This window comes from Lissotriton helveticus, chromosome 12 (assembly GCF_964261635.1).
Source record: "Lissotriton helveticus chromosome 12, aLisHel1.1, whole genome shotgun sequence".
Lineage (NCBI taxonomy): Eukaryota > Metazoa > Chordata > Amphibia > Caudata > Salamandridae > Lissotriton > Lissotriton helveticus.
Window position 1 is genome coordinate 25,250,608 of NC_136073.1, and position 280,326 is coordinate 25,530,933.

General features: G+C 46.2%; 2 protein-coding genes and 1 long non-coding RNA gene across 4 annotated transcripts; 2 read left to right on the forward strand and 1 right to left on the reverse strand.

The window, feature by feature from the left end:
- Window positions 1–32,552: 32,552 nt before the first annotated feature.
- On the forward strand, window positions 32,553–154,230 carry LOC144799721 (uncharacterized). Of its 2 annotated transcripts, none has more exons than XR_013603863.1 (3): window positions 32,553–32,786; window positions 91,076–92,570; window positions 151,878–154,230. It is a non-coding gene; the product is annotated as an uncharacterized LOC144799721 (long non-coding RNA). The 2 variants fall into 2 exon arrangements; XR_013603864.1 differs by lacking the exon at window positions 32,553–32,786 and adding an exon at window positions 33,034–33,166.
- On the reverse strand, window positions 77,571–78,224 carry LOC144797620 (large ribosomal subunit protein eL18B). The gene has a single exon (XM_078668312.1). It carries the CDS (start codon window positions 78,181–78,183, stop codon window positions 77,617–77,619), a length of 567 nt encoding a protein of 188 aa, XP_078524438.1. The 5' UTR covers window positions 78,184–78,224; the 3' UTR covers window positions 77,571–77,616.
- Window positions 154,231–245,954: 91,724 nt separating the features above from the next.
- On the forward strand, window positions 245,955–279,795 carry TMEM161A (transmembrane protein 161A). Its single transcript, XM_078670762.1, has 12 exons — window positions 245,955–246,108; window positions 261,116–261,219; window positions 261,610–261,690; window positions 262,919–263,025; window positions 263,387–263,543; window positions 265,834–265,985; window positions 267,649–267,709; window positions 267,859–268,002; window positions 269,929–270,042; window positions 273,152–273,326; window positions 274,436–274,532; window positions 277,377–279,795. The coding sequence occupies exons 1-12, from the start codon at window positions 246,106–246,108 to the stop codon at window positions 277,652–277,654; spliced, it is 1,473 nt and encodes a 490-aa protein (XP_078526888.1). The 5' UTR covers window positions 245,955–246,105; the 3' UTR covers window positions 277,655–279,795.
- The last annotated feature ends 531 nt before the right edge of the window (window positions 279,796–280,326 follow it).

Sequence of the window (280,326 nt, forward strand, 5' to 3'; positions counted from 1 at the left end):
TAGGGTCTCTAGGCGCTGGGGGCCGTCGGGAAGATTAAGCAAGCTATTGCCCAGAGTCGCATGGTGCTGGGCTAACCTGCCGCCGGAGCCGGGGATCGAACCCTGATCCCCAGATTCCAGCGTCAGTCGCCCTGGCCGCGGCGCCACACCTCTCCCACTAGATAGATAGACAGATAGATAGATAGACTTTCAAAGATGGATGGACAGATATTCACACATACATCTATATGTGTGTGTCTGTGTGTGTGTGGTGTATATATATATATTTTTTTGGTTGATAACGGCTTTATTGCATGAGACCTGAAATCAACAGAGTCGGTATTTCAGTCGCCAAGACGGGTTGTGTTGCCTCTATTAAACCTGTAAGCAGACTCCTCTTTCACCATCTAGTCGTAGCTTGTGCATAAGCACCCTACTGGTGAAACACACAGAGCCAGTATTGCGCACAGAGGACCTGGAAGCGAGGCCTGTCCCGCATTGATGAAACCTTCTTCCAGGGCCTCTACTGTGTCCCTAGCTCCAATAAACAGGGATGCTTTGGTTTTGTAAGACCTGCAGAAGGGTCTGTGTGGTGCATTTACTTCCTGTGAGCAGTGCATGCGTTATATATAAAGAGGATGTGACATCATCCAGACATGTTCCCTTTAAATGCATTGGGAAACATGGGGGCGGTACCGTGAACAAGATCTCAGTAGGAGATCGAAACGCGTTGGTGGTTTGAATGTTTGGAGACTTGTGGAAATAAATTACTTGGAACTTTTGAAAAACGATTGATGGAGTGCGACCCAATTCTTTCTTTTGGAAGGATGTCTGGATATATGAGCAGTAGTCCGCTCTTGATGTTGTATGGAGTGGTTGGGAATATAACGGTGTAGCGCACTAGTAATGGCTGACACTGACGAAGCCTAAGAGGTGAAACGCGTTTGTCGAGGGGCAGGGGGGTCTGCCAAATAAACCATCCTGGTGAAAACGCTGACTTGGAGTGCCGCCTGTTCTATTCATCCGAGCGATTTGGAAGTGTGTGTGAGCATATATATATATATATATATGTGTGTGTGTGTGTGATCTGCAAGCAGGTCTTGTCTTCTACGCGGGAAATCTGCAAGCCGGCCTCACAATGATCTTGTTATTGTTAAATAACATTTGCATAGCACAATCTTGTGTGACCTCGTGGCGTTTCCGGGTAGCCCGCGATATGTCTTGCGAAACACTTCCACCACAGAGTAGAAACTGATTCACTTTTTGTTGTGGTCAGTGGTCAGCAGGGGGGTATCTCAGTTTAAAACAGTTGTCGGTTTTTTGATGGGTGGAACTGGACCAACGCACCAAATTACTTATGTAGTTCCTCGTTTAATATGGGCGCTAAGTAGCAGCAATAAGCTAATTGTACCAAATGCAGAGGGATGTCTGTATAACTGTATATGTGCAGGTTCGGCTGTAGAGAGTTCATCCTTAATTTATACTTTTGTAAACATGATATATGAAGCCAGGTGCTGTATGGTAAACGTGAAACATGAAGCCAGGTGCTGTATGGTAAATGTGAAACATGAAGCCAGGTGCTGTATGGTAAACGTGAAACATGAAGCCAGGGCCTGTATGGTAAATGTGAAACATGAAGCCAGGGTCTGTATGGTAAACGTGAAACATGAAGCCAGGGCCTGTATGGTAAACGTGAAACATGAAGCCAGGGCCTGTATGGTAAACATGACGCCAGGTGCTGTATGGTAAACGTGAAACATGAAGCCAGGTGCTGTATAGTAAACGTGAAACATGAAGCCAGGTGCTGTATGGTAAACGTGAAACATGAAGCCAGGGCCTGTATGGTAAACGTGAAACAGGAAGCCAGGGCCTGTATGGTAAACGTGAAACATGAAGCCAGGGTCTGTATGGTAAACGTGAAACATGAAGCCAGGGCCTGTATGGTAAATGTGAAACATGAAGCCAGGGTCTGTATGGTAAACGTGAAACATGAAGCCAGGGCCTGTATGGTAAACGTGAAACATGAAGCCAGGGCCTGTATGGTAAACATGACGCCAGGTGCTGTATGGTAAACGTGAAACATGAAGCCAGGTGCTGTATAGTAAACGTGAAACATGAAGCCAGGTGCTGTATGGTAAACGTGAAACATGAAGCCAGGGCCTGTATGGTAAACGTGAAACATGAAGCCAGGGCCTGTATGGTAAACATGACGCCAGGTGCTGTATGGTAAACGTGAAACATGAAGCCAGGTGCTGTATGGTAAACGTGAAACATGAAGCCAGGGCCTGTATGGTAAACGTGAAACATGAAGCCAGGGCCTGTATGGTAAACGTGAAACATGAAGCCAGGTGCTGTATGGTAAACATGAAACATGAAGCAGGGTCTGTATGGTAAACGTGAAACATGAAGCCAGGTGCTGTATAGTAAACGTGAAACATGAAGCCAGGTGCTGTATGGTAAACGTGAAACATGAAGCCAGGTGCTGTATGGTAAACGTGAAACATGAAGCCAGGGCCTGTATGGTAAACGTGAAACATGAAGCAGGGTCTGTATGGTAAACATGAAACATGAAGCCAGGGCCTGTATGGTAAACGTGAAACATGAAGCCAGGGCCTGTATGGTAAACATGAAACATGAAGCCAGGGCCTGTATGGTAAACGTGAAACATGAAGCCAGGGCCTGTATGGTAAGCATGAAACATGAAGCCAGGGCCTGTATGGTAAACGTGAAACATGAAGCCAGGGCCTGTATGGTAAACGTGAAACATGAAGCCAGGGCCTGTATGGTAAACGTGAAACATGAAGCCAGGTGCTGTATGGTAAACGTGAAACATGAAGCCAGGGCCTGTATGGTAAACGTGAAACATGAAGCCAGGTGCTGTATGGTAAACATGAAACATGAAGCCAGGTGCTGTATGGTAAACGTGAAACATGAAGCCAGGTGCTGTATGGTAAACGTGAAACATGAAGCCAGGTGCTGTATGGTAAACGTGAAACATGAAGCCAGGTGCTGTATGGTAAACGTGAAACATCAAGCAGGGTCTGTATGGTAAATGTGAAACATGAAGCCAGGGCCTGTATGGTAAACGTGAAACATGAAGCCTGGGCCTGTAGGGTAAACGTGAAACATGATGAAGCCAGGGCCTGTAGGGTAAATGTGAAACATGAAGCCAGGGCCAGTATGGTAAACGTGAAACATGAAGCCAGGTGCTGTATGGTAAACGTGAAACATGAAGCAGGGTCTGTATGGTAAATGTGAAACATAAAGCCAGGGCCTGTATGGTAAACGTGAAACATGAAGCCAGGGCCTCTAGGGTAAATGTGAAACATGAAGCCAGGGCCTCTAGGGTAAACGTGAAACATGAAGCCAGGTGCTGTATGGTAAACATGAAACATGAAGCCAGGTGCTGTATGGTAAACGTGAAACATGAAGCCAGGTGCTGTATGGTAAACGTGAAACATGAAGCAAGGGCCTGTATGGTAAACGTGAAACATGAAGCCTGGGCCTGTATGGTAAACGTGAAACATGAAGCCAGGTGCTGTATGGTAAACGTGAAACATGAAGCCAGGGCCTGTATGGTAAACGTGAAACATGAAGCCAGGTGCTGTATGGTAAACGTGAAACATGAAGCAGGGTCTGTATGGTAAATGTGAAACATGAAGCCAGGGCCTGTATGGTAAACGTGAAACATGAAGCCTGGGCCTGTAGGGTAAACGTGAAACATGATGAAGCCAGGGCCTGTAGGGTAAACGTGAAACATGAAGCAAGGGCCTGTATGGTAAACGTGAAACATGAAGCCAGGTGCTGTATGGTAAACGTGAAACCTGAAGCCAGGTGCTGTATGGTAAACGTGAAACATGAAGCCAGGGCCTGTATGGTAAACGTGAAACATGATGAAGCCAGGGCCTGTAGGGTAAACATGAAACATGAAGCCAGGGCCTGTAGGGTAAACGTGAAACATGAAGCAGGGTCTGTATGGTAAACGTGAAACATGAAGCAGGGTCTGTATGGTAAACATGAAACATGAAGCCAGGTGCTGTATGGTAAACGTGAAACATGAAGCCAGGTGCTGTATGGTAAACGTGAAACATAAAGCCAGGTGCTGTATGGTAAACGTGAAACATAAAGCCAGGTGCTGTATGGTAAACGTGAAACATGAAGCCAGGTGCTGTATGGTAAACGTGAAACATGAAGCCAGGTGCTGTATGGTAAACGTGAAACATGATGAAGCCAGGGCCTGTAGGGTAAACGTGAAACATGAAGCCAGGGCCTGTATGGTAAACGTGAAACATGAAGCCAGGGCCTGTAGGGTAAACGTGAAACATGAAGCCAGGGCCTGTAGGGTAAACGTGAAACATGAAGCTAGGGCCTGTAGGGTAAACGTGAAACATGAAGCCAGGGCCTGTAGGGTAAACGTGAAACATGAAGCCAGGGCCTGTAGGGTAATCATTCCTCATGGGTAAATTCCTTGGCTAACCCGCTCCACAGCCACCGAGAGACTTAGCACCCATGTGATATCCTGTCTATTGTATGATCTTTGACTCTGTAATGTACACTGTGGTACAGCTTTCTTTTCTTTTTCAGTCCCTTAACGTAAAGCACCCCTGTAACATCCTCCCTAATTGTATGACCTTCTATTCTGTAAATTGCTCCTATGTACAGCTTTCATCCCCTCCCTTCCTTGCACATTCCCCTTTTGACTCCCCGCCTACCATATGACCCTTGATTCTGTATAACCCTCTGATGTATTTTTTTTCCCATTTGACAACCGTCTTTCTTGTATTACTCTGTGAACCTGTAAAGCGCTCTGATACCCTCACGGGTCAAGTTCGCGCGCTATAAAACAATAAAATAAATAAATAAAATGAAGCCAGGGCCTGTATGGTAAACATGAAATAGGAAACCAGGGCCTGTATGGTAAACATGAGATGAATGTATGACGTTACAACGCATGCCGTTACAATGCACACCTTTACCCCCCCTTGCTGTCGGGGGTGCGCCAGAAGTTGGAATACTTTAATTTACTCTTCCAACTCCAGTGTGTGCAACAGTAGGGAATGTGTTGGAGTAAACTCCAACACCTTCTACCCCCTGCAACAAGCCTTTCGCATGGTAACAACATGCGTTGCAATGGCATGCGCTATACGACTTACATTGTAAAGGCTGTTTCCTTTATGATACCAGCACGCAGGGCCTGTATGGTAAACACAAGACCTGAAACCAGGGCCTGTATGGTAAACATGAGACCACCAAGCAGGGCCTGCATTCATTGTAAACATGAGACCTGCCAGCAGTGATCATATTGTAAATATGAGGTCTGCCAGATAACATTTCACAATAGGTCTGAGATCTGCATTGTAGACGTGAGACCCGCCAGCAGGGCCTGCATTGTAAACATGAAACCTGCTGACAGGGACTGTATTGTAAACAAAATATTTGCAAGCAGAGCCTGTATTGTAAATATGAAACCTGCCGACAGGACCTGCACTGTAAACACCAAACCTGCTGGCAGAGTCTGCATTGTAAACATGAAACCTGCCAGCAGGGCCTGCATTGTAGACATGAACCCCGCTAACAGGGCCTGCATTGGAAAAATATTACCTGCAAGCAGGACCTGCATTGTAAACATGCAACTTGCTGGCTGGGCCTGCATTGTAAACACAATACCTGCAAGCAGTGTCTGCATTGTAAACAAGAAAGCTGCCGGCAGGGCCTACATTGCAAACATGAAACCTACTGGCAGGGCTTGCATTGTGAAAAGAATACCTGCAAGCTGTGTCTAGTTTGTAAACATAAAATCTGCTGGCAGGGCCTGCATTGTAAACATAATACATGCAAGCAGTGTCTGTACTGTAAACCTAATACCTGCAAGCAGGGCCTGCATTGTAAGCATGAAACCTGCTGGCAGGGCTTGCATTGTAAACATAATACCTGCAAGCAGTGTCTATATTGTAAACCTAAAATACGCTGGCAGGGCCTGCATTGTAAACATAATATATGCAAGCAGTGCCTGTATTGTAAACTTCAAACCTACTGACAGGGCCTGCATTGTAAACATAAAACCTGCTGGCAGGGTCTGCATTATAAACATAATACCTGCAATAAAGGGCCTGCATTGTAAACATAATACTTGCAAGCATGGCCTGCATTGTAAACATGAAACCTGCTGGCGGGCACTGCATTGTAAACAAAATACCTACAAGCAATGCCTGCGTTGTAAACATGAAACCTGCTATCAGGGCCTGTATTGTAAACATGAACCCTGCTATCTGGGACAGTATTTTATTAATAAGACGTGTAATTTTGGACCAGCAAGCACTGATGTACAATATTTATAAAAACATGTAAGCAAAGGCTGCATTGTATTTATAAAACCATGTGAGGTACAGTTATATTTAATGCAACATACTCCCCAATGTGTGTCTGTATTGGGTATTTATGGGCCCAGCGACAAGAGTCTGTATTTTATATATATATATATATATATATATACACACACATTAGGTTTAAAAACAAGTTATTATTAGTAGTACTAGCGGTTGGAGATGAATCCGATGGCTTTATTGTAGCTCCCTGACCTGCTGGTGTATGTTTCGGAGACGCCCTGTTCCACTGGTTTGCGTGCCTGTCCTGTTCCCCTGTTGTATAAGCATATAAACAAGGCCCTCTTCCACCCTTGAATATGCACCTGGAGCTCTGGTTTATCTTATAAGGCACCTTTGGTTTTTCCGCACCCTTTAACCCGTTTACTGCGGCCGTTATTTCGGCGCAGTGCGGGCGTTCCGAAGAGTGGGCGGGGCTGCGTCGGCTGTTGAACGTTCACAGCACCAGCCAGGTAGTGCTCCGAACGTTCAGCGGCCGACGGCAGCATCAATGGGGTTAAGAGAGGTTTCCAATAGTCTTAGCCCAGTTCACTGATAAAGTCGGATCTTCCGACTGCTACAAGCGACGAGTGTGTTCATCACAAGTTTTCGAAAAACTGTCCAACCCACACAGGTGTAACTTACGACAGCCTAGGAGTGAGTTATTAATAAAAAAACTCTTTGGGCTGGTCTGAAAATACTATGTTTGCTTATTTCTCTCATAGCGTTATTTATGCATGTGTAGGTTTCCGAACCAAATGATCTTTGCATTGACTTTCATGATGCTTTGTTTCTACTACTAGAAACTATTTTCCTTGTAATGTGCTGACCTTCTAATGTCCCAGTTCCCACATTGCCCCTGGCAATGGCAACCAGTTTGACCAGGGGTAAAACGTAGGAGAAAATTAGGCACTTCTATGTCAATAACACAAATTCTTGCAGCTTCTTAATTCATTTCATTTCATTCATTTGTTTTGTTTCATTTCATTTCATTTCATTTCATTTCATTTCATTTCATTCATTCATTCATTCATTCATTCATTCATTTCATTTCATTCATTCATTTCATTTCATTTCATGTAATTTGCAGTGTCGTAGTACTTTTTTTTGAAAGACTGGTGGCCATCTTGTTAAAAGAGAATGTTACATTTTGATAACTATTTGATAAGCAATTTACACCCCCAAGCATCGCCGGAAGTCAGGAGGCTTGATCTAGAAAAGTATAGGGAGGGGGCAATAAACAGGAAGTAAATAGTGAGCATCTTTGTGGGTGGAGCGGTCTTCACCAGAACACCAAACAGAATAATTTTGAGGAAAAAAATACGCTTTTAATGATTGTTTTGTTTTATTGTTGTTTAGTAATATTGTAGTGCAAATTTCTATTGACCCCATAAAAGTGTTTTCTACTGGATCCAATGTCTGGAACCTGGTCTTTCTGGACATCTTCTGCACAGCTGTGGAGAGAGTTACCGTTTCTCCCAGTTGGGCTTTGGTACTGGTCATAGGTGTCTAAATGCGCCTATTGCTTTTAGTTGTTGTTTTTTCACATTCAGAAGAACTTGATTTATTTGCTTCTGGTATGTTTACCCAGTGTCTAAGAGCTAATGCTAGTGCTTAATTTGTTAAAAAACATAAGTGCTCTGGTGAGAAGGCCACTGCAGCCTGCACCGCCCATAGCCCCTGCCGGCGCTGCCAACAACAGCACATACACAACTACTAACCCTCACACTCTTACAAGTGTGACAATTCAGACTATTTGAGTCCCCCAAAGCAATAAGAATGGGCTTGGGTGGCAGATGAGACTCTTTTCTAATGTATATCGAATTAATAAACAACTGTTGCTGTGGTCATCTCTAAATTACACAAACAGCGCCACCATGTGGCGGACGATCATAAGTGCCGGTGTTGACAGTTAAGTGCTGGTCTTGAGCACCAGAAACCACTGACTCAAATTAAGCACTGCATTTACCACGTCTGGCTCTGGTCAAAAACATTCAGAACTGGTTAATTGGAATACAAATGTATCATCCAATGGGGAATCGTTTGGGATTTTGCAGAGTAATTAATCTCACCCATGCTGCAATGACTTCATTGTAACAAAAACATATTTTTCTTTTTACAGGAACCATGAAAAGGGAGAAGCTTTTCCAAGGAAGCTGAAAGTAAGGTACGGCAAAAAGGGGGAACTTTAATGTCTCTCACACTGTGGGTGATTGCAAACGCGGTTGTTGTGTATAGAAGACAGTGTTGGGCTTGCGTATACACACCCAGAGAGGATGTACCAAGGGTACTCCAGGGTGATAGTTGGAGGAGGCACCAAGACCTGCAGGAGGCGGAGCCTCCAGTGCGTCAGCATGCCCCTCCCCCATCAATGGTAGTAATAGCATACTACTCCGCTGGAATCTGCATACACACTGTTGGCCATGCTTTTGTTCTTCATGTATAGAAGATATCAAACAAATATGTTTAACCAGACTAGAAGCGGTATTACCAGGTCCAATCTTTCGAAATAGGTCTTGTGTGTAGGGGTGCGCTGCAGTGACCATAACATGAGCTCCGAAAGGCAGTAAGAAAAGCGCTCTCCAGTCAGGCTGTACTGGGTAAGAACTTGGAATGCAATATTTGCACTGTATAAATAAATGTAGCAAAATATGCTTATCAGCACGTTTGCTTTGATTGGCGTTTGTATTGGAATACATACATCAAATCTCTTTTTCCACTTTTCTATCTTTCTATCTATCCAGCCTGACTACCTGCACCCACCCGTCCATCTATACATGTTTTTGTTTGTATATATATATATATGTACATATATATTTATATATATGTAAATATTCGTATATATATATATATATATATATATATATATATATATATATATATATATATATATATATATATTATATGTGTGTACCAGTGTATATTTGTATTTTTTTGTAGAGTATACTATGAATACATAGTTTGCTGGTTACTGATAAAGAGTGGAGGGTATTTAAGAAGGTATATCGTGTCCACCGCATCTTTTCTCAGAAAAATGGGGCTCCTGAAAAGGCACTCATTTCATCATCACTACACATCCTCCGCTAAAATTCTGAGGTAGGGGCACCTCTTTCTATGTTTACTTCTGAATCCAAGATGGCGGCCACATGGGAGGAGGGGCTCCCATGAACAAGGTACAAGGCTTCTCTTCAGAATCTCTGTGAGGACATCTAGTGGCAGACCATGGTACAGCAATCCCTAGGACGTCACCTCGAAAGAGGATTTGCGTCTCTGCTCCTCAGTGCTATCTAAGCCAGACTCAATGGCGTAACAAAACTTGAAGGGGTTCCCCTTAAAAGTGCATGGCGGGTCCCGCCTCAGGACTCACTCAGGAGGTTTCAGGCCAGATTACTGTGCTAAAGGGGCCCCCAGGAGATTGGACCCCCCCAAAGGGGCCTTAGTTATGCCACTGGAAGACCTTCTAGAGAGAAGGAGAGGATACATGCAGGGTAACTGTGTATTATGCTCCACTGAGGTTTTGTGTTGACACAATATGGCCGACGGTGAAGTAATTTGTAAATAACACTAGAATCCTGAGATGTTTTTGTTGGATGTATGACATTACAACGCATGCATTTACATCGCATGCCTTTACAACGTAAGTATTACAACGCAGTCCATTACAACGCATAGTGCTTTGGGGTGCTGGATAGTGAATAGTTTAATTTACTATTCCAACTCCAGTCCCCGTGGACACTAGGGAAGGTTATTGGATAGTAAATTAACCTATTCCCTATCCTAGAGCGCCCCCCAGAGCAATGCGTTGTAATAGTTTGCATTGTAAAAGTTGCGTTGTAAAGGTAGTGCGTTGTAAAAGTTTCGTTGTAAAGGCTGTTCACCGTTTTTGTTGGCCCTCACTCATGTTACCTATTCTGTATTTGTATATTTGTGTTACATGTGTATTTTGGTTCATTTACCAGAAAAAATATCTTTTCTTTTAAACAAGAATATGTTTATTGAAAACCATATGTTTTATATGATTATCCCATGGAGTAAGATGAACAGAAGAACGTATTGTCCAATGATATTGTTCAGATATTGTGGTATTAGCGACATGTTTCCGATGATAAGAAGCATATGAGTGTTTAGAAGTGAAGGTGGTTTTTACAGCTGTTCTCTAGGAAGGGCTGTGATTGCAATTGGAAAGATTAGATGTTTTTCACCTTTCATGAAGATTATGCTAATTAGCAAAGGGTGCTGGTGAGGCAGACACGGTGTATTGATGTTTTTATTTTTTTATGTAATATAAAACTTGAAGACTAATTGGCTATTGAAACTGAAATCAGACTGAGAATATATCACTCGTGTTTGAAACCAATAATTTGCAGGAGTCATGTCCGTTACGCAAATTATGGAAATAATTCACGGTTTTACCATCCACCTGAACCACGAAATGAAAAACAACTTTTTACTAGTCATGTGATGGGTGGATGGGTGTGTGGGTGGATGGATAGATCAAGGGATGGGTGGGTGGTAACCTTTTCTAAGGGAGTGGCCATCTACTATTTTAACAGTGGTCTATTTGTTTGTCAGTGTGTGCTACACATGTGTGTTTTATTTACGCCTGTGAGACTCTGTGTGATGTAGTTTCTACGTTTCACTGTGTGAGCTACACACGATTGGCACATTTTACTGGGTTGTGTGTGTGTTTTTAAGTTTTGCCTGCACAGCGCTTGCGCTGTGCTTGAGAAATCTATTGTTTTTAATATAAACTTAAAAGTGACTTACATTCCGCCTCCTCTCTTTCCTGGCTTCTCATTGATTCCTAAGCGTACCACTTACCTTTCCTCCAGTTCTATTGGCTGTAGCATATTTTCCTGCAATTACCAGTGCTTGTCTGCTTCTCTTATCAGTTTCCTGCTGCTGAAATACACTTAACATCCGCTTTGGTTGAATTATATTTCATGAAAGTTGTAACTTTTACTGTTGCAGCATATCTATATAACAATTTATAACCCCCAGAGATTAAGTGATCTGCATAAAATCATAGTATGTTAAGGGCGAGCTACCAAGACTCAAACTGGGTCCCAATCTGTCGAGTCAGCAGCTCTGGCTGCTGCGCCACATCCTCTCCACTCCCGTGTTACCTGTCAGGGAGCTCTTTCCTTCTCCCGGACGATGACTGATGAAAACAGCTCTTTATTAATTACGTAGGCGAAACCGGTGCATTACCAATGCTTGTTTATATATAATTTCGGTAACATGAAAGGCCTCAAAACCACACTTATTTCATATTGGGAACACTAAACACTGTATTTTGGGGGCTCTCAGGTGCCTGCCCGGCCTCTAGGAACAGCACCCTCAGGGTCACTGCCTGCCAGCCTTACCCTGTGCCCCTATGTCCCCCCCCACCCTAGCAGGCTCCGCCCCCAGGCAGGCTGAAGAAGCCCCTCTCCTGCGCATGCGCGGCTGGGATTCAAATCCATCCCCTGTAATTGCCTCCTGTTTAGGATTCCCCGGCCGTCCACGCGCACGAGGCGTTTTTCTAATATTAGAGGCGCCTCGGCTCGTGCTCCACGGGGGGGGGCTGCTAATGGTATGCACGCACCCCTCCTGTATGTCAAAAGATGCGTAGGTGCAGGCGTGCGTGTCAATTATACATCTGAGCAGTACAACAGGCCAATGTGTGCACGAGCCTTCAGCACTGGGGGGGGGGGGGGGGTACCCTGCCCAACTAGCTGTGTGTTTTATTTATTTATTTATTTAATGCATTTCTGTAAAGCGCTGACATTACCCGGAGGTGTCAGAGCGCTGTACAATAGAGCCAGTTACGTTACAAGGGTAAAGTGGTACAAAATAGAACGTTACAAAGACTGAAAAAGAAGGGTACACACACACAAAAACCAACACAGCACGTAGGGGTGAGGAATGTACAGGAAAAAATACAAATTGACAATGAAGAAAGACCTGTGTGCTGTATTGCACTGGAAGGGGGTGGGGGGCTGTAACCTGCCCTGTCTACCTGGGCGTGGGCTGTACTGTACTAAAGGGGGAGGGGTGGGGGGGGCCTAGGTGCAGGACACAGAGGGGTGTAACCCTGCCCTGCCTGCCTGCCTTGGGGTGTACTTGCTGCACTCGAGTCCTGGCGCGCCCTCTTGCGTTGTGTGACCCTGGCCATGCCCGGATAGGTGTGCCTGGTGCAATGCTGCCTGGGTGCACCCGGGGTTGTGACAGTGCCTGGCCCGGGTGGGGGTAGGTGACACTGCCACTGAGGACAGGCAGGGCTGCGGCTCCTCTCCCAGAAGCCTCTGCGCGGCTCTGATGCTGCCTTCCACTTCAGCACCAGAGACAGAGGACAGCGCCCCCTGCGACCAGGCACTGCCGCGGCTGCTGTGGGGTGCGTCCCTGGGCGGATGGAGGCGTGGGTGTGATTATGTGGGAGCTTACGTGTGTGTATCTGTGTTTGTGTGTATGCATGTTTCTGTATATGTGTTTATATGCCTATCTGTGTTTCTGGGTGTGTGTATCTATGTTTGCATGTATGTGCGTTTTATCTGTGTTTATGTATTTCTGTGTGTATGTGGGTAACTGTGTATCTGTATACGTTTGTGTGTGTCTGTGTGTGTATCTAGTGTTGTGTGTATCTGTCTGTGTGCGTGTCTGTGTGTATCTATGTTTGTATGTATGTGCGTTTTATTTGTGTTTATGTATGTGTGTAACTGTCTACATGTTTGTGTGTGTCTGTGTGTGTATGTATCTGTGTGTGTGTATCTAGTGTTGTGTGTATCTGTATGCGTCTTTCTATCTGTGTGTGTGTATCCCTGTGTGTTTGTACCCTGCCCTTCTTCAGCTGTGAGGCTGTGCTCAGAGGTCCACAGATTTTGTATTCCCTGATGAAAGTTGTATTGAAGTCCAGATGATGAAACAACCCGTAGTGCGTGGAGTTTTGCGTGTTTTCGTCTTTGCTCGTCACAGTCTTTCCTTGTGAGTGCCGGGGGAGCTGAGCTCGGGGCTGCAGGTTCACTTGAAAACGGCTTTCATGGCAGCTTCGAAACTAGGGGGTTTTGTTATTTTTCTAATTGAAACAAGGTAGAAGTGACAAAAATTCCAACATTTGACTTGAAAATAAATCCACATGAAAATAAAATTTTCAACAATTTGTAATGTTGGCAAGAATTGCAGGACGTTCACAAAACCACGATTTCACAATTTTGCACATCCATAGGTGTGCACCTGCTTTTAAGATGTCAACAGCAGAGTACGTGTTGTCTCTTGTGGTGACATGAGTTGTGTTCTTGTTGTTTTCCATGATGGCAGGAGCAGAGCACGTGTTGTTTCTTGGAGTGACTTAAGTTGTGTTCTTGTTGTTTTCCGTGATGGCAGGAGCAGAGCACGTGTTGTCTCTTGTGGTGGCATGAGTTGTGTTTTTGTTGGTTTCCATGATGGCAGGAGCAGAGCACGTGTTGTCTCTTGTAGTGGCATGAGTTGTGTTTTTGTTGGTTTCCATGATAGCAGGAGCAGAGCCCGTGTTGTTTCCTGTGGTGGCATGAGTTGTGAACTTGTTGTTTTCCATGATGACAAGAGAAGAGCATGTGTTGTTTTTTTGGGTGGCATGAGTTGTGTACTTGTTGTTTTCCATGATAGCAGGAGCAGAGCATGTGTTGTGTCCTGTGGTGGCATGAGTTGTGTACGTGTTGGTTTCCATGATGGCAGGAGCAGAGCACGTGTTGTCTCTTGTGGTGGCATGAGTTGTGTTTTCGTTGGTTTCCATGATGGCAGGGGCAGAGCACGTGTTGTTTCTTGTGGTGGCATGAGTTGTGTTTTTGTTGGTTTCCATGATGGCAGGAGCAGAGCACATGTTGTTTCTGGGAGTGACTTAAGTTGTGTTTTTGTTGGTTTCATGATGGCAGGAGCAGAGCACGTGTTGTCTCTTGTGGTGACCTGAGTTGTGTACTTGTGTACTTTTTGTTTTCCATGATGGTGGGGGCAGAGCATGTGTTGTCTCTTGGGGTTACAGGAGTTGTGTACTTGTTGTTTTCCATGATGGCTGGAGCAGAGCATGTGTTGTTTCTTGAAGTGACGAGCACGTATTGTTTCTTGGAGTGACTTAAGTTGTGTACTTGTTGTTTTCTATGATGGGCTGAGCAGAGCACGTGTTGTTTCTTGGGGTGGCATGAGTTGCATAATTGTTGGTTTCATGATGGCAGGCGCAGAGCACGTGTTGTTTCTTCTGGTGGCACGAGTTGTTTACTTGTTGTTTACCATGATGGCAAGAGCAGAGCATGTGTTGTTTCTTGCGGTGACATGAGTTGTTTACTTGTTGTTTTCCATGATGGCGGAGCAGAGCACGTGTTGTTTCTTGTGATGACATGAGTTGTTTACACGTTGTTTTCCATGATGGCGGAGCAGAGCATGTGTTGTTTCTTGGAGTGACTTAAGTTGTGTATTTGTTGTTTTCCATGGTGGCAGGAGCAGAGCACGTGTTGTTTCTTGGAGTGACTTAAGTTGTGTACTTGTTGTTTTCCATGGTGGCAGGAGCAGAGCATGTGTTGTTTCTTGTGATGACATGAGTTGTGTTTTTGTTGGTTTCATGGTGGCAGGAGCAGAGCATGTGTTGTTTCTTGTGATGACATGAGTTGTGTTTTTGTTGGTTTCATGATGACAAGAGCAGAGCACGTGTTGTTTCTTGGGGTGGCATGAGTTGTGTACTTGTTGTGTACTTGTTGTTTTCCATGATGACAAGAGAAGAGCATGTGTTGTTTTTTAGGTGGCATGAGTTGTGTACTTGTTCTTTTCCATGATGACAAGAGAAGAGCATGTGTTGTTTTTTTGGGTGGCATGAGTTGTGTACTTGTTGTTTTCCATGATAGCAGGAGCAGAGCCCGTGTTGTTTCCTGTGGTGGCATGAGTTGTGTACTGGTTGTTTTCCATGATAGCAGGAGCAGAGCATGTGTTGTGTCCTGTGGTGGCATGAGTTGTGTACGTGTTGGTTTCCATGATGGCAGGAGCAGAGCACGTGTTGTCTCTTGTGGTGGCATGAGTTGTGTTTTCGTTGGTTTCCATGATGGCAGGAGCAGAGCACGTGTTGTTTCTTGTGGTGGCATGAGTTGTGTTTTGGTTGGTTTCCATGATGGCAGGAGCAGAGCACAAGTTGTTTCTGGAGTGACTTAAGTTGTGTTTTTGTTGGTTTCATGATGGCAGGAGCAGAGCACGTGTTGTTTCTTGGGGTGGCATGAGTTGTGTACTTGTTGTGTACTTGTTCTTTTCCATGATGGCAGGAGAAGAGCATGTGTTGGGTCCTGTGGTGGCATGAGTTGTGTACTTGTTGCTTTCCATGATGGCAGGAGCAGAGCACGTGTTGTTTCTTGTGGTGACATGAGTTGTTTACTTGTTGTTTTCCATGATGGCGGAACAGAGCACGTGTTGTTTCTTGTGATGACATGAGTTGTTTACACGTTGTTTTCCATGATGGTAGGAGCAGAGCATGTGTTGTTTCTTGTGATGACATGAGTTGTGTTTTTGTTGGTTTCATGATGGCAGGAGCAGAGCACCTGTTGTTTCTTGGGGTGGCATGAGTTGTGTACTTGTTGTGTACTTGCTCTTTTCCATGATGACAAGAGAAGAGCATGTGTTGTTTTTTGGGTTGCATGAGTTGTGTACTTGTTGTTTTCCATGATAGCAGGAGCAGAGCATGTGTTGTGTCCTGTGGTGGCATGAGTTGTGCACTTGTTTTTTTCCATGATGACAAGAGAAGAGCATGTGTTGTTTCTTGTGGTGGCATGCGTTGTGTACTTGTTGCTTTCCATGATGGCAGGAGCAGAGCATGTGTTGTTTCTTGTGGTGACATGAGTTGTTTACTTGTTGTTTTCCATGATGGCGGAACAGAGCACGTGTTGTTTCTTGTGATGACATGAGTTGTTTACACGTTGTTTTCCATGATGGTAGGAGCAGAGCATGTGTTGTTTCTTGTGATGACATGAGTTGTGTTTTTGTTGGTTTCATGATGGCAGGAGCAGAGCACCTGTTGTTTCTTGGGGTGGCATGAGTTGTGTACTTGTTGTGTACTTGCTCTTTTCCATGATGACAAGAGAAGAGCATGTGTTGTTTTTTGGGTTGCATGAGTTGTGTACTTGTTGTTTTCCATGATAGCAGGAGCAGAGCATGTGTTGTGTCCTGTGGTGGCATGAGTTGTGTACTTGTTGGTTTCCATGATGGCAGGAGCAGAGCACGTGTTGTCTCTTGTGGTGGCATGAGTTGTGTTTTTGTTGGTTTCATGATGGCAGGAGCAGAGCATGTGTTGTTTCTTGGGGTGGCATGAGTTGTGTACTTGTTGTGTACTTGTCCTTTTCCATGATGGCAGGAGAAGAGCATGTGTTGTGTCCTGTGGTGACTTAAGTCTCTTGTGGTGGCATGAGTTGTGTACTTGTTGTTTTCTATGATTGGCTGAGCAGAGCACGTGTTGTTTCTTGGGGTGGCATGAGTTGCATAATTGTTGGTTTCATGATGGCAGGCGCAGAGCACGTGTTGTTTCTTCTGGTGGCACGAGTTGTGTACTTGTTGTTTTCCATGATGGCAGGAGCAGAGCATGTGTTGTTTCTTGCGGTGACATGAGTTGTTTACTTGTTGTTTTCCATGATGGCGGAGCAGAGCACGTGTTGTTTCTTGTGATGACATGAGTTGTTTACTTGTTGTTTTCCATGATGGCGGAGCAGAGCACGTGTTGTTTCTTGGAGTGACTTAAGTTGTGTATTTGTTGTTTTCCATGGTGGCAGGAGCAGAGCACGTGTTGTTTCTTGGAGTGACTTAAGTTGTGTACTTGTTTTTTTCCATGGTGGCAGGAGCAGAGCATGTGTTGTTTCTTGTGATGACATGAGTTGTGTTTTTGTTGGTTTCATGGTGGCAGGAGCAGAGCATGTGTTGTTTCTTGTGATGACATGAGTTGTGTTTTTGTTGGTTTCATGATGACAAGAGCAGAGCACGTATTGTTTCTTGGGGTGGCATGAGTTGTGTACTTGTTGTGTACTTGTTGTTTTCCATGATGACAAGAGAAGAGCATGTGTTGTTTTTTAGGTGGCATGAGTTGTGTACTTGTTCTTTTCCATGATGACAAGAGAAGAGCATGTGTTGTTTTTTTGGGTGGCATGAGTTGTGTACTTGTTGTTTTCCATGATAGCAGGAGCAGAGCCCGTGTTGTTTCCTGTGGTGGCATGAGTTGTGTACTTGTTGTTTTCCATGATAGCAGGAGCAGAGCATGTGTTGTGTCCTGTGGTGGCATGAGTTGTGTACGTGTTGGTTTCCATGATGGCAGGAGCAGAGCACGTGTTGTCTCTTGTGGTGGCATGAGTTGTGTTTTCGTTGGTTTTGATGATGGCAGGAGCAGAGCACATGTTGTTTCTTGTGGTGGCATGAGTTGTGTTTTTGTTGGTTTCCATGATGGCAGGAGCAGAGCACATGTTGTTTCTGGAGTGACTTAAGTTGTGTTTTTGTTGGTTTCATGATGGCAGGAGCAGAGCACGTGTTGTTTCTTGGGGTGGCATGAGTTGTGTACTTGTTGTGTACTTGTTCTTTTCCATGATGGCAGGAGAAGAGCATGTGTTGTGTCCTGTGGTGGCATGAGTTGTGTACTTGTTGCTTTCCATGATGGTAGGAGCAGAGCACGTGTTTTTTTTTGGGGTGGCATGAGTTGTGCACTTGTTTTTTTCCATGATGACAAGAGAAGAGCATGTGTTGTTTCTTGTGGTGGCATGCGTTGTGTACTTGTTGCTTTCCATGATGGCAGGAGCAGAGCATGTGTTGTTTCTTGTGGTGACATGAGTTGTTTACTTGTTGTTTTCCATGATGGCGGAACAGAGCACGTGTTGTTTCTTGTGATGACATGAGTTGTTTACACGTTGTTTTCCATGATGGTAGGAGCAGAGCATGTGTTGTTTCTTGTGATGACATGAGTTGTGTTTTTGTTGGTTTCATGATGGCAGGAGCAGAGCACCTGTTGTTTCTTGGGGTGGCATGAGTTGTGTACTTGTTGTGTACTTGCTCTTTTCCATGATGACAAGAGAAGAGCATGTGTTGTTTTTTGGGTCGCATGAGTTGTGTACTTGTTGTTTTCCATGATAGCAGGAGCAGAGCATGTGTTGTGTCCTGTGGTGGCATGAGTTGTGTACTTGTTGGTTTCCATGATGGCAGGAGCAGAGCACGTGTTGTCTCTTGTGGTGGCATGAGTTGTGTTTTTGTTGGTTTCATGATGGCAGGAGCAGAGCATGTGTTGTTTCTTGGGGTGGCATGAGTTGTGTACTTGTTGTGTACTTGTCCTTTTCCATGATGGCAGGAGAAGAGCATGTGTTGTGTCCTGTGGTGACTTAAGTCTCTTGTGGTGGCATGAGTTGTGTACTTGTTGTTTTCTATGATTGGCTGAGCAGAGCACGTGTTGTTTCTTGGGGTGGCATGAGTTGCATAATTGTTGGTTTCATGATGGCAGGCGCAGAGCACGTGTTGTTTCTTCTGGTGGCACGAGTTGTGTACTTGTTGTTTTCCATGATGGCAGGAGCAGAGCATGTGTTGTTTCTTGCGGTGACATGAGTTGTTTACTTGTTGTTTTCCATGATGGCGGAGCAGAGCACGTGTTGTTTCTTGTGATGACATGAGTTGTTTACTTGTTGTTTTCCATGATGGCGGAGCAGAGCACGTGTTGTTTCTTGGAGTGACTTAAGTTGTGTACTTGTTGTTTTCCATGGTGGCGGAGCAGAGCACGTGTTGTTTCTTGGGGTGGCATGAGTTGTGTACTTGTTTGTTTCCATGATGGCAGGAGCAGAGCACGTGTTGTTCTTAGGGTGGTATTGCATTGTGTACTTGTTTATTTCCATGATGGCAGGAGCAGAGAACATGTTGTTTCATGTGGTGGCTTGAGTTGTTTACTTGTTGTTTTCCATGATGGCTGGAGCAGAGCACATGTTGTTTCTTGTGGTGGCAAGAGTTGTGTGCTTGTTGTTTTCCATGATGGCTGGAGCAGAGCACGTATTGTTTATTCTGGTGACATGAGTTGTGTACTTTTTGTTTTCCATGATGGTGGGGGCAGAGCACTTGTTGTCTCTTGGGGTTACACAAGTTGTGTACTTGTTGTTTTTCATGATGGGAGGAGCAGAGCACATGTTGTTTCTTGGAGAGACTTAAGTTGTGTACTTGTTTTTTTCCATAATGGCTGGAAAACAGCACATGTTGTTTCTTGTGGCGGCATGAGTTGTGTACTTGTTGTTTTCCCCGATGGCAGCAGCAGAGCATGTGTGGTTTCTTGTGGTGGCTTGAGTTGTGTACTTGCTGGTTTCCATGATGGGAGGATCAGAGCACGTGTTGTTTCTTGGAGTGACTGAAGTTATTAGCTTGTTGTGTACTTGTTGTTGTCCAAGATGGCAGGAGTGGAGCGTGTGTTGCTGAGTGGAGCATAGATGGGAGGAACAGAGAATTTGTTGTTTCTTGTGGTGGCATGAGTTGTGTACTTGTTGTTGTCCAAGTGGTTTGTGACTTGTTTCTGTCAGTGGCAGAGATGTTCTGGCTGATGGTTTGTTGGGGCTGGCAGGGGCTGATTTGTTCTGCATTCCGTCCATCAATTGTGTGTCTTTTGCTTTCTTGCCCTAAGCGCGCCAGGTATTCCCAGGCGTGGGTCCTGTGCTCTCCATGCCACTGGATTCAAGCTATCCTGGCTGAAGAGGGCTGAAACCCAGAAACCGGTCCTAGGATGCTTGTTTCCGGTCCAGGGAGGACCTGGCTTGGCAGTTCAGGCTGGACTGTTCCCATGAGGCACAGGGTCAAGACTTATTTGCATATGGCCAGGTCTAAACTGGGGTGGCAGAGTGAGCAAAAGAATGATGGATATAACCCAGATCTCGTGACTGGGGTGAATGTTTTGATTTGTTTTGCATTCCGTCCATCAATTGTGTGTCTTTTGCTTTCTCACCAGCCTTGAGCTGGCAGGAGGCCTGAGGCCTGGAGGGGATATCAGTACCTGTCCCATATTATCCTTTCTCCAGAAATGTGAGAAGTTCCTAGGTTTTTTCTCCTCATAATTTGTGAAACCACTTCTAGAGCTGGTGCTGTCTAAGACAGAGGGGCGGTGAGTGCTGTTGTTGTCTTTATTGAGGGAGACGTGCCTGTAGTCTCCTGAGGTGCCTTAGATTGAATGGGCACTACTTCCAGAGCAGGCAGCTGATGTGGAAGTGTGTTTGTCGATCAGGAAAGGGCTGTGTCACTGTAGCCGTGTGGGCTGTTGAGTCACCTCTGCCTGGATGTTGTAGAGTTGTTAGGACTGTGTGACTCATGTCACATGAGGTGATGAGCAGCCGGGGTCTGACCTTTCCTCAGCAGGCATGTTTGGGGTGACTGTTCCTGCTCTGTGAATGCTGTGTCTTATTTCTTCAGATGGCAGGACCTGTGCAGCAGTTATTTCACCAGATCTGTGAAAAGCTGGTTGCTGCAAAAACTTTACATAAAAGGCAGTTAGTGACTTTTGTTTCTTGTTAGCTCTTGGAATTGTAGTTTGTCTTGATATTCGAAGGGATTGTTACTACAAATACTGTAGACGGAAGGCAGTGTGTGACTGCTGTTTCTTTTCTTGATTTCATTGGTGTTTAGTGGCTGCTGCGCTTTGAGCAGGCAGACGGTGTGTGACAGCTGTTTCTTTTCTTGATTTCATTGGTGTTTAGTGGCTGCTGCGCTTTGAGCAGGCAGACGGTGTGTGACTGTTTCTTTTCTTGATTTCATTGGTGTTTAGTGGCTGCTGCGCTTTGAGTAGGCAGACGGTGTGTGACAGCTGTTTCTTTTCTTGATTTCATTGGTGTTTAGTGGCTGCTGAGCTTTGAGCAGGCAGGGGTGTGTGCCTGTTTCTTTTCTTACATTTCATTGGTGTTTTGTGGCTGCTGCGCTTTGAGTAGGCAGGCGGTGTGTGACTGTTTCTTTTCCTTGATGTTATTAGTGTTTAGTGGCTGCTGCGCTTTGAGTAGGCAGGCGGTGTGTGACTGTTTCTTTTCCTTGATGTTATTAGTGTTTTGTGGCTGCTGCGCTTTGAGTAGGCAGGCGGTGTGTGACTGTTTCTTTTCCTTGATGTTATTAGTGTTTAGTGGCTGCTGCGCTTTGAGCAGGCAGACGGTGTGTTCCTGTTTCTTTTCCTTGATGTTATTAGTGTTTAGTGGCTGCTGCGCTTTGAGTAGGCAGACGGTGTGTGACTGTTTCTTTTCTTGATTTCATTGGTGTTTTGTGGCTGCTGCGCTTTGAGTAGGCAGGCGGTGTGTGACTGTTTCTTTTCCTTGATTTCATTGGTGTTTAGTGGCTGCTGCGCTTTGAGTAGGCAGGCGGTGTGTGACTGTTTCTTTTCTTTGATTTCATTGGTGTTTAGTGGCTGCTGCGCTTTGAGTAGGCAGGCGGTGTGTGCCTGTTTCTTTTCTTTGATTTCATTGGTGTTTAGTGGCTGCTGCGCTTTGAGTAGGCAGGCGGTGTGTGTGCCTGTTTCTTTTCCTTGATTTCATTGGTGTTTAGTGGCTGCTGTAGTTTGAGCAGGGAGACAGTGTGTGCCTGTTTCTTTTCTTACATTTCATTGGTGTTTAGTGGCTGCTGAGCTTTGAGCAGGCAGACAGTCTGTGCCTGTTTCTTTTCTTGATTTCATTGGTGTTTTGTGGCTGCTGGGCTTTGAGCAGGCAGACGGTGTGTGACTGTTTCTTTTCTTTGATTTCATTGGTGTTTAGTGGCTGCTGCGCTTTGAGTAGGCAGGCGGTGTGTGTGCCTGTTTCTTTTCCTTGATTTCATTGGTGTTTAGTGGCTGCTGTAGTTTGAGCAGGGAGACAGTGTGTGCCTGTTTCTTTTCTTACATTTCATTGGTGTTTAGTGGCTGCTGAGCTTTGAGCAGGCAGACAGTCTGTGCCTGTTTCTTTTCTTGATTTCATTGATGTTTTGTGGCTGCTGGGCTTTGAGCAGGCAGACGGTGTGTGACTGTTTCTTTTCTTTGATTTCATTGGTGTTTAGTGGCTGCTGCGCTTTGAGTAGGCAGGCGGTGTGTGTGCCTGTTTCTTTTCCTTGATTTCATTGGTGTTTAGTGGCTGCTGTAGTTTGAGCAGGGAGACAGTGTGTGCCTGTTTCTTTTCCTTGATTTCATTGGTGTTTAGTGGCTGCTGCGCTTTGAGTAGGCAGGCGGTGTGTGCCTGTTTCTTTTCTTTGATTTCATTGGTGTTTAGTGGCTGCTGCGCTTTGAGTAGGCAGGCGGTGTGTGCCTGTTTCTTTTCCTGGATTTCATTGGTGTTTAGTGGCTGCTGTAGTTTGAGCAGGGAGACAGTGTGTGCCTGTTTCTTTTCCTTGATTTCATTGGTGTTTAGTGGCTGCTGCGCTTTGAGTAGGCAGGCGGTGTGTGCCTGTTTCTTTTCTTTGATTTCATTGGTGTTTAGTGGCTGCTGTGCTTTGAGTAGGCAGGCGGTGTGTGCCTGTTTCTTTTCTTTGATTTCATTGGTGTTTAGTGGCTGCTGCGCTTTGAGTAGGCAGGCGGTGTGTGCCTGTTTCTTTTCTTTGATTTCATTGGTGTTTAGTGGCTGCTGCGCTTTGAGTAGGCAGGCGGTGTGTGCCTGTTTCTTTTCTTTGATTTCATTGGTGTTTAGTGGCTGCTGCGCTTTGAGTAGGCAGGCGGTGTGTGCCTGTTTCTTTTCCTTGATTTCATTGGTGTTTAGTGGCTGCTGTAGTTTGAGCAGGGAGACAGTGTGTGCCTGTTTCTTTTCCTTGATTTCATTGGTGTTTAGTGGCTGCTGCGCTTTGAGCAGGCAGACGGTGTGTGCCTGTTTCTTTTCCTTGATGTTATTAGTGTTTTGTGTCTGCTGTGCTTTGAGTAGGCAGACGGTGTGTGCCTGTTTCTTTTCCTTGATGTTATTAGTGTTTAGTGGCTCCTGCGCTTTGAGCAGGCAGGCGGTGTGTGGCTGTTTCTTTTGCTTGATTTAATTGGTGTTTTGTGGTTGCTGCGCTTTGAGGTGGAAGATAGTGTGTGCCTGTTTCTTTTCCTTGATTTAATTGGTGTTTAATGGCTGCTGCGTTTTGAGCAGGCAGGCGGTGTGTGCCTGTTTCTTTTCCTTGATTTCGTTGGTGTTTAGTGGCTGCTGCGTTTTGAGCAGGCAGGGGTGTGTGCCTGTTTCTTTTCCTTGATTTCATTGGTGTTTAGTGGCTGCTGCGCTTTGAACAAGCAGACGGTGTGTGCCTGTTTCTTTTCCTTGATTTCATTGGTGTTGAGTGGCTGCTGCGCTTTGAGCAGGCAGACGGTGTGTGCCTGTTTCTTTCCCTTGATGTTATTAGTGTTTAGTGGCTCCTGCACTTTGAGCAGGCAGACGGTGTGTGCCTGTTTCTTTTCTTAGATTTCATTGGTGTTTAGTGGCTCCTGCGCTTTGAGCAGGCAGACGGTGTGTGCCTGTTTCTTTTCTTACATTTCATTGGTGTTTAGTGGCTGCTGAGCTTTAAGCAGGTAGACAGTGTGTGACTGTTTCTTTTCTTTGATTTCATTGGTGTTTAGTGGCTGCTGCGCTTTGAACAGGCAGGCAGTGTGTGCCTGTTTCTTTTCTTAGATTTCATTTGTGTTTAGTGGCTCCTGCGCTTTGAGCAGGCAGACGGTGTGTGTCTGTTTCTTTTCTTACATTTCATTGGTGTTTAGTGGCTGCTGAGCTTTGAGCTGGCAGGCAGTGTGTGCCTGTTTCTTTTCTTACATTTCATTGGTGTTTAGTGGCTGCTGAGCTTTGAGCAGGCAGACAGTGTGTGACTGTTTCTTTTCTTAGATTTCATTGGTGTTTAGTGGCTGCTGTGCTTTGAGCAGGCAGACAGTCTGTGCCTGTTTCTTTTCTTACATTTCATTGGTGTTTAGTGGCTGCTGAGCTTTGAGCAGGCAGACGGTGTGTGACTGTTTCTTTTCCTTGATTTCATTGGTGTTTAGTGGCTGCTGTGCTTTGAGCAGGCAGACAGTGTGTGCCTGTTTCTTTTCTTAGATTTCATTGGTGTTTAGTGGCTCCTGCGCTTTGAGCAGGCAGACGGTGTGTGCCTGTTTCTTTTCTTAGATTTCATTGGTGTTTAGTGGCTCCTGCGCTTTGAGCAGGTAGACAGTGTGTGACTGTTTCTTTTCCTTGATTTCATTGGTGTTTAGTGGCTGCTGCGCTTTGAACAGGCAGGCGGTGTGTGCCTGTTTCTTTTCTTAGATTTCATTGGTGTTTAGTGGCTCCTGCGCTTTGAGCAGGCAGACGGTGTGTGCCTGTTTCTTTTCTTTGATTTCATTGGTGTTTAGTGGCTGCTGAGCTTTGAGCAGGCAGACGGTGTGTGACTGTTTCTTTTCCTTGATTTCATTGGTGTTTAGTGGCTGCTGTGCTTTGAGCAGGCAGACAGTGTGTGCCTGTTTCTTTTCTTAGATTTCATTGGTGTTTAGTGGCTCCTGCGCTTTGAGCAGGCAGACAGTGTGTGACTGTTTCTTTTCCTTGATTTCATTGGTGTTTAGTGGCTGCTGCGCTTTGAACAGGCAGGCGGTGTGTGCCTGTTTCTTTTCTTAGATTTCATTGGTGTTTAGTGGCTGCTGCGCTTTGAACAGGCAGGCGGTGTGTGCCTGTTTCTTTTCTTTGATTTCATTGGTGTTTAGTGGCTGCTGAGCTTTGAGCAGGCAGACAGTGTGTGACTGTTTCTTTTCCTTGATTTCATTGGTGTTTAGTGGCTGCTGCGCTTTGAGGTGGCAGAAAGTTTGTGTGACTGTTTCTTTTTTTCGTTCCTACAGGACTTTTGTAGTTGCTGTACCTTGAACTGGCATACGGTGTGTGGCTGTAATGTATTTATTTTTGATATTGAGAGTGTTTTGTAGCTGCCATGAGTTCAGCAGACAGTGTGTGGTTATTGTTTTTGAACTCGCATGGCTGTGTGGTTGCAATTGCTGGAGTTAGTATGGAGTTAGTGTGGTTTTAGTGTCCTGCATGAGCAGGAGTTCTGTGGTAGCTGTTTCTTCTGCTGACATCTTTTTGTGAATTTATTTTCCTGACTTGTCAAAGCTCTGTGTGTTTATAACTTCAGATTCGTGTGTCTCTTGTTTCTTGAAGAGTGGGGTGGCCTCTGGCCTTTCTTTCTTGCACTGACAGGGGCTGTGTGGCTGTAGTTTCGCAGTCTGATATACACTACTCGACTGCACTGCAGTTTGTCGAACTGGAAAGATGTACGTCCTGTGTGGCTTGTGGTTCTTGCAGGTTCACTCCCCGTGAGGATTGTTGGTCTTGTGCTGGCATGGGTGACGTCACTGTAGGTTTTGGGGTGACAGGGGATGTGTCTGACCTCCAGCTGCTTCCCAGCACAGCTTGCGCTGCAGGAGTCCCACTACAATGTACCTTCACACAATGCAGGTGACTGCAGTTTCCAGACTGCCAGTAGCTCTCTGGCTGTGGTCGTTTTAATTGCCATGACCCTTAGGACTATATGTCTAATTTCACTTGCTAGAAGACTGTTGTTTTTTAAGGCTTATATGTGTGTGCAGTAGTTCTTTTGGAGTTGCCTGAATCAGTGTGAATTGTAATTCCTGGACTGCCACCAGGGGCGAGTGACTGTCCTATCTTGGGCTTGGAGGGATTGTCTGCATGTTGTCTTTTAAGCTCTTAAGTGCTTTGTGATTTTCCTCCCTGACAGCTGGCATGGACTGCTTGAGTTCTACTTTTGAGCACACAAAGTGCTTGCTGTTTCTTGGCTTTGAAGAAGACGAGTGACCGCTGGTTGTCCCTTGAGTTGACTGTTGTTTTGTGTCTGCTTCTTGGTCTGGTGTGTTCTTTAGTGGAAGTGTTTCTGTACCTGGTGTCCCATATAGTCTAGAAAAAACAGTGAACCTAGCTGCAGGGGCTGCAGGTTGGCCTGATCTTCAGCTGGTGGGGTGTCTGTCACTCTGGGTTCTTTAGGTGACTTGGGCTGTGATGGTTGTCCCCTCAGAGCAGTGAGTTCTGTTTCTATCGCTTGCTGACCTGGCAATGATTGGGTGACTGGCATTTCTTGAGCCTGCAAGTGAGGTGTCATTGTATCTACTTTAGCTCGCCAGAGGCCTGTTGTTAAAGCTCTGTGCCTGTAGTTGGCAGACCGTGCACATTTGTGGCGTCTTCAGCTGCCGGGCACCAGGAAATTGAAATGTTGTGATCTTATAAGTGCAGCGAAAATTCCACGTTTGGTGAAGAAACCTCCTGTGTGATGCTGGTTTCTAAAATTTAAAGAGCTGTGACTGTGGTTTTCAGGCTCTTAGATGCTGCTTGACACCAGTGTTTCCTGGTGCAGAGTGTGTGGCTGGTGGGAGTTGTATGATTGTCTGTTGGGCTGACATAGAGTGTGTAACAATAGTGTCCTGTCTCTCTGAGGACTCTTTCCCTCTAGTTCTGCCCATGGGCAGTGTCTCTGTGGTTCTTGCTGCTTTGATCTTTCAGGTGTATGTCCAGGTATCGCCGAGCACCAGCCCTGGCCAGGGAGTGACCCCCTGATCCCCCCACCCGCCCTTCAGCGCCCCGTACTGCGACCTATGATCTTGAGCAATTCACTCCTCCTGCTGCCTCGAGTTCCACAAATGTTAAAATCGGTCGGTGCACGGAAACTGTTTTATCGGAATTAAGCGCTGGGCACAAACTTTGCAAAGTCCACCTGTTTTAAATGCAAGTCGAGCCTTTCTCTTTATGGTTTGGTTTCTAATGCAAATATTAATGACTTCACCAATGTTACCAATTAATCGGTTGGACGTGAAGCCTGTAGACTTTTGTGTCGATCCCAGCGCCCCCTTTTCCCCACACTAATCTTTGATCCTGGGCAAGCCTGCGTTTGCTTGTGCTTCATTCCAGCAATCCGCCCCATGGGGCACACACGGGTTCATTCTCAGCTGGCATTCACCGTCGCCCTGTGGTCACTGGTGTGCCAGCTTTGGCACGGCGGTGTGCATCAAAGGGCAGCCAGGCATGTGTACATGGGCACACAGTAAAAGACCTGCTTAAACATGGGGCCAAGAGAGAGTCTGTTTGTAGTTTCAGTCGAGACTTTTCCATTCTGCTAACATTACATGTGGGGTATACTTCCTTATATGGTCTTTCACCCATCCCTCTTCATCCATTGGTCTGTTAATGTGTCATTCAGATATGTCTTCCGCCCACTGCGACCTGCAGCATGGGGCAGTGGGCCCGCCCACTTCAGCCATTGGCTCACTTCAATGTGAGTGACAGCACTCACCCTCCAACAGCAGCACAGCCATACACAAAGTAGGATTTTTCATTTGAGACATATTTTTTTTTCTTTTGGTAAGGGCCCGGCAGCTTCCAGAATAATACAGAATCTGAAAACCATTGGCAAAACCAAGCAGGCATCGCCACGTCTATTGACTTTGCCAGTGCTTGTTTATTATTCACCCCCCTGCAGACGGGCGCTTCCAGTCTGCCGCTGGCCTGGCACGCTGCCACCCTGCCCACACAGGGGAGTCCCCCCTTCCTGTAGTGGGACGGGGGGGGGAGTGTATAAACCTGCCTCACATGAGACGCATTAAGTTTCAAAGAATATTTTTATTGAACATTTTACCAGGTTTCATTTTTTGTAATTTCCATTGAAACGTGTATTGGAAAGACATACACGAGACATACGTGACCTAGGTTTATAAGCTTCTCTACACTGCCCCCGCCCCCTTTTCGGGTGTAGTTGTGCCGCCCGCTATCTGAATGTTTCAGTGCGCATCTCATATAGCGCTTGTTCGCCGCCTCGTGGCGCTGCTTTTTGCACAGGAGGCGGCACCGGCCCTCCAAAACTCTTAACAAGATTTTTTTTTAAAGTCAGGCAGAAATTGGGCCATTAAACGTAGGAAAGGGGGGGCTACTCTGATATACATTGTTTGAGGAAAGAAAACTTGTCTCTTTTGGAGGCTGTAATGTTGCCTTATTAACTCATATCTGACTCACTGCGAAATACATTCGACTAAGTGCCACATAATCCTGGTCCAACGGCATCATCTATTTTTATTCAGAAATAGCATTTTCAAAGTAGGCACATTTTGGGGCGAAAGGGGGTGAGTTCTGGGGGTCGGCGCTGCAGGACATTCGCCTTTAAATTATGACCCCAATGTTAGCCACGATTTCTGCACTTTGTGGACTCACCACATCTCACCTGGTTAAGTTCAGACTCTAAAAGCGCTGCGAGTCCGCACACACGCTAGCAGGAGCTACAGAAATGCAGACAGGAGGATACAAAACTACAACACGGGATGCCCATTGGTTGAAGGGTACCCAAACTGCGCCCCGGTATTTCTGAAGACTGCCCGCCTAAGGGCACCCCTTGTACCCCGTTAGCTCAAGTGTCGCCCGTATTTAAATAGATTTACTAGATTGCTGAATGCCTTGTATGACTGCTTATCAAATGTAGGGAAAAATATTCAAAACAGACAAACTGCCCCGCCCATCGGACCACTTTTATTAAACAAAGTGATCTGCATATTTTTTCAAGTTCACTACAGGGTTTAGTTTCGATTTTAAAATACAGAGAAATGTCTGTTTTTTCAATACATGTGTGCAAGAGTGCATCATTGGCGATATATATATATATATATATATATATATATATATATATATATATATATGTATGTATATATATATATATATATATATGTATGTATATATATATATATATATATACTGTATGTCTTTAGCAACTTTAGGAAGAAAAGAAAAAATACAATTTCAGACTCTCTTTAACAATAAAACATTCCTTCTAACTCGAATAAACTTACAGAACCATTGTAAACGTGTTTTTTTGTTTAACTGTGTTGTGTTTCTGTCCCCAAAAATAAAAACACCAACATGAAAAGGTAAAAATAGAATATAAATATTTTACTATTCGTTAGTGAAATTGGATATTGATAGTTGGGATGCGCTGATAAAAAGGGAAAACATTTAAAATAAAGAAAATATATCATACCGTTGTATGATGCTGCGAATTAAGAAACCTATATGATTTGAACGTTCGTCAAATTAAATAAAAAAATAATTTATACTCGTGCAAGCATGTGTAGATTGTATTGTGTGCACCCGAATATTACAAACATGGTAACTAAATAACCAATAGTATTGAAAAATCAATATAATCCCCTCAAAAATCGCTTTTTGAGAAATACTCTCTATTGTGTGTTAACGCTTCGTAGATATAATTAAAACTGGGATAATCCACGAAATTGTTCGTTTGTACAAATCTTGGGCGGCGTTCCTAATTCTCTCTTAAAATGGTCAATTCTTAAGTAATAAAGGTTTCAAGTCTCTGGGGTCTCTGAGCTCGTGATTCCCTCACGAGGCGCAGTACAGAGCCAGTGTAAGGAGGGGGGTCTGGACAGGGCACCCACGCGTGCACCTGCGTGCACCACACCTGGGCTCACTAAAAGTGCACACATGCATCCCTTCGGTGCGAGAGGAGACGAGGGCGGGCCCCCCGCCCACCCCCCCCCTCTCCAGGGGAGGAGCTATCCTTGGCCTCCGTACCCGGGGAGGGGGGAGCCGCTGACACACCTGTGATCCTGGTGCTCTCAGGTGCACGTGTGAGTGCTCGTAGGGAGAACGATATATATATATATATATATGTGTGTGTGTGTGTGTGTATCATGATACATAAATATATGTATGGTTTATAGTTTGTGTATAGATATATAGCGGTGTGTGTGTGTGCACATATGTGTATGTGTGTGATAGATATAAATGCATATGTGTGTATTTACATATGAACACACGTGTGAGAAAATGAAAACTGAGGGTCATGGAAAAGTATACTGGATACTGGTGAACAAATAATTCAACAGTAATTAAAATGTAAATTTAAAAAAAGGAAATGCAGCCAAGTCCTGAAAAAAAAATGAAATAGAAATTAAAATACACCGGTGAGTTAGCATGTATATTGGTGTGTGTGTGTGTACATATGAAGCACAGATCCCTTCCCACACACAGCACATCCGGTCTGCATCCCCCCCCCCCCCCTTCACGCAGCCATCGGAGAGTGTGTTTACTTCATTCGTGTTTCTGCAGAGGCTCGCTCTGAAATATGCACAGTTCCAATGAAAGACTCTTTAGTGCTTCGAAGCCAGACTTCGGATTTAGCGCCGCTTTCGGGCTGTGCTTTTTGGGAGGGTGGGTGTGTGTGGGGGGGGGGTTGTAGCCAGGGCCCCCAGCAGGCTGCTGTTGGATGCAAATATAAGACGCTATACATAGAAGGTGAATAGGGGATGGGCAGGTGACGTGCAGGGGCGTGCACACGCGTGGTGGGCGCTATACACGTGCAAGGAGGGCGTGCGCTACAACGGGGCGCTGTGTGGGCGCACCCTAACATTTCCGTGTGCGTGGAAGGCCCCGAGGAGGGCTGATTCACCCTCTCTCTCCTCAAACATGCAGTGAAATGATGAAAAGGGTGGGCGAGGTGCCACCCCGAGAAGAGGGGGGTCCGAGGGGCGGGGGTGAGACAGAGCCGGGGGGGGGGGGGGGGTGTGGATGCGAAAAAATGGAGAGAGAAAGGAACACGAGAGAGACACAACTGCGAGTGTGTGAAGGAGAGGACAGTGTAAGAGGAAGACATATTGTGTATTATATTCTAGCGATGACGCGTGGGCGCCTCTCTGCACACGCACCATGCGCTGTGTGCGGCCGGGCACACACAGTGCCACACTGTGCCCTATCAAATAGGAAGCCTTGAGCCTGGCGGGCGCTGCGCCAGGTGGGGTGGTTATGTCCATGTAGCGCTGTGTGCCAGGCCGCAGTGTGCGTGCACCAGGCGCTGCCCGCTCCGGGCCTGTGTTCACCCGGGGGCAGCGCCTGGGCACCGCTGGTGGCACCGATGCCCCCGGCAGCACACACCTCCAGGTGTGCAGACACACAGCGGGCTCTGGGGCTCTTCGCCCCGCCTGCAGCAGAGAGCGAAAGAGAGGCGTAAGAAGGCGTAAAAATGGGGGCGTGTGGCGAAACCTGACACACAATACTGTACAAAGGGGGTAAAACTGCAGAACATACCAGCTTCACATGGAACCAAAAAAGGGGGGGGGGATTGGTGGCGAATGTAAAATAAATATATGTGCAGAACACAGTAGAATGTAAAATGTATGAAATATTGGTTTCCTGAGCTGAACACGGGGGTGAGTTATATAGTTATTTATTTACAGGGAAATAATGCACGAATTTCTATGCAAATCCAAACATAGTGACGTCCATATTTTACTACATATATAGGTGTGCGTCATGTATTAATGGATATACTTGCCCACGCCTATATTTACGCACATCGAACTGTTCAACCACTCAGACACAAAATAATGGATTTTATTGACGAATGAGAGTGTGTTTGTGTGTGTCGCAATTTATACCTATTTAAATACATGTTATGAGTATTGCTTGTGCACACACATGCATCAGCAGACATAAATGCACACCTACAAATCTGTACCACTCACATACCTATATAGAGTTACCTATATGCACACAAGTACACGAACACGTACAAATTATTCATGTCTAATGTGTTATGTCTGTATTTAAATGTGTGTGAGGCATGTCACGTGCGTTTACACAGCTCTGTCCGCACACACATACGTGTATGTTTATATTCATCTGCACGTATATATTTGCAAATAGTAATACCAGTACTAATCACACACACATATAATCTAATAAAATGTAATTCGTACGAATTTATAAATGTAGATGTGCCCGCACACACGTGGACGCACGCACATATATGTACACACGCGCGCACCAGTGCCGTACACACGCGCTGCACGCACATCCACACGTGCACAGACGCGCGTGACCCCAGAGAGCCGCACACACACGTGCACGCACGCACATGGCCCTGCGCTTGCATATGACCCCCACAGTCCCAGCCCCCCTGTCCATCCATGCAGCAGTAAGCCCCTAGCGGCGGCGGGCCCCCGGTCCCCTTGGTGCGTGACCCCCTGACCCCGTCTGGGCCCCCCCAGCCCTGCACCCCTTTCTCTGCCCGGCTTGGCCCCAGCACAGCTTTGTCCCCGGCCGTCTCCCCTCTTTCAGAGACAGACTTTCCCAGCCTCCCCCAACAAAAAGAGGCCGCCTCTCGAGGGCCTCTCAGCACAAGGGCACACCAAGTTTAGGCTGGGGGCTGACCCCCCCCCCCCCCCCCCCATTGATGACCGTGGAGGGGAGGGCGGGGGATGCGCTCGGAGTCCAAGCCGAGCTGTGTCAGAGCCCCTCATCCCCTCTGCGCAGGGCCGGAGCGCGGCTGGAGCCACCGAGGGCCACCGACAGCCACCGTGCGCCACTGTGTGCCATCCAGGGCCACCGACAGCCACCGTGCGCCACCGAGAGCCACCGAGGGCCACCGTGTGCCACCGAGGGCCATCATGATCCACCGAGAGCCACCGAGGGCCACCGAGAGCCACCGAGCGCCACCATGATCCACCGCGGGCCACCGTGCGCCTGGAAGCGCTCCGAGGAGGTAGGCCTCAGCATGTGCGGGTCCCGTGGGCTCCGGGCGGGGGGTCCTCCGCTCCCTGGGAGGGGAGTGATGGGAATCAGACCCGGTGGTTGTGGCACCTCCGAGGAAGCATCCTCGGCCTTTTACGCAGCCGGGAGGGCCGGCGGGGGCGCGCCCTGTGCCCGCTCCGTGCGTGGCCACCCCGGGCCCCGGTGGAGCCGGCCGGGCATGTGTGGGGCTGCGGGGGTGTCCTCGCCGGAGAGCGCCTTCTTCAGCGGCTGCTCGCTCTCTGGCTGGGAAGGGTTCATTTAAAAACAAACCTGGCGTGTGCTCCTGGTGGCAAGAAACGCGGCACCCGGCGTGCGTCTGTGGCTGCTTCAGCTGGTCGTGTTTGGGGCGAAGTAACGTATTACACTGTTTTTTATTTCATTGTACTTTTGTTGGTTGCTGTGATTTGAGAAAGAAACACAAGGCGGTGTGTGCATGTCCCTCCTGTGCGTCTTTTTATTTTATTATTTTTATGTATAACACATTTAAAACCCTGCCTGGCGTGGAGAGCAGCGTGGACCGAAAGGGGCTTGTTTCTGTCTTTGGTTTTCTAGCTGTATGAGTTTCGTGATTCCATAAAGCTAGAGAACCGAAAGTAGAAACCGACTCCGCGACCTTCCGGACAACTTCGCCCCAGAGGACGCCTGCAGGAGCGGGTACCGGCGGGGGCCTCGGCCCGGTGTGTGGAGCTCAGCCCCGGTGCCGGGAGGCCCGTGACGCACGGGGGCGCGTGCACCCAGAGTGTGGGGAAATGAGGGGTGCACACTGACGGGGGGTGTCCTGTTGGAGGTTCTCGAGGGTAGTGTGTCCTGTGTTCTTACACAATGCAGTTTGTGATAAGCTGGTGTGCAGTCAGTTGTTCACCATTGACAATGTGGCAATTTCATGGCACTTTGTTGTTAGGTATGTTTTACACCATCTAATGTGGAATATGTGTATGCTTTCTGGGGGTATTTCTGTGTGTTTGCGCGTGTTTGTGTGTGAGAGAGAAAGATGCCTTGGTGTTGTTTTAAGGCGTATTCACATATGTTTGTAAGTAACTTCATTTTTCGAGCCAATATCGTCTGTCATTTTTTAAGTGTTGTTCAAGAATGACTTAAGTTTGCAGATGCAATATTTTTCTTGGCGAGGCTGCAGTAGAACTTAGGAGACCGTCTCCTAAGATGTAGGCGTCTCCTGGCAACACCTAAATCTTCTTGCATCTTTCTGGAACCTTAATTCTTTGAGGATTAACATTGCTGAAAAACCTAGAAAAGAGTTTGGTAAGAAGCCGGCTGAGATTGGTTGGTCATATGGGCATTGTGGTCTTAAGGGGGTCAAACAATAAATATCTGGGGGTCTTATTCATAAGAGATTTAAGTTGAACCCCCCCCTGTTGTGAAGTGACCAGCTTGGAGAGCTTTAACCTTCTGTACTGGGGCCGCTCTATAAACCCTTCCTCAAGGCCTACAACCGATAAGAAATATTGGGATAGCCCTCAATGGCTAAGCTTGTCGTAGACTCTGTCCCTTAATTTGTAAAATTAGAAGGGAGGCATCTTAAGAAAGGACTTCAAGTACTACGGTCTGATAGCTCTGAAGGTTTAAGACTGGAATTAGGTCTTAGAGGATTTAATTTTGAGGCCAAAGCTTTGGGATAGAAGTTTTTCATTTGTTTGTTTAGAGAGGATTTAGCTTCAATAGCTGTGCGGTACTTTCGGACAGTTCTTCATAGCGACTTGGCTTGGTTAACCGCTAAGAAACGACAAGTGCAAAAAGGGTTTGCTAATCACGAAATAACACCAGCGTTCTTTTATTCTATTGGCCATGAGATCGAGTGAAGATACACAAGTATGTATCACAATTCTGTTTCTACCCAAGGAAATTTAGCTGTTTGGAAAAAAAAATCACCTACAATGTATTAAACAAGCTTAGATAAATCTGAGTTCTAAAGGGGTCTCAACCCTTAGTGTTTTTCCACATTTTAATATTGATGGTTCTTGACTGGGCCTACTTCGACAGTTTCAACTTGAATCTTTAAAAACCACCGTTATAAAATATAGTTGACTTTTCAAAACTCAATCCAAGTTGGAAACTTGCTCCTTTTTTGCACAAAGTTTTTCAGACTGAGAAAAGTTTTTTATCAATATGATATTATGATGATACAGGCAAATCCAATTGCCTTTTTATTATGTATGTCTTAAATGGATATTAGAATAAGGATTGGTTGTTTTATAAAAATTGCAATATACTAATCAAATTTATTTCTTTGTTTCATGTCATTTTAATTCCTAATTGGTTATTTAAATGTCAATGTTATCATTATGTATCTATAAACATTAGGCAGGCGGTAGCCATTTAAAATATAAAAAAATATATATATAAAGGAGACATTCAGAGTATATTGAAATGTTATAGGGTTGGATTTCTTTTGTAAAAGTAATTCTAAGCCTGGGGTTACACAAATAATCTAGTTTCCTCAAAATTACTCAGCAGAATTGAAGGCTCTTAGTATCATTCCTAAGACCTTGGCGTACAAATTCCTTGACCCCACCTGCGGTCCGGTAACATACATTTGACTGCATACTTTATTTGTAACAGCCACAGGGATAAAACAATAGCTAACGGAAGGATGCATGGAGGTCTGTGATTTTTTTTAGTTAAACTGTTTTATCCTGTTTCATTTGTTTCAATTCCTCTAACTGTCTTCACCCAAGACACACATCCTAAGCATCTTTCCCTGTTAACCAAGTGGGTGTCCTTGTACCTAAAGGTATCACGTTGTGTCCTCAAGAGAATTCCAACCCTTTACTCGCCCTGCCTTCGGTGTTTTTATCAACACTCTCCTACAAATATTGTGTTTAATGTATTGAACATGTTCCTAAATCCAGGCATCCAAAGAACAACCCTAGAGATTAAATACATGTAAAAAATCCTTGCTGGAGAGTTACTGGTTGAAATAATGTCTTGCCTTGTCTGTAGGTAATTAAGGCCCCTGTGAAATGCATCAGCGCTGCGAAAGACATAAAAAATGTCAATATCCTGTATATTCCTCTTTGAGTGTTCTTTATCTCCTATCCATATCTATATATTATAAAAATCATATCACAATTTTATAAAGCAGGTCTTTCTGAAAATCTTTAAGAAAAAGTTTGTACACTTCCATTTGGACATGACTTTAGTAAAGGAAACTGTCCTCTCAAAGTCACTTACAGGACATTTTAATGTCTTAGAAAGTTTAACCGGGTATATTCAAAGAACAGTCGGGTCATCAAGGTTGGGGGAAGGGATCCGCTCCGTGATCTTAATGTGCGCTTTTTAATTGAGGTCATAAGCTTATTTTAAACTAATGTTTTATTGCTTATAAACGATGCTCATGTATCTTTTTTGTAATGGTTTTAATTAACTGCACAATAAATATATACTACTACAAAGAACAGTCAGAGTTTTTAACTAGGGCCAAAATAAGAGGACATTTTCAACTGTTGGGAAAAAAAAGTGTATCCTTCACCATCAACCCAGCAGGGTCTAGGGAAAAAGAAGTGTGTCTATGGTTTGGTAGAGTTTAAAGATACAATATGGTATTAGCAATATATTGAAAAAAAGTTATAATACATTTCCTGATAAGGTGAAGTTTTTGGAGCATGGGTCAGTGATGCGAATGTGGCTGAAGTACTAATTGTAGTGGTGACGTAACCTCTTTATTGGATGCACCGTTTTCCCTTTGCTTTGGATAAATATTTTCTGAAACTTTCAGATCATCACAAACTAACCCCGAAGATCTTATAGAATTTGAAATCGCTCTTGTTGTTTAACTAATTATTTCAGTATGTCCAATATATGTTTGCATGAGTCGAAAAGTTGATCTCACGTGTATTTCATCACTCACCAGCAGAATTGGGCTAATATTCACTCCTTGAGTAACCATTTGATTTGTAATATACCGCAGCATGAAAGAGACGGGAGTATACACAATACACACACACGTAGGTGTCCAGTGGTTTGAGATCATTCCTAAAGTGGCGTTCAGCCTGTTCATGGGTGTTACCAGTTGTTGGCAGATAAAGGACCAGAGGCAAAGGCAGGCAAAGCTCTTTGACCAAAATCATCTTTAAATTAGTACGAGTGGAAGTCTGTGATACAACTGCGGTTGCACTGTTCCACAACAGACAAAGACGATTTAACCACAAGACTTCATGTTCTTCCCATGAGCCGCTGTTTAGTGGTTTGTGGTAGATTCTTTGACAGTGTATCACCACAATGACACCCATCCATGGCTCCCTGTGGCATTTTGGATAGATATACAGACAGGCAGACAGACAGACAGACAACAGACATACAGACAGACAGACAGACACACAGATAGACAGATAGATAGACAGATAGATAGATAGATAGATACATAGACAGATAGATAGACAGATAGATAGATAGATAGATAGACAGATAGATAGATAGATAGACAGACAGACAGACAGACAGACAGACAGACAGACAGACAGATAGATAGATAGATAGATAGATAGATAGATAGACAGATAGATAGATAGACAGATAGATAGACAGATAGATAGACAGATAGATAGACAGATAGATAGACAGATAGATAGACAGATAGATAGATAGACAGATAGATAGATAGAGTGAGGGCGATAGATAGATAGATAGAGTGAGGGCGATAGATAGATAGATAGATAGATAGACAGATAGATAGATAGATAGATAGATAGATAGATAGATAGATAGATAGATAGACAGATAGATAGATAGAGTGAGGGCGATAGATAGATAGATAGAGTGAGGGCGATAGATAGATAGATAGATAGATAGATAGATAGATAGATAGATAGATAGATAGATAGATAGATAGATAGATAGATAGATAGATAGATAGACAGATAGATAGATAGATAGATAGATAGATAGATAGATAGATAGATAGATAGATAGATAGGCAGGTAGATAGATAGATAGATAGGTAGGTAGATAGATAGATAGATAGATAGATAGATAGATAGATAGAGTGAGGGCGATAGATAGATAGATAGATAGATAGATAGATAGATAGATAGATAGATGGATGGATGGATGGATGGATGGATGGATAGATAGATAGATAGATAGATAGATAGATAGAGTGAGGGCGATAGATAGATAGATAGATAGATAGATAGATAGATAGATAGATAGATGGATGGATGGATGGATGGATGGATGGATAGATAGATAGATAAACCCTTATTTCCCAGAGAATCAAGAGATATGGATATATTTCACAGTTTTCCTTGAAATATAGATTTCCTCATCATAGTGTTAATCCCAGACAACTATGCAGAGCTTTGCTATTGTTAAGGTTGCTAAGATTATGCGGCAGGAAGGGCCAGGCTATGTGGCATGGTTATCTAAATGAAGTAGCAAAAAATGTAAATTATGCAGCGCATTCTCTGGCAGTTTTATTTTTAATAGTTTGATCTAAGAGCCAAATGTTTGTGAAATCTGTAAATTATGTGGCAAATCATGCAGCAAACCTACAATTTGTGGACGGAAGTGCAGACGCATCATCACATTAGTTTACTGGTTCTCACCATTGTCCATTCTTCATTCAGTAATTTATTCGTGAACCTAAACAAAAGCTAATCTTTGAAATTTCAGTCATTGCCTATTGTTAGCAGTGTTTTGAAGAAAACAACTTTTCCAAGCAAACTTTCCTGATGTAAACATGTACATGTAATATCAAAAGTGTGTAAAGTATAGCGTGTAATATGGGCCTATATTGCCATCTCATTGTTGGGGTTCTGGTCACATGTGCAAAGCACTATGTCTTGAAGCTACTGCGTTATGAGATCAGCAGAAACTTTTGTTGGCAATATTGGGCCATTTTGCACAGCGCACTCTCTTTCTCTCTTTTTCTCTCTCTCTCTCTCTCTATATATATATATATATTTTTATTTTATTTTGATATATTTAGACCTCTAATTGGGTCACACTCTCAATGACTGACTGACTTACTCTCACTCTCTCACTGACTGACTGACTCTCTCACTTTCTCACTGACTGACTCTCTCACTGACTGGCTCACTCTCACTGACTGACTGAACTTCACCCTCCTGTTATTTACGCCCCCCATAACAAAACAACACACAACAAGCAACCATTGGGACAGGCAGATACATGTTGCCAGCACTGAAAGGACAAAAAAAACTAAACACATTATTTTTAATACTTTTTTTAATATGGTCGTTCAGTTGTACATAATGCTTTTTTGGTCATATCTAAGGTAAGAAAAATGCTTCTGACACTTCTTTATTATAACTTTTTATCATGCTGCAAACTTCTGTACAGCACAGTTTAAAGACATAGGTAAAGTCAATATCTCTGGCTAAACACCTGTAAGTTCCCAAAGGCGAGACCTATTGGCTATGCCAATGCTTGTTACTCTTATATCTGCATATATGGTTTAGGACATGATTTTGGCAACACATCATATGTGACACATCCAACCACTATAAGCATTTTGGCCAACAGCATGTCACATGCTCACTTTGGTTTGTAACTAATCAGACACAATTACAGCGCTGTGAAACCACGCTTGTGATAGGGTGCGCTATACAACTGACAACAATGTACTTTTACTTATGGAACCATACATATAGGGAAGTCAAAACTGCAAGTCCCAGAATGCAAAGTGCTGTTGGCTAAAAAGGTACATGCTTCCCTAAGGTGACACATGGTGTGGGGCGACTTGACATGTTAGCGATAGGTTCCCGCCCACGTCAGTCGTGCACGCTAAGGGACCACGCATCGCATTGTTTCCTCAGCGAGCTAGAAAGGCAAACCGTCTCTGCATCCCCCAGCATGACTCAGAGGAGGGACTTAAAATAGGATTACTCTAAGATCTCATCACCCTGTGCGTGTCATTAATTTTTCCAGACTCATTAAAAGCCAACTTGGTTTCCCAGCAACTGGCAGTGTCCCAAGGAGCCAGCCAATGGCGGGGCAGCTGGCTTTACTGCAGCCAGTGGGAGGAGGCAGGGTCCAGACTTGCTGGGCAGGTTGTGTATTCCTTTAATGCGGAAATTATACATTGAGTAAAAGGAGACGGTGAAGGCGTAGACAGGGCTTTAAGTGGGGTGGGGTTTGCCAGGACGCAGACCAGCAGTAATTAAAAACTGACTTTGAAACAGGTCCCTTTAAATTATTCTCCTTAAATTTACTGCCAAAAAACTGATCGATTCCTCAAGGTCTGCAAAAATCCCCACCAAAGCAACCCTCTTTACAAGTCACTTTTACTTCATCTTGCATTTCCTGAGTGTATTTGTTTTATCCTGATGTGTTTCTGCAGCTTAGTTTTCCTGAGACTTGCACAGCACACACTGTGAACGCCTAAGGGTGTCTCGGTGACCTCAGAGTGAAGGACAGAGTGGAGAGACAGTGTGTAACTGGGTGAGAGGCTGCAGAGCAAAGGTTGCAGAGTTTGCTGTGAAACAAAGTCTGGAAGTTGGGGAAGTAAAACTGGACGAGAGGGCAAATACAGAGACTGGTCAGACCTCGGTCTGCACCATCCAGGTTACAAATATTCTAGGTATCAACAGCACACACCCTCACACAGCCTACCACGCACCACAACTCACAGACTCCGGTGTGCAATGGAAACCCGGGTAACCAGGAACCAGACCGAACGGTGCTCCGAAGCCCCAGCACTGGCAGAATGTGCCCTTTAAAAATAAGGGGAACACAAGAAGGGTGCATTTGTTTACATTTGTTAAAAACCCAAAAGTTTGCATTGTATACTTCACATAGTGCTTCATACTACTGACGAGGTCCACTAAGCGCTTCGCGGTGTGGGAGTAAGAGGCTAATTCTGTTGCGGTGCATGGATAGCAGAGATGGTTTAATAGTGCTGCCGATGTGGGTTGCATGCGTGTGTTTGGAGTGCGGCCTATGTGTTTCCGATACTCGCGGTTTGCAGTGTGTGTCATATATGGGTAGATGGGCAGTTCTACTAAACCACACGGCTTGTTTACATCTTGATGAACTTACTAAGACCATTCTTAAGAGACTTAAACAATTTGACCCACATTGTGAGGATACGCGCCCAGCTGCCACCGCGATAAAGTTGTAGGCACTTAGGGAGGGAAACAACCTTTACAATGCAACTTTTACAACGCACTACCATTACAACGAAACTTTTACAACGCAACATCCATTACAACGCATGTAATTACAACGCAACCATTACAACGAATGACACTACAACGCACACCACTACAACGCATGTCATTACAATTCAGTCATTACAACGCATACCATTACAACGCATAACATTACCATCCAACACTTACCCTACTGTTGCCCCCCCCCCTGGAGTTAGAATAGTAATTTTTACCCCTACACTATCCAACACTTACCCTACTGTTGCACCCCCTGGAGTTAGAATAGTCATTTTTACCCCTACACTATCCAACACTTACCCTACTGTTGCACCCCCTGGAGGTAGAATAGTAATTTTTACCCCTACACTATCCAGTACTTACCATACATGCAATGTAATGTTATGCGTTGTAATGGTATGCGTTGTAAAGGTATTATGCGTTGTAATGGAATGTGTTGTAAATGTAGTTTTTAAAATTTCGTTGTAATGGCATGCGTTGTAATGGAATGCGTTGTAATGGATGTTGCGTTGTAAAAAATGCGTTGTAAAGGTATGCGTTTTTAAAGTGTGCGTTGTAACGTCATACATCCCTTAGGGAGTATGATGGGTTATGTAACTCCCATCCCACTCCCCACCTGGGCTCTATGACTCCCTCTAAAAGTAGTCCTTGAGACCCCTTCCTGTGTCTGTTTGTCCCCACTCGGGTCTGGCAAGGGTTATACCCTGATATCCAGACACACGGGGCAGAGAAGCGCGTGCCGCACAGACAAGGCAACCGGTGTGCAGCACACAGGGCCCCGGGGCCAGGTGTGTCTTTTAGCAATCCATGTTAACAAGTGGGTTAGTTCGATTGAGTCAAAGGGAGTGACCCCGGATTAAAACCCACCGAATTCGGTGGGTTTGTACAAAAAAAAAAATAGAACTAGAAAACGGCGCAATTCGTGACATGGTGCCAACTGACAACCTTAAGTAGACGCGTGGGCTATACTGCAGGGAACTCATACTTATATTTCAAAATCCAGAAAGACATCAGTTACTTCCAAAAGTGTGTGATTGGTTAACTTGAGACAGGATCTTAACATCAAAGGAAATAAACATGAAATGAAATATTACACAATGCGCGGCTTCTGTTCCATGGGAAGGAAGCCAGAAAACTGTACAAGGACAATGATTTGCCTCTGAAATAAAACAACTTTCTGAAAGGGAACAAACACAGGGCCGAGCTCAGCTTGTGCCCAGCAAGTAACAAATAACAGGGCATTAATATAATGTATCGTTACAGTGGTCGGTTCTGCTAGGCAGAGGCCTTTATGTAAGGTTTGAGAAAAGGGCCTTGAATGTTGCAAGGACAAAAACTTCCTGAACATAGCTTCCTCGCCAGAACACAAATGGATACATTTTGTTGGTTCAAGGGTGACAGCTAAGCTTCTATTTTGCTGATTTTCTGAAACCAAACAGCAGGCAGAAATAGCTTGTTCACATAAAATAAAAGTGCACGTTTCACTCTGCAAACAGGAGCAGATGTCAGTGAACCAACTGAGGCCTAGTCTGGCCAACTGAACCATGTCAAAAATGTACAATTGATCTGAGATATTTCGATGAGGAATGCCTGGGTGCCTTAACTATCAATCCGCACAGGGGCGTGGCCTGTGCTAAAACTAACCCCCAGATTCATCAAAGTCCTCTTTTGCGAGTCCTTAATAGCGATTTTTAAGGAATCGCTATTAAAGACTCGCAAAACGGAATGCATGTAGAAATCGCAATATTTTTAGCGATTTCTACTGCTTCCTTATTTGTGATTCGCTAATTGCTAATCGCAAATAAGGAATGGCTTTCCCATCATTCCTATGGGCCTCGAGGCCCATAGGAATGAATGGGGAGTCATTCCTTATTTGCGATTAGCAATTAGCGAATCGCAAATAAGGAAGCGATTTCAAGGGTGCCAGGGTGTAGCACCCCTGAAATGGTAATGTACACTGGTGTTGCGCACACACATGTCCAAAGGACATGTGTGTGTGTAACATACAACTTAGAAAAATGCACTAAAGTGCATTTTTCTGAATTTTCGCTATTCACCACGTAGTTAGACTTCACGGTAAATAGCGGCCCCAGATTGCGAATTCGCAATTTTAAAATGGTTCATGAATTGCATTTAAGGAATCTCAAATTGAGATTCCTTAAATGCAATTATTCGCAATTTAGCAATTTCTAGATTTACGATTTTTGCATTTGGGATGATGAATCCCAAATGCAAAAATAGCGCTCGCAAAGGGCCAGATTCTCAGACTCTGGCCCTTTGCGAGCCGATTTTGGCTTGATGAATCAGGCTGAAAGACACTTGAAAGCAAGTCATCCTGATCTTGAGAAAATCGATGAATAATACTGATATATGGTTTTCCTATCATTACCTATGTATCCATGCAGGTGACTCGTATATCAGAGACCTATAAAGGTGCACTATGGTGCATTCTCTTTAATGGGTAGCGTAGGCGAAGAGACGTAAGGCTGCAATTTTGACCATGTTGATCCAGGCAATGGCTCTGAGAGGCTGGGAGGGCTTGGACAGAGTCAGTCACATGCCCAGAGGAGTCTTTGCGGATTCTCTATATTTGCCAACAAGGTCCTTGCATAAATGTAAAATGTAAATCCGTATTTTGTAAAGCGCGAACTACTCACGCTTACGGGTTTCAAGGCGCTGGTGGCCGTCGTGGAAATTAAGTGAGCTATTGTCGTAGAAATTAAGTGAGCTATTGCCCAGAGTCACATGGTGCTGAGCTGACCTGCTGCCGGGATCGAACCGTGAACCCTGTGCTCCGTAGTCAGCTGCTCTGGCCGCTGCACCACACCTCCTTCCTGCCTTATGTGTGTGTGCTCCATCACTGTGCGCAGGGTGGGGCACTTATCCAAATAATCTCTCTGAAATTAGCTGATCTCTCCTAGGACCATCACCTCCCTCCATTTTGTTGGGACAAACCCCATCACCATGATTTTCAACATAAAAGGTGTGGGGGTGGGGAGAGTGTGTGTGTCACCTCTCTGTGCTGCCTGAGTCATCTCTTGAAGATAGAGCAGACCATGGCTGTCTCTCTCTGGGAGCCCGGACCTCACTGTCTGAATGCTACAGGGACATGGGCTGCACTCTACCATATGCAGAAGACAGACTGGAATCTCCAGCAGGAGAGCTAGAAGAAAGACTGCGCAGCCAAGCCCTTGCAGTGAACCAGAAACGCTGACTTGTGCTTTGCCGTGTCGCGGCAGCTCTGATGGCAGCGTGCAGAGGCCAAGCATAGAACCCGAAGACAGACTCTCAGACACAGCAGGCTGAGAAACATAGACACTCATCATTCACCTGAAGGTGGTAATATTTAATTCAACCTCTGCATGTGCAAAGTCAAAACATTATTTGGGTAAAAAAAAAAAAAAGGATGCCGACATTTCCTGGATTAGCAACACTGGCTACTGCTCAGATGAGATTTTAGCTTTCCCACGCATGCTCCAACGGTGACGTCTTTGTTCATTTTTGCAAACGCTGCATGGCAACCGCGAGCACCATGACCGACTACGGTCGGCAATGACATGTTTTTTGGCTTAATGCCTACATAAAGTGCATCATTATTCTGAACGTGAACATCCTCATATTTATATCACCATCGCAACAACTGGAGGTCTGAACGAATCAACGGGCTCCTAAGCCCTATCCGCCAGAGAGCGACTCGAAAAATCTTATTAAAAGTTTGTTGACCCACTGCTTAGCTTGTTTTTTGATTAATTTCTTTGAAGCGAGAGTGGCTTCTAGTCGCAGTCATCTTTACAGCTGCGTATGTAGATGAATAATAAAATTAATATTCAATGATGAAGCACATGCATAAATATTAGAGATTAAAAGAGCAGAAATCAAGGTGGTGGACATGTTGTGCTGGGCGCCCGAGTAATGTTCATCTAGCACTATGGACCCGGGCTAGCGGGGCACTCTCACCCCAAAAGCCCAAAGCTTGACAAGCGTAATTGAAGGTATAGTGGAAGAGCATGTTGTGTGTGAGCTCCTGAATTTTAGGTGGACACTGAAGGATATGAACTCCATGTTGGTGGAATTCCAGAATTATACCTTCTGGTGCCTTGCCGGCTGCATATCTCAATCAACATGTCCGCTAAAGTGCTATGCTATACCTTGCTATGCAATGGGATTTATAAGGCACATGGCGACCCGAAGGCATTCCAGCGTGGTGGGACATAAATGTGAAACCTGGAGTCGTTGACATGCTTTGCGCCCGTTTCACTGAACGGGAGTAGTTTAAGTTGTACTTTTCATACAATGGGCAAAAATAAGGCTTTTGTGGAAGAAACAGGAGGGAAGAGCTGACAACAGTAGGTATAACAGTGAAAACAGTATTCTATGTAGCTAATCAAAACAGGTTGTTATGGGGGCTCACGTTCGGCTCAGTGACATCACAACTCCATGTCATCATGACTCCCATGGGTCTGTGACATCACAGCTCTTAGACATTTGTGCTCTTGTGTTGCTTTATGACATCATAATACCCACACAACTCTACGGGCATTATGCCTCCCACACATCATTGTGACATCACAGCTCTCGTACAAGCTCTATGACGCGGCCGATCCCTTACCGCTCTCCGACATCGCAGTTCCCTTACTCCTTCATTGCATCATATCTCCTCGACAGCGCCACGTCATCCTAACTCCTACACAGCTGTATCATTGTGCAGCTAATACACAGCTCGCCTAATACTGTATCTCTTCCACGCGTCTTTGGCATTAGAGCTTTTAAGAGCTCCGTGACGTCACAGTATTGACGCTGGCACTTCAAAACAGCTCCCTCACACCCCAGCTCAAGCAGAAAAGGCTGTTCGTCCCAGAAAGCCTCAATTTTTATGCATGTGGGGGTCCTCTCTGCATCTGTGGGACAATTTGAGGTTGCTTTTCTACTTGAGACCCAACGTAACATCGGTACCAGTCTCGGGGAGATTTCAGCCCAATAACTGGGCAAAAAAAAACATACGCTAAATGATGATTTTTTTAAATGTTTTAGACTTATGCATACATAACCAGTTACGGCCCCTCCTCTCTTCCCCCCTCCAAACACCTCTGTCCAGCACCCAAACCATCCTTGACTCACACCTCAGTGGCAAATGTTAACAAATTCCTTAGTGGTCAGTTCAATTCTCTCTTTGAAAACATTATTAGGAGGATGAATTGACCCCCCCCCCCCTTTGCTTCAATGCTGATTCTTTGCAACGGATAATTTACATTCAAATTAAACACATAAGGAGGCAAATAGACTATTTGCCTCAAAGAGAGAAGGGACCTCCCTGGATTGCCACCGTGGGCCCAAGAGGGCTGCGTCCAGGCCCTGAGCGTCATAATAAATAGAACTTAAGACAGATTAACATTCAGCAAATCCGATCAGAATCATTTTACGTACTCAATGGGGTCATTCTTAAAATCTGGCGTAAAATCGGCCACTGTGGACACTCCTACTTCGTAGACTTGGGCTCCACCACCGGACGCGGGTGAGTTGCCATCCATACTTCAGTCACAGCAGCTAGAAGTGATCTGCTTCGTGGTGTGTGCTTTGCAAACACCATTAACCCACTGGCCGCCATATTTGCAAATTTCTTTGTCGAGCGTAGTCTTGTCGCTGCCTTCTAGTTTCGTCGCTGCCTTCTCTCTTCCTCAGGCTTTCCTCAAGAGTGCCGCCAGTTCTGAGTCCTGCGTTCCTCGCCTTCCGTTGCTTTTGAACCACCACAGGGCGATTTCCAAAGCACGGTTTATCTCATTATGAAAATAAATGACCACTCTGGATCTAAGTCATCCCTTAAGGAGACCCAGGTGAGAACCACACAAAATATCTCCCCAGGCTGGGGAGAAATGAGAAAAAAGGCGCCATTCCTTGAAGGCCATTCTCAAATAACCACCGACTGTAAATAAAACTCTCTCTCTCCAATCTGATGAATGTCGCCGGCATCTCGAAAACTCCTCGTTGGGTTGCCCAACGCGTGGGGATGAATGGTGGTCTGGGACCCTGCCGGAGCGCCTTGGCTGGTTCGTTTTCATGGACCTCAGGCTGAAGCCGGGCAATTCGGATGGATCGTAGGAGGAAGCCGCCGGGAGAGCGAATGGGGAGTGAATCACTCAAAGATGATGGGCAGAGACGGTACCTCACTCCGCTTGCTGAAATGCAGCCGACCCTGAGGCAGCAGGGGTGGACCGGCGGAGGCCTCCATCATATCCCAGGATGAGTCGGTCACCTTTTAATTCAAATTCGCATTTCTCATCTTTGTTTGATGCTATAGGTGTAAAAAGTTATCTTTCTGTAAGAAAGTACGAACAAACTAGACCGCTAACCAAGAAACCACATTATACTACTGCAGAAAGTAGGACTGAGTACGCAGATACTGACACGCACTGAAAGCGACACCATCTTCGGTTCAGAAACATCGCACCAACAGGGTATAAGCATTTTAGCGTATCACAAACATGCTGACCGTCCCTGAGCAGAAGACACCCTCACTTGGTTTTTAAACAGCTCAAATTGGTCTTTAAAAACTCAACAAACCCCCCTATTGGAGCAAAAGCCGGGTACAGTTAGCGTGAACCCCAACAATGGAAAGGTGTCTGATGGAGGGAGTCATCTAATGTGGCATGACCCCTCCCAGGTCCTTGCCCCGGCGTGTTTATGCATCAAGTCCACCAATTGCCCATTAACACCCACCTTTGCATGTCACTTGTATGCAAATGCACGCCAGTGCTTCTGGGAACAGTTTTGCAAACAATCGTTAGGTCGATATCCAGTCTGACAATGTTGAGCCTGACAATGTTGAGCCTGACTATGTTTAGCCTATGTTGAGACTGACGATGTTGAGCCTGACAATGTTTATCCTGATGATGTTGAGCCTGACAATGTTGAATTTGAGGATGTTGAGCCTGATGATGTTGAGTCAGACTATGTTGAGTCTATGTTGATCCTGACTATGTTGAGCCTGACGCTGTTGAACCTGACAATGTTTATCCTGATGATGTTGAGCCTGATGATGTTGAGTCGGACTATGTTGAGTCTATGTTGATCCTTACTATGTTGAGCCTGACGCCGTTGAGCCTGACGATGTTTATCCTGATGATGTTGAGCCTGACAATGTTGAACTTGAGGATGTTGAGCCTGATGATGTTGAGTCGGACTATGTTGAGTCTATGTTGATCCTAACTATGTTGAGCCTGACGCTGTCGAGCCTGACGATGTTTATCCTGATGATGTTTAGGCTGATGATGTTGCGCTTGAGGATGTTGAGCTTCAGGATGTTGAGCCTGACGATGCTGAGCCTTACGATGCTGAGCCTGACGATAACAAGTCGGATGACGTTAAGTCTGGTGATGTAGATTCTGGTGTTATTACGCTTAACAATGGCGAGCCTGGCGATGGTGAGCCTAATGATAGCGAGCCTGGTGATGTCAAGTCTGGCGATGTCGAGCCTGACAATGCTGAGTCTGGCGATGTCGAGCATCGCTGTGTCAAGTCTGGTGACATCACAGCTCCTGGCACTGTGTTGACCGCTTGAGGTGGATACATATTGTGACAGATATTTTTTGTGTCTTGCCGTATAGGCATCCGATTTTAACCCGCTACGTCGCTTCCATGTGACGTTCAAGCCTTGTTTTACCTGTTGGAAAAGTCTAAAACGTCATGCTGTTTCTCGGAGTGGCTTCAGAAAGTTCAAAGCAGAGGTCACTTGCCTTGGTCACACAACACTTCCATCCAGAAATGCATTTGGCCACTTTGAAATCAAATCAGAGCCATTTCTTCATTCCTACGGGTTTTATCAGATGCCGTATGATAAGATGTCGCTGTTTGCATTCATTCATAGATGGTCTGTACAGTCATTACTTTCCAGTAGTTTTAGGTTCAGTTTATGGAAACTGGTTGCCAGTCGCGGAGACTCACTTGTGTTTAGAAGGACTCGGGCCCTCTGTATCTGCAAAAGTCAGTCTTTGAGTTGGCGAGGAGCGGGCGGGTCTGCAGAACGACTGACACTGGTCTTTGGCAGTACGGACAAAGGCAGCATCCATGTTGTCTGGGATGCCTGTTCTCCTGGGCCCTGAGGGCAGCCATATTTGCACTTACTTACCTCGGGCATCAGCTGTATTCCTACAGACGCGGAGGCCTTCTGGGCGGACTGTGGACCTGTAGTCACTACACTGAGGTTGACAACATCAGACTACTGAAATATTGTTTAGCACAACATTGTCAGGGAAGTGTGTATTTACTATTCATAACTCCACATCAACTTACCTAGACTTACTTTGCGATGTGATATCTTTGTCATGCGATATATGGCATATAATCCAGTGGCGGTCTACCGTCCTGACATACGTGGCAGAACTGGGAGGTAGAGAGGGCTGCTTTAACACAGTGCTTTACATATGTAAACTTGAGGGGCAAAAATTATTTTCCCAAATGGTGAAAGCGGAAGAGCCTCAAAGGAAGGGGCGATTTATTTGAGGGCACAGTTATTGCATGGTCATGATATAATAAACACCATCCTATAATCCTTAATAGTAATGGATTTGTATTAAGGCTTGTATGTTCGATATGTGTGTGTGTGTGTGTGTGTGTTGGTTGTATGGAGGCGCTAACGTAACGTTTCTGGTTGCGTAAATGGCTGTGCCCCTCTGATTACGCATTTCTGACTTGTGTTTGCGATGAATGGAATCACTGAGTATGTGTATAGCTGTGCTTGCGGCTGTGTGATTGCAAGCAAGTGTGCCTGTGTGATTGGTGTTTCATTTCTCCTGCCCTCCCATGTGTCGTGTTTGACTGCATCTGTCCCAATGTGTTTGCTTCATCCCAATATGACAGCATGCCTGCCAGTTTGAGCTGTTGTGTACCTGTGTAATTGCAAGCAAGTGTGCCTGTGTGATTGTTGTTTCATTTCTCCTGCCCTCCCATTTGTCGTGTGTTACTGCACCTGTGCCTATGATTGCTCGTGCCTCCATGTGACAGCACGCATGCCTGTTTGATCTCTTGGGTGCCGGTGTGCCTGTGTGATTGCATGCCTGTTTGACTGCATCTAATGATTGGCCCTGTGCTCCACACGTTGCCTGCATGCCAGGAGGCTGCTCGTGTGATTGCTTCAGCACTGGCTGTCTTCACGCCTGCGTGCCTCTTACAGAATGAAACAAGCGCAATGACACTTCCTCGTCGCCAATCCGCATTTAGCTTTCTGCCCACCCTTGAGTGACAGCCAATGAACGCCGTCCTCGTGCGTGTGAAGAGGTCAAGGTGGGGGGGGGAGGGGTCCCAAAAACACACCTTGCCAAGTCGCGCCATCTTGCTGCGTTCACCAAATGTCCATGTGTACTAGGGCTACCGGTTTATAGTATTACTTTTTTTTCTACTCCCGTCTATATTTGTTCATATTTCTTTTTCCTCATTTGTTCCTATTTATTTTTGTGTTCGGTAAAAATATAAGCTTGCAACTAGGGTATGTCAACATTTATTTAACTCATAAATGCACATCAAAATGTGGTTGCCTGTAGAATTATAATACACAGCTCTTATTGCTGTCAAAACTCTCACTTGCTGACTCAGGAGTCATAACCCTCACCGATAGGTCCTTTTGGCTGGCCGTGCACCCTGGCGCCTGATGGTTCTCGTGATGTCCAAAGTGCAGGAGTGTCAGGCTGTAGTATCCACAGGGCTCTCATGAGAAACATCATACAACATGTTGTGTATCATAACACCAAGAAGAACAAGGGCTACAGTAAACTGCACATGTTGATGTTATGTTATGCTAAACTATGTTATGTATAGTGCCTTGCTCCCTTTTGCATGGCACTAAGGCACTTTCTTAATCTGATTGCCCTTTTCATGCAGTTTTGGGATCTCCAGCAATAGGTTGTGTAGTTGTGATGGTTAATATGAAAGGAACGAGTGTTTTATTCTGCTCAATGTCTTTGTATAGTGTTGCGAGTATCGATGCCGGCTGAAGGTCTTTGCAGTTTTTTCTTGAGCTGGGTCGCCGTATGGCTATAACCCGCACAATGTACATTGCTTTGTAGACATAACACAAGTTGGCTCTTGAATGATGGTTCATTAAGTTGACTTCTCAAAGTTGACCATGGAATCAATAATAAAAGATATGAATACATTACTTAGAGCAATATTCCATCACAAATGTTGTTACATTTTGTTAAAAGGCGTTGTATTACTCACATCTGCCATTGTCATAATCCCGTTGCACGGTGGGCTTTCGGGATGCAAGTGAATTTGAGGTTTCTAGCCGTCGGAGTCTGGTTTATGGATGTTGTTGCTTCTTTCTAATATCTTTTGTCTCTGTGTCGGCGTTTTGTCATTGAAACATCTCTAAATTAAAAGTCGGTTACAGACTCGCTCAGGAGAGAAGCGGGACGGGACAGGGGAGTATCAAAAGAGTTTGGTTTATCTTTATCCAATTTACCCGGAGTTTAGCGTTAATGAGATAAAGTTGCGAGAAGCTTTAGCCGGTTGGATGTAGATATCAAATCCTTTGTTGACGTGACTGATCCCTTTAGGGGTGATTAAGGGTTCCGGGACTGGACGAGGGGGCTGCCTCCTTGTATATGCCGCTCGGACAGAGGGAGCACTGCGGCAAGTAATGCCTCCTACATAAACCCTAATACCACCTGACAGCTGGGTGCTGGAGGCTCCTATCCCCCAACACCAGCTCAACCATGGGGGATTTCGAGGTGTGTGGCTGCCGTGAGCCGATGTCAAGAGGCAAATCTCATGGAGGCCGCAGGGGACGATCGCTCAAAGAAAGCAAAACCGTAGAGGAAAGACCTCTCTTCGGAAATTCTACGTCCACTGTCCAGCTCTTAAAGATTGCTATAGTGGCAGGTTTTCTAGATATCCACTCACTATGTACATAGTTAATTTTTAATTTCATTGTATGTATCTTTATGGCATTAATACCTATTCTAAAGGACAAGAGTGGGACCGCACTCAGACTATTCGAGCAAACAAGCCGTAATAGAAAATAGGTCCTTTTTACCAGGCACAGGTAATACCCAAATATGCATTCTACTTTTGGCGGCTAGAGGAATTTAGGCAGAGGAAATTTAAGGAATTTACCTAGGATCACGTTAAGCAATGGGCTACTAGGGTTTAGGAGATTTACGTTGGGAATTTTTGTAGGATATTTAGAAAATGTATTTCACAATCTACCGGGCTTGTGAGATTTCTTTTTGGCTGCATGGAAAGAACAATATTGCTAAAAATATCTTCAAAATGGAGGTAACTTTACTTCTCTTCTGAAAATATTTTCCATCCTACCCAAGGTTAGAAATTCAGATTTTCCAAAGACAACCTTAAGAATATTTCTTTCTTCTCTTTAAAACGTAACAATGCTCCAACCATCCAAATAGTGCAGGTAAATGTAGGTAATATAAGGACAACTTGTCCCCAGGATGCATGATCAATTATACCTGTCACCCCCCTTCTTTCTCCGCAACTTTATTTTTACCTTTGAGGTATTTCAATCTGTCTTTTTTATCTTCTGTATCCTCCTGTACTGAATTTATATCACTATATCTATATCATACCTCTCACTTCTGCTGCTGTATTTATGTACCAGAAATATTTACTCCTCTCCCATATCCCCGCGCTCTGTTATCCTGTATTGATACTTCTAAGAAATTTAAAAGTTAAAAGTCTTTCTCATATCCTCCCCTTTTCTTATTATTTTGTATTTATACGTCTGGGGTATTTATATTTCTCTATCATATCTCCTGATCCCTCCTAAACTCAGCTCCATCTCATTCTCTATTCTTATTCTGAGTTATGTATTTGTAGTTCACTTGTGTATAAATACTCTCTCTCGTATCTCCACTCTCTCTCCTTCTCTATTCTTATCTTGAGATATGTATTTGTACTTCAGTTCGGAGGTGTATAAATACTCTCTCTCGTATCTCACCTTTCTCATATTATTATCTGTTTATACCGCGGAGGTATATGAGTGTCTCTCTGATATCTCCCATCCATCTCTTATGCGTGTATCCACTTAGGTACTTACATTTCTCACTCACATCACCCCCTCCTTTCTCTCGTTGGGACTAAAGAGTGAAGTTTTTGATTTTTTTTATTATATATTTGTGCTTCATTAATAAACATACATGCCTACATATCACGCACAAGTATGTATACATGTATATGTATTTCTATATGTGTATTTATGTTTCCGTATGCATGTGTGCATCACAGCATGGATACATACAAATACATACATACACAGACATGTATACGTATGTACATACACACACATCCAGATACACATATATACACCTGTACAGACATATACATCCATAAATGAATATTTACACCTAATCCAACATATACATAGACACAAATAAACATGCATATACATATGCATATAGTCATACCCACATATTACATAAACATCTGTACAGAAATACAAACATGTTCAGGTACATACACCTATACAAAGAGAATTACATACAGAAATACATACCTAACCATATACACATTCATGCATACTCACAAATACCTGCACAAACACACAGATAAACATAAATAAATATATACCTACAATCATACACATGAGCATACCTATTCATAGACACACATAGAAATTAAGATGCACGTGTGGCACATATGTAAATAGCTGCACGTGCATTAATGCACGTAAATCCATGCTGTGATGCTCCCATGCATACAGAAACATAAATACACATATAGAAATACATATACATTTATACATACATTGTAATTGTATTGCGCATGATTTCTGAGGGGCACCTTATGTGACCTTGGCTCCCCGCCTCTGTTTCTCTCCACGCGTTCTTTATCACGCGTGAGGTCTCACCATTGGTCTGTAGAGAGGTAACACAACACCCGGTTTTTCTGCTGGATAAGCCTCTCCCTCTGCACCACAAAATGTCCTCCACCAGCTTTAGACACTGTTTGAGACAGTGAGGTTGTTGCATCACAACCCACAAGGTGCCACCAGATGCCCCCCCCCCCCATCTGTTATGTAAATTGATACTTGTTTAGCGCACTACTCACCCGCAAGGGTCTCAAGGCTCTTGTACGAATACCGCTGTGGAACCCATCCTGGCTTTCCCTGTGAGGTGTCCACTCCTGGGCACCCCCAAGGTGGAGGCCAGGCATCGTTAGCGTTGTGGGGGCCGTTGTGGAGATTAAGCAAGCTATTGCCCAGAGTTGCAGAGTGGGACTCCATGATTGGAATAGGCACCGAGGCGAGAATTATCAGGTCCGTGGAATTTTGAGCTCAACACCCGCCGAGGCGGGGAATTGAACCCTGGTCCCGGGCCAGACCTCTGCATCAGGGTCTGCTGCTCTAACCATTGAGCCACACTTCCCCCCCATTGAGCCACACTTCTGTTCCCTGCCCCGGGGACAGGGTGTGTCCTGATGGCCAGAATGTCAGACCCCTCATGCAAGAGTACGGTACACCATTTCATATTAAAATAATGATTACATTTTAAATTAAGAAATAAAAGAAAAAAGCGATAATAAAGGTGCAATAAGTAGATAGGAAAAGTAGACACTGGGCAAGAAGGGGCAAAACAACTAACCGGTGAATGGAAAGGTTTATACTGACAAGATGGAAGTAGTGGGGAAAACGTGCTTTTATGACGAATTCAGGCACGTCTCCGGCTACCTAAAGAGGTCCTTCGGCAGGTAAACACGCACCTGAGTACCCTGTTATGGCACCTCTTTCAGGAATCCTGCTATTTCGTTGTTTTAGTTTAATTTATTGGCAAAAGAATGAAACACTCTGAAGTCTTTCTTTTATACCTTCTGTGAGGGCGAAACGTGTCGATATACTTGTGTTGCCCTTTGCCAGGCTCACCTCTAAGGTAGGGTTGCCCACCTTGGCATTATAAACAAAGGTTCCTTTAATTCCACGCATTGCCTTGTATGTGGGGTGGAATTTTGCCCTTAACTAGTCGCTTTTCGCCAGTAGGTTGTTTTCTGGTTGGCTTGTTTCTGGGTGAGCCAGAGTGGTTTTTATTTATCTTATAAGACAATGAAGCTTTTCAGGACACAATTCCCAGGTTCTGTATATTTCATCTAAAAATACGGCCTACAAAAACAAAGGCTACAAACTGTAAACTGCAAAATTACATACCACATAAAAATTCCTCTCTGACATTTTTTACCTGTACATACTCACCGTTTCAAGAGCGATCATACAAATTTGTTAGGACTGGAGTCAAAATAATAACTGAACGCAGTGCCGCAGCAGGCCATTTTTGGGAATTTTTAACAGGTTGCCATTTTTGTAGATCTTTGTTTGTCGATTTCCTTATATATTTGCGATCTCTCTATTTTCACAAAGAAACCCACCACATTGCTCTTGGGAAGCGGGTATGAAAAGGCTGTATTAGCGGGTGTACACGATTGTCTCCAGGCAACATCCGCCAAATGGTTGTGGTGGGCCCAGCTCGTTCTACTGCATATCTGAGTGGTGTTTTCCATGTCTTATCTTCAATGGGGGCTATTATCAGCTCTGTTTCCATGGCAACAGTTGGAAAACATTTAAGTAGAAGAGGTGGCTTTTTTTGTGTTGCTATACTCCGATGAAATATGTTGATGTACAAGAGCCGGGTCTCTGTACGTGTGACAGGATTTTTACCATTTTTGCTCGTAGGATCCCAGCCGCGTGATGGTGGTACCTATCACAAAATGTGGAAATTCTCTTGCTTCCTTCGAGTTGGCTATCTCATTTTGAAGACTTTCACTATTTCCTTCTAATATAGTTTTTCCACCAGATCGTAGTTTGGGACTTCCCAATAAAGCGCGAGATCGTCATTTCCTTGCAGTGGTTTTTGGTGTCACTCACGGGGTCTGGAGGGAATTTTGAGTTCCTTCGATATGAATAAAATTGTCTTCACCAAGGAGATACCTCAAAATTCCCCTGTGACTGGGACATCCCTTGGCACTGTTTTCATTTCTCCGGGCTTGTCACATATGTAAGACAATGGAGCTTTCATAGAGTTTGACGGGATCTACTCTATTCTGCGGTGCAGTGGAAGTATGTACTCCGCAGGCATGGTGTGGACATCCTGCCATATTTAGAGATGTCTTCCTCTGGTGGTGAAACTCTGTGCTTCAGAGGAGCTGCTGCCAGAGTGGCTCTGCAGAAGGCCCTGTATGTTTGGTGAGTGGCCGCCACGTTCCGTTTGCTTGCACAGCAAAGTTTTTTCTTTTACAAAAAAAATTCAAAGTTGGAGTTTATTTTTGTAGTATAAGAAACAAATGTCCCCGACATGCTGGGAGTTTTCTTTTCGGCTTGTAGGGGTTGTTTCTGCTTTTTTCCTGTTTGCGGCCACCAGCCTTTTTCTGGCGATTGCGAACTGGAAAACCGCCTGATACATGAGATTCTCAGTTTAAGGTTTCCACCTGAGGAACCAGTGAAGCCTCCACCTACTGGGACATGACGGTTCACCCGACATTCAAAACAGAAGGCAAACTGAGAGTTTGGCAGAAAGGGTACTCCGCTACGTTATTGGCGGAGAACTCTGTCCATCAAACATGAAATAGCCCAAAATTGTGCCCAGTCTCACAGGCTACCCTGCTTCACGCCTCTGCTGGTCATGAAAGGTTGACCAAGTCTAAAACTCCTACTGATGTGCTTGTGTGTGGCTGAGAAGGTCTGCTGGGTATTAAGGATAAATGCATTCTCTTCCATCCTAAGATCCAACTTCTAATATAGTTTTTCAAGGTTTACAATTTCAAGGTCTGAGACGAAGTCCAGCTCCGCCACAAAGGCTTCTCCTTTTCCCTATTATATTTTTCAATGCTATTCAAAAACTCATAGATTTGGTCAAATGTTGATACGCCTGGGTGAAACCCTCCATGTACTCCTTAATATTTAATAATATTCATGAGTACAATGCTATATAATATTTTCTAAAGTTGATCCACAATGGCCAGAACCAAGCTACATTTTCAGGCTAACCATGTGAGATAAATTCACCCATGTGAATGTAGGTGTTTCTGTATTACATAGTCACTCATTTAATGTATTCATCTATTACATAGTTGTTGTCCTGTGGGTCTGTCCTGGCTCCCTCCCTCCTCAACCAATGCTCACCAACCTTTGATGAAAAAGTCACACCTATTTAATAATATCTATATTTGTATTCACCGTAGAGACGGGGTTTCTCTTTGTTTATATTCCATTGTCATGATTCTTTATATTAAAAGTTAAAATCTTGAAGACGCACCTTATACGTAACAATATGTGGGTCCGATCCACACAGAACTTGTCACAGATCTAAATTCTTAGACCTAGAAAAATCCTAAACATCAGCAAGATTAGTACTCTTGACCAACCCAAGCCATGAACAAAGACTAGTTGGATAAATGGAGGGGATGAAACTGGTAGAAAGAATTAAAAACCCCAATTTCCATATACGAATTAGGTTAATTAGACTAAGTTGGCCAGGACTGGAAAGTAAGCAAGGGAAACACCTTGGAAGCCCAACACACAGGTAGTCCACTAGGTCACAAAAAAGGTCATTGTGTTTTTTTGTTTACACGGTTCTTCTATGTGGCCCCTTCCATCCTGACGCAAGTAGGGAATACAACATGGCAAGTAGGAATGGTACCGGAAAAAATGCATTACACCCACTTCCTGATTCTTGTGGGGAAATATTGTTGAATTGTGATGAAATACGCATTGTGACCTGCGATTCTTGCGACTAAGGCGGCCTACGCAACTTGCGCCTGAACGGTCTTCACTTGAGGGCCAGGTCTGCGTGTCTTTCATTCGTACATCCAGTGCTGTAGGCCTCCCTTCCCAGCATTCCCATTCAAGAGGGTGCCTCCTTCTATACCTGATCAAAACAACCATAGAGAGGGGAAAGGAGAGCTACACAGCCAGCAGGCTGCATGCTGGGATAGCAAAAGAGAGGGTTGGCACAAAAACAACAGCCACATGCTTTTACAGCCTCATCAAGAAGATTTAATGCAATAAATAAATTAATAGGCAAAAATAACATACTTATTTACATTTTAAAGGTGGTTTTCTTTATCTGAAGGCGCCATGCCACTTAAATATTGTATTTGGATGATTTAAGGGACCAAAAACAGAAATAGGAGAATAACTCCTCTGTAAATTTGTGTAGCTTGTTTTGGTATAGCGCCTGCTCTCATAGCAGTGTGGCTTCATGCCGCTGTACAACAGAACAAAACCCCGCTGAGTGGTAAACTAAGCGTGTTCCACCCGCCCTGAGACCTGTAACCTTATCCACTAAACTCTCCAACAAAGCACATTGATGCATTATTACTTCATTAAATGGCCAGACGGGCCCCAGCCAGGTGGGATGAATTCGCCCAAAGACCCAGCCTGCTTCCTCTCACAGGGCACGAGATGGAAATACATGTTTTATGCGCACAGCGTGGCCTGTCCACTCCCTGCACAGTGTCCGGCGCCGTCCACTCTGCGCACAGGCCGGTGTTTTGCAGGGGCACAGACAGGCCTGTGCTTTGCAGGGAGCCCCCCCGCCGCCGCACAGGAGCTCCTCCGAGCGGTTATTCTATTTTTGGGGGGCGGGGGCCGCGCTGGCTGGGACCGGCCGTGGGACCGGCTCCCAGGCCGCTGCGCCCCCGCGCCCGGGCGCGCCTGGCCTTTCAATGCCGCCGATAATGAGCTGCGTTTTTGAGGGTCTGTGAAAGGGGCTGCGGGTGAATGGGGAGCGGGGGGGGGGGGTCCCCCAGCTCCTTTGGCTGGTGGAACAGCTGTGAAAGGATGCTGCGCCTTTTTCCCACGCCCGAGGAGCGGGGGCCACTTCTGCAGGGGTCACCCGAGCGCCTTAATATATACGCGGCCCGCCGGCTCATTCAGGGCCGCCGCAGATTTATTTAATGCACGCACAATGGGGGCGCACTGACACTAATTTCTTTTTAGGCCCTGTTCTTTTATTCCCCCCTTTTTCCCCCCACGCAGCCGTTGGAACGCCAAGGTCCCGTCGGGGCACGGGGGGTGCGCAGGCCCCCGCCCTCCAGGACGGGCCACCACTCACACCGGATTCGGCTCTTCACAACGTCATCAGGGGGGCTTACTCAGTCCCGGGTCTGGGGGGCACCCCACTTTGTGTCCTGGTACCCCAAGATGCCCTACAAGGAGGTGCACTTGGAGATGGGCAGGAAAAAAAGGTCGGCAATGCAGGGGGGTTGGGGGGGCCTTTAGAAACTCAGAGAGCAAGTTTAACAAGTAGAAAAAAGCTAAGCAAAATATAATTTATGACACTAACAGCATGCACTCCTCACAAAATGTGACAGCAATTTGTAGCTCAGATCTAGTGACGTTAGTGTATATATATATATATATATATATATATATATATATATATATATATATATATATATATATGTGTGTATGTATATTTATCGTTAGTTTTTTGTTGACATGTGTTGCAAATGTACAATATGTGACTGTTTAATATTTTATAATTAAGGCTCACAGTTTTCCTTTTTTAAAGGTAAATACAGACAAAAAAACATTTGTTTCCTGTCTGTATTTATTTTTAAAAGCAGAAAAATACAGAACATTGTGCTTCTTTTGAGTGGCTTTCCATGCTGTCCTTCATAATTTCCAGGCTGAGCAGATAGACAGAATGGGGAGTAAAAAAAACAGGATGAGATTGCTTTAAATAATGGTATTTGTTAATATATATTTTTATTTTATGCTAATATTTTCCTGTAGGTGCGGTGTTTTGTTATATTTGGCTGCTTCATTTGCTAAAACGTGACATCAACGTTTAAGTGCGTGTTTATCAGTTAAATGTGGAAATGTACTATTTTACGACTCCATTTATTCTCAAAACACAAAATAAATATAGATAAATACGATGGCCAAAAAATAAATATGGATAAATACAAACTGAAATCTTAAAAAATATAAAAACCATAAAACAGGAGTCCTATACATAATATGATCAGCAAGGAAGCAAGCAGGCAGACAGACTAACAAAAAGAGCGGCAGCCATTACTAGGAATACAGACAAACAGAAAGGAAAACAAAGCGAGAGACGCGGAGGCAGCCGCACCAGCACACAAGCACGAGAGAAAGGTGGCTGTAAGTGCGAACGAAATTTGTGTCATTTTCTTTTACACCATCTTGCGAATTTGGGGAAAATTGTGTTAAATTATGTGTAATTAGGCGATATGCAAATAAGTAATTTAGCACAATATTTTAGGATGGAATGTGCCCTCTTGTTAATTTTTGACACAAGGACGCATTTAATTTTTTTAAAAAGCATGAAAAAGACAAGTGCCGCCAGCAACAACTGCCCCCGTTTCGGCTATTCACGCAGTTTGTGCATGTGTGAAGTAACATTTTGTAGCAAATGGTGCAAAATTATATGACTTGACGGAATAGTGTAATTTGGGAAATTTTGCATTACGCGTGATAGGAAAACTGCAGAAATTACGCCATTTTTACAGGCATACATTCAATTTTGGCGAGGCGTAGTAGGCGGACGGAAATTCAGGGCTCAAGTTTATAGTCGTCCCAGGTTACAGTTCTATCGTATCCATTTCTGTAGTTATTTCATTTCTATAAACTGGACCTAGCCACGTGGACAGCTGAGTGCTTTACAGGTAGCATATTAGAACAGTACATATATGATATTTTATGTTACAAGGGAAGTATTACAAAAGAGGAAAATGATTCTGGGGGAGGGGCAGATAGCGAGACTTGTCACTGAGGTACAGCTCGAATAGATGTTTTTTTAGTTCTTTACCAAAAGTCAACAGGTTCAGTCTGATAGGCTCAGAGAGAAAGGTAAGAAAATGCCCTTCTTTGCATTTCGAAATTTCCAAAACTAAATCTTGTTTTATTCAGCCAGTTTTTTGCCAACTAAAGCTGATTATGAAGTAATTTCCAATAAGATACAGACATAGATAAATATATAGATAGATAGCAAGATAGATAGATAGACAATATGAAGAAATATAGGTGGGTAGACATTATGAAGAAAGATAGATAATATGAAGGTATATCGATAGATTATATGAGGTAATATAGGTAGATCGATAGTAGACAATATGAAGTAAGATATATAGAAAGATCGATAGATAAAGAGATAGAAAAATTGATAGATAGGTAGATAGATAATATGAAGTTATATAGATAGTTATTAGGTAATTTAGAGGGATCGATAGATAATGTGAAGTAATAAAGATAGATAGACAATATGAAGATAGATAGATAGATAGATAGATAGATAGATAATATGAGGTCATATAGATAGATGATATGAGGTAATATAGATAGACAATATGAAGTAAGATAGATAAAGAGATAGAAAGATCGATAGATAGATCGATAGATAGATAATATGACGGTATATCGATAGATGATATGAGGTAATATAGATAGATCGATAGTTGATAGACAATATGAAGATAGATAGATAATATGAAGTCATATAGATAGATGATATGAGGTAATATAGATAGATCGATAGTAGATAGACAATATGAAGTAAGATAGATAAAGAGATAGAAAGATCGATAGATAGATAGATCGATAAGATAGATAAATAGATAGATAGATAGATAGATAGATAGAAAGATAGATAGATAGATAGATAGATAGATAGATAGATAGATAGATAGATAGATAGATAGATAGATAGATAGATAGATAGATAGATAGATAGATAGATAGATAGATAGATAGATAGAAAGATACAAAAAGGGAAGGGGGAAAGTGAAGGCAAATAAAGGGGAAAGAACACCAGGGAGAGATAAAAGGAGAAAGCGGTCTTGAAAGGTGGCAACAGAACGCAAAAAGAACGTAACAGACACAATATAAACAGGACACACCATAGGTCCATAGCACCCCGCGAAAGTCAGATTCAGGGCCGGACAGGCCTCTTCTTCCACTGGGCTTTACCCCAGTGGGTCGGATCCCTTGGAGGCCACTTTAGAATCCTCAGGGATGATCCTGGGGCCTCTGACACATGTCCCATCTCCCTGAGAGAGAGAGAGAGAGAGAGAGAGAGAGAGAGAGAGAGAGAGATATGTTAAGACAGAGGCTGTGCGAGGAGGTAATGGGGCACCTGAGACAGACACAGTAACACACACAGAATACAGGTAAAAAATGTAGTACACGACATGGCAAAAAAATATAGGTCTCCCTGGGATAGACACAATACAATTTCGTTGAGTACACTGCATCCCAAAATGCGATGCAGTGCGCGCAACGATATTCGTTTTATTTATTTAAATGTTTACTTACCTGTAAAACTCCGTAATCCATACATTACTACCCCCCACCCTGCCCCTCCCCACGTCACCGCCCTGCATTTCCTCCCACTGCCGGCCGCGGCTGGTAAGGGACCCTAGCTGCAGAGGCGGGGGTTAGCATTGACACAGCAGGAATAATGTCCGGGTCACGTCCATGTTTAAGGCTGGGTTTGGGGTTTAGAGTAATAGTAGGTGGAAGTAATGGCGTAAGGGATAATGTAAGAAGAAGGTGTGGTAGAGGGATCCTAGGAGGGTGGGTAAAATGTCTGTCATGGAGTAATTAAAAAAAGCTTCAAATTAAACAGTTGGCGGGGCTATGGTGGTAAGAGTTAACAGATGTTTATGTACAATTTCCAAAGGTAATGGTAAAAAACTTTTTATTACATCTTTCTATTTTCTATACACATGCTTGTTACTTGAACTTTTTCGCCCTCTACTTTAAAAAAATATATATTTTTTGTATTCAAATGTTTTTACTTTTTATATCATAAATCGATAAATACAAAATAGAATAACATGATACAATAGAACTTTGAACCTGCTGCGATGTGATACTAATTTGACTGAGGGGCGTGGCCTGGGGTCCGGACAGGTCCAGCCTGTTCTGGTTGGGTTGAGAACTGGTACTGTCCCATTAATAGGGAAGCAGCTCTTCTTAGAAGTGCTGGTACTGACCCACTGAAGGTAAAGCAGCCCTGCTCATAAGGGCAGGTACTGTCCCACTGAAGAGAGAGCAGCTCAGATTTGAAGTGCTGGTACTGTCCCATTAGAAGTAGTGCAGCTCTGCTAGGACGAGCTTGTACCTACTGGTACCGTTCAGTTAAAGGTACAATAGCCCGCTAGGACCTGCTGGTACTGTCCCATTAGGGAAACGGCCACTACAACGCGGCTGTTTCCACGAAAACCTTAACCACGCATGCATTACAACGCATGCGTGGTTACAACGAAAGCCTTTACCACGCATACGTTTACTACGAGGTACGTAGTAAAGGCATGTGTGGTAAAGGGTACAATTAAAAAAAAGGGGGGTTGAGGGGGCTTCCCCCCCAAAAAAAAAACCTAACCTGAAGTCGAGATGTGCAGGCAATCGACGTCGTATCAGAGGAAATGGAAATAAACTTCCGTATCCTCTTTACGACGTATGACGTCACCACGGAAAAATACGTGGAGAAGGAGAAGCGTGGAAATATCATTCCTTTGTAAAGCATGCGTGGTAAAGGCATGCGTTACAACAGAGTTCGTTGTAAGAACATACAACCGTCCCATTAGAGCTAGGCATATGTCAATTTAGTCACTTGATGTATTTTATGTCTGAGTATCCTTGGTCTGCGGTAAGGTCACGATTGCTAGGTCAAATTTTACATCTCTTAGCAGGCATCCCATTGTTTAACTGGGACACTGGCGGGGGGGGGGGCATGGGTCCCTCATCCCACTCCGGGGGGGTGCTTACGGCCGGGAGGCTGAATGGTGCGAGAGGTAGGAAGTTCCGCTTCTGGCAGGCCACTTGGGCCAACCCCTGCACAGGCGCATGGGCGCCAACGTGGCATAACATCCGCCCCTGGGAGGTAGAATGGAAGGGCCTAGGGGGTGCCCGCGGAAAGGAATCTGGTGGGCACACGGGCCTCCTGCACGAGGTCACTCCGGTAAAGAGGGACCTGGCAAGTAGTTGGGAACAGGCATGACCGTGCCCGTAGGCTCCTCCGGGATACGCAGAAAACAAAAGTGTACATATTCCAGTTTTAGGTTAGGTATGGCTATGTATTAGACTCCTGTCCAGGTTAGCCATGAAAATGTGTAAATATGTGTATTTGAAATGTGATTGAATATGTTTTGGTTTTCTGCTTATATAAAATGTTGTGTTATGAATTTTAATTATGATTTATTCATTTTAATACAATACGGCCATCATTATATGACCCCTAATCCAAGTGTTGTGTTGGGATGTGTTATTACCGATGCCTTGGGGGAGAGGGAGTGGAGGGGAATTTGAGGGGGGGTCAACAGATCATCTCACGGGAGGGGACTCAGCAATACCAGGCCATATGGGTACTGTCCCATCAGAGGAACAATAGCTGTGCTAGGCCCCGCTGGTACTGTCCAGTTAACACCTTCGCTGCGGCGGCTATTCCGCCGCAGCGCTAAGGGGGCGGGGGGCCGCGCGGCGCGCCCATGCTGGTGACGGAACCGCTCCGTCACCAGCCTCGGTTGAGCTGTGCTGATGACGGAGCGGTTCCGTCATGGCCCCGCCCGCTCAATAGAACGCCCCGCGTAGGTGCAAAATCAGCGTCGCGCAGGCGCGTTGGGCGGGCCATGACGGAACCGCTCCGTCATCAGCACAGCGCCACCGCGGCTGATGACGGAGCGGTTCCGTCATCAGCATCGAAAAGGTTATGAGGTACAGTACCTGTGCTAAAACCTGCTGGCACTGTCCCAATAGAGGTATACCAGCCCTGCTAGGCCCTGCTGGTACTGTCCCATTGGAGGTATACCAGCCCCGCTAGGCCCTGCTGGCACTGTCCCATTGGAGGTATACCAGCCCCGCTAGGCCCTGCTGGCACTGTCCCATTAGAGGTATATCAACCCTATTAGGACCTGCTGGCACTGTCTCAATAGAGGTATATCAACCATGCTAGGCCCTGCTGGCACTGTCCCAATAGAGGTATACAAACCCTATTAGGACCTGCTGGCACTGTCCCTATAGAGGTATATCAACCCTGCTAGGCCCTACTGGTACTGTCCCACTAGAGGTATACAAACCTTATTAGGACCTGCTGGCACTGTCCCAATAGAGGTATATCAACCCTGCTAGGCCCTGCTGGTACTGTCCCAATAGAGGTATATCAACCCTGCTAGGCCCTGCTGGTACTGTCCCATTAGAGGTATACCAGCCCCGCTAGGACCTGCTGGTACTGTCCCATTAGAGGTATACCAGCCCCGCTAGGACCTGCTGGTACTGTCCCATTGGAGGTATACCAGCCCTGCCTGGGCCTGCTGGTACTGTCCCATTGGAGGTATACCAGCCCCGCTAGGCCCTGCTGGTACTGTCCCATTGGAGGTATACCAGCCCTGCCTGGGCCCTGCTGGTACTGTCCCATTGGAGGTATACCAGCCCTGCCTGGGCCTGCTGGTACTGTCCCATTGGAGGTATACCAGCCCCGCTAGGCCCTGCTGGTACTGTCCCATTAGAGGTATACCAGCCCCGCTAGGCCCTGCTGGTACTGTCCCATCGGAGGTACAGTAGCCCCGCTAGGACCTGCTGGTACTGTCCCATTGGAGGTATACCAGCCCCGCTAGGCCCTGCTGGTACTGTCCCATTGGAGGTATACCAGGCCTGCCTGGGTCCTGCTGGTACTGTCCCATTGGAGGTATACCAGCCCTGCCTGGGCCTGCTGGTACTGTCCCATTAGAGGTATACCAGCCCCGCTAGGCCCTGCTGGTACTGTCCCATTGGAGGTATACCAGCCCTGCCATGCCCTGCTGGTACTGTCCCATTGGAGGTATACCAGCCCCGCTAGGACCTGCTGGTACTGTCCTATTGGAGGTATACCAGCCCCGCTAGGCCCTGCTGGTACTGTCCCATCGGAGGTACAGTAGCCCCGCTAGGACCTGCTGGTACTGTCCCATTAGAGGTATACCAGCCCCGCTAGGACCTGCTGGTACTGTCCCATTGGAGGTATACCAGCCCTGCCTGGGCCCTGCTGGTACTGTCCCATTGGAGGTATACCAGCCCTGCTGGGCCCCGCTTGTACTGTCCCATTAGAGGTATACCAGCCCCGCTAGGACCTGCTGGTACTGTCCAATTGGAGGTATACCAGCCCCGCTAGGCCCTGCTGGTACTGTCCCATTGGAGGTATACCAGCCCTGCCTGGGCCCTGCTGGTACTGTCCCATTGGAGGTATACCAGCCCTGCCTGGGCCTGCTGGTACTGTCCCATTGAAGGTATACCAGCCCCGCTAGGCCCTGCTGGTACTGTCCCATTGGAGGTATACCAGCCCTGCCTGGGCCTGCTGGTACTGTCCCATTGGATGTATACCAGCCCCGCTAGGACCTGCTGGTACTGTCCTATTGGAGATATACCAGCCCCGCTAGGACCTGCTGGTACTGTCCTATTGGAGGTATACCAGCCCCGCCTGGGCCCTGCTGGTACTGTCCCAATGGAGGTATACCAGCCCTGCTAGGCCCCGCTGGTACTGTCCCATTAGAGGTATACCAGCCCTGCCTGGGCCTGCTGGTACTGTCCCATTGGAGGTATACCAGCCCCGCTAGGCCCTGCTGGTACTGTCCCATTGGAGGTATACCAGCCCTGCCTGGGCCTGCTGGTACTGTCCCATTGAAGGTATACCAGCCCCGCTAGGCCCTGCTGGTACTGTCCCATTGGAGGTATACCAGCCCTGCCTGGGCCTGCTGGTACTGTCCCATTGGAGGTATACCAGCCCTGCCTGGGCCTGCTGGTACTGTCCCATTGGAGGTATACCAGCCCCGCTAAGCCCTGCTGGTACTGTCCCATCGGAGGTACAGTAGCCCCACTAGGACCTGCTGGTACTGTCCCATTAGAGGTATACCAGCCCCGCTAAGACCTGCTGGTACTGTCCCATTGGAGGTATACCAGCCCTGCTTGGGCCCTGCTGGTACTGTCCCATTGGAGGTATACCAGCCCTGCTGGGGCCCGCTGGTACTGTCCCATTAGAGGTATACCAGCCCCGCTAGGACCTGGTGGTACTGTCCCATTGGAGGTATACCAGCCCCGCTAGGCCTTGCTGGTACTGTCCCATTGGAGGTATACCAGCCCTGCCTGGGCCTGCTGGTACTGTCCCATTGGAGGTATACCAGCCCCGCTAGGACCTGCTGGTACTGTCCTATTGGAGGTATACCAGCCCCGCTAGGACCTGCTGGTACTGTCCCATTGGAGGTATACCAGCCCCGCTAGGACCTGCTGGTACTGTCCTATTGGAGGTATACCAGCCCCGCTAGGCCCTGCTGGTACTGTCCCATCAGAGGTACAGTAGCCCCGCTAGGACCTGCTGGTACTGTCCCATCAGAGGTATACCAGCCCCGCTAGGCCCCGCTGGTACTGTCCCATCGGAGGTACAGTAGCCCTGCTAGGCCCTGCTGGTACTGTCCCATTAGAGGTATACCAGCCCTGCTAGGCCCTGCTGGTACTGTCCCATTGGAGGTATACCAGCCCCGCTAGGCCCCGCTGGTACTGTCCCATTGGAGGTATACCAGCCCCGCTAGGCCCCGCTGGTACTGTCCCATTAGAGGTATACCAGCCCTGCTAGGCCCCGCTGGTACTGTCCCATTAGAGGTATACCAGCCCCGCTAGGCCCCGCTGGTACTGTCCCATTAGAGGTATACCAGCCCTGCTAGGCCCTGCTGGCACTGTCCCAATAGAGGTATACCAGCCCTGCTGGTACTGTCCCATTGGAGGTATACCAGCCCTGCTGGGCCCCGCTGGTACTGTCCCATTAGAGGTATACCAGCCCCGCTAGGACCTGCTGGTACTGTCCCATTAGAGGTATACCAGCCCTGCTAGGCCCCGCTGGTACTGTCCCATTAGAGGTATACCAGCCCCGCTAGGCCCCGCTGGTACTGTCCCATTGGAGGTATACCAGCCCTGCTAGGCCCGCTGGTACTGTCCCATTGGAGGTATACCAGCCCTGCTAGGCCCCGCTGGTACTGTCCCATTGGAGGTATACCAGCCCCGCTGGTACTGTCCCATTAGAGGTATACCCGCCCTACTAGGCCCCGCTGGTACTGTCCGATTACAGGTATACCAGCCCCGCTAGGCCCCGCTGGTACTGTCCCATCAAGCGCCTGGAAGCCCTGCTTGGAGGCGCCTGCGCCTTGAACCCCAGCCCGCAGCGCGGAGCCTGCCCGCTGCCAGAAGCTGCGGGCAGAGACAGGGTTGATTACAGACAGGCGGATCGATAGAAAACTCTCCCCTTCACGAGCGGTGACAGCCGCAGAGTTTTGGATTCTTTATTTATTGCCGGCCGTCTCTTCTGATGCTGCTGTCTCCCCGTCTGGAGCCGCTCGACTGTCAGAGCCGGCCTGCGAGCCACGGGAGTGACAGGGATGCCGAACCCGGCCCTGGCTGCTGACACCTTAACGATGAAGTTTAAGTGGGGGTTGTGGGGGGGGGCTCGTAAACCAGAGATACAAACTAGGATCTCTGTAGCGCTGGAGGGGCGCTCAGTACCAGCGAGGAGCTAGAATGCTTTGCTGTCACTTCCAAGGCTAGACCGGAACCTAGATGTTGACGATCTCACCTACCAATGCCTCTCAGTCCTTGCAGTAGAAATCAATAATGTCGCTCCTCTCCAAAGCAAAAAGAAAAGGCCCATTCCCTCAGCCCCCTGGTTCAACAAATCCCTCTATGAAGAAAGGAAGCACCTACGACTCCTGGAGAAACAATGGAGGCAAGCACCTTCCACCAATAATTTGGCCACGCTTCGTTCAGCAAGATCCAAGTACCACAAGCACTTCTTCCTTGGGAAAGCCTCACACTTCAGAACCCTCCTTGACTCAGCCAAAAATAGACCCAAAAAACTATTCAACCTCATCAAGAATATTAACTGCTCTCCCCCAACCGCCAAGTTGAAGGATTCTACAAAGAAAGCTGCTGATTTCGCTGTATTCTTTGACGAAAAAGTGAAATCACTTGTGGATCAGGTCGCTCATCCTACCCCTCCAGAGGAGCGCAAATCACTAGCCATTTGGCAGAACTTTGACCCCATTTCTGAAGATGTCCTCCTCAAGTGCATCCTCGAAACAAATCCCTCCAACCATTCTCTCGACCCTATTCCTGGTGCCATTGCCATTGACTTCTATACCCATTCTCTCTCCTATTGGACACTCTGGTCAACCTCTCTCTCTGGCAAGGCTCCCTTCCTGTCTCCTCTTCAAAACTGGGCAGGTCACCCCTCTGCTTAAAAAAACCCACTGCTGATGCGAATGACCTCAACAACTTCCGCCCCATCACTAACCTACCCTTTCTTGCGAAGATCACAGAAAGATGTGTAGCGAAACAACTCTCTCGTCATATCAAGGACAATGATCTTCTTGACAATTTTCAGTCCGGCTTCATCCAAAACTGCAGCACTGAAACAGCCCTACTGCAAGTGGTTGATGACGCGCTGAGGATACTCGATTCGGGGGGGTCTTGTCTTCTAATTCTCCTTGACCTTTCTGCAGCCTTTGACACTGTCAATCACAACACCCTCCTCAACACTCTTCAACAGAGAATGGGCATTGAGGGCACTGTGCTCAAATGGTTTGCATCCTTCCTTTCTGACAGATCCCAAATGATCAAAATAGCTGACAGTCTTTCATCTCCTGTGGCGGCGGGTCAAGGTGTTCCTCAAGGCTCTATACTTGCACCCACATTGTCCAATCTCTACCTAGAACCACTGGGAAATCTCCTAAGTAAATCTGGGGTACACTATCATCTCTATGCAGACGACACTCAAATCTACCTCAAGGTTGCCTCCTCTCATGATATCGCCGTCCTAAGCTCTACTTTGGACTCCATCCAAAACTGGATGTCTACACATCAACTGATTCTAAGTCCCTCCAAAACTGAATTCCTCCTCCTCTCCTCCTCACTCTCTCCTCCCCCGGTTCAATCATGGATGGATCAGATGAATCTACTTAACAATAAACCCATCATTGTCGACAGCGCAAAATCCTTTGGTGTCATCCTCGACACAAAACTCAATCTACTCTCCCACATTAATTCAATTTCAAAGTCTGCTCGATACCAACTGCGCCTTCTTTGGGGGATTCGTCGCTTCTTCCCGGAACATGACCTTAAAACCCTGGTGCAATCGCTGGTCCTCTCCAGACTGGACTATTGCAATTCTCTTCTTAGTGGCCTCCCCAAATCCCACCTGTCCCCCCTCAAGTCTGTTCTCCATTCAGCTGCTCGTTTTATTTATGGGGCCAAAAGAAGCGACCACATCACACCCATGTTATCCACCCTCCGCTGGCTTCCCATCGAAGCAAGATCTATCTACAAGACTGCCTGCATTACCCACAAAGCCTTGCACTCCTCCTCTCCCCGCTACCTGGCGAATAAACTGAAACTCTCGGGAGGCTCTAGACCATCACGAAATGCAGAAAATCTAATGCTTGAACCGCCCACTTTCAAGAAGGAAAGATCGATGGCCCAATCCTTTTCAGGCAGCGCAGTGAGAATCTGGAACTCACTTCCGCCTCAGCTCCGGACCACCACCTCCTCCCAGGCCTTCAAAACTGACCTCAAAGTTCTCCTCCTTCAAAGACACTTCCAAAGTTAATTCACACCCTCTCTTTTACCTGAAGGAAGACCTCCCATTATAGAAAATTCTTCTTTCCAGGACAATGGAAGTGCCTTCCCAGTGTGTTCTTGTGGTGTGAGAGTCTGCCATTTATTGCAGTATTATCCTTCGACCTATGTTTGGCACTCGTTTATGACATGCACACGTCACTTTTCTCTTGTATCACACCGTTTGCTACCTCTTACATTTTGTTTGCTTTCAATTCTTGCACAAGTGTCACCATTGCCTACGTAATGTTTGTTTTTGTGTTTGAGTGTCCTCCATTTATTGACGCTTTTGTAACCTGCACACGTCACTTTTTTCTCCTGTAATGCACCGTTTGCTACCTCTTGTATTTTGTTGGCTCACGATTGTCACGTTTGCCTCATGTAATGTAACGTTTGCTTTTGTAATTTGCTCACTTGTAATGTTCTCATGTATCAGTTGTGTTCCTATTGTCAAGCGCTCTGACACCTTCGGGTAAAGTCCGCGCTATATAAAAATGCATAAATAAATTAATAAAAAATAAATAAATGCTGCAGCCGTGGCTCAGATGCCCTCTGATGGTATCGGTGGTGCCCAGCACAGAGCAACCCAGGGGAGCAAGTACCCAGAACCAGGCCCAGCAAGACTTACCTCCCTCTGCCCCTGTCTCAGTCATGAGGCAGGAAACAAACAAGCATTGGAAATGCAATAGGTCTCGCACCATTAGAGTTAGTGCTTTTAGAATTGTTTATGGGTTTTTTTTGTAAATGTTTAGCATTTTTGTTTCCTGTAGCCAATGCTAAAGTATTACAAATAAAAAAAGCCATAAACATTTCTAAAAGCTCTAACTGAAATGGTCTGAGAACTATTGCACTGTGTGAGGGTGAGGGTGAGGGTGAGTGTGAGTGAGGGTGAGTGAGGGTGAGGGTGAGGGTGAGTGTGAGTGAGGGTGAGTGAGGGTGAGGGGGTGAGGGTGAGTGAGGGTGAGTGAGGGTGAGTGAGGGTGAGTGAGGGTGAGTGAGGGTGAGTGAGGGTGAGGGGTTGAGGGTGAGGTGTTGAGGGTGAGTGAGGGTGAGTGAGGTGTTGAGGGTGAGTGAGGGTGAGGGTGAGTGAGGGGTTTTGGGTGAGTGAGGGTGAGGGGGAGTAGTTGAGGCTGAGTGAGAGTGAGGGTGAGTGAGGGGTTGAGGGTGAGGGGTTGAGGGTGAGTGAGTGAGGGTGAGGGGTTGAGGGTGAGTGAGGGTGAGGGTGAGTGAGGGTGAGGGGTTGAGGGTGAGTGAGGATGAGTGAGAGTGAGGGTGAGTGAGGGGTTGAGGGTGAGGGGTTGAGGGTGAGTGAGGGGTTGAGGGTGAGTGAGGGTGAGTGAGGGTGAGGGTGAGGGGTTGAGGGGGAGGGGTTGAGGGTGAGTGAGGGTGAGTGAGTGAGAGTGAGGGGTTGAGGGTGAGTGAGTGAGGGTGAGGGGTTGAGGGTGGGTGAGGGTTTGAGGGTGAGGGGTTGAGGGTGAGTGAGTGAGGGTGAGGTGTTGAGGGTGAGGGGTTGGCGATTCTAAGGTGGCCCCTTACTGCAAAACTGGTTGCGGAAATCCTGGTGCATGAGCTGGACTGCTGCTGGGGCGCATTGGTGCTGTTACAAGGGTGTAAGTGCAGCAAAATCACCCGATTGAGCGCTGGGCGCTGCGCATCTAAAATGACGGCAGCGCACTGAGGGGGAGACTTCCACCGGCTGCGGCAACGGGAGATGTGCACTCTGTTTGTGAGCGGCTGGGAGGCGATTCGGCGTGCAGACTCACAGCGGAAAACTGCGGAGGCGGCAGTCCTGGGGGAGAAGTCTGGAGGGCGAGATCGCCTTAACCTTCCTGTGGTGCACTACGCTCCCAAGATGGCAGTTATGGGATGCGGGCGGAGGCCTGATGCCGACGAAGGTGAGAGGCAAACCGAGGCGGTGAGGCGAGGAGGTGCTGAATGCTGGAGTTTCTTTGTAGCTCGGGACCTGGTTCAAGCAGCTGTAGGGACCACCAGCAACCAGGTTTGATGTCCTTGCGTGGCAGGCCGCGTTGTTTGGGGGAGCACGTTTGGGTGAGGTGGCGAGCCTGCGAGTATATTGAAGTTACAGTAGGAGAACGGGTGCGTTTGCCTGTGCTGGATTTTATTCATGCAGTCAGGATTAGCACGGTCGGGCAACTCATGTGTGGGATAAGAGAAGGGCGATCCAGCACCGGGCTAAGGGGGAGCGTGGCAATTACAGCACCGGGCTAACGAGGACAGATCCAGCACCGGGCTATGGCAGAGGAGATCCTCCGGACCGGGCGGGGTAAAGAAAAGGGGAGCCAGCAAGAGGATAAATAAACGGAGACCTCGCAAAACCGAGTTAAAAAGGGGAGAACGATATATCAAGCACTGGAGGTAAAAAGGGGGAAACATCGCGAAGGTTAAAAGGGTAAGATTTAGTAAAAGCGGTGCAAGTTTGAGTAAGAATAGATCATCCAGGGCAGCTAAAGGAAACAAGACGGAGGGAAGAGAGGGGAGGGGGGAGGAGAAATGCGTCTCGGCCGGAGCAGGGGGCGGAGCAGGGAGAGCGGGCTTTGGAATGTAATTGACACGGCCGGCCGGTCGTGAAACTGAAAGCATGGCCGGCCGGCCGTGAAAGCCTTTGATGCGGCAGGGGAAATGCGAGACGGCGGGAAGGGGAGGGGGCGGAGCGGGTAAACAAAGACGGACATGCACGCGCTTTTAAGCTCAATGCGCATGCGCATTGAGCTTAAAAGTCACGGGCACTGCAAGGAATCGCCACGATTCCTTGCAGTGTGGATAAAGAGTGGATAAGTCCCAATACTCTCGCTTGCTCGATGCGCATGCGCATCGACAGGCGAGACCTAAACAGGAAGTGGCCTGAGGTAAGCCAGCCTCTAAGCACTCTGGGTGGCTGGGAGCTGACTTTACTTCCTGTTCCTTTCCCCTGTGGAAGATGACATCACCTCAAAAGTAAGGGCTGGGACAGGGGCAGAGGTAGAAAGTGTAATGAGGTCACTAGTGGGTCAACGACTGAGATGAGGCTGCCAGTGGGTTAAAGGAGGTGAGGCAGCCAGAGCATGAGAAAGTGTGGGTGAGGCAGTCAGTGGAGGAGAGTGAGTGAGGGATCTATCATCAAGACGTGTTTCCAGAACTGGGTTTCGTCTAACAAATATGTGCATTCTGGGAGTTGTAGTCTTTCTTTGCTTCGATAGAACCAACGGAGCACACCTGGTATTAGTGGTTTATTAAACTGGTCACATGACGCCCGAGGACACTGTGTCATCAGTCAGCCCCACCCGCATTACTCTTATCCAGGTAGTGACTTGGTACGCCTCACTCACAGTTAGCCCCTGTCTTTTTCTTTACTTTATTCTGAATTTTGCCCGCTGAACCAGTCACTGTTGCATGCCACCGGCGAAGCTTCACTTCAGTGTCCCGCTGTACTATTTCTAAAGCGAACCAGCACCGAGAAACCCAGTTGGTGATGTTTGGGTCTCCAAAAATGCTTATCAGAACATAACATGGGTGGGCAGTTTGTTAATTTGTATTGTTCTCGTTAACACTGCTTTGTCAACGCCAGCCCCCTTCTCAAAAGACCAAAGATGGCTGGAAAGGAGACAGGTAGCGCCTCACGACAAAACAAGAAGCACAGACTCCCATGTAGAGCAAGGAATGGCCAGAAAGGGAGTGTGTAAAGTGGTGAGGAGAGCTTGGAGAGGAACAGGAAAGACATGGCGAGACAGATTGGAATGAGAGGGAGGCGTGGAAGACGAAGAACACGTTTTGGCAAAGCAGCTAAGTCTGCAGTTGACTGAAGGCCTATTGGCTTTGCAATATTTATTTCCTTTGGTATACTTTACCACTCCAAGATGGCCACCTGTACACTCATTTTCCTGCTTGTGTGGCCATCTTGGATTAGTTTTGAAGGGCCATGTGTAACATGGCCGCTGCCATTCGTGCGTATACTGGATGCAGATCTATGCAAGTTGCCGCAGTGTCTGGGAAGCTGCTGTGCTAAATGTTTACTGAAAAAAAGTCGCAAATTGGCCCACTAGCCCCGTGCGCTGACGGGGCCTGATTAGGTTTTGCCTGCATAGCGCTTGCGCTGCTTGAGAAATCCATTTTTTTTAATATAAACTTAAAATGGACTTACATTCCATCTCCTTCCTTTCCTGGCTTCTCATTGGTAACTGTGCGCGCCACTTATCTTTCCTGCATCGCTATTGGCTGTACATATTTTCCTGGATTTACCGATGCTTGTTCCTCGTCTGCCTCTCTTATCAGTTTCCCGCCACCGAAATACTGTAAACATCTACTTTGGTGGAACTATATTTTCATAAAGTTTTGCCTTTTACTATTGCAGGATATTTATATAATAATTTATCACCTGGACAGATTAAGTGATTTGCATAGAATCATCGGACGTTGCTTTACGCCGCCGAGACCCGAACCAGGATCCCCAGCCCTCGAGTCAGCGGCTCTGACCACTGCGCCACATCCTCTCCACTCCCGTGTTATCTGTCAGGGAGCTCTTTCCTTCTCTCGGACGATGATTGATGAAAACAGCTCTTAGGCGAAACAGATGCATTACCAATGCTTGTTTTAAGCTATTGTGTATAATATACTCAGACTTATGTCGCCACTCACTGTGAGGGGAGCCATTGGCTATAGTGCCTTGCATGCTATGGTGGGCGGACGCAAAATGCAAATGGCACTTCAAGAGACCAATGAATGAAGAGGGCTGTAGCGGAAGCCCATGTATGCATAGTTTCAAGAACTTTTTTTTTTTTAAACCAAGGGCTTGGCTAACTCCAGGACTAAAATGGAAACAGGGCAGAGAGGGAGAAAAAAAGACAAGTTTAAGGAGTAACGAGGCAAAATAGAGACAGAGAAACTGGAGAGTGAGAAGATAAGAGAAAGTAGAGACATTGAGAGAAAGTGTTGAGAGAGGGCGAAGTAAGAGTGGAGTGGTGTGGCTCACTGGTTAGAGGCGGCAGAACCGGAAGCAGAAGCCGGCCCGGGACCAGGGTTCGATTCCCGACGCGGCAGGGTTGTGGACCAGGGTCAGCGGACTTGATAATTCTCGCCTCGGTGCTTACTCTAATCATGGGTCTCACGCTGCAACTCTGGGCATTAGCTTGCCTCATCTCCACAACGGCCCCATCAACGCCGGGGATGCCTGGCTCCACCTTGGGGATTCCCAGCAGGGACCATCCCACAGGGAAAGCCAGGACGGGTTCCCCGGTGGTATACAGCGCCGGGACTCCGGCTGGCAACAGTGCGCTTTACAAGTATACACATTACATTACATTACATTAAGAGAAGTATGGAGGCAGGTAGAGGTGTATCTCGAGCAGCCATGTCCCCAGCCGGTGGCATAGCAAATCCGTCCGGGTCCCTAATGCAAACAGACCTCATGACCCCACCTTAGAGAGTAAACTAAAACAGTATTCAGGCTTGGTGTGCTGCGGGTGGCCAGCCACTGAGCACAGGTGCCACTGCACCTGCTGCACCCTCGGTAGGTTGTCTTGGTGTGCTCGGGGTGGTCAGCCACTGAGCCCCGGTGCCACTGCACCTGCTGCACCCTCTGTAGCTATGCCCCTGTTCCCCAGCTCACCGTGTCTTGGTGTGTTGGGGTGGGCACTCCCTGCTCGCTCCCACCTCCCCCACCCCCTCTCCGTCTGGCACTGCCCAGACCACGCACCACCAGTCCACCATCCCTATTCAGACCTCCGCCTGCGGCCTGCCCTCCTCCAGCCGCCCCCCTGCCCTCCCCCTCTCTTAGCTAATGAGCGCTCCGCCCCGCCGCCCGCGCCCCATTCAGCCCCGGCCTTTATAGAGCGCTTTATCCTGTCCCTCCTTTCACCGGTTTATGAGCCCCGGTGAGTAAACAGCCTTTCACCGCGAGGGCCCTGTCCCCATGTAAATGTCTTGTTGTTTGCACAGCACTTAAGGCGGCGTCCAGCCTGTTTCTAAGCACTTACCATTAGAGTAAATACAGGGCGGGCAGACAGCGCGGTTTAACGAGGATCACACACTTCACGAGAGTTCATCTCTGGGGGACAGGAGGGAGGGGTGTGGCCTGCCCAGAGTGTATGGAGGAGATGTGGCCAAACGGCCAGAGCTGCCAACTCTCGAACTGGGAACCATGTACGAGTCCTGGCGTTTACTTAACAGCCTGTGAGCCTGGGCAAATCACTTATGAAAAATACAAAAAAAAAAAGTGAATGTGAGCTTGTGTAGTGTGATCTGATGCACGTTGCAAAGCGCTCTAAGGCCCTTGGGTCAAGTTCGCGTTATAGAAAGCTGCAAAAAAAAGATGCCCCCAAGAGTTGGGCCGGCACCGTACACATTGCTTACTGCCTGACCCTACACATTGCTTACTGCCTGACACTACACATTGCTTACTGCCTGACCGTACACATTGCTTACTGCCTGACCCTACACATTGCTTACCGCCTGACCCTGCGCGAGATCATGTACTGTCAGACATGGGGCTGGGGAGGGGTGTCAGAGACAGACAAGGCTGCCACCCCTCTAACTCCTCATAAACGCTGCATCAAAACATTGCAATATTCAAGCAGAATTGTTACTTGATGTGTTAAAAGTCAGCCATTTTGAAATGCACCACGCAAGTGTACCGATCGGTTAAAAATATCACTTGGACTCATTAGCTCCTCAAAACGTGAAAAAAATGCAGTGATTTGCATTAGAAAAATAAATGACATTTTGTTTTTACCTTTCCACGCTTTTACCGCTTCTTTAGCTGCCAGCAGTGTCTTCTTCACACTACTCTCACGCCCCCCCAGAACATGCTCACGTCCCACACTTTGTCACCACCGAATGAAATGGTTTGTTTTAAGATATACCAATTTTTTAGAACATTTTTGCCTATTTACTAGAATCTTGTCTAACAGTAGTACTCGGGTTTCGATTTAATATCTCCTGGTTGGCTATTTAATTGTTTCATGTATTCATTGCATCATTTGCACATTACTTAGTATGTATATAAGAATTTTTTTTTTTTTTTTTTTTGATGGAAACTGAAAGTTCTTTTTATTATACACAAAGTGGAAACTGGGTAGTTAGTTCTTGTACCCTCTGCTGGCTCTGCGACCCCGGGCACGTTCAAACTTCCTGCCCTTAGACTGGATATAAGGCTTGGTGCGGCTGTGCGGTGTACCCGGTGCTCTGCCAAAGTGCCTGTACACCTCACGGCCCTTGCGAGGACCTGAGAGTAGCACAGTGTTCTCCCCCTTAGGCGATTGCATGGCCAGCTGATCAAATGTCATAATTTGGCCTCCAGCCTTCAGGATGCGGTCGCGGGCACCATCAGTGATTTTTAGGGCACAGACCTTGAGTTTGGGGATGTCCTGAATGCGAACGTCATCTGTGATGCATCCCACTACCACGGCAGTCTTGTTGTCTCGCCCCTGCAGTTTCATCTTGCGGATCAGACGAGAGACTGCAAGAGGGGGCCTGTTTGCACGGCTCATAAAAAGGCGCCTCAGAACCACCTTGTTGAAGTTGGAGTTTGTACGACGGGCCAAGAACCGGTACAGCTTAACCAAGAGCCGTAGGTAGATATCCTGACTTTTGGGCTCCTTTCTTCGCACCTTGCGATCCTTGTTGTGGCGGATGTCCACTCCCATGATGGCAGCTGTAGGTGTCTCTGCTCCTAAAGCAGGAAAGGAAAAAGGATAAGAAATTTTATTGGCCGGTTATGTGATTGTTTTACGTATTATAGCATTATTTGCACATTTCACATTATGTTTGATATCATGTTATAGTAATGTATAAGGAAGGACTTTTGTACTGTATGCAATGTTTGTCTTTTTAAATTGTTAGTCTGTTTTTGTGGACCTCCGTTGGAGTTCCAAAACAAAATAAATAAATTGAATTGAATTGAAATGAAATGTTGTTTTTACCTTTCCATGCTTTTACGCTTTTTAGCTGCCAGCAGTGTCTTCACACTACTCTCACGCCCCCCCAGAACCTGCTCACGTCTCACACTCTCCACAGGGGCCCCCTCTCGCAGTGCCTACCAGGGGGAGCCCCTCACACTGCCCATGCAGTGCCAGCTTCTGGCAGTTCCCAGCAGGAGAATCAGCCTGGCTCAGGAGGGTGCCCTCTCCGTGCCCCGGCAATCCTTGGCCTCTCTGCTGACATTGCCAACAGAAGTACCTTCTATTGGCAAGAAGTAGAACAGCAAGCTAGGGTTGGACAGAAGTTTTCATCCAGAGGGACCCCAGGCCAGCATCCAGGCGGCCCACGGGCTTGGCATGAAGCCCCTAGAAGCCCGCTCAAGGCGCCTCTCAGCCGTGTTGGATAGGGTGGTCTTAAGGTGACAAGCATGGTTCCACAAGTTGTGTGCTGATGGACCGATATACGGGTTTCTCTGCGAGACTTGGGGGGCACGGGTAAAGTAAAAGTAAAGTCCACATTTGTATAGCGCACAATCACCCGTAAGGGTCTCTAGGCGCTGGGGGCCGTCGGGAAGATTAAGCGAGCTATTGCCCAGAGTCACATGGTGCTGGGCTAACCTGCCGCCGGAGCCGGGGATCGAACCGTGGTCCCCAGATTCCAGCGTCAGTCGCCCTGGCCGCGGCGCCACACCTCTCCCCACAACTTTAGGGTACCTTAGGGTACCCTAAAGGGTGAAGTTTGGGGGTCAACGGTTCAGTCACAATGTCTTTTGGGGGACGTCCTTAGACATACTTCTCCATGGAGTAGAATAAAGTGTCAGGTGTGGGAAAAGAGCAGGCCCGCCAGGCCTGGAGTCTACTGTGCACACAGTGGCTCCATGTCAGGTGTGTGACATTATTATTATTTATTTATTTAACTTATAGTGCGCACTACCACCAAAAAGGCATCTGAGATCTCCTGTAGTCCAGATCTTGGCTAACATCCATTTGCATTCTGGGACTTGTAGTTCTACAGCAGAGTCAACCGTGGGCTTCCTATCGCCCACTGGCAGCATGAGCAGGGTTGAGCTTTCGCACTCCCTCCTACTGCATCCTGGGACTTGTAGTTACGATTGATTCAGTTGCGCATCATATGTGTGTAGAATCAGAGCCCCCCATGCCACACCGACCTTCCAGTCCAGTGCCCCCTTCCCCCGCCTCCTTGCCACCTTCCCCGACTGGCAGCGTTCAGCTGGGGCGGCCTCCCCCATCCTTCCCGGGCCTCCTCCGCCGCTCCCTTCCCGGGAGGGGTCTTTTGTCTCTGCCGCCTGGCCGATGTAATCCCCCGCACGCACAATGGCGCCCCCTGGCTGCGGGGATTACCCTCCCAATGAGATCAGTGCTCTCCAGCCACCCTTAATCGCCCCCTTAATTCTGATCCGCTTTGCCGCTTCTCTCCACCCTCACCCCCTTTGAGGGCACTGAGGCGAGGAGGGAGGCGGTGCCCAGGCGAGGAAGGGGCTGCAGCCCAGCACCCCCCCCCCCCAATACATCTTTACTTCCCTTGAGCAGCGCCAGCTACACTGGACGGAGTTTAAAACCTGAAGAGGCGCCCACGGGATGATGTCACAATAGTGATGTCACAAAAGCCTTATCCAATGAGCGATGCCACAATAGGTCTTATCCATTGAGTGATGTCACAATAGGTCTCATCCATTGAGTGATGTCACAGTAGGTCTTATCCAATGAGTGATGTCACAGTAAATTGTATCCATTGAGTGATGTCACAATAGGTCTCATCCATTGAGCGATGTCACAATAGGTCTCATCCATTGAGTGATGTCACAATAGACCTCATCCATTGAGTGGTCACAATAGGTCTCATCCATTGAGCGATGCCACAATAAATTGTATCCACTGAGTGATGTCACAATAGGTCTCATCCATCGAGTGATGTCACAATAGACCTCATCCATTGAGTGGTCACAATAGGTCTCATCCATTGAGTGATGTCACAGTAGGTCTCATCCATTGAGCGATGCCACAATAAATTGTATCCATTGAGTGATGTCACAATAGGTCTCATCCATCGAGTGATGTCACAATAGACCTCATCCATTGAGTGGTCACAATAGGTCTCATCCATTGAGTGATGTCACAGTAGGTCTCATCCATTGAGCGATGCCACAATAAATTGTATCCATTGAGTGATGTCACAATAGGTCTCATCCATTGAGTGATGTCACAATAGATTTCAACCAGTGAGTTCTGTAACAATGGGTCTCATCCAATGAATTGTGTTACAGGTCTCATCCAGTGAATGATGTCATAATAGGTGTCAGCCAGTGAGTTATAAAACATTATATCTATGCAGAGAGTAACGTCCTAGTTAGGTTCATCTTGTGAATTATGTCACAATAGAAGTCATTTTCTGAGTTATGTCGCAATAGTTTTTGTTTACTGAAGGATGTCATAAAACAATAAGATTCACCATCGGTTCACCAGCAATTCATTTCAGATTAGGATCGTAACATCCTACTGCGCCGGCTAGAACATGTCGTGTAACGGGCTCAGCGCCGAACTGGCTGGCCTCTTTCCTTGAAGGCCGTGAACAGGTAGTCTGGATGAAACCATTTTCTTCAGGAGGTAAAGAATGGAAATGGGGTGCCACAAGGTCTATCTCTCCGTCCCACACTTTTTAAAACATTTATATATCTCCCCTGGCTCATTTGGTGGAATCCTGTGATATCAAGATCATCTCGTATGCTGATGACACTCAACTCCTGCGTGTGTACGACGGGGAGCGTGAGCGGGCGAGGGCAGCCTTCGCCAACTGTCTGGTGGCCCCGCTGGATTGGCTGAAGACCAATAGACTACAGTGCAACCCTGACAAGATGGAAGTCTTATTTTTTGGATGAGATCCCCTTACTGGTTGGGCTGGGGCATGGCCGACAGTGTTCACCAGCCACCCCCACCCACGACGGTGGCCAGAAACCTGGGTGTGTTGTTTGACACCCAGCTCTCATTTGGCGCGCAGGTGTCAGCAGTGGTGAAACCCTGTTTTTGGATCTTTTGCATGTGGAGGAAGGTTCTTCATTTACTTCTTCATCAGGCCCAAATCACAGTGCTTAGAACACTGATTTTATCCAGACTGGACTATGCTAATGTCCTGTACCTTGGCCTTCCGGAATATCTGATCCAGCGTTTACGGGTCATGCACAACACGGCAATCCGTTGAATATACAAAACTCCGAAATACACTTCAATGTCAATTTTTCATGGAAAACTTCACTGGCTGCCAGTTCATCAGCGTATTAGGTATAAAGCACTGACCTTAACACACCAAGCCCTCCACAACAATGGACCGAGGTATCCTAATGACCGTGTCAAGGCATGCAGCCCTGGGAGGATGTTGCACTCTAGCTCGGGGGGTCTCATTGTGACCCCTCGTTTGCGGAAACAGGAGAGGGGAGGCTCTTCGATCACTGTTAATGCTGCTAATTTGTGGAATAACCTGTCAGACTAGCTTAGACAGATTCCTGAAGAATTGAGATTCAAAAAGAAGCTGAAAACATTTGTATTCAGACTATAAGGGGGAGTATGGGCAACAACCTCATGTCTATTCACCTTTTGCGTACGTAAAAGCACCGGGACACTCTCCGGAGTAGCCGTGCGCTACAGAAATGCTTCATTCATTTAACACCTTCCCTGCTGGGCACATTCCCCCACTGTGATGGAGGGACGGGGGGGGGGCGCGCACAGCGCCCCCATGCTCATGACAAGCTCAGTTCGTCATGCAGCACAGTGCTCGTGTGCTCATGACGAGCTGAGCTCGTCATGACTACACCCGTTTTCATAGATCGCTCGCACAGCAGGGGAATTAGCCCAGCATGCAAGCGTTCTAACGGTCATGACGAGCTCAGTGCGGCACACGAGCACCGGGGCTCATGACGAGCTCAGCTCGTCATGAGCATCGAAGGAGTTATTCATTCATTCACTGAGTAATGTTGCGGTTGAGAAACAATGATGTCAAAATAGGTTTTAACAAGATAGATTTGTTGAATTTTTCTAACACCCACTCACACAAGTACGCAGATGACACCCAACTGTACTTGAAAATCTCTTCCCACAAAGATATTAGGTCTCCAAACTCAACCCGAAAAAAAACCCAAAACTGCCTGACATGTAACCACCTCAAACTAAACGCTCTCAAAATAGATTTCCTCCTAATTGTTGCACCCAAACATTCACAGGACACCGTAGATTGGATGAAACAACTAACAGCTCCGAACCACACACTATAGAATCAACGAGATCTCTGGGAATAACCCCGGACAAGAGTTCTCAACGTGCAGGAGCAAATCAGCTCCGCCACCAAAGGAGCGAACTTACACATGAACATCTTAAGAAAAATAAAACCCTTCCTTCCCCCGGATGAATGTAGCAATGAAAAGTACACCAGTAGATCCTTGTAGTTAGGTTCTTTATTAAAACCCCCAGCACAGAGGAATAAGTCATACAGCTATCAGGGCACAGAGCTTATCCAATAACAGCTCTCTAAGAATCCACATACACATATAAACAATTCTGGAACATACTCAATGTTCCACACAATACACAGATCTTAAAGTGATAGACAATGAACTCAAACCGCTGTTCAAGCCCTAGTGATACCCAGACTGGACTATGGGAGTGCAACCCTTTGCGGCCTACCCAGAGCTAAGCTGGCACCGCCATCTGATGGCGTCAGAGAATCTAGAGGTAGGGAGAGGTGTGGCGCCGCGGCCAGGGCGACTGACGCTGGAATCTGGGGACCACGGTACGATCCCCGGCTCCGGCGGCAGGTTAGCCCAGCACCATGTGACTCTGGGCAATAGCTCGCTTAATCTTCCCGACGGCCCCCAGCGCCTAGAGACCCTTACGGGTGATTGTGTGCTTTACAAATGTGGATTATTATTATTATTATAGAGGCACTAGTACTCTACTGCTGAAAGAACCAAAATTGTATAAAAAGAAAACTTACAACCGAGCCTTCACAGGTATTGCCCCGAGAATCTGGAACGCACTACCCCCTGAAATCAGAATGAACCCCTCAACTGCTTCACTCAAGAAAGAAGTCAAAAGGAGACTGACAAATAAATGTATGCAGTTGAACGCATGAAGTATACGCCAGGACATGATTTATCCCTTAGACTGCACGCATGCTACTTTCTCACACACTATGTTACTCTCTTTTACTGGTTCTCGTCCGCCTGGAACCTGTGGTTTTCACTTTATGAGATTCTCAGACACCTTGTCCCGCCTTGAAGCTGTTGTTATTTTTATATGTGCCGCCTTCATCATTGTAAAGCGCACAGATATACGCATGGGTCATATTTCTTGCTATATAAGACTTTAAAAATAAATAAATAGTGATATCACAATAGGTTTCATCCAGGACATAATGCTGCGATAAGTCTTATCCAATGAGTGTTGTCGTGATCTATCCTATTCAATGTGCAAGATGATAGTAGGATTCAACCACTACTGTTTGTGAATGTGTGAAGCTTGCACTCATCCTGTCAGTGCAACACTGCGGCCCTTGAGGTGAGAGAAGCTGGCACTGCAGTATAGTCCTTCAGGTGTAGAATCTTGCACTGCTGCTGCCAAAGCATTGCTGTCCTTGAGGTGAGAGGCGCTTGCATTGCTGAGGCAAGTGTAGTAGTGTCCTTGAGGTGAGACAAGCCTGCACTGCTGCTGCTTCTGCCATCCTGCCTTTTCTCAGAGAGCAATTTGAACTACTGCTGCTTCTGCCGTACTGTTTTTAATAGGCAAGAAGCTTGCACTGCCAAAGACAGTTCATTACCGTTCTCACTGTAAGAAAAGCTTGCACTGATGCCTCCACTGTCATACTGTTCTCCATGAGAGAGAAGCTTGCACTGACACTGTCTGTTCATTACTGTTCTCAACGCGAGACAAGCTTGCACTGGTTTACTGCTCTCCATGTAAGAGAAGCTTGCACTGAGCCGCCACTGTCTTACTGCTGTTCATGAGAGAGAAGCTTGCACTGCATCTGTCAGTGTCATACTGTTCTCCATGAGAGATAAGCTTGTGCATTGCTGCTGACACCACTGTCAAACTGATCTTCATGAGAGAGAAGCTTGCACTGCTGCTGACCACTTATTCCTGTTCTCGATGCAAGATGAGCGTCCATTGGTGCACTGTTCTCAATGTAAGCAAAGCTTGCACTGCAGCTGACAGCTTATTCCTGTTCTCGATGCGAGATGAGCTTGCATTGGTGTACTGTTCTCAATGCATGCGAAGCTTGCACTGCTGCTGACCACTTATTCCTGTTCTCGATGCGAGATGAGCTTGTATTGGTGCACTGTTCTCAATGCATGCGAAGCTTGCACTGCTGCTGACAGCTTATTCCTGTTCTCGATGTGAGATGAGCTTGCATTGGTGCACTGTTCTCAATGTAAGCGAAGCTTGCACTGCTGCTGACAGCTTATTCCTGTTCTCGATACGAGATGAGCTTGCATTGGTGCACTGTTCTCAATGTAAGCGAAGCTTGCACTGCTGCAGACAGCTTATTCCTGTTCTCGATACGAGATGAGCTTGCATCGGTGCACTGTTCTCAATGTAAGCGAAGCTTGCACTGCAGCTGACAGCTTATTCCTGTTCTTAATGCGAGATGAGCTTGCATCAGTGCACTGTTCTCGATGCAAGCGAAGCTTGCACTGCTGATGACAGCTTATTCCTGTTCTCGATGCGAGATGAGCTGGCATTGGTGCACTGTTCTCAATGTAAGCGAAGCTTGCACTGCTGCTGACAGCTTATTCCTGTTCTCGATACGAGATGAGCTTGCATTGGTGCACTGTTCTCAATGTAAGCGAAGCTTGCACTGCTGCTGACAGCTTATTCCTGTTCTCGATACGAGATGAGCTGGCATTGGTGCGCTGTTCTCAATGTAAGCGAAGCTTGCACTGCAGCTGACAGCTTATTCCTGTTCTTAATGCGAGGTGAGCTTGTATTGATGCACTGTTCTCAATTAAAGCGACAATTGCACTGCTGTCACACAGTTCTCAAAGGAAAGAGAGACTTGCAGAGCCACTAACAGACTTTTTAGGGATTTGAAAAATGTGAGTAATTTGTTTTTACACAAAATTACAGAAATTACACATAATTACACAAGATACAAGTCCGTCATTTACTGCTATAGTGTAGCGTGAAATGCGCCACCACAAATTTTTTTGAGCTAAAGACGCATTTTATGCTAAAAAATAACACGAAAATCACAATTGCCACAAATAACGGCACTTGCATTCTGATTGTTCACGTTGATGCTCTGCTCATGTGCTCTAATTTTGCTGTGAGATGCGGTGTAATTACATAACGTGGGGCCAGATTTTCAAAGATGCCAGCCAATGCAGCGCTGCACCCAAAGTTGCTGCGCTGCGTGAGAAGGGGAGAGCGCCATATACATGACGCGCTCCTCCACTCTTCGTAGTGCAGGCGCAGAATCAGGAAGCCGTGCGCCACGCACACACCTTTGCGCCATAGTGCAAGGCTGTCTGTGAGTCCGGCATAGGTTTTGTGCTGGAAAGATACCCCTCCAGCACAAAACACCATGCCTAGGCAAAGTTTTTAACTTTGCCTACTTGATATGTGAGCTGCACAGTGCACCACACCTGCAAAGTCAGAAGTATTTCGCCTTTCAACACCTGCTTCAAAGTGGCGTTATTTTTGGGCACAAAACCCTGTCTACAATTGTTAGCAGATAGGGCTTCGCATCAATAAGCATTGGTGGTAGCACAGGAACGCCCTTGGAGCACCCATGTAACATTGCCTTGCTTAACTTTTAGACAACTTTTCAGCGCAAAACAAGTTTTCTGCAGGAAAGTAAACCCAACAAAAAACAAGAAAGTAAACATTTTGCGCTGGAAAGATTTGTAAACCTGGCCCGTTGTGTGATGGTGTAAATTCGGGAACTTTGTGTAACAAGCGTAAAGCAAAACTTGCTAATTTACACAAAATTACGCCAGCATAATTTAAATTTCGCCCAGGCCTGGTACTGCTCTGGATGCGAGAGAAGCTTGCTGTACACTGGAATAACAAGGGGTGACCTTATGCAGCCTTCACCCAAGCTGAGCTCAGGCCCAGCCAGGCACACATGTCAATACAGAGCCCTTATGCACAAAGAGAAAGAGGCGAGCCTGCTGGGAGGGAGGGGGGGCGGGGAGGACGGGGGAGGGGACAGGGGGTTCAGTCAAGGGGACAAGGTCTCTGAATGGGGCAGAGGCCCCATTGTGTCTGGTGTGGAGTATCAAGGCCTAGTCTGAATAGAAGGGCCCAACCCCCATCTCCCTTGGCCGCTCTCTGCCCAGCCTTGCCTGCTTAGCCCTGAACCCCATTTTTTCAACCCCACCCAGATACAGGATACAAACAATGCAAGTTTGAAAACACTTTGGGGTCTCTGTCTTCTTTTCCCAGTTCTACCCCACCCCAAAAATCTCACTATTTGGAGTAAAAGATACAACCCTCCGTTTGCAGCACTGGACCTCAAGTTATCGTCCGGTCATTGTAAAAATCTTGTAACAAGCATTGGCAAAACTCATAGGTTCTGCCTTGCAGGCATTTGCAAGCGTTTGGCACAAAATAAAAAAGAAGAAAACGAAAACTTACCGATACCCTAAATGTGGCCATCATATGCTTGCAATAAAAAATGTAAATTAACAAATAAAAAGAGGAAATACGGTTCTTATTGGTGCAAAGAAAATTCCTCCTCCTGATGACGTTTTTTACACTCACAATTATGAGTAGCGGCAAGAGGGGTCGAGGGTTTATGGTTTCCCTTTGCTCCTCCGAAGGTGGTCGCTCAGGATCTTGGAAGGAGGTGATAGGTGGGTGGAAGGGAGTTGTTGGGAATGCTGGTTAATTTGAAGGGGGTGCAGGTGGGGGCATGCTGCTGCACACCTCTGGAGCTTACCTTACATATGTAGAGTTCTTTATAATGCATTCAGTTGGAAGTTTTGCGTGTGCCGTTTCTTACGGGTTAGTTCCAGTTGTGAGGTGCGGTGATGCCCAGCTGTGAGAATATTTGTGTATTTTTTATCCATGTATTGTGTTTGGTCTAATATTTTCTGTTCAGTTCTAGATAGTTCAGTGACAACTTTTAAGGCAGTGTTAGCACATTACACATCTTACATTACTTGGGGGTCACCTACAGACAGACATGGCTTTGTTGTTACCACGAGGGGTATGGGCCTACAAATCCCAGCATGCACAGCACTGTTGACTGCAGTGGCAGACATGGCATAAGGTGGCAGGTGTCATTTGATGCCTCTGCTGCACAGAAAGCACTACTTTCCAGTGTGCTTACCTCTGCCAGGATCCCACTGATGCTGCCACTGTGATACTGTTCTCTATGCGAGAGAAGCTTGCACTGGTTTACTGCTCCCAATGTAAGAGAAGCTTGCACTGATGCCTCCATTGTCATACTGTTCTTCATGAGAGAGAAGCTTGCACTGCTGCTGCCTTTGCTATTCTGTTCTCTAAGCGAGAGAAGCTTGCACTACTGCTGGTAGTTCATTACTGTTCTCAACGCCAGACGGGTTTGCACTGGCTTACTGCTCCCAATGTAAGAGAAGCTTGCACTGATGTGGCCACTGTCATAATATTCATCATGAGAGAAGCTTGTACTTATGCTGCCACTGTCATACTGTTCTTCTTGAGAAAGAAGCTTGCCCTGCTGCTACCTTTACCATACTGTTCACTAAGCGAGAGAAGCTTGCACTGCCACTGACGGTTCATTACTGTTCGCAACGCGAGACAAGCTTGCACTGCCACTGACAGTTCACCACTGTTCTCTACGTGAGACAAGCTTGCACTGGTTTACTGCTCTCAATATAAGAGAAGCTTGCGCTACTGCTGCCACTGTGATACTTTTCTTCATAAGAGAGGAGCTTGCCCTCCTGCTGCCTTTGCCATACTGTTCTCTATGCGAGAGAAGCTTGCACTGCCACTGACAGTTCACCACTGTTCTCTACGTGAGACAAGCTTGCACTGGTTTACTGCTCTCAATATAAGAGAAGCTTGCGCTACTGCTGCCACTGTGATACTTTTCTTCATAAGAGAGGAGCTTGCCCTCCTGCTGCCTTTGCCATACTGTTCTCTATGCGAGAGAAGCTTGCACTGCCACTGACAGTTCACCACTGTTCTCTACGTGAGACAAGCTTGCACTGGTTTACTGCTCTCAATATAAGAGAAGCTTGCGCTACTGCTGCCACTGTGATACTTTTCTTCATAAGAGAGGAGCTTGCCCTCCTGCTGCCTTTGCCATACTGTTCTCTATGCGAGAGAAGCTTGCACTGCCACTGACAGTTCACCACTGTTCTCTACGTGAGACAAGCTTGCACTGGTTTACTGCTCTCAATATAAGAGAAGCTTGCGCTACTGCTGCCACTGTGATACTTTTCTTCATAAGAGAGGAGCTTGCCCTCCTGCTGCCTTTGCCATACTGTTCTCTATGCGAGAGAAGCTTGCACTGCCACTGACAGTTCACCACTGTTCTCTACGTGAGACAAGCTTGCACTGGTTTACTGCTCTCAATATAAGAGAAGCTTGCGCTACTGCTGCCACTGTGATACTTTTCTTCATAAGAGAGGAGCTTGCCCTCCTGCTGCCTTTGCCATACTGTTCTCTATGCGAGAGAAGCTTGCACTGCCACTGACAGTTCACCACTGTTCTCTACGTGAGACAAGCTTGCACTGGTTTACTGCTCTCAATATAAGAGAAGCTTGCGCTACTGCTGCCACTGTGATACTTTTCTTCATAAGAGAGGAGCTTGCCCTCCTGCTGCCTTTGCCATACTGTTCTCTATGCGAGAGAAGCTTGCACTGCCACTGACAGTTCACCACTGTTCTCTACGTGAGACAAGCTTGCACTGGTTTACTGCTCTCAATATAAGAGAAGCTTGCGCTACTGCTGCCACTGTGATACTTTTCTTCATAAGAGAGGAGCTTGCCCTCCTGCTGCCTTTGCCATACTGTTCTCTATGCGAGAGAAGCTTGCACTGCCACTGACAGTTCACCACTGTTCTCTACGTGAGACAAGCTTGCACTGGTTTACTGCTCTCAATATAAGAGAAGCTTGCGCTGCTGCTGCCACTGTGATACTTTTCTTCATAAGAGAGGAGCTTGCCCTCCTGCTGCCTTTGCCATACTGTTCTCTATGCGAGAGAAGCTTGCACTGCCACTGACAGTTCACCACTGTTCTCTACGTGAGACAAGCTTGCACTGGTTTACTGCTCTCAATATAAGAGAAGCTTGCGCTGCTGCTGCCACTGTGATACTTTTCTTCATAAGAGAGGAGCTTGCCCTCCTGCTGCCTTTGCCATACTGTTCTCTATGCGAGAGAAGCTTGCACTGCCACTGACAGTTCACCACTGTTCTCTACGTGAGACAAGCTTGCACTGGTTTACTGCTCTCAATATAAGAGAAGCTTGCGCTGCTGCTGCCACTGTGATACTTTTCTTCATAAGAGAGGAGCTTGCCCTCCTGCTGCCTTTGCCATACTGTTCTCTATGCGAGAGAAGCTTGCACTGCCACTGACAGTTCACCACTGTTCTCTACGTGAGACAAGCTTGCACTGGTTTACTGCTCTCAATATAAGAGAAGCTTGCGCTACTGCTGCCACTGTGATACTTTTCTTCATAAGAGAGGAGCTTGCCCTCCTGCTGCCTTTGCCATACTGTTCTCTATGCGAGAGAAGCTTGCACTGCCACTGGTGGTTCATTACTGTTCTCAACGTGAGACAAGCTTGCACTGGTTTCTTGCTCTCAAAGTAAGAAAATCTTGCACTGATGCTGCCTCTGTCATAGTGTTCTTCATGAGAGAGAAGCTTGCACTGCTGCTACCTTTGCCATACTGTTCTCTATGCGAGAGAAGCTTGCACTGCCACTGACGGTTCTTTACTGCTCTCAACGTGAGACAAGCATGCACTTGTTTACTGCTCTCAATGTAAGAGAAGCTTGCACTGATGGCGCCACTGTCATACTGTTCTTCATGAGAGAGGAGCTTGCCCTGCTGCTACCTTTGCCATACTGTTCTCTATGCGAGAGAAGCTTGCACTGCCACTGACGGTTCTTTACTGCTCTCAACGTGAGACAAGCATGCACTTGTTTACTGCTCTCAATGTAAGAGAAGCTTGCACTGATGGCGCCACTGTCATACTGTTCTTCATGAGAGAGGAGCTTGCCCTGCTGCTACCTTTGCCATACTGTTTTCTATGCGAGAGAAGCTTGCACTGCCTCTGAAAGAAGGGAAAGTGGGTGCCATCTCTGCCACTCCTGCCTTCTTCCAGAAGGTTTTATGGGAGGATTTCCTTCTTTCGTAGTCAGGTAGATGCAACTTATAGCTTGCTCACACACTGTGGAATGAAATCTTAATTTTTAATAAGCAGTAATTAGTTTTTTGAAAGAGGATTTAACAAACCTGTCTTATCACATGTAATGCTTGATCTTCGTCAGTTGTGTGTCCCAGCGCCTAGAGGCCAACAGTTCCGCAGAGTGTGAGACTTAAATAACTATTCAATCACATTGTTTCAATTGCAAATAAAAAGGAACAACAGTTAAAACCTCTTTTTATCTCATTGTTTGCAGGTTTTAAGATGGGTCCAGCAAGATCTGGGAGGCAGAGACAGCCAGTATCAAGAAGGAAAAAGAGAAAAAAATCCATCAGTATGTGAGCAGAGGAGAAGCCTCTCTCAAAACCTGCTCCTGTGCAGCAAAATCTGTGAATAAAAACAGAAAAAACACATCCAAAACCAGACCAAGAAAAGCCCTGGTGCCCAGTGTGCAGAGGGGTTAATTACTGCCAGGTCAGCATGCTGCCAACCGCGCCACATCCCCAGGGTGGGGCATTCTCATCTCCCTTCTACAGCAGGAATGGGTCGCCTGTGCCTCGCTGCTGCAACAAAATAGCTTCCTTTCTGTATCTGCACTTCACCATCCAAGAGCAAAAAAGAGGTGAAGTTAACCACGAGGGTATGCTTTAGCCGCCTCCCAACTGTTGCACCCACGCGCCGAAAGAAAGACCGAAACAAGATTAAACCCAACCGAACACTTCAGGCACCTCACAGCGACTGCACCCTTTCTGGAACATAAGAACATGGTTCAACCCAGCTCCATGCGTGCACCGCTGCCAGTTCTTTCAATCACCCACTCCAGGTGCAAAGCAAACACAGCAGTCTCCAAAACCTACAAAAACCTCTGGACAAAAGGAAGACAAAGAGGAGCAGCAGCTGAGCTGCAGAGCTGTAGCAGGACCTCAGTCACAGCACTGATCCTCTCGTCTCTCACTCCAGCCACACACGTGACTGAGTCAAGCCCCAAACCACACAGCAACACTTTAAATGCATCCCAGTGACTGCACCTGTCTCCGTGCTAAGTGCAGGACCCTAAAACTCCTGATATGAAGGAGGGTTACAACAGCACCCATCGCAGTGACTGAACCCGCCTGCCAGCCAGGAGAGAAGAAGGTTGACATCCAGCCACACAACAACACTTCAGCCACATCCCTGTGACAGCATCACTGCACCACCCAGGCCAAGAACAAAACAGAACCATGGTCCAACCTCACGACAACACTTCAAGGGCGTTCCAGTCATGTGTATCCCCCACTGCCAACAAAGAACAAGGCAGAGCTGAGCTCCAACAACGAGGCAACACTCCTGCAGCCCCCCAGGGAGCCTGCCCTCCCTGCCGGCTGAGGGTGACCCACAGCCAAGCTCTGACAATGCAGCAAAGCCAGGGAGGGCCAACTTATGCTGTACTCTAGCCACAAGGCAATGGTTCTGGGGCATCACAGGGCTGAAACCCTTCCAGGCGGAGCAGTGCATTGACAGGAAGAGCATGGAAACCCTTCTATATGACCCACTGACCCTGCAGGACACCCCCGCAGCACAGACTGAGCCTAGAAATAACCCCTCAGCGACGCTTCAACAGCATCCCAGTGACCGCAAGCATCGGGCGAGCTCGAATGGATCCCAGAAAACCCGGTGAACACACAAGAGTCGTCTTATACATCTCCAGCGACACAAACGCAGGCCTGACCACTTCTGGGACTCCATCACCTCACCTTTAAAAAGTTGGACAGGTAAGGCCTCAATGCAATTGCTCTTGTAGAACATAAAGGCCGCCATTTTGTTTTTTCTGTTTGTGAAATGCAATATTTCCTTTGGAATTGATAAAATCAGTAACCATAGTAAAAGAACCAGGAAGTAAAAAATGGATTCTCATCGTCCATTTCCGGCACTGCCAGAGCCCCAGACTAGCTTAATTTTCATCAAGACGTTGGTGTTGCCTCTCTATGCAAACTCAAAGTAGCGCCTCCTACTGCTAGTTAATCTTTCTTCAAAGCACTCCCAGCTTTTGCAGCCAGGGTAACTGAGGTAGTACATTGCCCCTAGTCTGCCATCTCAGGACCCGGGCCCAGCAATAAAGAGCGTAGAGCTGCTTGACCCAGTCGTACACCAGTGAGATGGGCTAGCGCTTTGAAGTGGATGAAGCACAGTGCTTTACGAATAACAAAATAAATAGGTACAGAGATTATTTTGATCTAGTCACTCAATGCCCCATTTGGCTGCCTTGAATGGTGCAAGCCCCACTGGGTGCCATCAGAATCCAAGATAAAGGCTGCCTAAAGCTTTAAAAAAACAGCACAACTGGAAAATTCGAAGGGGTGGAAGTTCGCCCGCGATAGGCAGGCGGTCTGCTGAGTGCCGCCTGGCATTTGAAATAATTGCTCCAGACTTACCTTAACATTTCTGTTGTCTCTAAATAATGTTGTGCAGTACTTCTTTGAAACCTCACATATTTTTGTGAAACTGGACCCCCAGGGGGCATATGTATCAAGCCCTTTTTCCGTTCGCAAACAGGCCGATTCTCAGAATCGTCCCGTTTGCGAACGGGAAAAGGCCTTTTGCGATGTATCATCCCAAAAGTGTATCGTAAATTAGAGAATTGCAAAATTTGCGATTCACTATTTTGCGATTACATTTAGGGAATCGCAAATTGTGATTCCTTAAATGAAATGTATGAAGCACCTGAATTGTGCGATTTCTCCTTAAGAAATCGCAAATTACCACCAACTTCAAGTTGGTGGTAATTTGCGATTTCCTTGAAAAGTGCACTTTTTGGCATTTTTCAAAATGCCATGTGGCGCACATACATGCCCTCAGGGCATGTATATGCGCCACATGCGCACAGATGCTACTTTCAGGGGTGCATCAGGGTGTCCTTTGGACACCCTGGCACCCTTGAAATTGCATTCTCAATTTGCGATTCTCAAATTGCGAATCGTTAATTGAGAATGTCTTCCCATTCATTCCTACGGGCCACCTGGCCCATAAGAATGAATGGGAAGGTATTCCTTAATTACGATTCGCAATTTGCTAATCGCAATTAAGGAATGGCAAGAAATCGCTAACTAGTTGCGAATTATTAAATACACCTCGTTTGCGATTCTCAAATAGCGATTCTCAAAAAATCGCTATTTGAGACTCGCAAATGGAGTATTTGTATTCACTCCTGTATTCAATTACGACTTTTGTGTAGAGCTGTCCGTGCACCAGGATCTAAGTTTCAGGGAACTTTCTGCAGTAAATATATAGAAAGGTTATAGAGACAAAAAAAAGTGTTTGGTGCCAATCAGGACTTTTAAGTTCGATGAAAGAGGAGGGAGTTCTTAAAGGGGGCGTGGCCAAAAAAAGTACATATTAATCCATTCCAAGAGGTGTGGCCTACGTAATTAAGGAAGTGGCTTAAAAAATTGAGCCTAAAATCTTTTCCTACATACAAGGTGACAACTGGGCTTTCTTCTATGGCATGCAGACACCACAAAATATTGGGAAAGTTAGGGGTACCTGCACGTCCCTTTCAAATACACATAGGAATTTTTGGACTCCGGTACAGTACACAATTTGACAAATTTACACTAGAATTGAATCAGAATATAAAATGTTATCTAATTTATCAGTATTGATTGGTTTGATAAAATCTGAACAGCTGATTTTGGAAAGTACAAAAAATGCAGATAAAAAATATAACCAAAATGTATATCATACTGGGATCTGACTGGCTGTCTTCAGAAATTTTGAAGTTCATCAACTGCCCTGGAGTTTGTGAACCACATACTAAACTTTTTTTTTTAAATGTTGTTATTATTATTATGTTTTTTGTTACTTTGACTGGGAGGAGGCATGTTGGCCTCACCATACCCCCAGAAAGGAAGGGCGCGACCAAATATTGGACGGGCGGAAAAATATTTTTCTAGTGAAAAAAGTGTCCCTGGGTGTTTGTTTACATTGCACAGTCAGCAATTTGATCTCACGAAGATTAAACAGGCAGGTAGGACTCTAAATTCACTGAACAAATGTCATACAGACACACACGCATGTGATGCAGATGTGGGCCTGCAGTACCACTATCCGCCACTAGATGCCCTCACACAGATTACACAGGCAGGTTTTTATCCAATACCACTGTCCGCCACTAGATGTCCTCACGGAAATCATATAGAGTAGAAAGGTTATATTTTCAGTGGCTGCAAACCAATGCGGGTAAAGACAAAGGTGTGTTTTGTTAGCAATGTCATCAATGTTACCACTGATGATGTCATCAGTAATATCGCTGTGATTTTATTTGTGATGTCACATGTGAGGTCACAAGCAGTGAACTGTGGATGTTCCAGGTGCATAGTTCGCGGAAACAGTACATTTAAAGATATTATTACGTTTTAGATATTAACCATAATGTCCCTTAAACCGATTTGTTTTAAAGGTATTAGAAAGGTTTTGTTAGCACACAGATTAGCAATACTCACAAAGTTTGTAAATACTTTTGTCCCGCGGGGTAAGAAATAAAGGGATATTTGTGAGAGCGAGAGAGAGAAAGAGGGGGCAACAGAGACAGAGACATAGAGAAGGGAAAAAGAGGAAGAGACAGACAAATAGATAAAGTTAGAGAGAGGAGAAGGCAGAAGGAGAGAGAAAGAGGCAGAAAGAGGGAGAGAAACAGAGACGGAAGGGGAAAAGAAAGACAGGGAGAGAGAAAGAAAGACAGGGAGAGAGAAAAAGGGGTCGAAAGACAGAGAAGTAAAGAGAGAAGTACTGAGAGTGAGAGAGAGAGAGAGAGAGAGGAGAGAGAGAGAGAGAGAGAGAGGAGAGAGAGAGAGAGAGAGAGAGAGAGGAGAGAGAGAGAGAGAGAGAGAGAGCGATAGTGGAGGAGGAGACGAGAGGCAGTGCGGGTTTACATTTTCCTGTAGGTGTTGCATGCATCTTTAATCTAAGACCCCCTACTATCCGGCCTGGTGGGCTCCGGCAGGGGTCGGCCTGGCCTTCTACTCCCCGGTGTGCTACCCCTCCACAGCTGCTGTGCGCACACCCCCTCTCTGCAGACAAGATCCCTGGGAGTCAGTGAGAAGGAAACTCCATCCCCTAGGTCAAGCGTCCAAAGCATTAGAGATGGCAGCCTCACCTTTCACTGTGTATTTGTATTTGTATTTGTAAGGCGCGTCAATCACCCGTAGGTTTCATAGCGCCAGCAGATGCTCAGGGGAGATAGACAGGTGGCCAGGCAGAGCTAAAAAAGCCAGGTTTTTAGGTTTATTCTAAACTTCTGGTGATTTGTATCCGTAAACAGGGTCTGTGGTCCTGTGCATGGGAGGGTGACTGCCATCCTCATCAGAGACACTCACATCTCAGGCCCCCCTCTGCCCCCCCTCAGCATCCACCATGCTAGCTCAGGCACTCCATCAACCAACCCCCACCCCAACATTGGTACAGCCCCACAAACAGCACCCTCAGCACTTCTCGGCTGCTCCAGGGGGGTTCAGCCTCACACAAGACACAGGCGGTGACCTCTGATTGTAATATCTACTGTATGTGCAGATTCTAATGTGCTATTTATAACCATTGTTGAGTGTGGGAGGGGCCATGACGTGGAGCTTTGAGTGGTTCAAGAGGCCACTCCCCTCCCCCCACAGAAGTAATAGATAGTACATTAATGCTACATGCACCTGCATATATGGCTTATGACTTACATTTAGTGTGTATGTTTCATTTAGCCAAATTTATTTACCCAAAGCCAGGATGCAACGGGTTACATCAGTGCAGTAAGTTAAAATCACATTGAGGAGGCGCAGTTGTTTGTGTGTGTAAAGTGCTTGGTACACACAATCCGTGAAGCGGTAAACAATGTTTTCCTCATGTCATTCTTGCTTTAGGATGGTAATAAATTTAAATTTGACCTTTGCACTTTAGTAATAATGTGTGTTAGTACATTTGCTCTAAATAACATTTGGTATTGGGTCTCATTCACTTTATTGCCAAGGCGCAAACATATATGTGCATAATAGACATATGTCGTCTAGTACACATTCTGGCCCTGGCATGGCCTTGCAGCACTTAAGAGGCAGTCCAGACACTTTCTGTGTGGCCCAGGGGGCTATCACTACTCACTAGAGTCTAAACTCTGCTTGTGATCACGTGTGTTGCATACTGTTTGCTGTTCATACACTCGGACAGGTGGCGGTGTCTTATTCCTTGGGTCTACCGAGCCCATGTGTTACGCTTGTGGCCTCCACATCTGATGACGAGGCATCTTCAACGCCGCCCCCATACAGTGCATACGCCAATAGTAACAAATGCTTTCCTTCTCCCAAGAAGATAACTCTTTCTGCGCCCCACCATCATCTTACGCCCCCCTCGGCTTTGCACCACGGTTTAGCCATTTAAAAAAAAAAAAAAATATATATATATATATATATATATATATATATATATATATATATATATATATATATATATATATATATTGTCTGTAAGATGACCGTAAAGATACCTTACTTCCAATGTGTTACTCCACACATTAAGCCCACCAGACCCTCCTGTCTTTGATGACCTCTCAGTTCTCATTTCCCAATGTCTGGTGGATACTTGTATCCAAAGTTCTGTCTCTGGCACTGCTATCCGTCAGTAGCAGGCCCCAGACCACACTTTGAGGCTTTAAAACATTTTTATTGGAGGTTTTTATGAAGTGCGACCCCCCTAGAAGAGCAGTGGCGCGAGGCACATCTGGTAAGACTGACCCCAGGGTTTTAGGATAAACGTTGTGTAGTCCAGCCGCTGGACCGGGGTCTCTTTCTCACTCTGTTCTTCCTGTTTTAAATCTTGGAACAGACTTCAGAGCCTGGGTGGCAGACCGGGTGGACTCGAGTATTCCAGAAGGAACTCGAGCTGAGCCCGTGCCAGGGATCCGGAGCTTTCCGTGACATGCCCACCTCTAACTAGCCGCGTGCCCAATGTTCGTGCCAGGCCGAGTGTTACCTGCATGCCCAGAATCATACAGATGTGCAGTGTTAGCCACCTGCCCTGGGTTAATCGCATACGTGCCTGTTGGCTCCGCCCGCTGTTTCCCACATAGGGAGAGGTGTGGCGCCGCGGCCAGGGCGACTGACGCTGGAATCTGGGGACCACGGTTCGATCCCCGGCTCCGGCGGCAGATTAGCCCAGCACCATGTGACTCTGGGCAATAGCTCGCTTAATCTTCCCGACGGCCCCCAGCGCCTAGAGACCCTTACGGGTGATTGTGCGCTTTACAAATGTGGACTTTACTTTACATGCCCAGTGGTTCACAGATGCCCTGCGTAACCCTTGTGCCCAGAGGCCCACAGATGTTCTGTGTTTAGGGTGACCAGGCGTCCCGGGTTTGCCCGGACTGTCCTGGTTTTTCAACAGCTGTGCCAGCAGAGTTCGGTAAAAGTAGCTCATGTCCCGGTGTTTTTGAGAGGGTCGACTGAAAACAGTGAGAGGCACTTTTTTAGGTGTTCCAAAGCAGGACTACTAAGCAGCTGCTCTGAGTAAGCAATTTAATTAACAGGTATAATGGTGGTTTAAAACATTACATTTTATTTATTTTCTTAGTGCCTGATCTGTGTGTCTTTGAGCATGAGGGCTGTCATTCTTTGCCACTTTATTGATGTAAATGTGTAGTCCTTCCTCTATTTTTGCTATCTGCTCACCCTACCTGTGTCGCCCACGTGCCCCGGGTCCACAGACGCCCTGCGTGACCCTCGTGCCCTGCATCAGACGCTCGGCTTTGCCCACCGGATGCAGTGGCGCGTGCCCGGCCAGTGCGGCTAATTGCATTTCATTGATTAGGATAAGCTGAGCTGGACATTTCTCGGGAAATAAGAATCCTCCAGCCGGTCCGGTGACGTCGTGCTGGGGCGCGCGGTGCACGTGTCACGCAGGAGGCACGTCGCCGACGAGGGGGCGGAGCCTGCTGGGCGTCAGACCGAGAAGCCCAGGCCCTCAGGGAAATCTAGGGATGTCGTGACAGTCTGGTGCCTCTGAAAGGTGCAGCAGCTGGGGTTCGAGTCAGCTGGAGCACAAGAGACACGACTGACCCTGCTCCAGTCCCACCGTCCTTCAGTGCCCCCCCCCCCCCAGCCGTTCTCTGCCCCCCTCCCCATGTCCTAGGGATGATTTTCAGACAGTGCTAACCAGGCTTGTCTTTGGGAACCTAGCAATACAGTACTGCACTCCCTACGCACAGTACATAGCGCCCAGATACCTGCTAGTTGAACGTTAGCGCTTTAGACATGTTTGTTACTTGCTTTATTTACTTTAGTGCCGGTACTCCCCCATTTAAAGTATTGCACCTCTGCAGAGAAGTGCACTCAGTCAGTCCACCAAATCAAAATAGTGAGACCTGCAAAAACAACAATTGATGGACAGAATGCAGAACAATGTCATACATTCACCCCAGTACAGAGATCTGGGCCTAAATCCATCGTTTTTTTGCTCACAATGCCATTCCAGTTTGAACCCAGTCATATGCAAATCAGTCTTGACCCTGTGCCTCATGGGAACAGTCCAGCCCAAACTGCCAGGCCAGGTCCTCCCTGGACCGGAAACAAGCATCCTGGGACTGGTTTCGGGGTTTCAGCCCTCATCAGCCAGGATAGCTTGACTCCAGTGGCAAGGAGAGCACGGGACCCACTCCAAACTGGGGAGGCATGGTGAGCAAAAGAACGATGGATTCAACACAGATCTCTTGACTGGGGGTGAATGTATGATTTATTCAGCATTCCGTCCATCATTTGTTTGCGTGGTACTCAGTACCTGCCCCTTTAAAGCACTGCTTATAGGTCTAGTGGGCTGAGTGACATTGCATGTCCCAGCATGCACAGTGCAAAGAGAACTGCAGAAAGTCACCGCCATGACATGGGTCCAGCGGGCGGCTGAGGTAGCAGGCTACCAAGGCCTCCAATCCTGCCTGGGCTGAGGGCCAAGGTCAAACGGGTAACCTGCCGGTCAGCTCAGGGATTCACTCTTATGCGAACTAAGCATCTTTATTCATAGACTCACTTTGTTTTTTTTATAAACTTGCGTTCCAGGGACAACGTTTATTAACCTTTTGAGCGCTCATGACGATGTCAGCTCGTCATGAGCCACGGCGCTCGGGTGCTCTCGTCATGACCGCGCCCGTTAGATGGAACGCTCGCACACTGGGCAGATTCCCCTGCTGTGCTGAGTGTTCCATTTAAACGGGCGCGGTCATGACGAGCTCAGCTCGTCATGAGCACCGGAGCGCCGTGGCTCATGACGAGCTGACCTCGCCATGAGCATGGGGGCGCTGTACGCGCCCCCCAGCACAGCGGGGGAATCCCGCCAGCAGCGAAGGGGTTAAGTGATATGTTTGAGTAAGAACGAAATGTGTACAAGTAATAATTATATAGATACACACGTGGTACGGTCAGATTAAAAATCCATTGGGTCGGTGTCTGCAACATGAAGCGGACATCATTCGGTTAACGTCTCCTCGCCAACAGTCTCCATTCAAAGTCACATATATCACTGAGGTTTGGCGTTATGCAGAACCTCAGCGGAGGCCTTCATGGGAACTTGACACACGCTCAATAGCACACCGCCGGCTTTACACTGATGGGGCTGAATTCTGATGCTGGATTCAGTTTTGCGCCATTATTCACCGATTCCGACTTGAAGCCCGCAAGCCCTTGGGTGAACATGTCTTCGCTTTCTCAAAGCTGTCCACGCGACCCCTCCTAAACTTTTACATATCCATGTAAGGTTTAAGAAACATGCTTTCTTTGCCTTTCTATTCTCACGTGCTCAGCATTGGTACCCCACCTTCATTTGGAGAGCCTTTTGCTACCCTCATGGCTAAGTTTGCGCTCTATAAATTTAAGGAGCAAAAACGTAATAGCAAAAACTACTGAAGTCCATCATTACTTCGAAGTTCCTCTGATTGCCATTCTATTCCATTGTTTTTAACTTTGGTCTGCAAAATAAAAATGTTTGCAAGAGTAAATTGATAATTCTGATTCACAGAAACCGAATTGGCATAATTTTACCACCATAAAATGTGGCAAAGGCACACAGCACCATGGAATGTACGTAAATGCAGATTTTGAGTTTGTAAGTTGATCAGTACTGCAATAGTTAAAAAAAATAGTCAACTCCAAGCCCCGATGGCAACCAGGCCATGTCTGGTCAACTCCACCGGCTGTGGGTGCAGTAATGGTTCGTACCTTCCTTCTTCCACTCACCTCCCTGGGAGACTTAGACGGGGACGACAAGGCGGGCGCTATGCTTGAACATTTCCACCTGACCATCTCAAACTTCCCATTTGAGACTAGTTTAGATTCACACACCTTCTCACTTTGGTAAAGGATTTTGATCAAAACAGGCAGACATTTTTTTTCCTAGACTTGTTTTGTGCCACCTGGTTGTAGCACGTCCTCACTTAGGGTCTGATTACAAGTATAGGCGCTATTTATCGCACCTGGGACCTAACAATACCACAGGGTTTGTTTTTTATCGGGTGGGACAAACAGCCCCCGTTATGAGTTTCTGGGGAATAATAAGCAGATTTTGGTGTTTAACGCAGCAAAATCCGTATGATATGGTAAATACTGTATGCTTTTCCCCATTAACAAAATGTAACGAATGTTGAGTTATTTAACGCATCCAATAATTATCGGATGTGTTAAAACTCATATTTCCGACCCATGAGCAACTCAGAAGCAGGGCCATAGTGTATTATGCGGGTGCCTGGAAGACAGGTTAGACGCAGTCTACAAGAGTCTAGGCCTGAAGGCTGTGCCACAAATCCACTGACGAGAGATGAAAAAAGTTAAATCTAAATAGTTTGGTAGAGAGAGGACGTAAGACGGGGGCATTTAATTTCTCAGGGGGTATAACTGCAGCAGAGAAAGGAAGCATATATTTCAGGAAATGTGGTTCTAGAACAAGGGGGTCTGAGATAAAGCTCGTAAGCGGCAGAATCCGAACCGCGGTCAGGACTTGTGAATGTCAAAGAGAAGCCGGAAGTTAAGCAGAATCCAGAGTTTTAAATAAGGCAGGGAGATTAGAACACTAGAATGACCCAGAAGGGTATCTGCAGTAACTGAATAACTATAACTAATAAATACATTATTTGTAACAAAGTGACTCAGATGTGAGGTTTTGCCATCTAACACACCTGGTTATGACAGTCCGTTGCATGATGGGTAAATTCCGACTGAGCGGCAGGGACTGGAGAGAACGGTCATTCACAAAGATACCGTCACACAACAGCATCTTTCTAGAAATTCAAGACTTCGACCAGTAGATTGAAATTCCAATGACCCATTCCAATGAAATTCTGCTTGGTCAAGATGATTAATCAGAATTCTGAATGCCCAGTAAAAAAAAAAAAATCAGTGGTCACTCTGGAGTCTTATTGGGTATTTAGAAATTATTTTTCAATTTGCACAGATTTAAAATTTTCCATGTTCTGCCAACATTCGCTAACCTTGTTGAAGGCCTCACAAGCGAAGTTTCTTAATTGTAAGATCAAAGTTTGATTCCAAAATGTAAACACAAAGAGATGATGGACGGAGTGCTGAAACTTTTCAGACACTCCCCCCTAGTCACAGTTCTGGGTTGAATCCATCATCGTTCTTTAGCTCACTTTGTCGCCCCTGTCCAGACCCAGCTATATGCAATTCAGTCTTGAACCTGTGCCTCATTGGAACAGTCCAGTCCGAACTGCCCAGACAGGTTTTCCCTGGTCTGGAAACAAGCATCCTGGGACTGGTTTTTGGGTAACACCCCACATCAGCCAGGCTAGCTTGAATCCAGTGGCAAAGTGATCAAGGGACTCCCGTCTGGGCATACCCTGCCAACTTAGGGCGAACAAAGCAAACACAAGGAGATGATAGACGGAGCGCTGAAACTTTTTAGACACTCGCCCCCAGTCACAGATCTGTGTGGAATCCATCATTGTTCTTTAGCTCACTTCGCCACCTCAGTTAAGACCCAACTATATGCAAATCAGTCTTGACCCTATGCCTCATGGGAACAGTCCAGCCCGAACTGCCAAGCCAGGTTTTCCCTGGACCAGAAACAAGCACGGTATGCCCAGACGTGGGTCCCTTGCTCACTCTGCCACTGGAATCAAGCTAGCCTGGCGGAGGAGCGTCGCCCCACCTGTCAAAGTCAGTCAGCAACAAATAAAATTAATGAAAATAAAATATTATAATTTTATTTCCTACTGACTTACTGACCCGATGTCAGTGTAGGGCAGGGTGGAGCCGGACCTTGGCAGGGAAAGGAGTGGTGGGCACTGTAGAGAGCACATGTCGGTTTGTCCGGCCGTCTTAGGCCAGCCAAATAGATATGGCACTTAGGTTTTTATTTAAAAAATATGTAATGGTAGTGTTAATAATAGTAAATGTACACCTACCTTAATAGTATTTGAGGAGCCAATATCTTGGTTATGCATAGCTGCAAGTCAATATTTTACAGGTTGATTATGTGACATACAATGGTGTTAGCCTGTAGCAACATGTAACTTTGTCCTTTACATATCAAGATAAATTAAGCTTAAAGAAATCCACGGTAAAATAACCATTGAAGAAAATCTCAGAGACTGCAATTAAGAATATACGAATGAGAAAAGAGTCAATTTCCGAAACGAACAATCAGAATGCATTACAGTAGAGTAGACACAATCTCTACACCAGCTACAACATTCTCCCACTTGCACCTCCCATAAAGAAATGCTTCTGTTTTTTTCACAACCCAGTATGAAGGAGCGGTCAGTAGGGTGGATATGAAAATTCTCACCAAGAAGCAACAATCCATGTTATCCATGCACCAAAGTCGTTATATAGTTTTGAAAAAAAAAAAAAAAATATATATATACACACACATACATACTAGTATTTTTATTGTTGTTTTGATAATTTTTATTTTGCTAATAATAACAATATTCTTAGTAACTTGTATTCAATGCAAGATGGATAAAAAGTTCTGCATGTGAATGTATCCGTCTCCTACACAACGACACTGATTTATGAGGTGTTGTTTTAACAGTATTTTGTGTGCTTTGTGTTACTGAGTCACAGATGTCAAATCCGATTCAAAGTGTACAATGTTAGGGGAGGGATATTCGCGTCTCTGTCGTAGATTAGAATTATCCTCAAAGCGGATTTTATAGTCAATGTTTTCAGGGCTCTTACATAACACTGTTATTCTCGGAGGAGGGGGTTTGGGTCTGGATTGCGCAGGAAGTGATGTGAAGCTTTGTGACTAAAATAACGGACCCAACCGAAGACAGGTGATGGGTAGATAGCGGGGTTCCATCGCCCCGACTATTTGTTGTTTAAAATAGGGCAAGCTGGAACAGATGCCAACCGTGCCCTGTTTTTAGCATCCGATGCTGCGATTGTACTGTTGCCTAAGATGGCCGCCAGATGGGAGTGGAGCCAGACTCAAAATGGAGGCGGGCGTGAGACACGGTCAACAGACACTTTCCCATGACCGACATCTGCTTGATATGCAAATCAGAAATAATTAATTGGATTTGAATATGGTAATACGTCCCCTCACGTCTTTCAGTACAGTCATTTTTTTTTTTTAATCTTCGGGGCGAATTAGGGTTGCCAGGCAAAGGTTGCATCATGTACGCAAATTAATGACTACTCCCTCTGTGCGCGGCAACCACAAACGTAAAGTTGTTTTGTTTTTTATTGACCGCTGTGCGAATGAAATGGAAATATGGCGTTTAGTTACAGTTTTATAAAAAAAATATTTGTTGCTTCAATGTTGTGTAGGGATGCACTTAAGACCAGTAATACAGGATGAAACCTAACATTTTATGTGTGTAGCAACACATAATAACAGACAACATTCTAACATTCAAACTTAAAATAGCATAATGTTAAACAATCCTACACACGCTACATTAAATATTATTTCTAAAAATGTTACGACTATAACTACTGTTAATTGAAACTTTAAAAATGTAAATTTTAATATAGGGGGAAATTCCAAATAAAGGTGCATATGCAACCCTAACTTACTCTTAACTTGCAACGTTCTTTAAAAAAAATGTATATGCGGTCCCATGGCATTGCAAGTATAAGATGTCATGAAAGCTTTTGATTAAAAAAAAATGTTACTTTCGAAGGATAGAATGTTTTATGCTATCTGTGTGCGAAAATGCAATATGTTGTCTGTTGCGTGGTCAGTGTATTCTTCAAACTCTGTGATTTACCTTTGATATTCAATGTATTGTTTGTAGTTTTATTTTATAAGACTAGTCCAAAATGTACTTGTGGTTATTTATTGTCTTTGCTCTGTGGTTGTCCTCTTCATGTTTGTTTGCACGCCAGTTCTCAGATTTTGCGATTGTTCCTATGTGGTATGTAGTATGGTGTAGGCTGTGGCCATCCGAGGTGCACATATACATACTTGTGTTGACTTTATCTTTTGTTGACTATCACTAAACCACTGTGAAATTGGCACCCAACATTTTGAATTAGACTCCAATATAGACATTATTTTTTTTATGAATGACATTGTCTGAGAAAGTAGAGTAATACAGCTGGGCGTTGAAGTTACCTAGTCTGAATGTGTGCAATGCTTACATCTCTTTAGGGATTCCTTTGTGTTAGTACCCAAATATTGAAAGGTTTGTGTGGCATACACTTGTAACAGGCCTGTTCTGTTCATGCAAGAATTGCAGCTAAATCTAGGCCATCTTTATAATTGATTTTCTTAAACTGCATGATTATTTAATTTGTTTAAGTGTACCAAGAGTCCAAGTAAACTCTATGTGAATGCAAAATCTTTTTTTTTAAAGAATACATACAGTTTGAAGCTAATTCCCTGTATTAAGTAGAAATTCAAAAAAGTTATAGTCACCACATGATTTTTTAATTACCTATCAAAAGTGCATTGTAACTTTAAGATACTTGCACTTTCGGTCTAATGTGGGGCAACTTCACCACCAGTTAAGTTCCTTGACACTTTCAATGCAGACTTTAAAAATCGTGTTCTTCCTTTAACATTTTGCCATTTTTGACGAAAGCCACACATTTCACGTTTTCGCCTTATAAATCACATGCGATTGTCATTCTGCAATTTGGCAAGCTTTAGCTGAGGATTTTGTAATCTAATGATTGTTTGTTGCCATGGATTGTGTCTACTTTTTAGGGTGTATTCCTCCATAAAACAATCAAAACAGAAACCTTTTAATACACTGCATGAAATTTCACAAAAATTATAAGTACGCTTAGAAACTATATAGACTATATGTACACATTTAGAAATTGTAATAAAAATATCAGATTCTTTCCCAGAAAATACAGTTTAAAATAGTTGTGGGTGCACCAGTTATTTAAGGGAGCATTCATATTCATAATGAAAAACGTGATATGTGCAGCGTATAAATATTTTTATATCCCAGGTGCACGTTGATGCATTTTCTATGAGATAGATTTTAGAAATAAATAAACAGGAAAGTGTTTTTTGACAACAATTACTCAGATGTTGGAATCTTCTGTTTGGTTGTCTGCAGTAGAAAGAAAGTAAAATGTCTAATTGTAATATTTACAATGCGTGCTAGCAAAAACATGTTCATGTTAAAAAGCACATTCTGTCTGTAGAAGTGAGAGGGTTTTTGAAGTTGCTTACTGCAGGGTAAAGGTGACAGTGGGCCAGATGACACTTAGAATGTTCAGGTTGTTTTTACTTTTCAAGACGAGGGTGCCGATTTAACAATGGGCAATAGTGAAACTCAGCAATCTGGTTAGGAGCTGTCAGTCTCTGAATGCACAGTCATATTCAAAGACATATTACTTGGAAGGAAAGAAATCACTGAGACTGGACCCTCCCATTGGATAAAATCCATACATCTTCTAATTATGTCATAGCCGTGAATTATGGAAAATAAATCACAGGTATGGCATAGATAGATAGATAGATAGATAGATAGATAGACAGACAGACAGACAGACAGACAGACAGACAGACAGACAGACAGACAGACAGACAGACAGACAGACAGACAGACAGACAGACAGACAGACAGACAGACAGATAGATAGATAGATAGATAGATAGATAGATAGATAGATAGATAGATAGATAGATAGATACAGACAGATAGATAGATAGATAGATAGATACAGACAGATAGATGGACGGAGAGCAGGTGGACAGACAGACAGAAAGGTGGAGGCAGTAGTAATCTGCACTGTCACTGACAAACATTCTTCACAAAACTTTCAAGAAAAACAAACTAAGGACTCTCCCAGAACCTTTGCTGTTTCTCTTCTGAAGAGATTGAGCGGTTCCGGTTCTCAGACCAAATCCGCATCCTACGCCTGCTCCTGTTTTAAAAACACCTTCCCACAAGCTCACCAGCAGTTAAATAAGGTCCAGGGATCCCAGTCCCGGATGGAATTGCCCAATATGGGTGTGAATCAGTGTGAAGAGATTCACTCGAGGCGCTGGGCCTCTCTAGCCTCAAAAATATAACTGTGAGGAATGGTTTTAAGGGTAGCCCCCTCCTTCTCTTATTGTTTGTTGAAAAACACGAGGAGACCTTAATTCCTTGTTGAAGGACAGTTTTTTATTATTATTTTTAGTACTTGTTTAGAAAAGACCTTTGTGGAGTTCAATACAGTGATAGCATCCCCGTGGAAGAGATGTGGCGCAGCGGCCATGGTGCCTGACTCCGGACCACAGGGTTCACGGTTCGATCCCTGACTCCGGCGGCAGGTTCACCCAGCACCATGTGACTCTGGGCAATAGCTCGCTTAATCTTCCCGACAGCCCCCAGCGCCGGGACACCTCCGTCGGAGGTAGCTGTGCGCTTTACAAATGCTAGCATTTACATTTATCACAAAACTTTAACAACGTTTTACTAGAGCTTCACCGGTATACCGTGCAGACGATCGGCAGTGGGATGGACCCTAGAGAAATTGTGACATCATAAATGAAAAAGTGAAAATGATTAAGGGTGTTAATGATGCCTACAAAATCCAGCTCGTGCTATATTGACGACCCAAGAATGTGCAGACGCTTGTTCAAAAAATTCTGAGCCTTGAGAAAGCCCAGGTCCAATTGACCACCGAGGGCGAAACACGTGTTGGCTGGTGAAGCTCTAGTAAAACGCTGTTAAAGTTTAGTGATATACAAGGATGCTATCACTGTAACAATATCAATAGGAGAAGGAGGAGGCTACACTTAAAACCATTCCCTACCATCCCACAAGCTCACTGCCATGACAAATGCACTGGAGCAAGAAATACCATACAGCCAGTCATGATCCTTCTAATGGACTGACATATTGGTCTAAAAATCAGACGAACTTAAAAATCAAACCCATCTTGGAGCACGGAGTGAAGGCTCTAATCTCAACCTAGCAAATTCTGTTCATTAAACCAAACACTCCACGTAATCTAGTTAAATTTACCAAGGTTTGTTCTCAAATTTCCACCACCATCTTGGAGCTATCTTGATGGCTATATTGATACACAAGCAGACAAAAAGTGGGAATTTGTGAACCCCGAGCGGAAAAAATCAAAATGCTTTTATTGGCAGGGCCATCTCCAAGTTAGGCTCTGTCGCCATTGACTGAAATGGTCCGTCTACTGAATTATGTCATAATCGGTCTCAAAACCCAAGAAGACGTCATCAAACAAAAGAAGATTCTGCAGTACTTACTGTTTCTAATTGTTAGAGATGCAGGAGTGGGTAAAACTGTTTTTCTTTTCTTTTTCCCCACACTCAAGAGTATCTTTAACCCGTTTGCTGTTGCCGTCGGCCAACGGCTGTCGCAAGCACTACCTTGGTAGTGCTGCGCAGGTCCGTTGCCCGACGCGGCCCCGCCCGCTTAATAGAACGTTCCGCACTGGCGCGGAACGTTCTAAGCAGCAAACGGGTTAAAGTCCTTCGTCTGTTGGTCTTTTGTTTGATGATGTCATCTTTGTTTTTGAGACCTATTATGACATCATTCAGAAGACGGACCATTTAAGCCAATGGTGACAGAGCCTAACCTCTGGATACTACACAAGGACTGTACCTAAGTAAGCACACAATTATTATATGTTAAGTTATATTATTTACATTTAGGTAGAACACTTCAACCCAAAATGGCCAAAGCCCAGCAACGGCTAGATAGCCACAGTGTTCGTCAATAGGCATCAACCAGGGTGTGGCGGAATCATTAAGCAGATTGCATATGTAAGGTCAACACACATAGAAGCCTTTTTTATGAATGTAAAGCAATGTTTGTGATTCACAAAATGTAGTTCTTCACCCAAAAAACACTTACTGAAAGATAACTTTTAGTGTGAGCAAATCATCTCTCAGGTGCAAGGCGTGGCCGTTCTACGGCAGACTTGCACTGAATGATTTGGAACATTCACAAGGTATTTATTTGGGGTTTTCACAAACTTTTCTCTAATTTACTGTTCCTTGTGCACTATTACACTTGCAAAAATGGCCCCAAAATGGAATATATATAGGAGTCTACAAAATGTTTCCCTAGTCACCCGTGGCACCTACAACTGTAGCCGCGTGCACACAAATGATGAAAAAATAGACATTTACAATGTGTTGTGTCTTGTGATGTTAACCTGAAATAGAATAGTCAGTGCTTGGGTAATTGTCTGCACAATAATCCACGCTTTTCCATACAGCCCTCTACAGGGATGTGGGGGGGCGGGGCAAAGTCAGCTCTGGAAGTCATTTCATGCCAGGACACGTGTTGGCCACGCCATGCCAAGTCATGAAATGCGGCATGGCATGGCCTGATGGCAGGCTATTTAGGAGCAGGTCATGCCATGTCACATGATCTCATGCTATGTAAGGCCATTGCATGCTATGTTATAGCTTGCTATGTTAGGCCATGTCATGCTATGTGGCATGTCATTGTTCTTTGCTGCGTAAGGTTATTTCATGAAAAACAACATAATGAAAAGCTATGTAATGTCGTTTCCTGACATGCAACATGTAGCCATGCTGTTCTGTGCTACGCAACTCTACATGATACCACCCTATGGAATGTAATCCTACGCATGCTAAGTAGGGGCATATCTTTCCATGCTACAGGATGGCATGATATGTACAATCATGTCATGCAATGCCACATGATACCATGCTATGCAATGTCACTGCATTTCCTGCCATGAAGGGTCCCTTCATTCCATGTCACATGATGTCATGCTATGCTGGTTCTCTTCATTCCATTCCACATGATGCCAAGGTATGTAGGGTCCCTTCCTTCCATGTCACATGATGTCATGCTATGCTAATCTCCTTCATTCCAGGTCACATGATGCCATGGTATGTAGTGTCCCTTCATTCCATGTCACATGATGTCATGGTATGTAGTGTCCCTTCATTCCATGTCACATGATGCCATGGTATGTATTGTCCCTTCATTCCATGTCACATGCTGTCATGCTATATAGGGTCCCTTCATTCCATGTCACATGATGCCATGGTATGTAGTGTCCCTTCATTCCATGTCACATGATGCCATGGTATGTAGTGTCCCTTCATTCCATGTCACATGATGTCATGCTATGCTAATCTCCTTCATTCCATGTCACATGATGCCATGGTATGTAGTGTCCCTTCATTCCATGTCACATGATGTCATGCTATTTAGGGTCCCTTCATTCCATGTCACATGATGCCATGGTATGTAGTGTCCCTTCATTCCATGTCACATGATGTCATGCTTTGTAGGGTCCCTTCATTCCATGTCACATGATGCCATGGTATGTAGTGTCCCTTCATTCCATGTCACATGATGCCATGGTATGTAATGTCCCTTCATTCCATGTCACATGATGCCATGGTATGTAGTGTCCCTTCCTTCCATGTCACATAATGTCATGCTATTTAGGGTCCCTTCATTCCATGTCACATGATGCCATGGTATGTAGTGTCCCTTCATTCCATGTCACATGATGTCATGCTTTGTAGGGTCCCTTCATTCCATGTCACATGATGCCATGGTATGTAGTGTCCCTTCATTCCATGTCACATGATGCCATGGTATGTAGTGTCCCTTCATTCCATGTCACATGATGCCATGGTATGTAGTGTCCCTTCATTCCATGTCACATGATGTCATGCTTTGTAGGGTCCCTTCATTCCATGTCACATGATGCCATGGTATGTAGTGTCCCTTCATTCCATGTCACATGATGCCATGGTATGTATTGTCCCTTCATTCCATGTCACATGATGTCATGCTATGTAGGGTCCCTTCATTCCATGTCACATGATGCCATGGTATGTAGTGTCCCTTCATCTCATGTCTCATGATGCCATGTTGTTAGATTCTATGGAAGGCCTTGACTGAGCATGTTTCCTGTCGACCGGCCGTGTTTCCGTTCATTAAAGGATACAAAGCGCAAAACATTGATATCAAAGCGTATAACTTTAGGTTCTGTTAAGACTAATTTTCATTACACTATAAAAAAAAACCTGTCCTTTACTTTGAAAAATACTCACAGCTTTGCAAATGTGTTTTCTTTGCGGGGGAAAGATATCAGTCAGGTGATGTGGCTTCTTTGCCTGCCCCCCATCCCAGCCCCCAAACCAAGCGAGTGTCCCCGTGATAAATATTTTAAATGCTATATGATCTCAGCTTTCACCTCCAGACATCCCCGGAGCAGAGCATCACTCCTGCGACGCAGATACTCCATCTGCGGAAAAAGCGCCTCGCGACGTGATATGAAGTGGCATATACACCCTGGGGGGGCAGAGAGGGAGCTTATAAATTATCTCCAGGGAGAGACTCCCCAAAGTTGCCTTCCAGCGACGTAGCTGACCTAGATAGGCCTCTCCGGAGAAGGCACGTTGAGCGCTGTCGACGCCAAGTTAAAGAGACATCGCGTCTCCGCGACGCCATTTTGCTTTTGTGTGGTGGAGATACACATGGGACCGTCAGAGGTTTAGGAAGGGTGTGTAAAAGCTCTTTGAGAGAATTAAAATCAAATATTTACTTAAATACTTGGGTACAGGCGGAAGTAGATCTAAAACATACGTGCCCGTCTTTAATTAGGAATATCCTCTGCACTTTGGCGTTGATTTCCAAAACACATCTTCAGTTTCAACAACTCAACCTTATTCAAGCTCTCAGTAAGGTTTGAGCATTTTTTTTGACAGAAAAATGCTTTCACGCAGGTCGAGCCATTCAGTATAAGAAAGGATATGTTATTGACAGCGAAGAAATTAAGGCACCAAGGTGGTTTACAGGAAATAAAATCCATAATGGAACCTGCTGGTTGGCGATCTAATCTCGGCTTCCATACTTGAACACATTGAGTGATCCCAGGCAAATTACTCCATTCCAGTTTAGTTGTCTGCAAACTTTGGGCGTTTAAAAAAAAAAAAGACTGAACAGCTGTATTGTGGGTTACATGAAATGCCTTGCATGATGGATTTCTTTTTCCCTAATCCTGCCTCCATTTCAGAGGCACCAGCATCTTTTCTGGACATGTTAGTATGCTGTCCTTAGCCTAGCCGACTTTTCAATGTCAGTGGCCCGCTTGCCTGATATGCGACTGGCTCCTCACCAACCTTTCTGAGTTACCAGCTTGACATGTGGCGGCCCCTGTTGTAGCTCCTGCTGCCTTCATCAGGACTGACCATGTGGCAATTTCCCCTTTTCCAAGTTGACTAGGCCGTCTCTGCCCACATAGGAGTGTGTATGTGCTGTCCACCTCTCTGGTTCTGCATGTACCGCTATTTTCTGGTGTATTTTTATCCTTGAGGTCTGTCGATGTACCATGTTTGCCCTCGGTGACGGTGATTCTCCCATCGCACCATCTTCTAAGGACATTCCTGGTTTTCGAAGGTGCATAAACTTGGATCTTGGGGCGCTCTCATCATGTCTGGTTTGGTTTGACCCGTTTGATATGTGTTTACTGCGCATGTCAGGCTGACGGTAGATATTTTTACAATCTATGAATATTGAGGAGCAGAGTGCAGGCACTTACCCCCGGGGATGCTTCAAGCACAATCTCTCCTCGCGGAACATTATCACAAACTGACAGCCTCCCGGCATTACCTTGTGAACACACTACCTCCCTGCTTTCTGTAGTGCCTACTAAACCTCCGAACCCCATTAAAGCCCGCAGAGCCCTACACAGACCACCTCCACCCGTCATTCAATTATGGCCTGTCCGACTCCCCAAGCAGTCAGTCATACACTGACCTCCTGTCCCGGTATTTCAGTTTCAACCTGTCCGGCAGGCTTCCCCAGCAGTCAGTCATACGTACTCTGCTTCCAGCAGCCTCCTTTCTTTTTTAACTTGTCCGCATGTTGACCAACAAAATAATCCCACATAGAGTGTCTCCACCCGCCTGTCAGTTTCAACATTTGTGGAAGTCAGTCGTCCACAGACCGCCTGTACTGGTCTTTCCCACCTGTACTGGTCTTTCCCACCTGTACTGGTCTTTCCCACCTGTACTGGTCTTTCCCACCATTCCAGTTTCCACCTGCCCATTGGTGGGTGGATTGCCTCCCCATCCACGAGATTGTCAGGAGTTCTAAACAAATACTACACATGTTGTTTGCCCATGATACAAACTTTAAAAAAAAATAAACCTAAAATTGAGGGCACCGTCCTCAGTTACCTCCGTCCATGGAGGCAATACAATTAATCACAAAGCCACAAAGTCCAAGAGCGAGTATCAAAAAATAAGGAGCCATCGCTAAGGCCGCCATCTACACCTACGCAGATCAAGCACCAACTCTAATGTACCTTCAGTTTTACTGAGTAGTGGTATACCACCACCCACATGTTTGTCCCAGGGGTGCTCCAATATCTAGAACCCCACCCACCTTTTCAGACCATGTACAGCTTTTTTTGTATAACTCTCAGTCCTTGTTTTCTATTCTTTTTGCATTTACTTGTTCGAGTTACTCACTGGATATCATCTGAAACAGGGTACAACTGAAGAAACCAATGCTTAATTTGAATATTGCATCTGAGGCTTGCAATGACCTCAGAGTTTGCCGTCTTCGGTTTGCTTTGGTTGGACCATGTGCCGTGTTCCTTTGCTGTGGTTTACTTTGAGCGGATTGTGGCATGTGTGGTTTTAATTGTGATTTACTTTCTAACCACTGTAGCTTCAATACTGGGATGTGGCTTGCCTCTCACTTAATAAGCATTTTATTTCTTTTATGTGGCTGTGGTGTGGTTTCTTTGTACCCTTGGTGGTTGATGTCACTCGCCAAGCTTTGTTTTGCTTTGGGTAGGAAGTGTTTTTCCTGCTAAGGTCCCTCGCACTTGAAAGATACCCCCTTTATTGGCTACCACAATTCCCTAAATACATTTTGACCTTTTTTTCCCCAAAAGGGGTACCATCATGAATTTATAGTTGATTTGCCCCCCTTTTTTCAAGAACACACTGAAATCAATATTCTAAACATGGGCTCTCAGTGTCACCGGGTTGAGCACTTCTTAAACTGAATATTTTCTGGTTATCTTTATTTGTGCTAGGGTTTGGTTGTTCTTGGTTAGATATTTGATGTGTGAGTTGCTTTATTGTTGCTTAGCATTGAGGATCCGCGAAGACATGGTTAATGTGTAAAATATCCTGCCTTGCTTGGCGTGTGTAACCTGCAATAGGATTACTTGGAGGGTGGATAGTTCTGACATTGTTTGATTTGGTGGTTATATGTTAGACGTGTTGATGTTTGTTACTATGTTATTAATTATTTTTGTCAGTGCACTTTGGGTTTGCTGAAATCTATTCTGATTGGTTCTCACTTGGTTTTGGATCTCTGTTCTTTTATTTATATGTGGGTGCGCCTGGTTCAAGTAAGTGGTTTGCATTGTGATTACTGTAGTGTGAGTTGTTTTGCTTGGTTTGTGTACTTTTTAATGGGATTGTTAATCTACACAGTGGGCTGTGGGATTTGTGGATGTGCACTCTGTGTGTTTATTTTTGTATTTATAGTTTCTTGGTTTGAGTAGTATGGGTGGGGTAAGTGCTTTGTGTGTATGTTTGTTCTTTCGTGGCGTCCACAATATTGCAGGGGATTTACTTTACTTGCTTTTGGAACAATGTTATGTCTTCGGATTCTGTGAAATATTCTGCTCTTCTTGTTGGAGTGGCTTGGATTGTGACCACAGCCTTCGGAACCAAAGACCCGTGCCAGTATCGCAAAAAAAGTGTGGAATGCAATAAGGCTGGACAGGGCCGAGTGAGTGCATGTCCGTGGAAGCGCAATGCACGGTGTGTGTTGCTTTGAGGTTCCTGTTCTCTCTTCTCTTGCACAGCGTAGGGTTTTCTCTCAGTGCTTCTTACTAGAGGGAGTGACCTGGAAATGCATCATCAGGGGCATATCAGCGGTTGGTGACTGAGGGGCTACAAATCCCTAAGTGGCAGTTTGGGGTTCACCATCCTTGCCTGCCCTGAGGATGCCTCCCAGACCAGACGTTGACATAATTGGCCCATCCTGTTCCATTAAATGTGCTGTTCGGGGGGGGGGGGGGTGTTAACAATATGTGTGTTCATCCTGTGCTTAGTTAGGGGCGTACGATATTATGGTGGTAATTTACACTGTGGCAGGGGGTAGTAAGTACTGCTACAGTTTTTTTTTGGATGTATGACGTTACAACGCATACTTTTACAACGCCTACCTTTACAACGCATTTTTTACACCGCAACATCCATTACAACGCACACCATTACAACGCATGCCATTACTACGAATTCTTTGAAACTACCTTTACAACGCATTCCACTACAACGCATACCACATTTACAACGCATACCATTACAACGCATTACATTGCATTGCATGTAAGGTAAGTGTTGGATAGTGTAGTGGTAAAAATTACTATTCTAACTCCAGGGGGTGCAACAGTAGGGTAAGTGTTTGGATAGTGTAAGGGTACTATGTGTTGTAATGCTATGCGTTGTAATGGTATGCGTTGTAATGACTGCGTTGTAATGGCATGCGTTGTAGTGCTGTGCGTTGTAGTGTCATGCGTTGTAATGACTGCGTTGTAAATGCATGCGTTGTAATGGATGTTGCGTTGTAAAAGTTTCATTGTAATGGTAGTGCGTTGTAAAAGTTGCGTTGTAAAGGTTGTATACCGTTTTTTTTAATACCTTTGTGGAAATTTTTATCTCACAATTTAATACATAAAGGCCTTGCATGAACAACTGTGGCCCTAGCAAAGGCCAGTCAGGGGGCTGGTGGTTTCTGGGGCACTGGATGGGGGCTATTAATCTGATACCTTTCTACTCAGCATGAGGGGCCCACAGGATAAATGTGGGGTCTGTTCCAGATGGAATATGGGTGTTCGAAGCAGTATTGGTCCATGGTCACAATTAGAACGGTGTGATCATATATATTGTTAAGGTTCCTGCAAGCGGGTGAGCCCTGTCAAGCTTTTATGCTTCGGCTGTATCTGAAATGGATTCTGAGCTGGAACAATGTTGACTTACCTCTAGTTTTCCTGCAATTTGCATATATTTCTGATTAAATTATTAATGCATGTTTGATTTGTGCATTTTTTTAAATCTTGAGCTAGTAATATTGTCGTTGGGATTTTGTACGTTTATTTGTGGGAGTTTGTCCTATTTTCCATTCGGTTGCTTCGTGGACCAAATTTCATGTGTTTAGACTTCTGTAGTTTCATGTGTGGTAAGCTTTGTGTTGGATACATTTATTTTGGATGAGTGTACTTTGGTTTAATGTTCTTTGTGTTAAGTGTTGTTGATAAGTGTTTACCAATGTTTGTAGATCAACAGACTGTAACACTGTTGTACTTTGTTTTGTGTACTTCAGATTTTATTTTTTGGTGTAACTGGTTTCTTCAAAGACTTTTGTCAACAATTTTTTAAGCCATGGAGGTAAGATGCTTCTGTGCGGAAAATGGTGAAAGGTACTTGGGTAATCCAGTCGAACAGACAGTCTAATGATGACCTTTGCAACCTGATTCTCTGTCCTCGAGGTGGCACGAAAAGTTGTATTGTGCACTAGCAGATTTTAGGTTGTCATGCCCTCATTGGCAGGCTTTGTTATAGTGTGCTTGAAGTAGTATGGTGTGGTTGACATAGCTTTGATCAACACGCCTCGATTTGCTTTTCTTGGATTGACTCCACTAAGGGTGGTTGTTTTGGCTTGGTACTGTTTCATTTGGTCTGATTTTGATCTGTAAGCTTTGACTTTGCATGGTGCGGGTTAAAACATTTTGGGGTTTTCATGGTTTGATTTGTAACATCCAGGATTTGTGTGTTAGTGGTCAACGTGTTTTTGATTGACTATATAACTTGGTATGTTTTTGGGTTGGTATGACTCGTTTTGGAATGCCTTTTAATACGTTTGCTTTAAAGTCCATGGTTGGATTGGCATAGTGTGTGGTGGCATGGTGAGGTTTGGTTTGTATGTCTTAGTTTTAGGTGTGTGGGGTTGCTATGTTTAAAATGTTGAGTTGTGGATTGGGTAGTTTTCTTCAATTAGATTTATAGTTGTCGCGCTTTCGATTGACAGAAACTAATTTGCCATTGTTTTGATCTACGTTCTTTGTGTTGGCATTTTTGGTTTGGGGATTGTGGATTGTCTTGTTTTGCATTGACTTGGCTGGCATATTTTGTTCTTCATATTTATTACTGACCTATTTTTAACCACCATGATTTGGATTTCAGTTTTTCAGCTACGTATGTTTTGGTTTGGTGTGGTTTGGATTGGCTTCCTCTAAATCTGTGTTGTTTGTGATCGTTAACCTTTTGATTGTTGAGGTGTTGGCTGGTATTCTTTGCTTCTCATGATTTTGATTGATATGGTTTTAGTTAGCATACTTCTCGGTCGATGTTCAATCGCTTGCCTTGTTTTGGATCTCTGCATTTTACTGGTGATTTTGAGAGGCATTGCTTGAACTGGCATGTGTCAGGTTGTATTGGCTTAACGGTGCATGAATTTGATCTCAGTACACTCGATCCACCCATATTGGGACAATGATTTATAGTGATAGTTTTGGGAAGACGTGTGTGAATTTAATATGTTTTGGGTTGACGTTTTTTAACTGATATGATGTTATTTTTAAGGCTTAAAAGCAAGATTGCTTGGAATTGGTAAATTGTTGATTATTGTGCTTGGAACAGGTATGTTTTGACCACTTATGCCAGTCACAAATGGTTACTTTCTGTTGGAGAATATATTGGCAGGGTTTCCAACAACTCCCCTTTCAAAACATGAGTAACTACTTCTCTCTGCCTGTCATTTGGCACTCCCAATTTTGCATAATTAAAGGTGGTGATTTTAGGATTCCACCCTGTCATCCATCCACCAACCTTCTCTTTGTCAGTCACATTCTGTGCTTACACAGATTAAGCATGCGTAGCATCAAGTTGATGCAATCCATTCAGAGGCAAACCTATTCTTTTGAGAATCAAGCAACAGAGTTTTGAAATTCAAAGTTAGGCAACAGATAGCGATGTTCTCTGGCAAAAGAAAGACCATGTCAAGAGGCTTTCGGTGTACTTTAAGCATGTTACCTTAAGTATTTCTTACAGTACAACTTGTTTTATCTGATAAATTTCCTTTCCATTGGGCGAAATTCAATTTTGTATGGGAATAATATCTTTCCTTTAAACGATGAGGTTATAAACCAATATATTAAAGTTTTAAATCATGCAATTTATATAGAGAGACAAAAAGTCACAAAGGTTGTGGTTTATTGTGTTATAGTAACACATCTTATTTGGTTTCTTGGTGCAGACGGTGCTGTATGACAATCACCCAGAGTACAAAATGAGGGACCAATGGAAAAATAGCCACAAATTTACACAAATTTTCTCATCTGTCGTTGAAAAATCTGTGAGCGAGAGGAAAGGTATCCACAGGGCTGTACCCCGTCCATTTCATCTCTCTGCAAATTTAGCCAACGGCCATGTATTATGGTTGATGTGATCTCATGGAAGTCGTTCGCGGCACGGGTTATGCGTTTTCCGTTACGACTGCGCTTGCATATACGCAGAAGCCCACCCTGTGCCAAGCAGCATCATTTTCAAGAGGCTCCTCCCTCCCTCCATCTTGGACTGGCATCACAGCCATCTCTAAGCTTCTGGCTGCGCATGAAATGCTGCGCTATAACTGATGCTACAGCTGCCGCCAACCCCGTTATTGGCCACGCCTGCCGTCCTGCCTGCTTTTGTTAGGGAAATTGTGGATGTTTTTAACCACTCCTGCCCCCGCGTCCCCACCGCCGCCACTGCTGCCATCTTGGCATGTAAATGAGGCGCTTTGCAGACACATTTGCATATTCAGAGCAGGTGGGGCCCAAGTGCCTGAAACGCACCCGAATGATTTAGTCTGCATCATGATAGCCCACTCTGCTCGTCTGTCGTCGAAGGGCGGGAGCTTAAGGGAAGCAGAATGGAGGAAAGGGGCTGCCTATCGTAATATTATGAGCTCATTGGGGGCTTGCATTGACTCCCTATGCACCGAGCCCTCGGAGAGGAATCGGGCATTATTCAACGATGGTTCTCAGACTGCCGGTCACAGTAAAATACTTAAAAAACAACCTCCGTTCCCCAAATTTGAACCACTCTAGTTCCTTCAATTTTCTTGCTGCAGTGGATAAGGTCTAGCTGCAATCTTTCCTCCCCACTGTGGGGGAGTGTTTTCTTTTCCTTTTCTTACTTGTGAATTTTGTCGTTTTTTCCTCGTTTCAGTTATCAATTAGTAAATTTAATGAAGATATGGTCTTTTAATGGTCTACCTTTGGATTTTGGATTAGCATTTTACTTTGTTGATTGTTTCATCCTGTATGTCGACTGGTCTGTGAATTTCTATAGTGCCGCTCTTGTTACAGTAACGAGAAAACCTCAATAATGGATTGAATTACGGTAGTGGCAACTCAGGTCTTCTGGCCCCACAGCCAACAGAGGTTGGTTGTGAGGCCAGAAGGCCTGAGTTCTAATCCCAGCTTCTCTACTTGACCGATCTACTGATCCTGGGACCATTACAGTGTATCCCTCTGCTTCAATCCCCTTATACGGCACAACTTTTCCGAGGTCTGATCGAGTCGGAAGTGTGGCCCGAGGTGGCCAAACATCGGACCCTTGCTTCGATCAGACATGACCATGCTCTTGCACAAACTATTTATGCCTACTGCGTGGAAGTCTTAGCGCGATATTAGGGAACTTTGGACAGGACATTATAAGCCGATGTTGCAGGTACTTCTAGTCGCCCGTCTTGTTGCCAGAGTGTGACACGGATCATTTATTCCAGATCCGCTGGCCTCAGAGGCCTGAATGTATCCTGTGTTGGGTTTTGAGGTCCTCTGCTGATGGCATGGGGCATCCTGGCATAGAGATATTGCAATGGCAAAGTACTATTCACAGACTACACTAAACTAATACCTTTATTTAGTGTTACATCACTGAAAAAAGCTCTGAAAAATATCCCAAATGTGCTCTGTTTTTACAATGCAAAAGGAATTTACCACTACCCTAAATTTGTGCAAAAACTTATTCAGGGATCATTTATTTGTAAAGGGGAAGCAAAGCTACAAAAACAGCTGTCTAGCTCTCTTGCACATAGTCATTGGCAGGACAGACACAATGGGTTAAAAATCGAAATCCATTCATTAAATCATTGGTTTCGTCCATTTATTGGAAAGAACATTTCTGTAGAGGGTTAAATCCCAGTATGGGAATCTACGTTGTTAATTATATAGTGTGGTTTTATTAGATTAATGGAATGCCTTTGATTTTTTTTCAACGCGCAAACAGACATTTAAAACTAACTTCTCCAAATTGCAAAGGGGAACTCACTCATTAGAAATTCACTCCTTGTACTCAAGAAAGTTTGCAATTGAATGATTTGCTTATATTACTTTGATGTACCAACATTCTGCCTTTCATAAAAAAAAACCAATATATAATATGTAATCATTGATGTCTGGTAACACAGGAAACAACGCTCTCAAAACATGTAGTTTACAGAGATGATATAATATCTAAGAATTGTTTTCATAATTTGCTGGTAGGAAATAATTCCTGTGAATTGTGGATTTCGCCCACGGGGAGGGTCGGCCGCAGTCTGATTTCCTTCCCAGCCGCTAATACGTCTCTAAGCGAAACGACGTAATTAGACAACAAACGCATAAACCTCGCCGCAGTGATTCACAACTGCTCCTTATGCAATCAGAGCCTCTTCCTGAGATGAAAACAAAACGGAAACATTGTAATGGCAATCAAGGGCCATTGTTAACTGGAACTTTCAGCGAGCGTCTTCAGAAATATTTCAGTTCCACAAATAGAGTATGTTTCAGATCGCAGCCAAACCCTCCTTGAATAAAAGCTGATCTTTTGAACAACATAATTAAACATTTTGTTTTCTTTTTACTGCTGACAACCAAACAGTATATTCCACTAATTTAGGATACCAAATCCCTGGCTAGTGTTGGTGAACCATAATTCACAGTTTTATGTTATGCTTTCTCTCTCTCTCTGTATATATGTGTATGGATATATGTGTTTATATATATATATATATATATATATATATATATATATATATATATATATATATATATATATACATATATATATATACATATATATATATATATATACATATATACATATATATATATATATACATATATATGTTTGAATGTATATATAGATATAGAATATATGTGTGTGTATATATATAGATGTATATATGTGTGTGTGTGTATATATATATATATACATATATATATATATATATATATAAATGTATAAACAGATATGTAAACATTAATATAGATAGCAGAACCAACAACTTAAAATATTAATGCAAAAAAAAAACAGGTTCTCTTGTTGAAGGTAATTTAGAGAGATTATCAAGCCAGCGCCAAGAAAATCGAGAATTATACACTATCAAGAAGGAATTCTATTGTATTAAACATCGGGGGGTTGGAAATTAAGAAGGCTGCCCAGTACCACAAGGGGGTACACAGCTGCTTTTCATATCTCTCGTCAAGGTGCACCATTGGGCGTTACATGTAAAGCTCTAAATTCTCTCGACAAGGAAATTCTCCCCCCCCCTCCCCGTGTGGGCGCCAGAGCACGCTGGATAATCATACTGCTGTGCCACGTTCAACGAAGGGGGCGGTGAAAGTGAAAGTGATTGCAGTGCGCATGCGCTGACTTTCCCGGAAAATGATCTTGTCGCGTGGGCCTGCGGGAAAGCTAAGCACGCACCGAAAGCCTGATTTACTCCGCCAGCGTCAGAGAGCGCCACGCGCACCCTAGATAATATACGGCCACAACTGTTATTTTATAGCTCAACATCTCATTTTATTATGCGCCAAGTCACTTAAACAAACGCACACCAAAATGCTTTACATTAGCGATAAAAAATTATGTATTATGGCACAGAACAACATCAAATTGCATAGCAACGGTTACTGGGCTCAGAGTAGTTGATGGCGGTACAGCATAGGTGAAGTTTGGAACAAAATGATGGGAGAATAGTGTGGATGCGCTGGCTCTGTGGGTCACTGTGATTTAATGTGATTTGCAAAGATTGGGCACTGAGCCTTCTGTGTGGTATTTCACTTTCTGCTGCAAAGAAAATTAAGGAACAAAAATACCAGTAATATTCACCATAGACAGATAGGAAGATAGATAGATAGATAGATAGATAGATAGATAGATAGATAGATAGATAGATAGATAGAAAGAGTCAGGGGGATAGATAGATAGATAGATAGATAGATAGATTAGATAGGTAGATAGATAGATAGATAGATAGATAGATAGATAGATAGATAGATAGATAGATAGATAGATAGATAGATAGATAGAGTGAGGGCGATAGATAGATAGATATATAGATAGATAGATAGATAGATAGATAGATAGATAGATAGATAGATATATAGATAGATAGATAGATAGATAGATAGATAGATAGATAGATAGATAGATAGATAGATAGATAGATAGAGTGAGGGCGATAGATAGATAGATATATAGATATATAGATATATAGATAGATAGATAGATAGATAGATAGATAGATAGATAGAGTGAGGGCGATAGATAGATAGATATATAGATAGATATATAGATAGATAGATAGATAGATAGATAGATAGATAGATAGATAGATAGATAGATAGATAGATAGATAGATAGATAGAGTGAGGGCGATAGATAGATAGAGTGAGGCCGATAGATAGATAGATAGATAGATAGATAGATAGATAGATAGATAGATAGATAGATAGATAGATAGATAGATAGATAGATAGATAGATAGATAGATAGATAGATAGATAGAGTGAGGGCGATAGATAGATAGATAGATAGATAGATAGATAGATAGATAGATAGATAGATAGATAGATAGATAGATAGATAGATAGATAGATAATGTGTGAATATATGTGTGTGTGTCTGTGTGTGTATGTATATATATATATATATATATATATATATATATATATATATATATATATACACTTTCAAAAGATATTGTTAGTATCTCAATGACACTTATTTCACCCTCATCTATTTTGAGGATGAAATTATGAGTTACCTGGGCCTTTACTCAAACTGCACGCAGACCACTGTACTGGGCACTGAACTCCCTAACCCACCTTACCAGCCATTTAGCAAGAAAATAATGTTTATTGGGGAAATCTGTGGATTATTAAATGGATGGTGAACCGAGATCACTGCGGTCTCTTGGAGGTTGGCCATGGGTGGAGTGTGACTATTTCCCATTCCTTTCAGCTATTCTCTGGCGTTGACATCTTGGAAAGTCTAAAAGTTCCCCAAAAGGGCAGTCATTTTCTTCCCCTTCCTTGAGACATCTATCACCGTCCAATGAGGAAGTATACATAAATGGAAAACAGGAAGATAAACACTCAGTTGCTCCAGTGTTAGGTAGAGACGCTTCCAAGTGAAGCCTATTAACCCACCAATAATACACCCACATTGGCATTCAGTTTGGCGAAGTCTTCAAACGTAGGATTAGTAAAATATTACCCCTGTTCAGGCAAAGTATTGCAACTTTTAGACTGGTTAAACTTGTCCCAGAGGTAAGGCTTCTCCTGACTCTGGTCTAAAGAACACATCCTGTTCCAAATATGGGAAGGACTTTTAAAACCAGAAAAAACAATAGATTATGAAACTTAGAGTGAAGAAATAATTATGCAAAGCAAAGATTTCTGGGTAGGTTCCAACCCAGTGGAGACCCGTCCATGATAAATTTACCTCTCCACCCCAGCGCTCTAGTTTGGACACGTGGACAAGAATATAGATCCTTTTGCCTTTCGTATAATTTACGCGCCACGCTGTGATCTGGAATGACTTGTTTTCACTGCAGGGCGAGGAACACACCTCTATGCACCCTGGTAGAAGCTAACTATAGCAATGAGGGGGGCTGATAAGTGCTCCCCAACCTCTCTGGTCTCCCTCCTTCGTTGCATTTCTATTCTGAGGCTTTTGGTTTCACTTTCACATTGTAAGACCTCAGCTGCAGCAATCAGAAAGCAAAGAAAATAAAACAAATAATACAGGACTTGGTGAACTATTCACGCCTGACATATGAACGACGCATGTAGCATGTCTGTGTGACTCTTTAGAAGGGGGAGCTGTTCCCAGAATATATAAAATATATATACATTACAGAATATGGTCGGTGTGCAGAAATTGCAATTACCCCCACATCCTTTGCTTGTCCAAGTTTAAAAAACAAAAACAATAGAGCAGATAAAAATACAGTATTCAAAAATCGTTGCGACCTCCCTCCAACCGAGACGCGGAGGCGGGCAGCGTGGCGTCTTGGTGGCGTCCCGAGACGTCGAGTAGCAACAATGGGCAAACAGGCCGAGCCCTTTAAAGATGGCGGCCCCCTCGCCCGGCCTTCTCCCTCCCGGTACCCTCCGAGGCCTGGTCAACACGTCCACGGGAGACAATTCAGAGGATTCAAGGGGGGACATTCCTTCAGAGGCCTGGGTCAACCCCAAAGCCGAGGTCGCTGCCTTCTCCGTGACCCCAGAATTTAGCATATTCCCCCCTTTGTTCCTTCCCGCCTCCCCAACGCTTCCACCCCGCTGCCTTGCAATGGGGGCCCTTTATCCAGAGCTTGATAAATAGACATTCTGATAATACCCTTTTCTTACAAGCGAGCAGTTTTCTTGCAAGCAAATTTTGAAAATAAAAAATGTGCATGAATTTGAGCTAAACGTAAACAAAGCAAATTAAAAACTATGCAATTTCTTGTAACCTCTCTTCAGTCTTTCTAACCATGCCAAGGGGCTGGAAGGCGGTGCCCGGTGGAGGGCACGTGAAACATTAAATCAGCAATTAAGGGAATGGAGTCATTATTTAATTGAGGCCGAATATTGCCAAGGTACAACAAATAAAAACACACACTGCACGCTAATCTAAGTCGGCCAGCCATTTTCCGTGGCTTAGTTTCACTCCACAAACAAGCATTGGAAATGCAATAGGTCTCGCAGCATTAGAGTTTGTGCTTTTAGAATTGTTTATGGGTTTTTTTTTAAAATCTTTAGCATTTTTGTTTCCTGTAGGCAATGCCACATAAATACAAAATGTGTCATTTACAATACCAATAGGTCAAACTTTCCTAATGCGAGACCTATTGCATTCACCCTCAACCCCTCACCCTCACACAGTGCAATAGGTCTCGGAGCATTTGAGTTAGAGCTTTTAGATTTGTTTATGGCTTTTTTTTCTTTGTAATTCTTTAGCATTGCCTACAGGAAACAAAAATGCTAAAGATTTAAAAAAAAACCCCATAAACAATTCTAAAAGCACAAACTCTAATGCTGCGAGACCTATTGCATTTCCCTGAGTGATGCTGTGGTGGTGCGATAGATAGAGTGAGGGCAATAGATAGATAGATAAATAGATAGAGTGAGGGTGATAGATAGAGAGATAGAGATAGATAGATAGATAGATAGAAATATATAGATAGATATAGAGAGAGAGATAGATAACTAGAGTGAGGGCGATAGATAGAGTGAGGCAAATAGATCGATATATTGATAAATAGATACAGAGTGAGGGCGATAGAGTGTGGGCAATAGATAGAGTGAGTGCGATCGATAGAGTGAGTGCGACATATAGATAGATAGAGTGAGGGCGACAGATTGATGTGTGTGGTGTGTGGTGTGTGTGTGTGTGTGTGTGTGTGGTTGTGTGCGGTTGTGTGTGTGCGGTGTGCGGTTGTGTGTGTGGTTGGTTTTTTGTGTGGTTGTTTTTTTGTGTGGTTGTGTGCGTGGTGTGGTTGTGTGTGTTTGTGTGGTTATGTGTGTGTGTGCGTGGTTGTATGTGTGTGTGTGCGTGGTTGTATGTATGTGTGTGTGCGGTAGGAGAAGGATACATGTGGAAGAGAGCAGCAGATCTGCACAGAAGAAAAGAACAGGGAGTTGGAGAAGGGAGCGGGGTGGAAGAGAGCAGCAGATCAGCCCCGGGAGAAAAGAACAGGGAGTTAAAGATGGATGCAGGGTGGAAGAGAGCAGCAGATCAGCACAGGACAAGAGAACAGGGAGTTAAATAAGGATGCGGGTGGAAGAGAACAGCAGATCGGCCCAGGAGAAGAGAACTGGGAGTTAAAGAAGGAGGCAGGTGGAAGAGAGCAGCAGATCAGCACAGGAGAAGAGAAAAGGGAGTTAAAGAAGGCGGTGGGGTGGAAGAGAGCAGCAGATCAGCACAGGAGAATAGAACAGGGAGTTAAAGAAGGAGGCGGGTGGAAGATAACAGCAGATCACCACAGGAGAAGAGAACAGGGATTTGAAAAAGGGGCGGGGTAAAAGAGAGCAGCAGATCAGCAGATCAGCACGGGAGAAAAGAACAGGGAGTTAAAGAAGGATGCAGGGTGAAAGAGAGCAGCAGATCAGCACAGGAGAAGAGAACAGGGAGTTAAAGAGGAGGTGGGATGGAAGAGAGCAGCAGATCAGCACTGAGTGGTATTTGGAGTGTATGTTGCATTGAGTGCAGTGTAATTATGTTGTAAATAATGATGTGGCACTGAGTGGTATTGTGTGGAGTGTATGTTGCATTGAGGAGAGTGTAATTATATGGTGTAGTTATGTGGCACTCAGTGGTATTATATGAAGTGTATTTATGTTGCATTGAGTAGAGTAAGTATGTGGCGTGTAATTATGTGGTACTGAGTGGTATTATGTGGAGTGTATTTATGTTGCATTGAGCGCAGTGTAATTATGTGGCTTGTAATTATGTGGCACTGAGTGGTATTTGGAGTGTAAGTTGCATGGAGTGTAGTGTAATTATGTTGCAAATAATGATGTGGCACTGCGGCAGAATGGGTAATGCTGTTACACAGCTGAGCCCATGTACAGAGCCTGGGGCACAATAAGGTGGAATGAGGCACCGTAAGGAACAGTGAGGTGGAGTGAGGCGGAATGAGGCAGAGTGGGGGATGCTGTTTCACAGCTGACCTGGGTCCCTGGTCTCTGGGATGTCAGTCTTGCCAGGACGATTGCTCCATATGGACTTGGTCAAAGATGCAACATACCAAAATGTCTCTGGTTGGATACATATAAAAACTTATTGTTGATAAAACGTTCTGCAATGACGAACAGCACAGTTTCCCTGTGTTTTATTTGGGGCATGGGAAGGAGACCGGAAATTGTGAGAAGTTTGCAAACCGTGTATGGACGCTTTTTTAACAAAATATAATATAGGAAAGTGAAAGGGCGATGTTTATTTTGACTCAGACCGCGGGCGAGGCTTCTCCAGTCACTGATGCAGTTAAAACTCGCAGAGCGGAGTGGTTGAACACGAGAAAGCTCCTCATTCTTTGGCGTCCCACCTCACATGCTGCAACCCAATCCCCGGGAAGAAAAACAACAAAAGTCTGGTTACTCGAGCCTTGGGTTCCCAAGTAGTGCAAAGCAGGCCTTCTAGCGCTTCAAAGTCTAGTCAACACTAGCCATACAATTATAAAAATAATAGCAAAATTAATAGCTTTGTCATTCACAATGCCAATAGCAAATGTGACACCTATAGTATTTGTAATGCAATATGTGTTGTATTTATGTGAGACTTGGATATATTGATATTACAAATAACAATGGCTTTTTTTAAAATAATAATAATAATACTTAAATAAAAGTTGTGTAGAGAGAGAGAGTGCGAGAGAGGTGTGTAGAGAGAGAGAGAGATAGTAAGAGTACGCGAGGTGTGTAGAGAGAGAAAGATATGCATATAGAGAGAGAGAGATGCATATAGAGAGAGAGAGGTGTGTAGAGAAAGAGAGAGAGAGAGGTGTGTGGAGAGAGAGTTAGAGAGAGCGATGTGTAGAGAGAGAGCTTGTGCTCTCCTGGCTCCTCGGGTCGGTTTAGTGTTAACACGTAATTGACAAACCCATCGTCAAGCAGGATGCCTCTGTCTATGTTGTTGCCCACTGGCGCCTGTTGTCTGTTTCAAGCAGAAGAGCTGGAGAAGGCGGATGCACATGCTGCTAAGGGAGAAGGGAGGGGGTACCCCCATAAGAATGGCTCTGTCTGCCTTGTCCCCAGTGGCGCCAGTTGTCGGTTCCAAAGTAACACATGCTAATTAATAATTGTAGCAGAGAAAATGAAAAAAAACGACACAGATGTGTACCAACAGAGTGTAGAACCGGTATTTCTGTAACAAAATGCACAACCACGCAAATGTTTTTCCCTTCAGTAAATACTTAATGTAATAAAAGCGCTTGTTTTTTGAAAATTACCTTGCACCTCGCAAACAGAATTCCTTAATGCACGCGCTCTATATATTGTGGAACAAGCATACTAAGCCCTGTTGAGTTTTCAAACCACATGTAATATAATTGGGCATGTATGAAAATGAACTGTGCTTCCCTTGTGTACTTGTACACAAATGTAAAGGAGTAGTGCGAAATAATTCCAGGCTGTATCCTGAAAAGCGATCTTTACAGGTTATAGGTTGAATCCCTTCAATCTTGTACGTTTGTTTCGGTACGTTTGTTTCGCTACCAAGTGAAATGTTGGTGGTTTGCATGTAAGAAGGGATAGATGTTATATTTGTCTCAAAATACGTAGCAAAATAATTAGATGTATTAATTTAGTGTAAACTTTTAAAGCTTGTAGAGATTTCCCTGCATTGGGTTCTTCATTATGCGCCGTTAGTTATTGTCACACCTCTCGGTTTTAGTAAAAAAAAAAAATATTTCATCCACCCCAGAGACTTAATTGCAATTAAATAAAACTTCTAAATTCACCGATGCACAGAGACATACAAACGCGCAAGCACAGATGAAAAAAAAACGTGCAAACACAGACCAGGCACACCTTTGGAAACCCATCCACTTGCAGCCGTATACACTGATGTATGCAACTACACATGCATGCAGCGACCAGCACATACAAACTTACACACGCACATAAATATACACACAAAAAAAGCATGCACAAACATATAGGGCATTAGCAATTTACACACACATAAACAAGCACACATATGCAGGCACTCCTACATACCTACACATATTCACACTCAAACACACATGCATGGAGGCATGCTCCCGCACATATACACGCACACGCTCTTGTCTGTGAAGCGACTTTAATGAAACATTTATTTTAATCCTTCAAAAAATGCAACATTTTAAAGTGCTAATACGGTGGCAGCATGTGGGAATGCCCTCTGTGTGGGAGTACACATACTAAACGTGGTTAGTGGGCATGTGAAGCGTACGCTGTGTGGGAGGCGGGTTCAAATAAAGGCATGGACACATGCTCCCGCACATATATACAAACACTCTCTTGTCTGTCATGCGACTTTAATTAAAAATTTATTTTAGCCCTTTAATAAATGCAAACTTTTACATTGCTAAGACGGTGGCAGTGGGTGGGCATGTCCTCTGTGGGGGAGTACACAAAGTAAACGGGGCAGTGGGCGGGTGGAAGCGTCAGATGTGTGGGAGGTGGGTGCAACTAAAGGCACTGAGGCATGCTCACGCACATATACACTCACACGCTCTCGTCTAAAATGCGTCTTTAAATAAATGTTTATTTTAAGACTTTATAATTTTAAGACTTTAAAATATTTAAACTTTGACAGTGCTAAAACGGTGGCAGCGGGTGTAAATGGCCTCTGTCTGGATGGACGCAGGGGCAGTGGGCGGGTGGAAGCGTCCGCTGTGTGGGAGGCGGGTGCAAGTAAAGACAGGGCAGCTGGTGGAAATAAAACTGCTAAAATGAAATGGAAGAAGGGAGTAGGTGCATGCGAGATGGTAGCGTCCGCTGTGTGGGAGGCGGGTGCAAGTAAAGACAGGGGAGCTGGTGGAAATAAAACTGCTAAAAGGAAATGGAAGAAGGGAGTAGGTGCACGCGAGATGGAAGCGTCCGCGGTGTGGGAGGCGGGTGCGAGTAAAGACGAGAGCTGCTAAAAGGGAAACTGCTTAGAGGGATTGGGATAAAGGAGGGGGTACATGCGAAACAAGACGGAGGGAAGAGAGGGGAGGGGGGAGGAGAAATGCGAGGGGCCAGAGCGGGTAAAATAAACAAGACGGAGGGAAGAGAGGGGAGGGGGGAGGAGAAATGCGACACGGCGGGAAGGGGCAGGCAGGATGACTCAGGGGAGGGGGCGGAGCGGGGCAGAGCGGCATGTGGGTGTGAAGAAGCCGGGCCTTTGAAGTGAAGCTAAGCTTCACTTCAAAGGTGTCGGAGGAATGCGGGCGGCTGTGCACGCGCTTTTAAGCTCAATGCACATGCGCATTGAGCTTAAAAGTCACGGGCACTGCAAGGAATCGCCACGATTCCTTGCAAGTTAGATAAAGAGTCAATGAGCCCCTATAGTCTCGCTTGCTCGATGCGCATGCGCATCGACAGGCGAGACCTAAAACACACGGGCTTCGATCATAAAATAACTGCCCTTTAATGCTGGTAGAATCTTAAATTCAATTCAGTGCTGAACATTTGCAGGGCTAGACTCATTTTCACCTAAAAGGGAAACAGGTGAAAGAATTCCAAATTTTGGTGTTCAGGCCTCTGTACGAAATGGGCTAAATTCAGCAAAAGCTCTCATAAATGCAAAAACTACAAAATATGTTTCTTTATTTAAAAATAGACCGTAATTTATATATTTTTTTAAAAAATACTGCTAATCTTGTACCAATCCACTGTTCTGCTAAATTTGCAGAAAATTCTAAGTTTTGGACAAATTATGTTTTCGGTGTAGCGCCCAGTTTAGAGAAAATGTTCTCATGGCGCTAGCGCCTAGTTAGGATGTACATGTAGTGCTATGAAAGAGTCTGGATTGAAAGTCTTAGGTTCAGGAATTTTACAGTGATCTGAGCTTCTCACAGAGTTCATCAGGAACAGAAGGGCTCCCTCCCACACCGAAAATGGGAGGCTTTCCTGAAGTAAGACGATTCTGCAATTCCAGAAGAGCTGGGGGAGGGTCAGTCACCAGCCCTATGCATGCCACTGACTCTCCCTCAGGACTGCTAGCTTCTTACAAGGGCTGGCCTGTGAGGAAATCTACAGATGTCCCTATACGCCAGTTAATATCTGACCACTGCGCTTCCTCCGAGCTCACGAAGACTGGATGAGGCATGGGGTGCCAATCCCTTTCAATCCCTGGCCTCTCTGCTGAGACTGCTAGAAAGGGCACCGTTGTATGCCACGGGCAATACTGGGTAAAGCTGAACTCGAAAGCCGGCTGGGTGATAATTCATTTTATGCAGACCACAAACATACCCCCAGTGGCTACTGAACCTCAGACCAGCGACCTAGGCATGGTTTGATCCAATGACCTAAAGTAAACAGTCCTTCGACCTTCCTTCAACCCACTAAGATGTACAAATTATGGGCAGAAGAGATCTAAAGTTTAAAGAGGTAAAGAAAAGATTGCCCAAAAAAGTTTTGAAAAGACCAAGCGTGTATTAAAGGGACCATCGAGTGAAGAGAAAAAAAAAACACTTCACTTCACCCAGTCCAACCAATCTAACAATCACCAACGACCATTACCCTAGCATGTTCCTTTGTTCGTTTGGGTTTTGAGACCTGTTGTGACCTCATTCAGTGGACGCCCCTTTAAATCGAGATCTGGTTTTAGATGAAAGTACCGCATCAAGACCTGACTTTTCATTTTCAGCTCAGTTCTTATAGGCTTCACCACTTTTATCCACCCCTACTATTTATTTATTTACTTTAATTTATAAGGTTTTATATAGCGCGGACACGACCCGATGAGGGTATCATAGTGCTTTACAAAAGTTACATCAAAAGAAAAGTTGCACGCTAGTCACACATAAATGAGTATCTAAGAAGAGATCGTGTATGTTGTTCGTTCTTGTAGAAGGTCATGTTTGTGTTGGTCATTCTCGATTAGAGAACAACGCGTCTCTTGGTTGATGAGTAGCTTCTGGTTGGTATCAACTTGCATCAGGGCTGGGATCAGGGGAGAGTTTTATTCATCAGACGTAGTTTGACCTCATTTTTGAATGAGGTGGTGGAGGGGTGAATTCTGGTTGCTTGGGGCCATAACCTAGGTGCTAGGCCAGAGATGGTGCGTGTGTAGGTTTTCTTTTTTCCTACATTTTTGTGGCTTCAATAGCAGGGTGTTGGTGCTTCTCAGAGTTCTGCTATTGCCTGATAATTGGAGTTTATTGCCTAGATACTTTTGTGTAGTGAGGTGCAGGGCTTTGTGCGTCACGCATGCAATCTTTAGCTGCGTTCTTGCCTCATAAGGGAGCCAATTCAGTTCCTTTACAACCGGGGTGATGTGGTTGTTCTTACAAGCGTTAAAAAAAAAAGGCACAGAAGTAAGAAACTAAAGGTCAACAAAAGGGAGAAAAGCAGCAGTACACCACAGGAATGTGTCTTGACATATATTTGGAATTATTTGCTTGCGGCCTTACCTTCTTGGAAGGTGGCTTTTATACAACAGGCGAACCGCAGCAACCAGACATGCCACCCCTGCGGAAAACAACCCTGTCATTCCATTCCACCGCAGAGCAATGCGATGCACTATGAATTTAGCATTAGATAAAAGGTGTAAACAGAAAGTCCTCCTTTTATCATACTAACGGCTTCAGAATACAGGTTGAATGGTTTAATGAACGTGTTTGGGGTTTCAAGGCTGGATTTCAGAGCTAACTACATTTTTCACTTCATGCGGCTGCTAAGAAATAACCAATAAATAAAATTAAATCGCTGTTGGTCTGAGGTGCCATTGTAGTCACGAAATACACGGCCAACGGCAACGGCACCACCAGACTTTTATCGTGAAAATATGAAAAAACAAAGAGAATAAAGGATGGCGGGTAGGCAAGAGGGGTCTTCCCACATGCTTGGCTCATGCATATTCCAATAGCGGGCCTCTCTGTTTTAAAATATGCGGTGTAACCGTGGGAACAGACGAAGCACCGCATTGAGCTGTCAGGCAGCGGCTAGACAGCCCAGCTGCTATGAAAGCCGTCATGGCGGGGCAGAGAAGGACCCAGAGCCTGAAGGTCAAAGTTGACGCCCATGCATTATTCAGCCAGCCAGCACTTTTGTTCATAAAACTAATAAAGTTAACTTGAGACTGCGAGCGAGAAGCATGGGATTGCCAAGAATGGCAATCTAGGGATAAAAGGAAACCTTAAAAAAAAAAAAAGGAATACAAAATATCCTAAGGATATTGCTGGTCGCCAACAAAAAAATAAAAGTAAAAAAAAAAATTACTAGACAGAATTCCTAGCTTCCTATTTCTTTTTGGTTTTTTTGGGCATCCCATCTTGCTATTAGAAACCAGCAAGCTCAACAATTTTGTGAGGTTACCGGCATGCAAGCAGGGGCAATCCGCCAGCACAAAAAAATGTACAAATTGTCTAAAGCCGTCTAGACAAAAGGTGGTAACTAATGTGGCTTTAATCTTGCTACATCAGGATGGTAGCCAATTTTGATTGGGTGAGTTTGGAAAATTCATGCAGCCGCGCTGAGAGGAAATAAATGGTGGGGGCACATTTGGCCAGAGATTGCTGCAAAGAACGTAAGACCAAGATTGTCGCCTGGGAGAGAGCACATTACGTATCGCGTCAGTCATATCTCCCCTCAAGTGTCATGATTTGGTACGAGCCACCCGCGCCTGCCATTGCAGAGGAGGTGTGCCAGGCAACGGCGTACGGTAGCCCGCCCAGTCTCATGAGCCAACAAAGAGATCGCTCTACCGCTCGCCATGAGTAGCCGTGTGCCTGAACCGCAGGGCGGGCCGGGTGGGATCAGCCTGTGTTCAGACAATTACACGGACCGCCAACGATGTCAGGTATTTCCTTCAAAATCCTGACCTCAATTCGCGAGGTTCTAGATTAAAACAGTTCCAGGCATTGGCTGGAAAAAAATAGGCCTTCGCTGGCCTTTAGCGGCGCCTTCGTGAGAAAGGTAGGAGTTAACAACTGTTCTTTCAAGGGTGGGCCCATGGCCAGGGGCCCTGAGTAAATTAAAAGGCTCTTCTAAAACTGGTGTCCTTCAAGGAAATTGAGGCAAATTGAGAGGGAATCTCATACATTTGCCAGGAAGGGAATCTGCAGAAATCTGTGCTTCAAATCCACACCACAGAATCATCCCTGTTGTCTCTTCCTCTGGACAGAATACTGCAGCCTCGAGAGTTCCAAGGTCAAAGGCAACAGGAAGGAATCATTGGTCACCAACTTGTGCTGGTGTTTAAATGCATTGACAGTGATAGAGGAATGCTAAAAAAATTCTCACCCAATGCCACTAATTTCCTAGTTTGCATTTTTCAACCCATAATGAAGGAAGACACCGTGTAAACCCTGCACTTGGTGTATTCCATGCATAGAAGAGGAAGACGCGCAGGGCAGGCACTGCACTGGATTCACTGCACGCTTCATGAAGACAGATACAGAGTCTAAACACTGCACTTGGTATATTGCATGTACATTGTAGACAGATGCACAGTTTACACACATTGCTCTATATCTTGTGTTTACATCCGCAGGCAAACTGTAAACACTACACCACCTATATCATGAATGTAGTGTGGGAAGACACATAGCATAGACGCTGTTCTGTAAACAGATACACGGTTTTCGTCTCCTTCACTGCATCTTGTCTAGTGTATCAGGTAGTGTGTAAACATGACACTACTTTTGCGATGATCTAATTGTGGGCAGACACACAGGTGTGAACTCTTTGCTCTGCGTCTTTAGTTACCAGACCTCAGTCACTGGTGGTGCAGACTGAAAATACGCCTCTCTGTATGACGTGCTTACTTCCGGCAGGCACGTGGACCGCTGTAAACACTGCACACTTTGTCTCATGCGCCTAGTGCATTCCTGTCCACGGAGCGTTAACACCCCACACATGTGTACCGTGTAGGGTTACGTGTTGGTGTTTAATACCACAGATTGATTTCTGTTTCTGAGCGCCGTTACTATAAGGCGCTAATATCACTCAATCTAATGGTTCTCAGTTAACGACCTCAAAAGGAGTCCACCGAGTTGAAGTAAACGAGGCAGGAATCAAACTGTGACGTGTGGATCACTGCAAGGGTTAGCAGTGGTTGTTAACTCACCAGAGGCTGGCCCAGTTGTCAAGCCACTTGTGGTGTTAAAGAGCCCCAATTCGATCGATTGTAGATAAATATATCTCATGCGGTTGCTACATGGCCTCCAGACGCTATGCTAGACACACCAGGTGTAGGCCGACGCTATAGTGATGTAAAGAAGGCGCTCACCCAAAGACTTCCTGTTTTGTGAAATGTTTTCCCCCATCACTTCCTGCCACGTGATCACAGCGCTCTTTCCTGCCTCCCTCTTCCAATGTCCTTATTGTTGACTGAATTTCTTGCTGGTGATCTCTGTTGTGTGAACGGCTGAAAAATGCAGAGCATGGTTTGCCATGGCTGCAAATATTGGTGAAAACTCTGCTCAGCCATTGCCGGAAACTCTGCCAAACAATTTGTCCGTTGACTTTAAATCTGTCCAAAAAATGGTCTCTTTTGAGTGGGATTCTCGCAGAGGGCTTACCGCTGATCCACCTGTAGAAGGAAACTTGACTAAATATGGCGCATGCTGCTACAGCGGCGTGACGGGGGCGCAAACCCACTGCAACGGAAATGTTTATCCAGCTGTTCAACTCCAGAAAAGGACAAACTATGCTGTGGTGACAGTGATGCTGAAGACGCAACTACACAACTCATCCATATGCACACATAACTTACACGGTGTGTGAAGTTGGTGGGGCAATATCGGTAATTTATCCCAAATCGAGTTTATTTATAAAGTTTACTTGATTTCGATGTTTTGTAAGTTTCTGTTGGGGGAGTCATTTTATGACTCTGAAATTGAAATTTTTTCCTGGTGGACAAATTTAGAAGTCAACGTCTGTATTAGGGAGAACAGAATGTCAGCACTTCTCAGCACTAGTGCAAAACTTTTAGTGGAAGAATACTGGTACTCTGAGAGAGCGAGGACTGGCATTGTCATATTTCCATTGCAAGCCAATAAGGAGAAACATAAACAAGATAAAAGAATTCGGACTCCAAAACAGTGATCTGTTGTCCTGACCCACAGCTCTCTCCGTCGTTTAAGCAACTGACGGAAAACATGACCATTGAGCGACAAAAGGCCTACAAGTTTTATTAATAAAATCCATCACACCCTTTATCAGTCCAATAAAATAAAAAAGTGTGGGATTCGTTTTTGGAGGATAGAAATGTAAATTTAAAAAAACATAATGTATGAAGGTTTCTCAGCAGGGTTGAGATGGGCTCATGAATTAAAAAAAGAAATATTCAGATAAGGAGTTGGTGACCCCTTACCCAAGAGGAAGGAAAATAGCTTTAGTCAAATCAGGAGATATATTGTAATTGTAAATGTATTTATATAGCATACGAGTCATTGAAGCGCTTTCTCGGCACATAGCACACTACTCCCTATTCCAAGATTAGTAGTTAATTGTTAATCTGTAGTAACGATGGGTAGAGAGGGGTAGAAGTGGTAGAACATAGAGCAACAGGAAAAATGTAATTCATGAAAGAATATTTTTGTGAATTAGTGAACGTTGGCGACTCTACGTTAGCTCCCGAAGAAGGGGAGTTTGGAAAGCAAGGAGCTGTGTGGAGTGAGTGGGGGTGCATTCTAACATTCGGGAAACTACGAGGGTCCCAAGTCATGATGGGCAGAGCAACAAGGAACCTCAGAAAGACATCTTCAGCGCCCTAGTCGGGAGTGCCTAGGAGGTCTAAAGAAAACCATGGGCAGTTCCACTGCACAACAAGCATTGGTAAAGTGAATAGGTCTCACTTGCATTTTGAGTTCTGATTAAAACGTGAAACAATAAAGAAAAGCCTGTGGCAGTTGAAAAAACTAAAGAAAGCATAGTTAGAAACTTAATACAATGCATCAATAAGGTAAAATATTTATTGTGAGATTATTCTGTGCACTTTTTAGATGAAGACTAGTCCCTCATCCAATACAATGTAATCAGAGGGCGGAATGGTACAGCAAAGAGCCAATAGGATGAGGAGAGAGGGAAATACTTCTCTGGTCAGAGCCAAAGCCCGCTCAATGTATATTTTAATGGATTGGTAACACTAGGCCTTGAAGGCAGCCGCTTTTTCAAGGAGGCCTAAAAGAAAGCAGGGCGGAAGCAAACATTTTCTAAATCTAAGGTAAATTTCAATAGCGGATAAACGAAGCTTGTACTGTTGAATTACCCAATCTACGAGGCTATGGCTTTTCCATACACTTTAACAACGTAACCTGAGTTAATACTCGTCTGTAATCGATTGCTGATTGTATTAGCATGTATTATTCCCAGTTACCAACCCCCTCTTCAAGCCCGTCAAACAGGTATAATATAGAAAATTATCTTTGCTGCCTTCGATTTTAATTCCATGAACATGGATGTCTTACACCTAGAAATTCAGGAATAATTCACAATAAATCAGGAGTTAGACACTGTTACTTAAATGATTCCTTCTACCAAAAGACTAGCAGAGAGAGCATGGCATACACCCGGCTTACTTCTGAACTCCTTGCTGCAGAATTACAGAAGTAAGCCAGTCTTACTCCTGGAGTCATCCAGTAGTAAGTCAGGAGTAATAGAAGCAGAAGTAATGTTTACTGACAGCAAAATCTTTGTGAATCGGGCCCTTACAGATGTCAAACATTTGCTTCGATGATGCTAAAAATTTGGAAAATTCAACGTCTGATTTGATCAAAATTAAAATGTTGGCTTTTGGAAACAAAAAAGGGGCCCTACAAATTCACCATCAGTTTTTCTGCATGTCCCCTATAGTCAACACAATCTGTCGGTGGGCTTTCAGCTCCATTATTTTCCCCACAGAAGTAAACAGGGCGGTAATGAAGGAACTGGCCTGAAAGTTTGGGATGGACAGTTCTCATAAAAAACTGAGTCAACACTGACCTGCATATGGCTGGATCCAAACTGAGGTCACATGGTGTGCAAAATAACGATGGCTTGGGATGCGGCCAGAGTAATTAACAGTGGCTGAGATTAGTTTAAGCATTCCACCAATCACTTGTCTACTTATTTGTCCTGGAGAGAAGCGGAGGCCTAATTTTCAGTGACCTTTCTTGTCCCAGCTGAAACCACACGGTTTGAGAGCCTTCGTCATTAAAAGATCATGCGAATAGTTGCTCAATTTCACAACATTTGTGCAGATATGCACCAGCAGTAGTTAGCAGTAAGCAGTTAGTACCCAAAGGCGGTGTGTTGACTTACGTTGCATATTGCAACTGAGAAACACAGCCAATATTCTTTTTAACTGGACGGCACCCTAATCTCTTTGGCTCTCAGCAGGACGACTCTCAGGTCCCCACACATGGGCACCACCGAGGGCAACTACCCTTACCTACCCATCCAAGGGGGGAGAATTACCTCACAGTCAGTGCATCACAGAATCAAAACCTTGTGCACTAAAACTTTCCAGCTTCCAGAATTTGCAATTGTTTAGAATAGTTGTGGAAAATAGCATTTCCCAACAAAAAAGCTTTCTTTTTCTCTGAGGCTGTCCCTCCCCACTTAACGCCTGACTGGGAAGGAGATATCAGCCTGGTTGTCAAGTTAAATAGGCCATTCCTTGCCCTCCCCAACCCTCGAGGGCAGGAGGAATCTGTGGGCATGCAGCTACAGTTAAACATGAAAAAGACAGGGAAAAAATCAATTCTGTCTCTCACCCACTAAGCCTGGAACAATGTAACTATAGCCACAGGGATCTTTGAGAGCCGATGGGGGAAGGGGGAAGACGCCATTCAATTCAACAGGAAAAACAATACAGAGACGTTGGGTCCGGTGTAGTGACGGGAGTTGGCAAACAACCGTATGCAAAGTGCACACCCACAGATTTGAGGACTGCTTTTCATTTTACGATACATCTTAGGTACTATTCAGTCGCATCCAAATCTCCCGTCTCATGAATATTATATATGAGGCAGGGCGCAATTTGAAAATCACTAGACACATGACTTAAAATGCAGAGATAGAGGCCGTTAATGGATAGCCGACCGCTGTCCTGGCGTTCACATGCTCTGAATGAAAACATGTGTTTTTTAAAGCAGCCTGTGTCTCTTAAAGGAACTGAAGCAAATTTAAAAAGAAGCATTGGCAAGGACAATATGATTGGCACCGAATGATAGTCTTATGGCTTTGTCAATGGTTGTTTGGGTTGGTTTCTGTAAAATTGTATTGTTAGGGGAGCTACAGGGCATTCATAAATTGAAATAAAATAGAAACATTGGCTAAAAGCAAAAATATGTGTGTGGTCTCATAAAGTATTTATTTCCGTAGTAGTCCCATGCACGGAAGAGAACTTTCTAGTGTGTGGAGGTGCACCAAGTGAAAGGGCAGAATACTGTCACTCAAAGTGAAGTTAGCCAAAGGCTGACGTGGCTGCGCCATGATCTATACTGTAGGGGGCTGAAGCAAAGTGTGAATAATACATTATTAGACCAAGGAAAGGATGAACACGGCTGTCTGGAAGCCCTCAAAGATGTGTATAATATACATATAATCTTTGTAGAATCAAAAGGTCTTGGCTAATGCCAGACCTAATAATTAACACCAGGGTCGAAGTCTGGGTGTTGCACATGAGGGGACGAGCAGTAAGTGGACCACCAGTATTACTGTCTGCTCACCCCGAGGCCAGCTGAAATGATTCTTAAAGGGCATCCCTATAACCATTGAGTGACCGCCCCCATCTTGCGGTTGTCGATAAGGAGCCAATGGCTTGCAAGCACAACTGCAGTCAGAGACCAATGATATCTAGTATTCCAAATCGCATACGCGAGAGTGGCTCCCTTCATGTCCCCTTCCATTTGAAAATTCTGAAAGGGTCACAAAAACCCCATTTGAAGTTAGAAAGTCTTTGGCGACCCACAAAGAGCTTTATACTCAGCACAAAGGTGTTTGGGGTCACAAATCCGGAAATTTATAAATTGCAATTTATATGACCCCAATATACATTGTACATCACGCCCTTACTTCCACCACATGCAGAGTCAATGACCAGAAAAAGCTACACAGATGCATGACTTTAATATGAGAATGTTACATCACAAAGAGTATGTGACCTCACAAAGACCACGTGACATAAGCATCATAGAGTGTTGAACAGAGCATGTGACATCACAAGGTGACATCACAAATAGCATGTGACCTCACAAAGGGTATTTGATGTCACAAAGAGCCCGAAATTACACACAGCACATGCCATGACATCGCAAACAGATATGAGATCACACAGAGCATGTGACATCACAAAGAACAAGTGACCTCACAAAAATCAAACGAAACCACAAAGGCTATTCTGATATGGAGAAGTAGGTGACGTCACAAAAAGGATGTGACATTACAAAGAGCGCAGTGATTCACACAGACTGCAAATCTGCTAATGCTGTTTGTTTTCTGCTCTCCTATTTACAGGTGGGGGTATTAAAATGTTAAAAATTGACATAAATCCTGGTGCATAAAGCTAAGAGTGGGGAATGCAATCAGAGCGAAAATAACATTTCGTGAACATCCCCTTGTGGGCAAATGAAGCCGGGTGACTGTTCCAATAGAAAAATAAACCACTTTGGATTTAAAAAAAACTTGGGTCAAAAGAGCAGGGGCGCGTATTTGTGAGTCCACAAGAGATGGCGGTTCACTCAAGGTCTTTTCACCAGATAAAGGCTCTCTGGAAAGGTGGGTGGGAAACACGGCATCAGCTGTTGGTTTTCCCAAGACCCCTAAGAAAGCAGCCCATTCTCTAAGGGACAATGTTGAGCGGCCTCTTCCAATGGGCGCCCCTGCTTGGAGGAGCAATGGACTCTCCCAAGGACAGGCCTCACAAGAGAACTCGAGTCCCCTCCATTCACGGCTGTCTCTCAAGGGAGGGAGAGGGCGCCGTCCATGGCCCTTGAGAATCAAAATATTGTCCAAGCCGGAGAATGGCTCATGGCCAGACCCTTGTCTTCCCAAGAAGCGGGGTGCGGAGCGTCTGGGGGGCGTCCCTCACAATGAGACCCCCGCTCGAGCCGCTATGGTTGCAGGCCTGCGGCTCCCCTCTGTGCCCCCCTGGGATATTTTAATGCATGATGGGTAAAGTGGGCGATTGCCCATAGCCCCCCCATTCCAATGGTCCCCCTGTGAAAGTGAACTTTAGATCTGACCTCTGTTTATTCTATTTCCATGTCTATTCTAGTTCTCTTTATACCTCTTTCTCTCTGTTTACCTCTATGCAGGGCTCAGCCTCCCTACCCAGTGTCATCCTAAAGATTTTGATGATTTTTGAAGTCCTGGGCAAAACATATTTCAACTGTTGTGTAACCCTGGTAACGTTCAACTACAATTTAGCATTTTTTGGCAGCATTATTAGGAAATGTGTATTCAAGTTAAAATTTGTTTTATACAGGGGACCCCAAAATATGTCTTGCCTAGACTTTACGGTGACTCTGTGCCACCCCTGCCCAGTTGCTGCTGTGGCACATATCTAAGCTACCCCTGCCTGGCTGCAGCCAGTGGCACGCCTCCAAACCACCACTGCCCAGCTGCAGCCGGTGGCACGCCTCTAAACCACCACTGCCTGGCTGCAGCCAGTGGCGCGCCTCTAAACCACCACTGCCCAGCAGCAGCCGGTGGCACTCCTCTAACCCACTACTGCCTGGCAACAGTCGATGGCACTCCTCTAAACCACCACTGCCCGGCTGCAGCCGGTGGAACACCTCTAAGCCTACACTGCCCAGCAGCAGCCGATGGCACTCCTCTAAACCTCCACTTCCAGGCTGCTGCAGGTGGCACTCCTCTAAGCCACCACTGCCCAGCTGCAGCCGATGGCACGCCTCTAAACCACCACTGCCTGGCAGCAGCTGATGGCACTCCTCTAAACCACCACTGCCTGGCTGCAGCCGGTGGCACTCCTCTAAGCCACCACTGCCCAGCTGCAGCCGATGGCACGCCTCTAAACCACCACTGCCTGGCTGCAGCCGGTGGCACTCCTCTAAGCCACCACTGCCCAGCTGCAACCGATGGCACGCCTCTAAACCACCACTGCCTGGCAGCAGCCGGTGGCACTCCTCTAAACCAACACTGCCCAGCTGCAGCCGATGGCACGCCTCTAAACCACCACTGCCTGGCAGCAGCTGATGGCACTCCTCTAAACCACCACTGCCCAGCTGCAGCCGATGGCACGCCTCTAAACCACCACTGCCTGGCTGCAGCCGATGGCACGCCTCTAAACCACCACTGCCTGGCAGCAGCTGATGGCACTCCTCTAAACCACCACTGCCCAGCTGCAGCCGGTGGCACTCCTCTAAGCCACCACTGCCCAGCTGCAACCGGTGGCACGCCTCTAAACCACCACTGCCTGGCAGCAGCTGATGGCACTCCTCTAAACCACCACTGCCCAGCAGCAGCCGATGGCACTCCTCTAAACCTCCAGTTCCAGGCTGCTGCAGGTGGCACTCCTTTAAGCCACCACTGCCTGGCAGCAGCCAATGGCACTCCTCTAAACCACCACTGCCCAGCTGCAGCCGGTGGCACTCTAATCCTTCACTGCCTGGCTACAGCCAATGGCACTTCTTTAAGCCCCCACTGCCCGGCAGCAGCCGATGGCACGCCTCTAAGCCACCACTGCCCGGCTATAGCTGATGGCACTCCTCTAAACCCCCACTGCCCGGCTGCAGCCGATGGCACTCCTCTATCCCACTACTGCCTGGCAGCAGTTGATGGCACTCCTCTAAACCACCACTGACCGGCTGCAGCCGGTGGCACTCCTCTAATCCTTCACTGCCTGGCTGCAGCCAATGACACTTCTTTAAGCCCCCAATGCCCGGAAGCAGCCGATGGCACGCCTCTAAGCCACCACTGCCCGGCTGCAGCTGATGGCACGCCTCTAATCCTTCACTGACCGGCTGCGGCCGTTGGCACTCCTCTAACCCACTACTGTCCGGCAGCAGTTGATGGCACTCCTCTAAACCACCGCTGCCAGGCTGCAGCCGGGGGCACGCCTCCGAACCACCACTGCCGGGCTGCAGCCGGTGGCAAGCCTCTAAGCCACCACTGCCCAGCTGCAGCCGATGGAACCACCTATGCCCAGCTGCAGCTGGTGGCATGCCTCTAAGCCACCACTGTTGCTGCGGTCGAAGGCACACCTCTATGCCACACCTGCCAATCGAACTATTAAATATCGTGGAATACTAATCCAGAGGACAGACTATTGAAAGGTTGGTGCATACAGTGTAGTATAGATTCACTATTCCAACCCCCATATCGATGAACCTTGACGATATTTGACCTGCATGGGTTCATGCCCGTGGAGTTTGGTATTTGACCTCCATGGGCTCATGCCTGTGGCATTCGGTATTTGACCTGCGTGGGTTCACGCACGTGGACCTATGTGGGTTCACGCCCGTGGAGTTCGGTATTTGACCGGCGAGGGTCTAAGCCCATGGAGTTCGCTACTTGACCGGCGTGGGTTCACGCCCATGGAGTTCGGTATTTAACCGGCATGGGTTCACGCCTGTGGAGTTCGGTATTTGACCTCCGTGGGTTCACGCCCGTGGAGATCGGTATTTGACCGGCGTGGGTCTAAGCCCGTGGAGTTCGCTACTTGACCGGCGTGGGTTCACGCCCATGGAGTTCGGTATTTAACCGGCATGGGTTCACGCCCGTGGAGTTCGGTATTTGACCTCTGTGGGTTCACGCCCGTGGAGTTCGGTATTTGACCTGCGTGGGTTCACGCCCATGGAGTTCGGTATTTGACCTGCATAGGTTCACGTCCGTGGAGTTCGGTATTTGACCGTCGTGGGTTCACGCCCGTGGAGTTCGGTATTTGACCTCCGTGGGTTCACGCCCGTGGAGTTCGATATTTGACCTGCGTGTGTTCATGCCCGCGGATTTCAGTGTTTGACCTGCGTGGGTTCACGCCCGTGGAGTTCGGTATTTGACCTGCGTTGGGTTCATGCCTGTGGAGTTCGGTATTTGACCTGCGTGGGTTCACTCGCGTGGAGTTTGGTATTTGACCTCTGTGGGTTCATGCGTGTGGAGTTCGGTATTTGACCTCTGTGGGTTCACGCCTGTGGAGTTCGGTATTTGATCTGCGTGGGTTCACGGCCATGGAGTTCGGTATTTTTCCTACGTGGGTTTGTGCCCGTGGAGTTCGGTATTTGTCCTACGTGATTTCACGCCCGTGGAGTTCGGTGTTTGATCTGCGTGGGTACACACGTGTTGAGTTCGGTATTTGACCTGCGTGGGTTCACGGCCATGGAGGCTGTCTGTGATGTTAGGATGCCGCCAGCGGCCCAGTGGGTGCCTGAGTGGCCTTTCTAGAGGCAGGTGGGTGGAGGTGTCACTCCCTTTCTCTCGCTGGCCCGGCCAATTAATGTATGCTGATTGAGCGGGGAGAGGGGCCTGAGCAGAAGTGGCCTCACTTGTTTTCAGGTGTGTTTCACCTGTGTGAACTAATCCGTGCATTGTTTAGCGGGAAGGCATTATGCAAATTTGGCCCACTTTTTTTTGCGTGCCCGGGACGATTTTCAGTCCCAATCCAACCCTGGTCCTCAGCCGGTCGCACTCTGCAGCCGGAGCCCGGGAGCCACCGTCAGCTGGTGACGTTGTTTTTCTGTCAGCATTGGGCAGCGCCCAGGGCCGTACTGGTCGTAGCAGGCACCGGGCATTTACCCAGTGGGACACCAGGGTGTGGGCTGGTTTTGGGCCCCTGAGGGGCCGTTTTTGTTACAGGGCCATTTTTGCAGCTTAGCTGCAATATCGACCCCTGTAACAAAATCGGCCGAATCCGGCCTTGGCAAACAGCTCGGAGCCGCTTTGTTTTCTGCCCAGCAGGCCACGGCGTGGACTATTGTGCCAGTGCAGCAGCCACGCGCTCACAGCGCCTCTATTGTGCCAGGCGCACAGGCCTCACGCTGCAGACTGCACTGTAGCGCGATGCACGCACGCGACGTACGTGACGTGCTCTGCACTGCACGCTGCAGAGGAATGCACGTGCAGGCCCAGAGCCCGCACTGCAAACCATGGCACGTGGAGAGGCAGGGCAGTGAAGGGGGAGGTTTGCATCACACAAGGCCCTGTGGGGAAACCAAACCCCAAGCGCCTGCATGCTTGGATTAGTCATGGCGCTACATACCAAGCAAGATCATCTCACATGGAGGCAAGGGAGAGAATGGTGAGGCAGATTACACAACGAAACAAACATGCAAAGCAGAAAGGAGCAATGTAGGACAGCGAGAGGGTTAAGAAAAAAAGGTACAGGACAGTTAATGAAAGTTAAATAAAAGTAAAATGGGCAAAAAAGAGAAGAATGAGAATGCAAGAGAAAACGAGAGCTCAAAGTTAATACAAGGAACTTCAGAGAGAAGGGAAGTCACAAAAAATGACAGAAAGAAAGAAAGAGCAACGGTGGAGAAAGAGACATAAAGGAGAAAAGAGAGAAAATAATTAAATCTCTCAAAACTGGATGACAGTGTAAAATTAAAATGAAATACAACAACTTAAGTCACAGACAAAAAGGGAAAAAAATAGAAAGATGTAAAATGATAGGGTTTGGGTTAGAAGAATAAAAAGAAGATAAAGTGGGAAGAAAGTGAGCGAGAAAAAGGTGAATTGAAGATAGAAAATGAAAGCGTGGGAGAGAGGAAACTAAACAAACTGAAAGAGATAATTGTCTAGAAGTAGAGGGGGAGCTACAAAGAGAGGAGACAAGGCGAAAGAGGGAGAAGAGAAGAAAGCAAAAGAAAGCAAGAGAAAGCGACAAGAGAAAGGTAAGGCAAGAGAGAGCACAAGAGAGAAAAGGGGAGATAATAGAGAGAGAGAGAGAGAGAGAGAGAGACAAAAAGCAGCAAATCAAGGAAGAATCAGAGTTAGGAGGAGATAGTGTTACATGGAGGTGGGAGAACAGAAAGTAACGAGTGGGAGAAATAAGGAAGAGCACGAGAATGTGAGGGGGTGAAGAAAAGGAGCAGCCGAAGAACAGGGAGGTAGAGCAGAAAAAAATAAGAAACATGAAAAGAACAAAGAGAAGAAAAATCATTCGAGAGAAATGATAGCCAGTGGAGAAGAAACAGTGCTTAATTTGAGCTGGTGGTTTAAGGTTCTCAGCACCGCCACTTAATCATCAACACCGGTGCTTTTCATGAGCACCAGTTATGGACACATTGATTTACGGGGAGATTAAGTGATTTGCCCAGAATCACAGGATGCTGAGCTGACGCCGAGACATGAACCTGGTTCCCCAGCTCCAAAGTCTGCCGCTCTGGCCATTATGCCACATCCTCTCCCCACTTTCATGGTTAGTAGTTGGTTCTATTTTAGGTGGGGCTAACAGGGGAAAAGGGCTGGTGCAAACTGCCTCCTATCGAGAGCCCCAGCACTTATTTTTTCACAAATTAACCACTGACGAGGAGCCCTGGAGAGAGCAGCATACTCCTGTGGGGGGTAACATCCATTACGACGCGGTTGTTACACCGCGCTAACCTTACAACGCGTGTAACACAACGCAAGTCGTTACCACGACCTGCTCTGGAGGGCGCTCTAGGCTAAGGAATAGTAGATTTACTATTCCAACACCTTCCCTACTGTACGTAGACTGGTGTTGGAATAGTAAATATTACTATTCCTAAGTCCAGCACCCTACAGCGCAAGTCGTGGTAACAACTTGTGTTGTAAAGCCTGCGTTGTAATGGTAGTGCGGTGTAACAACCGCGTTGTATTGACATACAACCCCTGTGGGCGGCACAGGCTTTAAGATTATCACAGCAACCCCCCTTTATCCCACCCATCCACCCGCCCTTCAACCTCATAGGTACAGGGGTGCTGATCTGGGCGGCTGGGCGCAATCCTACGTTTTCCTAGAAAATTATGCAGCGGTGACCGTGTCCTAACCTGTGCACAAAAAAGGTAGTTGTGGGACAACCCTTGTCAGTAAATCACTGCCATTGGTGGGCGAGGTGACAGAGGAGGCAGCCCTATAGCAAACAGAGGAAGCATGGAGTGCGTAAAGTTCACCTGTAGTATGCAGATGTGCTTTTGTGAATTGCTCCCAAAATAGATGAAACGGGGATAAAACTGAAATAACTTGGGGATGTCGACGTACAATTAATACAAACAAAGGGAACTGTGGGACTTTTGCAGCTAGGGAGTTGGACGTTTCGCCAACTATTCACGAAGGCTTGCGTAAAATTATATAAAAGAGGACTCCTGTAATACTACTTCCTGTGCGCACAAACGCTTCTGTGAATCAGCGTCAATATTTCAAGGGTGTACACCTTGAAACGGAGGCTGTTTGTTGCCCTTGGGCCGGTATTACCTTGGCTTGTCTATAGCCGGCAACAGGAGTCGGCCGCTAAAGGTACCGGCCACCTGTCCCCCGGGGTCCACGTCTTCACCGCCTCCAGGTAATTGTACGTCTTCACGTCAATGTTATCCACAGGGCAAGGAACCCCGATCTTTTATCAGCGCCTCCAAGCATGGGCCTAGCTGTCGTTGGTGGAGCGAGTGCAGTAGCACCGGGACCCGGAGCTTTGAAGGCCCCTTTGAACCCTGATAGTTGCTGTATTTTATTACACAAACAGCATTCAGAGGCCATTTTCTTTGCTTACACCAGGGCCCAGGGCATCGTTGCTACACTACTGACTACCTCAGAGGAAGCCGAGACCCCCCTACCTCCTCGTTGCCCCTATTGAGGCGCAAGTCATTGGGGTGCCATCTGGAACGGGGTGCAACCAACCATGTTCACTCCTCTGAAGGTGGCCATTCCCGGGGCCAGCAGGTTTCACCACCTTACTACGGAGCAGACATCACCCTCACAGTTAGGTCTGGTACCCGGCTACCAATTTAAGGGTGCGTGCATGATGGACGAAGCCTACCACTTGCCCATCTTCTCTGCCACATGTGGGGCCTAGACCCACCCTCATCTTTACAGAGGGACACGCTGCAAGCCTACCAGTCTCCTTCTTCAAGGGGGGCAGTGTTGAGGTGTGAGCCGGGGGCAGTGAGACGTTGAAAAACATCTCACCATCTTTACTGTCCCTAATGACAACCCAATTATTAGTGGTATCACTGTTATTACCAGTAGTATTTTTATTATTATTGTTATTAATATTATCATAAAACGAATATCAATATTATAAATGATGGTAATATTAACAATAATAAGACACATTATACATATTCTTGTTGATATAACTTCTAAAACGTTTTAAAGTGGTGCCATGAATCACTGGAAATAAGGGCTATATAATATTATACTATACAATACTATATTATTATATTATATAACACTACCTTATATTACGCTATACTATATTATATTATATATTATACTATACTATATTATAAATTATATTATCTTATATTATAATACACTGCACTGTATTATATTATACTATACTATATTATATTATACTAAACTACATTATATTACACTGTATTTTATTATACTATATTATATTATAAATGATACTGCTCTATATTATATTATACTACACTATATTTTATTATACTATATTATATTATACTATATTATATTGTTATATTATAGTATACTATATTATATGTTATACTATACTATATTATTATATTATACCATATACTATATCATATTATGTTAGATTATATTTAGGGCTCAAAGTTTTATGGTACTTTTTGAAAAAAGATTTCTATCTCTCTTTACCCATATTTATTTTTAGGCCTTCGTATTGGTATTTATCCATATTTAGTTTGTGTTTTGAGAATAAGTGGAGTAAAAAATTGTATATTTACACATTTATTTAACTGATAAACATGCACTTGAACATTGAAGCCTGTCACATTTTAGAAAATTAAGCAGCCAAATATAACAAAACACTGCACCCAGAGGTAATTATTAGCATTATACACATATATACGTTAACATATGTCTGTAATTAATGACATCTCATCCTATTTTTTCACTTCTGTTTTTTTCTGCTGCTTTTAAAAAAAAATACAGATGGGAAACACATTGTTTTTCTCTGTATTTATCTGTAAAAACGGAAAACTGGGAGCCTTAGTTATATTATATTATGTTTTTATATTATACTTCCGTATCCTTATGGTCAGGCCCGGACTGGCCGTTGCAGGCACCGGGCAATCCCCCGGTCGGCCGCATGGGTGGGGGCCGGTTTTGGGCCCCAGGGGGCCGTTTTTGTTACAGGGCCGTTTTTTGCAGCATAGCTGCAAAAACGGCCCTGTAACAAAATCGGCCGAAAACCGGCCCTGGCAAAGAGTGCGGTTGCACCCCCAGGGTAGAGGGGGGGCCGGCTGAGCACTTTGCCAGGGCCGATTTCGGGTCCCAGTCCGGCCCTGCTTATGGTTACTCTGGTCCTTCCAGGATGGGGAGATACAGGGGCGCCCCCTGTGCCAGTAGCCCCCAGAGTGGTGTGTGGAGCCCCACATTTGCCATTGCCTTCTTCCTGCACCCCCTCCTCCTCCCAGTGGTAATTTATCCCACATCTGAACCCCCCCACCCCAGCCCAAGCTGTTCTCCGGGGCCTCCCCCGATTGTCCTTTATAAGGGGGTCCCTAACTCACCCAGAGCTGTCCGCTCAGAGTGCCTCGCGCCTCTGCCCTCCTCCTGCCCGCCTGCCCCTCCGCTGCCCTTTCACTTCCTCCCTAAACATAAAACACCTCAAACTTCCCTTCTTTGTACCCTGGATAAAGACCCCGTCCTGACACTTGCAGGGGTGCTACCGGGGTCAGGGGGGGGCCGGATCGGACACTCTGTGTTTTTAAAGTTCAGGGTGGGGTTCAGAGCTCTGCTCCTGGTCGGGCGACCACTTCACTCCCAGCCCTGAACTTTTCACCTACAAATAATTGATTTCTTAGTATCACAATTCTTTATTGCGTTTCAGGTGGGTTATTTTATTTCAGTGGACGCACAGCAAGACTACAACACCCAGAATGCATTAGGCTATCACATAACAGTCCAGGACTGGAACCAGTGTCTGTAATGACCTGGAGGGAGATGTTTCTATTCAAGCTCCTGCATCAAGGCCAAAGTGCCTAAAGGCCTCTAAATTGATAGGGAGCGCTACATAAAAGATACTCTATAATAATTCCTATGCCTGACCTATTCCCTCGGTCAGGCACATTAGACCTTGTTTAGAGTATGGCGGATGGGGCACTCCATCACAAACGTGGCGGACGACCCTTCTGCCGTATTCCAAGTGCGTATAATAGCCTATGGCATTTGTAATACACCAAATGGGATACGAGACATGTTTTGAAGAAGTATGCGATATACCAATTCTAAACAAGGCCCATAATGAGCAACTCTTGGCCCACTAAGTAGGAGACATGCGTGTGTGTGTGTATGTATGTATGTATGTATGTATATATGTATGCATGTATATATATATATATATATGTCTGTTCGAGTTTTCGGATTGAACGTGGTGAGGCGAGTTTGGAACAATATATATATATATATATATATAAATATATTTCTTTTTTTTTTTTTTTTATTTAAAAAAAAAAAAATTCTGTCTAGGGTGAGGGGGGTTTGCAATAAAGGATTTACTAAATCGGATACCTGCGTGCTTGCCGTGTATCGACCGTATTGAGTAGATAAGTGCTGCTATATATATATAATATATATAAAACCAAAAAAATCCCAAATAAAATAAAGGCAGGGAAAAATCGAACCACTTCATAGCTCAGTTCACTAACCACCCCCTGCTAAGATATGTGCACAAGAGGACCGACTCACCCTTTCATCGTGAACTGAAATGTGTTCCAGTGGTCTCTGTATTGTTTGACAAGTGACTTTCTCTACCCCAGCCCCACTGGCCTTTCAGAAGAACTGGGCTGCCTGGAAAGCTTCTATTTTTCATATCGACATGTCTAACACTTACTGCCTATATGCTTTTTGCACATGCCTGTTTGTTTGCAACATTTCCCACAGGTAACTGTGCGTTCAGATGCTTTTTTACCAACATAGTGATTTTATAAGATTGACTTGCACTTATATCGACCCACACAACAACCAAGAGTGGGTAGTGTGGAATCGATTTAAGTGCAAGTCAATATTGTAACTTCTCTCTTTTGGTTTAGAAGCTCAAATATTAAATGTACCGCCTATTTTTCATACATTGCGGTAAGGATATAGCCTCACCACATTCTAAGGGCCTTAATTAGATCACAGCAACGGGACGGATATCCCGTCTGCCGAAATATAAATCTCATTATATCCTACGGGATTTATATTTTGTTTTTGACGGAGTAACCTGTCCGTCGAGATATAAATCAGGCCCTAAGACTGGGGTTAGAACAGAAATGTTCCCCGCTCTAGATTAAATATTTGGGAAAAGATTATCTAAGTTTCAAATTATATGGTATCTAACAAGAAAAAAAAGTTATAAATGTAAAGGAAAAATTAATAATGATAAAAAATTTAATAAAAATATAGATGAAAATTGATTTAGGCTGTTTCCGTTCACAAAAATGCCTATTTGATAGACTAAAATGTTTTATGCAGAAAGATCAACTGGGATTCAATTAGTTTATTTGCGTGTTTTTAAGTATATTTTTCTCGATAAATAACACAGTTTATTTTCTTTTTGTTGGCAGGAAGGAAGCCAGGCACCTCTCAAGGACCATCTCCCAGACTTCATTCAACGCGCTCAGCTTATGGAATTCTGCAGGGTAAGAGGCGACTGGACCCTGCTAGCTAGCGCCTGGATGCCGCCACGGATGACCAGAAGCGCTCTACGAATCTACTAATTGATGGATGGACTGTGCACTGGTGTGAACTGAGTTTGTGGTCTCTGTGCATTGGTTGGGGGTTCACATCTCTACAGGCCACTGACGCCATTACTGGTGTAAGTCTTACATAGGCAACCTGGAGTGAAGTTACAGGTCATCGAGAAATTCTGTGAGATAATCCATGCAGGGGTGCCAGGTCCCTCCCTTCATTTAGAACAACTTGAGCAAGTCCAGACGTATTACTCAACAGCACATTGCATAATGGAACTTGTCATTTCACTTTTCTTAGTATAACTTTGCACCTACAAGTCACAGAAGCCAAAGTACTTCTGGCTAAAAAGTAAAATTTGTTTACAAGTGTTATCCTTGGCCTGGGGCCATTTGGCAGCTATGACCCTGCTCCTGGAAATATCCTGGATAACTTACAAGAAAGAGAAAGCATACAAATGTAGACTTCCACCCTAAAAAAGATATTATTTTACAAAAAATATAACACCAAGTCAGGTATAAGCGGTTCTGAAATTCCTTTCTTTTTAGTGTGCATTACTTTTCATCCTTTATCATTTAACTACTCATACGTTATGGAAATCGCAAACTATAAGTCAGAGAAAAGCTCAAAGTACCAGAATGCAAAGCAGTGTGAGTTTAAACCCCACAATTAGCTAAACATTGAGGTAGACAAGAGTAAACGAAGGCGTGGCTTGTTTTAGCGTAAGAATCAAACTTTTGGTCGATAAAATAATCCGTCAAAATTTGATGGAAATGCTGCCCATCCTATGACAAATGCCATTGTCTATAATGCACTTGTAATACAACAGAATGAACAGCCGCCATGTTTGTGACGAAGTATCACATTTGCCAAACTCTACTTAAGACCCGTAGTCTTCAAGCCGAACCCACTCACCCCGCGGAGTGCCGCGGAAGTTCTCTCCATCCTTATGTCTTTTTCATATCGATTTAAAAGCCCTTCTGGTCATATGGAAAAACCACTTCAAATTCAAATCCTGCCTTGATAATACCCAGATGATTATGAAAGTGTCGTGGGAGGACCACCCGCAGACTCGTCTAGGCATAGAGGCCAGGATGAAGGAGAATTTGTTAAAATTTAAAGACAGAAAAACAGTGATGTTCTTTTTTGGTCGTATAGCCAGATTGATCAATATTTAACGCCTTTACTGCGGCGTTTTTTCTGCCGCGGTGCGGGCGTTCTAAAGGGTGGGCGGGGCTGCGTCGGCCGTTGGTCGTACGTAGCACTGGGGAGGGAGTGCTCGCGACGGCAGCACGCAAAGGGTTAAGGTTGCATGTCAAAACACAGACTGTGAAAACATATTTTGCTAACACAGTGACTCTTAAATGCAAGTCTACAAAAATCTCTTTACGTAAATATATCCCAACAAATGCCAAACTGGCTCAAAACACATTATCCAGCCCTTGCCCCAAACACAATTGGAATGGAGTTTTCAAAAGTAATGCAACAAGAGATTTTTAGTATCTTTAAAGATTAAACGCAGGACAACATTTTTGTAGGGAGAGATTTATGTATGGTGAAGGCAAGGTTTTGACAGTGTGCATTTTGAAGTCTGTTTTTTCAAACAATGTGTTTTGTGTTTGTGCTTTCACTTAGTATGTTATGTACACCAAACTTAACATCTCCAATCAGGAAATCAAATTCCTATGAGAAAGTGGAAAATCTTGGAGTGTTTTGGGATGAGGAGTTAGTTGTCAATGGCCCTCAAGTTATGGCTGTTGTTGGCAGGGGTTCCAGACCATATAAGTGTCCCTTGTCACAATTCGAGTGGTCCTTGACTAGGCCAAGAACATGGGTCCAGGCATGAGAAAAAAAAAAGTCAGATAAACTGATGACGACACATAATACTGAAGTTTAGTGAACTTTGTGTTTAAAGAAATGTGACCATGTTTCGGCAAGAACTCTTTTGATCAAATTTTTGGTCTGATGCAGGGAGAAAAATCACACACGTGCCTTACCAAGAGTGCCTTACTAGCCCCAAATGGGGGAATTCTCTTCAGAACGTATTTGGTCATGATAGCTCCCTGAGGCTGGGGTGGGCACCAGAGATACCTAGGTGCAAACAAGGGGTGTCCTTCTACACGAGGTAACTCCTAATATCTCATGCCACCCCCTACCCAAATGTATCATCTGAAATGCATTGTCTTTCCTGATGTACACTTTTTTTTAAATGTTAATAAAGACAAACTTTTCAGAAACTGTTGTGTTGCTTGTTTGAGTTTTCTCTCAATTGTTGTCATATTACAACGTTTATGGGTGAAATAATAAGGTTATTGTAGCAATGTACTTTTCATTGTGTCTTTTAATTTTTAATTTATTTTCTCTAACTGTATTATTAGTACTAACTGCATGGACCACTGCTATTAAATACATAATAAACACAAAACTACAACTATCATTTGATGATGTAATAATGACACCTTCTACTAATATTAACAATAATAATCACCATCATCGCAGCAATAACAACAATCTGTGCATATTGGGTGACAAGAACGTGAAATTTCGGATGAAAGAAAGTAACTACGGGGGACATAGAGCCTAAACGATAGACAGACGTCGGCAGGCACAGTCTGAAAATGGTAGACAGACTTCGACAGGCACAAAGTCTGAAAATGGTAGACAGACTTCGGCAGGCACAAAGTCTGAAAATGGTAGACAGACTTTGACAGGCACAAAGTCTGAAAATGGTAGACCGACTTCGACAGGCATAAAGTCTGTAAATGGTAGACAGACCGGCAGGCAGAGTAAGAATGGTAGACAGACTATGAGGGGCAGAAGGAACGCAAACGGTAGACGGATTTAAACAGGTAGACAGCCTAGAAATGGTAGAAAGACTGAGGAAGGAAGAAAGACTGAAAATTATAAACCAACTACAGGAGGCAGGGAGACTGAAAATGGTAAAGACACTAAAGCAAGCAGACAGACTAAAATGGTGTGCCCAGCCGTGGGTCCCATGCTCACTGTGTCACTGGCACCAAGCTGTACCCGACTGATGAGCCCATAACACGGGTGCAACCCATCCTGGATTGCTTTTGTTCTGGTTCAGAGGGGACCTGGCCTGGCAGTTCAGGCTGGACTGTTCCCATGATGCACAGGGTCACGACGTATTTGCATATGGCTGGGTCCAAATTAAGGTGGCATGGTGAGCAAAAGAAAGATGGGTTGGAATGCTACCCCGAGCCATTGCCAGAAATAAGACGTATTGCAAGCAGCCTCCCATCTCCTTTTGTGTGTTTATTCGACTAAAATGGTAGACAGACTACGAGAGGAAGACAGACTGAAAGCGGTAAACATACTATGACAGGCAAACAGATTGAAAACGAGAGACAAACTATAAGAGGCAGAGAGACTGAAAATAGTAGACAAAACTATGAGAGACAGACAGATTGAAAACAGTAAACAGACTACAGAATGCAGGCAAACTCGCGATGCTAGGCAGATTGATTTTAGAAATCCGATAATCAGAAGAAGAGACAAGAGCAGAGAAGCGGACAGTGGCAGGCACAGAACCTGCCTTCAACAGGCAGAGGAATTGATTAGGGCAGAGAGCCAGACAAAGAGAAAAATACAGGCAGACAAACTGAAAACAGCGGAGAGTTCCTCGTGCAGACAGTAGGTCTTTGATGGACAGACAACTACCCACTTTCTCTTCAAAATCTGTATGAACAAATGGTATTAACCACTTGAGACTGTTGGAGACGCCTTTAAGTAACAATCTGTCGATACACCTGCAAAGTGGGTGGTAAGGGGGGTCCCACTAGACTCACATCCTCACCCTATTTTTGGGGAGACGGCCCTCAATAGCAGCCACCTCCGATGCCTGTCCTTTGGGGCGCTGGTCTCAGGGTTTATGAAGGCAGCAGCAGGACGATTCAGGGACAATTTTGGGAAATCCTCGAAAATAAGCGGCATATGTTATGTTAATCTTTATTTGGATAGCGCACGGCTACTCCCAAGAGTGTCCCGGCGCTGAAGACAAAACGTAGACCCCCGTAACATCAAACCATGCACCTCCGCAACTCAGAAATTCACAGCTGGAAGAGCCACGTTTTCAGACTTTGCCCTGAAAATAAAGAGGTCAGGACTCTGTCTGATGGTGAAAGGTAGGCTGTTCCGCAACCGAGAGGCCGCATCATGAAAGGATCTCCCCCCAGGCAAATTGGACCTTTGGGGCGGTAATCAGCAGTTGAGAAGAAGATCGCAAAGTACGCTGGGGGAAATAAGGTTGAAATCTGTCCCTAAGGTAGGGTGCTCCAATCTTGTGGAAGGCTTTAACCCCTTCGATGCTGATGACGGCCCCCAGCCGTCATGCGTCACGGGGCTCGTGTGCTGATGACGGCTGGGGGCCGTCGTGAACCCGCCCACTTCGAAAAACGCCGCACAGGCGCAGAATCGCGGCCGCACCCAAGGGGTTAGAAACCAGGACCAAGGCCTTGAAGTGTATTCTTTTCCGCACCTGGTATGATGTCACTTCTACCACCTCTGGCAATTTAGTGAGTGTCCCTGGTCTCAGTAACCTCTGGGCACCACGAGTGCCCCCTATGGATACACGGGGAGAGGGGGATTGTAGGAAGCCCCCACCATCCTGTCTGACCAGCAGGGGGAGCTCTGAACAGTCAGGAGGCAAAACAGTTCTCGAAGGAGGTGAGAGGCGCGTCTCTTCACGGATTGGCCCAGAGGGTGGGAGGAGCCAAGTGGTCCCTATCAGTGGAGGGAGAAGTGCTCCTTGGAGAAGAGATGTTTCTGAAGCGGAGGAGAGAAGGAGGGACTCTGGCCCTTGTCTGGAAGTCACTGCAGCTTGTGTGTCCACCTCACCCCATACCTACACCGACCTAAACCTTTCATCTGCACGTCATTGCTGCCTGGGGTTAGTCGAACTGGATAAATGGAAGCAACCCAAAACTACAGCACCCAGAATGCATTGTTTATTTTTATTGTGTAAACGAGATGCGGCAGGACATCAACAATTCAGAGCTCTCTGTAAAAACAGAGCTGTATTCAACAGCACAGGCCTGCGTCCCACAGCACAGAGCTCTGTCCCACTACACAATCCTGTATTGCACAGCACACAGTTCTATTTCACTGCGCAGGCCCGTGTTCCACAGCACATAATCAATCAATCAATAAATCAGATCACTTATAAAGCGAGCTACACACCTGTGAGGGTCTCAAGGCGCTAGGGAGGGGGGGGTGCTGCTACTGATCGAAGAGCCACAGAGCTCTGTTAGACTGCACAGGCCCATGTTCCATAACACAGAGTGTTCTGTCCCACAGCACAGGCCCGTGTTCCATAACACAGAGTTCTGTCCCACAGCACAGGCCTGCGTTTCACAGCACAGCGCTCTGACCCACAGCACAGGCCGGCGTTTCACAGCACAGCTCTCTGGCCCACAGCACAGGCCTGTGTCACGCAGAACAGAGCTCTGACCCACAGCACGGGTCCATGTTACACAGCACAGAGCCTTGACCCACAGCACGGGTCCATGTTCCATAGCACAGAGTCCAGACCCACAGCACATGCCTCTGTTCCACTGCACACAGCTCTCTCTATTGATTACCATAGAGCTCTGTTTCAAGGCGCTATGCAACAGCACAGACCTGTGTTTTAATAACCCACATCCACACAATATGCTTGGGCACAGCTTTGGGGGGGAAGGGGTTTTGTTTGGGGTTCTAGGTCAATCCATGCCTGCACAGAGCCCGTTTCCGGGGTTCAGGGCGCCCCCAAACTCAACAGAGTCCAGTTAGAAGGAGTTCGAAGTCAGTTAAGGTTTCAAAACGCACAGATTCTGGGGTTCCAAGGCTGAACCTCATCTATTTAGAGGTTACGACAGGAATAACCTCAAAACCACAGAGCCCAGGTTGGGAGAACACTCTAGAGTTACCACCCACCTCTCACGCAGAGCTGGAGTGTGTGTGTGTGTGTGTGTGCACGCGTGTGTGTATATGTATGTGTATATATATATATATATATATATATATTCTGAGCAAACGCTGTGAAGCTTGGAAGAGCACACATCCACTCTCTGCCATCCAGCATTTCAAAAGTGCAGCCCTCCGTTTTTGCTTCGTGTTATGGTTAGATCTGCCAACGCGTTTCAGGGCTCAAGGCCCCTTCTTCATGGGCTGAGAAGTCACACATGAGGCCAGCATGCGCAGTAAGTTGCTTTTATTATAAACCATCCTTCTGGCGATAGGCGTGTTTTCATCCACTTGCCCTCGTGCATTCTGGGGGATGGAGTTTTTGCATACTGGGAACGTCTTCTTCTTTGAGTAAGTTCATGTGTGTTTTCCCAAATAGTTCTGATTAAAGTTTATTACTCTGAGTGAGCCACGAATTTGCAATAATGGGAAGGTTTCATCAGCACATTGAGAGCGGCGCTGCGATGTCAAGTTCTGTCCCGACTGCAGTCTCCTCTCAGCTGTCGGTTAGAGTATCCTTCAGCTGACGGTGGTGCCTCTCCCCACGGTCACGCACCGTGTAATGTAGTCTGAGCAAACGCTGTGAAGCTTGGAAGAGCACACATCCACTCTCTGCCATCCAGCATTTCAAACGTGCAGCCCTCCGTTTTTGCTTCGTGTTATGGTTAGATCTGCCAACGCGTTTCAGGGCTCAAGGCCCCTTCTTCATGGGCTGAGAAGTCACACATGAGGCCAGCATGCGCAGTAAGTTGCTTTTATTATAAACCATCCTTCTGGCGATGGGCGTGTTTTCATCCACTTGCCCTCGTGCATTCTGGGGGATGGAGTTTTTGCATACTGGGAACGTCTTCTTCTTATATATATATATCAAAGCTCCAAGGTCCCCACCTTGGGAAGCGTTTGTTTGTGGGAAGACCCACAAACCAACGCTGACTCAATCGAGTCGCCCGTTGGCGGGCTCATATTTTTAAGTGGGAGGTGTGGCTTCTATGCCAAAATGACTGCCGCGCCACTGAAGAGTGCAATGAGCACGAAACGCGTCCGGCGTGAATCAACAGGCATGCTGTAAACCGGATCTGCCCGCCGATCCGGCTTTTACCTTATGAAGGTTGCTGCAGTGGATGCCAGAGTGCGTCTCCAACAGGTGGGAACCTTGGAGCTTTGAGATATATATATATATATATATATATATATATCTGGTCGCCCTAAACTGCCCCCTTGTTCTATCCAACTCAGTTAAGTCTCTTGGCATCACCCTGGACAAGGACCTGTCAATGGAGGCCCACATCAAAAACTCTGCTAAAAGTGCTCTTTTCTCTCTAAAACACCTCAAGAAATTGAAAACTTTTCTACCCCACTATGACCTCAAGACAGTAGTCCAATCCCTGGTTCTCTCTAAAATCGACTACGGGAACGCCATCCTTACAGGGACTCCAAAAGCTCACCTAGCCCCTCTAAGGGCAGTGCTGAACATGGCCGCTCGACTTGTATCTGGAGTAAAAAGATTTGATCACATCACTCCAGCTCTCAACTCCCTCAAATGGCTTCCCATGGAAGGGAGATGTATTTACAAGCTGCTATTAAAAAAAAAAATTCTGAATACACACAATTATAAAAAAAAAATTACAATTTATTCCATACTTTATAATATTTCACACAAGAAAAAGTGCCATACAAAGAAAATTAAAAATGTGTCAATACACATAAAAAACAATAAAATACAGGTTGTCGACGCAGCGTTTCGGTATTCTTATTTAACACCTTCATCAGGACAAAATGCTATTAATAAAAGAAACATACAATTAGTTCCATAAAACTTTTTATGGAACTAATTGTATGTTTCTTTATGTGTATTGACACGTTTTTAATTTTCATTGTATGGCACTTTTTCTTGTGTGAAATATTATAAAGTATGGAATAAATTGTAATTTTTTTTATAATTGTGTGTATTCAGAAAATAAATTTTTAATAGAAGTTTTTGCTTATAAATGTGTATGTGGCATTTATGGGGTCTTGAGTAACTAGTGGATGCACTATAAAAGTTTCTCCATATTGTGGAAAGATAGGGAATTTTCTTCTGTTGTATGTTTACCTCTCCTTGTCCCTAATTGGATTTGTAAGGAGACCTCCTTTCTCTTTGGTATTTACAAGCTGGCCTGCATCACACACAAAACCCTCCACTCTCCGGCTCCAAACGACCTGAACAACAAACTGGTAAGAGCAGGTCAAACCAGAACCCTGAGAAGCTCCAACTCACTACTCCTCATTCCTCCAAAAATGAAAAAGAAAACCACCCAATACCGATCGTTTTCCGGCAACGCTCCCAGGATATGGAACGCTCTCCCTGGAGTCCTCAGATGCAACCCCTCCTTCTCCTGTGTCAAAAGGGACCCCAAACTCCATCTCCTCAACAAATACTTTCCTGAACAACGTCAACTAACCTAGACCTCAATACCCCGAGTTGACTCCCATTCAAGGTTTGTTGGTGAACGGACTATGCTAATCTCCCTGTTTTTCTTTTTTTCTTCCCCTCCCCCTCCGCTGCACAGTTACTTATTGCTCATACTGTATTCTTTATCCATGGTTTGCTTACTCACTGTCAGCCTTCTAGGTAATGTAAGGCCCTTCGGCTTTGCACAATATGTATGTGAAGCGCTCTGATACCTACGGGTCTAGCTAGCGCTATACAAAACTTTAAAAATAAAAATAAAAAAATAAATATATATATATTTTAAACTTTGTTTTGCACTTTTATGAAAATGTAGCTCTGTTGTGGTGCAGTGAAATATATATATATATATATGTATATATATGTATATATATATATATATATATATATATATATATATACACATATTATGTATTATATATAAATATTTCATATTCCTGCCCCCTCCCTGCCAGCCCCCACACCCCCGCTTCCTCCCATGGCTCTTAGCATGACAATGGCCGGAGCCTGTGAACCCTCCGCTCCCAGAGACCTTTCAGGCGCTGGGGCTGAATGGGAGCGGCCCAGTTACCATAAGAGGCCGACACAGTCCGTCAAAGCCGCCCCCCCCTCCTCCCGCGCGCACCCGGCGGCCATTAAACACCCTCATTTAATATATAGCTCCATATTTAATCGCCGGCCCCTCTCGCCGCCGTCGGGCCTTTCAAAGGGTGTCAGACGGGGCCATCTGCGCCCTGGGGAGGGGGGGGGGGGGGTCGTCGAGGCGGTGGGAACTCCGCCAAACCAGAGTTCATCTTTGGCGCCAGCGGGGGCGCGCTCTGATTGGCCCAGGGCCCTTTCGGGTGCCCCTGACGCCTCCTCTCCAGGCCCCCGCTAAGATTCCGTCGCACCCCACAAAAAAGACACATCTTTAATTATAGGTCGGGTCCGAAGGCAGATACACATAAAGAGGAAAAGGGGTCAATTAACAGCTGTTAACGCCCTGCGGAATAAATGCAATAATCCTATTTCTAACACCCAGCTCAAGGGTGCACATTTTATCGATCTGAAAAGGCCCTTTAAAGAAAGAACGCCTAAGCCCACCCCACTGTCCTGCGGAACTCAGCAGCCCAGCTTTCCTCGGCTAAAAGTCTCGAATAAAAAAAAAAAACTTTTGGAACAGTGACAGCCTCTTCTAAAGCTGCTGAAATCCAATGTTTGTTTGCTGCGCTTTAGGGCTGGACATCGTTCAGTGGCCCCAAGGATCGCTTTAGGTCCCCACCGCGCCCCTGGAAGGGCAGGTGATCATATTAAACTAGTAAAGTAGCTCAGCTGGTTAATGCACCTGCTGCCGGGTCTGTCTGTGGCCTGTGGGTAATAATGGGGTCCACTCCTCGCCCTGCCTCTCTGTCGTGATCATCAGTCAGTGTAGGCCCCCTGCAGTCGTGGGATCCGCAGGTCCCTTCAACGGCACTCCTCGGAGGGGCCGGCTGATGAAATGCGGAGCCGCTCTCTGGAGGAATCCCTCAAGGACATAATCCCTCAATGGACCCGCTAATTGGCAGCCTCGGCGGAGAGGCGAGGGCTTCCCACGCTCCCCGGTCCTCCGAGCGGACATCTGCCTCACACCCAGACAGGGGGGCTTCGAGCCGCACCTGCCCGCGCGGGACCCCCGGGGGCCCGGAGCGAAGCAAGCCCCGTCGCTGCCACGCAGCAGGTAACACGGGGGCTACCCCAGGCCAAGCCGGGGCCCGCTCCAACGGGGGCAATAACACCGAGGCACAGCGACGTCCAAAGGTTTACCCAAGATCACACAACTCCAATGCAAGTGGGGAGCCGGGATTAGAACTCGTGTTTGCTGGGTTCACAGTTGACGATTTAGCTCCAGGCCACATAAAAGACATTGCACCTGTGTGCATGAAGACTTCGGGAGTCTCCTGTCAGACTCCTGCACCCAGGGGTTTTCTCAAGCATTTGGGGTAGGGTTCCCACTTTCTGTGGGTTCTCTCATATCCCAGGAGTAGCGTGGAGACCAGGCCAAGGAGTACATCCGTTTCCCACCATTTGCTCTTGAAAATTGAAGCACGAGGGGAAATTATACGAAAAACGGTGCACTGACACGGCAGCATTTTGTTTCCTCAGTAGGTAGGATGTTTTACCTGCCGAGAACCGCCTTCCCTCACCCCCTGTGGAGCAAGAGGGCTGGGCGACCCCGTATCCTTCCTGGAAATGGCCTTACTCCTGCCTGTGGAGGAAGGAGGTTTAAGCCGCTGTTGGCATCTTCTAGTAGATGAGAGCGCCATGTTCTCCTTTTCTAGGGAATTAAAGCGCCTTGTTCTCCTCTTCTAGGAGAGGAAAGCTCATTCTTATCCTCTTCCAGGAGAGGAAAGGACCTTGTTCCCCTCTTCTAGGAGAGGAAAGCGCCTTCTTCTCCTCTTCTAGGAGAGGAAAGCGCCTTCTTCTCCTCTTCTAGGAGAGGAAAGCTCCTTCTTCTCCTCTTCTAGGAGAGGAAAGCTCCTTCTTCTCCTCTTCTAGGAGAGGAAAGCGCCTTCTTCTCCTCTTCTAGGAGAGGAAAGCGCCTTCTTCTCCTCTTCTAGGAGAGGAAAGCGCCTTCTTCTCCTCTTCTAGGAGAGGAAAGCTCCTTCTTCTCCTCTTCTAGGAGAGGAAAGCGCCTTCTTCTCCTCTTCTAGGAGAGGAAAGCGCCTTCTTCTCCTCTTCTAGGAGAGGAAAGCGCCTTCTTCTCCTTCTTCTCCTCTTCTAGGAGAGGAACGCGCCTTCTTCTCCTCTTCTAGGAGAGGAAAGCGCCTTCTTCTCCTCTTCTAGGAGAGGAAAGCGCCTTCTTCTCCTCTTCTAGGAGAGGAAAGCGCCTTCTTCTCCTCTTCTAGGAGAGGAAAGCACCTTCTTCTCCTCTTCTAGGAGAGGAAAGCGCCTTCTTCTCCTCTTCTAGGAGAGGAAAGCAAGTCAAGTCAAAAAGATTTTATTTGTTTTGGTACTCAACTGAGGACCACAAACTTAAAAAACAATTTACATAAGGATAAATCAACAGAAATTAGTATAATGCTAAAAAGGACTTTAGAAATTTGTAAAAATTATAACAAACCCATTCACTGGGTGGATGTTTGCCCACTAGTAACAGATCTTTTACTGTAGTAATTTTACATTTTCGATATATCGGGTCAAGATATCTTGCCCGTGCTAAGACTATATTTGGATGGGGACAAACAAATAAAATATGCTCAATGTCCTGATCACCTCCTTGACAAAGTTTACATATCGGGGAACCTGCTAGTGACCATCTAGAGGTAAAGGTAGACACAGGTAAGATACCTAGGCGCAACATTGTTGTAGCCCTTCTTGCACCATGCGTAAGGCAAAACCCTAAATATGGCTGTATTTGCTTATATTCCAAGGTCTCAGTATAGAGTTTGTATGTAGATAACTTACTACAATATGCAAGATCAAGATCAAAGCTCAGTCTTGGTGTGAAGCATTTCAAAAAGAGTTTCAGTTGGGAATTTGACCAGGTCAGCAAAATGTCTTTAGTAAGATTAGCAATTTCAAATGCCGCTGACATATTCCTGTAAAAATTGAGTTTTAATGCCACTAAATCAAATATCTCAGTCTTTAGCAAGAATCGCAATGTTCCTTCCTTTGCGTGCAGAATATTATAGGTCCATCTGATAACGTTGGCGACAGCTATAGCATAGGAGCTTGTTATTGAGAATTCCAGTCTTAGAGCTTGAACAGGTGTTGATTTAGAAACCTTTAAGATTTTTTTCAAAATTTTCCCTTCGGTTGTGTCCATATAGGACCATTGCTTTGTTGGTATGTGTTCGGTAGCATAAGATAAAACCGGGGGAATTTTTGCTCTATACACTTTTAGCAATGAAGAGAAGTGTCTGTTTCCTGTGGCAGAGTACAATCTAGAGAGAGCCCCGGCATGTAATTCTGATTTTCTCCTCAAGTTGTTTATCTGTTTTGTATTTTGCAAGTTCTTTGAGAAAATCCTGCCGAGGTAAGTATATTCTTCTACTTCCTCTACTCTGATCCCATCAAGATTCCAACAGTATTTTACGCTTTGTTTCCTACCAGAACAAGCATTGGAAATGCAATAGGTCTCGCAGCATTAGAGTTAGTGCTTTTAGAATTGTTTATGGGTTTTTGTGTAAATCTTTAGCATTTTTGTTTCCTGTAGCCAATGCTAAAGAATTAAAAAAAAAAGCCATAAACATTTCTAAAAGCTCTAACTCAAATGCTCCGAGACCTATTGCACTGTGTGAGGGTGAGGGGTTGAGGGTGAGTGAGGGTGAGTGAGGGTGAGGGTGGGTGAGGGTGAGTGAGGGTGAGTGAGGGGTTGAGGGTGAGTGAGGGTGAGGGGTTGAGGGTGAGTGAGAGCGAGGGTGAGTGAGGGTGAGTGAGGGTGAGTGAGAGTGAGGGTGAGTGAGGGTGAGAGTGAGTGAGGGTGAGGGTGAGTGAGGGTGAGTGAGGGTGAGGGTGAGGGTGGGTGAGGGTGAGTGAGGGTGAGGGTGAGTGAGGGTGGGTGAGGGTGAGTGAGGGTGAGGGTGAGTGAGGGTGAGGGGTTGATGTTGAGGGGTTGAGGGGTTGAGGGTGAGAGGGTGAGTGAGGGGTTGAGGGTGAGTGAGGGTGAGGGTGAGTTAGGGTGAGGGGTTGAGGGTGAGTGAGGGTGAGGGGTTGAGGGTGAGTGAGGATGAGTGAGAGTGAGGGTGAGTGAGGGGTTGAGGGTGAGTGAGGGTGAGTGAGGGTGAGTGAGGGTGAGGGCGAGTGAGGGTGAGTGAGGGTGAGGGTGAGTGAGGGTGAGTGAGGGTGAGGGTGAGTGAGGGGTTGAGTGTGAGTGAGGGTGAGTGAGGGTGAGGGGTTGAGGGTGAGTGAGGGTGAGTGAGGGTGAGTGAGGGTGAGGTTGAGGTGTTGAGGGTGAGTGAGGGTGAGTGAGGGTGAGGGCGAGTGAGGGGGAGTGAGGGGGAGTGAGGGTGAGGGCGAGTGAGGGTGAGTGAGGTGTTGAGAGTGAGGGTGAGTGAGGGTGAGGGTGAGGGTGGGTGAGGGCGAGTGAGGGTGAGTGAGGTGTTGAGGGTGAGTGAGGGTGAGGGTGAGTGAGGGTGAGGGGTTTTGGGTGAGTGAGGGGGAGTAGTTGAGGCTGAGTGAGAGTGAGGGTGAGTGAGGGGTTGAGGGTGAGTGAGTGAGGGTGAGGGGTTGAGGGTGAGTGAGGGTGAGGGTGGGTGAGGGGTTGAGGGTGAGTGAGGATGAGTGAGAGTGAGGGTGAGTGAGGGGTTGAGGGTGAGGGTTTGAGGGTGAGGGTTTGAGGGTGAGGGGTTGAGGGTGAGGGGTTGAGGGTGAGTGAGGGTGAGTGAGGGTGAGGGGTTGAGGGTGAGTGAGGGTGAGTGAGGGGTTGAGGGTGGGTGAGGGTGAGTGAGGGGTTGAGGGTGAGGGGTTGAGGGTGAGTGAGTGAGGGTGAGGGGTTGAGGGTGAGTGAGTGAGGGTGAGGGGTTGAGGGTGAGTGAGGGTGAGGGTGGGTGAGGGGTTGAGGGTGAGTGAGGATGAGTGAGAGTGAGGGTGAGTGAGGGGTTGAGGGTGAGGGGTTGAGGGTGAGTGAGGGTTTGAGGGTGAGGGTTTGAGGGTGAGGGGTTGAGGGTGAGTGCCACAGATCTGAATGTATGTAAAACAACACCCTTCTATTATTTATTGTTATGTATGTAACTGGGCTGCACAAAGAACACATCCGTCTGACTGTGATTGGTAACGGTGGCAAAAAATGAGCCTGGGCTAGCGAGAACAAATTCGAAAACATACCCAGCTGTAAGCCATTAGAGTCTACAACAATTTAACAATTGCTTTCTCTCAGACAACGATCATCATTTCTCATTAGATGAATATGAGGGGCCCCTCCGCTCTATACTGGGAGCTCCCTTGGCCTGGGTCTTACAGGCGAGGGTGACGTGAGAGGATAAACATGAGGGGCCCCTCCGCTCTACAATGTGAGCTCCCTTGGCCGGGGTCTGTGAGGCGAGGGGGAGGGGAGAGGATGAATTTGAGGGGCCCCTCCGCTCTATACTGGGAGCTCCCTTGGCTGGGGTCTGTGGGGCGAGGGGGACGTGAGAGGGTGAACATGCGCAGCGCCTCGATCACCTCTCCTGCATTAACAAAAGCTGCAAGAACGCGTGGAACCGGCTGCTGCAGCCTCCAGTGCTGACAGCACGCTACATAAATAAAGCATTAGCCGGTGAAAGTGAGAAAGGCCATACAAACGACGCGGCTGGAACACAAGCTCCTGAGAAGGCGGGAGATCGGGTTTCACCAGTGGGCCCAACGCGTTCCATGGGAGCTGCAATCAAACGTGGGAAGCATCGAGCCGAAGGGATAATGAACCTGGCAGCACACGAGCTGCGCGGCGACAGCGGCGGCGCTGGGACTCGAGAGGTGGAAAGTACGGGAGCGCCTTCTATTTAATAAACTTGAAATCTAAACTGAGGAATGGTAACGGCTGGTCACCGACGGGACAGCTGGGCCTGCTCAGGATAGGTGTCAGCTGTTTACTCGAAGCCGGGAACACTCCGACATATATAATAAACAAAGGGACAAAATCATTATCCGACAAGAAAGATGTGTCCGTTCTTAAAGTCGCCAAAGCATAACACCATTAATATTCTCACCGGAAGAGGTCGGGGTATCGAGCAATACTGCTGCTTGCTACCGCTAACATTTTGTTTGCTTTCTAGCGGCAGGCAGGCAGGGGAGGAGAGGAGGAGGGGGGAGGAGAGTAGGGGAGGCACGGCCTAGCGGCCGTGCAATCAAGTAGTGAGGGGGCGGAGCTGGGGGAGGCTGTGGAAGAGAGTAGGCAAGGCGACACGGCGGGAGGGGGCGGAGCGGGTAAACAAAGACGGACATGCACGCGCCCGTGACTTTTAAGGTCAATGCGCATGCGCATAAGCTTAATGCGCATGCGCATTGACCTTAAAAGTCACGGGCACTGCAAGGAATCGCCACGATTCCTTGCAGTGTGGATAAAGAGTGGATAACTCGCAATACTCTCGCCTTGCTCGATGCGCATGCGCATCGACAGGCGAGACCTAAAAAGCTACCACTTTGGTTTTAGTTAAGTTAGGAATTAAAAAATGATCCTTTGAATAGTCGTTTAAGGAGTCCAGTAACTTTTGCAAACCAAAAGGAGTAAGGTCCAGCATTACAATATCATCTGCGTATAGCAGAGCGTGAATGCTATGTGAAGCAATCTTTGGAGGCAAACTAGAGCATTGTTGCAGATGGTACGGTAAATCACTCAGATATAGTGAAAATAATATTGGTGCTAAAAGGCACCCTTGTTTGAGGCCGTTAGAAGTTTTGATCGGTTTAGTTAGTCCTTTTTCACTCCCCATTTGCACCTGGGACCAAGTGTTAGTATGGAGTTTAATTACGACCTGCAGTAGATTTTCAGAAATTCCCAGTCTCCTTAATTTTTTCCACAGTGTAGGTCTGTCTACGCGATCAAACGCTGTAGAATAGTCAATAAACGCAGCGTACACTGGTTTTGATTTCTGTACGATGTATTTGTCTAAAATTGTCTGGAGAATTGATATATTATCAGTAACTGAATGATTAGGTCGAAAGCCTGCTTGGTACTTAGGTATTAGTCCCTGCGAGAAGGCCCAGTCTTTTAGTCTATCCAAGACCTCTGCAGCGAAGATTTTTCCTGTAGCGTCCATCAATGCTATTTGGCGATAGTTTCCAGCGATATTTTTACTCCCCTTTTTGTATATTGGAATTATAATACTCCCCTGCCACGACTTTGGTAGTCTCCCAGTACTGAAAATATAATTAAAAAGCGGTAATAACATCTGACTCCATTCTTTAGGATATGACTGCAGAACCTTAATGGGTATTTGATCCGGACCTGACGCTGCGGTACTTCTTGCTTTTCTAATATGCATTTCTATTGAAAATGTTGTAGTTTTTACTATCGGAATTGATTTGTTTTCCAAAGTAATATCAGTATCTTTTCTGTCAGATTCAATTACATTTTCTTTATATAGGTCAGTTAGATAAATTTCCCATTCCTGCGGTGGAACTGGTATAGCATGCAGTTTCTTTTTTGTTCCAGTCATTTTGGCAATCAGAGACCAGTATTTTCTTTGATTATATTTTTTAGCCGCTACTTGGATATCCACCCAATTTTTATCCTGCAACATTCTCTTTTGGCTGATCTTCTCTCTTCTTAATTGATTTTTTAATTTATGTATTTCTTGTTGAGTTACAGGTGAAAAATTCAGGTATTGCCCTCGAATAAGTTTATTGAGCTTCCTCCTGGTTGTATTCTTGTTGGACATCTTGCAGTTTCTCTTTTTATCTTGTTTTATCCTATCTAAGAGGGCTCTCTTAAGGTTAATAATAATACATTCAAAGTTTGTTATTTGGTCGTTAGAATGTATACTAGTTAAAAGTTGATTATGTGAAATCATTTCAGTAATATGGTCTAAGGTCGCCGAGTTCCAAAAGATCCGTCTCTGATTGTTGTTGATTTCAATATTGCTTTTATGGAACATGATTCGGTTCGACGAGGAGGGCTTTACCGACCAACCAGTATTTAAATGTAAAAGAGCATGGTCGCTATCATCTGTAAAGTTAATACTCAAATGTGAAACTGTCTCCACTAGCTCCATACCACATATTATGTAGTCAATAATTGTTAGAGTTCCTTTCCCTCGTCTTGTAAAAGACGCCGGTATATCTCCGTCCGCATTGCCGTTCAGAATTGTCCCATTTAGATTTGGCAAACATGCTAGTAACAATTTTCCTCTTTTGTCAGAAGCTTTCCCTTTAGGGAATATTGGGATAGATAGTTCCAGCGATTCTTCTTCATATAGTTTTGCCCATTTTCCGATCTCGGCATTAGAGATTTTCCCATTCAGGTCACCCATAATTAAATATGACATATTTGCTCGATCTTCGATTATCTGTGCAATTGCATCCAAGGTTTCCACAAAAGTGACGTCCTGGTTGGTGCCTGGAGGGATGTACATATTAAAGAGTAGAAAGGCCTTTTTTTGGTCAAAGTTGTGAATCTTCAGCGAAACCTTAATACATTGGAAGTTATCAGATTTGGACTCAACAACTTCTTGGAACCATGAATGCTCCTCACTCAACAAAATTGCCAAACCGCCCTTTGCGTGGCCTCGGTTTGTAGCTTTAGCCGGAATATCGTAGACATAGTAGCCCATCTGATTGAAGGATTTTATTGCCCATGTTTCCTGTATAGCTAAAATATCAGGATAATTTTCGAGTGCTTCATTCATTTTATTGTTCGTTTTTCCGGCTATGTTCCATGAGGTGATCTTTAAACCATTGTTAAACAGTAAATTGTTGTTGGTGGACTAATTTATTGCTGTTTATGGTCTCCGAGACCCAGGCCCAAGACTTTGTTGTTTTTTTGACCTCTTTTACTTCTTGGTCTTGGCTCCAAACTTTCCTTTCACCTTTATTTACCTGAATTTTCAAAATTTCCTTCCTTGGACATGTTAATCCTGAATCATCTTGATTAAAGTTATTGGAATACCAATTCTCAATTGGGATATTCAAGTTAGTTCCTTGGAGGCCAGAAATCTTGTTCTTAATTTTAATTTCTTTAGGTAGAAATCTTTCGATGACATCATAACCGCATTTATGTTATGTTTCTTTTTCCTTTATGATAATCCCAGGAAGAACTGATGACCAAAATACTACTTCCGCTATTTTACGATTTTCTTTTGTGGGGAAGGTCACCAAATCTATTTCTTTGCTAGTTATAGTTTGTAAAGGATGTATTTGCTGTAGCAAATTAATTATCCTTCCTCGATTTAATGGTAAATTATCGATAGGAAAGAGTTCTTCAAACTGTAAACGGTTAGTCAAAATTTGTTCACCGCCTAAAGGCATCTTCTTATTATTCTCGCTTATTTCCTTGTTTGTCTGACCTGCTCTATCAATTACTTTGGAAGGTATTTATTCAATTGCTTTGTGGTTCAATAACTTTATTGATGGTATATTTATTGTATCGCTAGTTGCCTCTACCGAAAAAAAGTTAGGTATTGTTTTATCGTTTTGTTCCTCTTGGTTTTTTTGAGGAGTGATTGCACTTTTGAATTTTAGCTTTCGGGATTTCTTTTTATTTATTCTTCTTAGCGGTTTCTTTTTTCTGTTTTTTCCCTTTTTTCCTTTGTTGAGTTTTGTTTGGGTGATCTTGTCATCTCCAACTTCGTCAAGTGAAAGTATAGTGGAGGTTCCTTGTTCTTCTTTATCGGATCCTTTCTTTGGCAAGTTTTGTTTTTTGGAAACCGAAAAAATAGAGTACTCTTTAATAGTGGGTAAAGGCTCTTCTCTAAAAAGATTCTTCAAGGAATATATTTTAACATCCTTAAGCTTTTTCCGGATCTTTTTATTGGATTTTTCTAGTATTTTTACATCGGATGTTTGGGTACTAATATCACATTTAATTTGAGATTCAGTGCTTATGATAATGTTAGAAGAAATATTGTAGTTATCCTGCTTCGCATCAGTTATCTGTTTGTTATTTGTTACATCAGCGAGATCTTTTTTCCTCTTTTCTTCTACTAAAAATTTTAATATACCAATTTGGACATCCAAAGTTTGATCGGAATTTTCCAAAATATTACCTAAAAAAGAAAGAACCGATTCCAATATTTCCTGTAAGGTATAAAGAGCTTTAGAGATAGGTGTTGCGGTATTAGTTGAATTAATGTCATTGGGAAGAAATGGGTCCAATGATGTATCCCGGTCTATTTTATGTTCTAATGATTGATCTTGAAACTTGGTCAGTGAATTATCAGGATTTAACTGAAGATCTGAGATATTTTCCATAAACTTCATGTCGTTTTGAAAAGGATCCTCGGTACAAGAAAGGCTACCTAGTCGTTTTATAGGAGTTAAAGATGTTAGGTGTGAGGACCCGTGAATCGGGATTTGTGATTCCTGTGTTGAGAATAAAATCTTTTGGTTGGATTCGGGACCCGAAACACTTAAATTTTGAGTAGTTTGAAAGTCTGGGAGGGGCAACTCTGTTGCCTCATTTAATGTTGTTATTTCAATATTTATAAGAATTTCCCGGACATGGGTAGGAACTTGCTTTTTTGGTGATAAGGCTAAAAAGTAGTTACTAATTGCCGGCGTTCCAGTTAACTGACCATGTTTTATCGCTTTGTCAGAAGATTTTCTGATTGCTTCCTCGGTACCCATTCGCTTCATAAATATAGTGCGAGATCTGAGCTTTTTAAAAGCCATAAAGTTTTCCTTAGTCAAATTTGTGGAGGTATAGTTGTCGTTTGCTTCTCTGTTGTTGATTGATACACTAACAGCTCTGGGAGTCGTTTATCAGGTAGACAGAAATTACACTTACCACACTGATGCCAGTTGTTACTCGATCCAGGGACCCTAGGGTAACAGGATCTTATTGTTCACAGTAGAAAAATGTAAAATGAAAATGAGGTGGCCCGTCCCGTCCTGGGACGTCCCCGGACGGCCACAGACGGCCCGCCCTTTGCCCAGGCTTCGCCCCGTGCTCCGACTCGCGCGCGTCCCGCGATGCGCGTTACAGGATATGATTAAATAGTGTGTCGGGTTGTGGGGGCGTGGCACTGGGAGGGGGCGCGGCTCACGCGGGAAGAGGACCAGCTGGAGGTGTTGTATGCTGGTCCTCACAGTCCCGGGGCCGGCGCCTCTCCCTCCTCTGCGGCCTCAAGGGTGTATGTAGGCTTGATGCCTAAGTCCAGCAGCAAAAGAAAAGGTTTTTAGCTACTCCAGTAGCGTAGGCAAACAAACAGAGCAGAAACAGCGTCTCCTTCACGAGCGGAGAGGAAAGCACCTTCTTCTCCTCTTCTAGGAGAGGAACGCGCCTTCTTCTCCTCTTCTAGGAGAGGAACGCGCCTTCTTCTCCTCTTCTAGGAGATTAGAGCGCCTTCTTCTCCTCTTCTAGGAGATTAGAGCGCCTTCTTCTCCTCTTCTAGGAGAGGAAAGCACCTTCTTCTCCTCTTCTAGGAGAGGAATGCGCCTTCTTCTCCTCTTCTAGGAGATTAGAGCGCCTTCTTCTCCTCTTCTAGGAGAGGAAAGCACCTTGTTCCCCTCTTCTAGGAGGTCAAAGCACCTTGTTCCCCTCTTCTAGGAGAGGAAAGCGCCTTGTTCCCCTCTTCTAGGAGAGGAAAGCGCCTTGTTCTCCTCTTCCAGGAGAGGAAAGGACCTTGTTCCCCTCTTCTAGGAGGTAAAGGCACCTTGCTCCCCTCTTCTAGGAGAGGAAAGCGCCTTCTTCTCCTTTTCTAGGAGAGGAAAGCGCCTTCTTCTCCTCTTCTAGGAGAGGAAAGCGCCTTCTTCTCCTCTTCTAGGGGATTAAAACTCATTGTTCTCCTCTTCTAGGAGAGGAAAGCGCCTTGTTCCCCTCTTCTAGCAGGTAAAAGCGCCTTGTTCCCCTCTTCTAGGGGATTAAAGCTCATTGTTCTCTTCTTCTAGGAGAGGATAGCGCCTTCTTCTCTTCTAGGAGCTGAAACTACTATGTTCTCTTCTAGGAAGTGCAAGTGCTGTGTTCTCCTCTTCTATGAGGTGAAAGCGCCTTCTCCTCTTCCAAGGAGTGAAAGCACTACGTTCTCCTGTTCCAAGAGGTGAAACTGCTGTGTTCTCCTCTCCTGTCATGTGACGTCGCTACACTCAGACGCAAAAGCTACATTCATGGTGTATCTTGTGTAGCAGTTGAATTCATTCCTCACGTCACAGCTAAAGTTTAGGAATCTGCAACATTTGGACCAACACTGACCTGGTGACCTGAACTCTTGAAGTCGCCCTAAAGCAGAGTCCACTTTAGGCCCAGGAAGGTTGGACCCATGACACATCTCCTGAATATAACAGATACAAGAGAAGGATAAGGGCCACACCACCGTCCTATCCATGAACTACAAACACCAAAAAGACAGGTCAGCAGGAGAAAGGTGAGGGTAAAGGAGACACCCTGATCCAATACACAAATAACCACCACTGAGAATCACGCTGTGCCTTTAAAAGGTCTCAGCACACATAATCTTTGTGGTATGTGGAATCACTACTCATGAGACATGAGCCAGCATCTCATAGAAGCATTAGTACTCATGAGGCATGACCCAACATCTCATAGAAGCATTGGAACTCATGGGACATGACCCAACATCTCATGGCAGCATCAGTACTCATGGGACATAACCCAGCATCTCATGGTAGAATCAGTACTCATGGGACATGACCCAACATCTCATGGTAGCATTGGTACTCATGAGACATGACCCAACATCTCATGGAAGCATCAGTACTCATGGGACATGACCCAACATCTCATGGAAGCATCACTACTCAAGGGACATGACCCAACATCTCATGGTAGCATCAGTACTCATGGGACATGACCCAACATCTCATGGTAGCATCAGTACTCATGGGACATGACCCAACATCTCATGGTAGTATCAGTACTCATGGGACATGACCCAACATCTCATGGTAGCATCAGTACTCATGGGACATGACCCAACATCTCATGGTAGCATCAGTACTCATGGGACATGACCCAACATCTCATGGTAGCATCAGTACTCATGGGACATGACCCAACATCTCATGGTAGCATCAGTACTCATGGGACATGACCCAACATCTCATGGAAGCATCAGTACTCATGGGACATGACCCAACATCTCATGGTAGCATCAGTACTCATGGAACATGACCCAACATCTCATGGTAGCATCAGTACTCATGGGACATGACCCAACATCTCATGAAAGCATCAGTACTCATGGGACATGACCCAACATCTCATGGTAGCATCAGTACTCATGGAACATGACCCAACATCTCATGGTAGCATCAGTACTCATGGGACATGACCCAACATCTCATGGAAGCATCAGTACTCATGGGACATGACCCAACATCTCATGGTAGCATCAGTACTCATGGAACATGACCCAACATCTCATGGTAGCATCAGTACTCATGGAACATGACCCAACATCTCATGGTAGCATCAGTACTCATGGAACATGACCCAACATCTCATGGTAGCATCAGTACTCATGGAACATGACCCAACATCTCATGGTAGCATCAGTACTCATGGAACATGACCCAACATCTCATGGAAGCATCAGTACTCATGGAACATGACCCAACATCTCATGGTAGCATCAGTACTCATGGGACATGACCCAACATCTCATGAAAGCATCAGTACTCATGGGACATGACCCAACATCTCATGGTAGCATCAGTACTCATGGAACATGACCCAACATCTCATGGTAGCATCAGTACTCATGGGACATGACCCAACATCTCATGGAAGCATCAGTACTCATGGGACATGACCCAACATCTCATGGTAGCATCAGTACTCATGGAACATGACCCAACATCTCATGGTAGCATCAGTACTCATGGAACATGACCCAACATCTCATGGTAGCATCAGTACTCATGGAACATGACCCAACATCTCATGGTAGCATCAGTACTCATGGAACATGACCCAACATCTCATGGTAGCATCAGTACTCATGGAACATGACCCAACATCTCATGGAAGCATCAGTACTCATGGAACATGACCCAACATCTCATTGTGCTTTGAAAGACAAAGGTCCTAAGCTTATCAAGATAAAGAAAGTAAATGAAATATAGGCCAGAATAGGAAGCTATATTTGTCCTCTGTCCAGCCGGACAGGGTATTTATTTTAAACAGAATCAAAAACACCTATATGAATAATTAAAGGCACAGTCCTGTACCTTACTCAAGAAAGACAAACAACACATGGGAAAAAGGTTTCCACAGGCAAAGAAGAGCAATACTGGCCACTTTTACATCAGTGTTAAATTAAAGTTTTTGCCAGTCAGTACACAACACAACTAGGGTACAGCACAATGGCTAGGTTGTGGAAGTACGACGTTTCGATCCCTTTACGCTCTAATTACATGGGATCATCATCAGGACAACATTTGAAAAACATTTGCATGTTTGTATTTACAATGCGACCGCCTGTTGAGGAGGAAGAAAAAGGAAAAAAAGGAAGAAAATCATAGCCAAGGGCTAAGTTAGAAAGAGTTCCTTCAGCAGGTCAAAATGTCCATCTACTTTGTACATCTCACAATTATTCGGAATCGGCTTATCGTGTTTATAATTGGTGTGTTAAAAATCATAATGTGACGGTTTTTGGGGGCTTCCATAACGAGTGCATCCGTGAGTGGTGTCAAACGCATTCGATCTTCGACTTACAACGTTACTCTAACTTTTTCTTTTAAGTTCATGGAATTAATATAGCATTCCGTGCGGTACCGATTCGGGAACAGGCACTCGTGTACAATCATACCGTGTCCACGGGGAGGGGGTGGCGCGTTGCACTTACTCAAAATCAGGCGGTTGAGTACCGCTCCTCGACTCGCAGTGGGGGCTGGGGGTATAAGAGTGCAGCTGGATGCTGGCACGCTTGTCATGGACTTCGGTTTGGCTGTGGTACCTAAAGGAATGGGGGTGATCAATAGTAATCCTAGAGTGTTCTTATAACGTGCCGGGGAAGTGTAACAATTTTTACCTGCACGTCCGCCGGATCTGGTTTCCAATACAGGTCCAATATAGAAGCTGTATCTGTTGGTATGGATGAGGAGGGGGGATTTTTGGTCAATTGTCGGTCGAGAACCGCTCTAAACATTATTGAAATTAGCGCGTTCTATAGGCAGTTCTGTAGGCAGTATCTTACCCAAGTGGCGTGCTAGCCACGAGAAGGACGGGATTCTGGGGAACGGGAAGGACAGGGTCCTATCTCTTCATCCCATATATGATGAAGCTGGTACCAAGGATGCGCCTGTTGACGGAAGAGAGGGGAACTGGTGAATGGATGGCTTTGAGGTTAAGCCTCGTGATAGCCGCTATTTTAACCGATACGTCGTGGATTATGGCTTACCTTTTCGTTTCAATTAATCCGTGGTAGTTGGGATTCTGGTGGACGAAGGAACGATGTCCTATCTGTCCGCTGCTTCGATTGCGGTCTGGATGGGCATTTCCTTCGTGTTGCTTAAGGCAGCATGTTAGTGGAAATAGTAAGGGGCCAGCTTGTGGCGGCCATTATGGAACTGTCAGTCTGCCATGGGGGTGGCCATTTTGGAATGGGTCGGTTGCACATCAGCCCTAACGGTGGCTATTGGGCAGAATTAATTCCGTGAAAAAGTGCTGGTGTGATAGTGCAATTGGTGGGGGAAGTGCTTACTATAGGGATGCGTACATGAGTGAAAGTGCATTCTGTGACCATAATATGGACACAATAATTCCCCACGGTCCTCAGCCAACTGCTTGGGTTCCCTTGTAACATTAACCAACATCTCATTGTAGCATCGGTGCTCATGGGACGTGACCCAGCATCTCATGGAAGCATTCATGCTCATGGGACGTGACCCAGCATTTCATGGTAGCATCAGTACTCATGGGACATGACCCAGCATCTCATGGTAGCATCAGTACTCATGGAACATGACCCAACATCTCATTGTAGCATCGGTGCTCATGGGACGTGACCCAGCATCTCATGGAAGCATTCATGCTCATGGGAGGTGACCCAGCATTTCATGGTAGCATCAGTACTCATGGAACATGACCCAACATGGCATGGTAGAATTGGTGCTCATGGGACATGACCCAGCATCTCATGGAAGCAGTGGTGCTCATGGGACATGACCCAGCATCTCATGGAAGCAGTGGTGCTCATGGGACACGACCCAGCATCTCATGGAAGCATCAGTACTCATGGGACATGACCCAACATCTCATGGAAGCATCAGTACTCATGGGACATGACCCAGCATCTCATGGAAGCAGTGGTGCTCATGGGACATGACCCAGCATCTCATGGAAGCAGTGGTGCTCATGGGACATGACCCAACATCTCATGGAAGCATTCATGCTCATGGGACGTGACCCAGCATCTCATGGTAGCATCAGTACTCATGGGACATGACCCAGCATCTCATTGTAGCATCGGTGCTCATGGGACGTGACCCAGCATCTCATGGAAGCATTCATGCTCATGGGACGTGACCCAGCATTTCATGGTAGCATCAGTACTCATGGAACATGACCCAACATGGCATGGTAGCATTGGTGCTCATGGGACATGACCCAGCATCTCATGGAAGCAGTGGTGCTCATGGGACATGACCCAGCATCTCATGGAAGCATCAGTACTCATGGGACATGACCCAACATCTCATGGAAGAATTGGTGCACATGGGACATGACCCAACATCTCATTGTAGCATTGGTGCTCATGGGACGTGGCCCAGCATCTCATGGTAGCATTGAGGATCATGGGACGTGACCCAGCATCTCATGGAAGCAGTGGTCCTCATAGGACATGACCCAGCATCTCATGGTGGCATCAGTACTCATGGGACATGACCCAGCATCTCATGGTGGCATCAGTACTCATGGGACATGACACAACATCTCATGGTAGCATCAGTACTCATGAGACATGACCCAACATCTCATGGCGGCATCAGTTCTCATGGGACATATCCCAGCATTTCATGGTAACCTCAGTACTCATGGGACATGACCCAACATCTCATAGAAACATCATTACTCATGAGACATGACACACCATACCTTGAGCACATTGATGGTCATGGGACATGACCCAACATCTCATAGAAACATTGGTACTCATGAGACATTACACACCATACCTTGAGCACATTGATGGTCATGGGACATAGCTCAGCATCTCATGGAAGTATAAGTGCTCATGGGACATGGCCCAACATCTCATGGAAACATTGGTGCTCACGGGACATGACCCAGCATCTCATGGAAGCATCAGTACTCATAGAACATGACCCAACATCTCATGGTAGCATTGGTGCTCATGGGACGTGAACCAGCATTTCATGGTAGCATCAGTACTCATGGAACATGACCCAGCATCTCATGGTAGCATTGATGCTCATGGGATGTGGCCCAGCATCTCATGGAAGCATCAGTACTCATAGTACATGACCCAGCATCTCATGGAAGCATCAGTACTCCTAGAACATGACCCAACATCTCAAGGAAGCAGTGGTCTTCATAGGACATGACCCAGCATCTCATGGTAGCATTGGTACTCGTGGGATATGACCAGCATCTCATGGTAGCATCAGTACTCTTGGGACATGACCCAACATCTCATGGCAGCATTGGTGCTCATGGGACATGACCCAGCATCTCATGGTGGCATCAGTACTCATGGGACATGACCCAACATCTCATGGCAGCATTGGTGCTCATGGGACATGACCCAGCATCTCATGGTATCATCAGTACTCATGGAACATGACCCAGCATTTCATGGTAGCATCATTACTCATGGGACATGACCCAACATCTCATTGTAGCATCGGTACTCATAGAACATGACCCAACATCTCAAGGAAGCAGTGGTCCTCCTAGGACATGACCCAGCATTTCATGGTAGGATCAATACTCATGGGACATGACCCAACATCTCATGGTAGCATTGGTGCTCATGGGACATGACCCAACATCTCATGGAAGCATCAGTACTCATATGACATGACCCAACATCTCATGGTAGCCCTGGTGCTCATGGGACATGACCCAGCATCTCATGGTAGCATCAGTACTCATGGGACATGACCCAACATCTCATGGTAGCATCAGTACTCATGAGACATGACCCAACATCTCATGGCAGCATCAGTTCTCATGGGACATGACCCAGCTTCTCATGGTAGCCTCAGTACTCATGGGACATGACCCAGCATTTCATAGAAACATCGGTACTCATGAGACATGACACACCATACCTTGAGCACATTGATGGTCATGGGACATAGTTCAGCATCTCTTGGAAGTATAAGTGCTCATGGGACATGACCCAACATCTCATGGAAGCATTGGTGCTCACGGGACATGACCCAGCATCTCACGGTAGCATTGGTACTCATGGAACATGACCCAACATGGAATGGTAGCATTGGTGCTCATGGGACATGACCCAGCATCTCATGGAAGCATCAGTACTCATAGAACATGACCCAACATCTCATGGTAGCATTGGTGCTCATGGGACGTGAACCAGCATTTCATGGTAGCATCAGTACTCATGGGACATGACCCAACATCTCATTGTAGCAGTGGTGCTCATGGGACATGACCCAGCATCTCATGGAAGCATCAGTACTCATAGAACATGACCCAACATCTCATGGTAGCATTGGTGCTCATGGGACGTGAACCAGCATTTCATGGTAGCATCAGTACTCATGGGACATGACCCAACATCTCATTGTAGCAGTGGTGCTCATGGGACGATGCCCAGCATCCCATGGTAGCATTGATGCTCATGGGGCGTGGCCCAGCATCTCATGGAAGCATCAGTACTCATAGTACATGACCCGGCATCTCATGGAAGCATCAGTACTCATAGAACATGACCCAACATGTCAAGGAAGCATTGGTGCTCATGGGACGTGAACCAGCATTTCCTGGTAGCATTGGTGCTCATGGGACGTGAACCAGCATTTCATGGAAGCATCGGTGTACATGGGACATGACCCAGCATCTCATGGAAGCATTGGTGTACATGGGACATGACCCAGCATCTCATGGAAGCATTGGTGCTCATGGGACATGACCCAGCATCTCATGGAAGCATTGGTGTACATGGGACATGACCCAGCATCTCATGGTATCATCAGTACTCATGGAACATGACCCAACATCTCATGGTAGCATTGGTGTACATGGGACATGACCCAGCATCTCATGGTATCATCATTACTCATGGAACATGACCCAACATCTCATGGTAGCATCAGCACTCATGGGACGTGACCCAGCATCTCATGGAAGCATTGATGGTCATGGGACGTGACCTAGCATCTCAAGGAAGCAGTGGTCCTCATAGGACATGACCCAGCATTTCATGGTAGGATCAATACTCCTGGGACATGACCCAACATCTCATGGTAGCATTGGTGCTCATGGGACATGACCCAGCATCTCATGGTAGCATCAGTACTCATGGGACATGACCCAACATCTCATGGTAGCATCAGTACTCATGAGACATGACCCAACATCTCATGGCAGCATCAGTTATCATGGGACATATCCCAGCATCTCATGGTAGCCTCAGTACTCATGGGACAAGACACACCATACCTTGAGCACATTGATGGTCATGGGACATAGTTCAGCATCTCTTGGAAGTATAAGTGCTCATGGGACATGACCCAACATCTCATGGAAGCATTGGTGCTCACGGGACATGACCCAGCATCTCACGGTAGCATTGGTACTCATGGAACATGACCCAACATGGCATGGTGGCATTGGTGCGCATGTGACGTGAACCAGCATTTCATGGAAGCATCAGTACTCATGGGACATGACCCAACATCTCATTGTAGCAGTGGTGCTCATGGGACGATGCCCAGCATCTCATGGTAGCATTGATGCTCATGGGACGTGGCCCAGCATCTCATGGAAGCATCAGTACTCATAGTACATGACCCAGCATCTCATGGAAGCATTGGTGCTCATGGGACGTGAACCAGCATTTCATGGTAGCATCAGTACTCATGGGACATGACCCAGCATCTCATTGTAGCAGTGGTGCTCATGGGACGATGCCCAGCATCTTATGGAAGCATCAGTACTCATGGGACATGACCCAACATCTCATGGAAGCATTGGTATACATGGGACATGACCCAGCATCTCATGGTATCATCAGTACTCATGGGACATGACCCAACATCTCATGGTAGCATCAGCACTCATGGGACGTGACCTAGCATCTCATGGAAGCAGTGGTCCTCATGGGACATGACCCAGCATTTCATGGTAGCATCATTACTCATGGGACATGACCCAGCATCTCATGGAAGAATTGGTGCACATGGGACATGACCCAACATCTCATGGAAGAATTGGTGCACATGGGACATGACCCAACATCTCATTGTAGCATTGGTGCTCATGGGACGTGGCCCAGCATCTCATGGAAGCATTCATGCTCATGGGACGTGACCCAGCATCTCATGGAAGCAGTGGTCCTCATAGGACATGACCCAGCATCTCATGGTGGCATCAGTACTCATGGGACATGACCCAGCATCTCATGGTGGCATCAGTACTCATGGGACATGACACAACATCTCATGGTAGCATCAGTACTCATGAGACATGACCCAACATCTCATGGCGGCATCAGTTCTCATGGGACATATCCCAGCATTTCATGGTAACCTCAGTACTCATGGGACATGACCCAACATCTCATAGAAACATCGGTACTCATGAGACATGACACACCATACCTTGAGCACATTGATGGTCATGGGACATAGCTCAGCATCTCATGGAAGTATAAGTGCTCATGGGACATGGCCCAACATCTCATGGAAACATTGGTGCTCACGGGACATGCATCATGATCCAGCATCTCATGGTAGCATTGATGCTCATGGGACGTGGCCCAGCATCTCATGGAAGCATCAGTACTCATAGTACATGACCCAGCATCTCATGGAAGCATCAGTACTCCTAGAACATGACCCAACATCTCAAGGAAGCAGTGGTCTTCATAGGACATGACCCAGCATCTCATGGTAGCATTGGTACTCGTGGGATATGACCAGCATCTCATGGTAGCATCAGTCCTCAAGGGACATGACCCAACATCTCATGGCAGCATTGGTGCTCATGGGACGATGCCCAGCATCTCATGGTAGCATCAGTACTCATGGGACATGACCCAACATCTCATGGCAGCATTGGTGCTCATGGGACATGACCCAGCATCTCATGGTGGCATCAGTACTCATGGGACATGACCCAACATCTCATGGCAGCATTGGTGCTCATGGGACATGACCCAGCATCTCATGGTATCATCATTACTCATGGAACATGACCCAGCATTTCATGGTAGCATCATTACTCATGGGACATGACCCAACATCTCATTGTAGCATTGGTGCCCATGGGACGTGACCTAGCATCTCATGGAAGCATCAGTACTCATAGAACATGATCCAACATCTCAAGGAAGCAGTGGTCCTCCTAGGACATGACCCAGCATTTCATGGTAGGATCAATACTCATGGGACATGACCCAACATCTCATGGTAGCATTGGTGCTCATGGGACATGACCCAACATCTCATGGAAGCATCAGTACTCATAGGACATGACCCAACATCTCATGGTAGCACTGGTGCTCATGGGACATGACCCAGCATCTCATGGTAGCATCAGTACTCATGGGACATGACCCAACATCTCATGGTAGCATCAGTACTCATGAGACATGACCCAACATCTCATGGCAGCATCAGTTCTCATGGGACATATCCCAGCATCTCATGGTAGCCTCAGTACTCATGGGACATGACCCAGCATTTCATAGAAACATCGGTACTCATGAGACATGACACACCATACCTTGAGCACATTGATGGTCATGGGACATAGTTCAGCATCTCTTGGAAGTATAAGTGCTCATGGAACATGACCCAACATGGCATGGTAGCATTGGTGCTCATGGGACATGACCCAGCATCTCATGGAAGCATCAGTACTCATAGAACATGACCCAACATCTCATGGTAGCATTGGTGCTCATGGGACATGACCCAGCATCTCATGGTAGCATCAGTACTCATGGGACATGACCCAACATCTCATGGTAGCATTGGTGCTCATGGGACATGAACCAGCATTTCATGGTAGCATCAGTACTCATGGGACATGACCCAACATCTCATTGTAGCAGTGGTGCTCATGGGACGATGCCCAGCATCTCATGGTAGCATTGATGCTCATGGGGCGTGGCCCAGCATCTCATGGAAGCATCAGTACTCATAGTACATGACCCGGCATCTCATGGAAGCATCAGTACTCATAGAACATGACCCAACATCTCAAGGAAGCATTGGTGCTCATGGGACGTGAACCAGCATTTCATGGTAGCATTGGTGCTCATGGGACGTGAACCAGCATTTCATGGTAGCATCAGTACTCATGGGACATGACCCAGCATCTCATTGTAGCAGTGGTGCTCATGGGACGATGCCCAGCATCTCATGGCAGCATTGGTGCTCATGGGACATAACCCAGCATCTCATGGAAGCATTGGTGTACATGGGACATGACCCAGCATCTCATGGAAGCATTGGTGTACATGGGACATGACCCAGCATCTCATGGAAGCATTGGTGCTCATGGGACATGACCCAGCATCACATGGAAGCATTGGTGTACATGGGACATGACCCAGCATCTCATGGTATCATCAGTACTCATGGAACATGACCCAACATCTCATGGTAGCATTGGTGTGCATTGGACATGACCCAGCATCTCATGGTATCATCAGTACTCATGGAACATGACCCAACATCTCATGGTAGCATCAGCACTCATGGGACGTGACCCAGCATCTCATGGAAGCATTGATGGTCATGGGACGTGACCTAGCATCTCAAGGAAGCAGTGGTCCTCATAGGACATGACCCAGCATTTCATGGTAGGATCAATACTCATGGGACATGACCCAACATCTCATGGTAGCATTGGTGCTCATGGGACATGACCCAGCATCTCATGGTAGCATCAGTACTCATGGGACATGACCCAACATCTCATGGTAGCATTGGTGTGCATGGGACATGACCCAGCATCTCATGGTATCATCAGTACTCATGGAACATGACCCAACATCTCATGGTAGCATCAGCACTCATGGGACGTGACCCAGCATCTCATGGAAGCATTGATGGTCATGGGACGTGACCCAACATCTCATGGTAGCACTGGTGCTCATGGGACATGACCCAGCATCTCATGGTAGCATCAGTACTCATGAGACATGACCCAACATCTCATGGTAGCCTCAGTACTCATGGGACATGACCCAACATCTCATAGAAACATCGGTACTCATGAGACAAGACACACCATACCTTGAGCACATTGATGGTCATGGGACATAGTTCAGCCTCTCTTGGAAGTATAAGTGCTCATGGGACATGACCCAACATCTCATGGAAGCATTGGTGCTCACGGGACATGACCCAGCATCTCATGGAAGCATCAGTACTCATAGAACATGACCCAACATCTCATGGTAGCATTGGTGCTCATGTGACGTGAACCAGCATTTCATGGTAGCATCAGTACTCATGGGACATGACCCAACATCTCATTGTAGCAGTGGTGCTCATGGGACGATGCCCAGCATCTCATGGTAGCATTGATGCTCATGGGACGTGGCCCAGCATCTCATGGAAGCATCAGTACTCATAGTACATGACCCAGCATCTCATGGAAGCATTGGTGCTCATGGGACGTGAACCAGCATTTCATGGTAGCATCAGTACTCATGGGACATGACCCAGCATCTCATTGTAGCAGTGGTGCTCATGGGACGATGCCCAGCATCTTATGGAAGCATCAGTACTCATGGGACATGACCTAACATCTCATGGAAGCATTGGTGTACATGGGACATGACCCAGCATCTCATGGTATCATCAGTACTCATGGGACATGACCCAACATCTCATGGTAGCATCAGCACTCATGGGACGTGACCTAGCATCTCATGGAAGCAGTGGTCCTCATGGGACATGACCCAGCATTTCATGGTAGCATCACTACTCAAGGGACATGACCCAACATCTCATGGTAGCATCAGTACTCATGGGACATGACCCAACATCTCATGGTAGCATCAGCACTCATGGAACATGACCCAACATCATTGTAGCATTGGTGCTCATGGGACGTGGCCCAGCATCTCATGGAAGCATCAGTACTCATAGAACATGACCCAACATCTCAAGGAAGCAGTGGTCCTCATAGGACATGACCCAGCATTTCATGGTAGCATCAGTACTCATGGGACATGATCCAGCATCATTGTAGCATTGGTGCTCATGGGACGTGGCCCAGCATCTCATGGTAGCATTGATGCTCATGGGACGTGACCTAGCATCTCATGGAAGCATAAGTACTCATAGAACATGACCCAACATCTCAAGGAAGCAGTGGTCCTCATAGGACATGACCCAGCATTTCATGGTAGGATCTATACTCATGGGACATGACCCAACATCTCATGGAAGCATTGATGCTCATGGGACGTGACCTAGCATCTCATGGAAGCAGTGGTCCTTATAGGACATGACCCAGCATTTCATGGTAGCATCAGTACTCATGGGACATGATCCAGCATCTCATGGTAGCATCAGTACTCATGAGTCATGACCCAATATCTCATGGTAGCATCAGTACTCATAGAACATGACCCAACATGGCATGGTAGCATTGGTGCTCATGGGACATGACCCAGCATCTCATGGAAGCATCAGTACTCATGGGACATGACCCAGCATCTCATGGTATCATCAGTACTCATGGAACATGGGGGCGTGGCCACGAGCCGAGCATGGCGGGCGAGTTCTAGGAGAGCTCCGTCCACTGCCCGCTTAAACTAGCAAATTATCCTGACTTTCGGCCTCCCCTGGCCGCCTCACTGCTCCCCACGATCGGAGGGACTGCCACGGACACTCGGTGGCGACTGCGGGTCCCGAACTACACGGTGGTGTGAACGCGACCCCTGGCTCGGACGGGGCCTACCATCCTTCGTCAGACCGCGGACCAGAGTTACGAAGAGGGCCGGCCGCGAAGCGTGCATAGACTCCTGCACTGCAACGGGGACGGCGGAGCAGGGCACTACCGCGGAGCGCACCGGCGGCCGCTGAAGACACACGAGGACACACGAGGGCAGGCAAAACACGCGCACATGGGGTAAGACACTTTACAGAACTGGCGATTCTCCTGGGCAAAGCGGCAAGGGCACCCGAGGTAAGGCGGGCGGAGAAGCAGGCATCAGCGGCCCCACCGAGTGGAGTGTCAACCGGGAACAGGCGGATGTTCGGAGGACTCACCGTCCCAGTGAGAACTGCGCAGGGTTAGCCGAACACGAGCAGGTGTAGTCCCGGAGACCCGAGGCTGATGGGCGACGTCGCGGCTGGTCAGGAAATGCGGCCGCCATTTTGGGCTCACCGCGCAGGCTGCGAGACACCGCTGGCCTGAAAGGGGGCTGCTGACGACCAAGCGGGCGGCGCGGAGGGGGCTGTCCGATTAACACCATAGCACAGACAAGGAATAGTGCATTGGCTGGCGATTTATGTGACACTGGACTGGTGAGATCTGTTCTCCCTTGCTGCCCGACAAAGGAGGAGAGGACACTGCATGTGCATTGCGGTGGTAAACAAGCGGAGCACTACGAACAGTTCACAGCTCGCCAACCGTGTGGACAAGGGGGCTGCATAGCAGTGGTGTGGGCCGGGATTGCCAAGGAACCTGCAGTGAGCGGAACGCCGGTTGGATTGGGGCGGCACCGGACACGCTATTCACAACAACCACGAACTTAATAACTGGTGATCAACCTGTGCTTACACGCTCCGGATCAACAATACGACCGACTACGACGTTGGTGAGTGTGTCGGTTGTAGTGCAACAACGCTGAAGCTTGCTCTGGGTGAGTCAGGGATATCGTTGCCGTTGACCTGCGGACGGTCATAATGGGCAGAACAGAGCAAAGGCACAGGATCAGGGCGCCACAGCCGATATGCAATCTACTGGATCGGAAGACCCGCTGGCGTCATCGAATGTGGAATTTATACCACCAACTGGCAAGTGCTCACAGGATGCCAAGTTGGACCTTATACTTGCCGAAATCAAGGCGTCCAGAGAAGCGCTGGAACTGAGGATGGACAACATGGCGACCGGCCTCTCGCTTCTCAGAGCCGACCATAACAAACTGGCGGAGAGGATATCGGAACACAAGATTGCCCTTGATGATCTAATACCGCAACAGACGGACCACTCCACGAAAATTGAGTCCATGGAAAAACAGATCAGGCTACTTTGGAACAAGATGGACGATGCAGAAGGGCGGGCCCGTCGCAATAATGTGCGAATACTGGGTATACCAGAGCGTAGCGAGGGGAGGAATCCTACGCAGTTTGTCGAAGACTGGCTAAAGACGGTGGTTGGCCCACAGGAGCTTACCCCGCTCTACAGTGTGGAGAGAGCCCACAGAATGCCAGCGATTCTGCCGAAACCGGGAGCACCACCACGTCCACTCATAGCACGTTTATTGAACTATAGGGACAGAGACTCGGTGCTGAGAGTGGCGAGGGAGAAGGCACCGCTGAGATATGAAGAGAAGACTATCTCGGTGTACCCGGACTTTACCCCGACTGTGCAGAGAGCTAGGTCAACATTCCTTGGAATCAAGCGAAAATTGCGAGACAGGAATTTAAAATACGCTCTATTGTTTCCAGCTCGTCTCAAAATAATGCATGACAACAAGTCCTTGTTCTTCGACACGCCGGAAGAGGTGGCGGAATGGATGGAAGTGACTCTGACCCCGCCTGCTACACAGGACCCGCTGGAGGAGAATGGGGGGATGCAACCTTCGCGCTCTGGGAGTAGTCACCGTGACGCCGGACGAGGACCCCGCGAGAAGGACTCGTCGGCGACTGGAGGACCAGGGGCTACCCGTCCAGGAAAGACAAAGGCGGTGGGCCAACTGACGGAGGCTGTGCTGGCTGCCCACGATGCGAGGGATACACTGACTGCGGAAAGCCGATCCGGTACACACTCTGAGGGATCAGGCTCGGCCGACAGTCTACAGCTCTTTCCTAAGATCACAGCCCAGGAGGCGCAAGACTTATGAGTGGGAGTTTGGATGGCCCCGATTGGTAACGTATATGACTTGCAAGGGGGGCGGCGGGGTGGTTGGGGGAGAAGAATAACATTGACTGCGACAAGCTGATACAACGCCAACCGGCTTAGGGCAGGATGCGTGGCGCACACGCCCCCAGTGCATAGCCATGTGCCAGTTTTATCTTTGCCCATGTTGGGCTTTACTGTTTGGACCTCAAGAGGTTACACTTGGGGACCTTGATGTTAAGGGGTTGCAAGTAGTTCAGGCACTACAGTTACCGGCTTTCCGAAACACTTTAGTATTGGTCTGGGACCCGACACATGTAATTCACGCAGACCGCAATGGGGACGCTTAACAAATACAAACTGTGCACCTGGAATGTCCGGGGTATGGGGTCGATACATAAGAGGCACAGGATTTTAGCACAGCTCAACAGGAGGAACGTAATGATAGCCTGCCTCCAGGAAACCCACCTGAACTGTACAGAGGGTACAAAACTCCTTAAGAAATGGAGGGGACAGCTGTTTGCTACCTCTTATTCTGCATTCTCTAGAGCGGCAGCAGTATGGATCAGGTACCGTTTAAGTTGTTGGAGAGGTTGGACAAAAATGGCAGATATGCATTTGTGTGCGGGTTGTTGGATGGCTCCCCCGTGGTAATTGGTAGTGTTTATGCCCCGAACACGGGCCAATCAGACTTTCTGACTACCATGAATGGGGTTTTAGCGGACTGGGTTGATTACCGTTGGATCATAGGCGGGGACTTCAATGCAGTGTTGGACGTTTCTATAGACAGATCGCACCCACCTATGCACAACACTGAGAGCAGAAGGCAGGCAGAAGCGCTTGCGAGGTGGGCGGAGGGGTGGGACTTGATGTATGCTTGGCGCTGCAAACATCTGAGGGATAGGGAATACACTTTCTACTCCCCACCCCATGGACTGCACACCAGAATTGATCACGTCTTCTGTGCTACGCCACTACTTGGGGCTATAGAACTAGCGGAACACATGGGAAAGACTCTTTCGGATCACAATCCGGTAGAGGTCACACTACAGTGGGGGAAGGCCCCGACCCCTATCCCGACGTGGCGACTTCAGCCGGAGCTGCTGGAGGACCCGGTTTTTCGGACATCCATAGCTGACGCAATCACAAATTATTTTCACTCAAATGCAGGCACAGCGAGCTCGAGACACGTAGAGTGGGACGCCTTCAAGGTGTACATCAGAGGGGAAGCAATGAGCACTTAAGTGGGTATGAGACATATTGTGATGGACAGGCTCCAAGACGTAGAGGGGCGTCTGGCACTGCTTGAAAACGAAGCTGCAGGTACGAACATACCCTTTACACCACTACAACAGGCACACATACAACACGCTGAATTGCTGGAAGAGCTGTGGGTGCTGGATCATAGGGAATACACAAGCAGACAGCATGCGCAGGCGGAGAGGTCGGGACCCCTACTAGCCCGGATGGTTCGGGACGACCCGGTACCTGTGCCCATTACGGAAGTCCTTGATAAAGAGGGAACACATGTTGAGACCCAACTAGACATTAATAATGCCTTCAGGGATTATTATGCAACACTGTATGGCCCACATCCACCACTATCTGCACCAGCATTTGAAGAGTTCATGGAGGGGCTTAATATGCCGAGGCTTCAGGAACAACAGAGTAAGGACCTAGCGCGCCCTATCTCCATTGCGGAGATACCTCAGGCCATGACTGCACTCCCACGTACTAAAACCCCTGGGACAGATGGCCTACCGGCCGAGTTCTACGGGGCATATATTGATTTGCTAGCCCCACCTCTACAAGTAGTGTATCAGGAGGCACTGAAGTCAGGGGGACTACCGCAATAGACGTTGCAGGCACTAATAGTCTCAATGTTGAAGCCGGGAAGGGACGGCATGCAACACGCAAACTATAGGCCCCTGTCACTGCTCAACACGGATTTTAAGACTTTGAGTAAAATTCTTGCGACGAGACTGGCTCAGTATATCCCACAACTGATTCACCCGGACCAATGTGGCTTTGTGCCCGGCAAGAGTACGGCTATGAACCTGCGGAGGCTTAGCCAACTCATGCTCGGCGAGCAAGTACAGTCCGGTACGGAGAGCTGTATCTCTCAGGATTTGAGGCAGGCATTTGACTCCCTTAGATGGGATTATATGCTAGCGACATTCCGGAAATTTGGTATTCCAACCGACTACATCGCATGGGTCCGGTTACTGTACACCCGACCGACGGCCCGGGTCCGTACAAACAGATGCATTTGAGAACCGTTGGACACAGCGAAGGGGACGAGGCAGGGATGTCCGCTGTCTCCGCTGTTGTTTATTCTGGCACTGGAGCCACTGCTTTGCAAACTCCGCAACTCGGCACGACATAGAGGCATCCGTAGGGCTAGGACAAGTCATGTTGTCTCGGCGTATGCGGATGACATCATTCTCTACCTACATGACTTAAGAGGAGAGCTACACCCCATACCTGCACTCTTTGAAAGCTTTAGGGCACTGTCGGGTCTCACCATTAATGAGAGTAAATCATACGGGTTCTGTTTCGCCGCCTCTGGAGCGAACACCCAACTGCCCTTCGAGCCACACGCCTTCCAGATGGCAGAGACAACGTTCCGCTACCTGGGCATCCAAGTGTACAGGGAAGAAAGGGACATGATAGACGGGAACCTGGGTAGGGCAATATCGACACTGAAATCGCAAATACAGTTCTGGACTGCGTTGCCACTGTCAGTGGCGGGCAGAGTGGCCATCTCTAAAATGGTGGTCCTGCCCCGCCTTATTTATTATTTTACGAGCTTGCCATTCAGGGATTCCGGCCCCCTTGTTTACGAGGTTAAATACCTTGCTAACAGAACTGGTGCGGGGCACGGGGAGGCGACGGATTAGCCTAGCGAAATTGCAGCTTCCCACGTCGGCGGGCGGAATGGGGGTCCCGGACATGCAGGCGTACAACTATGCTTGTCAACTACAGTGGCTGGCGGCCCGCAATTTACATGAAATCGACATGTCAGAAGTGGAATGGAATAAAGGAAAGGTCCATGCTTTGTTGCTGCCGAGGGCGGAGGTGCCAGATACAACACCCCAACTGCTGAAAATGGCGATCACCCATTGGAAGAAAGCGGTGAGGTACACCTCGTCTGCGACTTCCTATGCACCTACGATACCGCTTCTGGGACTCCCCCTAAGATCGGGAACGCTATCGAACAGGGCACTCACCGCGTGGCATGAGGCGGGGGTGTCGCATATAGGGGACTTCTTCGCAGAGGGTCGGGTTATGTCCTTTGACGACTTTAGAAACGTACACCACACCCCACGAGGGACGTTTTTGACGCATGCAAGGATATGCCGTTATATAGCACTGACCTGGGCGCCGCAGGGGGAGGAACCTGATACGAACCCGCTCCTGACAATGCAATATCTGATGGGCACTGGCAGTCACCTGACTAAATGGCTCACGAGTGGCATCAGAGTAGGGAGAGCGATAACATTACGACCGTTACGAGATAGATGGGAGGAAGATCTGGGGAGACCACTCAGGGACAAGGAATGGGAGAGGATCCTTAAATTCCCGAAGGCAGAGTCGCGAAACCCAAAATTTAAGTTTATACAGCTTATGCTATTACATAGAGCGTACCTGACACCGCATCGCTTGCACGCCATGTTTCCCAACACAGCTGACACGTGCCCCCGCTGTGGAGTGACGGCTGCGCATTTGCTACATATGATGTGGGAATGCCCAAGACTAGGATATTATTGGAAGTCAGTGCAGGATACTTTAACTAAGCTGGCCCCCTCCAAGCCCCACGCAGCGTGGGAATATGTCATACTGGGATTGGGACCAGTGGAACGTAAGAAGAGTGTGACCACACGTTTCATTGGCCTGGCACTGCTACTTGCTAAACGCACCATCACAATGAAGTGGAAATCGGCTAGACCGCCTGACCCGGCAGTATGGAGGGCGGAGATGATACGATGGGGGAAGGCTGAGAGCGCGACATTGCAGCGCGAAGAACGCAGAGGACTTAGGAAAAACCCGATAACTTTGGAGTGGAACACACTGCTAGGGTCCTTCGAGTCCGGGAAGGCTACACATCTGAGGATTCGATAACTGCCATTTAAGATGTGGAATGCCTTGAAGGTTGGGAGTGTGGCGCAGTTCAGAGGACACTGCCTCATGTCTAGGGGGACAGTTGTAGTTCTAGGCGCATAGTGTGACGATCTTAAAAACAGGGTCTTAAATATGGCTCCCAGGGCGGATGCGGTGAACGCACACTGTATGCTGATCGTGATGGGATAAACCAGGTTTTATTTTTGATTTATTTGCGTATGTTTGGAGTGAAGGAATTGGAAGTGCCGGAAGGGGGGAGGAACGGGGAGGGGGGTTGTTTATAGGGTTGTTCACATTAAACAGAAAATGTTATATCTTCATATGATACAGACATGTACAAAGAATGTGAATTACTTGTGGCAATATGCAACGTGATGTACTGCGTCTTCTTTTGTAACATGTGGCAATAAAAACAGATTTTCAAAAATAAAATCAGTACTCATGGAACATGGCCCAACATCTCATGGTAGCATCAGTACTCATGGGACATGACCCAGCATTTAATGGTAGCATCATTACTCATGGGACATGACCCAGCATCTCATGGAAGCATCAGTACTCATAGAACATGACCCAACATCTCAAGGAAGCATTGGTGCTCATAGGACATGACCCAGCATTTCATGGTAGCATCAGTACTCATGGGACATGACCCAACATATCATGGTAGCATTGGTGCTCATGGGACATGACCCAACATCTCATGGTAGCACTGGTGCTCATGGGACATGACCCAGCATCTCATGGTAGCATCAGTACTCATGAGACATGACAAAACATCTCATGGCAGCATCAGTTCTCATGGGACATATCCCAGCATTTCATGGTAGCATCAGTACTCATGGGACATGACCCAACATCTCATGGTAGCATTGGTGCTCATGGGACATGACCCAACATCTCATGGTAGCACTGGTGCTCATGGGACATGACCCAACATCTCATGGTAGCATTGGTGCTCATGGGACATGACCCAACATCTCATGGCAGCATCAGTTCTCATGGGACATATCCCAGCATCTCATGGTAGCATCAGTACTCATGGGACATGAACCAACATCTCATGGTAGCATCAGTACTCATGAGACATGAACCAACATCTCATGGCAGCATCAGTTCTCATGGGACATATCCCAGCATTTCATGGTAGCATCAGTACTCATGGGACATGACCCAACATCTCATGGTAGCATTGGTGCTCATGGGACATGACTCAACATCTCATGGTAGCACTGGTGCTCATGGGACATGACCCAACATCTCATGGTAGCATTGGTGCTCATGGGACATGACCCAACATCTCACGGCAGCATCAGTTCTCATCGGACATATCCCAGCATCTCATGGTAGCCTCAGTACTCATGGGACATGACCCAGCATTTCATGATCCAACATCTCATTGTAGCATTGGTGCTCATGGGACGTGGTCCAGCATCTCATGGTAGCATTGATGCTCATGGGACATGACCCAACATCTCATGGAAGCATCAGTACTCATGAGACATGACCCAACATCTCATGGCAGCATCAGTTCTCATGGGACATATACCAGCATCTCATGGTAGCCTCAGTACTCATGAGACATGACACACCATACCTTGAGCACATTGATGGTCATGGGACATAGTTCAGCATCTCTTGGAAGTATAAGTGCTCATGGGACATGACCCAACATCTCATGGAAGCATTGGTGCTCACGGGACATGACCCAGCATTTCATGGAAGCATCAGTACTCATAGGGCGTAACCCACCATCTCAAGGAAACACAGGTGCTCATGGGACAGCACCACCCCCTTTTGTACCGCTTTGGCCGCCATAAGTGTGGCAGGGTATGCTCAGACGTGAGTCCCTTGCTCACTTTGCCACTGGATTCAAGCAAGCCGGGCTGAAGACGGCTGGAATGCCAGAAACTGGTCCTCGGAAGCTTGTTTCCGGCAAAGGAAAGGCATGGCTTGGCAGTTCGGGCTGGACTGTTCCCATGAGACACAGGGTCAGACTGATTTGCATATAGCCTTGTCTGAACTGGGGTGGCAGAGTGGGCTAAAGAACAGTGATGGATCAAACCCAGATCTTTTGACTGGATGTGAGTGTTTGATTGGTTCAGATGCTCCGTCCATCACCACCCCCCTTTTGTACCGCTTTGGCCGCCATAAGTGCGGCAGGGTATGCTCAGACGTGAGTCCCTTGCTCACTTTGCCACTGGATTCAAGCAAGCCGGGCTGAAGACGGCTGGAATGCCAGAAACCGGTCCTCGGAAGCTTGTTTCCGGTCCAGCGAAGGCATGGCTTGGCAGTTTGGGCTGGACTGTTCCCATGAGGCACAGGGTCAGACTGATTTGCATATAGCCATATCTGAACTGGGGTGGCAGAGTGGGCTAAAGAACGGTGATGAATCAAACCCAGATCTTTTGACTGGGTGTGAGTGTTTGATTGGTTCAGATGCTCCGTCCATCACCACCCCCTTTTGTCCGCTTTGGCCGCCATAAGTGTGGCAGGGTATGCTCAGACGTGAGTCCCTTGCTCACTTTGCCACTGGATTCAAGCAAGCCGGGCTGAAGACGGCTGGAATGCCAGAAACCGGTCCTCGGAAGCTTGTTTCCGGTCCAGCGAAGGCATGGCTTGGCAGTTTGGGCTGGACTGTTCCCATGAGGCACAGGGTCAGACTGATTTGCATATAGCCATATCTGAACTGGGGTGGCAGAGTGGGCTAAAGAATGGTGATGGATCCAACCCAGATCTTTTGACTGGGTGTGAGTGTTTGATTGGTTCAGATGCGAGTGAGTTTTTGCTTTTGTCACCCCGAGTGGGACGGGTATGCTCAGACGTGAGTGCCGTGCTCTCCATGCCCCTGGAATCAAGCTATCCAGGCTGATGAGGGCTGAAAGCCCGAAACCGGTCCTTGGATGCTTGTTTCCAGTCCAGGGAGAACCTGGCTTGGCAGTTCGGACTGGACTGTTCCCATGGGGCACAGGGTCAAGACTGATTCGCATATAGCTGGGTTCATACTGGAAAGGCATGGTGAGCAAAAAAACAATGGATTTAGGCCCAGATCTCTGTACTGGGGTGAATGTATGACATTGTTCTGCATTCTGTCCATCACCTGTTGTTTTTGCTTTTGTCACCCCGAGTGGGACGGGTATGCTCAGACGTGAGTCCCGTGCTCTCCATGCCACTGGAATCAAGCTATCCAGGCTGATGAGGGCTGAAAGCACGAAACCGGTCCTTGGATGCTTGTTTCCAGTCCAGGGAGAACCTGGCTTGGCAGTTCGGGCTGGACTGTTCCCATGGGGCACAGGGTCAAGACTGATTTGCATATAGCTGGGTTCAAACTGGATAGCCATGGTGAGCAACAAAACGATGGATATAGGCCCAGATCTCTGTACTAGGGTGAATGTATGACATTGTTCTGCATTCTGTCCATCACCTGTTGTTTTTGCCAGCATCTGATGGTGGCATCGGTACTCATGGGACATGACCCAGCATCTCATGGTAGCATCAGTACTCATGGGACATGACCCAACATCTCATGGTAGCATTAGTGCTCATACGGCATGACCCAACATCTCATGGAAGCATCAGTACTCATGGGACATGACCCAACATCTGATGGTAGCATTGGTGCTCATGGGGCATGACCCAACATCTGATGGTAGCATCAGTACTCATGGGACATGACCCAAAATCTCACGGTAGCATCAGTACTCATGGGACATGACCCAACATCTCATGGTAGCATCAGTACTCATGGGACATGACCCAACATCTCATGGAAGCATCACTACTCAAGGGACATGACCCAACATCTCATGGTAGCATCAGTACTCATGGGACATGACCCAACATCTCATGGTAGCATCAGTACTCATGGGACATGACCCAACATCTCATGGTAGCATCAGTACTCATGGGGCATGACCCAGCATTTCATGGAAGCATCAGTACTCATGGGACATGACCCAACATCTCATTGTAGCATTGGTGCTCATGGGACGTGGTCCAGCATCTCATGGTAGCATTGATGCTCATGGGACATGACCCAACATCTCATGGAAGCATCAGTACTCATGAGACATGACCCAACATCTCATGGCAGCATCAGTTCTCATGGGACATATACCAGCATCTCATCGTAGCCTCAGTACTCATGAGACATGACACGCCATACCTTGAGCACATAGATGGTCATGGGACATAGTTCAGCATCTCTTGGAAGTATAAGTGCTCATGGGACATGACCCAACATCTCATGGAAGCATTGGTGCTCACGGGACATGACCCAGCATTTCATGGAAGCATCAGTACTCATAGGGCGTGACCCACCATCTCAAGGAAACACAGGTGCTCATGGGACAGCACCACCCCCTTTTGTACCGCTTTGGCCGCCATAAGTGTGGCAGGGTATGCTCAGACGTGAGTCCCTTGCTCACTTTGCCACTGGATTCAAGCAAGCCGGGCTGAAGACGGCTGGAATGCCAGAAACTGGTCCTCGGAAGCTTGTTTCCGGCAAAGGAAAGGCATGGCTTGGCAGTTCGGGCTGGACTGTTCCCATGAGACACAGGGTCAGACTGATTTGCATATAGCCATGTCTGAACTGGGGTGGCAGAGTGGGCTAAAGAACGGTGATGAATCAAACCCAGATCTTTTGACTGGATGTGAGTGTTTGATTGGTTCAGATGCTCCGTCCATCACCACCCCCCTTTTGTACCGCTTTAGCCGCCATAAGTGCGGCAGGGTATGCTCAGACGTGAGTCCCTTGCTCACTTTGCCACTGGATTCAAGCAAGCCGGGCTGAAGACGGCTGGAATGCCAGAAACCGGTCCTCGGAAGCTTGTTTCCGGTCCAGCGAAGGCATGGCTTGGCAGTTCGGGCTGGACTGTTCCCATGAGGCACAGGGTCAGACTGATTTGCATATAGCCATATCTGAACTGGGGTGGCAGAGTGGGCTAAAGAACGGTGATGGATCAAACCCAGATCTTTTGACTGGGTGTGAGTGTTTGATTGGTTCAGATGCTCCGTCCATCACCACCCCCTTTTGTCCGCTTTGGCCGCCATAAGTGTGGCAGGGTATGCTCAGACGTGAGTCCCTTGCTCACTTTGCCACTGGATTCAAGCAAGCCGGGCTGAAGACGGCTGGAATGCCAGAAACCGGTCCTCGGAAGCTTGTTTCCGGTCCAGCGAAGGCATGGCTTGGCAGTTTGGGCTGGACTGTTCCCATGAGGCACAGGGTCAGACTGATTTGCATATAGCCATATCTGAACTGGGGTGGCAGAGTGGGCTAAAGAATGGTGATGGATCCAACCCAGATCTTTTGACTGGGTGTGAGTGTTTGATTGGTTCAGATGCGAGTGAGTTTTTGCTTTTGTCACCCCGAGTGGGACGGGTATGCTCAGACGTGAGTGCCGTGCTCTCCATGCCCCTGGAATCAAGCTATCCAGGCTGATGAGGGCTGAAAGCCCGAAACCGGTCCTTGGATGCTTGTTTCCAGTCCAGGGAGAACCTGGCTTGGCAGTTCGGACTGGACTGTTCCCATGGGGCACAGGGTCAAGACTGATTCGCATATAGCTGGGTTCATACTGGAAAGGCATGGTGAGCAAAAAAACAATGGATTTAGGCCCAGATCTCTGTACTGGGGTGAATGTATGACATTGTTCTGCATTCTGTCCATCACCTGTTGTTTTTGCTTTTGTCACCCCGAGTGGGACGGGTATGCTCAGACGTGAGTCCCGTGCTCTCCATGCCACTGGAATCAAGCTAGCCAGGCTGATGAGGGCTGAAAGCACGAAACCGGTCCTTGGATGCTTGTTTCCAGTCCAGGGAGAACCTGGCTTGGCAGTTCGGGCTGGACTGTTCCCATGGGGCACAGGGTCAAGACTGATTTGCATATAGCTGGGTTCAAACTGGATAGCCATGGTGAGCAACAAAACGATGGATATAGGCCCAGATCTCTGTACTAGGGTGAATGTATGACATTGTTCTGCATTCTGTCCATCACCTGTTGTTTTTGCCAGCATCTGATGGTGGCATCGGTACTCATGGGACATGACCCAGCATCTCATGGTAGCATCAGTACTCATGGGACATGACCCAAAATCTCATGGTAGCATTAGTGCTCATACGGCATGACCCAACATCTCATGGAAGCATCAGTACTCATGGGACATGACCCAACCTCTGATGGTAGCATTGGTGCTAATCGGGCATGACCCAACATCTGATGGTAGCATCAGTACTCATGGGACATGACCCAACATCTCATGGTAGCATCAGTACTCATGGGACATGACCCAACATCTCATGGTAGCATCAGTACTCATGGGACATGACCCAACATCTCATGGAAGCATCACTACTCAAGGGACATGACCCAACATCTCATGGTAGCATTGATGCTCATGGGACATGACCCAACATCTCATGGTAGCATTGATGCTCATGGGACATGACCCAACATCTCATGGTAGCATCAGTACTCATGGGACATGACCCAACATCTCATGGAAGCATTGGTGCTCATTGGACATGACCCAACATCTCATGAAAGCATCAGTACTCATGGGACATGACCCAAAATCTCATGGTAGCATCAGTACTTATGGGACATGACCCAACATCTCATGGAAGCATCAGTACTCATGGGACATGACCCAACATCTTATGGTAGCATTGGTGCTCATGGGACATGACCCAAAATCTCATGGTAGCATCAGTACTCATGGGACATGACCCAACATCTCATGGAAGCATCACTACTAATGGGACATGACCCAACATCTCATGGTAGCATCAGTACTCATGGGACATGACCCAACATCTCATGGTAGCATTAGTGCTCAAGGGACATGACCCAACATCTCATGGTAGCATTGATGCTCATGGGACATGACCCAACATCTCATGGTAGCATTGATGCTCATGGGACATGACCCAACATCTCATGGTAGCATCAGTACTCATGGGACATGACCCAACATCTCATGGAAGCATTGGTGCTCATTGGACATGACCCAACATCTCATGAAAGCATCAGTACTCATGGGACATGACCCAACATCTCATGGTAGCATCAGTACTTATGGGACATGACCCAACATCTCATGGAAGCATCAGTACTCATGGGACATGACCCAACATCTTATGGTAGCATTGGTGCTCATGGGACATGACCCAGCTTCTCAGGGTAGCATCAGTATTCATGGGACATGACCCAACATCTCATGGGAGCATCAGTACTCATGGGACATGACCCAACAACTCATGAAAGCATCAGTACTCATGGGACATGCTGCAGTTCCTCACCAAAATATCTGACACACATTTGAACTACTCAAATGTCGATCCGACGGTGATAGGTCCCTCTGGCATCTATAGATTTCCGATCTCCTTACTTTGAGGTCTTAAATTTCAGACGCCCTCGCCAAGTTCACCAAGTTTCAAACTTAACCAAAAGTGGAGACTTTGCACCATTGGCACAGTTTAGCAAGTGTCCCAACTCATTCTTCCCCTTTGATAATGCTGTCAGCTGAGGTTTACTCCTGCTCTTTGTTCTTTCAAAGCACACAAGTTCTTAAAGACTGCAAACTTTTATAAACTACACAAAGTTGCAGAGAAAAAAATCCTCTACATCATTGAACTGATCTAAGATACTACAAGAGATGGTCGCTGTTTAAGATAGGAGCGTGTTCTTTAATAAAGATAATAAAGGGTAGAACACAAAAGTGCTGTACTCATCTCACTATGAATAAACACCAGTCGTACACTTATCAATTCAAGGCTGTATCCAGGTCCAGGGTGTGTACGCAGCACTGCAGATATGGTGCCCGAGCTCTATGACTTCCCAAAAGTTGACGTTGTAACTATCGTTTTAAAGACCGGGCAGTTCTCCAGCCAAAACTCCTCTGTCTTCAGTTATTGTTACTGGCAGCTACTGCATTACAGCACCTTGAAACGTCTGTAAAATTGTGTGACTATAGCATAGCATTTAACAACAAACCGAGAAGTATGGATGCTGTTGCCCTTCTACAAAGGTGAATTTAAGGGACCATCCAGTTAGGAGAAAAGAGCAGGTCTCTGTACCGAGTCCTGCATCGGTAGCAATCACCAACAATATGCGTTCTAGAATGTTCCTTTGTTGCAGTGGCGTAGCTAGACCTTGTGCCGCCCATGGCGGTCTCTACGTTTGTCACCCGCGGCGGCCACATGTACGAGTGGGGGGTACTGGCAATTTCTGCATTTGCCGCGATGGCCAAAGGTAAGAACGTGAGGGAAGAGGCCGCCACCCCAAAACTTGTGCCACCCCAACCTTGCTATGCTACTGCTTTGTTTGATGATGTCAGCTGGGGTTTTGATACCCATTGTGACATCGTTAATTGAAATGTCCATATAAGTACACCCAGTGATGTGCGGACCCTGTACGGCCCTCCACAACCTTTTGGGTTGGTCTGAGCTATACAAACACCACATACATACTACATACATTCTCTGTAAAAAAAAAAAAATGTATTGTTGGGATAGGCTTGTGTGAAATTTGACATGATTGTGTTTGACTGTGCAAAAGCATACAAATTCTGGTATAATTGTGTAATTGTCGGTATGAATGTGTATGAATAGGGGTAAGATTGTGTAAAAATGTCAATACCATTTTTACATTTTTTTTGTAACATACGGTATGAATGTTGGAGGGATTGTGCACAAATGTCAATATGACTGTGTACAATATTGATTTAATACTCTGAATTTCACTACAAATCAGTCTGATTGTGTATGAATTTTATTTTAACTGTGTACAAATATAAATCCACTGTTGTTGGAATGTTGGTGCCATTGTGTATGAATGTGTGAACCACAGCGTACAAATGTCAGTGTGACGGGTAGGAATGCTGGTATCACTGTGTAGAAATTTTGAGATGATTTTGTAGGAATGTTGATTTGATTGTGCAGAAATGTTGATTATAAATAAATGTTGTTATCTTGAATGTTGTTTTGTGTAAATGTAGGTATAATTGTGTACATATGTTAGTTTATTTGTGAACCACTGTTGTTATAATTGTGTACAAATGTTGGTATCATTGTGTTAAAAGCGTGGTATTCTGTATAGATTTCGGCATAATTATAGATGAATGTTGGTAGGATTATTTCAGATTTTTTGTGTGATTGGATATGCATGTTTGTATGATTGCGTGCAGTTATGGAATCACAGTGTATGGATGTCATTGTTGTGTACATAGGCTATTTTAGCTGCATATGAATATAAAAATTATTGTGTATGAATGTCAACATGATTGTGTGCAAATGTTGACATTATTGTGTATGTGTAATGATACTGTTGTGTGTGTATGATGGTATAATGATATAAATGTTGTTTTATTATTGTGTGAATTTCAATATCATTGTGTACGAATGCTGGTAGGATTGTATACAAATGGTGGTGTGATTGGACAAGGAAGCTAGTATATTGTGTCCGGATGTTGGTACACTTGTGAACAGATGCTAGTATAATTGTGTAGGAACATGAATCTCTTTGCATACAAATGTCAAAATGGTTGTGTGTGACTATTGGTAACATTGTGTACAATAGTGAAATATTTTGATATGATTGTGAACATGTTTCCACACAGAGAAACTAGATGTTTCTTGAATTTGTTTATAGCTTTTGTACGACGTCTGGTCTAACTTCTGGCATTTACAGTGTTATGGATGTGATTATGTACAAATATTGGTATCACTGCATGTGAATGCTGTAATTGTGTGTGCATCATGAATGGATATTATTTTTGTGATTGAATCATGAATGAATGTTGTTGTTATTGTGAATGGCAATGAAAATATGCATTGATATTCATGTCTGTGAGAGTGAAACTTGGTATGATCGTGTACGAAAATCATTATGATTGTGTACAAAGGTTAATGTGATTGTGTAAGGGTGGTGGTGCAAATGTGCATAAATGTTGGTATCACTGTTGTGAACAAATGATAGTAGGATTGTGCAACAAATGTTTGTATGTTTAGCTTTGAATTGTTGATTTTGTTTGTAATTGTGGATTGTATTTATATGGCGCTATTACCCCTGATGAGGCAAGATTATAGTTTATACATGTCGACATGATTGTGCAGAAATGTTGATATGAGTGTGTACAGTTGTTGTTATCATAAGGAATGGATGTTATTGCTGTGCGCAATTGATGGTAGAATTGTGCAGGAATACTTTGTATGAATATCTATGAATTGTTGTGTGCAAATGCTGGTATTGCGATAAAATTTCGATATGATTGTGCATAAATGTTGATATGATTATGTACAAATGTGGATATGAATGTGTATAAATGTTGGTATGGTTGTGCACAAATGTAAACAAACTATACTACAAGATCAAATCCCACAATGACATCCTTCACCTCAATGACACCCTGAATAGAGTACAAGCCTGGTTCCACCTCAACCATCTCAAATTGAACCCTAAAAAAACTGAAATCATTCTTTTCACCCCCAAAAACAATACCCTTCCCATCCAAATCTGGATCAACGATATCAAAGCTCTAAATTGCTCCCTCTCCACCTCTAATTCTGTTAAATCCCTAGGCATCAGCATCGACCAGAATCTCAATCTCATCCCCCACATTAAAAACACAGCCAAAAGTGCTCTTTTCACCCTTCACCACCTCAAGAAGATCAAACCTTTCATTCCAGCCGATGATTTCAAAATCGTTGTCCAATCGCTTGTCCTCTCCAGGATTGACTATGGTAACGCCACGCTTACCGGCTCTCCTAAAACCCATCTTGCTCCGATTAAATCTGTCCTCAATCTAGCTGCACGACTTATCTCTGACTGCAAAAGATTTGACCACATATCCCCCGTCCTCAAAAATCTTAACTGGCTCCCAATTGAAGGAAGATCCGCTTACAAAACCGCTTGTATCACCCACAAAGCTCTTCACCAAAACACCCCCTCCTACCTTGCAACCAAACTAAAACAAGCATTTACAATGCAATGGTTTTGCCTTTGTTAAAGTTAGAGCTATTGGCATTGCTCTTGACACTCTGAAGCTCCACTCTGAAGCTCCACTCTGAAGCTCCACTCTGAAGCTCCACTCTGAAGCTCCACTCTGAAGCTCCACTCTGCACTCTGAAGCTGCACTCTGAAGCTCCACTCTGCACTCTGAAGCTCCACTCTGAAGCTCCACTCTGCACTCTGAAGCTCCACTCTGAAGCTCCACTCTGAAGCTCCACTCTGAAGCTCCACTCTGAAGCTCCACTCTGAAGCTCCACTCTGCACTCTGAAGCTCCACTCTGCACTCTGAATCTGCACTCTGAAGCTCCACTCTGCACTCTGAAGCTCCACTCTGCACTCTGAAGCTCCACTCTGCAGCTCCACTCTGCACTCTGAAGCTCCACTCTGCACTCTGAAGCTCCACTCTGCACTCTGAAGCTCCACTCTGCACTCTGAAGCTCCACTCTGAAGCTCCACTCTGCACTCTGAAGCTCCACTCTGAAGCTCCACTCTGCACTCTGAAGCTCCACTCTGAAGCTCCACTCTGCACTCTGAAGCTCCACTCTGAAGCTCCACTCTGCACTCTGAAGCTCCACTCTGAAGCTCCACTCTGCACTCTGAAGCTCCACTCTGAAGCTCCACTCTGCACTCTGAAGCTCCACTCTGCACTCTGAAGCTCCACTCTGCACTCTGAAGCTCCACTCTGCACTCTGAAGCTCCACTCTGAAGCTCCACTCTGCACTCTGAAGCTCCACTCTGAAGCTCCACTCTGCACTCTGAAGCTCCACTCTGAAGCTCCACTCTGCACTCTGAAGCTCCACTCTGAAGCTCCACTCTGCACTCTGAAGCTCCACTCTGAAGCTCCACTCTGAAGCTCCACTCTGCACTCTGAAGCTCCACTCTGAAGCTCCACTCTGCACTCTGAAGCTCCACTCTGAAGCTCCACTCTGCACTCTGCAGCTCCACTCTGCAGCTCCACTCTGAATCTGCAGCTCCACTCTGAATCTGCAGCTCCACTCTGAATCTGCAGCTCCACTCTGCACTCTGAAGCTCCACTCTGAAGCTCCACTCTGAAGCTCCACTCTGAAGCTCCACTCTGAAGCTCCACTCTGAAGCTCCACTCTGAAGCTCCACTCTGAAGCTCCACTCTGCACTCTGAAGCTCCACTCTGCACTCTGAAGCTCCACTCTGAAGCTCCACTCTGCACTCTGAAGCTCCACTCTGAAGCTCCACTCTGCACTCTGAAGCTCCACTCTGAAGCTCCACTCTGCACTCTGAAGCTCCACTCTGAAGCTCCACTCTGCACTCTGAAGCTCCACTCTGAAGCTCCACTCTGCACTCTGAAGCTCCACTCTGAAGCTCCACTCTGCACTCTGAAGCTCCACTCTGAAGCTCCACTCTGCACTCTGAAGCTCCACTCTGAAGCTCCACTCTGCACTCTGAAGCTCCACTCTGAAGCTCCACTCTGCACTCTGAAGCTGCACTCTGAAGCTCCACTCTGCACTCTGAAGCTCCACTCTGCACTCTGAAGCTCCACTCTGCACTCTGAAGCTCCACTCTGCACTCTGAAGCTCCACTCTGAAGCTCCACTCTGCACTCTGAAGCTCCACTCTGAAGCTCCACTCTGCACTCTGAAGCTCCACTCTGAAGCTCCACTCTGCACTCTGAAGCTCCACTCTGCACTCTGAAGCTCCACTCTGAAGCTCCACTCTGCACTCTGAAGCTGCACTCTGAAGCTCCACTCTGCACTCTGAAGCTGCACTCTGAAGCTCCACTCTGCACCTCCACTCTGCACTCTGAAGCTCCACTCTGAAGCTCCACTCTGCACTCTGAAGCTCCACTCTGAAGCTCCACTCTGCACTCTGAAGCTCCACTCTGAAGCTCCACTCTGCACTCTGAAGCTCCACTCTGAAGCTCCACTCTGCACTCTGAAGCTCCACTCTGAAGCTCCACTCTGCACTCTGAAGCTCCACTCTGAAGCTCCACTCTGAAGCTCCACTCTGCACTCTGAAGCTCCACTCTGAAGCTCCACTCTGAAGCGCCACTCTGAAGCGCCACTCTGAAGCTCCACTCTGCAGCTCCACTCTGCAGCTCCACTCTGAATCTGCAGCTCCACTCTGAATCTGCAGCTCCACTCTGCACTCTGAAGCTCCACTCTGAAGCTCCACTCTGAAGCTCCACTCTGAAGCTCCACTCTGAAGCTCCACTCTGAAGCTCCACTCTGAAGCTCCACTCTGAAGCTCCACTCTGCACTCTGAAGCTCCACTCTGCACTCTGAAGCTCCACTCTGCACTCTGAAGCTCCACTCTGAAGCTCCACTCTGCACTCTGAAGCTCCACTCTGAAGCTCCACTCTGCACTCTGAAGCTCCACTCTGAAGCTCCACTCTGCACTCTGAAGCTCCACTCTGAAGCTCCACTCTGCACTCTGAAGCTCCACTCTGAAGCTCCACTCTGCACTCTGAAGCTCCACTCTGAAGCTCCACTCTGAAGCTCCACTCTGAAGCTCCACTCTGAAGCTCCACTCTGAAGCTCCACTCTGCACTCTGAAGCTCCACTCTGCACTCTGAAGCTCCACTCTGCACTCTGAAGCTCCACTCTGCACTCTGAAGCTCCACTCTGCACTCTGAAGCTCCACTCTGAAGCTCCACTCTGCACTCTGAAGCTCCACTCTGAAGCTCCACTCTGCACTCTGAAGCTCCACTCTGAAGCTCCACTCTGCACTCTGAAGCTCCACTCTGAAGCTCCACTCTGCACTCTGAAGCTCCACTCTGCACTCTGAAGCTCCACTCTGCACTCTGAAGCTGCACTCTGAAGCTCCACTCTGCACTCTGAAGCTCCACTCTGCACTCTGAAGCTCCACTCTGCACTCTGAAGCTCCACTCTGAAGCTCCACTCTGCACTCTGAAGCTCCACTCTGAAGCTCCACTCTGCACTCTGAAGCTCCACTCTGAAGCTCCACTCTGCACTCTGAAGCTCCACTCTGAAGCTCCACTCTGCACTCTGAAGCTCCACTCTGAAGCTCCACTCTGAAGCTGCACTCTGAAGCTCCACTCTGCACTCTGAAGCTCCACTCTGCACTCTGAAGCTCCACTCTGCACTCTGAAGCTCCACTCTGCACTCTGAAGCTCCACTCTGCACTCTGAAGCTCCACTCTGCACTCTGAAGCTCCACTCTGAAGCTCCACTCTGCACTCTGAAGCTCCACTCTGAAGCTCCACTCTGCACTCTGAAGCTCCACTCTGAAGCTCCACTCTGCACTCTGAAGCTCCACTCTGAAGCTCCACTCTGCACTCTGAAGCTCCACTCTGAAGCTCCACTCTGCACTCTGAAGCTCCACTCTGAAGCTCCACTCTGCACTCTGAAGCTCCACTCTGAAGCTCCACTCTGCACTCTGAAGCTCCACTCTGAAGCTCCACTCTGCACTCTGCAGCTCCACTCTGCAGCTCCACTCTGAATCTGCAGCTCCACTCTGAATCTGCAGCTCCACTCTGAATCTGCAGCTCCACTCTGCACTCTGAAGCTCCACTCTGAAGCTCCACTCTGAAGCTCCACTCTGAAGCTCCACTCTGAAGCTCCACTCTGAAGCTCCACTCTGAAGCTCCACTCTGAAGCTCCACTCTGCACTCTGAAGCTCCACTCTGCACTCTGAAGCTCCACTCTGAAGCTCCACTCTGCACTCTGAAGCTCCACTCTGAAGCTCCACTCTGCACTCTGAAGCTCCACTCTGAAGCTCCACTCTGCACTCTGAAGCTCCACTCTGAAGCTCCACTCTGCACTCTGAAGCTCCACTCTGAAGCTCCACTCTGCACTCTGAAGCTCCACTCTGAAGCTCCACTCTGCACTCTGAAGCTCCACTCCGAAGCTCCACTCTGCACTCTGAAGCTCCACTCTGAAGCTCCACTCTGCACTCTGAAGCTGCACTCTGAAGCTCCACTCTGCACTCTGAAGCTCCACTCTGCACTCTGAAGCTCCACTCTGCACTCTGAAGCTCCACTCTGAAGCTCCACTCTGCACTCTGAAGCTCCACTCTGAAGCTCCACTCTGCACTCTGAAGCTCCACTCTGAAGCTCCACTCTGCACTCTGAAGCTCCACTCTGCACTCTGAAGCTCCACTCTGCACTCTGAAGCTCCACTCTGAAGCTCCACTCTGAAGCTGCACTCTGAAGCTCCACTCTGCACTCTGAAGCTCCACTCTGCACTCTGAAGCTCCACTCTGCACTCTGAAGCTCCACTCTGCACTCTGAAGCTCCACTCTGAAGCTCCACTCTGCACTCTGAAGCTCCACTCTGAAGCTCCACTCTGCACTCTGAAGCTCCACTCTGAAGCTCCACTCTGCACTCTGAAGCTCCACTCTGAAGCTCCACTCTGCACTCTGAAGCTCCACTCTGAAGCTCCACTCTGCACTCTGAAGCTCCACTCTGAAGCTCCACTCTGCACTCTGAAGCTCCACTCTGAAGCTCCACTCTGAAGCTCCACTCTGAAGCTCCACTCTGCACTCTGAAGCTCCACTCTGCACTCTGAAGCTCCACTCTGAAGCTCCACTCTGCACTCTGAAGCTCCACTCTGAAGCTCCACTCTGCACTCTGAAGCTCCACTCTGAAGCTCCACTCTGCACTCTGAAGCTCCACTCTGAAGCTCCACTCTGCACTCTGAAGCTCCACTCTGAAGCTCCACTCTGCACTCTGCAGCTCCACTCTGCAGCTCCACTCTGAATCTGCAGCTCCACTCTGAATCTTTAGCTCCACTCTGAATCTGCAGCTCCACTCTGCACTCTGAAGCTCCACTCTGAAGCTCCACTCTGAAGCTCCACTCTGAAGCTCCACTCTGAAGCTCCACTCTGAAGCTCCACTCTGCACTCTGAAGCTCCACTCTGCACTCTGAAGCTCCACTCTGAAGCTCCACTCTGCACTCTGAAGCTCCACTCTGAAGCTCCACTCTGCACTCTGAAGCTCCACTCTGAAGCTCCACTCTGCACTCTGAAGCTCCACTCTGAAGCTCCACTCTGCACTCTGAAGCTCCACTCTGAAGCTCCACTCTGCACTCTGAAGCTCCACTCTGAAGCTCCACTCTGCACTCTGAAGCTCCACTCTGCACTCTGAAGCTCCACTCTGCACTCTGAAGCTCCACTCTGAAGCTCCACTCTGAAGCTGCACTCTGAAGCTCCACTCTGCACTCTGAAGCTCCACTCTGCACTCTGAAGCTCCACTCTGCACTCTGAAGCTCCACTCTGCACTCTGAAGCTCCACTCTGAAGCTCCACTCTGCACTCTGAAGCTCCACTCTGAAGCTCCACTCTGCACTCTGAAGCTCCACTCTGAAGCTCCACTCTGCACTCTGAAGCTCCACTCTGAAGCTCCACTCTGCACTCTGAAGCTCCACTCTGAAGCTCCACTCTGAAGCTCCACTCTGAAGCTCCACTCTGAAGCTCCACTCTGCACTCTGAAGCTCCACTCTGCACTCTGAAGCTCCACTCTGAAGCTCCACTCTGCACTCTGAAGCTCCACTCTGAAGCTCCACTCTGCACTCTGAAGCTCCACTCTGAAGCTCCACTCTGCACTCTGAAGCTCCACTCTGAAGCTCCACTCTGCACTCTGAAGCTCCACTCTGAAGCTCCACTCTGCACTCTGAAGCTCCACTCTGAAGCTCCACTCTGAAGCTCCACTCTGCACTCTGAAGCTCCACTCTGAAGCTCCACTCTGCACTCTGAAGCTCCACTCTGAAGCTCCACTCTGCACTCTGAAGCTCCACTCTGAAGCTCCACTCTGCACTCTGAAGCTGCACTCTGAAGCTCCACTCTGCACTCTGAAGCTCCACTCTGCACTCTGAAGCTCCACTCTGCACTCTGAAGCTCCACTCTGAAGCTCCACTCTGCACTCTGAAGCTCCACTCTGAAGCTCCACTCTGCACTCTGAAGCTCCACTCTGAAGCTCCACTCTGCACTCTGAAGCTCCACTCTGCACTCTGAAGCTCCACTCTGAAGCTCCACTCTGAAGCTGCACTCTGAAGCTCCACTCTGCACTCTGAAGCTCCACTCTGCACTCTGAAGCTCCACTCTGCACTCTGAAGCTCCACTCTGCACTCTGAAGCTCCACTCTGAAGCTCCACTCTGCACTCTGAAGCTCCACTCTGAAGCTCCACTCTGCACTCTGAAGCTCCACTCTGAAGCTCCACTCTGCACTCTGAAGCTCCACTCTGAAGCTCCACTCTGCACTCTGAAGCTCCACTCTGAAGCTCCACTCTGCACTCTGAAGCTCCACTCTGAAGCTCCACTCTGCACTCTGAAGCTCCACTCTGAAGCTCCACTCTGCACTCTGCAGCTCCACTCTGCAGCTCCACTCTGAATCTGCAGCTCCACTCTGAATCTGCAGCTCCACTCTGCACTCTGAAGCTCCACTCTGAAGCTCCACTCTGAAGCTCCACTCTGAAGCTCCACTCTGAAGCTCCACTCTGAAGCTCCACTCTGAAGCTCCACTCTGCACTCTGAAGCTCCACTCTGCACTCTGAAGCTCCACTCTGAAGCTCCACTCTGCACTCTGAAGCTCCACTCTGAAGCTCCACTCTGCACTCTGAAGCTCCACTCTGAAGCTCCACTCTGCACTCTGAAGCTCCACTCTGCACTCTGAAGCTCCACTCTGAAGCTCCACTCTGAAGCTCCACTCTGAAGCTCCACTCTGAAGCTCCACTCTGCACTCTGAAGCTCCACTCTGCACTCTGAAGCTCCACTCTGCACTCTGAAGCTCCACTCTGCACTCTGAAGCTCCACTCTGAAGCTCCACTCTGCACTCTGAAGCTCCACTCTGAAGCTCCACTCTGCACTCTGAAGCTCCACTCTGAAGCTCCACTCTGCACTCTGAAGCTGCACTCTGAAGCTCCACTCTGCACTCTGAAGCTGCACTCTGAAGCTCCACTCTGCACTCTGAAGCTCCATTCTGCACTCTGAAGCTCCACTCTGCACTCTGAAGCTCCACTCTGCACTCTGAAGCTCCACTCTGAAGCTCCACTCTGCACTCTGAAGCTCCACTCTGAAGCTCCACTCTGCACTCTGAAGCTCCACTCTGAAGCTCCACTCTGCACTCTGAAGCTCCACTCTGAAGCTCCACTCTGCACTCTGAAGCTCCACTCTGAAGCTCCACTCTGCACTCTGAAGCTCCACTCTGAAGCTCCACTCTGAAGCTGCACTCTGAAGCTCCACTCTGCACTCTGAAGCTCCACTCTGCACTCTGAAGCTCCACTCTGCACTCTGAAGCTCCACTCTGCACTCTGAAGCTCCACTCTGAAGCTCCACTCTGCACTCTGAAGCTCCACTCTGAAGCTCCACTCTGCACTCTGAAGCTCCACTCTGAAGCTCCACTCTGCACTCTGAAGCTCCACTCTGAAGCTCCACTCTGCACTCTGAAGCTCCACTCTGAAGCTCCACTCTGCACTCTGAAGCTCCACTCTGAAGCTCCACTCTGCACTCTGAAGCTCCACTCTGAAGCTCCACTCTGCACTCTGAAGCTGCACTCTGAAGCTCCACTCTGCACTCTGAAGCTCCACTCTGCACTCTGAAGCTCCACTCTGCACTCTGAAGCTCCACTCTGCACTCTGAAGCTCCACTCTGAAGCTCCACTCTGCACTCTGAAGCTCCACTCTGAAGCTCCACTCTGCACTCTGAAGCTCCACTCTGAAGCTCCACTCTGCACTCTGAAGCTCCACTCTGAAGCTCCACTCTGAAGCTCCACTCTGAAGCGCCACTCTGAAGCGCCACTCTGAAGCGCCACTCTGAAGCGCCACTCTGAAGCTCCACTCTGAAGCTCCACTCTGAAGCTCCACTCTGAATCTGCAGCTCCACTCTGAATCTGCAGCTCCACTCTGAATCTGCAGCTCCACTCTGAATCTGCAGCTCCACTCTGCACTCTGAAGCTCCACTCTGAAGCTCCACTCTGAAGCTCCACTCTGAAGCTCCACTCTGAAGCTCCACTCTGAAGCTCCACTCTGCACTCTGAAGCTCCACTCTGCACTCTGAAGCTCCACTCTGAAGCTCCACTCTGAAGCTCCACTCTGAAGCTCCACTCTGCACTCTGAAGCTCCACTCTGCACTCTGAAGCTCCACTCTGAAGCTCCACTCTGCACTCTGAAGCTCCACTCTGAAGCTCCACATCACCGAAAAAACAACATCCAATTCATTACAACGCATTTCGAAAGCTACTTTAAAAATGTAATCTCCATTTGGATATAATTAAAAAGAGCTATCAGATATTCGGTGACAGCTGCTGATTTGTGTCAGTCTGGGAACCGAAGGGATTTCTTAACCCGGCTCATGCTTGCGAGATGGGGGAGGGCGGGCAGGGGAACAAAGCAGGGCGAATGGTCACCAAAATACAAATGTTTTATTTATCGTCGAAGTCGTCTTCGTGGAAACCCTTACACGTTTCACGGTAGCTCCTATTGCGAGCATATAAACAAATCACTTTCACACGGGGAGGGGGGGGGCGGAACGGACACACGGGAGGGGGGAGGGAACCGCAGCACTCACCTCGACTTCCTCCAGCCGCGTAATGGGAAAAACAACCAAATAAAAAAAAAAACGAAACTCCGCCCACCGCCGCGATGACGACATCGCAGAGGCGGAGAGGGAAAAAATGTCGGGAACGCCCCCGAATCTGGTCCGGCCTTTGACGGACAGATCCGGCTCCCAATGGCTAGCCTCCATTTATGGAGCTAGCCAATGGGAGGAGGGGGCAGATACCCGACCCCACATAGAGGATTTGAGGATATCATTAGATTTTGCTAGCGCATGCGTACTTCGTACGCATGCATCGCTAGTCAAAACCTAAAAAGCAGGTTGCTCCAGGTCCCTGAGAAGCACTAACTCCCTCCTCTTGATCCCACCTAGACTTAAATGTCAAAAAACCCAATCACGCGCATTCTCTGGTAATGCTCCTACCATTTGGAACTCTCTCCCCAAGGACCTTCGCTGCATCCCCTCTTACTCCCTTTTCAAAAGTGAACTCAAAGCACTTCTCAGCAACAAATATTGGGGTATATAACAATATTGTCACTGAGCTTGTCCACTCTTCTCTCCTCTCTAATCCCCCCTTCCATTCTGAATGCAACTTTTTATCACTTTTTGCTGTTTTCGCCCTTTTGTAAGTTTACCTTCCTTTTTCTCCCCCCTTTTAAATGACGTATTGCAATACTGTATCACGTTACTAATTTTGCACCTATTGTTATCCTATATTTTGTTGTTCTACCTTGTTGTAAAGCGCTCTGATACTCCAGGGTCCAGCAGCGCTATATAAAACCCTCGAAATAAATAAATAAAAATAAATAAATGATTGTGTACAAATATTAATATGGTTGTGCACAAATGTTGGTATGATTGTGTTCACATATGAATATGGTTGTGTACAAAATATGAATATGATTGTGCACAAATGTTGATATGATCGTGTACAAATGTTGACAAGATTGTATACAAATGTTGATATGATTCTGTACAAATATTAAAATATCTGTGCACAAATGTTAATATGATTAAGTACTCATGTTGATATGATTGTGTACAAATATTAATATAGCTGTGCATAAATGTTGATATGATTATGTACAAATGTGGATATGATTGTGTACACATATGAATATGGTTGTGTACAAATATTAATATGATTGTGCACAAATGTTGGTATGATCGTGTAGACATGTTTGTGTATAAATGTTGATATGATTGTGTTCACATATGAATATGTTTGTGTACAAATATTGATTGTGCTCAAATCTTGATATGATTGTAATCTTCTGCCTCCCCTTCGGCGTCTCCAGCGAGACGCCAAATCTTGGCAGGATCTGCCATTGTCATTGCTAGGCCGGGCCGCCTTATTCAAAATGATGGCGCTGCCCAGGTTCCTGTACGCCCTCCAAAACTACCCTGACTTAGTGCCTGACGCCTACTTCAAGGCTGTTGACGCCGCTCAACGTACCCTCCTCTGGGCAGGCGCCCCTCGTATTGCCTTGCAAAAACTCACACTGGGGTGGTATGACGGAGGCATAGCCCTACCCGACATACGAAAGTACTACTGGGCGGCTCATCTCTCAGCTATTAATCAAGGGACCTATGGGGACGGTAATGATCCGGCCTATGGGATGGACAGATGGCAACTCCCGGGGGGGAACTACGAAATCGCACTCTACTCCAGAAGGGGTAAACATCACTTCACTGGACCTACGCAGCATTCGGTACAGATATGGCACATAGCCCAAAAAAAACTTGGCTGGTCCGGGGTCCTCACCATGGCCACGCCGCTATGGGTCTCGGGCAAATTAGGCAACCTGGGCCAAACTAAGGGATTCCGGAATTGGGACCTGATCGGGATCTCACATATCAGAGACGTCTGGGGTCCCAAGGGTGTATACACGTTCGAGCACATGCAGGCAACCTACGAACTGGCACACACCGAATACTTTCGATACTTACAGTTGCGACACTCGCTCCAGGCAAACATTCCACCAGGCACTACATTACCTGTATGCTCACCTCTTGAAGACAGGCTGTTAGATGGCCTAATTCCGGAACATGCCATATCCCTCACGTACAAAAAACTACTTAATAACTCCCCCGACATACTCCTTCCCCTAAAAGAGAAGTGGGTGGCTGATGGGTTAGAAATTGATGAGGAGGAGTGGACCTATGCTCTGGCGTCTCCCCGGGAAGTAGCAATATCAGCCCGACTGCGCCTAATTCAGTTGAAGATACTTCACAGGATCTACATTTCAGGTGCAAAGCTGCAGAGAATGGGAAGAGGTGGGGATGGACTCTGCAGGAGGAGTTGTGGTGCAGAGAGTACCTTCTTCCATATCCTTTGGGGGTGTCCAAAGATTCAACTATACTGGGGGAGGGTGGTCCGCTGCATGCAAGAGGTGTGGGAGGTAGAAATACGGCTGGAGGCAAAAAGATGTCTGCTCAACATTTGGGAACCAACGGACCTGTCACATAAGGGGAGGCTTTGGGTCACGCTTGGGCTGATGATGGCTAAACGCAACATTGCCAGACTGTGGGGTGCTCCCAATCCGCCGAAACTGAGAGACTGGAAATGTGACATGGACTGGTCCATGCTGCAGGAGAAAACGGTGTATGTCTCACGAGGCTGTCCTCGCAAATGGGTGGAAATATGGTCCAGGTGGAACGAATATGGGGGGAACATCTGTGAGCCCCCGCTGACTACACGGTCTGGCTCACTGGACATGCCAGACGCGACCTGATTCCTAGCACATATACTAATTTAGTTACCATACATGTGCACCTGAACTGTTCTGAACCTTACAGTTGTGTAACGTGTCGACCAAGTTAAAGGGGGGGATGTTCTTAGTTTGTTTCTTTCTAGGGACCTACACACATCGACCATGTGATATGCATTAAACTGAAAATATGACCTTCCTTATCCCTCATTATCCTTCGGGACCTCACAGTTGTACATTTTGCAAAGCCACCGTACCCCCGGGTTGACGGTCTGGGCTGTGTTTAAAAATGTGTCTACATTGCTGATTCTACTGTTGGCCGGCCCTGTGGGGTTGTAGGCGAGGAATGTCTTATGTGATCTGCTTAATTAAAGGTCTTTAAAAAAAAAAAAGAAAAAAAAAATCTTGATATGATTGTGTACAAATGTTGATATGATTGTGTACAAATATTAATATAGCTGTGCACAAATGTTGGTATGATCAAGTAGAAATGTGACATGATTGTGCACAAATGTTGATATGATGGTGTTGAAATGTTGATATGATTGTGTAGAAATGTTGACATGATTGTGTAGAAATGTTGACATGATTGTGTAGAAATGTTGACATGATTGTGCACAATGTTGACATGACTGTGAAGAAATGTTGACATGATTGTGCACAAATGTTGACATGACTGTGAAGAAATGTTGACATGATTGTGCACAAATGTTGATGTGATGGTGAAGAAATGTTGATATGATTGTGTAGAAATGTTGATATGATTGTGTAGAAATGTTGACATGATTGTGTAGAAATGTTGACATGATTGTGTAGAAATGTTGATATGATTGTGTAGAAATGTTGCCATGATTGTGCACAAATGTTGATGTGATGGTGTAGAAATGTTCATATGATTGTGTAGAAATGTTCATATGATTGTGCACAAATGTTGATGTGATGGTGTAGAAATGTTCATATGATTGTGTAGAAATGTTGACATGATTGTGCACAAATGTTGATATGATGGTGTAGAAATGTTGATATGATTGTGTAGAAATGTTGATATGATTGTGTAGAAATGTTGCCATGATTGTGCACAAATGTTGACATGACTGTGTAGAAATGTTGACATGATTGTGCACAAATGTTGATGTGATTGTGTAGAAATGGTGATATGATGGTGTAGAAATGTTGATATGATTGTGTAGAAATGTTGATATGATTGTGTAGAAATGTTGACATGATTGTGTAGAAATACTTATATGATTGTGTAGAAATGTTGACATGATTGTGTAGAAATGTTGACATGATTGTACACAAATGTTGACATGATTGTGTAGAAATGTTGACATGATTGTGTAGAAATGTTGATATGATTGTGTAGAAATGTTGACATGATTGTGTAGAAATGTTGACATGATTGTGTAGAAATGTTGATATGATTGTGCACAAATGTTGACATGACTGTGTAGAAATGTTGACATTATTGTGTAGAAATGTTGACATGATTGTGCACAAATGTTGATGTGATTGTGTAGAAATGGTGATATGATGGTGTAGAAATGTTGACATGATTGTGTAGAAATGTTGACATGATTGTGTAGAAATGTTGACATGATTGTGTAGAAATGTTGACATGATTGTGCACAAATGTTGATGTGATGGTGTAGAAATGCTGATATGATTATGTACAAATGCTGATATGATTATGTACAAATGCTGATATGATTGTGTACAAGCGTTGGGCGGATTGTATGTGAATGTTCGCATTGTGGGCGAAGGTTGATATAATTCCATGGCTTGTTATTATTGTGAGAATGCCCATAAAATTGCATAGTGATGTTGGTATAATTGTGTGTCGGTGTTGGTGAGTTTTTGCACGAACGCTGGTGCCGCCGAGCACGGCTGTCATTGTTGTGCACACGTGAGTGCTGCCGTGATTGTGTCCGAATGCCGACATGGTATAGTGGTGCATATGTGATGTTATTACAATCTGAACACCCATTCGAAGCTCTTTTTTTATTCTTTCATATTTAAAAAATGTGTTCTGAGTGTGCATCTTTGGTGTCGCTCAGCTCGGCCCTCGGTGTGCGGTCTGCACCGGGTACTACAAATAGTGTGTATTTGGGGCAGGGACCCCGCTGCCCGATGGGCAGTGACTGGTGGCAACAATTAGCCTTAATTTGTTATACATGTCACCCGATCGACTGCGCGCACACCGACCTCTGCAGCATGGACTTTTGTTTTAAATAATACAAAATATATAAATATATCTCGCCTGGGAAGCGGTGCGCCTCGCAGACGGTGCGGAATGTCATTTCAGACACACAAAACAGCGAAGATGGATGGACAGACACCCCAGACACACACACAGCCCCCTCCGGGCCAGGGCTCGCCCCACTGGCCCAGAAATTAGCATCGTGGAAACGGGGTTCCCACGGTGGCTGGCGGGGAGGGGTCGCGCAGGTATTGTGGGATTATGGATGGACGAGGGCGGGGGGCATAATTTACCCGGGGATGAAAGAGCTCGGACATGATGGGGAGAAAACAGGAGTTTAATGGCGCACGTGACCCGCTGTGGGGCTAAATCTGTGTGTGTGGGGGTGGGGGGGGGGTCGTCCAACATTCACCGACACCCCTCAAAGTCAAGGCGACCGTGGGGTATATCTCACCCAGCCAGAAATGAACCCTAAACGTGAGACTGAGAAACCAAGAGGCGCTTGGGAGACTGCGGCTAATCCCGGCTTCCCCACACTTGAAATTGTGTAACCCTCGGCAAATCCCTTTATCTCCGTGCGCCACAGCCTCTTAATCTGCCAGAGCTAGGCCCCGAATATGATCACACTCGCGCTATCGAACAGTTCATTTTATTTTTATTTTACAGCATGAATTATAGCTGCAAATTGCGCCTCGAAGCCCCAGCTGCCCGCGACTTCATCCGGGCCAGCTCTACGCTTTAATCTTGAATTTGACTAATTTTATAGGTTAGGCACTGGAAACTGCACGAATAAAAGGGGCACAGAAACATCTCAATTGGTCCACAGAAACCACAATTGGGTTTTTTTTGTGTATTTTTTTATTTTTTATTTAAAGGGCCCAGTCTCAAAATCACTTTGCTAGCCCGGGCTTAAAGCTTACGTGTCGCAGTAAAATTATGAACCTACAAGTCACAGCATGTTACATTTTTGGGAATAAAATTAGGAATAAACGAATTGTTGCAGCATAGAAACAATTTGCCGCTATTCACACAATCTAAAAACAAACCTAGCAGGTGGGCGGTAGGATTGAAGCGTGCCATGGCAGGCTCGTCCTCACACGGCCCCTGCCTTCCTTGCCCATGTCGTGGGCCAGCTGTGGTGCCAGCTGCCAGCTCTCCAGGGCACCGGAGCAGGGGATACTTCTTGGGAAACCTGTTGGGAGCGCCTGCCCTCTAGCGGTCAGCAGCGAATACAACACCTGAGAAAAAACACAGTGTTTATGTATGTGCACACTGGACACTGGAGTGACGTTTATTATTACTCCAACAGTCAGGGGGCGTGACACAAGCCCCTGCAACCACAGTGGCGGAGGTGGGCGAGCGAACGGGGCCCCTGGTCACATTCTGCACCGGTGGCCATTCCGGTGGGGGCGCGGTACATGTATGTAGGCGATGTCCTGTTAGATCAAAGTTGTATTGCTTGATATAAAATAATAATTAAAATATAAGTAAATCTTACCCCTCCAAAGTCCAACGCTTTCCCTACTGTTGCACAGACTGGCGCGGCGCATGACATCTTACCTCTCCGAAGACCAGTGGTGGCTGCTGCCATATAAAGTGGGGAGGGGGAATAATACAAATTAAATAAAAAAGACTTACCTGACTCTGCTGGCTGCCTCGGAGCTCCTCTGCCAAGCAGCACACAGAACAGGCTCCCAGACTCCCACACCCAATCCCAACGGTGCTTTCATGCCATACCAAGCATGAGTGAAGCACCAGGATTGGCCTGAGTAGACTGCCCTTACGCTCGCACATGCACAGTGAGCCTGTGCCGTTTCTCCACCCGGCTGTGAAATACATCTGGCCTGGAGAAACCTAAGTGCGCATGTCGATTTGGCCCTCCTGAGATGGCAGGCCAAACCAACATGCACACTTACAGTGCCCACTACTCCTCCTCCCTGCCATGGTCTGTCCCTGCCCTAGACTGGCATCGACTCAGTCAGTACAATAAATAATAAAAGTCTTTTATTATTATTTTATTTTTGCTGGCTCTCAGTGGGGCGACGATCCTTTGCCATTACAGAGCAGCCGCCACTGACAAAGTCCAATGGTTTTCCTCCTGTTGCATAGGCTGGAGTAGCAATAGTATATTTAACACTTCCAAAGTCCAAAACTTTCCCTACTGTAGCACAGACCGGAGTTGGAATAGTAAATCTTACCCATCCGAAGTCCAACGCTGTCCCTATTGTTGTACAGACTGGAGTAGGAATAGTGAATTTAACTCCTCTGAAGTCCAACAATTTCTCTGCTGTTGCATAGACTGGAGTGGGAATGGTCAATTTAAGCCCTCCAAAGTCCAAAGCTTTCCCTACTCTCGCACCGACTGGAGTGGGAATAGTAACGCTTACCCCTCCGAACTCCAACAGTTTCCCTACTGTTGTAAAGACTGGAGTAGCAACAGTAAATGTAATCCCTCCGACGTCCAACACTTTCCCTACTGTACCACAGACTGGAGTGGGAATAGTAAATTTGTGAGCAATTCTCATAGTGGACAAAACAGCACAAAATAAAAGTTAATTAATACATCACTGGTAAAACACAGTGCATTACACACCTTCCTCTCAAAATGGAAAAAAGTTATCACAGAATGGAAAACATAATAGATAATATCGGAACAGCACAATGCTGCATCTTACCTATAACAAAATTAAAGCAATGTCCACATATGCACATATTCAGCCTTATGGAATAGTAAGGAACACATTGTAATGTCACATTTGTAGAAGTAAGCGATAGTTAGAAGAACAGAGTCATCCCCCAATGTTGATTCTGGAAAAATATCGCATGAACTGCAGACTGCAAAGGGTGTGGGCGCACAAGGGGTTGTTGATCAGAACAAAAATGTGTATACACAAAAAGTATATATAAAGCAGTGTGATGTCTGAAATAGTATACAAGACCCCGTTAACTGATAATAGAGCCCCAGTGGGTAACATCTAGAAATACTGCAATTAAAAAAGTGTTGCGAAAAAAGGTTATTGCTCCCACATCCACTCAAAATGATGCAACTGGGTGTAGTTTCCTGATGGCCTATGGCAAGGGGGGTTATGAATGGACAGTAGCTTTGTCAATGGTCTCACAGTCTTGTGGAAAGACTCAAAAATCCAGACGGCACCCATGAAATAAAAGAAGAAAAAGAGGCAAGAAACAGAAAGAAAATCTTATCTGCCATACCCAAGTGTGTGCGTGAAGAAAAGCGCAGGGAATGCCAGTCCATCTACTCCAGCTCTGCTACTTGAGGTCGCCTCCCTTTCCTCCTGGAATAAAAAGAACACCAAAAGTAAAATTAAAACCAAAGTCATTGTAGCAACTTATGAACACAATACCACTAAGACAAGGCAAAAAGATAGCACTAATCTTCCCAAAGATGCACATTCAGTTCCTCATCAGAATTCAAACCTCCTGGGCTTTTTGTCTCCAAATCTAGAATGAGCTTGGGCTCGGTCTTCCTCAACAAAAGTGTTCTATGTCCTCCCCTGTTATTAAAAGTTATTTGCTCAATGACATAGAAATATACTCTTGTACGGTCACTGAAGTGAGCATCCTTAAAGTGTCTGGCAACGGGGTAGTGGGGGTCACTGTTATCCATGGTCCACACGTGCTCCAGAATTTGTTTCTTAACAGCATGCGTGGTGCTAACCACATATCTGAGTTTGCATGGACATTCTAAAATGTACCCCACAAAATGCGAGCTACAGGTTAAAGTTTGTTTTATGGCCCTGTTGCCTCCCCAACGGGGTGTGTCAAACTCCTTCCTACTTTTGCTGGTCCTGCAAGCTTTGCAGCACCACGCGGGGAGAAAACTTTCATACCGAGATCCTTAGCTTTAGCTGTGGTGGTGATATCACTATGAACTAACATTTCTCTCAGTGACCATCCCCTGCGGTATGTGATTACGGGCTTGTCTCTTATAACATGTCCAATAGTAGGATCACACTGAAGTATACCCCAGGTTTTTGTAGGACTTTATGTGTTGCCTTGGAGCCACTGCTATGGGTCATCACAGCCCTGGTAATCTCTAGAGAATCTCTGTCCCTCACGTCGGTGTTCTTATTTTGAAACAAAATACGTAGTCTGTCGATCTCTTTCATTCTAATTTTGGCCTTCCTCGAACACCCTTTGAGGATAGCCTCTCTCTTTGGGTATCCTGCCAGCATGCGTTTCTCTTCGCTTTCGTAGTTTTCATCAGTATTACAATTCCTCCTTGACATCAGCACTTTACCGAAGGTGATACTTCATTTCAGAGTTTCCGGGGGACCGCTGATGGCACGAAGGACACTGTTTACTGCGGTTGTCTTTCTGAACAGGCTGGTCTGTAACTTATTGTTCCTAATCTCAACTTTAACGTCGAGAAATTCAATACTCTCCCGGCTGATGGCACGGACAGTGGTTCCGCTCTTTTCTTGCTGACCGATCCTTTTGCGTGGCCGTTCCGCCCCATCAGTCAAAATCTTACCCTCTGGATCTTGGGGTCCCTCAGGGATCCTCGCTGAGCCCCACGTTGTTCAATCTCTACGTGAGGCCGCTGGCTGAGGTCGTCAAGCAGTGGGGTATGACCATGGTGTCATACGCTGACGACACCCAGCTGGCGGTCACAATCAGCGGGGATTCGTGTGTGGATGCCCCTAGATTCCAGAATGGACTTTGGGCGGTTGCCAGCTGGATGAACTCCAACTGTCTCCAGTTGAACGCAAAAAAAACGGAAATCATGATCATCGGCAAGCAAGCGGAACTCTGGGGTGATATGTGGTGGCCCTCAGAGCTTGGTCCCACCCCGACTCCGGTTTCGGAGATAAAAAATCTCGGGGTGTGGTTAGATCCGGCCCCTAGCTTTGTTTGCCACACATAGAGAACGGCTGCATGCTGTTTCGGTATGCTGCGAGGCTTAAGACCTGTGTTAAAAAATGTTGACGCCTCGACCAGGCAGCTTGTGGTGCAGGCGACGGTGATCTCTCGGCTTGATTATGCCAGCTCCCTCTTGGTAGGGATAAACCAGGCTGAAATCACCCGTCTACAACGTGTGCAGAACGCGGCCGCTCGGGCAGTGGTGGGCCTTCCCAGGTTCTGTTCCATTGCCAACACTCTGCGTTCTCTCCATTGGCTGCCGATTAAGCAGAGGATCCATTTTAAAGTGCTCTGTCTGTCATATAAGATCCTCAAGGGCTCCCCTGCTCAGATTCTTTTGAATCTCTTGTCTCCCTATGTCCCGGTCCGCTCGCTACGTTCTTCGGATCTCGAACTTGCAGTAGTCCCCATGTTCAAGCTTAGCCGTGCTGGTGTCCGCTCATTTCGAGTACGTGCGGCGGCTCTGTGGAATTACCTTCCTTCAATGATTCGTGCCCATGATGATCTTTTTTCGTTTCGTAGAGACCTCAAGACCTTCCTATTTCTTTAATTGCCGTATCTTTAGTTTTTCCATTTCTTAGCTGTGTTATGTTGGTACCTTGTCGGGCGCCAGGACGCTCCTTCGCTGGAGCAGCTGTGCTCGTAATAAATGCACATAACATAACATAACATAACATAAAAATTTGATTATACATGTTGATGTTGTTTTTCCCTAAATCCTCTCCCGACTTATTCGTGCCTTTCCAGTTTATAAAAAGGTTGTCTACATATCTTACCCACAGGACAGCTTGCTACATGCCCTCAGCAGTTTTATCCTCGGATAGTTGTTCCTCCCTCCTGCCTAAAAATTTTTTTGCAAAGCTGGGAGCGAAGCAAGTACCTCGTTGTTTATGCACAGTACCCCATTGAAGAGGAAGATATTGTTCTTCTGTTTGAATCTGTTTATTGTTTTTCAAAAAGGAGCATAAACATGGTAAGGGGTTGACATTTTGGGACCAGTAATTTTGCCAACGATGCATCAACACTAAATGAAAAACACGTGTTAAGTTAGCAAAGTGATACAAAGCACGTCTGACATAGAAGTGGCGTATGCCGCTATGAGCATGCGTACAGTCACGTGTGAAGACCGTAGGTATAGAATTCAAAATGTATTTTGAATTTGAAAAGCTATCCTCATGGCTAAATACACTTGAACTATTATTTTGGACTCTTTAAAGACTCTGCACCGATCTGTACTACTTGTTCGATCCCTTTGCTTATTTGTATTACTTGTATTATCGACTTACCTGATTGTCTATGCCCCCACTTGTTTGTACTATTAGCATTATTGACGTACCTGTTTGACTATGCTCCCTAATGTACCTACCCCACCCCACTTATTACCTACAACTACGCTATGCCCAATGTTATTTACTCTCCTATTCGTACCCCTTCTTTGTAAAGCGCTCTGATATCTGCAAAGATCTTGTTCGCGCTATATAAAACTTTCAAAATAAATAAATAAATAAAATAAAAAGTATTGGAGTCTTTTCAAGGTGCTCATAAGGATCCTGTTGCAGGAAGCTGTTGTTCCTTAACCAATATCTGATCATGTCCACTATTGTATCGGTGGTAGACAGATACCTTATACGTCTGGCTCTCAAAAAGCGTATGCCAGCCTGAACCCCTTGCTCGTGTTCAATTCTGGTGTAAAGAGAACACACATCAAGTGTCATAAGAAGAAAATCTTCTTCCCATGCTAGTTCTTCCTATATACTCAAAAAATCTTTCACATTTCTTACCTGACGAAGACTGATGACAAAGTCTCTTAATGCAGAATCAACACATTGAGACACTTTTTTAAGATTACTACCATGGAAGACACACTGGGCCTACCCGGAGGATTGGGTCTGTCTTTGTGTACTTTGGGAAGAAGGTAAAGAGCTGGTAAGCGGGGATATTCGTAGCAGGATTTGTCCTATCCGAGAAGGCATATGTATGTTTTATTTTCACCGTAATAAACTTTATATATAAAAAAATATATAATCTAAAATAAGTATTTTTTTTAATTATGTTACACAAAATATATATAGTTATATAAACACAAACACATTTTATTATGCATTTATAAACGTTTGTGTGTTTAAATAACTATATATTTATGTATAGTATTACATAGGAGTAGAATTTATCTAATTTACATTATATTAAATATATACATTAAAATATTAAACATTTACCACATAAAACTCTATTTAGAATAAAAAATATATATATTTTTTTAAATCTTTGTTGATGATATTGGTGTCAACGATATTTTTCCCCTCGATATTTTGGTACGCACCATTGTAAGTATAGGGACACAATATTTTGATAAATGATCATTTTGGCGCAAAATTTGTGTCGAAAAATATTATATACTTCAAAATTGTGTCAGTGATCTGTGTTCTAGGCGTGTCCAGACCAATCTCTCATTCGTGTGCCTTAAACCATTCTACAGGCCACATCCGCGCATTGTGTCTGAGTTAAACCATTCTACAGACCACATCCGCGCATTGTGTCTGGGTTAAACCTTTCTACAGACCACATCCGCGCATTTTGTCTGGGTTAAACCATTCTACAGACCACATCCGCGCATTGTGTATAGGGACACAATAGTTCGGTAAATGATAGTTTCGACACAATACTTGTGTCAAACAGTATTATATACCTCAATTTTGTGTCAGTGATCCGTGTTCTAGGCGTGTCCAGACTAATCTCTCATTTGTGTGCCTTAAACCATCCTACAGACCACATCCGCGCATTGTGTCTGGGTTAAACCATTCTACAGACCACATCCGCGCATTGTGTCTGGGTTAAACCATTCTACAGAACACATCCGCGCATTATGTCTGGGTTAAACCATTCTACAGACGACATCCGCGCATTATGTCTGGGTTAAACCATTCTACAGACCACATCCGCGCATTTTGTCTGGGTTAAACCATTCTACAGACCACATCCGCGCATTGCGCCTGGGTGGCCCAGAGTCAACCCTAAGCATCTTCACCAAAGGATGCCCCAGCATCTTGGTACAGAAGAGACAAACATGGGATTCAATCCTTTAAGTCCAGGCTGGGGGAGGGGCTACAAGCCTGGGTAGGTGGATGTAGGGATACACACAATTGTGGTTGGTTGGTGGGGGGGGTGTAGTTAGTTGGTTTGAGTAGACACATTTTCAATGTTTATGGTTAGGTGTGCGTCCTTTATGATTGGGATAAGTAAATGCTCCCTTCTTTCTTTGGGTTTGGGTGAATTCAGGGTTGCATGGGGTAGGATCAGCTTTCTATGGGAAAGGTCAACATACATGCCAACATTTTAGGACAGGGACGTGGGAGATTTAAAATAAAAATTCGGGAGAATGAAAATTCCCCATTGACTTGTATTGTAGAAAATGCAATTTCAGGCGGGAGACAGATAAAAGAAAGCCATTTTTGGCTTGAAAAATCGGGAGTCTCCCGCCCGATTCGGGTCTTTTGGCATGTATGGGTCAAATAGATGATTCAGTAAATCTGACATAACATGTTCCCCGCTCCTCCGAGCTGTTCGGTTTAGGGAGAGGGTTTTGACCTGTGAGACTCTGGTAGGGCCTTATTGCCGCTTGGACCGACTCTGCCCCAGCCCCCCCTTTGGCACTCTTATCTGTGTGTGCGGATGTCTCCAGATCTGTCTGGAGCGCTCTCTGCTTATTTCCACCTCCCACAACTGAACAATAATGCAAAAGAAAATCCCATTTCAGACAGGACGAACCCCCATATTTACATTCAAGCGGCTAGACGCCCCCTTCGGGCGGCATTAACCCTCATCTAAATGCAGCCCCTCTGTTCATTAGAGCCCTCAGACGCCTGGTGCGAGGGGACAGCTGTGTGTGTTTGTGAGGGGCTGTGTGGGGGGCAGGTAGCAGAGTGTGGGAAAATCTTCCCAGCCCTGTCCCTGGCCTGGAGCAGACACACGGCGCCCCCAGCTGCAGGCCCATCCCCCCAAGATGGCGGCCCCAAGACACAGCAAATACATGCCTTTTCTCTCAGATAAGCACAAAGGGCTCCGCCTTTCATCCTCCTTCTGATGGAGGCTTCCTTGAGAGAAAAGGAGGGGATAATACGGCCGAGAGTGGCGCGGCCTCCTCCCTGACACCAAAAATCACATCCAGAAAAATGCTAATGGAGACGGTGGGGGCTGGGGAGGGGTCACACTTGAACAAGACGGTTAGCACCGCCATGGCCAGGGGTCAGGCGAGGCTGTCTGGGCCGGCAGACCGAGGATGGCCCGGCCAGCTCCCTGGGGAGGGGCCTATTAGGGGAATGCGTCCGTCACTGGAGGGGCTTTCCCCCCCCCCTCCCCGGGGAGGAGGAGGTGTCCATGGACCGGAGAGGAGGCTGGCCCTCGCTGGACCGCCAGGCTCACCTGCGCCCAAGTGACCCCCATGAATAATAAAGAACGCATTTTAATACACTGCTCTCTGCCATAGCGCTGCGGCTGGCACACAGGGCGAGTAGGCGCTATATAAATATCACAATATAACGAAACAGGAGTAAATGTATGGAATGTTTCTTTTTCTCTTGAGAATACATGGCCAATCCCACTAACCGACAATAAATAACCACAGGATTAACCACTAGCCTTGGGTTCCAAAGTAGCGCCAATGCACTCTACTTTGTGCAACTGCACTCTATGCTACTGCATTCTATGACATTGCACTCTACCCACTGCACTCTTCTCTCCATCACTGCACTCTCCATACTTTGCAGCACTGCACACTACTTTGTGCCACTGCACTCTACATCATTGCAATCTTCTTTACATCACTGCACCCTACCGTACTTTGCACCACTACACTCTAAGCCACTCTATCCTACTCTGCACCACTGCACTCTATGCCACTCTAATCTACTCTGCACCACTGCGCTCTACACCACTCTAAGATACTCGGCACCACTGCACTCTACGCCACTCTAATCTACTCTGCACCACTGCACTCTACGCCACTCTACTCTACTCTACGCCACTGCACTCTTTATTTGGACGCCAATTGATCAGTTATAAATCGGTTACAGACTGGCCAGAATGCAGCCGCCAGATTACTTTTTTCTCTCCCCAGATGTTTCTCGATCTCGCGACTTCTCTGTAAACTTCACTGGCTGCTTATTGAGAAGCGTACACGATTCGAAGCTCTGTGCCTTTCCCACAAGATCATGAACCAGCAAGGGGCTCCTCGTTTGGGTGCTCTGATACAACCGTACCTGCCTATCAGGGCTCTGTGCTCGGCAGATTAGAATCGGGCCCGGATACCTCGCGTTAAAAGATTCAGAATGTGATGACGCTCTTTTCGATCTCTGGCTCCGGTCGGATGGAATACTCTGCCGTCGTCACAGTTAAGAGAGATTCAATAGGACTTGATTGTTCTCAGCTTAGGCCTCTGCCTGCTTTCCTCTGTGGCGCTCTGGCATGTCTCTTGGCATACTTTCGTATCGGTGAGAAGCGATGGGATGCCCTTTTTCAGGGCAGCTATGCACTTTTAGAACTTTTTAACATATCATAACATAACACTATGTCACTGCACTCTACTCTGCACCACTCTACGCCACTGCACTCTACTCAGCACTACTCTACTCTACGCCACTGCACTCTACGCTGCACCATTCTACTCTACACCACTGCACTCTACGCTGCACCATTCTACTCTACACCATTCTACTCTGCACCACTGCATTCTATGGCACTACACTCTAAGTCACTGCACTCTAGGCCACTCTACTTTACTCTCCACCACTTTACTCTATCCTACTGCACTCTATCCATCTGCACTCTACGCCACTCTACTATGCACCAGTCTACGCTTAGGCACTGCACTCTATACTACTGCACTGTAAGCCACAGCACTCCACCCCACTGCACTCTACGCCACTCTACTCTACTTTGCACCACTCTACTCTGTGCCACTGCACTCTATGCCACTGCACCTTACAACACTCTATTCAATGTCACTGCACTCTGCACCTTTCTACTCTACTCCAATGCACTCTACCCCACTACACGATATGCCACTCTACTCTACTCCGCACCACTGCACAACAATACACTCTACACCACTGCACTCTATGCCAATCAACTCTACTCTGTGCCACTCCACGACATTATGCCACTGCGCTCTACACCATCTCACACTATGCCACTCTACTCAACTACATACAGTGCTAGTCTGCTGCACTCTACTCCACGCAACTCTATGCCACTCAACCCTATGCCACTCTGTGTTACACGACTCTACTTTATGCAAATCTACTCCACGGCACTCTGTTCTACCCCGCTTCACTCTACCCCAGTTCATTTCACTCTACCCAACTCTACTCTGTGTCACTACTCCATTATACCCCACTCTACACCACACCACTCATTGCCATGCCACTGTGTGCCACTGCACTCTACGCCACTCTAGTTTACCCCACACCACTCTACTCAACTCTTTGCCAATCCACTCTACACTACTGCACTCTAGGCCACTCCAATCTACACCACTTCACTCTACTCTATGCCACTCTAAGCCATTCTACGCCAATCCACTCCATTCTTCCCCACTCCACTCCACTCCACTCCATTCCATTCTTCACCACTCCACTCTATGCAATTTCACACCACACCACTCTACACGTCTGTACAACCAGACTAATAGACATCGGCAAAGCCAATAGCTCTTGTGTAGGCAAAACCTATTGGCTTTGCCAATGTCTGTTTCTCTTCTAATACTCTTTGGTAATGAGCTACCCTTTATCACCACCAAATAAATATGGTCTCAAAATTAGAATTGTTTCATTTATAGCTTAGAGCTGCTTAGAAGCGTGTCGCTATTGATTTAAAGCCTCCAGAAAATCACCCTGATCCTTGCCATGGTCATTCTCCGCCCATATTTTGCATCAGCCTATATACTGGGCCCTCCAATAAATTATAAATTACTCTTCAAACTTCCCATGGCAATGAGGTTCTCCTTTGCCTGGCTGGAAAGGATAGAACCATAACAGGCCGACACAGACTTAGCTTGCTCCCTGTATTAGAATGAATAACCTTTAAAATCTTCTCTCCCATACACGAGGTGCTCCCATGGCCGCTCAGTGAATTAACTTCCCAAACTGTCCGTCCTACTCTCCAAAGGGAACTCTCAGGCAGAGCTCTGAGGAGTCCTAGATTCATGCCCAAAAAGCTCCTCCAGTCCGGGTTTTTTCTTTGCATTCTGCGACTGATATTCCAGATTATTCTATATTAAATGAAGGACTACACGTTCCAAAGTAGACAAAACAATCTTGACTGGAGAAGCTGTGCACATGCGAACCTTGCAAACTTGAGAGCTCTGCTCAGGTCTGCCAAGCGGTACAAAAGGGTGATGGACGGAGCATCTGAACCAATCAAACACTCACACCCAGTCAACAGATCTGGGTTTGATCCATCACCGTTCTTTAGCCCACTCTTCCACCCCAGTTCAGACATGGCTATATGCAAATCAGTCTGACCCTGTGCCTCATGGGAACAGTCCAGCCCGAACTGCCAAGCCATGCCTTCCCTGGACCTGAAACAAGCTTCCGAGGACCGGTTTCTGGCATTCCAGCCGTCATCAGCCTGGCTTGCTTGAATCCAGTGGCAAAGTGAGCAAGGGACTCACGTCTGAGCATACCCTGCCAACTTATGGCAAAAAAAGCGGTACAAAAGGGGGTGGTGATGGACGGTGATGGATTAAATCCAGATCTGTTGACTGGGTGTGAGTGTTTGATTGGTTCAGATGCTCCGTCCATCACCACCCCCTTTTGTACCGCCAGGTTTGCCAAGCAGTATCTTCTGCCTCCTTAACCATCCTAATATAAGATATTTAGACTTTGTGCCGTCAATGCAGCGGGGTCTTACCCGTGGAACCCTACCATTACAAAGACTGGAAATGACTATCTCAGATTCAGGAGGTTCTGAAAGACTTTGCCTTAAGTTGTAGCCAGTCCAACCCTCATGACTGAATCTACTTCAATTTACTAGGTCTTGCCTAGTCAGACGACAGAGACCATCCTTACCACCACCAGACTCACGGGATTCCTACTACCTTGCTTTTACCAAGGGTGTTATCACTAGTTATGGTCATAATGGAATTAAAGTCCACCCGTAGATCCCCCCATCCTTGGGAGCTGACTGCCTAGTTCTTCCACCTTCAGGTTTGTTTATACATGTACTTTGTTGTATGTCTGTTTACATTATTTCTATAGAACGCACCTAGCAACATTGTTGGCCTAACGGCTAGTGCGGTCGACCTCGAATCTGGGGAACTGTGTTCGAGTCTCAGCAATGACGCTGAACATCCTGTGATTCTGGGCAAATCGCTTAATCTCCCCGTGCCTAAAAAAATAAAAATGAATGCGTCCTTCTGTAATGCAACTGGTGCTATGTAAAGAGCTCCGATACCCGATTCGGGTCAAGTTTGCGCTATATAAAACTCTGTAAAAATATAAAAAGACAGCGGGTGCTGCACAGGGTCAAAGACAAGCACAAATACAACAAGTGGCAGGAGAGATAGCTGGCTTGTGGACAGCTGATGCCTTGTGATATGCTCTTCTTTAAAGAGTTGCTTCTTTAAATCTTTTTCTGAATTGGAGCAGCGATGGCGTGGTCCTGATGGATACAGGGATGTTGTTCCATACCTTGGATGCACAGATGTGAAAGGCCTGCTGTCTTGATTCTTTTCCTCAATTACCCTTCTATCTTAGTCTGTAGTCTGGTGGTTTCCTGGTTGCCGGCGTGCTCAGATCCACCTGAGATGCTGAGAGTGTCTTCAAGATAAGCAAGGGGCTGGTGGTCCTAATGGCTTTTTAAATGATGCAACTGGTTTTGAAGGTGGTGCGGGCTGGCAAAGGGAGCCTGTGGAGTCCCATCAGGGTGGGGGTGATGTGATCATATTTCTTCAGGCCCTGGATGAGACGTTTTGCGGCATGAAGGATTCCCTCAAGGGGTGCCAGAGTGGAGTCTGGGAGGCCATGGACCAAGGCGGTACCACGATCAGCGAGCTACAACTGTCCTGGGATTGCTTTCTGAAAGAAACTGTTTCACTTTCTTTGTCCGTTTAATTATTCCTCTCCTACTTGCACCTACTTTGTAGAGTGCTCTGAGGCCTCAGTAGGGTGAAATGTAGAGCTCTACTCACTCATCAAATGAAAACAAATCAACTAAAATACACTTTTCAATTGTTTCATGTTGGAGATCGCCACCCCGTTTCAAACAAGTGTATGAGGAAGATCAGACTTGGCTACTGAGTGCTATGGGATCAGTACTAAAATAAATTTTAAAAAGGGCTGTGTTTGTTCCTAATCTGTAGCTGCCACGTTTCCCAGGTCCATGTTTACCGAGCGGCTAAAGACACGTTTTTCTAATCTAGGACTTTCAGTCCTGGTTTCATAATGAGATATAAAAAAACTACAAGTCCCAGAATGCAAAGAAAAATTTGTCCTGGAGCTGTTAGTAATGCATGAACTTCATACTTGCCAACCATATCAATTTACCACTTTTGCAGCAGATTAGCCACTTACTGATTTGTCCCACATTACCTATCACTTTTAAGATGCCAGTAAGGGGGACTGGTGATTGCGGCTCTCCACACGCAGTGAAAAGTGCAAATAAACTCCAACACAGACTAACAAAGGCTGGCTGGAAGCGAGAGGGACCTTAACAGCCAATTGGCGGCTGCTGTACCATGTGGAAATAGAACAATTGATGGACATAATGCTGAAACAATGTCAAACATTCACCCAGTACAGAGATCTCTGCCTAAATCCATCATTTTATGCCATTCCAGTTTAGACCCAGTCATATGTAAATCAGTCTTGACCCTGCTCCCCATGGCAACAGTCCAGCCCGAACTGCCAGGCCTGGTCCTCCCTGGACCAGAAACAAGCATCCTGGGACCAGTTTCAGGGTATCAGCCCTCATCAGCCAGGCTAGCTTGACTTCAGTGGTGCAGTAAGCATAGGACCCACGTCTGGGCATGCCCTTCTCACTTAGGGGGACAAAAGCACAAAGAAAAATTGATGGATGGAATTCTGAAACAATGTGAAACATTCACCATCTGTACCATGTGCCTAGCCAGGGAGAAGCAAAGGAGTAGAGGGAGGCAGGTCATTGCCTTCAAGTCCAAGCAAACCTAGGCTTGAGCGCCAGGACGTAAGAAGCTGGCTGCCATTTTGTACGGGTGAACGAGTCAGGTGTAGCGGTGTATGTTTCGGCAGAAGACGCAAGCCAGTTATGGGTGCTACACCTACGCTTTTGTTATCCTAACCCCCAACACAATTGTTTCTCTACTTCCCGGAGAGCTTGTCTCCACCCATGCTGTCCCAGCTTTATCCTGCAGTCAAGTGCTCCTTGTCCACCTACTTCCGGCCTCTTCCTGTCCCCATACAGGAAGTGGCATTGAGTGTCCTTGCTGAGGACATGACAGGATTCTTTACTGCAGGGTCCTAATGTCCCTGTGTTAGGACATCTCCTTAGAGAAAAACTACACATCTCTGACCTGACATCTTCCCCTTTTTTAGGAGGATAACACAACACCTGCATAAGCCAGCGACTTAAACAGGATCCTGCAGGGATCTATTTTCGTGACACACAACCAACAGGCAATTCTATGGCCAGGAAGCTGGTGGCGGCCTGTCTGACAGTTTAACTTTAGAAATACATATTGTTCATTAACTAACACTGCAGAAGGAGTAGTTTCTGTCCTGTAACTCCAGTTCTGTAGTAGGGGTATCTCTGTTATAGTCATAATCTAGTGAATAGTCCCGCCCATGTGCGTGGACCCCGGAGCAATCAAAAATAATCTCTTACAGTGTCAAAAAATGCAGAAAATGCATAGACACTTAAGAGAGAATTTAAAGACAGATAATGCAGCCAAAAAGGCTACACTGTCCAGTACTTCAACTAGAAATTCCACCATAAAATCCACAAAACAGCAAAGCCTGTACAGATTTCCCTTGCTTAACAGCAAAATCCCTCAGGAATGATAGAGAGAAGAACCTGGACAGACAAGCCCCATAGGCTGCCATTATGTGGCTTAATTAGGATACTGTGCCTTTAAGGAACCTTCCAGAACCTTCTCTCAGTATCCCAGAATGCATAGCAGGTCCAACTTAGCCTCAGTTCTTTTTGAAGGCGCAGAAAACGCCAGACCTGTAGCATTATGATCATGAACAACACTCCACCGGGGAGGCGGGAGGGCGCTTATGACTATAACAGAGATACCCCTACTACAGAACTGGAGTTACAGGACAGAAACTACTCCTTCTGTAGTAGGGGATCTCTGTGTATAGTCATAATCTAGTGAATAGAATGGCAAGCCCATCCCCACACCAAGCGGCGGTGGAGAATAAAATAACGCCACTACTGTGCGAACAGATTCCGCAGCGAAGCCTGCCCAACCTGAGCGTCTGCCCTGGCATCAGTGTCCAGGCAGTAATGCTTAGCAAAGGTATGGACCGACTTCCAAGTGGCCGCCTTGCAGATCTCTGCAATGGGAACATTACGGAGCATAGCTGTCGTAGCAGCCTTGCCCCTGGTGGAATGAGCCTTAGGTTTGCCCCCTAAGGTCTTATTAGCTTTGCAGTAACACAACTGAATGCAGGACATAATCCACCTAGAGATGGACTGTTTAGAGGTAGCAAGACCCGTCCTGACTGAGCCATAATTGATGAACAATTGGTCTGACCTACGAATATCTTTAGTCTTATCAAGATAAAACTTCAGCACCCTCCGCACATCCAGGGAATGTAAAGACCTTTCCGCCGGAGATGAAGGATTCTGAAAGAACGTAGGCAAAGTGATAGTCTGATTGATATGAAAATCAGAAACAACCTTGGGAAGAAACTTAGGGTGAGTACGCATAACAACTTTAGCATTATGAAATACAGTATAAGGTTCTTGGCAACACAATGCCTGAATCTCACTCACCCTGCGGGCCGATGTAATGGCCACGAGGAACGCCGCCTTCCAGGACAGGTGCTGCAACGAAGCCTTATGAATGGGTTCAAAAGGCTCCTTCATCAATCTGGACAGCACCACATTCAAGTCCCATGAAGGCGAAGGAAGCCTGACAGGAGGGAACACTTTCTTCAAGCCTTCCAAAAAATCTTTGATCACAGGGATCTGGAAAAAGGAAGTCTGTGAAGGGCCTTTCCTGTAGGCAGTCAAAGCAGCCAGATGAACCTTAATGGAATGGACATTAAGGCCCGACTGCGCCAGATGAAGCAGATATGGAAGGATGACATCTTCCTTGCATGACGTAGGGTCATAGTTCTTAGACTTGCACCAGATGCAAAACCTCTTCCACTTGTAAGCATAGGAAGTCCTAGTGGAAGGTCGCTTAGCCTCCTTCAGTATGTCCATACAATCCTCTGGGAGATTCAGATGGCCATATTGCACTATTTCAGGAGCCATGCCGCCAAACTCAAAGACGAGAGGTTGGGGTGCACCATCCGCCCCCCGAACTTCGTGAGAAGGTCCGGCCTGCACGGCAGCTTCATGTGAGGAAGGAGAGATTGGTGAAGCAGGTCCGTGAACCACCACTGTCTGGGCCATTCCGGGGCAATCAGAATCATTCTCGCCCTGGATTGAGACAGCTTGATGAGAACCGCCGGAATCAGGGGAATTGGTGGAAAAGCGTACAGAAAGCTGTTCGACCAGTTGATCCATAACGCGTTCCCCAGCGTCCCCGGCTGGTAGTACCTGGAGGCGAAGCCTCGGCATTTGCTGTTTTCGGCGGTGGCAAACAGATCTACGTCTGGAGTTCCCCACCTTGCGAAGACTTCTCCTAGTACTTCGTCGTTTATGACCCATTCGTGGTTTTCCTGCACGATTCTGCTCAGTTCGTCTGCCTGAACATTCTGCACACCTGGCAGATGGGTGGCCGTTATCGACAGTCCTCGAGCCAGAAGCCAGTGCCAGATCGCCTGCGCCTCCTGCGACAGAGTGCGCGATCTCGAGCCCCCCTGCTTGTTGAGGTAATACATCGTTGTCGTGTTGTCCGTCTGAACAAGCAGAGAGTTGGTCTGAAAGGACGGATGAAAGGCCTTCAGTGCCAAGTGAACAGCTCTCAGTTCCAGGAAATTGATGTGGTACGTGGACTCCGTCGGGGACCACGTCCCTTGAATTTGCAGGTCTCCGGAATGCGCCCCCCAACCTTGGAGAGACGCATCCGTCACGATGGTCTGCGTGGGAATGTCCTTGTGGAAGGGAACGCCTCTGAGGAGATTCTCCTTCGAGCACCACCACTTTAGAGACTGAAGAGCATGTAGAGACAGTCGTATCCTGTCGTCCCAAGAACCTCTCCTCTGGTCCCACTGATCCTCCAAGCACTCCTGCAGAGGTCTCATCTGTAGCCGTGCGTGAGGAGTGAGAAAGATGCAAGAGGCCATCGATCCCAGTAGAGAAGACACCGTCCTCACAGTCGTAGACGGAGTTTTCATGAGAGCCTGAGCCTTCCGAACGAGTGATAAACGTCGCTCTTCCGAAGGAGACACGCTTGCTGACAGCGTATTGATGGAGGCCCCCAAGTACTGGATGCACTGTACCGGAATCGGGACCGACTTGGACATGTTGATGTGCAACCCCAGCTTGTTCAAGAGAACGCACGTCTTCTGGAAGTGTGCTTGAGCTTCCGAGAAGGAGGAGGCTTTGATCAACCAATCGTCCAGGTACGGGTAGACAAACACCTTGTTCCTCCTCAGGTGCGCCGCTACCACTGCCATACATTTTGAGAATGTCCTGGGTGCAGACTTCAGTCCGAAGGGTAGCACCGTGTATTGATAGTGATTGGTGCCGACTTGAAAGCGCAGAAATTTCCTGTGTTTGCATGCAATGGGCACGTGGAAGTATGCGTCCTGTAGATCTATGGCACACATCCAGTCTCCTCGTTGCAGCTGAGGGTAGATCTGATGCAACGACAGCATGCGAAACTTTTCTCTGCGAATCCACTTGTTTGCCTGCCGCAAATCCAGAATGGGCCTGAACTCGTTTCTGTCCTTCTTGCGGACAAGAAAGAACCGAGAGTACAGACCTCTTCCTCTTTGAGACAGAGGTACGTCTTCGATCGCCCTTTTCCTTAGCAGAACGTCCGCCTCCGTCTGAAGCTCGCGCAGTTGATACTGCGAGCTGACGGGAGGAATCGATGGAGGAGGGCTGGTGAAACGTAGACTGTATCCATTGCAAACAATATTCAGCACCCACTTGTCCTGAGTAATTTTTCTCCACTCTGCCAGAAAAAATTGAACGCTTCCCCCCACCGGAGCGGGTAACGGACGAGGGGGAAGTAACAGCTCAGGGACGGGACCCGGCCGGGCCCTTGGTCGCGGTAGAGGACTGTTGACGACCTCTACCACCCTGTCGCTTCTGGAAGGGCTGCCTGTACTGCTGCTGCTGCTGCTGCTGCTGCTGTTGATGTTGTCCAGCAGACTGCCCCCTTCCACGACCCTGCGACCCAAACCGACGTTGGTACTGTCGGAAGGGTTTCTTTTCCTTGGGCTTCTCCAAGCCCACTGCCGTCAGGGTCTCCGCCTCGGCCTTCATCCTGGCCATCTCATCATCCGCGTGTTTCCCGAAGAGGGTATCTCCGGAAAACGGGAGATTCGCCACGCGTTGCTGTGCTTCCGGTTTCAATGACGTCAACCTGAGCCAAGCGTGGCGTCTCTGGTGAATCCCGTGGCAATATCCGTGCGCGGACAGCAATGATATGTCCGCTGCGGCGCCGATGGCCTGATTAGAGACCAGCATCCCCTCCTGGACGATCTCCACAAAGTCCTCCTTGCGGTCTCGAGGGACAAGGTCTGCGAACTGCTCCATCGAGTCCCACAGGGACCGGTCGTAACGTCCCAGCAAAGCCGAGTCACTAGCGGCCTTCATTGACGAGGCGGATGTCCCACACGCCTTACGACCAGCAGAATCGATCCAGCGGCTCTCCTTGTCCGGAGGCACCGTGGACGCAGGGGAGGTGGCATGAAGCTTTCGTGCAGCAGTCACGATGACCGAATCCGGTACCGGGTCCTTCCTCAAGAAGGCTGGGTCTGAGTCCGGAGCCCTGTACTTTTTTAGGATCCTGGAAGGTACAGACTTCACCGTTGCCGGCGTCAGGAATAGCTGTTCGGCGGGCTCAAGGAGCCCCGGCACCAGAGGTAACAGGGGGCGAGACAAGTGCCTTTTGTGTAATGTCTCAAATATCACCGAGGTAGAAGCCGTAGGCGCTTCAACCTCGATGCCCAACTTCGCCGCTCCACGCAGGAGAACCTCCTGAAATGTGCTTATATCGTCTATCGGAGACACCCTAGTCTCCGGCGAATCGGACAGCGTGGGCGAGTAGGAACGGGTCCCAGAGGGAGAACGTGACCTGGACCGACGTCTCTTGTGGTGACGCCTGGATCGTGAGGAAGATCCATGCCCACTCCTCGATCTGTCCCGTCTCCCCGAGCGAGACCTCGACCTCTTGGGCCTCGGACGCTCCTTCGGCCTCCCAGGGTCAGGAGTCCTAGGCTTCTTAGGAGTCTTCTTCGGAGGCGTCGGAAACTTAGGCATCGACACCGCCCTCGGCGGGACCGGGGGTGGAGGAGCAACCGGACGCGGGGTCTGCGGAGCCGGCTTCGGAGGTGGGGTCGGGGCCTTCGGAGGCGGACCCTTCGGCACAGCAGGCCGCGAAGGAGGTGTAGAAGGCTTCATCGGAGTATCCACCCCGGAATGCGCCGTTCCCGGCGAGCCACCATCTCTTCCGGAGCGTGGGGAGCCCCCCACAGTCCTGGGCCTGTCCTTAGGACCTCCAGACGCTGAAGACCGGTGCCCAGACGACGACCGATGTCCCCTCGACGTCGAACGGTCCTTCGGCGTCGACCGAATCACACTTCTCGACGTCGAACCGTGTCTCCGTCTCGACGTCGACCCCGACCAGATCGACGAGCCACGAAACCTCGACGACGGGCGATGGTGCCTCGACGGCGACCTCGACCTCTTCGCCGGCCTCGACGTCGACTTCTTGGATCGCTTCGACGTCGACCCTTTGGACCTTCTCGACGCCGACCTCTCTGACCTTCTCGACGTCGATCTCCTTGACCGTCTCGACGTCGGTCTTTTGGAATGCTTCGACGTCGACCTCTTCGGCGCCGGAGACGCCTTCCGTCTCGACGGCGACCTCGACGACGAGGATCCCCTCGACGACGATGTCCTCGACGGCGAACGGCGGTGTCGCCTCGACGGCGAGCGCCGACGCCGGGCCCTCCGATGTCGACCACTCGACGCCGACAGCGACGACGAGGATATCGACACCGGCTTCGACGGCGGCCGGAACACGTTCCTCGACGTCGACGGGCGACGTTTTCTCGACCCAGAGCCCTGGGGAGACCTGGAACTGGCCGTTGACCGTCCCCTCGACGTCGTGGTCAGCGCAACTGACCCAGACGGAGATCTTGGGCGAGGGCTGGTCTTCCTGCCCCTGGGGAGCCCCCCAGAGGCCTCAGCATGGGTAGAAGGAGCCCCTCCTGACCCACCTCGTGCCTTCAACTTTCTCTCCTCAAGTCCCTGAAGCCTGATCTTCTTCCTCTCCTTCAGGGTCCTTCCAGAGAAGCTTCTGCAGATCACACACTCCTCAGGAATGTGGGAAGAGGGAAGGCAGAGAATACAGACCTCATGGGAGTCTGACTTGGCCTTCTTCCTTGAGCACTCAGGGCATTTGTCGAATAATGCAGGCATTATGGACAAAAAAGAGTGCAGAAACACAGAAAGAAAGTCACCAAAGTACTTTAAAAGTACCAAAAATCGAAATTAGTGTAAAACACTAACAAAAACCCTTGAAAAGGGAGAGCTCAATGCTCCAGGGTCCTGCTTGCAGGAGCCGGAAAAAAGAACTGAGGCTAAGTTGGACCTGCTATGCATTCTGGGATACTGAGAGAAGGTTCTGGAAGGTTCCTTAAAGGCACAGTATCCTAATTAAGCCACATAATGGCAGCCTATGGGGCTTGTCTGTCCAGGTTCTTCTCTCTATCATTCCTGAGGGATTTTGCTGTTAAGCAAGGGAAATCTGTACAGGCTTTGCTGTTTTGTGGATTTTATGGTGGAATTTCTAGTTGAAGTACTGGACAGTGTAGTCTTTTTGGCTGCATTATCTGTCTTTAAATTCTCTCTTAAGTGTCTATGCATTTTCTGCATTTTTTGACACTGTAAGAGATTATTTTTGATTGCTCCGGGGTCCACGCACATGGGCGGGACTATTCACTAGATTATGACTATACACAGAGATCCCCTACTACAGAAGTACAGTATTGCATGTTCAAGAGCATTCTCTGGGGGTCATTTCCAAAATGTCTGTCAAGGTTTTTCAGATTTTTTCCAGCACTTGTAAATATTTGAGGGAGATAACAATTTTAGAGTGTGTTTGCCTCCCTGGTGTGAGTATGTAGATAAAGCAATCACAGAGCTGGAAAGTAAACAAGCACACCACAGAAAAACTGAACCCAATCATGTATGCTTCCATTGCACATACAGAGTCAATCTCTGGAGCACTGCAAGGTGAAACCCAGGCTGTCAAACCAGTCTGCGGAACCGCAGGCCCACTCAACTGCCTCTCAAAAGTAGATGCTTAGAATGGTGCAAGGTACAGGAGTGTTACATAGTGTAGCTCAAAACTTGCATGTTAAAACATTTGCTAGCAGGGCCGGACTGGCTACCGGGCGTTTCTTTGCTGGGGTGGCAGGGTGGGGTCCAGGTTCACTGCTGCGGGGGCTGATTTTGTTGCCGGAGAGCTGCCGGTGCTTCAAATGAACAAAGCAAAACAAATAGCTTTAACCCCTTGGGCGCGGCCGCGATTCTACGCCTGTGCGGCCGTTTTAATGAGTGGGCGAGTTCATGACGGCCCCCAGCCGTCATCAGCACACGCCCACCGTGATGCATGACGGACGGGGGCCGACATCAGTATTGAAGGGGTTAAAGCCTACTTTTTAAAACATTTGTTTTGCATTGTTTATTAAGTAACGCCCGGTAGCCATTTTTTGGCATGTTGCCGTGCACAATCTGCCATTGGTAAGCACTGCAGCAATTTGTAAGCAATTTAATGTCACTTGGGCCAGAAGCCACAACGTCACTTCCTTTATTCTGGGTCCATTGTCAAATGGTGTGAATTTGTGTGGTCATCATTTATGGCATTTTGTGGTCTTGAAACCTTTTCGGCAGAGCGTGCCTGAATGAATGAATGAATGAAAACGGATGTATAGAGTGCAACTGCTGCTTCATGAGAAACGTCCTGGAGCTAAAATGAAACAGTAAAACAAAGGTAGATTTTAAGGATCGCAGAACAAGAAGGTCTTCAGTTGGGCTGTAAACAAACTTTCACTGAGAACAGTGCAAAGATACAATGGTAAAGAATTCCAGATGGTGGAGGCAAAAAAAGTAAGCAAGTTTTGAGAGGCTCCCAGGTAAAGAACATTGGCATAGTCTAACCTGGATGTGATCACTGCATGTATAATCCCCTTCCGGGTGGCTTTAGGTCAAGTAGCTGCTGTGGCATGGACTTGGGGTTTGAAGGATAGAGCCGAATCCAACAACGCCCCAAGATTGCTATCAACTGTTAAGGGCATAGGTACTTGACCCAACCTAGGAGGCCATAATATTGAAGAATCCATAGGAGAAGGAATACCAAATGACAACATTTCAGTTTTATCAGCGTTAAGCTGTGGGCAACTGTTGTGCATCCAGTCGGCAACGGCAGTGAGACTGTCCTGAGAATCACTTGCCTCAGACTCATCAAGCTGCTGAAAGCACAGCATACGTTGAGTGTCTTCTGCATATGAAATGATGTTCAGACCCCAGTGTTGCACCACCAGAGCCAAGGGGGCCATATTGATGTTAAAAAGAGTGCGTCTCAAAGCAGTGCCCTGGAGGACTGGGTCTGGTGACTTAGTGGACTAATGCATCCACTGTAGGTGCCTGTGTTCTACCTCATGGTCACAGATTCAAAGCCCAGCAGGACCATTCATACTTTCATCCTTCTGAGGTCGATAACATAAGTACCATTGAGTTGGGTAACAATAAACATATGTTATGCAGCGCCAAGATACCCTTGGTTAAACGTGCGCTTTACAAATACACATCTTATGTTATGGGAATTTTATGAGACACAGTGCCAAGAGCAGTTGAGAGATCTAATAAGATACCCACTGCCTTATGTCCCAAAACAAGATTTTTTCTGATGTGTTCAGTGACCTTCAAAGGGCAAATTCCATGCTAAACCCAGCACAGAAGCCAGACTAGGAGGGATGGAAAATATAATTTCGCTCAACATAATTGGTGATTTGGCAATTCACCAAAGATTCCAGCATCTTCCACAAAATAGTGAGAAACGAAATTGGTTTATAGTTGATCAGTGTAGGGGGGTCAGCATTAGTTTTTTTTTAAAAAAGGGGCACAATGAGTGCCTTTTTCTAATAGAAGGGAATCAGCCCTGCTCAAAAGGGAAGGGTGAAGAGAAAGTTAATCGTGGAGTTGATGCCGATACCTACCTTCTATAATATGTCGGGGGCATGGATCAAGGTAAGACCTAGATTTGACTTTTTGTAAAATTAGTTCTGATTCTGCTAGAGAGATTTTCTTTTTAATTATTACAGCAGAGGATATTCCAGATTTTGGAATGCGCAGAGAGTAGGCCTCATTAAAGAAAGTTCATCAGACTAATCAAAGCTAACACCACTTTTCCCCCTTTATCGTGGAAAAAATAAGATAGATCTTACGCAAACAGCTGGGAAGTCTGAATGCATTGTTTACGTGCCTCAGGTTTGAAAAATGATTTGATAATTTTAAAAACTGCTCTAGGGGCATTTTCTGATGTGGCTTTTTGTTTAGCAAAAAATCTTTTTTTTGCTTTTCGAATATTGTTCCAAAATTGCTTAAGGTCCGTGCAATAAACCGGCTTTTTCTCAGTATCATAGCTTGCCCTCCATTTTTTCTCCAGTTGTTTAGATTTAAGCTTTTCAGCCTGAAGGTTTGATGAGACCCAACCTGCAGAAGGTATGGCTCTCTTCCTAGTATAGGTTTTCAGAGGTGCCAAAGCGTCGAGACCTAACATTATCATAGGAACTAACTACTGCGTCAATTACAATAAACAAATTAATCTTTATCTGAGAGCACAATTTGGCTAAATTCGGATCAGAAATAGAATTACAAGCTCTAAAAGAGACTTCAGTATTGCATGCAACAGTCTGAGTCATGGCATGGTTACCATAAAATGGTACTAAAAAATGGTCCACCCAAATCAGTTGGAGAGGTGGACCTGTCAGAGACGAAGGGTAACAAAAAAAAATAAGGCCAAGGACACAACCCCCAATATGGGTGGCATCCTTAACCAGCTGTATGAGGTTTAAATCCGACATTGAATCCTTAAAATGCTCTGCCAATCTATTATTGGGGTCATCTATGTGTATATTAAAATCCCCCAATACTACTAAATTTGAGTATTGCAAGTAATAAGGGATAATAGCATTAATAGGAGCATTCAGAGACTGAGAGGAGGCTTCAGGGGGATGATAAAAGAAAGCACCAGAGGGGGAGAGGTTTTCAGAGATCTTTATAGAGAAAAACAGTCCCTCAATAAGACTAAATCCCACCAACTTAGAGACAGTACATACAAATTGTGAATGATGGTTAACAGCAATCCGACCACCAGGACTTTCTAGTCTGTCTATGTGGGAAATTAAGTGGCCCTTTCCATTAGCTGGAGAAATGTCAGGGCCCGAATTAGCATTGAGACTGGTTTCAGGCAGGAACAGAATGTCCCACTCATTGTCATTGAGTAAGTTCCAAATATGTAATTTGTGTTGTGGGAGGGATCTGACATTAACCAGGCATGCTTTCAGATCCCTATCTTAGAGCTGGTTGCCCCCAATCACAGCTCAGAAGGGGGCAATTTTGATTCACATGGGTCTGTGCAAGGAGAGTCGAGCAAGGTTCAAAATTCAACATTTTAGAGGCTGTTATTCTCAGGTGTCAGGCTGGATCTGGAAACTTTTGTTGAGTAATACCCCTTGCCCACACCGTCGGGTGGCTCAACTCGACTCTGCGTGACGTCATCAGCATTGGTAGCGTCAGCTATGATGTCACTGTCACCTATACAGTCACCACCTAGGTGTGCGGACGTCAGTACGTTTTGTTTTTTTCCATGACAGCAGCACAAAGCAACGAAGTAGCGCATGGAGTTGGGTGCAAAACTAAGGCCCTGAAAAGGGGAGTAACCCTAGCCCTAAAAAAATCAATCCGCAAAGCTGGGAGGCATGTGTGGGGCTAGAAGTATTCTGCATCTAGATAGAGTCTCTACCGGATAATGCATTACTGAAGGTATGTAACTTGTTCATCTGATAGACACTTCTAGCTGCAGATTCCTTATATTTGAATTAGATACTCAAGCCATACCATACCGGCGGTGGGTTGCAGACCAAAACCTTATACTAGAAAGTCCTGCAAAATGCCTGTCCCTGCGAACCTGACTGTCCAGAAGTAGTGCTTGGCAAACCTGTGTTAAAATGCCCACGTTTCTGCCTGACAGATATTCAGGACTGGGACACCCCCGAGTCTGACGCCTGGGGAATTCAAAATTAAAACATTGCAAACTATGAGTAACCTCAAAGGAACAAGAGAGTGTTTTGCCACAAGGCGGCATGCAAAGAGACAGACAGTAATACGTCTTTACTGTAAATTAGTTGTTGAGGCTGGTCTGACGAAAAAACAAACTGCATGGCAGGCGCTGTTCGTGGTCCGAGTGCAAACAGATGCAGACGGTCTTGCCTTTGGCCCGCCCATGCAGCTTCCTGCATTTCAAAAAGCTGGGGAGAACTAATAGCCCCGCCCACTTCCAATCGCTAAAGTGCTCAACTCAGGAAAGGAAAAAAACAGAGTGAAGCGCAGTGAGGAAAATAACAGTCAAACACCCCCAATGGAGATTCCACATCCCACACCACCGGGCAATCATTACCCTCCCAAAAGATAATAAAAATGTTAGGTCACAGAGAGAATCCTAAGTACAAAGTACCACGTGCTAGAACCATGTTAAAAACAGCGTTATGTCAAAAATAAAACCAAGCCCAAAAGCGGAAACCAAAAGCAGCCCTCTCAAAGATACTAAAACCAGTCTTCTCCCTTCCTCCATTTGCTTCATTTCTCTTTTCCCAGCCATTCATTCTCTGCCTCTTATTCTCTCCTGGCTCTGTCTTCTCTCTCTCCATTCTCCTGCTCCCTCTCTTTCCTTAAGGCCCCCACAGGGCTCCTGAGATTAACTTCAAGAGCTCGGGAAAGTAACAGAAGCACCAGCAGGTACCCTGGGCTTTCAGTACCGGCATTCAATGCTTCCAGCACTTCCAACCCCATGAATTACCTGGTGGGAAAAATGGCCAGTCTGGGCCTGTTTTTTGGTCTCCAAATGTTGCAAGTGTGTGACCTGCCAAACTTGTCAAGCCTGCTAATCCAGATCGGTTCTACAAATCTGAATTCTGGACACTTAATTCCACGTGATACTTCAATTAAATGTTCCCTATTCAAAAAGAGTGAGTGGCCTGTCATTCTAATGCCATTTATCTGAAAGCCACAAATGTGTGACACCTTCCTGCAGTCCTGGCTTCAACAGCACTTCGAAGAATGGGTTTTTAGGCCCACACTTACAGTATCAAAAGAGAAACAGAACCTAGATTCGAAGTTGCCACAAATGACAAGGAAGCAGATGCAGTGTCATCTCTAGAAGACATTTTTAGGGTGGGCACACTATCAGCCGCAGACTAAAACTGGTGGGGGTCCCCTGCAATTGTTAAGAGAGTGGGTGTGTGCAGTAGTCTGTCTGTATATATGCTCTATGTATTTGAGTGCAGATAACTTCATAAATATATGAAGTCAAGTCAAGTTAGAATTTGTATAGCGCACTACTCACCCAGAGGGTCTCAAGGCGCTTGAGGGAGGGGGGTACGCTATCTATCGAATATCCAAGTTTTTAGTTGTTTTCTGAAGGAGAGGTGGTTCTGTGTAAGGCGGAGGTGGGTGGGGAGAGAATTCCAGGTCTTGGCCGCTAAGTAGGAGAAGGATCTTCCCCCCCCATGGTGGATCTTTGGATGTATAGAAATATACACATACATACATGCCAATAGACCCGATCCAGATGGGAGAATCCTGATGTTTTAAGCCAAAAATGGTTTTCTTTTGGCAATCTCCCACCTGAAATTGCCTCTGCTTCAATAAAAAGTTAATGGGGGAAATACAGTCACCCGATTACTTTTTGCAAATCTCCCGCTTCCCTCTTCTAAAATGTTGGCATGTATATACATACAAACTAATATTTAAACAGTTAAAGAAAACATTTAAGCTCATGTGGTGCCACAAACGATTGCTGACAGGTAAGTACACTCAATGTGCCTAGAAAGGTACAGAGACTATTTTAAGGTCTGTGTTGGCTTCTGGCACATGTGACATTTAACCACCCCTCCCCACACAGGCTAATGCATGACAGACTTTGCGCCTTTGCATACTTGCCAACATTTGGGGGAAAAATCCTACAACACTTTGCAGCACAGGGCTGCTGCAGAAAGTTCTTGTTTGTGTACCAGATAGAAAGTTCTTGTGTGCGTACCTGTGTGTAATAAAGAAGAACAGTTCTGCAACAATATTATCTGGGAAAGTCTCCAACTTGCAAATGCAAAAACAGTACAGTTGGCAACTATGCCTTTGATATTCATCTAACTAACACAACAAATCATCTCCACATACACTTTGTAGTCCCAAAGGAAGGAGACGCTATAAAACTACACATCCCAGCAGTCGCCGTGCGCAGCTTCCGCCAGCTGATTCTCTCCTCGGGGATCCGTCTGCCCTGGCCCATCCGATGCCGCAGTGACGTAACCATGGAAATGGAAAAAAGTCTGAAATGGCGACGTTTCCTATGGAAAGAGCCCCTAATTCAAAGACAACCCTCTCTGTCTAGTACATCAATTACTGAAAGGCGATACTTAGAAGTAAATCATAGCGGTTTATCAACAAAAATATATTATCAATCAAAATTATTTCTGAAGGAAGGTTGAGACACGTATATAGTCATTTATACGAACATAACTAAAATTATAAAAAATATTCCAAATATTTACAAAATGAACATATGTATTTTAATTTTTATTTCAAAGAAACCCGTGTGGGTGTTTTATTATTATTTTAATGAGATACCTTCTTTTTTCCAGATGCTTTTGGACTCTGTCCAGTAAAGGAAGCCAATACCAGCACCATTCCAAGATGGCGTCCTCTGTCGCCTCATCAGTCCTTCTTCTGTTACTATTGCCTTAAAGTCCCTTCCCGACAGGCGTCTCTTGCAGCTGTTCTTTCTCTCCGGGCAGTGGACGCATGGCTGAGTCTTCGGGTCCCTGCTCCTCTCCCGGTTTATCCGCTCTTCAATAGGAGAAAAAGTGGAAATAACTCAAAATGGTGAGTAAGATGTCTGCACCAACCTGCGAGTGCTCGGCCTGGACAACGCGAGTCTGTCTTTTGTGTTTATTGTGCTGTGATTGTCATAACACTGTGAAGGGTATGGTGAGCTGTCACTGGGGTGAGGGCACCTTTATACCCTCACCACTTGCAATCACTCAGCCCTGCCAGGCTCTTTCCAGATTATTATTATTACTGCTCAATTTAAACTAGTTTTGGAGTTTTCAAATCTAGAAAATGCAAGGAAAACTCAAAAATGAGAACACTATTTAAAATATCTCATCCTGATAGTTAGATTCACAAATATTAGTAAAGTGGCTGAGGTCCACTTGCTCTTCCCTTCAATGTTTTTCTCAAACCTTAACTCCACTGTCTGTACTGAGATCAGGACCCCTTTAAATCCCATTAGCCGCTGTGCTTTCTGTTAACTTACTTATATGATGTTTCCAAGTCATTGGGATACAATTTGTTTTCCATCCCTCGGCTTTTCAATTCAAAGTCTTTATTTTTAGGAATTGCACACAGTGTCTGAGACTGATAAAAAAAATGCACACATGCCACAATTACCATCAAGTAACGAACGAGGCTGGACGTGCCAAGCACGCCAACTGAGAGGTGCCTGAATCTGTAAAAGGATAAGCGCACTTCATTATTGCCAGGCCTAGTGGCACAATATGCACAACATGAGATACAGACGTAGCTTATGAAGGGATGCTGTTTTACTCATTATATCAAGATTGAAGCCCTGAAGAAGTTGCCAGTGAACGAAACGTGTTGGCTTTGGCTAGAAGCAAAATTATGTCTGACTAGCAAATTCATCAATAAATAATTATGTGATTTACTAAATTGTGGACCACCGCGAGGTCAATGGAGGCGAGGGTTTCTTGAGGACAATACTTTGACATTTAAATGGGATACACTCATTGTATCTAACATTGGACATTACTGTTCATTGGGTACAGTATTTTGGGTCATACTCCATTGTAGCAAGACAGTATGCTGGGTCATATTGATTAACTTTTATTTTCAAGCGTGTTAACACAATATTGTGTTGTCTGCCCTGCTTCCAAGGTTCATGCCATGCACATAGGGCTGGGTTGCAAAGTACGGCTAAGTTGTCGACTTGAAAAACTGAATAGAATTCTATATGGTACTTTACCGAAATGTTGATTTCCATATTTTTTTTGTCATGCAAGCTTTTGAATTACAAAAATGCCATTTTGCATCTGTTCCAACTTAGAAAAAAGTGGATTGGCTTACAAAATGTAAGGTCCGAAATTTAGACATCTCCAGTAATGTTAACAGGAGTTGTCACCTAAAAAATCTTTCAGTTGCCATCAAATGTAACATTTTGTCTGCTAACTGGTCAGATTGGATTTTGTGAATGTGTGTCGATTGCCTTCACTGCACGAGTAATATTTGAGAGATCTGAATTTGTCTGTTGACAGATGTAAGTACTCTCCCCCCACCCTGTTTTCTTTTCTCTGCATTCTGGTAATTGTAATGTAGGAATATGTTTGTAGGTGCCAAGAGGTGGTTGTGTCTCCTGTATGCCCTATATCAAGTAGTTTTACTTAGTCACCGAGAGCACTCATATAGTGGATATTAAGGTACAGTCACTCAAATGTCTTGAAATTTACCAGGAAAGGCACACTATAACAACAACTCCTCAGCCCTCCTGAAGTGCAACATGGCCACCTTGAACGAGGGAGAGGGGCCAACTCGGAATAAATGGGCACATGTTTGGTGTTGAGGTAATTGTGGTTACTATGAGACCACAATTGTTGAATTTTAGGACGTTTGAGTCTTTATACCATCTTTTTTGGCAGGAGTATACAGCAGATGTTCTTCTGTTGCCAGCCATAATAAAAATCAAACATTGACAAAGCCAATGGGTCCCACCTATGCGAAAGCTATTGGCTTTGTCAATGTGTTTTAGCTATAGTGTACAGCATGGAGGCTGCTGTGCAGCATGCCTGAAACTAAAGGGAAAAAAGCGATGTGATGCGGTTAGCACTAGCCGCGTCATCTCGCTTTCTTTTCTTTACTTCCAGCCATATTGCACATCAGCTTGGCAGCTGTATAACATGGTTGAACAAAACTTTGACAAAGCCAATAGCTCTTAAGTAGGTGAGACCTATTGCCTTTGCCAATGTTTGCTTTATCCGGCTTAACACGGGAGTGAGTGCATTGACCAACTGCAGCACAGCGTTTCAAATCGGCTGCCTCATGCTGCACAATCCTCTCTGACCTGTTGTAATAGTCATTGGCATAGTGCGCTCTCGTGCCATAGTGATTCATCCACATGAATCAACATGCCTGATGAAGAGCTGGTGCCACCAATTTCATTCAGACTGAAACAGTTTGCCTGGCAGATTAGAGTCTTTCAAGGCAACTTGAGCAAGGCTGTGGTGCCAAGTGCTTAATGCTGACTCCTTCCTAATCACAAGATAAGGAGAACATTATGATCCTTGTGCTCACAGGAGTTTGAAAGTGGTTCTGAAGTCAGGGTGTAGCTGTAAATTTTGCACTGCCATGATTTTCCCCTGTCCTGTTTCAGCACGCCTAACCTTCCAAAAATTTAAGTGGGGTAAATGTGCTGAAAATAATCCAATATATGTGGGCGTTGGAGTCTGATAATTGTCCCCATTCCACCCCCCAATTGCAGGAGACTGCTAAGCAGGATCCTAATCACAATGTGTAGGTCTGTGCAAATCTGTTTTCTATCATGTGCTCTCCTCTTTTATTCTGGAAAAAATGAACTGTAAAATGGGCCATTCAATAGTGCCTGCACTTTGTTTAAAAAAAAAAAAAGAACTGCATCCATATCATCCAAATTTGAACCCAAGCTTCTCTGTCTGTAATCTAAGTTGAGCGACAAGTGAGTTCACCAACCGAGCAATTTATCCAGCAGCCCATGTATTACCTCTAAAATGACGGTCATCTGCTACTCGGGGGAAGTCTGGCTGAAAATGCCCAAAGTTTTTTAAGTTGGGGAAACCTGAATTTGGAGAAACAAAGGGTTAAGCTTATAAATAGTTTGAAAATGTTAAACTGCATTTTAATTGACTTGGGCTCACATCACAAGAAACTTTGTCTTATGAAGCATATCGCGCTAGAAATGTACTCTTGGTCTGGAGGAATTTTGTCACAACAAACAATCCCAGTGTTACAGGATACATTGCGGAAATCGGTGGAGTAACCTCAATTTCTACATCATGGTCCCCCCAGACTGTAGGGTTTTTATAATCGTTTACGTGTAATTCCACTTTTAGGAGTTACTGCTAGTGCAGTAGGCCCAGACTATTTCTACCTGGCGCAGGGCTCTTTCCCGGTGGGTTGGCAGGGTGCAGGACAGTTCACTGCTGGTAGGGGGCTGGTTTTGATGAAAAAGTTACTTGCCTTTGGTAATGATATATCTGTAAGAGACCTATATTAGTTATAGATTTGTTACCTTAGAATTACTCCCAGGCGTCCGACTGGATACGGAGAATTTTTTCTCAGCAGTACCCCTGCGCATAGGTTGGTGGCGTCGGTCGATTCCACCTTCGCTGTTGGCATTGTGATCACTGGAATGACATCACGGTATCTACTTAGACGCCGCGCTTGCGCACTGACGTCTGTTCTTTTACACAACATTCCACGAAAGAAGCGCAGAGCCATGCAAGGCACTGACCACTGGTGCCCAAAACTAGGGCCCTGAACCTGTACAAGTCAGTTCATAGAATGGGGAGGATGGGTGGGGCGGTAAGGAATCTATAACTAATATATGTCTCTTACAGACATATCGTTACCCAAGGTAAGTAACTTGTTCATCTGAAAGACACTATTAGTTATAGATTCCTTACCTTAGAATAGATACCACAGCAATACCAACCCCGGAAGAGGGTCTGCGAACTAAGTTCACACCAGAAAGTTCTGGAGAACTGAACAGCCAACGGAGTCGTCCCTCCGGACTTCAGTATCCAGGCAATAATGCTTAGTGAACGTGTGCATCGATGCCCACGTGGCTGCCTGGCAGATGTTATGAAGGGAACTCCACGTCCCAAAGCAGGCTGTCATCGCCCTGGTGGAATGGGCGTGCAGTCGTACAGGAGGATCCTTTTCCACCAAGGAATAACAGATTTTTATGCAAAGAACGACCCAACGAGAGATGGTTCATTTTTGCACGGCCCGACCTTACTTGGCACCCGCATAGCCAACAAAGAGTTGATCGTCCACCCGTAATTGTTTTGTGCAATCCACATAACGCACGTTTTGGATCCAGACGGTGGATTCTCTCCTCATCCTTGGAAGGCTGTGGGGGCGGAAAGAAGGTGGGCAAAGTGATGGTCTGTCCTAAAATGCCCTGATGTTCCAGCCACGTCCAAATGCGAAGAGCCTCTTGACATTGGGTCCATGACCTCACCCCGCCCTGTTTGTTGCAGTACCACATGGCGGTGGTGTTGTCCGTGAACACCTGCACTACTCTTCCTTTGACAGAAGGAAGGAATGCCTTCAGTGCAAGACGAATTGCCCAGAGCTCCAGAAAGTTGATTTGGAGTCCGGACTCTGCCGGATATCAGAGGCCTCTGATCTCTGCCTCCCCCATGTGGCCGTCCAAACCCAGGAGTGACACATCTGTCACCACTGTGAACTCTGGTTGGGGAAGGGAGAGGGATCTGCCGTTGACCCAATCCTGGTTCGTGAGCCACCACTGCAGTTGTTGTGCAGTTCCCTCTGAGATCTGAACGTAGTCGGAAAGATTCCCCTAATGATGCGCCCACTGGAACTTCAGGTCCCACTGCAGAGCCCGCATATGCCACCTGACATGACCCACCAGCAGGTGGCCATGAGGCCCAGCAGCCTCAGGGTCATTCTCCCCGAAATCCAGGATAGAGGCTAAAAGATCGGAATCATAGCCCGAATATCCCGTACTCGCTGCTCGGGAGGATAAGCCCGAAACTGCGCTGTGCAGAGTGCAGAGTGCAGAGTGCAGAGTGAGTGCGCAGAGTGTTGAGTGCAGAGTGTTGAGTGCAGAGTGTGACTGCTCCGATGAAAAGGAGCTTCTGAGAGGCAATCACGTGTGACTTCGGTACGTTGATGGTGAACCCCTGTGAGTGCAGGAGGTCCGCCGTAGTCTGAAGGTGGGAGACAACAGCCTGGGGCGAGCCCGCCTTCAACATCCAGTCGTTGAGATAGAGGAAGACTAGAACGCCTGATCTGTGCAGATGAGCTGCGACCACCCCCATCACTTTTGTGAACGCCCGAGGGGCGCTGGGAAGGCCAAAGGGGAGCCCGGAAAACTGAAAATGCTCATGGCCTACCGTGAACCGTAGGTAACTCCTGTGGGCCTGCAGGACAGAGATGTGGAAATACGCATCCTGCAAGTCCAACACTACCATCCAGTCTCCAGGGTCGAGGGCAGACCAGACCTGAGCCAATGTCAACATTTTTAACTTCTCCTTCCGGAGGAAGCGGTTGATGTCCCTGAGATCCAAGATAGGACGCAGGCCTTTGTCCTTCTTGGGTACCAGGAAGTAGGGGGAATAACAACCTCGACCTATGTCTGGCACAGGGACTCACTCGATAGCTCCCTTGACCAAGAGAGCTGTAACTTCCTGCTGGAGAAGGGCCAAGTGATCCTCCGACATGCAATTTGAGTGTTGGTGGCATGGAGGGAGGGGTGGTCTTGAAGGGGAGGGAGTAGCCCCTTCGGGCTATCTACAAAACCCACCTGTCCTACGTGATGTTGTGCAAGTGGGGGAGATGATGGCAGATCCTGCCGCCCACTTGCAACTGGTGGCCCCGAAAAGTCGGACTAGGAAGGCTTGGAGGCTGATGTAGAGGGGCACTGGTGGACTGGCCCCCAGTCCCACGGCGCTCGGTCCCACGTCCCCCGCCGAGTAGCTTGCACCGGTCTGTGGCCCTGGGTGTAATGTGGTGGGGCACCCCTTCAGTCTGCCTTTCGTGGCTACGGAAAGGGGCGAGAGGTGTCAAGAGAGGCCCAAGGATCTGGCCGTAGCCCTAGAGTCCTTGAAGCACTCAAGCTCATTGTACGACTTGTCGTCAAACAGACGACAGCTATGAAAGGGCACGTCCAAAAGGGTCGCTTGGACATCCCCGGAAAAGCCAGTGGACCTCAACCATCTTAACGCTATTGACGTAGAAATCATTCTACCTAGCAAGTCGGCGGTATCCAGCCCATCTCTAATGGCAAACTTCGCTGCGTCTCTACCCTCTGTGACCTCACAGGAGAGTACAGTCCGGGACTCCTCCAGGCACTGTTGCAGCACTTGCACAACCGTGTCCCAAGCAGAGTGGGTGTAGCGGCCCAAGAGACATGTGGTGTTCACCGACCGCAGTCCTAAGCTGGCGGAAGAAAACATCTTCTTCCCAAGATGGCCCAGCTTCTTGTATTCCCTGTCTGGGGGAGTAGTAGGTAAGGCGCCTTTGTTGAGGCTTGGCCCACCAAGCTGTCAGGGTAGGGTGATGGGAAACGAAAATGGAGTCACCCGTGGCCGGGCTGTGGCGTCGGGCAATCATCCTATCCACAGGAGCCCCTGTGCTGCGCTTGGACCAAGTGCCTAGAAGGATGTCAGTGAGGGCCTTGTTGAATGGCAGCTGGGGCTACGAAGAGGTCACTGCCGACTGAAGCACCTCAGTCAGGAGGTTAGTCCTGACTGCCACTGTAGGAAGCTCAAGGCCCAAGGCCTCAGCCGCCCTACGCAACACCACAGCATAGGAGACTCCCTCCAACGTGGCCACTGTAGGGGGGGGGGAAAGCATACAAAGGTCTGGGGAGGCGTCCAGGCCACTGGCATCACCCAACTCCTCTCTCCAGTGCGGCTCTTCTAGCTGGTCTGCTAGAGGGTCAGCAGACCCCTCCCAGTCCTCCTCACCCTCCTCTGGCTGCTGCTCAGGGCAAAAAGGAACGCCAGGGTAGAATAAGGGTACAAAATGACTGGCCGGCACCAGTACAGCTCCGTTTCCAAGTCAGAGGGAGGCAGGGGTCGACACCGGCCGGGGACACAACTGGCGTCGGAGGTGGTGGAGGCATCGACCGAGGAATCAGTGCCAGGGGAGGTGTTGTGAGATCAACTGGCACCTGGATCCGGATCCAGGCCTGGATCCCTGGGGGCCCTGCAGCACCAAGGCTGGAGCCTCCGGCATTGAAGGCCCAGAGCCCCCAGGCGAGTCTGCGGGCCTGAAGATGTGCCGGCGGAATCGGGCTGCCCAAAGATGGAGTGAAGGGCTTCGTAAAATGTACAAAGCTGGGCAGGGGAAGATCCGGCTCCCGGGAACAGAGGGAGGCTCGTAGCCATCCGCAGGCGGAGCCAAAGGACGACTACCTCCTGTTTCACGTCGGCTGACAGACGGGGAGAAGGCGCAGAGCGACGGTGCTTCTTCACCTTTTTCTTGTGCTTCGACTTAGCTGATGACGAAAACTTCAAGGAGGAATGATGGTGGTGACTCTGCGACTGGTCCCGCGGCTTCCCTCTTGACCGGGACCTCGAGTGGCGTAGAGCTGACTGCTGGGCCTCCAAAAGCTTTCGGGACTGCTCCCGCAAAGACTTCGGGTTCATGGCCCGACAGTCGGTGCACGACTTTGGGTCGTGGTCGCGCTCCAGACACCAGAGGCACACGAGGTGTGGGTCCGTCACTGGCATCAACTTGTGACAGGAGTCACAAGGCTTTAAGCCGGTCCGACGATGGGACATCCCTACGTGCACCAGGAGTCGAATGTCTCAAAAAAGATGTCGACAAAAGTCGAAAAAGTGCTAGTCAAAAAAAGATTAGGGGAACTTCTCTCTCCGGATCTGCGCTTGCTAGGGTGGGAAAAGAAAGAACTGACATCAGCGGGCAGGGGTGGTGTCTAAGTAGATACTGCAGTGCCATCACGACGCCAACAATGAACGCGGAGTCAACCAACGCCACCTACCGACGCGCAGGGGTACTGCTGAGAAAAAATTCTCAGGATCCAGTCTGACGCCTGGGGGGTAATTCTATGACGATGCTCATGTGACGAAGAAGGAAAAGGTGAAACTGTTATAAAAGTAATTGCCTAGTATCACATAATGTGGTTAAGTAGAAGCCGGCATTGCAGCAAGGTTTTTGTGCAATTTTGCACTGCATTGTTCACATTCGGTCTTCTGCTTGTTCGAGATCAAAGCTTAACGGTTTGTACTTAATTATTTGAGGCACTTTGTTCAGTGCACCCAGGCCATGAATCTTTCACAAGCATTGTTGGTAGTAGAGTTTGCAGAGGGTGATGTTTTAATGCAGAAGCTAAAATGAAAATCAGACCCGCTTATGGTCGATGCTGTGCGACCGTTCGCTCTACATAGCTGAAGGTGTTTTGTGTTCATTTTCATCCGTTCTTGAATCCGTTCATCGTCCACTCCTCACCATCCAACTATTCATTCATTAACCCCTGCAGCCCAGTCCACAATCTCCATCCATCTATTCAAGGATTGAACAAGGTTCGATAATGAAAAATGTGTTGTAAAATGCACCATATTTGCAAATTTTACTCCAACATTTCTGGGAGTGGAGAAAACCCTCAAACCCCACATTGCAGAAATAAGGCTTACTCGCTACATGCAGAATGCTGGCTGGTTTGACAACATTTGCCAGGGTTGCCTCCAGTTCCCAGTCTGGCACTAAACCGCAGAATCAACCGCTGTGCAGCGCAGAATTACTTCATGAAAATTTCCCGCGAGACTTGTGAGCTCCGTTTTAAAAAAAACGATTTCTCGTCTGAATCAAAAAGAAAAAATGAATGCCCATTGACACATTTATTTTAATTTTTGTTTTGGTTGGGAATGACACACTTTTGCCCCTGACTAAATCAATAGCCGCACACATTGTGCAAGGCCTTTCTGTAGGCATGGGCCATGCAATGTGCCTGGTCTTTGTGCCCCGAAAACCTCCAGCCACGCCCTGCGCCCCAAAACCATTTACCCAGAAGGTTCTGCAAAGGGCTTTGGGCTGTATGGAGAAGACCATGGTTGCAGGTCATGACCTCAGACCAGTCCCTGTGCCCCAGACCCCAATGCCCACAGCCTTTGAGTGTGCAAAGATGACTTTGGGCATTGGCCACAAGCCACACCCTGCTCGCAGACCCTTTTGGCCTCAGTATATCCGGTCATGTTTTGCACTAAACCCCTGACCTCAGAACACGATGCGTGCAAGGGGCTGAAGCCACGCCCCGCTGATGGGGCCCAACAAGAGTTAACCGTGTGTGGAGGGTCTTGTGTTTCCCTTCAAAGGAATGGAGGTCCACCTGGTGAGGCTAGGCTGATGCCTCAGAGGTAGGATCAATGCTGATTGATAAGCTTTGACCCTTTCTGTTGTAGCAAAGACAAGCTAAAAATGATGGAATGGAATGCACACAAGTGTTATTTATTTATTAGCTGCTTCTGTAGGATTTGGGTAGTATTAATTGCAAGTGGCTTAGCTCCATGGAGGGGTTTTAGGCCCTGTGGAGCAAAACCATATATATTTGTGTTTATTTATGTGCAGCTTCAGAACGCTAGGCTGACTCGTGCAGTATAAAGCGGGTGTTTGGGCCGGAATGCACACGTTCAAGAGTAGATGGCACTGGGCCTTAGGGGTGCCCCGCACAGGTCTGTGTGCTGCTAAGACTGTTTTCCCACCCAAGGAGGCAAGAGAAGGGCAGCATTCCAGGCTGAAGCCGGTGCTTGAGGCGCCTTGTACCCCAAAATGTAATGTTTAAGCTTGCCACATGACTCCCATCTCAAGGTGCTCCAAGCCTGGGGGTATCTTAACAACCTAATGCATTCTGGGATTTGTAGTGATGTTCACTCTAGGCGACACAATTTAGGTGATATCGTAAAACAGTGATTTTTAAAAGAAAAGCCTTTTAATGGAGCCTTCTGTCCATGCAGCCGGGGTCATCTGGAATTCTAATTAAAGTTGAAAGATTAACTGTGTTCAGTAAGAAATGATGGCTAAATGTATAGTGTGAGGGAGATTTTATGATAAATATTACAAAAATTATTTATTTAAATAATACTGAGTGCGTAGGCCCTAAATTGTATTGCTTTTTAAATAATTCAATACAAAATTGCAGTCAGATGCGACATTAAAAATCCATAAAAATTGGCGTTTTGCTATTTTTATATATTGAGCACTCTTTACAGATTTCAGAATCACTGCCCCAGTCTGCGTGCGGCGCACACCATAGTGATAATCCTGAAATCTGAAGGGAGCCCGGCTTGCTGTTATCTGCGAGGAAAGGTGTTGTGGCGACATAATGCATTTGTGTGGAATTATAAACTGATTCTACATTGCTCTGTATGAGGCTGAAAACTGGACACCAGATCCCATCCCACCAGTCGCGCGAGGCCGGCGTCTCCGAGAAGTAATGAGCGCGCCTCAGCTATAGAGTCAGGATGACTGACTTTAAGGGTGATTACAAATATCTGTTTGTAGCCTGTATTTCGTCGGTAATCCATTCTGAGCATATCTCCGGCCCTCTTTGTTACCAGACAAGAGTAATGGCTTGCAGGAGGAGCGCGTTATAATGGGATCCCTCCGGCGGAAGGCCTCGCTTGGTATTCCGGACGGTGGGCGCCCATTTGTGTCTGACAGCTCCGCTTGCCTGGATAATCCGTACGATCTTTGTTGCGGTATGAAACGTTGGAGTGGGAGCAGTGGGGAGAGGACTGCGCGCCTCGTACCCGTCAGTCGCGAGCATGCTTACACCGCTTGATGCTTATCGCCCCTGAGAGCATCCTCCATCAACTGCGCGCGGCCTACTCTGCGCAGCGTACTAGGCCTCGCCCATCCCTGCACCGCTGCAGGAACTAATTACCATAATGTTGCCACATTGTTGTTCCTACTCCTCACTTCCTGGCCACACAATGTAACCGTCCAGGGTGGGGCGTGTATATTGTTGCAAGACACACCCCTGGCAGAAGCAGTATTGCCTAGCCCCATGCACTCTTGCTACAGTTTTGCACTTTTTTGTTTATCTGTGAAAGATCTGTGACTCTACCTTACAATTTTACAGGCACAAATATGGAGAGAGGGGGCTTCTGTTTCTACGTGGGGAAAATTAAAACAATGAACTTGCATGCAAGGTTTAGCACCATGTGTTTATTTTTATTTTTTTTCATGTTTTCCAAATTAAATACGATCTCAAATAACAAACTGCAAGGCTGTCAACATTTTAAACTAAAAATTCAGGACAGAACCCTAGAGTGGAAGAATAGTTACTCCAAGTTCACGAGGTCAAAGGGCGTGGAGGTTCTTGTCCGCCATAAAGCTCAATTTGATTTTTTTTCTTTTTTATGCATTTTACCATATTTTGCATGTGAAAGGCTTAAAGTCCACGCAAGTACCGCTGCAGGCACATGTAAATAGTTTGTCGTAAATATATGGAATCCCGCTTCTGCTGTCTGGCCTCTTGTCTCCTGCGCATCATTTATTAACCATCTCATTACCGACGGTGACAGGAGGGGTGGGGCAGATACAGGGCATCAGATTTCCAGTTCTTATTCGGTGTGCTAGTCCAACTGGTTTAATGGAAGCAAACCCGAACTTCAACTCCCAGAATGCACGTGTTGTTAAATGAAAGACAATGACTGGAAACAGGGCACTCCAAACTATATTTAATATATAAATATGCAATTATTGCATCTCTATAATGATGCCGCCAGTGGGGGTGCCACCTGGCCGTTTTTCTAGTGGCACCACCGGAATTTTTAAGTCCGGGTCAGTACAAAAATAAACATCACCTAAAGTCGGTCTTCTATGTCCTTATCTGTACATATATCAAACAGCAAATGTAAACAGAGTACACAAAGATGTGTCCTACAGATGCGCTGGCCATGATTAGATAACTTTTCTGCCTTTGTTTACTCAGAATATTATATGACAAGTGAATATATAGGATTTACAGCCTGATTCATCAAGCTGATTTGCGCTCGCAAAGGGCCAGATTCTGAGAATCTGGCCCTTTGCGAGTGCGATTTTTGCATTTGGGATGCATCATCCCAAATGCAAAAATCACTATTACCGAAATCGCATATTTGCGAGGAATTGGATTTAAGGAATCTCTAATAGAGATTCCTTAAATGCAATTCATCAACCAATTACAAATAGCGACATCGCAATATTTGGTCTCAATTTAACACCAAGTCTGACTTGGTGGTAAATTGCGAAAATAGTGTAAAAAGCACTTTAGTGCATTTTTTTCTTTTGCATGTTACACACACACATGTCCTTTGGACATGTGTGTGCGCAACACCTGTTCAAATGTGCATTTAAGGGGTGCTACCACCCTTAAAATCGCTATCTTATTTGCGAGTAGCAAATTGCTACTCGCAAATAAGGGATACTCCCCATTCATTCCTATGGGCCTTTTGGCCCATAGGAATGAATGGGGAGTTATTCCTTATTTGCGAGTAGCAAATTGTTACTCGCAAATAAGGAATGTGTAGGAATCGCTATTTATTTAGCAATTCCTACATGAATACCGTTTTGCGAGTCCTCAATAGCGATTCGCTATGAATCGCTATTAGGGGCTCGCAAAACGGGAGAATGATGAATCAGGCTGTTAGTTCATAAAGTCCCGTTTTGTTTCACAATCGGGCTTTTGCAGACTCAGCAACAACACAGGTAGGTGTTTTTCTCCTGCAAAGGCGGCCGCCCTCGCGCCAGTTCCTTTCTAATTCTTTGTTTTGGCCTCTGTGGGGAAGTTTTAGGATGTCTTGTTTCTGTTGTCATTAGACTGAAAACTGTTTGCAAAACTAATACACGTCCCATTTAGACTGGTTTGCCTCGGGTTTACTTTATACCCGTGTGCACGGTTACACAACTTGGCAAATATTTAATCAGGAGTGGAGGAATTCACAAGCAACTCTGCTCATATCTGCTTCCGGGGTCACACCTGGTTCTTGTTTCATGTTAGGAACTTTACCTTGGAGATTGCTTCGGACTGAGAAATATATAGTTATTTTGGGGCGTCCTAGTTTACCTGTCTGTCTAGGCCACCCCTATATTGTGTCAGCAGACACCTCAAGTGTGAATAAATTCATTTCAGGGCATAAGGTGCACGGTTGTATGTTCTTACAACGAACTCCGTTGTAACGCATCGGAATGGTATTTCCACGCTTATCCTTTTCCACGTATTTTTCCGTGGTGACGTCATACGTCGTAAAGAGGAAGCTGAAGTTTATTTCCGTTTCCTCTTATACGACGCCGATTGCCTGCACATCTCGACTTCAGGTCAGGTTTTTTTTTGGGGGGGGGGTGGGGAGCCACCCCCAACCCCCCTTTTTTTATTGTACCTTTTACCACACATGCCTTTACTACGTACCCCGTAGTAAACGTATGCGTGGTAAAGGCTTTCATTGTAACCACGCATGCGTTGTAATGCATGTGTGGTTAAGGTTTTCGTGGAAACGGGCGCGTTGTAGTGGCCGTTTCCCAAGGTGCACCTGTCTGCAGTGGGTGTTGTTACCCCAGTAACCAGAACATTCTATCCACGTGGCCCTCCGCATTGTTTATAGATATTTAGGGTCACCTATACGTTGACCTGCATAGTGCTGCACTGCAAACTAAATGACCTCTAGGCGCTTATGTATTGTAGAAGTGGTTGCACTTTTTTTTTATAATTTAGGAGGATAAAAGGTGGCGGTAAGGCTCTTACAGATGTATGTAGTTGTCGCCTTCCTTGTTCTGAGTCCTTGAGTAGTGAAATGTCTAGTATCTGTACAGCTGTCGCTTAGATAAGTTATCTATGTTTGTATTTGGATGTGATTACATCCTACTGGGGAGCTAGTAAGCAGTGTATTTTGGGCGCGTCATTTGGGTGAAGTTGTGGGCGGAGTCGTGAGTCTCAGAGTGACCTCTCTTTTGAGTCAGGTCCCTGTTTCAGGTTCTGGTTACTCATGTGGCCGCAGAGTTCAGATCGACTTCGAAAGGTGAAAATGTGTCTGGCGTAACATCACATTATGGCCTCTTGATGCTGAGGACCTGTTGCAGGTGTAAGAATTACAAGACTCCACCGGTCTCCGCAGAAGCGCGACCGCGCAGATGTTCGTAGTGATGGCTGTACCCGACCGTCCTACCGCTCCCTTCACTTGAAGTTTTATTTAACCAGGATACGATTTTGCGTAACCCGCAACTGCCGGGTTGGAATTATCACCGGCATACCGAACCAATGCTTTCTGGCAACAGACAGCCCTGAAGAGTCACGGGTACAACACCCGCATGACGAAACACGTGTCGGCTGGTTGTTTGCCTTGACGTTACCATTCCTTCCTACTTGGGAAGGTTAAATACATTTCACTTGAAAGAGACTTTTCAGACTTGTCCACCTTGTCTCATTATATGCTTTTGTTTACTTACTACGAATATCTTGACCATACTTTAAACCTAACGCGTGCATGGGACTTTTGTTCGGTGTAAGTTTTTATGATTTGATGCCTGGTGTAGAGCCGGTTGCAGTTGCGATATGACACCCATAACCCCAAGCTCTACTCTTGCCTGAGAAACTTGGAAGGAAGCGGGGCGTGCGTCACCATAGCCTAGCTAACAGGTAGAGGTGCTTCTGTGCAAGTAGCAAATTGCTTCAAAACTTCTGGCGTGCAGTGAGATTTGTGCTTATTTTGTATATTTTAAGCTATTTGGGGCTCCTTATGGTGATCAGTGGTGCTTAATTCCTGCAGAGAGACTTTGACTCCAGTCTATCTGGCTTCTGCTTGCTATGTCGATATCTAAATTTTTTTAGCTTGTGACCTCCATGGCGGCCAAATTAAAGTTATCCTACCTCGAGTGTTTAGCTTGCGGTCTCTGTGGTAGCCATATTGAGGTTATCCTACCTCGACTTTTTAACTTGTGACCTCTGTAGCGCCCATATTGAGGGTATCCTACCTCGAACGTTTAGCTTGTGACCTCTGTAGCGCCCATATTGAGGGTATCCTACCTCGAACGTTTAGCTTGTGACCTCATGGCAGCCATATTGAGGTTATATTGTGTTGTGTTTCCTTCACAGGCCGTGATGGGGGTGCAGCTGGTGGTCAGCCTGGTGATGGCCAGCCTAATGCAGAGAATGTCTCCCTACTGCTCCTTCGCACGCTGGCTCGTCTGCAACGGAAGGTGAGTACCGTCCGCTAACCCGCAGACTGCCCCTGTTGTTACCAGACATCTCCCGCAGCACTAAGACTGGGAGCCCAGCGCTGGCCCATGAGGGCGAATCCACGCCAGATTTTTAACATATCCATTAGGAATACATTTACATAAAAATATCAGTAGAAATTATGAAAATCTGGCTTTCACACCAAGTTGTACACCCCTTTTCTAAAATATTAGTGTATAGGATGAAATATATGGACAACCTACTTTGAACCACTGTACTTCTTGTTTATTTTTTTAAATAAATTGTTTTACTATGGTGTTGCAGAAAGTAAAATGTATTTCCACAATTGTAACTTGATGTAGTTAGTTGAGAAAAAAATTCTGAACAAAAATCTTTGTTCCTCCTGGTAGTTTATTCCGCTTCAAGCATCCCACAGATGATGAACTGCGCATGCTGGCTGGCAAGCCGAAGCCAAGGCCCAAAAAAGACAGGTGAGTGCGTACTTGCAGTTAATGGCGGTAGTAGCCAGCGGAGCTTAACTCTATATTGCCTTGGTTACTATACCCAACTGTCCTAACACATAATTTTTATTGTGGGTTCTCGGATTGGTACTCGACTGCCACCCTTATCATTCTCCACGAAATGGCTTACTTGGGGGAGTTGCGGCGGGTACGGCTACAAATGCCTTAAAATGTCATTAGTGGGGGCGTGGTTTTGGTTGTTATGATGGCGGTCGCGCACTAAGAGTGCTTCACCCCCCTCTGTCATCTGCTACTATAACATGCCCTCCTCAAGTGCTTCCAGAGCACCTCCTTTGCATTGGAGGGCGGGGAGAGTCGGGTGTCCCTGACGGAGGTGGCTGCGGACCGTCACTCCCTCATGTGTGGCTCCGGACGATGAGCCTGGTTCGGGTGCAAGCACCGGCCACACCCAAGATAGCAGCCCTCCGCACCCGATGTGAACCCTCCCAGCCAGGGCCCCCCTTCTGTTTTTGATTAGGTGACCCAGCTTAGTGCTGCAAGAACTTGTTGCAAGGAAGCTGCACCCCAGTGGCCAAGCTTCCATGGCAGATGACAACTCGCACTTGAGAGGCCTATCGTGGCCGCGTTGCCAGGCCGTACTCGGTGGCCTAATTTGGGCCTTTCCAATGCTTGCACCGCAATGCTGACTACAGGCCATCCACACATCACAAGCCCTCAAAGCAGGGACAAAGGATAATCTAATCTCAAAAGCTGGCACTAAATTACTCTTTCATCTTTATTTGACATTCCAACAGAATGATCTCTATACCTCTATCATGTCCCCTCTGTACACTCCCTTGCTCCCTGCATCACCCCTCTCCTGTTTGTGACTCAGTAACCTAGCCCACTTCTGCAAAGTGCCACTGATAGTTCAACAACCCACTGTCTGCTACAGAGAACCCTGAACTGAAAACAATACATATTTTTCAATGTGCTTTACTTTCATGAAAGAAAAATATGCAAATAAGTATGCTTGACTTGTGCCTTTGGAGACGTGATTTGCAAAATCACAATATGGCCAAAAATAGTTATGCCGCTATAATGATTTTATGTTTTATAATTCTAACCCTGCCCACAATGCTGACCTCAGATTTGCGTGCTCCACAGGCGAGCCATAAACGCTTCCGAGCACTTCTTTGTATTTATGGTTCTCTTAAGTTGCATGTGTTTGGTATTCATTGCGTATGCCATTTTTTAGTTCCTACAGGAGGCAGAATGGAGATTCGGACGATAAGCCGCTGTCCATTCCCAAGGACATCGACCTCCACCTGGAGACCAAGCCCATCACCGCCATGGACGCACTCAGTAATTCTACCACTTCTTGGCGGGGACGGTGCAGTATGGGAGGGTCTCATGTCTTACACTACGGAATTTGCACCTTCAAAATAGACGTGCAAGTATTGCTCTCTGTAGTAGAGGCTCAACACCATAATTAGAGTAATGGGATATTTTAATAGTTCAAAGACAGGTTTGTATTCAAGGAATCTGCACTGGACGGGCAGAGGCGGTCTTCCACCTCTCTGCACTGAATGAAAAGTGCAAAACCTAGAGGTAAACAGTCCAAAATAAGCGCTCTTAGACAGATTAACTACAGATCACTCACACACTAACCACATTCGAAAGATACTACACTTACTAACATGCTGTCTGGTTCCTCCATTTACAGTTCTTCGCTACTTCCTGGAATACCAGTGGTTTGTGGACTTTGCCGTGTACTCGACCATTGTGTACCTGTTCACGGAGGGCTATTACTGCCTAGTGGATCCCCAGAAAGAGGTCAACATTGGTGTCTTATGGTGCCTGCTCACCGTCTTCTTCTCTGTGTATCCTTTGCCTTCTTTATGGAGATTGTGCTTTCAAGTATCTGCTGGGAACATAACCGTGACGGAAAACAGTTTTGATTGCCTAAAGCAGTCCTTGAACCATTGTCCGTGTCCTCTGTTTAGATACTCACATTAAGTACATTGATATCTACTGTTTCTTTCTTTGAGTGATTTGTGGTTTTCTTAGTTCATCTGTGGTGATATATGGTTTCTGTTGTTCTTCCCTCTATTGTGGTGGTTTGTGTTGTTACTTGGTCTTCTCTGGTTGTTTCTGGTGTTTTGCTCCCCAGTGATTTCTTGGTTTGAGACTCCATACTCCATCTAGGTTTGCTGGTGAAGTTCTGCGATAATGTCCTTCCTAGGTCTGTCATTGTGATTTGTATTTTTCCTGGTTCTTTTTTACGGTGGTCTGTGGTGTTCTTGGTTATTTGTGCTGTTCGTCTTCTGTTGGTATTACCCCAGCAGTCTTACTCGCGATGCTTCTCACTCAAAGTACGTAGACATGGCAAGTCGTAGCGTGATGAAAGAGCGAGACCAGCATTAGGTTGGACAGGGTTTTGCCATTAATAGTCCTTTGACAGAAGGCCTTGAAGCAACTGAGCAAAAACTTCAAAATACAAAAATGAACACTAGTAATCTCACCTTTATTGCGAAATGCAGGGCGATGTTTTAATATAAACAAACTAGTATGTTCCTATTAGTCATTAAGTGTGAAGACAGTCAAGGTTTTAATACTCTCTAGGTATGGGTGTTGCACACTTAGCAACTTTAAAGAAACGCTAATAGGAAGATTATGAGAACAACAAGTGGTCATCTTTAATTTCCTCATTAACTTTTTTATTGAGTGGAGTAGCTTTTAAGTGGGAGAAAGCTAAAATAAGAGTGAGGCTCTTACCCCACCAGATCTTAAACGAGGCCTATTGATAGCACAGAAGTAATGGACAGAAAGTCTTGATTCACTTTGGTAATTACAGAGGGTGCATTCCATTCTGTTATGGTTTTTTTCTAACTGCGCCATTATAGTCTCGCATTAACTCCACACAAATCGCCTTTGTCCCCACCATAAAATATGAGCTACAAAGTAGATACTTCCTCTTTGGTTCCGGCAGTCATTTCTCAGCCAGGTTCATCTCTATGACCAGTTCTATGGTTCAGCAAAAACCTTTCAATAAACCAAGGATAGAAAGTCTGGCGAGAAGTCCATGCTAAGATGCCTTTCTGTTAAGACCTTCGGAGGATGGAATCATTGGTTGAAGGCCCTCCATTTTATATAGTGTAAAAAGCCACGCATCATTTTTTCCTCTTTACAATTCGTTAGGAACACTGCTTTTATCCTGGATGAAAAGTGAGCTGCAGCAGAATAAATGGCAAACACGATCCCGAAATGGGTGATGAGAATAATTGGAAGGAATGTTGGAAGAGCATGGGGTATGAGCCGACAAGAATAAGTGATTCTGTATCACTTTAGGAACCTTCGTAGATTTCCTCGCTGATTCATTTTTAGATTATGAGAAACTGTTAAGGATGCACAAGCAAGTTACACTGCCCTGATGAAGATCACCTAACTTATAGTCTTAGTGAATCGAAACGCCAACTAGTTTTCGGGTTCTGAGTAAATAAAAAATGTCTTTTATTTGGTCCTGTCTAAGTCTCTGTTGTGTTGTTGTACGTATATATTTTTTTAATCTTATGTTATTACCCACTGGTGGATATCGTCTTTATTCCTAGTTTTGTTGCATGATTAATCCTTCTGCCTTTGTTGTGGTGCTTAAGTAGTTCCACTATAATAATGAGGATCTATTGTGACGTCATTATAAACAGATATAACGTCTTCATGACTGATTGTCCTTTGAGAATCCGCTTTTGTTAATGCAGGTCTTACCTAGATTCCCTTAAGGATACGAGGTGGCCATATTTAAAAAAACATTTTTTTCAAGTATTTCAAAGTTTGGTGGCATGCTGTGGGAAAGCGCGGTCGCCCTGCCTGCGCTGTTCTCGTCTTCTGTGTTGTGTAGTTTTGTATTTCAGCCCTCTTCTAGTTCCTCTCGGGCTACTCAAAAATTAGGCAAATAAACGAATGTTGTGAAAATAAGAATAAACTATGTTAGAAAGAATTATTTTTCTCTTTGCATTACTCTGTAATATGTCTTGGTTAAATTGATTAGTATTGGATCAATGTGCATCCTGGGATCGATAGATCGTGGAAGGGGGGGTACATTTCTATGCTTAAAAATGTATATTGTTATCTGCTTTCCAATGGGTGGCTTCTTCCTTGACTCTCCTCTTCCAGTAAGGTGCTGTTCACAATGATGCAGCAGTATTTCCGCTCCGAGGAGGGCGGGGAGCGCTCCGTGTGCCTCACTTTTGCACTATTCTACCTTCTCGTCGCCATGATCGTGCTCATTGTTCGAGAAGATTATCTGGAGTTTGGATTGGACTCTGGTGAGTCGTACTGGGTTATCTGTTGATGTTCTAGGTGTTGGGGGCTGTTTATGTATACATTTTTTAATTAATTATTAATGAATGTTAAGGTTTATCTTGCATTCTACTTAATTCATTTTTGTAAGAAGACTCCTTCCCTCCTTGTTTCTTTAACCTTTTTCCATAACCCTACTTTTGCTTTCACCCTTTCTGATTTTCTATATGCTTTCTGTTTAATTTGTCATTTTTTTACCACACACCTTCATCATACATCCAAGTTCCTCAATTTGCTTATTTTTTTATTCAAGCACAAACTTTAATCTGTTTTTCCTTTTCTATTACCTCTTACACAAAAAAATCGAATACTTTAGTACTTGTCTCTTTTTCTTAACCTACTGTTTTTTGTTTTTCTGAGTTGATTATCGCGAGATTCTTGTTTCTCTATGCAAAAATACTCATTGTGTAGCTCTAAAAGCATTTCTGTACAGCTGCTGGTGTGTTTTTTTTTCCAGAAAAAAAGATGCTTCTAGTAAGGGATTGATGTATTGCCATGATATATTGTAATTTCCCATCTGTGGTAAATACCACTGAAGGATCACATTCTTTTTTGCTTTTATGCAACTTGCACAGCAGTTTTTTTTAAAGTTTTTTTTTACACCACAGAAACGCCACCGTCCAGAAACGAAAGTAGAAATTGAAGAGGCATGACAGAAATTCAATGGAAAAAAAAGATACCCCTGTTATTACCAGAGTATCCTGTCCATACATATGTGTCGTTCTCTGAGCATTTCTCAGTTACCACTAGCAGTAAATTACTACTGCCTTTACAATGGGGCTCTGGCACTTTTGGTTTTCATAGCCACTTTCAAGATGCTTTTGGACAGTTCCTGTCAAGAACTTTTGGAGACCAAGGTAGAATGTTGTGGTTTTTCCGTTTGGGCGCTCACTTTCTGCCTAGCAACTCTGCCTTCAGTGGCCATATTATGACACTTGCTGCTCGTAAAATGCTGTTATTCGATGTGCGACGTACAGATCAACGACTTTGAAGATGCACAGTGTCATTATATTAAAATTAACCTTTATGATTTTGAAATCAAGATCAGGTCAAAGGCTGACTTGTTTTGTTAATTTGTATAATGACATCTGGCCACTGGTTTGGCTCCCTAGTGCTTTCTGAAATCTGGTGACAAGCCACGGGGAATGCGTACGGTTGCTGGGGTACCACGAAAGCCCATTGCATAGCATATTAGGGCCTAGATATATGTAAATATACACAAATATTATTGCACCTCCATCTGCTCTAGAGTTCATGCTAACCAGAGGGAAATCAGAGAAATTTCCTCCATCAAAAGACTTTGTCACGGCTATCCACATTTTGAACTTTCTCTGGAAATCTAAGGGCCCTCCATCACCGCCCAGCTCTAAATTGTGCCTGAAAGACCAAAACAAGCCACAATACACTAGAAACTCTACCAACTGACCTGACATAATTGCATATAAAATGTGAAATACAATGAAAGTTAAATTTACACAACATTGTGTGGCTGGGGATGTGTCTCGGTTTTCAAGTGTGTTGATGAAAATGCACCCTAATGCAGCTGTGCCCTGAGAATGCACCATGCCTGTCTCTGGTGCCACACATGTTCTCCAGCACCACCCTTCAGCTGTGCATTCTTCTCTGTAGGTTTTGCAGCCGTCAATGAGAACCTAGAAGTGTTTCTGAAGCGCCAGGGCTGGGAGTGGTCGTAAGTATCCAACTGTTACGCAGAATAGCTAGAATTAGATGATGTGTCTGAGCAGTTCCTCCAGACTCCTCTCTGCTTTGCTGGGGTCCATGTCTTGGTGGATTCATAATTCTCTTCCTATTGACTGGGGCATATCTTCTTTTGTGCAGGATCCCTTTCACCAACCTGACCTTCAAGCTGACGCTGGTGGCCATCTGCTCCTTCCTCGGCGCATGTCTGACTTTCCCGGGCCTGCGACTGGCTCAGACTCACCTGGATGCTCTGAAATTGGCCGCCGACCGCCCGGTGATTCAGTGAGTAGCCGCTTGTATATAAGAAATGTGCCTTGTGTTCCCAGGGTGGTGCTTTGGTAGTTGTCATCCTGTAGCTTCCTTCTAGCCGTCATCCGCTGGAGATTGTCTTGTACACAGACTCCTCTTCGCCTGATCCATGGAGCCTTTTGTGCCACAAAACGATGGAGAAACATCGAAGGTGCCTTCTCCGCCAGTGAAGCTTTCCCACTGGGATAAGTGGTTTCTCCCGAGCAGTACCACGCCATGTCTGCTGCACACTCCATTTCCCCTCCCTCTGGCATGAGCTTCGCGACCTCTCTGGTGGGCTGAGGGTTCATGTGTCCTCGACCGTAGAGAAGATCTGGACATGCTCTTAGAATCACACTCCTACCTTCTTTGGGAGACCTCATTTCACACCCACAGTCTTTATGTACCACCATTGCCGTAGTGCTTTAGTTGTATTTCGGTACAAAAGAGGGTGGTGATGGACGGAGCATCTGAACCAATCAAACACTCACACCCAGTCAAAAGATCTGGGTTTGATCCATCACCGTTCTTTAGCCCACTCTGCCACCCCAGTTCAGACATGGCTATATGCAAATCAGTCTGACCCTGTGCCTCATGGGAACAGTCCAGCCCGAACTGCCAAGCCATGCCTTCCCTGGACCGGAAACAAGCTTCCGAGGACCGGTTTCTGGTATTACAGCCTTCTTCAGCCCGGCTAGCTTGAATCCAGTGGCAAAGTGAGCAAGGGACTCACGTCTGAGCATACCCTGCCACACTTATGGCGGCCAAAGCGGTACAAAAGGGGGTGGTGATGGATGGAGCATCTGAACCAATCAAACACTCACACCCAGTCAAAAGATCTGGGATTGATCTACCACCCCCTTTTGTACCGCTTTAGTTGTATTTCAGCCTACATGTTGCTGGTGAGGGCTCAAGGGTTGCACGACCTCTCCATTTCATAAAGATGTAGCTTGAAGACCCTGGGATTGAAGGTGGAGGATGTAAGAGGCCAGTGGTTGGGGAAGACGAATGAGGAATAACCCAGCACAATGTTGTGCTGCCTGGAAGAATGAATACCCTTTACAGCCTGTTTTTGTTGCTATTTTTTTTATGGTGTATCCGAGCTTATTTCAGCGCGGGGGATTGGTGCTATCCGACACACTCCCGGCTCTACGTCAACTTGAGTCACTAAGTGTTCTCTTCTGAATTTACAGCAGAGATGCCACCACTTGCAAGGGTTTGGTTCATCCCATCTTCCTAAAGGGAAGCATAATAAGGGGTACCCAATAATTGGTGAGTGGAGATCAACCACATTCTATTAAAGTCTGGATCAAGCCGGAGACTTTTTTTATTTTTTTTAATTTGTTTTAAAATTCTTTTTATTAATCAAAAAAATAATAAAACATTACTCTATTACTTAAACAAGCATCAGGTGAGTCACATTTTCATCACATTTGTCCGATTGTCACATTTGCCTAGTTAATTACAATCATTTTCCTACTATGGGAACCTGGGGAGTCTCTCGCCTCCGAAACTGAACGTGGCGTCGGTGGTTACAGATATCACCCCGGTGGCTATTCCACGCCCCCCCAACCTTCCCAAGCCGGAGACTTTTAAGATAGTATTTCGTTTAGAGGGCGATTTAGACGTAGCTCCCTCGTAATGATAGAACAAAACAGAACCATCACCAGAAGAGTGGGGTCCGAGAGCCCCCACCTCCCTTCGCGTAAGATTATCACTGAGGTCTTCGTATCAGAGTACGTGCTTGTACTCCAACCCATGGTATGTTTACTGCAGGCCTGTATTTTTCTGATTTTTCTTTGCTGTTTCAGGCACTGACCTGAACACCCACCGCCTTTCATGTTCGTCTGATCAAAACTCCAATAAAGTTTCATTTTATCTCTGCTAATCTAGATATGTTTTTCATTGAATTTAAATCAGATTTCTGCTCCATGCCAGCTTTCTACCTCCCATCGTTGTGGTAGTAATGTGGATAAAGCCAATTACCAGAGATTTTCTTCGCCATGCTCCGTTGGGGAAAGAGTCCGTTGAACTGTAAGTACCTGATAATTTTCTAATTTAATCAAAACCCTGAACATTTCCTTGTTCACATTGACCTCACTTAAAACTAGCTGAGGGTAGCAGCTACTACACCTAGCTTGCCCTATGCTGTCCGTTGAACCGCCATGCCTCGAGGGCATGAAAACTGATAGATTAGTATAAACTGGGCTCTCGAGACCAATTTACTTTTCATACCCCCAGATGCATCAACAACCCATTTTGCGATTCCTTAATAGCGAAAAATACCGATTCGCTATTAAGGAATAGCAAAATGGAATGCATCAAGAAATCACTAAAAAAATAGCGATTTCTTAGAATTCCTTAATTGCGATTCTCAAATTGCGAGTCGCAATTAAGGAATACCTCCCCATTCATTCCTATGGGCCTAGAGGCCCATAGGAATGAATAGGAAGACCATCTCAATTTGCAAATCGCAATTAGCAAAGTGAGATTGCGATTTCAAGGGTGCAGGGGTGTCCAAAGGACACCCTGTTGCACCCCTGAAATTGATCTGTGCACATAGGTTGCGCACAAACATGCCCTTAGGGCATGTGTGTCCGCAACATGAAACTTTGAAAAATGCACTTTAGCGCATTTTTCAAAGTTTTTGCAAATTACCATGAAGTTGTACTTCATGGTAATTTGCATGCCCTATTAGCGAATTCGCTATTTTAAAAACTTTCATGCATTGCATTTAAGGAATCTCAATTTGAGATTCCTTAAATGCAAATAATCGCAATTTAGCGATTTCTCAATTTGCAATTTTTGCATTTGGGATGATGCATCCCAAATGCAAAAATACCGGTCGCAAAGGGGCAGATTCTGAGAATCTGCCCCTTTGCGAGCTGATTTTTGTTTGATACATCTAGCTGATAGTTTCTACACATTACTATAGCCTCTCAACAGCAAAAATGAGGTTAGTGAGAGGCGCAACGTTGTAAAAGTGGTGGGTCCTATGGTGACATGGGGGAGGGGGCGGGGGTAGTCGGGGAGTGTGGAAGGCCACTTCCGACAGTCCTAGAATGATGGTCAATTGATATGCTTTCTATTCCTGGAACTGCAAAAAAGCTGAAATGCTTTACAAGAAAAATACCTAAGGACGTTGTAATGTCGCTTGTGTTTGAGGGGCGCCGGCGTGCATTGTCTGAACTTTAGACTTCGGATGGCACCTCGAAGTCTCAGTACAACTGCAGGCATCTTACGTTAACAAAGCAAAAACTTTAACTTATAATTGGAGTTCAGAAAAACTTGTGGTTCCTTCCCTGATGTAACCCCTCACTATTGGGTCAACTCCTAAACTTAAAACTAATGAACTACACTTCCTGAAGTAAAACAAAGTTGGCAAAAAGAGGGCAGTATGACTGATTAACTGTGCTTTTCCTTGTTGACTTCTAGTTGTAGATGTCATGAAAGTTCTTTGACTGGAAGTCCTAAAAGTAGTAGCAGGACCATGCGAGTTGCCACCAGTTGGAGTACCAGTGTTTGCTACTAGCGGTTTACAAAAAAATGAAAGGTGGCATGCTTGAAGTAATCTCGACTTTCAGTATTTATTTAGGTCTGCACTGGAGTGTATTGTTTCCTTGCACAGCATGCCACTCCAGATGTAGAACAGCTGTATGCAAATCAGCCTAGCTTCTCATCCAATAGGAAGTTCCATTCAGAACTGGCAGGACAGGTCCCCCCTATATAGAAACAAAGCAACTCCAAACTGATTTGGCCTTGTTGGGCCCCACCGCTGAAGTGCAGGTAGAGTGTTGCACCACACTGGATACACCTATTACTAGCTGCGGAACTTGTTGTAGTACGGATGGTAGTAGCGGGCCACTAATAATGGCATTAGTAGTGGATGTAGTTCTATTGAAGCGTATGTAGTTACTGTTTCCTTACTACTTGTATGGTACTTATAGCTGACCAACAGAACTAGTAGTAACAAGGAAAGTAGTCATGGTGGATTTTCCAGTAGAAGAAATATGTTGGGCCACCATGTACAAGTAGGGCCAGGAGTCCTGGGACCACTAGCAGTAGTAAAATGATTATTGTAGTAGTTGCTGTATGTTATGTACAACTGCAACAAGTAATACATTCAGAATTACTGCAAGGAGATGCAGTGTTTGTACTTAATGCTTGTATTGTAAGTATTCTTTGGCACAGAAGTGACAATAAATGTAGTTATTTATGTGTTTTGTAGGTAGTACTACTAGATGAATTAAAAGCAGCACTGCTCGTGTTCGTATATCGCTTTATGGTGTGAAAATATCTCTTCCTAGTCGACTCAGATACCACTTAATGTTTTCCTCTTCTCCATTTGTAAAAGATAACATGGGACACTGAAGTTGACTCATTGTGATGGGTCTCCCAATCTTCATGTGGTTTCCCCACATAAAGGGAGTGGATAAAATTGACTCGAGGAAATTTAGAATTTATGAATTAACCTAAATTTGTTCCCTCTAAAAGAGACTCCCAGTCTTGTGGTTGGTTTTTCCATCAGACAAAAACACTGAAGAGCACAGCTGAGTGGCAATATTTCCATTTCTTACAGATATCACACAACTGAAAAACATTCTTTAGAGAGTGAACTGCTGGAGCGTGATTGATAAAACGCCGACCAACTTTCAGATACACTGAGCGTGTTCACATACACGTTATAAATAACTGATGAGAAGCCCAGATGAAAGAATGAGAAATTACGTTTTTGAAGTATGTTCTAACTAGGGGGCGCAGGAGGGGGGATTGTAATACCACAGTTCTCAACCACAGCGAGGATGTTGTGTGTTAGACTAGAGTACAATTAGATATATATATATACACCATTCTTTTCCTTCCGGTGATTAAATCTGCCTTCTCTTTCTGTTATTGAGTGGATTACACGTTCAGAAGACATTATTACTGCATAAATTAATTTCATGTCAATTCATGAATATAAATTTGCATTATTTGAACATCCTTAGATTCTATAGGTCTGTGCGCCCATTGGCATCCAACTTGGACATCTTCTTATCTAAGACCTGGGGCTACTACACTGAGCTTCCATTGGTTGATGTATTTGTCTTGTTCCGTCTGCACGCTTTCTTGTCTCTAAATGCGAATCCTTCTTTGTTGCCAGCATGTCCGACGCCGGCTACAACTCCATGCGGCTGTGGATCATTGTTGTGCTCTGCCTCCTCCGTCTGGCCATGACGCGCTTCCACATGCAGGCGTACTTGTGCCTGTCCGATCGCTGGGTGGAACAGATGAAAAGGGAGGCCGGGCGCATTACCACCATTGAGATACAACGCAAGGTACAGTGACGGCAGCTGCGATATAAGGGGGGGGGGAGGGGGTTCAGGGGACACCACTATAAAAACATACCTGGAGCGAATATGGCTGATGCTTAAATAGGCGATCGATAGTTTGAAAGAGAATTTACTGCTGGCAGAAGATCCAGAACGGTACTGCCGGAAAAACCTATAGATATCTGCAAAATGGCCGAGTTGCAGTCCGTCTCCACCAGAGTAGCCTATCCTATGTAAGGACTTCAACACCATAGGTTTATGTTATGTATTCTATATTTGAAGAAGCTTGGGAGACATCAGAAAAGTCTAGCTCCATATCTCAACTGTAACATTCTCCAAGTCTTCCACGCTGCAGTTGCTATGATTACGACAGCGGTCAGTGACTTTCCTCTGCTTTTTTTTTTACAAACTCTGCACTGGCTGCGAATTACAGACATCAGTGCATTGAAGACAGTCTTTCGAAGCCACCTATTAAAGGGTGATATAGTCACTGTTTTTGCAGAATGGCTGCTAGCATCTATAGGTCTCCTTCTTGGCTTGTCCTCCGGATGCTCTGTCCACTATGCTCTGACCACCCTAGCTATAAATTATATTCTTCAAAATGTGGGGTTTTCACCCGTAACAAGCTGTCTTTGGAGCAAACGTTAAATCACATTCTGGTTTTTCTAAGCTATTTGTTTTTTTTATATTTTAGTGAGACTTTTGTCCTTTTGTAAGCCACTGATGGTGGCAAGCTGAATTGTGGGTTAAGTGTGCAGTTATCTAGGGGTGATTTGTGGTTAATCCAAAGGTCAAAAAAGTAAACCAGTTTATTTCTTATTCCCAACTCTTCCTAAATCTACTTCCTCCTGATACCCTGGAATATCTGTATTCAGTCGACACACAGTGAAATTGCCAGCCCGGCAGGAATAATTCTTTGTGCACAAAGCACATTTTCTTCAGACACTAGATTCCAGTCTACTATCCCTCGCCATTAAGGCCAGCTCGCTGCTCTTTGTTTAATACTTTAGCTGTGCGATTTCTTGCCTTTCACAAGTTTTGTTGTCTGATTGACACGGAGTTTCCTGGCTTGTTTTGTTTTTGTTTTCTCAACTGGTGTTTATTTTTCCTTGTAGGTGTCTCGCATCTTTTGCTACCTTACCGTGATTGCCTTGCAGTACCTGGCACCCATCATTCTCACGCTACACGCCACATTTGTACTGAAGACTTTGGGTGAGAAACATTTTAATTTCATAGCCCTTGAAGTCCTTCTACTGGGACTAAGAGTACCATTATTGCCTCATATGTTTGTTTCACATTGTGTAAAAAATAAACCAAGCATTATCCCACAGTATTTGTGGGGCATTACTTTTATTGCTTATGTGTAAGTTACAGTGTCCTTCTGCTGGAGACATTTCAGTTCAGCTGTAATCATATATTATAGTAAAGTAGCAGTCTAATTTTCTTATCACCTATGTGTAGTGATACCACAGCTAAACTCTTATAAGAAAATTTGAGAAAAGTGTCATAACATTCTTGCAGGTTTCAATGGATTAGAATTAACCCGTTTCTTGCGTCGAACGTTCAGCGCCAGTGCTGAACGTTCTAAGAAATGGGTGGGGCCGCGTCGGCCATTGGACGTGCGCAGCACTACGGAGGTAGTGCTCGCAATGTCCAACGGCCGACGGCAGCACTAAAGGGGTTAAATTCCACTAACTAGATAGACTTTTTGGTGCCACAGTCTTGAGTTTGCCGGGCTAGAAGAACTCAGTAAACATTGTGCTGAAATGCAACAGTCCATGCAGTGAAATGTCAAATACATACCATAGTTCTTCCAGCTTCCTTTTCCATGTGAACTGTGTTCATAAGAAAGCTGCTGTTTTCACTTCCCGGAGTAAATGCGCTGCAGAAGTCTGTCAAGGCATGATGCCTACCAAAGCCTCCTTTTGGTTTAAGATATTTTCATTAAGATGATTTTGGAAACCCTCTTTAGTGATTATATCAAATCCCAGCTTTTGTGGGGGAAGGGTCCTTTTTCATGAGCGCTCTTGGTGTACTCCGTTCGGGATTCAAGACGAGACGAGGCATAGAGCGGGCAAAGAAATAGAATAACATCCGTATTGCGCGTCTGCGATAGTTCTTTGAAATATCTGCTCAAATAGAACTAAATTCCCTGTTATTCCCTCCACTCCCCTTAATGCATCAGTCACCATGCTAAATGTCCGGTGGAAATACAGAGGAAATAAATGGAAATCCTGTGAACCATTGGATTGCAAGAACTTCAGAACTTTTCTATTGTTTCCTAAAAACAATTCATGACTATAACTAGAGGTACAGAAAAAGACTGGGTGAGACCATGGATCTCAAATCATCATACAAAAGCCCATAATGAACAAATATAGGGTTATATTACACAGGCCAAAAAATGGGTCACAGACAAAGTTTTATTTATTTTTGTTACTTTTTTTTTTTTTATTATAGCGTATAAAATGTACTAAAATGTACAATGGACTAAAATGTGCATTCAAGAACAAAAAGGGAGATTTATCAACCCAAATTACAGCAAGAAACACTTTTAAAAACAAAATAAGAAAAGGAGCTTTACCTTGGAAAGGAGGCTCTTAATCTTCCCTAGAAATTCGAGTTGTAAATCAGTCCGATTAGCACCGTACCGCTTTCCAGTAAGAGACGTGATAGCAAAAAAAAGTTCCTTTCATAATAAAGCTTCGTTTAGAACCTTGATAATATTTAGAAAGCAACTCCTCCTAGCCTGAGTTGTTTTAAAAAACAATCCTTGTTATTAAGAAGATTTTTGGTTTTTCTTTTTAAGGGGTATTTCTATTAAGATCAAGCTTTATGTGTTGGACGTGCACAGTTGTCCTAAATTAACTTGTTTGTACAGGTAAAGGTGTCCTGGTAATGATCTATTTAGGTGTATTAATAATGGTTGGAGTTTATTGTTGAACAAGTTACTTACCTGTGGTGACGCCTTATCTGGTAGAGACTCTTTATAGCCGCAGAGTACTTACCTTACAAATATCCCCAGGCGTCAGACTGGATCCAGAAATGTTTCTTGAGCAGTACGCCTGCATGCCGGTAGGTGGTGTTTGGTTCCGCCTGGCGTCAGTGGCTGTGCCGGAAGTGACGTGCGCCATTCCTCCCAGAGTCCTAGCCCATAAGAATAGGACTCCCGCTCTGGCCTTGTAGGCATGGCTCCAGTCTGTGTTGGGCGATGTGTCGGAGTGGGGGATATAAATGGGGATGACGCCTCTGGTGGGCACCATCCTCAGGACCAGCACCAGAGAAGGTTGAGATGGCATGACTAGTGTTGATTCGGATCCATCTGATGCTCGACTGGTGCCAGAGCTGCCAGCGTGTATCCAGTAGGGGGTCATTGCGAACCAACAAGGCACAAAGGTGCGCCGGAGGGAATGTGACGCCCGAATACGAGTTGCGAAGCCACATAAAATTCTTTTAATTGGGCGGGAGTTGTGGCAGCTACCGTAAACACGAGGAGGTGCGAAGACTGTCCAGGCGCTGGCTCAACCGCAGAGCCCGGCTCGAGTGACGATGCTCCCTCGTCTCATCGACTGACAGATGAGATGAAGTCGGAGCACACTTTGACTTATCCTTCTTCTTGTGGGCTAAAACAGCATGACAAAACGTCAAAAACAGATAGTCAGAAATTGACTAAGGGGTAGTGGATCTGCGCTGACTGGCACGGTAGGAAAAGAACGGGCATCAGCGCACTGGGGTGGTGCCTATATAAGCACCGCACATATCACTTCCAGTGCGGCCTATGACGCGACTCAGCGCAGAGCCGAATTACACCACCTACTGACGTGCAGGGGTACTGCTCAAGAAAAATTTCCAGACCCCGATTGATACCTGTGGATAATTCTATGGTAAAGAAGCTGCTGCTGGAAGTCTTTATCGGATAATAGGTCTCCAGTGCAGTGATAAAGTTGTGCTGAATTTCCATGCAAAAACTTTCTTTAAATTGACTTATATAACATTCCAATTTGTTAACTGTATTGCATGTAAACTTAATATTTCTTTTTTTTGTATACTCTGCAGGTGACTATTCCTGGGGATTGTTCCCTGAACCCCCTGGTGTCTCGCCGGCTTTGGATGCTCTCCCAGATTCACCCCTTACTTCATCGGATGAAGAAGAGGAAGAGAACGTTGAAGCCACTGTGGCGCACATCACAACTCTCCTCGGTGGAATCCGCACAGTCTTTACGCCACTTTTTTACCGGGGGCTCTTTGCCTTCCTCACGTGGTGGGTGGCCGTCTGCCAGATTATCACGAGTCTATTCGGCCTCTACTTCCACCAGTACCTGGTGGTGTCTTAGCTTCGTAAGAAAAGTTAGAAGACAAAAACAGCTTTGGGGTTATCCTTGCATTCAGACTGCAGCTGGATAAGGACCGCCGGTGCCACAGACTGTGAAATGCCACTGTGGATCTTTGATCAGTGGGAGCACCCCTCTTTTGCTAGTTTTTATGAGTTTAAAAGGAGGGTTGAGACCATGGGGGACAAATTTCATTGATGAATTTATGTCTCTGAGTAAATATGGAAGAGTGATTTTAGTTTTATATTTAACCCCCTCCCCACAATACTAGTTCACAAGTTCCCTCCTTGGGTCATTTCTCCTACAAAGTGTTCTGAGAGCCCCATGCTTTCTACCCAACCTCTGCTCGGCTGGCTGTACCCACCCAACATGGCAGCTTTAGGTTTTAACATTTTCATCCAACAAGCGCCGCTCCCGACTAGTCTGCCTTACTAACCACCCACATGGAAACTAAGTCCTGTATTGGATCATTTTCAGGGTCTAGTCGCCAAAAGACACTTTGAGCGACTTGAAGACAAAAATGACTATTGAGAGATGGTGCCGTCTCTCTAAATGCAGCTCTACTAAAGAGGTCTAACCTGCTGTTCAAAGTTGGAGGTCCCGCCCCGCCTCGTGCTTCTTTGGGCCTTACCCAGGTGGACGCGATAGAGAATAACCGGTTTTAATTAATTCATTTACAAAGTATACCAATCTTCTCCAGATGAGATGATTGTGTTGCCAGTGATGTGTCGCATCAATGTTGGCTCCAGGACACCTCACAGTCACTTGACACTTGGGCCAAGAAATACTTATAAAATTAATTAAATCTAGTGACAAGTAGTTCCGAAGAGAGTGTACAATATGTCTTGATGCAGCTGCAGCACTCCTAACACTGACCCACCACTGTCCCCGAAGGGTCTCGTAGTCCTTGAACGCAATGGTCTGTGGAGAGTTGGTTGTCGAAAGCCAAATGGACACGTGCTCACCCTTGCACGAGAGGTCATGGTTCCCCTCTGTGTGACCTCTTCCAGTCTCCGCAGCCGGCAGTCACTGAAGCCACGACCTCTTCCCAAGGCCCTCCATTCCTCGACTGGGTGGGTTTGAAAGCTAAAATGGTGCATACCGAGAATTTGCTTATGTCTAGGTGAGTTTCTACTAAACCAGATACGTAGATGAGTCTGTAGCGAGGGTTATAAGTCATGGATGTTGAAAGTTGTTTTTGCAAATCTTGCCGCTCTTCTGGCTAGAGGCAGAACGCGGGGCGTGGGCAGTAGGACCCAGTTTTAACCTCTCCTCCCCTGTGTCGCAAGCTGCTCCCACGTTCTCTTTTTTCTGAACCTCAGTGCCTGCCTTCCATCTCAGGAGCAGAAACATTTTGGAGGCTGCAGTATTAATGTGTACATTTCTGTGTCTCCATTAATAGTTTCTACTGAGTGTACTTTTAATTTGAAAATGACCTTGTTCCTCTTTTTAACTGTGATGTTTTCATTCTTCCATTGTGTATAATGAAAGCGGGCCTTAGACTGCCTCCCCCACCTTCTATTCATTGGCTTGAGACATGGTCAATCACATCTGGAATCATCCTATTGGACTGTTTTAGTCTCATGGTCATCCTGTTGTCTTTTGGAGGTTTACAAATAATTATATGCGACTTTAAACTCTGCTTCCATCCAGCACAGGTCAGTTCGGCCGAAATGGGTTCTAACCTCCCGCGCCCTCTTAGCCGCGATTCTTTGTGCCAAACCATACACCAGCCTCATTTTCTGCATGGATTGTAGATGTTGGCAGGTTATTAAGTTAAATTTAAATTACCAACAAGACTTTATCTACAGTACACTTAAATGTGTCTACTACCTTTTTCCTGTGACATGAGCCCTTGCACCGCAGGGTGGGCCTGGAACATACACCGTGCACACGTACGTCGTGTCTTAAGATCTTCATGGCGGCCTCAACTCATCATAGGCGCATCCGACACTTGTCACTGTATCCACTATATTCTTCCAGAAAGTTTTACTGTGACACTGAAATCTTGAGCATTCACTTAAGTGAGAGAAAGCATGACCACCCCACCCTCTTTATTTATTTTGTGTGTACTGGAACATCTGCTATATTTTCTGATATATGTACAATAAAACGCAGCCTTTTCTGGTTTTACGGTTCAGGTACATCTGTGTGTGGTTTTTTTTGTGTTTTAATAAATTTACGTGTTAAATTATTATTCAAGATTAGACTGGGTGCTTTGTTTAACACCTTAGCCGCGGTAGTATTTACCGCGGTGCGCTGAGTTTTTTTAAAACCCGCAGTTCATGACGAGCTCAGCTCGTCATGAGTGTACGAGAGGTGTACCTCATGACGACCTGAGCTCGTCATGAGCGTCGAAGGGGTTAAAATGACGCAGTGCCACGTGGCCAGACTATTACAAAATAATTTTTTGTTGGTGTCTGGGTTACATTTGAATGAGACTTCCAGACCAAGATCCAGAGGTGTGGTTGCGTACCAAGAATTGATGACATGTATGAGAGTAAGAGATTGTGCTGACCACTCAGTTGATGGAAGCTTTGGTAGTGAAAAGAGAGGCCCAAGTAAATACAACCAAGAGATTGAATGAGAATTGCTGATAATCTTAAGAAATTGTACATTTCTGCTGTCCTCGTCCCCAGTGTGTGAACCTAATTATTTTGTTTTTTTTAAAAAGA

Bases quoted from the DNA above. Each gene is read 5' to 3' on its own strand.
- LOC144797620 (XM_078668312.1), bottom strand. From the start codon at position 78,183: ATGGGAGTGGACATCCGCCACAACAAGGATCGCAAGGTGCGAAGAAAG.
- TMEM161A (XM_078670762.1), top strand. The intron at 267,710-267,858 runs GTAAGTATCCAA...TCTTTTGTGCAG, and splicing joins CGCCAGGGCTGGGAGTGGTC to GATCCCTTTCACCAACCTGA. The intron at 268,003-269,928 runs GTGAGTAGCCGC...AATTTAAATCAG, and splicing joins GCCGACCGCCCGGTGATTCA to ATTTCTGCTCCATGCCAGCT.